The sequence below is a fragment of the Dermochelys coriacea genome, chromosome 9, assembly GCF_009764565.3.
Source record: "Dermochelys coriacea isolate rDerCor1 chromosome 9, rDerCor1.pri.v4, whole genome shotgun sequence".
Classification (NCBI taxonomy): Eukaryota; Metazoa; Chordata; order Testudines; family Dermochelyidae; genus Dermochelys; species Dermochelys coriacea.
Window position 1 is genome coordinate 89,835,180 of NC_050076.1, and position 288,358 is coordinate 90,123,537.

At 40.7% G+C, this 288,358-nt stretch overlaps 1 protein-coding gene across 6 annotated transcripts; it reads right to left on the bottom strand.

Moving 5' to 3' along the window:
• Nucleotides 1-11,272: 11,272 nt before the first annotated feature.
• Nucleotides 11,273-233,389, bottom strand: GRIA3 (glutamate ionotropic receptor AMPA type subunit 3). Of its 6 annotated transcripts, none has more exons than XM_038415652.2 (16): nucleotides 232,586-233,389; nucleotides 231,316-231,474; nucleotides 196,221-196,460; nucleotides 151,023-151,210; nucleotides 120,469-120,522; nucleotides 118,263-118,424; nucleotides 112,481-112,648; nucleotides 106,628-106,732; nucleotides 105,878-105,985; nucleotides 104,441-104,647; nucleotides 78,480-78,856; nucleotides 67,836-68,034; nucleotides 46,532-46,779; nucleotides 45,859-45,973; nucleotides 13,158-13,405; nucleotides 11,273-11,905 (listed from the first exon to the last, which is right to left on the bottom strand). In XM_038415652.2, the coding sequence occupies exons 1-15, from the start codon at nucleotides 232,674-232,676 to the stop codon at nucleotides 13,160-13,162; spliced, it is 2,667 nt and encodes an 888-aa protein (XP_038271580.1). In that variant the 5' UTR covers nucleotides 232,677-233,389; the 3' UTR covers nucleotides 11,273-11,905; nucleotides 13,158-13,159. The 6 variants fall into 6 exon arrangements, 5 of the variants coding, with proteins under 5 accessions (XP_038271580.1, XP_038271582.1, XP_043348223.1 ...); XM_038415654.2 differs by lacking the exon at nucleotides 45,859-45,973 and adding an exon at nucleotides 16,092-16,206 and having other exon boundaries at nucleotides 232,586-233,191; XR_005294793.2 differs by lacking the exon at nucleotides 11,273-11,905 and adding an exon at nucleotides 16,092-16,206 and having other exon boundaries at nucleotides 13,268-13,405; nucleotides 232,586-233,191.
• Between the last annotated feature and the right edge of the window lie 54,969 nt (nucleotides 233,390-288,358).

Consider the following 288,358-nt stretch of genomic DNA (forward strand, 5'->3'; position numbering starts at 1 on the left):
TTGATGTGACTAATATATGCAGGTCATATATAGGGTTTTATGCGTAACAAAATCATCCAGCCCCATGTGACGGATGTAGAAAATGCCCATGTACAAATCCAGCTTCAATTATGCAGTAAGAAACAGAGATGTGTCCTTTCTGCAACACTCATATTCCTATTTATAAATACAGAATAGACGATCAGAAACAATAGCATGGCCATCCAGCAGCCAGATCATGACTCTACAGAGAAGTCTAAAGAATTTGTTGGAAGCCACATTTTGAATGCTAGCAAGGAGAATTTTCCTGGGGGTAGGCAAAGCATGTGGTGGACACCATCACTTACACATGGGAAATGATAAAGTTAGCTTGTCTTTGTTTAAGTATTGGCGACAGTTTGCATATCTGAGTGGTATTAAAGATGAAAAATTAGGGGCAGAAAAACATTATGTTCAAACTGGGCTGTTTTTTTATTTGTAGCTGAGAGACTTAAATGTTATGGGATGTCTTAATTTTATCAATAAATACTTCATATTCTGCCTTTCACATTGCACAGGCTGCAAAGGCTACCTGATAATTGAGATCAGATAAATGACACAGATATAATGATGGCTTTTGGTGTGCATCCAATATTTTCCCTGAAACCAATTTTAAATCTAGTATGCTCTGAATTAATATTACTTTGAATTTTATAATATCCACAAAACATTATTTATGTACTTAAATTCCATAGTTTAATGGAATAGAACAATCATTATCCAGTGCTTGTTTATATATTGTGGTCTGTAAAATACAGTGGATTTTCCAGACTGAGGCAATAAATATGAACACTGAAGAATTTTTGCAATTTAAATTTAATAACCATGAATAATTATTAATGTAATAACCTTAAATAATAATAATTTTAAAAAATCATAAGACCATGTACCAAACTTTGAAAGACCAAGTCTTTATAACAGATGTTGTAAGAAAGAGCATTGTCATAACTGAATACTCATAATAATGAGGGCCCCCCAATTACGACAATGTTTTGTCATGCTCTCATTGTTATGCCTTTTATTCTACTGTCAAATGGGCCATGTGCTGTGAGGGTAAATGCCTGTGATTATGGGTCTGGACAATCAGATGCTGCCCTCCCTCTATTCCCATTGACTTCACTGGGAGTTGGGAATGCTCTGTATCATTCTAAATCAGGCCTTATATTATTCACAGAAAAAAAAGCATGTTAAAATGGAGTTAGGCTTGAAAGTATATATTAGTCATTGTGGTAAAATACATTACAGGGACATTGTCATTATCCAAACTGCAAAGTTGTGCAAACTGAGGAAATTCTCAGGTAAGGCTAAACTTAAAAGCAATCCAAAAATGTTACAGTAAGGACATACAGAATAAGGACACCCAAACTACCTTAACTTCCCATACTGCTAAAATACACAGAAATCTTGTGCATTTGATCTTTTTTTAAAATTCATCATTTTCCCCATTATGCTTCATAAATGAAAGTTTCTCCTTTGGCAGAAACCTTTACTGCCCTGAGGTGACACTCTGAGGGGGAAAAGATAGAACGTGGTGTCTTTGGGTCGCTCACACTGCGAAAGAAGGAGTTAAAGAACTCCTGTGGTCGCAGTCAGCCCAAATCTGCAGCACCTGCGCAGCTTCTGGGGGCTGATGCTGGGCCTGTGAATGGAAGGAACTCAGGCCAGCTCTCCAAACAAGCCTTGTTAGAGCCCCCAGTGCTGGGTTACTTGCTGAGGACCAGCTTGAGAGTGTTGCCAGCCTGAGTTCTCAGAGATACGACAGCCCCTTTTGCTAATCCCCAGGACTAGCTCTTAGCCATGCAGGAGCATGAGAGCCGAGAGAGCCACTGGAGGCTGCAAGGCTGCTCCCCCTCGGCATGAGGCAAAACCCTGGAACTATTTTCCTCTTGGTTTGGACTGTTTTACGTTCCCCCTGGAAATGGACAGACTTGCTAGCTGGAAGGCTAGATCCCATAGCCCAGGACTGGAGCACTGGGCTACTGTTAACCAGGGAAGGAGGTGTATGTGACCTGAGGGGGTATATGTGACCTCAAGCCATAACCTATGACAGTGTCTTTAAAAATCTGTTAAATCTAATCTGGACCCACAAACACTCAAATACCGTAATGGTACTTGTATGGCCTTGTGCAGATTCACTGTTAAGTTCAGGCTGCTTTTATCTCCACTATGGAGCAGCACTGAGCAGACAAGTCAATAAAGCTGGGTTTTGTACCTCAGCTCCTTCGAGGAAGACTCGGGAAGCTTGAGAACAGCCAAGGTAAGGTTTATTCCCCTCACTCTTTCTCAGAGCTCACATGCCTCCTTTCTTTCGCCTCTCTCCACCTCCTCTCTGCATTCTGAGAATTGTAGTTCCTGGACTGAAAGCTACCAGAACCACCTAGGAACAAACTTATAATCATCAACTGGGATAGTGATCTGCCCCTAGCTAGATATAACATGGGGTTTACAGCAGTGCAAAACAGCTAGGATGTACACCTCACTTCCTGTGAAACACAGGCCAAACAATTTCCCTCAGTAATTCCTGCACTGATATAATCAGAGGTCTTTTGTTTTCCTTCAGTGACTGGCAGATCATTGCTTATAAGGTGAATAAACAGACTCCCTCAGTGTCCCAAATGAAACCCTGCTGCTGAAGTAGACCAGTTTTTTCAGCATGCAGTTCAGTTCACACATGCTCTTTCATAGACTCCAATCTTCTCTCCAACCAGCCGAAGCTAGTGCCTGGCTCTTGTAATGTTTCATTTTGTGGACAGGAAAATGTTTCATTTTATAACAGAAAATACCTCATTGAGCACACTGTAAGAACCACTGATTTAGACTAAAGAGCTAGAGAGATTATCTAATGTCCATCTGGATGACAATTTCCTCTTTTAATTTATATTGTCAAGCCTTATGTTTTTGAATCTTGGGATCCCCTCCTAACGTTACTCGCTAACATCTAAGACAAAACACAAATATAACACTATGGCTTTCATTTTGAAAGTTACTGGAGTGTTGCAGGATGTATATTTAATCCAGTGCGTGTAACATTTTTTTATTTGTTAGTTTATTGACATCGTTTTAAACCTAATCTTCACCCAGAGACTGTCAGAAGATGGAACTTAGATGGCCTATGTCTAGGGTCATGGTGGCCTTAGGGTTAGGGCAAACATGTGGTGCTGGGCTAGGGATAAATTTGGGGCTGCTTGGTGATCTTAGGTTAGTTGTAGATGGCTATGGCCTATGGGTAACGGTGTTAGTGTTGAAAGGTTAATAGGGTAGTGTGATTAGGGTTAGTTTCAGGACCAAGGGCTTCCCCATAGTTATTGGAGGTCCTATGCTAACTTTATGCTTGTGGTTTGTAGGTATCCCCACACTTGGTATAGTCTTGAAGTTGGCCGTGTCCCAGGCTAGTGTTACTGCTAGAGCAGTTGGGGACTTCTACTAGGGTTTGGGTTGTGGCTGGTAGACAGCCTGGCTAGGGTTAGTGTGCTGTTAGGTTATCCTAAACTAGGTGCTTGCTTATGGTTAGACAAATGTTAGACCATATGCTAGGATTCTGGCTGGGACTGGGCTCCGGTTAGAGCTGTTAAGTAGCAGCTCCTTGTGAGTGAGGGGAGGTGTATCAGCCAGTTTTAGGGTTATATTGGTATGTGTGTTCAGACTGGAGTTAGGATTGGGGCTGGGGCTGGTACAATGAGGTTTGGGGCTGGTAGTTGCCACTGAGCTAAGATTAGAGTTCTAACCAGTTGCAGGGTCCACAAGCAGTGGCCCATACATTAGCGTGCCAGTGGCAATGGTTGTGGCTCCTGGCTGGGATTGTGATGAGTACTGGGCCCTAGGCTAGGATGAGGTTGGAGTCTGCAGTGGGCCTGGGACTTGGGTTAATGTTGTTGGTATGGGTGCAAGGCTGGTATTAGAGTTGAGTCAGTTATGGACCCCCAAACTATGGTCATGTTAATGTCTGATAGGGTACTATGGGGGAGAGTTGGGGTTAGAGATGACTATGGGTCCTGAGTAGGGTTAGGGCTGGATGGAGATCACTGCCCAGGGTTAGATTTGTTCTTTCGGGGCTCTGTGCAAGGATTAGGGTTGGGATCGGGGAGTTTGGGCTAGGATTAGGGTTGAGGCTGGTTGCGTACTCTGGGTTAGGATTAGCGCCAATACGGCTCATGGACTAAAACTAGCATCGAAGTCTGTAGGAAGCCCATGCAGGGTTCCTGTTTGGATCTGTTGATGCTGCTAGTCTGAGGTGGAGGTCGATTGTGCTCCCTCTTATAGGGATAGGGATATTAGGTGGCTCTGAGCTAAGGTTATATTCGTTGTTTGCCTGGGTGCTAGGCTACGGTTGACGCAGGTTGCGGACACTGAGCTAGAGACTGGCGTCGAACTTCCAAATGGGAGTATGTATAGGTCTTAAGTGGGGCCATTTGGGAGCGCCAAACCATAGTTCGCTTTGGGGATTTTCCAGTGATCATGGATTCTTGCTGCCAATCATTGACTTCAGGCTAATGTTAGGGGTTGGGGCTGGCTGTGTATAGGGTTTGGGTTTTGTTATACTCATCTTTCTGGTAAACAGCAACTGCAGCATTAAATGACTTGTTCAGCTTAATGAATATTCATTAGAAAAATTTAAACGAACTGTTTTCCTACATTCTTGAAGCTCAGTGAGACAACTGCAGGGGTAGCTTTGCAGACGCTGCACATACAAGGCGAGTATTATTTATTAGTCTGTCATTACAGTTTTTCACACTTTTATAGCTCTCACATTGTGACTAAGCAGACAAATTAACACCCAATCTGTCAGTGGCATGCTGGAAATTTTGACATGTACATCAGGCGGTAGAATATCAATCATCAACGTGCTGCTGGTTCTGCTTTTCTAGCTTCTTGTACATTGAGTCAAAACTGCAGTTTTTCCAGGAAAAGAAATGGACAGATTAGACTATTCTGTATTTGACTGAACTTTGAGCATGAAATGAAGGTATTAAGGAACCCTATCTCTTTTTTTTCATGCTTCCCTGCATATATTGTGTGGGATGCTTTTCACAAAAATATATTAATTTCATTGTATCCTTCTACAGATCTTAGCTTAAGGGTGGCATATGTAAGAAACAAGTTGTGACAGGGTGTTTGTTGGTACCGCTTTTAGTGGTCTGTATCAAGCATGACAATGAAGACCAGGTGTCACAACAACCCCCTTTGATGGATAGGATCCCAGCAGGACCAAGGCCTTCAGTGTATACGCTACTTCTGTGTGGTTGCTATTATCAAACTTTTTGTCTCTCAATAAAATGTTTTGTTTTGGCAATGTCAGCAACCCCAAACTATGCTGAAATACGTTCTGAAAACAGAATGTGGATGATTATTCAGTATCTTCCCCTCCTCCCACATTTACTTTGTTTTTCTGAACACTGAGACCTCCTCTACCCTAACTGTGAGTCACAATGGCCTGGCTCCTCTTCAGCTCTAGGGGCCTATAGCAGGAGTAGATTGCTAGCTGGCACCTGATGGATGGCTCTGCTCCCCACCTCCAGCCTCCTTCATCTGTCCCCTGAAAAATCATTCCCTGCCCCCCTGTGCTGGAGGTGAACAGCCTCCGTAGGCTCCCCCTGTTAAAAGCTGTAATCAAGAAGTCATTTGAAATGCACAACAACGATAAATAACGTTATTGGTCCTACAAACTCATATACTGGCATGTAAAAATGTGTAATATGGCACTCTTTACATTTACCTCTCTATGTAAACTCCTCTAATCTCTTTCCTGTAACACTTCCCACAATGCAGGTAGCTCAGGTAGGGGAAGCTACCTACCCATTGGTGTTTTTCAGGCAGGTCACAATCCTGTTCTTAGAGTCCGGCCCATGTGCTGAGCAGCATTACACCATCACATTCCCTTTTGCCTGCTGGGAGCCCTCATTAGGGTCCATCCCCAAAGAATGGTGCATTGCACTAATATGGGGTTTGGTTCAATCTAAACTGCATTTGCTCCCAGCAGAATGGGAGTAGGCAAGGGGCGCTGCCACTGTTTTACTGTCTTACAATGCCCTGAATTTTTCTTTTTAATCCTAAAAGTAACAAACGTGAGCTTGACTCTGGTCAGGACACTCCAACCCAGTGCAGTTTGGTGTTTATAGGCCTCCATGTTAGGAAGATATAAGGGCTCCGTGAACAAGTTTATTCAAACTGGATTTTATTGACTGCATACTTTATTATTCCCAAGCTCTTATTTAGCTGGAAAGGGGATCAAATTATCAGGGAGTATTGGTAGTTTGTTAGCTAGCATGATGTCACCTTATTCATCACCAAACAGTGCCATAGTCTACATCTACTCAGTTTTGGTTGGCAAGTTGCCTTCCTTTCCAGGACTAGGGCATCAGTGTCACATGGTTGCACATGTCCTTGTAGAAGAACCAGTCTCAAAGCTTTCCTAGCGAGACCCCCAAACCTTCATTGAGGAGTCTCACAGATACTTCTCCTTTGCTATGCAAATCCTGTGGACTGCTGCCTCCCCTTCTGCCATCATATAACATTTCTGTGGCAACTGCAGCCACTCTTGATTTGAAAAAGCAATGGTAAATGCAGTTTCACTGTTGACAGCAGCGAACCACCAACTCTCCAAGGGCTGCTCGGGCTCCCCAGACCCCACTCTGATTACCACAGCAGGAGGATATCACTGGTGCTGAAGGGTAGATCCCTCGGAGGATTATAGTAGCATTTAGAAAGTTTTAGTCTCACAGACTCTAAGGTCCGAAGGGACCATTGTGATCATTTAGTTGAACCTGCACATCACAGGCCACAGAACCTCACCCACCCACTCCAGTAACAGACCCATAACCTCTGGTTGAGTTACTGAAGTCCTCAAATAATGATTTAAAGACTTCAAATTACAGAGAATCCACCATTACACTAATTTTAACCTGCAAGTGACCTGTGCCTCATGCTGCAGATTTTATAATCCTGTGTATTTTGCTTCTGTAGTAATGACCAAAAAGCCTGCATGTATTTACAGGGGTGAGCAGGGGAAATACAAATCTAGTCACTGCACAGGTTTTTCCCCCTACTTGCTTTGGCTTTATACTGTTTATACAATATATGTCTTTCTGCTGTTTTAACGTGCATTTCTTCTCTAGAGTATGACGGAGCATTTGGCCTTGCATTTCAGTGAGTTCATAACTTGGGTCTCTTGCCGATAGTTCATGTTCTGTGATCAGGCTGTATTTATAAATTCTAGCTCTTAAATCCTTAAAAGGCTTGGAAAAGCGACTATCATTCCTGCTGTGTATCTTCTCTCCTGAATTGTGTGGTGATGCCTGTGGGCTGTGCCTAAATTAAACCTGTAGCTACTGGACAAAATGTTAGATATTAGTATCTGAATTCTGTGGAGAGGACCAAATTATATTTTAAAATTATGTTCCGTGGGCTGGCGCTGCAGCTTTAGGGCCATATTACCCCCCCACCCCAAGCGCATGGGGGTGGGAGGGAGTGCTGCTCAGTGACTATCTTTGTAGCATCCTGACAATTTATTATGATGGTTTTGTATAATTATAGCTTGTAAAGCACTAAAGTAACTACTCAGAAATATCACAACTTTCCTGGGTTTGATAGGAAAGCAAGCAAATGTAGTTTGAATAGAGAAAATAGTTCCAGGCATTGTGATGGGGGGAGGGGGGTGGAGATGGAACAGAACACTTTGGAGAAGTTCTTTTGTTGAATGTATTTATAGCAACAGTGTCAAAAATGTAGTATTTAAGTGTTGGGAGCTACTGGGTTATAAATATGTATATTTCAGGAGTTCCTTTACACTTCAGCGCTATCCTGTCTCCATGGCAACTAAAGAACATTTCAATTTTTATTATAGCTCCAGTCCTGGGGAACTAGCATTGGCCAGCTCAGGACCAGCCATGTTGCTTTCCCATCAGTTGGTTCTGGTATCACTTTTTCTCAAACTCCCCTCAGTGTCTGTCTCCTACGATCCAGCAAATGCCCCCGTGTCTGAGCAGCAGGTGCTCAGTGGACCCCGGAGGTGCTCAGTATCTTGCAGATTCAGGCACTAATTGCTTATACAATGAAGATACAAATAAGTACCCAATCCCAGTAGAAACTGAGTGCCCCCATCCTCCACTACGGTCAATGGAGATGGGGGCGCTGAGCAGCTTGCAGGATCATTGGTTAAATGCCGATGTGATGAAAGCAAAATGTTTTCCTGTAAAATACTGATTTCACTGAAATCTTTCATGGGGGAATTATCTCAACATTTTGTTTCGATATGGTGGAGATGCTTAATTTTGACTTTTACAAAAGAACATAAAATTGAAGCAAAATTGAAATGTAACTGTCCCAGGGTGACACTGGTCCTCTAAGATGGAAGAGGCCAGTGCCTCTGAGACTAGTTAGTTGCCTCCCAATTAGGCTTGAGAGAGGGCTCCTGGACCCCAAAGGGAAGGAGACTGACCAGAGCTGGGGACTCCAAGGGAGTGGAAGGCTCAGGCAGTGGCCCATAGAGAGAGGGAAAGATCCAGCTGGGTCAGGGGAAGCTGAGCCTGTGAACAAGAGGTTTGTTGCAGGAGGATGAATCCTCTGAGCAAGGGTTGGACTCCCAGGCAGGCAGGCCTGGAGGAGTGTAACATTGTTTGAGGGTGGAGCCCTCAGGTGGCTTGAGTGAAGGGCTGTGAGAAGACTAGTTATGCTCAGGCAGGAGGCCCGGATCAAGGTCCAGAGGAAGTGAGAACGAAGTGCTGCTCTTGACTTTCAGGTGGGTCACTTGGAGCTGATGACCCTGAAGAGGGAAGCTGGAAAAACCTGCTGTGTCTTCGTTTGTTGTGGAAATTGGAGAATGGTTTTACTACACAAATTTTGGGGATTAACTCTACTGGTGTAGATGAATACATTATACCCAGAGACAGGCTTTGTATTGCAGACTTGTTCCTTTCATGAGGAAATGGGGGAAACCTGAGGCAAGTGCACCTGCCATGCTCTAGCTTGCTTCTGGAGGGTGCCCCAGGTGGGGCCATCCTACGATAGAACATTCTGACTTCTCAGAAAGTTTAATTTTGATATTTCAGAAACAAAATATTTTGGAATTATTATTTTGCAATGACAGGAACTTGCCTTTTGACTCCGAATGAAGGAGAGTTTTGAAACGTTAGAAATTCTGTTTCCTCACCAGCTCTACTCAATAGTCTTCTCCTTATTCCAAGTGGAGACAACCTGTCTCAGGTGCTGCCACATAGTGGTGAATTTAGTTGCCTGGTGGACCACCTGTGCCTGCCTTATCCCAAGGTAGCAGTAACTCCTGGGTTGTTTGATGGAGGGGAGAGGGACAGACTGAGAGATGGGAGCTGTTGTGTGTAGGAGATGAAGAACTGAGCTTCCTGACACACGTGAACCTTTGCAACTTCTAGTCGGAAAGCTGCGTAACTCGCACTGCATGAATGGAAGCTGAAGATGCTCAGCACCTCGCTTTTTTGGACCCCAGTGTTAGCTCTTAAATTTGGACTGCACCTTTTCCCCATAGCTGGCCCAGTGCAGAGTCCCCTCAGTAACCTGCATTAAGCCCCCCATATGGATGAGAAACTCTCCACTGAAACATCATAAATAAAGTGGTACTTAAACAATATACAGTAATCTAAGGAATCCCATCTGCTCTCTTCAGCCCAACCAGCAAGGAGCCTTGAATAAAAAGTTCAGAGGATCTTTTTTCTTTACAATTTTATTTACAAAATGTATTAAAACTTTGTACAACACCTCATTAAAATGAGGTTCAGTAATTTATACCCACACATGCAGCTTATGCTTTTACAGCCATTAGTTTGCTTGGCAATTTTTCTGTTCACTGAAGTGCAGTTTTAATGACAAAAATAGGAACTTAATTTAAAAAATAAAATAAAATAAAATATATAAAACAAAATAAAGGACCAAACCAAATAAATAATAATAATAAAAAATCCTCAAGTGACTACTGCTGAACTTCCAGAGCTTGAAATTAGTAATAGGAATTTGTAAGCTATCAACACTTTTTTTGTTTGTTTTTTACATGCAAGTTTTAAAAAATAACAAACAGTTTAGCAAGCCTCTTCACCTGTGTGAAGCCTCCACTCATAAAAATTGATTTGATAAATATACATCTTTTTTATACAGCTTCTAAGAAAATGTTTTTGTTTTTTAAATACAACTTATAACTGCACAGCTTTAGCTTTCCCTTTGCTGGGATGTTATAGCATTCAGAAGTTGAAAATCACAGTTTCATGAGAGAAGAAAAAACATTTTCATTTTCTTCATGACCTTGTTAAAAACTTGAACAGTGAATTGCTCTCTTATGAGCTTTAACTTTTGTATATTACATTGTCAGAAATATGTTTTTCTTTAACAAGACTTTCCCATATTATCTTTTTTTATTCTCACAAAAGATCAAATATATTGTCAGTGAACTAGAGACCTATGGGTCAAAATTCTTTTTAAAAATGTTTATTCATTGTCTCTCTGATTTTTTCAATGTCTGTTACTGATGAAATAAAACTCTATTGAACTACAGATATTACATATTGTCATATTAGAGGTAATTAGTATGCAGATTCTTCTTTTAACATTTTTTTCTTGTAACTGACAATATGTTTAAAGTTTTTGTTTTAAAAAGATGCAGTTATGTAAGTTTGAAAAACTGCCATATCTGAGAAGTTGGAAGTGAATAATACTAAGCCTCTATCTTTAGCAGTATATTTTGGAATACATTGTATCCTTTACAAACTAGGAAAGGACACAGACTTCCTTTGATGAACAGCCATGAAACAATAACTGGCAGGAGCTGATATAATATAACAGTACTAGCAATAGTAATGTGAGATCGCGTAACTATAGTCTGGAACTGCAGGTCTAACTTGAGATACTATCCTGTTTCCTTATTTTTGTTTTTTAAAATGAGAATTCGCCAAAAAGCATCATCTCTCAGTGCTAGTTTTTGAGAAAAGCGGTTTAGCCATGTGTGGAGAAAACTATTCTCCTGCTCTTCTCTTGCCTCATTGTGTGATACTAAACATTAAATTAAAATGCAAACACACAGCAAGAAACCTAAATCATGAATGGCTTCTTCTAAAGCCATCTAATGCCATCTTAATAAAGCACCTGTAGGTATGATAGAAAAAAGAAGTATTTTTTTGCCTGTACTATAGTTAACTTGTCAAGAGAATTCATTTGCTGATCTGAAAGCAAAATAGAGAATTCCACAAATCACTTTCTTTTGGATTTACAGATGAATAATCATTGACCCTAATTTTTAAAAGCATCTTTTGTGCATGGTGTTACATTAATCTTTTATTGATATAAACGTTTCTTCAAATGAGTTGAAGGATTTTAAGTGGTTAGAAAAAAAAATCACTCCACTGCTTAAAACAAACCAAACAAACCCACCAGAGCATCTTGACAGCAGTTCTCAGAAGTAGTGACAGGCCAGTCTGTTCATAAGTAGTGGAATTCTGAGGCTTTATATCAGGAATAGTTTATGAACTTGGTTAGGTACTGGGCATGTGATGAAACTGACTCTTTTGGATTTTAGAACATAAGTTCATATCTGTGCAGTGGTATCAAAGAATGGCTTTTGTTGAACTGATTTTTTTTTTACAAGAATTTTTTTTTCACATAGTAGTATCCTTTTACCAGTTCATTTTTTTTTTAAATTTTCAAGCAAAGCAAGAATATTTCAGTGATGGTTTTGCATTGTTGAGTCTCAGTCTTCAATAAGGCACTGAAGGAAAAAAAAACAGTTTTTCCTATTAAAAGTTCATTGCACCAACATCAATGTGTGTCATGCCTGACACCTAGGAGAAAGTAAAACTGGCTCAGGTGGTCAGGATCCATGGAGTATCCACATTCTCAGCCGCTCCTCCTGTTGCATGCTGTGAGAAGCAAGGATCTGTGATAAGAATACAAATATTTCAGTTGTTTTCTTCTGAAAGGAGAACATTATATCTAGGGGAGAGTGAACCAGGTTACATAAAGGAAGGATTAAAAGCTATTCAGAGCACGGATAGTGTGTGTGTCTCTCTCTCTCTTCCCCACCCCCTCCCTTCTGTTTGTGCCGCCCCTAGCATAATACTGCCCCAATCCCATTCAGTCCTTTGGATACTCCCATACTACCAGTATTTACTCCTGATGATAAAGTTTGCAGTGAGGCTTTGCAAATGTCCAGTTAGATTCTTTAAAAATAACTTATCATGATTTTACTCACCTTGTCCCTTTCTGCTTCTGGCCAGAAGCTGTAATGCCACAAGCTAGACAGTTCTTATAACATTTCCAACCTGATGGGAAGCGGGAAGTTTTGGGAAGAGAACTTGTTGAGGGAGCCCATTGCTCCTTTCACTGATGTCAGTGGAAAGGTTCCATTCAAGTCAATGGAAGCAGGAGTGGACCCTCATTTTGTAGACTCAGAGGTGTGTTATCATCAGGCACCATAATTCTAATCTACACTTAATTACACAACCTTCCCCCTCATCATTTACAGCAACAAAGATTATCTGAAAGTTAGAATTTCTTTGCTTTTTAGTTTAGCTATAGGTGTAATATGTGAATTACTCTGTTCAAATAACTTCTGGAAAGGCACTGATTTAGTAATTAACTGGTATTTTTGTCATGAAGAAATCACCCACTTCTATTGTAGAATTTGAGATATTTTTCTAAATTTCTCATCGAGCATGTAAAATATTTACCAGACTTCCTAGAAGCAGTTAGCTGAATTGAGCACAACTTCTTAAAAAATACATAAATACATTAAATAAAGGGGAAAACATCACAAGCAAAGCAGAAAAGATTTCTAAATTTACAGTTAATATTTAAAGGGATGATGGAACTGTTTGAAACACTGTGCTGTTGAAATGTCAGAATCTCAGATACAACAGTCATTCACTTCAGCATCAAGTCTGGCACCACCATTAAAGATATAGAATGGAAACTGGTCTCTTTTTGATTAAGAAAACAAATAAAATCACAAATATTACTGAGTATTGTGAAAGAGCTTTTCCAGACTATATTATGAAAATTATTGCAGCCCATTCACTCTGATGCATACAATAACTCTGAAAAATTACTCAAGTTGTGAGGGAGGGGAGGAAGAACAGATATTAGCACAATATAAACCAGTTTATTAGCTTACTAGACCTGAATCGTACCCTTAGATTTTAACACTTTCTGTTCCATACACGTTGTAGCCTTCTCTGTATGTAGCATAATTCTGGGTATTGGTTGCAGGAGCAGGTTTAAAGTTTTGTGTATTCTTTGTGAGTTTCATTCGTTTGGACTCTGCACGAGACTTGTAACAGAATTCTATCAAAGCAACCATCATGGCAAGACCAAGACCTCCAACAAGAATATAGAAAACCCCAGCAACATTGCTCAGGCTCAGAGCACTTGTCTTGTCCTAAGAAAAATGAACCACTTGATTAGTTTTTCTGCAGCAAAAAGTCAGATTGGCTTAGCTCGGACATATATAACTCTATTTGAATCAGACTCCCTCTGCCCACACATCCAGAAATCCCAGCTCAGAATATCAGATGCCCCAAATACTCTTACCTAGTTACTTTACATGCTGGAGCTCATTTATCAGTGTTAGTTTCAACTTTATCCCACTCACATAGAAATGGTTTAAACTAGGGATTCTCAAGACAGTTATTGTGCTATCTCACCCTGTTCAGTGGGTGAAATCCTGACCCTAGTGAAATCTATAAGACTTTTGCCATTGACGTCAATAGGGCTAGGATTCTACCCAGCAAACATATGTGCTGCTGAGTATATCTGGTAGCAAACAGAAGGCACCTAGCCTCATTCTCCCCAAAGAATCTCAAATATTTTTGGAATTCCCCATTGGGTAGATCAATGACTGCATAAAATAAGGCAGAATTTACAGAAGTCCATTTTAAAAATAACAAGACACAAGATTTAGTTATTTCTGGTGAATGTAGAGAAAATAATTTGGATGTTGAGAAAATTATCTGGTTTCTATTTAACAATAAGAATTATTATTATTTTTTTTTGAGGAAGACGGTCAGTTACTTTCAGGTCCAGCTAACTACACTAGCACCCGCTGTTATAAAAATAGGTTGGCTTACTGAATAAAATTAATATTAATTTTAAAAAAGCTGTCTAGATGCACCTTCAATGCATGGTAGACGGGGGAAGTCCTTCATTTCAAAAAAATAGAATTATTGTAATCAGATTATACAGAATTGTAACCATTTTGCTGCTGAATTGAATTGTGTTCTGCATTTATTAAATATTGTTTATTCATAGTTTCCTTCTTTGAGTTGTAACACACAGAATCTAGGTGGCTGTTGTCAAGCCAGATGCCAGAGCAATCTGCAGTAAATATTTTTACTAATTTAAAATATTTGCAGGTAGACCCTGATGTATGACAGTTCTCTGGAGATTTCCAAAATTTCTGTAAAATCAGGAGAAAATATAATCTGCCTAGTAACAGCCTGGGGGAAACACAGGCATTTTGGATAATGGCAGTTTTTTAAATTACCTGCAATTTTAAATTTTATGTTTGCAGTTGTATTTCAAGAATGTAGAGTGTGATCCTACAATTGTGCATTCAAACTCTCATTGATCCAAAATTATTCTGCAACAGCTGGAAGATCAGGCCTTGAGAGCAAATTCCAATCCTACTGAAATCAATGAGTTTTGCTGTTGACTTCAGGAGGACCAGGAGACAGCTCTAAAAGAGTAAAACACCTAATAATAGGGAGATTTGCAAAGGCATCAAGGGGAGTGATTTTTTTTCTGATGGGAGTTGGGTTCTTATCTTCTCTTGGTGTCTTTGAAAATCCTTTCCAATAATGCTTAACGTTGGGTCAGGTCTGTTCTTCCTCAATAATTCTACTAGCATTAACTAAACCTCTGTATTTTCATTACCTGGGTTAAGCAGAATGTTTTCCCCCAAATAAAACAGGAAATATACAAATCATGGGCCTGACCCAGCTGCTAATCCACATGTGGAACTTCCACTGAAGTATCTGGGAATTCTACAGGAGGAACAGCTGCAGGGTTACCTGATGTCTGGCCCTCAGTGATTAGTTTTAGTATGTAGCTTGGTTACATTAAACCATAAACTGTACCAACAATACATTTAAAGCAGTGGTTTTCAAACTATTTGAGCTGAGCCCCCCACCCCTTTGAGTTACAATTTTTGGTTGCAACTGGTGGAAGGCATGTGCAATGGTCTCTGGGGACAGAGCCAGTGCTGGGTGTGGAGGCATTAACACTGACCCATGGGCTGGGTGGCCCACTGAGGTGAGTTGGAGGTGGAGGTGGTGTTCCCTCCCTGAACCCTGTCTAGTGGGGCTGGCCCCAGCCTCACCACTCACCCCCTTGAATATTCCTCCGTGCTGTCCTAGGGGGGCATGCCCCACAGTTTGAAAACCTCTGATTTAAAGTATGCCAGGTATTCAGATTCTCCAACAGTTACAAAATTTCTGGTATGGAATGTAGTAATACAGTAGCAAAATGGTTCAATGCACAATAAAATGAATGTCCAAGATTTATGAAATGAGTTACCAATAATATCACAATATTAGTTTTCTTAGAAAAAAATTCAAACAGAAAATTTAAACTTTCTTGGGGTGGTGGGGGTGGGAAAGTGTTTCATGCTCATCAATGGGATGTCTTTCCTGAAAATATCCATCCTTCAGAAGCATGCGTGGTCTATCGCTCACAACCAATGTGGACAGAAATTTTAGTTACAATTTTGAAACAAAATTTTATGTACTCAGAACTCAAAAATGAAAAGCAATGCTGGACTAAATAATACATTGACTGTGATGAAGTTTGTAGGTTAAATGGAGATACCAGTCTGAGGTTCATTTAGGCATTTTCCATGGCCTTTTTTTTCCCCCAGCAAAATATCCAAGTAGTAAAATGTACTTACAACTAAAGTCTTTGATACTGTAAAAGAAAAATGCTGTCATATTCTGATCTTTAATTTTTCTAGTCTTTTTTTCCTTGAACCTTGGAAACGTAAATATTAACGGTTGAAAATCATTTTTGGATAAACACAGTGGGTCAAAATGTGAGTTCTAATCAGTACAAAAAGACCTTCGGCGACTGACCTTACTTCCGGAGTCCTTGGCTCCACATTCACCCTTATCGTACCACCATTTGTTTTTCAGCTTGTCTAAGATGCCTTGTTCACTGAGTTTCAATACTGCAAGGTTTACAGGAGTTCTTCACGTGGGAAATAACATAAATAACATTATATTATGTTATTTTATGTTATTCAAGCTTTTAACTACTTTAAAACTACACAAAGCGATAAAGCAGGTTCCTGGCCACAAAGTAATTTCTACTGCAGGCAACTGGATCATCCCCTTAAGTTAATACTAGAGCAACACTATATTACCAGGCCCTGCCCATATCGCTTTGAGTAATCGGCACATGCTGTTAAATAAAGAGAATGGAAATCCAGTAATGCAAATTTTCCCTTTTTAGCAGAATCATTAGACAGCTCACAGTAGCTTCACAAGTAGACTGAGAAATTTGAACTTACAAGATATCTTATTGCACTAACAGAGAGTAAGCTAGTATAGGTAAGTGGGGCTTTTCATGTCCTGAACAAATTAACACCAGTGAATGATCAAGTGAATAACCTTGAGTATTCACTGTAATTGTACAGAAATTAGATGCAATGAACTAAGGCTATAGGAAAAATTCTACATGCACCACAGTGTGAAACCCCCTCAGTTTGCCTGTTCTGATTGGCATGAAGTTGGGAATGCTCATTTTTTAGCTTGGCTAGGCTTTTCACAAGCAAAGAGCAGTTTGCAACATCAATATCTCCATGTGCAAAAGGAGGTGGGGGGTGGGAAGCAAAACTGAAGCTTGCATGTCACAGTCAGGGAGGTTGGGGAATTTTGCTAGATTTCATGGCACCATCTCTGTGACAACTTCAGAAAATTCCCCCAGTTGGAAATTTCAGTTTCACCATGGCACTTTTCAGCAAACCAAAAAACCTGGAACCTTTCGCTTCCTACACACAAAACAAAGCTATTGAGTGTTCTTGTCCTAAACTCCCTATTTTTTTGAATATTGTAGTTCAGGATCCTTTCAATATCCTTTAAAGGCAATATTTGCATAAAATACCTCAATATTTACATAAAATAACAATAGATAATACCGTGTTATAGAATGAGTTGCCAGGCATGGAAACAGTGGGACACATTAGCCACTATAGTTCGTGGTGGCGACTATGAGGGATTTGTTTAGCTAACTAGCTGAGACCTTTTTTCCCTGGGCAGGCCCCAGAGAGAAAAGGATTGGACTGGGCCTTTCACTTTCTGTTTCTTAGACTACAGTCCACAAGGGGAAGAACTGGCAATATTTAGCTGCAGCACTATAGAATGCTGTTGGGGGTGGGAACAGGCTACCTTTTTTTCAGCCCCTAAAAGAGCTGCTCCTCTCCTGAATGACCAGAACATGGTCTCAGGCTGTCTTGTCTGGGAATAAAAAAGGACCTGAACCGCCTAAGTACAGAGTTCCATCCCCTCCTCTGCAGCTGTACAAGGAGTCTGACTGTGAGCCAGCTGCATCAAACAGAGGCAGTGGGTGGGCCCAGTAAGAAGGTGGGGTTCTGCTGATGGCTTGTGGGCTGGGGGGTGCCTGGAAGGATGTCTGCCTGGTGCAAGTTGTGGTCAGCTGCATGGGATGGCGGAGTGCCCAGCCCCTTGATTTTGCATTGGCACCAGTCATCACTGGTGATGCAGATCTTTCCTGCGTAAGGTTACTGGAGATTTGAGTTTGTACATCATGCTCTTGGGCATGTGTCTTGGTGCAATGGGGAGAGAGAGTGAGGTTTACTGCCATCAGAACCGGCAGATAGTTCAAGCCAAAAAGCCCACAGACCTATGGTAGGTTTCAGGGGATCCACTGAAGGCCCAGACAATCTTTCTGGATGCCTTGTGCCTCCACACATCCTCTTACCTTCTCCTGGTCCTCAGGAAACTTGAGGGTCTTCTGGCTGCTACCCCAAAAGGTTGCATCCCAGAAGAGGAACCCTGGTTAAGTAACTTAGTCTGTGCAGGGACTAGGACCTATAGAAGATTTCCCCCCTGCTGCCCCCCACATGGACACTTCTGTTTCAGAGTAAGACTGTCTGTGCCCTTGGTGTGAGGGGGAGAGAAGGTACATTGCAGCCTGAGGCAGGAAAAAGTCACAGTGGAGGCCTGTGCCCGCTGACATGGGGGAAAGAAGATGGAGTACTTCAAAGTCGAAGGCTGCATTGAGCTGCCTTAGTACTAAACAAACTCCCACCATAGAACTAGGTAAGGCCTTGTCTCTGATAAAAGCTGCAGCAGTTAATAAAAATCAGTTTAGTTAAACTGGTGCAAACCCCTGTGTGGACATCCTTAAATTGATTTAAATGTGGCTTAAATGGCTTTTAGCTTAACTGTTAATCAGCTAAATCAATTTAAAACTATGCCTTTAATTAAACCAGTGCAACCTCTAACTGCTGAGACAAAGTCTGGCTTTCCCTACTAAAAAGAGGGTGATCAAGTGCAAAGAAGATAGCATTAGAACAAGTGGAACAAAATATCATGAAGTTCTTAAAAAAGTGTCCGTATCTGTTGTTAATGTGCAGCAGCTAGTACCCTCAACTCTTGCTGAAGTTAGAGGGCTCTCAGAATCTCACAGGATCAGTGCTCGGTTCACTCTTGACGGTCCAGAAATGTGCTCCATCCATCTCTGATACCAGAACTTGCAAGAGTGTCTTTCTTACTCCATACCCTGAAAAATAGATGGGACCCGTAACTAGCTGTGGAGATTTGGACCTATATGTTCAATGGCTGCCTAAAGACGGAACCTTTTCAAATGATTTAGATCCTGCCTAGGCCTTAAGCAAGGGCACGGTGGGAGGAGAAAGGGCAAAAGTAGGGAGGATTGTTCCCTACCCACTCCCTCAGGGTTAGAGTGTACTCTGAATGGGGAGAGAGCTAGGGAAGAGGAGGTGGGCCATGGCCCACATTACCTCCAGGAAGCAGCAGGACCGCAAAAAGGTTTTGCAGAAACTACTCCCTCAGGAGCAATGCAGCTCCACACTGGCCCTTACTCTGGACTGTGCCTAAATAGCATGACTGAGCTGTTCATCCCAAACTGAGACTGCCCCCCCCATCCTCTATGGTTCAGATTCATCTCAATAAATATATTTCCCATCAAAATATACTCTGTCATGTGCTTACAAACCTAGATTCAAATAGGTTTTCTTTTTTAAAAGGAGAAAAATAAACATGCTTCAAAACTTCCAGAACACAGGCACCACCAAAGCTGTAACGTGCTCGCCCAGCTACTGCATTTCACAACATTCGGGTGAGTGCTTAAAAACACACATGGAGCAATTTAAAAATAAAAAATTATAGTACCATTATGTGCCATGAGGCTGTGCAAATTCCCAGCTAGAGAAGAGCAAAATGATCTCTTTCTCATGTCATAAGTGCCGGCCCGGACACACATTGCCCTCAATTGATGCAGGGAGCTACCCTTAATGACAGTGGATCTGGGGCAGTATATCTTCCTATGAACTTCTCCAGCTGGCCAGACAGAGACATCACAGCTCCTGGCATGCCGATGGTATCCTGCACATCACTAGTCTTGACTTTTCTGATATTTTCTTTGTAAAATTCCTATTTAGCAGTCACTGTAATCTAATTAACAATCCAGGAAGCTTACATTTTCTCTGCTGGAGACAAGTGCTGCATTGCGGTGATGAGCCCCAAGAGGGATGACATGTTTGCTATCTCAGCCTTGGCAGAGCAATTATGGAGCCCCCTCAACCAGCATCTGCTGGAATTAAAAAGTCAGACATATCACAGGTACCTTTTTGCCGCACTGTCATATGTGTAGTATTTCACAATGTCATGTGATCTTGCTCATGCATCCAGAGTAAACAAGGAAGCAGAAGCCACTGACAAACAGTGCAAATAACCTATGTCCTAGGAAGCATGGCTACGTATGTAGCGCATTGAAAGGGCTATAAATTCCTGCCCTGCATAAATGTTTTTGCCTAGTTTGAATGAGTCCGGTCTCATCCTAGCCAGCCCTCCTGCAATGCTTATGTATTTGCATCTTCAGATCAGGTATTTATATTGTCACGTGGACTTGAGACACAATGTAGAATAAACCATAACAAGTTATGCATTTGTTAGGCTAATGCATGGCATGACACTAAAAGCAGAATGCCTTTACCCACCCTTGGCCAGGCCAAGTACAAACCCTGTAGTGGGTTATAGCTCTGAGTAGAGCACTCTAACCTGAAGTTACATTTAAAAAGAAAAATCCAATTTATGCAACATACTTTGAAAAATAATGTGCAGTCAAGAATAAAAGACCGCAATGGGGAAAAGGTTATAAACACCTTTTCTGCCGCCCTGCATATATTTATTGGGAAATTATTTTTCTACCCATTCCAAACATTCTCTTAATTTGCATGTCTTTATAAAATCCGCACACAGTGCAAAGACTTTGCATATCATCCAATACATTGCAGATTAGCATTCATAACTTTACACAGTATTGGGAAATGAGGACAGTTTAACATGCAAATTAGGGTTTCTTAATTTTTTTTAAAACCAATGCTACATTTAATTATGCACATCCAAGTTCTCAAAAAAGTAAACTAAAATTATCTGAACTAAACAGATGGGAAGTTGCCTGAATCATGGTTTTCTATATAGCTTTTCATGTTCCCTTTCATCATGTGATCCATTTAAATAACACTGCTTGCAAGAAGTAAAGCTGAGCAACAATTTTGGTTTCCTTTTTTCCTGACCAACCCCCGATTCCCAATTTAAAAAAAAACATGAACAGAGTTGGGTGGCTGGGTGTGTGATCTCCTCGTCACTATTTGTATGTTTATTGGTGCTGCTTTTTTTTTCTCTTGTACAGTTTATCCATAGTCAAGAAATCCCAAATTCTGTTTGTATGGGCATTGTAGATAATGCCACTAGCTTTGTAGATAATTCCTGTTTCTCACAGATGTCATGAGATGGGGAGATCATGTAATATGCTGCATAAGGAAGGGGATTTCTTGAAACATTTCAAATAAAGTAGTTTTTGGGGACAGAGAATATCCACGAGCTATTGTCTTTGCCAGAGTTTGTACTTTCTCCCCTCACCCTCATCTTTGACATTTGCCCATGAATAGGTCTGGGTGCCTTAAGTTTCCCAGCTTGTCTAGCACTGATTGGTTTAATAGCAAGTTCCTTATTTAGTGAGGTGGCACTACCAATTTGACAGTGTGTTTCACAGAGAGAACATGAAATGAAGCATGTTTTATCATAGTCCTCAACTACAACTTTGTCTGCTTCTGAGATATTAATCCAGAGATCTGATTCCCACTTTTTTATTTCCCCACTCCCTCATGCAGTACAACGTTAAGAAGTATGACCTTCTGGCTGTGAGAGGCTATTTCTGCTTGCTGTGTCTGCAGGGGTAGCTCCAATAGGCCCCAGTCTTGCAAACAGTTGCTTTATATGGGTGAATTGAGTTCTGCAGGTGTAGAGCCTTAATGGTTCTATCTCTATTTATGGGTTGCCAAGTTAAATATTTGAAAGTGGAATCTGTTTTGTTGATAAACTCTTGCATGTCTATTACCTTCCAAAAATTGCTTGCCTCTGAATAGCTGTCTAGCTTCTTTCATTCTAAATAATTAGAATTTAGGCCTGGTCCATGCGGGTCTGTGAAGATACATAGGGATCTTGATTTTCCATTTTTTTTTAAATTTTTTTTTTAGTAGACATCATCTGTGCAATGAATGCAAAGGGCTGCATTTTGAATACAAGTCCCAGTCTGCTCAAATTAGCATTGGGGTACCCAACATTCCTGGTGCCATAGAAGGCAAATTATGTCTGAGTACCGGTCTATAACTCTCCCAAAGGCTCCAGGTGCTCACATGGTATGCTCCATGGTAAATTAGGACAAAAGGGCAAATTACATTGCTTGTTTTTAGTTTTTTTTAAAGACATGCACATTTGTAAAGGCAGCAATGTAGTAAAATATAAGAACAGATGCAAGGTAATCCAGGCAGAAATGTAGGCATTTATGGGACTTGGAGAGTGGAAATTTAGGTTCTTACAGGGCAAAGTGGCAGCTGAGCAAGGGTCTGAGGATTTCAGTGGTGCCTAAACATGGGACTTTGCCACTTAAAGTCACCTAAGTGACTCATGCAGGCAGTCTATACCAGAGCTAGGAAATTAACCAAATTCCCCTGAGTCTTAATCCAGGGATTTATCACAAGACTACCCTTCTTTTTAAGAGTGTACAGTCAGTTGGCTTGCAGTCTGAGATTTACTATTGTTAAACTGAAGGATGATTTGTTCTATGCTTTATAGATGACTGTTTTAAAGCATCATTTTTTCGCTTAGTTAGCTGTGATAATTTTATGCTTTCCAATTAAGTTATTGTTACCTTTCTTTCTCAGAGCTATATGGAGTTTTCTGTTAATTCTTTTGTACTTTTCTTGATAGTTTTGGCTATTTTCCCTCTACTGGCTTTCATTTCTGATAGGATCATTTTAACTTTTGCTTATTCTGTTTCCAGGCTAGCCTTCACTCAGTTTTGTTCTTATCAAAGCACAATAATTGGAGGCTTCAGAGCTTGTGCTTTGTATCCCAGAGAACGTTAGTTTTGATACCCTGAGTATCCTTGTTGAATATAATCCTTTATGGCATTCTTGATCTTGATGATTACTTCAGAGATGTGCAGCGAAAGTCTCTCTGCTGACCATAATTGTCTTTTATTTTTATTTGGATTTAGTAATAGGTGTATCTTAACAAGACTTTGATTGTCCCATTGCACAGTTCAAACCAAACTCAGTTATGATTTTGTTCCATAAAATAAGATATTAAGCCTGGATTAAGATTTGTATCTAAGGGAATGTTATGAATAGTTTAATTCTGAGTGATACCATCTCTCTTTGTCAATTAACCCACTGGCTGTTTTAAGTTTAATATGGAAGTGGCTTTATTATTAGCCATCTGTGTCCATCTTTTCTCATATTCATCACTGTATTTAAATATTCTCCAAAGATTACTCTACCCCTAGAAATGAAGGACCATTTTATGAGAGTTTCTGTTATCTTAGAAGTCTCCACATTTATAATGGAAATCTCAGCATTCCCATTTTGGCTTCCATTTCCCATTAGAAAACACCCTTCATCATTTTCAGTTCTTTTCCCACATGCAGTGCGGCACCACACTTATTTTTATGAGAGGAAAAACCCTCTGCTTGGCCGCTGGGCTACGTCAAAGGAGCATGAAAAAAAATCTCCTTTTTAGTCTTCAAAAACTGAAGAAAGTTCACTGTACTTAATCAGATTGTTGGCCAAGATTTTCAGTTGATTTTGGGTGCCCAATTTGAGATGCTTGATTTTCAGAAAAAGCTGAGCAGCCATCCTTTGAAAATCAGGACCTGTTAAGGTGTCTCAAGTTAGGGACCGAAAACCACTTTTGAAGACCTTGACCACTAATCCCGTTAATGATTAAGGTTATAAATCTGTAGGGGGTTTCCATTGTAACATTTGGTAAAGTGGAGCTTGTCTGAAATGTAATACTGATTCTCTGTTTAATACGTCCTCCTGTTTTCGTGCAAAGGCTTGTCTTTTGTAAGGCACATCTACCCCATATCAAGGCTTCCCTCTGCTTTCTGTTGGAGCTTTCCTATCTCAATGTTATCTGCATATTTTCCATCCAAAATGTTTAACATTTAACGTAAGCAGAAACAACACTGTCAACTCACTCTTATGTCCATCATCTCTGTGAAACTTAAAATCTTTTGGAGGGACTCCTTTCTTCAGCAGGTACTCGCTTCTCCCCAGATTAGCTAAATTACAGCTTCCTATTACTCAATTCTCATAGTTTTCTTAGGTAACAGAATCTGTTCCTTTATGATCATCCTGATGTGGCCAGGATGATTCCAGGAGGAAAGGGAAGAAAATTAATTGTCCAAAGAAACTGTTAATTGTGTGTCAGGTTAATCACAAAAAGAAAAGCTTGCTTGGAAACCAGACAATTCCAGTCATGTTAACCCCAAACATTCAAAAAATATGAGCCAGCCCCTTCCCCCCCATCATATTATTGGCTTCCAAACCATAAGGGTTTTGGTTTTTGTTCTTCGGGAGTCCTTTACATTTGCCTTCTGTTTGAACTTTTTAGGGTTTATTTTCAAGCTTTCATCTGCAACCACAAAAATAAAGCTGAGAGTCTCATGTAGTAACAGGATTCCAGAAACTGGGGCTTTAAGACTCCCAATAAAATCACAAGAACTAGCAATTATTTTTTTTGAGTTAATGGGGATTCAGTGTTGCAAGCAGCGTACTTAACTGATTGAATCCTGACAGCATCTTGGAGAGTCTTAGATCACTTCCTGGAAGAAGTGCTATTAATATATTTAAAAAAATGCCCAGTTCACAGAGCTCACGAAAGAATTTGCATTTTCCACTAACCATGATGGTTACCATACTGTTATGTGAAGACCTAGTCTATTCAGCTGTTCCTTGTATGTAGATCATGAGGGTCTTCTATTCACATGTATATGTATATAATAATATGCATGAGTAGTTCTTGTAAATCACTGCAAGTATCCTTCTGCCCCTCAGAGTGTGGCTTTGTTATCTGCATTCCACAAGACTTCAGTTGTTATGGGTCTTTGCTCCTCCGCTGTGAACCAGTTCAATCTCTGGATACAGCTAGAGTTGAAGGGTCAGTGTTGCATGGAATTGTCTTTTATTTGAAGGAAGCTGGTGATATTTCATTCCTCTTTTTGTGATATAGCCCAGCCAAATTTGCTGCTAATGCTCCAGAGGAGTGGTCAGCCACCCTGAGGTGAGACCTGGTCTTCAGCAGCTACATATGCTGCTTTTTATTGCCCTGTTTTGGAGCAGCTGCCACATGCTGATCCTTTTGCATGATGAGGATTTTTTAAAACTCTGGGCAGTAATGCATGTTTGTGCTATCAACAGAAATGTTCACTGGAACCAACAGAGGTGACCATTATGGTAGGCACTTCTGATTGTGCCAAAGGATCAGCTTCAAAAAGAGGACGTCCTAAGCTAGCCAGTGATGAATGCAGAGGGGAGGGGGCTCAGATCCTTAAAGGTACTTAGGTGCCTATCTCCGATTGATCTAGGTGCTAGGTTCTTCACTGACCGTTCAGAGGGAGGCAAGCACTATATTAATAGCACTTCAATTTCTCCACTCAGCATTCTTAGCCTGAACCCTCTCCTGGAGTTAGGTGCTAAAGGCAATTCAGCCCTTTCTTATGAAAAAAAAACCAGAAGAGTGAGACCCCTATTCTAGCCAATAACCCAGTGGTTAGGGCACTCGCCTGGGATTTGAGAGACCTGTTCTCGGATCCCTCCTCTGGCTGATTTGGAGAAGAGACTTGAAACCAGTCTTCCCCCTTCCAGGTGAGTGCCCTAGCCACTAGGTTATTGGGTATTGTAGGGTGGAGAATCTCTCTTGGCGGGGGTGTTCCACTTTGTATAAATAATTACATAGTCATTGGGCCTGGAAAAGTGAGAGTGGCTCTCCAGCCCAGTGTTTAGGGCACTCACCCGGAAGTCCCTGATCCAATAAATTATTTATACAAAGTGAACAGCTTCAAAAGGAGAGACGCCACCCCAGAATACCCAGTAGCCAGGTGGTTCAGGCATTCTCCTGGGAGGTAGGAGAGCTCCTTTTAAGTCTTTGTTCCAAGTCAGGCCTAGTGGGGATTCAAACCTGCATCTCTCACATTACACATCTCTGCCAGCCAGATTACCAGCCTGCTTGCCTCTGGCTGTCTTTTGTGAGGGTTAGGTGTGCTCAGTCAGAGCACAACCACTGGATTGGGCGGGACAGGGAAGAGAGGTGGGGGGACTGTCTTGTTTTGAAAATCCTGTCAGGGCTTAGGTGTGAGTTAAGGCCCCAAGCGGCATCAGCACTTAGGCAGCTTTGCGTATGCCAATTAGCAAAAACTGAGGTGCCTATGGGTATTTAGGCACCCACAGGGCTAGGCGGCAGCTGAGCGGTGGTTTTGTGAATGCCAGCGGTGACTAAGCTCCTTTGTGAATCTAGCCCTAAGTGACTTAAGAGCACAAGTCATTTAGGCATGCCATAAAGATTATAGGGTGAGATTTTCAAATTTTGTCAACTGAAAGTAATTTATCTTACTGTGGCATTTGTGCCACAATGTTAATTATAGGGAATACAATAGTAATGTTTATTGCTTGCATAGCAAATAAAGATTTCACTGGCAACTGCTGTAGCTTTGGGTAATTCATGCTCTGTACCTTACTCTAATGGATGCAATATAAATGTTACCCGAAAATTTTTTCATTGTTTGGGACAGCAAATGTACAATGCAGATAGCATATTGTTACCCTCCAAACTAAATGAAATACTGTAAGTTAATTCTGAGCAATCATTCAGAAAAGGGAATTGAAAAGAAATGACTTAACAATTAAGACTCACTTCAGCACTAATTATTTCCATTTCTTGGCATCTAAACAGCGCAAGGATGGTATAAAGCTAGATGGACAAATGACTGATGACAAACCTCTTCACAACTGGACTAAATGAGTGCTGATTTGGTAGCTTTTACTGATTGGGGCTTGCACACTGTGAACCAAAAAATGTCTTCTATTCATAATCAATGGACATATTACCATTTGCTGATGCCAGTTTAGAGACGGATGCAGCATTGCACGTTGTCAGAACCGTTCTGACACTACTCACAAGATCTACAATCTAAATATCTCTTAAACCTCAAAAAACTTCAGGCAAGACAAAAATAATAACAGCAACAAATAATGCTTCACACAAATCTCCTGTCCTGGCCTTAAAAACTTCCTTTCTGCAATCATTAGCACTGAAAGAGGCAGAGGATAGTAACAGAGATGGAGGAATTATAGGAGAGTGTAGATCACTTCTTCAAATGTTGGGGTAGGACTGAGTTTTATAGAAATGCATGGCTCCCTTGTCAGCCCAGATTTGTGGAGGAGTGTCTGTCAAAGTGAACATGATATGATTGACATGATTTTTTAGGAGCTAGCCCCACCTACCACCTCTGTGTGATGAGGATGTTATGCCTCCTACTTATCTTGCTGAATTGGCCAAATGGCTGACTAATTACTGGAAAAGTCAGACTGAAGATGGGTGACTTGTGGGAGGAGAAAGATAAATAAAAACGAAAGTGTGTCATGAAGAGAGGCTGAAGAGCAGTGATATGTGGCTTTGAAGAACTGGGGATGGAGAAAATGTGAGGGGACCAGATACAACTTCAAATAAAATTCTTATAATTAAAACCCCCAAATATTGGCTCAATTGTTGAGGGGAGAACCAATGTATCTTGAAAGTGTATCCTGATGCATCTAACAGCGTGGAAAAGTTTTGTATTCCCCCTATGGTTCAGGGGAAGGATGCTACCATCTCAGTGTCTGAGAACCTGTGTGCTCAATGGCTAAACAGATTGGCCTGAGAATGTCTGAGAAGAGAACATATCAAGAGCTAAAACAGTATTCCAATCTCCTCGATCTGTTGCCTTACACATAGCAATGCTCATATTATAAATGCAGCCCTCTAGTTGGATCCAGTGTATTGAGAGAGTGATTTCTTGTTGTTTTTTCAACTGGTATGCCACAGAACTACGGCACTTGCCCATCTGTGTTCTGGTTGGCATGGCTGGAAATGATGCCTTTCCTCAGACATTGAGGAAGGGAGCGGTCTCAGTGACAGATCTTATGCATTGGCTTGAAATCTGTCTCATAAAGCAGAGTGAAGTCTGCCTCAAACATAGGTGCCTCTCTCCAACACTAGCATATTTCTTTGCAAATGACTTTGCACACAGGACATAATTCCATCATATACTTATGTCAATAATCTCCATAATGTTAAATATTCACTGGTACATTCCATCTTTCTTACAGTATAACATTACATGCCAATCAAGTATATGATCAGAGTCCTATGGAAACACACAGTTGCATCACCAGAAATGTGGCATTTTCAAAAGAGCTGTTAGCAGTGGCGTATATAGCTATATGGCTATAAGACAAATCCATGGGCTAGGCTAATATACTGAGCCAGATTCACTGATGGATTCTGGTGGCTTTGCACTTCACTATAATATAAAGTAGCTGTTCGGTTTAATTAGCTGGTTAAACCAGGTTTGAGTGATTTCTGTCATCAGAGCAACATAAAGCAGCTGGAGATTGCTGGTGATTCTGGCCACTGTAGATTAAACAAAGTTTTCACCAAAAAAACCGCCAACAAGATTCATAAAGAAACATCCTCATTGCCAAAAATAATCTAAAGACAGTACAATCAAGGGCCATATACTGCTCTCAATCCTCATGTGCAACTCTCAGTGACATGAAGAGTAGTTAGTTGCATGAGTGGATTAACAGTAGAATATACTGTACCTGCAATATCTTATTCCATTATATTCTGCAAGTATATTGTAAAATGATTTGAACAGTTCTATTTTATTTAATCCCTTTTATATGCAATATGCCTTAAAATCAGGATATTAAAAATGTTTAGAGCACTTTTTCACTTTCACTTTGTCAGACATGGATTTCTCTCTGTGTTCTTTATGACCCAAAGCCATGCTTGTTTGCTTTAGCGCCATCAAAACCGGTAACATCAACACAACCCAACCAACAGAAAATTGTAGTATAAAGGAGTTTAGACCTTAAATGAATGCTCAAACTGGGGGTTTTCTATATCCATCTCTTCTTGCTAAAATAAAGGAGGGAAGTGGGTTAGGATGAGAAGCAAACTAGTGTTTTTCTAACACACCTTTATTCTATTGCAAAGGTCCTCTAGGTCCTAAATATCTTTGGGGGAAGGGCAAAATCCCCAAACCAATCCACTACTCTACAGACAAGAGATTTAACCTCCCCCTTCAAACAAAGAGCTGCAGTTTGTAAAATTTACATTTCTTGCTCTGTTGTAAAGTTAAAAAGAGAAGTACATGTTAACTGTAACCAGGCCTTCCATGTATGTCTACACAGCAAAGAAAAACCCACGGCTCACCGTGCCAGGCGACTCGGGCTCGGGGGGTTCAGGCTGCGGCAGGACTGTTTCATTGTTGTGTAGACTTCTGGGCATGGGCTGGAGCTCTGGGACCCTCTGGGTAGGAGGGTCTGAGTCCGGACGTCTACACAGCAATGAAACAGTCCCAGCCGCTGAGTCCCATGACCCTGAGTCAGCTGGCACAGGCCAGCCATGGGTTTTTCTCTATTGTGTAGACATGCCCTCAATCTGCACACTGTGATTTGTTTCCCCTGACCCATCAAAACACTGCCTCTAAGAAGACTGGATGCATGGCAGTCAAGGAAATTTAGGAATGTTTGTATTAATCAAGATTGAATGCTCTGTTTAGCTTGACAGGACACCATACCAAGCTAACTGAACTATCATCTTTTTAGAACACAAAGATAGAAATATTTCTGTAAGAGATACCAAAATCAGCATTATTCTCTGGAGGGCACTAATGGATGTTAAAGACCAGTCTAAATGAAATAAGGCACTTAAGCCCCTCCCAGCCTGTAAATCCCCATCCGGTCTATAATTATTAAATAGAATCTCTGTCAGATCTTGTAATTGAAATAACTTATGGCTATGTACAAACCTTTAAGAGTGAATGTATTATCCAACTCTTCTAGCCTGTCCTAGAACAGAACTTTCACATTCTGTTGCAAGATACAGCCTATCATAACGTATCAGTCTATCTAAGTTTTCTGCATAAATACATAATAAGTAAATAGCCACATATATTAAATGGTTTCAGAGTAGCAGCCGTGTTAGTTTGTATTCGCAAAAAGAAAAGGAGTACTTGTGGCACCTTAGCTACAGCTCACGAAAGCTTATGCTCAAATAAATTTGTTAGCTCACTTCATCGGATGCATCCAATGAAGTGAGCTGTAGCTCACAAAAGCTTAGGCTCAAATAAATTTGTTAGTCTCTAAGGTGCCACAAGTACTCCTTTTCTTTAAATTAAATGGGTTATACATCATGGCCTACCTGTATTATCACCCAGTAGGTGATATTAAAAATTCAACATGTGCCTCCTTGTAATGAAAGCAGTACCACAGTATTTCTTGCTCTCTATATAGGAAGGCACTATAGTGACTCTAGACACCTGCACAGTGAATGCTGAGTTTCTAATGGGCCCTATAAAGGATAACAATCATACATAGGTAATATGTGCAGACCATATTCTGGGCATAGGATGCATATTGATTTGTACGAGCAGAATACAACATGGCGGAAACTGACAAATTCTCAATATATAAGCAAAGACTGTCTTTTTGTTCTGTGTTTGTATAGCACATAGCACAATAGGGGATTCCAGATGCCAGAGGGCTGGGGATTCCAGATGCTCCCCAATACAAAATAATATGGTCACTTGTTATCAGTTAGTCCTTGTTCTCATCAGTTATAAACAAGCATCTTGAATTTTCATTTAAAAATCATAAGGAATTCAGTTAAAGAATCGGTGCTCTGTTACAACTTTGTTACTATTTCCAATGTTGGGTCCACTTTTATTTCTAACCTAGTTTAATAATCAATTACATGTCTACAACGTTCAAGATTTCACCTTGAAAAGGCTAGAATGAAGGATCCTCGGTGTTAAATCCTTCAGTAAACACTGTTTTCAAACAGTATATCCAGAAATTCTCTTTACACATGTTGTTCAGGCCTTGACACTTATTCAGTGAGGAATATTTTCTTATCTGATATGCTGCAGCTGCTGATGCTGTTGTGCCTGACCCCCGGCTGATCAACTTTTCCGTTGATGATAGGTTACTTGTAATTTCTAAATCTTTTATGGAGGTCGCTGTATGTTTTTCCCACATACTGTTTCTTACCTTCTGCATGTTGATGTGATAAAATAAACCATTATTTCTGAATTTGCATATTCAAATCACTTTTTGCTGGCATTTTTGCCTGTAACAGATGTAGTGAATGCAGAAGGTGGATGCGGATGTTGTTTTGTTCTGTCATGTTTGCCTGTAGTGCAGCTGGTGAATATGGAAGTTGGATGCAATGTTGACAAAGGCTGCATCTCTTTAAATGACAACAATGCACTCCTATACTAGGTTTTAATTCTGCTCTGACAATGAGTGTAAATTAGTAGCTTTGCAGTAGGCAGTCATTGGTGGTTTTGGTATGGCCTTTTGTAATGTATCCAAACTTGCAATCATGGGTAAGTTTCCTTGATTATTTTTGTGTAATTAAAAGCTGCAGGCCTGGGCTTCACAACAAAAGGAATCCTATCACAAATTTCATTAATATTTTTTTCTGTAATTAGTGTTCTCCTTGGTAGTACAAAAGATTTTTTTTGTTTTGTTGTCATGAGGCATGTAAGCGCATCTCTGTTATGTTGTCAGTAGGTTTCTTGCTGCAGCTGGATTTAATTTTTAAAATCAGGCTGTAAATAATGCTTATTGTAATGTGGATTTGGTCTAATATGTCTTTCTGTATACATTCTATACACACACACACACACGACAGTATAATATCGTAATACATCTGGCTCTATGGAGGTGTGTATCTATCTATATTTTTTTCTACTTCCTTGTGTTAATCCCATCAAATAGGGTCCACTGTAGGAATCTTCTTCTTCCAAAGTGCTCTATTCAATGCCATATCTTCCATCACACCTCATGCTAACATGTCTTCCTTTGTGACATCCCACTACTTCTTGGATTGGCCTCTCTGTCCTTTTCCTTTAATCTTGATCTGTTGGACTTTTTTACTCATATAATTGTCAGGACCACACTTTACATGGCCAGACCAACTGAGCCTGCACTTATGGGTGTTATTTCGAGCATGTCTCTAACATATACATTCCTCAGATAGGTTTTTCCTGATTACCACTCGTCTCTCTCAACATTTTCATTTTGGTGGAATGGATCATTTCCTCATGTTTCTTCTTTGGTGCCCAACATTTAGAGCCATATATTAAACCTGGACGGACCACTTTATAGACTTTCCCTTTTAATTTTACTGGTATCTTCCTGTCACACAGTACACCACTTATTTCTCTCCACGTGAACCAGTTGTTTATCATCCTCACTCTATTTCATCCTCCATTTGCCAGATTCTGGAATGCAGATACTGGAAACTTTGCATTTTCACTACTGCCTGCCCATCTAGTTTCAAGGATAATTCCTCTGCTTATTTTGAGCCCAGGCCTCATAGACTCATAGAAATTAAGGTCAGAAGGGACCATCCTCTCCAAAGCATCTCTCCATTTATCAAGATCCTCTCTTACACTATCTTCTCACTGCATAGAATGATATTACCTGCAAACAGCATGTACCAAGGTGCCTCCTTCTGTATGTTCCCTGTGAGGGTCTTCAAGACAAGGATAAACAAGAAAGGGCTCAGTGCTGATCCCTGATGTACTCCCACCTTCACTTGTTTCACTACTAAAGGTCGGACTATTGATGTTACTCCAATATACGTGACTTGAACATTCTAGTACCATTTTCTCACTCATACACCACCAGATGACTTTTCTTGGAACTCAGCCTTTTCCAGATCCATGAACATCAAGTGAATATTTTTCCTTTTCTCTCTAGTTTTTCCATTAGCTGTCTCAATACAGAAACAGCATCTATTGTCAACCTTCCTGGCATGAAGCCATATCGATTTGCACTAACATCTGCTTCACTTCTTAGTCTCTTATCGATGACTCTCTCCCACAGTTTCTTTTGTATGACTTATCAGCTTTATACCTCTATAATTTGTGCAGTTGTCAGCATCACTTTTCACCTTGTATATTGGCACCAAGATACTTTTCCTTTCTGCGTTTTAGATCTTTTCTCATCTCATGATTGAATTGAACAGGGATGTCAACAGATGGGTACCTTCTTTACAAATGTTACAAACACCTCAACAGGGATTTTGTCTGGATGTAGGGCCTTATTAGTTATTTCTTTGATAGTATTTGCCATGTCATCTGGTGTGATAGGCTCCACTACACTAAAGTTCATCATTTTGAAGTAATTTTGCTGTCTTGGATTTTCTTCATTTAAAAGCTGTTCAAAATACCTTTTTCCATTGATTCTTTATGCTACTATCATCAGACAACACTGTATTATTTTAATCTTGGGTGAACCTCACTTCCTTTTTATTTTTGGTACTTCTGTTCCTTGCCAGTCTATACACTTCCCCTCTCTTCTTCATTTGTTCTAAGTCATTGCTTTCGCTTTTGTAGCTACATTCCTGGTCAATTTCTTTATATCCGTGTATTCTTCCAGGTCTCATTTGCTCCTACTTCTTTGTCGGAGTTTAAACATTTTTCTTTTACCATGCCTTGTACTTAGAATCATAGAATCATAGAATTCTTAGAATTCATAGAATACTTCTTCACTCCAAGTTTCTTGTTGAATACCCACAACTTGTTTTGAACTCTCCAGTATATTTGTTGCCATAAAACCCCCACATTTATCCACTCCTTCCGCGTGTGGTGTCTAAGGAGTCACTTTATGGAGAAGATGAGGTAAAATTCTCCTTAGCCTTACCTTCTAGTTTTTGTCATCTTGTCTTTGGTTTTATCTTCTTTGATTTTTCTCTGTACCTTTGTTCTAAGAGAAATATTTAGGTGATCTATATTGACTAGTAAGACTCTCTCCTGCAATTGCCTTGCAGTCTTTTATATCTTTTATTTTCTGATGAGAAACATCAAGTAATCAATTTGGCTTCTAGTCCTTCCATTCTTGTAAGTAATAAGATGTTCATCTCTTTATGTAAAGAATGGGTTGGATACTACTAGGTCATGAGCTTGTGCTATCTGGAATATGTTTTCTTTTGTCATATAATTTTCAATAGCCCAGTCATATTCCTCCTTCCCATCCCAACAAGGTTTGTCCCAGCTTGGGGTGTGTGTGTGTGTGTGTGTGTATCAGGTTGTATGTGTATATATCATATGTATTAAATATACAGATGTTAATTACCTACTCCGACACAGATACGCACACATACTTTTCCATAGAGCCAGATGTGTGACCATCTGATGCTGCAGGCTCCTCTCTCTCTTCTCTTATGGAAGTTTGCAGTCTGTGACTGATGCCAGCATCAGGCTCTATGAAAGTTTATTTATGTTTCATTAATATAGCTCAAACACATTAAACTACACTAGCAGGATCATAATTTAATATAAGTGCAAACTGCTAATGCAATAATGTATGCATATCGGATTAGGAAATGAAAGCTGTTACAAGTCATTTTAGTTCATTTGTAACAATGCCGAGACTGAAATACTGATGTGGCATGAACAACTGAAAGAGAGATTTGGGGGTTTAGTGAAATTTCCCAAATCTCACCCCAGGAATACTGTGGGGAAGCTGTACAAAGAAGGCTGGAAGCTTGATACTACAATCCTTTCCTAAGATACCTTACACAGCAACACGGTTGCTTTCTATGGGGATTTCCACACCACCTTTCCTTGACCTTTTCTAAACTACATTGATGTAGCTATGAATGGACATGTGCAAGAGCCTTCACTTACCTTGTACATTGGCCAGCATCCTCATTCTCTCTCTCGCTCGCTTGCTTTTGTATACATCTTCCTTTCCACCTTCAGATTTTTTTCCTTTGTAAAGGCTTCACTGGAGGCTCCTATTTTCTGGATCATCTACAGGCTTCAGTTTGCTGCTGCCTCCTTTGAGGGCTTGCTCAGGTCATTCTGGGATACTTGGTTGGCTATATAAAGCCAAAGCTTCCCAAAAACTTTATTACAGCAGTAGATGGGGACAGAGTTACATCACCAAGAACGAATGTAGGCATCTGCCTGCAATATGAACTTCTATTGCTGAAACCTTAGGGTTGCTTTGAAGCACAAAAAAAGAGAGGTTTCTTTAAAACATGTATTTTTTCCGAGTTTTTTTCCTCTTTCCTTTTAAATGAAACTAGCTGTGTTAGATGAAAATATCCAAGCTTTATGTCTCCCATCCTTCACCACCAAAAAAACCCCAATAAGGAATTCTGTACAACTAAGGACATAGATTCAGTTGCTTGGATTTCATTGTCATTTAATGAAATTCCTTTGGAAACTGTGAATTCTAGGAATCTTCCTTCAGTCTTATTTCTCCTTCCCATCCCATCCCAAGGAGGTTTGTCTCAGCGTGGCCCTTAGTGACAGATATTGCTGAGTGAATGATTCAGAGTGAATAACTTATTCAAAACATTTAGTCCTTTTTATTTTTCCATGCCAATAATTATCCCTGGGCTTTTATTTTTGCTAATATTTTGTTATTAAAAATGGTTAGACAAAACCTTCATGGCCAGAATTTTCAGAGGGCTCATGACCTACAACTGAGATCAGATTTTCCAAAGTGCTCAGCACTCCGCTACACCCATTGTTCTCTGTGGATGCTCATGGGTGCTGTATTGTTTTGGAAATCTGGCCCCAATTTTGGTTGCCGAGTCATTCTGAAAGTCTGGCCCTGTCTGACCAGATATAGGTTGTTTGTGAAATATTTGCTATTTATTAATTGTGTTGTGTGATTTAATCATTGAAGGTCACAAGGCATTTTTTCATGTTCCCTGGTTGGATGATTGAAACTCTTATAGCCTGGGGTAAGAAAATCCAAAGAGATTCCTAGGTGGCTATGTGAACCTTTCTGGAATAAACTTTTGTGTAAATACATTTACACAAATATTCACCAGACGTTTACTTTCTTTAAACATTTTTGAGGAAAAATAAACTCTTACAAATATGCACGGAAGGTAAATACAAAGATCCACAAACTATTGTCATAATGAATTGGTGAACAGAAACTTTTTTCAGCTTTCTCTTAGTCCCAGTGACAAGACATTGGGCCCTGCTTATTGACAATATTCTGCCACATTTACCACTGAGTAGAGAGGTTTACACATAGTAATCTACTACTCAGAAAGGGTGGCAGACTTGAGCACTTGGGTATGTCTACACAGCAATTAAATACATGCAGCTGGCCTGGCTCGGCTGACTTGGGCTTACAGGGCTCGGGCTGTGGGGCTGTAGAACTGCTGCGTAAACGTTCAGGCTTGGGCTGGAGCCTGAGCTCTGAAACCATGAGTGGGAGGATCTCAGAGCCCAGGCTCCAGCCTAAACATCTACAGTGCAATTTATAGCCGTGCAGCCCAAGCCCAAGTCAGCTGACTCAGGACAGCCACAGCTGTACTGCCGGTCTTTTATTCCAGTGTAGGCGTACTGTTTCTGAAGGGAGTGTCTTTTTTCCCCATCTACTTCCTAAGGCCAATATCTGTTTTCCAATCTGGGTAACACATTTTTTAGAAACTCTCTCACTGATTTCCTAAATTATGATCCTTATATAATAGAACCTCGCCAGAGTGCATTTTATAAATCTCATACAAACTAAAGCAGGCTCTCCGTCCTCTGTGATAATATCAGTGGAGGAGTGCTGTAATGAAGTCTCATATTATAAAATACGTCATTATTGTTACAAAATATGCTACAGCATTATTTAATAGTATGCTGTGAAAAGTATTTGTCAAATAAATGAACAAAATCAATTTTTGAAGCCTTCCTTTTAAAATGTTGTTCTGCTTACTAATTTGCAAAATGCAATATTTTTCAATTGCTCTCCTAGTCATGAGTGTGAACTAGCACAGTGCTATTATGATTGGCTCAGTTCTGCCATTTTACTTCCTTTCCAACTCATAGCCCATGCTTATAGCATCCACTGGATGAGCAAATCACTGCATGTTGATGAACACTATTTTCATACAAATTGCATGAATGAGTTGTGTTGCATGTTGTGATAAATAAAGGGGGGGATAGCTCCCTTTGATGGATACCTAGCCAGCCTGTTAGCTGTAAAATCCCTCTTGGTAGCTGTTCTTTACTTGCTTTATTTATAAAGGGTTAAGCAAAAGCCTAAGTTCCAAATGCATTTTCTTTTTTTGTTTTTAATAACATTTACCTTTCTTAAGAACAGAATTGGATTTTTGGTGTCCTAAGAGGTTTGTGCATGTTGTTTGATTAGCTGGTAGCCGCAGCTAATTTCCTCTGTTTTCTTTCTCAGCTCTTCCCCGGATGGGGGACGAAAGGGCTTGAGGGTACCCCACAGGGAGGAATTCCCAAGTGCTCCTTCCTGGGTTGAAAGGGATTTTTTTGCCTTTGGGTGGTGGCAGCGTCTACCAAGCCAAGGTCAGAGAAAAGCTGTAACTTTGGGATTGTAATACAAGCTTGGAATGGCCAGTATTAATTTTTAAAATCTTTGCAGGCCCCACTTCTGCCTTGGGGTGACAGAGTTGGGATTCAGCCTTGACAGGAATATGTTTGGAACTTAGGCTTTTGCTAGATTTTAAAAGAGCAATTTCAAAAATCAAGCACCCCCAAAATAGCTTTCTTGGGGGGTCAGCTTAAAGGTTACAAGCAAACAAAAGCATCTGGGGTTAGCACAGAGTTCACAAGCCAATAAGAAATAAAAGAAATAACCCTAATCACGTCTAGCTAAATATTCTGATCTACTTTCACATTTGGAGTTAAGATAAGTAGTTCTAGGCATGATCTGATAATTTATGATCATACCTGGCTTAAGCTGCTTATAGCACGGCTGCTCTGTCCCTCTAGCCCAGAGAACAACAGACAAAGGGAAAGTTTCTTTTCCAATTTTAAAAAGTTCTACCATCCCATTGGCTCTTTTGGTCAGGTGCCCACTGTTTTTTCTTTACTTGGGGAGACTTTTTAACCCTTTACAGGTAAAGCAAGTAAAGAACAGCTACCAAGAGGGATTTTACAGCTAAGAGGCTGGCTGGGTGTCCATTAAAGGGAGCTGTCCCCCCCTTTATTTATCACACACAGTTGTTTTTTTTAAAGATAATATTTGAAAAGTGAGTCTTATGCAAAGCATTAGAAGTTTTCCAATGGGGTTCTTAAGATAGCAAATCACATCTAAAATTATTCATAACAGATTTCTTCTAAAAATACATCCGTATTAAAAATGAATAAAATGGTATGCTGTAAAATTACACAAGCAAACTGATACAGAGAAACAGGGAAACAGGGGGAACAAATTCATTCTACTTAAGGCCAAATTCTGCTCTCAGATGTGCATGAATATGTCTCACTGAAGACAATATGTGCTGCATGGATCCAAGGACAGAATTTAGCTCAGGTGTGCTGGAACAATTTTTATAGTAGAGGTGCTGAGAGCCATTGAACTAAACTGTAAACTTGTATATAATGGAAATCACTTCAAGCCAGGTGGTGTGGCAGCACCCCTAGTTCCAGCACCTATGGCTAGAACCCTACAAATTTAATTTTATCATTAACAAAAAGGCTGGGAAATTAAATACCGGAGCATCTTGCGTTACTTCAATGTCTTTTTTAGGCTATATTTTTTGAAAAACACCATTGTTGATTAAAGAAATTCAGTCAAATAATTAGCAAGGAATCTATATATGTGGAATCTACTTCAAGACTAAACACACACAAACTTTACTTTTAAGTTAGCGGTCATTAAATGTTACCATCAAGATAAGGGAAGACCAGAAATGAATCACCTCTAGAATTACAGAAATATATCTTAACAGAAAATTCTTCTCATACAACTAATTAATATAACTTTTCCACTTATCCTGCTATCTTTATTTATATAATGTCTTGCATATTTCTGGTTAAATCCCTGCTCAGTAATTGCTCAGGTTTGAGGGGACATGCTTGTATAATAAAATAACTGGGCCTAAAACTGACAGTATTCAGTAACAAATTTCCTGGCATATGCTTTTCTAAGTACTATTACAGATTCTCAAACAATTAAGAAGTCAGCTCACTCCAATAAGGGTATCTGGATACAATATATTGTCCGATTTTGCCAAGAATCTCTATGGGTGCAATTAATTGTTTTGCATTTAAGAAAGATAAGTGAATGAATTATGATATGCATACCAGCATGTCAGCACTGTTTAAATAAGCATATGCACGCTATCATACAGAAATCATAGATGGATATGCCCAAACCTCCTTTTAGTCTGATGGAATAAATTGTGTCTGCTGGAATTTGATAAGTACCATTCCCAGTGAAATACTGGCAGCCTCCGAGACTTTGTGGAGCAGATCTTTAGCTGATGTTAATTATTGTAGCTGGTGTTAACTGACTTCCTAGCTGGTATAAATCTCCATACTGCCACTGATCTGGCTCCCTATAATTATTTCACAATAGAAATACAATCTTTTCAGTTTTAAAATAAAAGAGGAACATCTATTTTTGGACGTAACAATGATAAACCTTATAATACCAATTTGTTTAGTGGAATCTAATAGTATTAAAATCTCCATGTTTCTTTTCAGTTGTGAGACTTAAAATCTTTGTAAAATCATAGGATTTATTAGTCATTGGGGTTCCATTAGTCTTAGAATGTAATTGTCTGATGGCAATGAACATACAGTATACAGAGGAGGGATGATTAAAACTCGGAGCCATCTGACCTTAAAGTACACATGACAAACTAAGGGGAGGAAGACAAGCATCTACGGAACCAGTTTTTCTGTGTGACTAGGTTCTTTGTAGTCCAGTAATGGGGAACAGCGTGCACAGACACAAGCAAATGGGTCACATACTCACCCCATATCTTGATCACAACAGAATATCAGGAAGTCAGAGGAGCTCAGTCTAATACCACGGCACCATCAATCTGTAATGATTCAAGCCTATATACAGTACACACACACACAAACTAAAATACTAGCAGGAAGTATCTGATTACAGACTCAGGACACCTATTCCCCAAAGCTTGGGCCTCTATCTGGTAAGCTAACAGAGCTGTTCCATTAGCTTAGCTAGTAGAAAAAGCTGTCATGAGTGAGTAAGCTCCATCATATTTCACCATAAGTCAATGACATATGCATATCTCATTCCATGATACACCTTGCATCTGTTCCTTGTTGTGATAGCTTCTATCTTTCCCCAAATATTTCCTCCTTTAAAGGAAAAACAAAACAGTTTTGAAAAGGCTGTTTATCTTCTCCTCTTGACATTTAAAAAAAAAACAATGTTCATATTTTATGCATTAAAACTAGAGATGAGCCTGAAACAAAAGTCTGGATCCAAACTGCTTCAACCTTTGTGAATATTTGGAGCCAAATCCAAGTTTCAGTCTGTCTCTCTCTAGTCCTATCTTGGGCTGAAGTAAAATCATGGATCAGAGCACTCCTAGATTTTGAAGAAGTCTGGATCCAAATCTGGATTTGAACTTTGGTTGGGCTCACCTTTAATTAAAATGTACATCCTTTTATCCATCTCTCTGAGTTACACTATTGGAATAGCAAAAGTCAATTACAGTAATAATACATTGCTCTTCAATAGTGTATCTCATTTGAAGATCTCAATGCACTATGCAAACAGTGTAATGTTAGGAATAAAAGGGGTTTAAACCCTCTTAAAACAGATCACAAGACTTCACTGCAGCCCTTACCATATACAATATGAAATCCATGCTAAAGCCAAGCAATAATCAATTAACAACATCCTGGGCCAAGTTCATTCCTGGTGTAACCCCAGTGGATTGTGTAGAGTTACACTGGGAATGAATTTCAGCCTCCTGTATTTGTGTTTCATACCAATCAATCAAAAGAAAAAAACAGCATGTAAATATTTTTAACACTTGCATTAGCATCATAATGGCTCCCCTCTTCAGAACTGATACCATGCCAACGCTAAACAGTATCATTACACTGGACACCTCCATTGACATTACATTAGCTCCTTTGTAACTGACACATTAATAGAAGTTCATTGCTACCGTTATTATGCTAGCTGACATCCAGGAAATACTTCAAGACTGTTCTTAATGTACAGGCTCTTCAGGGGATACTTTTCAATCTTTGACTACCTTGTGAGTTTCTGATCAATACATAAAAGATGGGCTAAGTTTTGCGAGGGGCATTGTTTTACATACTTATTTGATGTCATAATAAGACCCTGGCATTAAAATAATGTAGATATTTGTAAAATTCAAACTGTCAGCCTGGGGCAGGAGAGGGGACTACAGACATTAGAGAGAGAAATAGGAGAAGAGGGAGAAAATGGAGGTAGAGATTTGTCTTTAATCATATATAATACAAAATGATGTACTGGTACCTGCCATATATACATATGCAGGGCTGTGGTTCTCTTTTGGGTTTCAGGAGACAACTTGAGCTTTGCTTTAAGGGTGTGTGATGTCAAAAGAATCCCTCAAAAGCATTACAGTTAAATTAACTTACAGTAATTATTACAGTAATATGGACACTAACTGATTAGCTTTTGCAAAAGATGAGTTGTCCAAAGTAACTTAAAGTTCTTTGCTAAAATCCACACTGTTAAACCTGTGCTACCTACTGCACAGCTGGGAATATATTCTTTATATTTTAATGCCAAGACACACCAGCCTGTGGTATTAAGTGCCTGCAAAACGTCACCATTGGAAATTAACACTTTTAAAATAACAAACCATTTTTGACAACTCTAGAAGTAATGATTTAAAAAACCTAGCTTAATCAGTTTTAAGGTTCTTTCTCCTCCAACCCCTCCAAGGAGAAAGTATGCATCTGGCCTGAGAACTGGCTTGGCCCACATTCTATTCGCAGGGGATTTACGCTGCTGAATGATAAACCCTGATGATTGAGGTTTATAGATAAAATAACCATCCAGCCCTTAACCCCAAACATAAACAACAAATAAATAGGAGAGAGATTTGTGATTCATGGTTAAAAAGGACAAATCAAAGGTTCTCCTCATTTCCATTTTCTTTCCCTGAAATATACTTTATCATGGAGTAACTGAACTGCTTTTCTAGCATCTACTAACACAGGCTTGAGTACTTGTTAACATAGAGCATTATTTCCTTTAAATGATGCCTGAGCAAATACAAAAATAGAAAGATGACCTTGCACTTACTATTACCATTATAAAAAAAATGTTTTAGATTTCTCAGAACTATAAATGTTAGTTGGCTGTTTGTAATTCAGGCAACTTGTGAAGCTGCATTGTACAAAAACCTTTTTCATGGGGTAGAGGCAGACAATACAGTGTTGGATGCTGGGAGGAAAACCAACATTTAATATACTTGCACACGTAACCTTATATAAAAAGTTGCATGAGGGACAAGAATGAGAACTAAGAAGCCTATTAAAACCCAGACTCTTTTCCAGGCTGCTGCTGAGTACTGAAGAACTGGAGTGATTAAATTAATCTGAATTTCAGTCTTTTCTTTCCTTTTATTATACAACTGCTTTTGCTAATATCCCAGGTGACTGAAGTAACAGATTAATTCACTAACTAGCCAGATGTAATCAACTTTTATTAATAAAACATGATAGTAATTTGCAATAATTGTCCAAAACTCTGCAGCTTACTAAACATAATGTTACTGCAGTATTTTGGACCAATACAAAAGCATTTTTTAGGAGAGATTGCATGTTGTTGTTCCTTAATAACTCATTATACTAACTATACTTCTGGAAAATGTAATTCTGGGAATGAATCTGAATGCTTTTCAGAACAAAAAGGCATTTTGAATTAATTGTGTTAGCAATTCCTGTACTCCTCCATATGATCAGCAATGTCACGGTAATGATAATACCTAGTCCAGTACAGCTTCCCTGTGCAAATCACACAGGTAAATGCAAACTAGGGCTGTCAATTAATTGCAGTTAACTCTTGCAATTAACTCACAAAAATTAATCATGATTAAAAATATTAATTGCGATTAATCACAGTTTTAATCACACTGTTAAACAATAGAATACCAATTGAAATTTATTAAATATTTTGGATGTTTTTCTACATTTTCATATATATTATATTCTGTGTTGTAATTGAAATCAAAGTGTATTTTTTTATTACAAATATTTGCACTGTAAAAATGATAAACAAAACAAATTGTATTTTTCAATTCACCTCATACAAGTACTGTAGTGCAATCTCTTTGTTGTGAAAGTGAAACTTACAAATGTAGATTTTTTTTATTACATAACTGCACTTAAAAAGAAAACAATGTAAAACTTTAGAGCCTACAAGTCCACTCAGTACTACTTCTTGTTCAGCTAATCGCTAAGACAAACAAGGGTTTTTTTACATTTACAGGAGATAATGCTGCCCTCTTCTTATTTACAATGTCACCAAAAAGTGAGAACTGCCATTTGCATGGCACTTTTGTAGCCAGCATTGCAAGATATTTATGTGCCAGATATGCTAAATATTCGTTTCCCCCTTCATGCTTTGGCCACCATTCCAAAGGACATGCTTCCATGCTGATGATGCTTAAAAAAAAATAATGCATTAATTAAATTTGTGACTGAACTCCTTGGGAGAGAACTGCATGTCCCCTGCTTTGTTTTACCCGCATTCTGCCATATATTTCATGTTACAGTAGTCTCGGATGATGACCCAGCACATGTTCATTTTAAGAACACTTTTACAGCAGATTTGACAAAATGTGAGATTTCTAAAGATAGCTACGGTATTCAACCTAAGGTTTAAAAATGTGAAGTGCCTTCCAAAATCTGAGAGGGATGGGGTGTGGAGCATGCTTTCAGAAATCTTAAAAGAGCAACACTCCGATACTGAAACTACAGAACCTGAACCATCAAAAAAGAAAAATCAACCTTCTGCTGGTGGCACCCGACTCAGATAATGAAAATGAACAAGCATTGGTCTGCGCTGCTTTGGATTGTTATCGAGCAGAACCCGTCCTCAGCATGGACGCATGTCCCCTGCCCTGGAATGGTGGTTGAAGCATGAAGGGACAATTGAATCTTTAGCGCATCTGGCATGTAAATATCTTGCAATTCTGGCTACAACAGTGTCATGTGAATGCCAGTTCTCAATTTCAGATGACATTGTAAACAAGAAGCGGGCAGCATTATCTCCTCTAAATGTAAAAAAACTTGTTTGTCTTAACGATTGGCTGAAAAAGAAGGAGGACTGAGTGGACTTGTAGGCTCTAAAGTTTTACATGGTTTCATTTTTGAGTGCAGTTTTTTTGTACATAATTCTACATTTGTAAGTTCAATTTTCATGATAAAGAGATTTCACTACAGTACTTGTATTAGGTGAATTGAAAAATACCATTTCTTTTGTTTTTTTACAGGGCAAATACTTATAAATATAAAGTGAGCACTGTACACTTTGTATTCTGTGTTGTAATTGAAATCAATAAATTTGAAAATGTAGAAATCATCCAAAATATTTAAATTAATGGTATTCTATTATTGTTTAATAGTGCTATTAATCCTCAATTAATCACGATTAATTTTTTAAATCGCATGACAGCCCTAATGCAAATGTAATTGTTAATCACTTAGTTTTGTGAGGACGTGGTCAATAATATGGACAATAGCTGATTAGCTTTTGCAAAAGATGAGTTGTTCAAACTAACTTAGTTATCTGCTAAAATCCACACTGTTAAAATAGGTTTCAAAGTAGCAACCGTGTTAGTCTGTATCCGCAAAAAGAAAAGGAGTACTTGTGGCACCTTAGAGACTAACAAATTTATTTGAGCATAAGCTTTTGTGAGCTAGCTGTAGCTCACGAAAGCTTATGCTCAAATAAATTTGTTAGTCTCTAAGGTGCCACAAGTACTCCTTTTCTTTTTACTGTTAAAATAATGAGTGAAATCCTATCTCCACTGAAGTTGATGGGAGTTGGACCCAATATCTGTTTAACTAGTGCAGCAAATACAGTTTTATACCCTTCTATCTAAGATATTTACAAAGTGACAGTCTCTGTAGTATTAAAGATTATGTTCTATTCTAGGTTACGTGCCACTGAAATTGCTTTTTTTGAAGCTACAGTTACGTTTGGAAATTAATCCTTTCCAGACCACCACACACTTCAGTTGTGCAAGCAGACACTGCTATCCTGAGTAGGCAGTGCATCTCCTATTTCTAGTCACAGATACTGCAATTTCCAAGTACTTATAAAATGTTTCCTGCCAGTAGGGTGTCACAGGAGAATCTGTCCTTAGTGTTAAACACAATCTTGCTACTGTAATAACTGCTTTACCCTCATCTACTGAGCCTCGTTCGCAATTGGTTTTACAACCAAACTAACTTTTCTTTCTTTCTTACTTTTCTGAGCTACAGGTAACCTAAGGTAAGATAGTATCAGGGGGTAGCCGTGTTAGTCTGTATCCACAAAAACAACAAGGAGTCCAATGGCACCTTAAAGACTAACAGATTTATTTGAGCATAAGCTTTTGTGGGTAAAAACCTCACTTCTTCAGATGCAAGTGAGCATCTTTAAGGTGCCACCGGACTCCTTGTTGTTTTTCTAAGGTAAGATATATTTCTCCTCTGGAATCTGATCCAGCTCCCACTGGCCACTGGAGAGGCCAGCTGTATATGCTGGTAGTAGACTGCTATGCCGATCTTAAGCCAGCAGAAAAGGGCTAAGGAGAACTGATCCTACAGACTTCAAGACTTTTGCTGTTCACTGTTTTGCTCTTATAAAAAGGTCTCTTAAAAATTCAGCAAATAGCCTTAAATCACTCAACTATGAAACACCTTGTGCTCAATGCTTTGGGCTGCGTTAATGTGTGATCGCTATTTTCTTGTATAAGGATGAGCTCAGATGAACACTTATTACCTTAATACACCCCTGGCAGGGCCACCATGACTGGAGCCTCTATCTGTTAGTTAAATAAGGATCCCAAGGTTGATTAAACTGTACGTGATGCAAATAAGACCGTGTCTCCTTTAAAAGCTACTGTGCAAGCAAATGGCTTTTCCTGTGATTATTCAAATGGTTCTAATCTGTGTTCTTTTTTGCCCTGATAAGTCAGATAACAGCCTTGCCGATTACTCTTGACTACGGTACCCGATTGTGGTGACATTGAGGCTGACCTTGGAGTCACCTCCCCCGCTGCCGCACTCTCCTTTGTCGTACCACCATTTGTTTTTCAATTTGTCCAAGAGGCCTTGCTCATTCAGTTTTAATACTGCCAGGTTAACAGCATTTCTTGAAACGATAAAACATAACTCGTAAGAAAATGCACAAATGCTTAAGAAATTGTAACGTATGAAAAAAGGAGCACAAGAGGACAAATTGGCTAAATTTCACAGACCGTGGAGCTATAAAAATGTTTCTACAGCAAATACAGGGTTTAATATTGGAAGGTGGCATGGAGGATAACATTTGCTCAGAACTGAAGTGTGCGGGATGGGGAAATTGTCTTTGAGGAAAAAAAGTAACAAGAACACCACATCATGCAATTAACATTCGTCACATATGGCAGTTTAACCCGGCTTTTACCATTTAAATTGAAAAAGCCACTGAACTGTAAAATTAAAACAGCAACAAACAATCAGAAAGGACAACACAGAGAGAACATTAAAAAATGGATGCATTAAGTAAATGAAACCATAATTTACCGTCTTATTTTACTCCATGGAATATTGAAGATTTTAAACTTTTTAAAGTTACCTCAAAATCCACAAGAAAGAAAATGATAACACAATACATCAGGGTAGGTGGAATACTATAACAACATATATATTGTTATATTATTCCACCCACCTTAATGCTGAGCCTTTTGGAGTTGCTACACCATAGCCTTTGGAATCCAGATTCCCACCAACTTTCATTGTGTCACATGGCTTTCGCTGCTCGATATACTCGTTCATGGTCGATTCAAGGAGGAAGGCAAACTTTCCCTTTGACTTCCGCACTCTAGCGACCCCGTCAGCTGTTGTTTTGGTAAATACAGATGGCTCTGCTGACTTCATATACGACCACATTTTCTCATAGACCGCTATTTTTGATCTCTGAGAAAGATAACAGAAAGCAGAGAAAGACATTTTTTTATTAAGTACGCACATTGCACAGTATGTAAGTGTTGTGCTGTCAAAGTCTACATAATACAGATTAAGTTGCAATTGACTGAAGATAACTTAACTTAATAACTATGGTTTTGTGGACAGTAACCAGCACAAAGGGGCCCTGAACTGGTGAGCCTCTAGCTGATAACACACTATATATGGTGAATAATAATAAATGCAGCAGGTGAAGTTTCATAGATTCATAGATACTAAGGTCAGAAGGGACCATTCTGATCATCTAGTCTGACCTCCTGCACAATGCAGGCCACAGAATCTCACCCACCCACTCCTGCGAAAAACCTCACCTATGTCTGAGCTATTGAAGTCCTCAAATCGTAGTTTAAAGACTTCAAGGAGCAGAGAATGCTCCATCAAATGACCCATGCCCCATGCTACAGAGGAAGGCGAAAAACCTCCAGGGCCTCTTCCAATCTGCCCTAGAGGAATATTCCTTCCCGACTCCAAATATGGCGATCAGCTAAACCCTGAGCATATGGGCAAGATTCACCAGCCAGATACTACAGAAAATTCTTTCCTGGGTAACTCAGATCCCACCCATCTAATATCCCATCACAGGCCATTAGGCCTATTTACCAGGAATATTTAAAGATTGATTAATTACCAAAATCCAATTATCCCATCATACCATCTTCTCCATAAACGTATCGAGTTTAATCTTAAAGCCAGATAGATCTTTTGCCCCCACTGCTTCCCTTGGAAGGCTATTCCAAAACTTCACTCCTCTGATGGTTAGAAACCTTTGTCTAGCTAATGGAGAACAGTACTGGCCCCTAAACAATTATTAGACACAGCAAGAAGTTATGGAAAAAAGTGGTAGGCAAGAGAGAAATGTAGCTGAGACATTTCTCTTGCTAACTGACATTTAATTGGCAGTTTAACATTCAAAATGAAAAACAGTGCATTTCATCCCAGTCCCTTGATCTTTCTGCTTGTATGCATGCTGCTGTAAGATCGAACCAGATAAAAAATATTAAATCCTAGCTCATCTCTTATGGCTAATACATGAAAATGAAGGTCCTCTACTTTTCCACACAAATCATTGCTATCAGTTTACTTCATTCCATAGCACACCACTGGTGAACCACAGACATTTGATTATTAAAGAATTTGCTTCTCATAGTGGTGATGTAAGAACTGTTTAGAACTGCAGCCAAGAGACGACAATAGCTCTACTGGGCTATTAAAAGATGAGGATACCCATCTGGGAGATATGTACAGTGATTACAAAGACTTTATTAAACATTGATCAACTTTTTTTTTTGTTCAGATCATTTCAAATTTTGCTGAAAAATAACAAGCATGCTAGTAAGAAGCTGACAGCCCTCATTACACTCTCTCGCTCTCATTAAAGTGAAGAGCTCAATAGACAACAGGCTATTTTATTATAAACAGCTGCTGGTTATGCATTTTTTAAGTGCATGTTGATTTGTTCAGTTTGGAGACAGCCAAACATAATGATCCTGGCTCTAAGACACATGCTTAGTAATTTAGGGAGGCTGAACAACTTTTAAAACAGCAAGTTGGTGTGTTACTTCCCCTTTCTCCTTTCTGTTCACTCTTTGTGTCGCAACCTTAGATGGCAGAAAACTCCATGCTAGGGAATCTCCTCATTCCATCCTCCACATATTACAATAAACCATCTTAATGTACCGAGAGTGACACCATTAGTATACGGCACCATCACTTAATATTCCCTCTCTGTCCCGCACGATGTGGTAATGCCTGGTTAATTACTGCAAATTCTGGATTTATACAAAACTTTCAGTCTAAGCCATCTAACTTTGTCACATTCCTTGTCAACCCTTATCTGGAATCACTAAAGTTATTACAGTAGGTACCACACACAGTGGTTAAGGTCAGTGCAAACTATCGTGAACTTTTTTCAGAGTGATAGCCGTGTTAGTCTGTATCAACAAAAAAAAACCGAGGAGTACTTTTGGCACCTTAGAGACTAAAAAAATTTATTTGGGCATAAGCTTTTGTGAGCTAAAACCCACTTCATCGGATGCATTCAGTGGAAAATACAGTAGGAAGACTACTCCAGGACAGGCCCAACAAAGAAAGTAACAGAACACCACTAGCCGTCACCTTCAGCCCCCAACTTAAACCTTTCCAGTGCATCATCAAGGATCTACAACCTATCCTGAAGGACGATCCCTCACTCTCACAGACCTTGTGAGACAGGCCAGTCCTCACTTACAGACAGCCCCCCCAATCTGAAGCAAATACTCACCAGCAACCACACCTCACAACAAAAACACTAACCCAGGAACCTATCCTTGCAACAAATCTCATTGCCAACCTGTCCACTTATCTATTCAAGGGACACCATCATAGGACCTAATCACATCAGCCACACTATCAGAGGCTCGTTCACCTGCACATCTACCAATGTGATATATGCCATCATGTGGCAGCAATGCCCCTCTGCCATGTACATTGGTCAAACCAGACATCAAAAATTATAACATTCAAAAACCAGTCGGAGAACACTTCAATCTCTTTGGTCACTTGATTACAGACCTAAAAGTTGCAATTCTTCAACAAAAAAACTTCAAAAACAGACTCCAACGAGAAACTGCAGAATTGGAATTAATTTGCAAAGTGGACACCATTAAATTAGGCTTGAATAAAGACTGGGAGTGGATGGGTCATTGTACAAAGTAAAAACTATTTCCCCATGCTATTCCCCCCCCCACAGTTAGTCACACCTTCTTGTCAACTGTTTGAAATGGGCCATCCTGACTATCACTACAAAAGGTTTTTTTTTCTCCTGCTGATAATAGCCCACCTTAATTAATTGGTCTCGTTACAGTGGGCATGGAAACACCCATTTTTTCATGTTCTCTGTGTATATATATCTTTTTACTGTATTTTCCACTGCATGCATCCGATGAAGTGGGTTTTAGCCCATGAAAGCTTATGCCCAAATAAAGTTGTTAGTCTCCAAGGTGCCACAAGTACTCCTCAATTTTTCTGTTGTGAACTTGTAGCAGAAAACTCTTCATTCGGATCAGCTTGAGCTCAAGACATGCTTTTTTTTTCTTTTCCTTCAGGACAATTCAGTGTGCTTTGGATAATATAATGACTAACAAATACTGGGTAAACATTTTATAAATAGGAAAGCTTGCCTTCATTCCGTGTATTAAAATCCTGATGTAGCTGTGATTGAGAAAGAGGAGTATAGGGCCAGGCTTTTATTATAACTATTTCTCCTAGTGAGCTGAAAACCAATTGAAAATACAATGCAGTTAAAACCATCATGATACACAACAGGACATCAGAGAGAAGGCAGAATAGTGTGCCTTCATTAAGAGGTGGGTTGGACACCATACAATAGTCAAGAGATTAAAAATGAAAATATTTATTGAAGAAAAATAGCTTTTTCAGATGCTTTTAAAAGGGTGAGGCATGAACTGCAGAGATAGCTATCTATGGAAGTGGGGTGGTGAAATAAACTCCACATGTGGGGGGGGGGAAGGGGCTAGGGTATTAGTCTTGGACTTGGGAGACCTGGGTCTGATTCCCTGCTTTATCACAAACTTCCTGTGTGACCTTGGGCATGTCACATAGTTTTTTTGTGCCTCAGTTCCCTACTTCTGCAACATGGGGATAACTCTCCCTATCTTTCAGGGGTGCTGTGGTGATAAATACCTCGGAGGTGCTCAGATAGGGGAGCCGTATAAGTTCCTAGGAGAGACGGGTAAAAGCACGGCTGCCCACTTTTATAATATATCATCTTGGTCAAGCTTACATTTACTCTATCCAGCATCTTTCTACCAAAGTATCCTGACATATTTTAGCAAGTTTAAACTGACACTCAAACTATATGCAAAAATCACTTTATCCACTATTCAAACACGGCCACCTGTGGATTACAACATGGCAGATGTTTAACAAAACACAGCACCACTATGTAATGGGTTAGGCCAGAAATGTAATGACTTTAGTGGGAATTTGACCTTGACATGGGGTTTAAGCCCCTACTGAAGTTCTGTGAACTTTTTCATGACCACAGCCTACTTTTATATAAAAAAGGGCAATTCCAGAAGCTATAATGCCAAGCTGGGGAATTGGTTACATACTAACTTAGAGCAAATTGTCATGCACTAAATTGCCAACCTAGCTTTATGCAGCAACGGAGCTTCCTTGGAGGTTTCCTATCAAAGAAATAATTGCATGAAGGAAAGACTAGAATATGAGTCTTTAGATCAGTTTTATACCTTTCATCTATGGCGGACTTTTTCAGCCCACCTTACATCTCAGAAGCTGCCCAGACCACAATCCCTGCACTTGTGATAAGTATAATATACACCCAGAGATGCTGCTGGTGGATGTACAAACAGCATTGTCCTGCCCATGCCTCCTCCCCCAGAGAACTACCCTCTGTAGCAGCATTCCCTCTCCCTCTGAACCCCACACAGGTGCAGGGATACATGGGGATGAGGAGAAGAAAGGAGAAGATGGCAGAGCTAAGATTAGATATGTAATACAACCAGAAATTGTCATACTTTTGTATGGACCTCCCTACTTGAAGAAAAACCTCCCTTAGGGGAGTATTTCCTTTTCCAGGCTAGTAAGGGAAGCGTTAACTAAACCTTCCTCTTGAGCCTATTAACAAGATGTGAGCTCATAGACGGATTAGACAACCCTGGTGCATGACAAAATGTAGCTTTCGTTACTCTAATTTTGAACTGGGTCTCAGTGATTCTTTTGCAGCATCAAAGCTCTGTGCAAAACTTCAGAAGACCGATTATGTTGCCTTTGTTGACTAGGTAATCTCAGAATTTAAGTGACATCTTTCTGTTGCTAGTCTTGAATAAGTGCTTTGTGGGGCGCAGTACATCTCACACCTGCACAGAGGTTATCAAGGCACAGCTGTGCCTTGCACACAGGATAGGAAATAGCTGAGCTGGAGAAGCTGGTTTATTATGTAGTGGCAGGAGTTGGAGTTGTTACTGTTGCCTGTATCAAAGCCAAACAAGCTTTATGGAATCCGAATCCTAGAAAGTATTAGCTTAGCAGCCCTGTGCCCCAAGGCAGCACACAGGAGTGGAATGGACAAGCAAGCTTCTGAAAGATCAGAGCAAGATCAGACAAATAATAACATATGCTGTATACACAGTTCTGGGCTCTGCAAGCCATTATTTAACACTGAAACCACAGTAACTAGCCCTGAGTAAGAACTTTAAAAATGTTTTAAAATATTATAAACTATTCAGTTTTTCGTGTGTGTATATACACTCGCACATACAGTAGTATATTATAGGTAGAGCTGCAAATTGGTTGGTGAATTGATGTAGTGATTTTAGTGACGACATGGCTTAAGACTGCACCGGCTGCCTTAATTCTGACATTTCCTAATTTCTGAGTGATTGATTTTGAAACCCTAATCTTCTTTTAACATTACTTTTTGTAAGTAATACAAAAAACACATGCATATGTGTGCCTAAGTTAGAGTTTTATTGTCTGTCTCTAAAAGCTAAAGATTTCCTTGCCAAGATTTTACATGAAGTAAAATGTGTATTGCTCAATTGTTGGTTCATTTTCTCATCTAGATTGTGTCTTTAATGAAACACCTGAATTATAACATGTTTTTTCCTTTTCAACGCCTAGCCCACACTGGAATTTCTGTTTTAATAAGTCCTCTCTTACTGTTTCCAGCTGGCATGAATACCTAAAAGCAATTTGCAATACATCTGTGAATTGTTATTAATATTTTTATTTGATAAGGGCCAACAGCATGCTCAGTGTGGTATAAGACACGAATAAAGATGTGCTCCCTGCTCTGAAGATGTTAGAATGTAAGTGACAGATGAACATTTCCTTAGAGGAGAGGATGTCCTTGTGCTGAAGGAATGGGCATGGGGAGGGGAGAGGAGGGGAAGGGAGGGTAGGTCTGCATTCTGTTCTCCGCTCATCCACAGACGTCTATAAATCATCTGCAAGTCACTTAGGGGCAGATTTTTAAAGGTAGTTACATGCCTCAATCCCATCCTCGTGGGATTTGTCAGAGACAGGCACATAGGCATTTTTGAAAATCTTGCTAGGTGCCTATCGATATCTTTAGACACACAAGTACCTTTAAAAACCTTCTCATTAACCACTTTGAGCTTCAGTTTCCCCATCTGTAAAATAGGGATACTAGTAATTGCCTACTTCCTAGGGTTGTTTGTTAATTTTCATGAAGTGTTTTCAATCTTTGTACGGTAAATACTCGGGGAGAGTGACCTATTATTATCATTAAAAAGAAAAGGAGTACTTGTGGCACCTTAGAGACTAACAAATTTATTAGAGCATAAGCTTTCGTGAGCTACAGCTCACTTCATCGGATGCATTGAAGTGAGCTGTAGCTCACGAAAGCTTATGCTCTAATAAATTTGTTAGTCTCTAAGGTGCCACAAGTACTCCTTTTCTTTTTGCGAATACAGACTAACACGGCTGCTACTCTGAAACCTGTTATTATTATCATTGCATTTCCAAATACTAAATTCCATGTGATTCATAACACAAAACCACAATTCCCTACTCAGCATTAATAGTATTTAGCCTAACTTTTCTCACAGACTCTTCCCTTCTCTTAACTAATTTTTGTATGTGATCATAAAATAAATCAGTACTTTTTTACATGTATCAGTTTTCATTCCACATCTCAAAGGCATTTTGCTGATTTCTCCCTCAAACAGAATTTTTCTTAGAAGCCACGTTTTGTTCACTTCAGCTCTGCAGAAGGACTGTAACATTCTGGTGTGCTCCCTCTAACCAGACAAAACTATAACTTACCTTCTGGCAATGAGTGTTTGTCTGTATTGGCTGGAAAAGTCTGAAAGAAAATTTAGAGATTTGCTTCCCTGGGCAGGGGTAGGGGTGTGAGTGGCTGGCTAAGACTGAAAACTTCTGATGGAAAAGTGGGTATAGCTGGGTCTAGGGATTCTCCTGCCTTAGACAGATCAGCAAATGTCAGCCCTTACTGTCACACACAAAGCAGCCACTGACTAGAGCTGATCAAAAATTTTCATTTGAAATGGGATTTTTTGGATGAAAAATGGCATTTTGTTTAAACATAATTTTTCATGGGAAAATGTGCATTTCTTTTGAAATGTTTCCAGTTTTTCATGAAAAAGTGTAAATCAAAACCCATTATAAACAGAACATTTTTCAGCCTTTTGAATTTTTTGTTTTTTTGGTCAATAAAATCAAAATATATGTGTAAATTTTTTAGAAAAATGTTCACCTCCCCCCCTCCTAAAAATATTTTCTGAGCAGCTTCTGTTACTTATTGTTTTGCTTCCCCCCACAGTTCGCTGTTATACCAGTGTGGGAGAGCCAGCCTTGGGAAGTACCTGCTTGTGCAGTTTTTAAGGCCAGGTAGCCATCACTGGCGACACATCTGGGTTGGTGGTCATAGTACAGATATAAATACAATCATATAAAATACTTCACTTCTGATTAAAAGATGACTTTTAAAGTACTGTTGTTTTTTAAAAAAAGCTTAAAAGCACAGATCTAAGACATATTCTAAGCCCAAAAATGGAATGGATTTCTGTGTTTTGCAAATTCCTTTTCATTTCTTTGATACTGCACTTCAGAAATCCATCAACAAACACTTCCTTGGAACTTCAAGAGTGATATTGTTACCATTTTCCCCCTCACATGCTAAAATTTCAGTGTGTTTCATCTAGGCCTTGGGACACCTTAAAGTCTCTTTTCATTATCACAAGCTTGCTGTAGATATAAATAGACATGACCTTAGCTTAGTCAGCAACTGTTTTCCCTCTTCATTGTGAGAAGTTTATGCATAAACATGAACCATGTACATTTCCTTCACCTCAGACATAACGGTATATTTTCACTGCCATGCATACAACAGCTTTTAATGTTAACACAAGCAGCGCATCTAATTCCCTGACTGACTTGCTGAGAATTTACTTCATTCTGTCCATCACTAATCACTATCCAAATATAAATCTCCCTTAGGTAGCAATGTTTTTATTTTAAAATAAAACCCCAGCACAATCAGTCCAGACTTTTTCACCCTACACTAATCTTATTTTATTTTCTAATTCTCCCATTGTTTGTGTGTGTGTGTGAGAGAGTCATTTTGATATTTTAAATGAAAAAAATGCAACACTCTCCAACATAAATATTAAGCTTGATCCAGGCTGGATTTAAATATTACACGCATCAGAAAATAAACCAGACTTACCTGCACAGTTGCCAACTTTCACGCGGTAAATAAGCACCCCGACTTTCACGATAAGCCAAAAATCCAGCTAATCCCATTTCAAAACAAGGCCAAAACAAGCCAATCCCTAAGAACCCCAATACTCTGTGACTAGATCCCCCTGGTGTGCAGTCTGGGATTATGGTGGGCCCGCTGTGCATCCCTGACACTCCCCCTTCCTCCTCCCCCCCCTTGCCCCTGCTTGCTGGGAGCTGATCAAAAAAAAAGAAGCAACAAGCTATAAGCCAAAAACTAGCCAACAAGCAACTCATAAGCCAATTAAGCCAAAAACAAGCCCTATTTCTGTGGGTTTTTTTTTTTCAGGTTTAGCATGTCTTCTTACCTGTCAATTGTGGATTATTTTTTCCATTACATTCAATGGCAGAAATGGGCTAAATCTGGAATTAGCAAACTTGGTTTGAATAAAATGGGACTGAATCTGAATGAAGTCTGGTCTTGTTTCTGCGATATCAAAATTTACCTGACAACATTTTCCAAAACCAAAACACACCCTTAGCTAACTCCACCTCTAACTCGCAGTAAAATATCTTTGGGAGAATCAATACTTTTTCTTCCAAAGGCTGAACTATCTTTGCCTCGGTGCAGATATTTGTCTCCTCCTTCAGATTTCCTGTCAGTCTCTTCTAAAAGTGAAAAGGAGTGAAGCCATTATATTAGAAAGAAACCATATTTTTACTCAGCTCAGGATTAAACAAAGACTGTGAATGGCTAGCCAACTACAAAAGCAGTTTCTCCTCCCTTGGTGTTCACACCTCAACTGCTAGAAGAGGGCCTCATCCTCCCTGATTGAACTAACCTCGTTATCCCTAGCCTGATTCTTGCTTGCATATTTATACCTGCCTCTGGAAATTTCCACTACATGCATCCAACAAAGTGGGTATTCACCCACAAAAGCTTATGCTCCAATACGTCTGTTAGTCTATAAAGTGCCACAGGACTCTTTGCCGCTTTTACAGATCCAGACTAACACGGCTACCCCTCTGATACTTGACATATTTTTACTGCCATTCTTAAAGTATTTTAGTTCTAGATAGAGTTCCTGTTTCTTTTTAGAATATTCTATCCTCTCTTCTACTTAGAGTCCCTGTTCAAAAATGCTGCCTCACATATTCTATATTAGAATATTTTAAAAATATGGCTAAAATTATTATTACTTCATTTTCTCCTTTTCCCAGAAAATACACTAGAGAATTCTTTCCCCATAAAATATGGGGTATAACATCTGAGATGCCCTTATGTATGTCAGAATTGCCAACCACAAGCATTCTAAAATCTCAGATGAGGTCCCCAAAATCATGAGATTTAAACCCACCCCCATGTTTTGGATTTTTCTGATTTATGAACTTTTAGGTCACAATTTGAGACATGTTTTCAAGCTCTCTTCTGCACAATGAAGGCTAGAAATGTACTTAAAAAAATAAAAAAAGAAAGCTGAGATTCTCACATGTTCATAAGAATCCAGGAGGTGAGGCTTGAGAAAAAACACACAATATCGTGGAGCTCGGAATAGAAATTCAATGCATATAATTTGGCAGGCACTGAGTCACAGCCAACTCTTGGCTGCGTTTACTGGGATCAGATGCTGGGACCAGAAAACAACTGTTGTAGCTCCCTGGGGCTGGTTCTAAGGCAGCTCTCAGCCTGATATACCTTAGAGCAGCCTAGGAACTTCTTGAAACTGTACCATTTGATTATGGACCCCACGGGACCACCCAGCAGCTGAGGATGGTAAATGTGTAGAACATTTTGGCCACATCTCCTCTGTGCTCCCTTCACCAGTTGCTGCAAGAAGGTGGCTTAGGAGATGCAATCCCTCCTCAAGTTCCCTCTGTAACTCAGTGTTATATGTCACAATCTGGCCATTTGTGATCTTGTTTTCTTTAGTATTTGTTGCATTACAAATATTTTGGAGCTTTTTTAAAGCCAGTTACACATTGCAATGGTTTTCAATGCTCTTAGGATGCCAGAAAGAAGGGCAGTAAGGTAAGGAAGCCAACAGCAAGGGTCCATTGCACCCTGGCCAGAACAATAGGCATGGACAGAAAGAGAAGAGACAACAATAACACAGTTTAACATGCTCTTCTACTTTGTGTGCCATTTTTAACCACTTTCAGCTCCTTTATAGGGGCAGTCGATGCTGAAAGACTGTTTGCTTATGCAAAATGCTAATGTCCACAATAAAATTAGTGCAGTTTCTGATTAATCTGAATGATACAATGTTATTGTTATATAGAGCCACATGTACATACTCCAGTGCTGTAAATCAGAGGTGAATTAAGGGCTCCTGGGACCTTGGGCCAGAACAAGTGGGGGGCCCCTCCCCACCCCTTCCGTCTGTGCCCTCGTTCTGCCCCTTCCTCTGTGGCCCTGCCCCTGTTTTGCCCACAGTCCCACCCCACTCTGTGCCCCCCCGACTGTGGCCCCAAGACCAGAGAAGCTCTGTCTCTGCGCCACTGCCTCCTCCTGCTCTGAGGCCATGGCAGGGGGCGAGAGTGCCTCCAGTCCGGGGCCACAGCTGGGGTCAGGGCACTGGGGCTTTCCCTGGCCCACCCGCCGCTTCTGCCAACCCTCCAGGATTGTCCTGGAATCTCCAGGAATTGAAGATTAATCTTTAGTTAAAGATTATGTCATGTGATGAAATCTCCAGGAATATGTCCAACCAAAACTAGCAACCCTAGTTGGGGCGCTTGGGCTTCCCTTGCCTGCCCCCTGGCTTCTGCAAGGGCTCCAGCTTCCACCGCCCTGTGGCAGATTTTTGCTGGCCCCCTCATTGGCTGAGGCCCCTGGGCACGGGCCCCATGGGCCAATTGGATAATCCACCACTGCTGTAAATCTAATTAGTCATGTGTAAATATTACTGTTCTTTCCCACACTTCATAGTTTTTCTTTCCTGAATGCAATTAGCTTTTCCATAGCAGTTGCTGGCTCCAACAATTTATGTACAGCCAGGTGGATGCTACTAACTTAAAGTGAAAAAGAGTGCCAGAGGATTCCTTTGGTATCATTCTTGTCTCATGGCCTCGAGGTCCTAGGGTCCAACTCTCATATCAATCAGGCAGAGGACCAATACCTTGGGCTTTCAGTGCAATGAATTGACAGTGCAATTCAGCCTGGCTGCTGCACTTTTAGTTACTCTGTTCCTTGAATGATACGTTAACATGTCTTCTCGGCCTCTCCCTGGTGGGATACTCAGGTGAGAGTAAATGATCACATTTGAAAGAGCAGGAGATGACCCAGAGACCACAGACTGTATACGAACTACTGTTGAGCACATAATGGCTGCTATAATAACACTGTACTAATAACATAATTATTGCAATTCTCTAGTGCCTTTACCTAGATAGCCAAGCTCTTTACTAATAAGAAAAAATTAGGTCTCAGAGCTCCCCCTTGAAGTCCCATTTTCCAAATGAGTAAACTAAAGTACAGGGAGGTTAAATTACTTACTGAGGGTCACATGGGAAAACGTGTGGCAGAACTAGCCAAACTTTATGCTAGTGTAGAAGATACATGCCACAGCTTTTATCTACAAATTACTTGTAATACCAGCACTTTGATTACCTTGAGGGGTCGTCAGTTCCATAATCATCTTGGTTTTATTATATCCTGGTTTAAAACTCCTGGTGAAATGAAAGTTAGTCGCATTCTCCCCCACCAAAGAAATATGCACCATGTGCTGCTCCCTCACTAATCCCAGCTCCTCATTTTACCAAGTTCCAAATGTCTGAGACTCTGTATTTAGGCAAGGCTCTGTTTTGTGTACTGAATTTATTTGTATATTGCTGGGATATACTAATTTTTCATCATATCTAAAATAAAAATTTGGCTGTTGGGCTCTAATATTTCACAGTGAAGGCAGTGAGTTTGTGATGGGAGTTGTGCCTCATTCTTATCACAGTGGTTTGAAGTTTGACTCGCCTGAAGTCATTGGAGTGACACCTTCAAATCTGTGGCTTCCTGTTTTTCTTTTGGGACCTTTGTGACTCCATTCAGACCCTCCCTGTAGGAGAGATTCTTTGCTACTGGTCACTCTTGCAGAGTGGGAAAGAGACACCCCTGAACCCGTTGTATATTCCCATCCTTGCTCAGAACAGGACTGGTGGCAAAGAGGGATCTTGATGGGGGTCAGGTTGGGTGGAAACCCAAATGTCAGGACTAAGTATATAGGAAGGGGCAGAAAATGTTTGCAAAAATCAAGAATCAGTCACTAGTCCAAAATTTCCTTCAGCCATCTGTAACTTTTTTCAAATTTTCCCCTGACAATAGTTCTGCCCTCACCATAAAAGAAGCTTCCCATTACTAGTCTCTCTTCAATATTTTATTCATACTAGTTTGGATCATTTTGAAAAGATGTTTGGGCAGGAAATATATAATATGCTATAGTTTCTTTTTAAAAAGACAAATCTTATTTTCTCAACTGAGCTGAATTCATATAAAGAGACAAAGAAATCACCATTCAAGCTGTAACTAGCATATACTTCATTGAAATGTCAATAACCATCTGAAGAAAAGGAGTACTTGTGGCACCTTAGAGACTAACAAATTTATTAGAGCATAAGCTTTCGTGAGCTACAGCTCACTTCATCGGATGCATTGGTGAGCTGTAGCTCACGAAAGCTTATGCTCTAATAAATTTGTTAGTCTCTAAGGTGCCACAAGTACTCCTTTTCTTTTTGCGAATACAGACTAACACGGCTGCTACTCTGAAAAATAACCATCTGAGTAATAGATTGTAAATCAAGTTTTAAAGAATTTCCTTTCCTTGCACAATATTGAACACCAGGCTAAGCCTGTATTCATCTCCCTGCACTTTACTGCTGATATCCACTCTTCTGCATTGCAATATTGAACTCAAAATTAAAACGACTCCTTTTACCAACAGACAGGCTGGTTTTTCAAACTTCTTTATGTTTCACTAGCTGAGCCAGTTCTAGGTGTATTCACATTCAATAGAAAAGTAAATTCTGGAAATTTAGATGAGATGATGCCCTTGGTATTCTACTCTGGAAAGATCTCATGTCCTGCTAACCTCTTACATTTAGCCTGTGGCAAAAGTTATTCCTGCCCATACATTCTGGGCACATCCACAACTCCCCAGGGTTCCTTTAGAGTAGAACCGATGTGGTTCTGTTGTGAAAATGGAGACTGGAGAAGTGGGGGAGGCCACAGTATGTCGGAGCAGGCACGAGAAGAGATGATGGTGGGATCCTGTCTGCCCCCCTTTGGGGGAGTGGCACAAAAGGACCTGTGAAGATTACTTCAGCTTTTGGGCTAAGACGCGTCATTGGAGTGGCTCTATGCCTGCTCTACAGCAGGGAGAAATCCTCTGGGTATCTTCCTATCACCCAGCTCAGCTATTCAGGCCATGCTCTGGATTTGGCCCTTGATGAATTTCCATGGCACAGCATTTTTCAGCACGATATTTAAACACTGTTAGGCCTGACAAGTTTTCAGCTCCAGTCAGACTAGGCCAATATACAGGCAATGATGGAGCAATCCCAGTGCATTGCATGAGACGATGTTTCATATTCACTGCATTAGAGTTTCTGAACCTTTCTAAACCTGTATTTGCTAATTATGTAAAAGTAAAACTAGCAGCACGGTGGGTAATTTGTCAGCACCCATGCATTTTAAATGAATCCCTCTCAAAACACCTTAGTGTGGCACAGCAGGGTTACATAAAGTAATACAGTAATTTGAGAAACTAGGGTCCCCACTGTCTTGAGAATGTCATTATCATATAGCTATTCTCCAAAAACTAGAACATTCAAACAGCAAGTGATTTGTCCCTGGGGCACTCATGGCTTTGCTTCGATGGTATATCCACAGCTATATCCGATACTGTTATTCACCTCCATTTATTATGCCTGACCTGATAAAATAAGTCACCTACACAAAGCTCTTGGCAACTAAATGTCTATTTAAATATGTACGTTCACATGATTAAGTTATAGTTACATGTATGTGCATTGGAAAGCCCAATTATAATCACAAGCAGAGTGGATAGAAGCGTGCATGCTGTATAGTTTATGGTAATGTGAATACTTATGCAAACACTTGCTACTAAGACCTAATCAGTATAAGCTTTGGCTAGAAATCTTGCTAGTCTGCCTTCCTTATTAAATAGCCCATTCTTATTAACCCTAGGTTTCAGACGAATGACATCTGTCCCAGGAGTGGATAATGAATGGCCTGCTAATTTTAATTTCCATAAGGAGGCATTTTCCTTCTCAATGCAACATATAAAGACAACAGCGCATTTAATTAGAGCACTTCGTAGAACACCATTGCTCTGTAGGTATATAACACTAGCTTTGCTCCTCTCTTTAAAATTGCTTGTTAGTGTTTGCACAGAAAGGGAAAGACAAAAGAAGCAGATTGTTAGAGAAAATAACTACTATCAGGCCATTCATTATGCACTCACTGGAAAGACTGCTATTTCTATGCATAGACATGCATTTATAAATATTTGTATATGCAGACACACACACGTATATACATACATACTCTGCATGTTTTTTATATTGAGTGTTTGTATATATGCTGTTTTCCATATTTTATTTATTAAAAACACTTAAAATTCATACTGTGCTAGTCTGTTTTAAACAAGTATTGTATACAGATACACCATGAAATGTGCTGTTAACAGTTATAAGTAACATTGAATACATAATGACCAGTTGCAGTTATTAATACTGACCTATACATTTCCCATCAAACCTTGTGTAAGGAATAAATAAAACAACAACCTTGATTCACCAGACTATTTAAGGGAGGTTTAAGTCAGTGCTCTGCCTGATTGCTCTCTTTCTACATCAAATCTGAAAGATCTATTTATCTGTTTTCTGTGATATTCCATTCGCTAGAGACTATACATGTAATCACATTTCAATATTTTTGTCAGGCATTTGTTATGATCACTTTGTGCTTGATGCCAAAACACAGAAACCTTTTCCTTATCCTAGTTTTATCCAAAGGCAAGAGAGAAGTATTTGTATGAATACTGTTCTCTGAACAAGCCCTATATCTTCACAAGCAAACTGTATTTTGAAATTAGAAATCAAACAGAGTTTAGCTACAGATGAAGTCTGTGGGGTTCAAAAGCAGTTCCCCATGGTATTTTTAGCAGGCTCTATTAGTGATCTCAAAAACACTAGGTTATAGTTTGATTGGATTAAATGCATAAATCTTGCATGGGAAGTATTGGTTTTCATTTGACACTCTCAGTTTACCAAATCATTTTCTGACACAATTTATTTTAGTGATCAACACTCTTTGTCTTCATGCAGTATTACAGCAGGAAAGCATAACAGCCTGTAACATGATTGCTAAATTGTAACAGGTGTAATGTAATTGTTAGCACATGCTACTGCTTCAGAATATATTCTGGTTGTTTCCTTTACCAATGACAATTTCTTCCTCTGTAGGCACAGGAAGATATTGGGCCAGGTTCTGGGTTGCAGTTAGGGCAGGATTAGGTCTGAAAGGTGCCTGAGAGCTGGTTTAAATTGCCCCAAGAGGTGTAGAATGCACCATAACTGAAAGCCTCCTTTGTGTACCCCATATTCAGTGGTGCTGGGATTCTGCAAGTCCTTCAGTCATTATTTGCTCTCATGTCTACTGAGAGATTCTGGTTTCATGAAAGAAACTAAGAGGAGGAAGAGGTATCACACTTTGTGGCATCCTTAAAACGACTTTCTGGGTATTTTAAATTGGATGCTATGTTACATTGGCCTGTGGTCGACCTAGAAGGTTAGTTCAGAAACGCTTCATTTCTGAGCCTGGTTTCACATACTAGGAGACTGCAGTATCCGTAGCTTTCTGTGGAAATTTCTGCAAGGGAGGTCAAAGTGCTCAGTGCATCCACAAAACCATGTAAGATAGGAAAATTTTCAGGCAAAATATTAGTTAGAAAGGAATGGGTTGTCAAGAAGTGATGGGATAGAGTGAAGACATGATTGGCATACATGCTCACATTAAGAAGGGACATCTTCTTAATGTGTACATGAAGACATAAGATGAAAAAACAGTACCAGTAAAAATTTGGGGGTGGAAGATGAAAACTGGCCTGTGAAGTGAGACAAAAGGGCTTCCCCGAAACAGGACCAGAAAACACCACAGGGAGTAGGATAAGGCCTAATGTGGGAGGCAGATTATCCCACATCGGCTACTGTGGGGTTATTACACCATCCTCTGAAGCATCTGGTGCTGGCCACTGTCAGAGACAGGATAGTGGCTGATCCAGCCTGCCAGTTCCTATGCTTACTTATAACACCGTTTGCTGTAATAGCGTCCTATACTTGCCCAGTTTAGATTGTAGATGCTTTGCTTTAAAGTCATAATCATTTGCTTAAAACTCACAAAAGTGAGACGTGTCATAGCTAAGGCTGAAAATTCACCCCTGGTGTACCCAATCATGTCTAAGCATTGCAGCTCATATGGTATGAAGTCACTTCCTGTTCTTTGGTCCCCTGCATTTCACCTATGGATTTCAGCCTTAGCTCTGATGTTCCTGATTTTTGCCAATGTGAATCATTCTTTTATTCAAAAAAAACCCACAAAAACCAACATTCAAGGTATTTCAGTTTTAAGTGAAGAGGTGATGGCTGCTCTGTTTGACTTCCAAAGGCCTTGAGGCTCGCACTTTTCCTAGCTGAGATAAAGCACAGGTAGTAGCAATGTTAAGTGTCGGTCTCCCTGTATAACAGCTAACAAATATCCAGAACCAACCATAGAAGTGAGGGGGCAGCTCTGCCAAAGCATCTAACAAAGCTGACAATTAGTGTCATTTGTGATAGGCATTGGGAACAGGATGTAGAGCAGCAAGTCATTTCACATGGGCAACAAATAGCCATCAGATGATAACACTTCTTTTTCTTCACTAGTTTCCTTGACTGGAGTCAAATCAGTGGGCCGGAAATGAAAGATTCTGTGACCCACTACCAATCCTTTGAGCCAGCCAGTTCCCCACCAAACATTACTTTAACATAGTTTTAGCGGTCTGATTATGAGATGCCTTCAGTTTCTCTATAAAAAGGAAGAAACGCAAAATGACAAGATCATTCAAAATATCCCATACGGCAGTATGTCCTTCTATAAAGCACCACATTGCACTAAAGCAGTGACACCTTTATGTCATTTCAAATATTTTCAGTAAAATCTAAATAGTCAGCTTATCAACAACTTATTAAACTAAAATGGTCTATACATGTTGTTTTGCAGAACCCTATTGCTAAGCCCCTTAATGCTGTCACATGTGATTAGTTAAAAGAAGCCATCCAAATTCAAGAGCAATTTACACTTGTAAATGTCTAGAAATGTGTACTTCCTCTTCATCTGAAGTTTCAGTACAGCCCCGTTTACAGAAGAATTACTAACTGGTTGTAAAGGTCACCTCTTTGGAATATATGCATATTGGAATTCTGAAACCAATTAGAACAGGATATTAGACATTTTCAGTGCTGAATGTGGATTAATTACACCATATTGATTTGATGTGCTGGTCATATTTGTTGAAACTTTAATTGAATGGATTAGAAGATGTTGGTTCTAACGTATAAAACCCATAAAGAAAGGAAGCTACATTTTTGAAATTGCTTTCCAGGTTAGCAGTTTTTTCTAGAGAAAGATAGCAACATTTTTGAATCTTTAATGCAAGTCTTTATGTAATAAATCTCCAAGGAGAGATTTTCCTTTCATTTTCCCTTACAATAGGGATGAAGGCTCTTTGAGATCATGTTGGGAATTGATGAAATCCATCGATTGCCATTTAAATGATGCCTTTATAAACTAATTATTGCAAAATTGTAAAACGTTTCTGATAAGCAACTATCATCAAAAACACACATTTCCTTTGGTTGTTAGATATTCTGGAGTAATGAATATCCTTAAACTGCAGCACACCAATTAGTTAGGATGGTAAATATGGCCTGCTGTGATGACTTCGAAATAAATGTCAGATTGACAGCATTCAGCAGGCTCATTTGAAAAAGGGATGTTACAATTAGCTTTGATCTATATGCGTTGATGGTGTCTAGCTGGACGACATTGGAATGGGTGGGGAAATAGTCAACGATATAAAAAAGGTCACTGGCTGGAACCTGCCCAGAGCGGAAGTGGCTGAAAGTTGTTACCATCTGTTCACGTGGAATGATGACTGCTCAGTCCAGTTCCCAGTGCATAAGTGTCCACGTTACAAAAAACACCAATGCAAGTAATACTAACTGGAAACCTTGCCAACTGTCTCTGCAAAGAGGCCAAGGACTGAATGGGCTGCAGACTCATTTCATCCTTAAAGGCAGCTAAGGTATTGGGCAGATGAAACTTGCTTGTGCATTAGAAAGAAAAATGAGGCTTTCCCTCCAGTACTGCTCATTTGGCTCCATTCACCAGCCAGTAAAATCCACTGTGAGAGAGTGTTTCCAGACATTTTTAGCTTTGAGTCTTAGAAAAAAGAACTACCCCTCACATGCAAGCTTCTGCCATGGGAATTAAGACAATGCCCTTCCTGGTCCAATGCTGCAAAGTCTGTTAAACTCCCCCTCTCTCTATTCATGCATCTACAGTGGGAATGGTTAGCACTTTGCCCACTCCTGGCTGACGCTGGTGCAGCTCTGCTGGTGGTTACAAAGGAGGAAGCACTAATGTGGAGAGGGCGAGAAGGACACAGACACTTTTACCATTGTAGCCTGTGGCCAGCTTACACTCCTGCTTCCTCTGTCACGCCCAGCAGTACTGAGAAAAGTGCTCTTATGTCCAAGTGTAGATAAAGCCCAAAGCACAGAGTGAATATAATCTATGAAGCAGGCATTCGGAAACTGCAAACTTCTTGAAGAGGTATTCTGAATTTGAAGCCAACATTATTATCAAGTTAGGGAGCTAATAGAGATCGTATAATGAAATATTTCTTAAACGTGTGTGTTCGCATAAAGACATACCGGTACTCTTTTTTTTTTCTCCTTCTCAAATCAATGGAAGAAGACTTGGTACAACAAGCAGTTCCATGCTCCATCATGACATGCAAAGTAGTTATTCTCTAGAAGTTAATAGTACAACTGAAATAATGCAGAGCTCCCCAAGAAAGTAAAACGTAGACAAGGATCGGTTAGCGCCGCTCACAGTGCATACGAAGGACTGAGAGGGCCCAGTTTCTGTGCCACCAATTCCCCCTTTTATCCTCCGTGTTAGCATAAAGCAGAATTTTGTGCTTGCTCCCATTGCCAGTGCTCTGTTCTCCTCCCTCCCTATTTCATTTTTCTTTATGCCTCGACAGAGCTGGCAGCTCTTTATAGGTCATCTTCATTTAGAACCCTACTTTCCCCTAGTTTGAGGAGAGTGTCAGAGAACATCCCAACTCTTATCAGCACAATAAAGTATTCATACGTTTACTAGACTTTGTAGCCTTTCAAAAAAAAAAAAACGAAACACTTGCTCCTTTGATCTTGCTCTGAGAAGGGATTTCCACATTACATCAGACTATTAAGAAAACAAAGATCTCTCCCTAACAATTCCTTTTTCTATAATTCATAGGTGCAAGCTATTCAGATGCAGAATTCTCCTATAGGAAAAGTGAGGTGCATGTAAATAGCATCAAAGCTGCAGAGCCATTCAGCCTGGAAAGGCCAGAAGGGACTTTAAAGTTATAACATTTACAAAATTTGGTTTACATGAGTTTTAGAGGTTTTTTTGGCTTCCACTGAGCCTGTGCTATTCAGCTGGTAAGGAAGGAACCTCCCATTTCTTTCAACAATTGATTCCTGACCACCTGGGATTCCCTGCAAATACCTGATGTCTGACAGTGACCTTAAAATGGATAAGCTCCTCAAGCTAATTGTTACCAACACAACAATACGGCCATTATTCGCCACTAAATTATTAGCATATGCCACTCATACAGCACCTGGGGACTGATCCTCTGGCCTTACTCTGGTGGGATTGCGGGAGTAGGGGTTTGGCCCTCAGCCCCTTAACCTGGAAAAATGATCCAATTTCCCAAATTCTTCTGGTCACGGACAGCAGTGAATATAGTGATTACATGGCAGACTGTTAGTGCAGATTTGTACTTCTGGAGCCAGAGCCTGGACTGATTTACATCAGTGGAAGATCTTGCCCTTGGTTTCCAGTTTAAATAGATATTTACCCGTGAAAAATCCTGAAAATTATTTTTCACCACATCCAGTCTCTGACCCCAGTCCCCCAACATAAGCATTGTCTTAATAAATGGGGGATGGGGGGGGGAAAGCAGATTTCTGTACAATACTGAAATATTTCCAGCATGCAATTTATTGTGTAAAAATGCAAAAACATGCTTCCCACCCTGCTTTTTTTAATTATGGCAAAGACAGGCCAAAATTGGAAGCTCTAATTATTATTTATGGACTGCTGGCAATGTGAAACACCCAAAGTCTCTGCTCCAAGTGTCTTATTGTAAATGTTACGTTGGCCATTATATTGCTGCACAGCATGCTGAGCTTTTGAAAGTGGGAAGCCAAAACTCTTCTTGCACTATTGGATTTTTGAAAGGAAGCTGCCTTGCTACTCAAATCACCCCAGATAACTAACCCTGCTGCTCCAAGGTTCTGATCCTCCATTCTGATGTCAGTAGAACTACTAACAGACTCAAAGTTCAGCCTATGTATAAGTGCTTGCAGATTCAGGGCCTTGTTTATGAGGCATTTATTATTTAGGAAAACTGTGAGAGAGGTTTAACAAAGCTGCCGTGAGCCAGACTACTTACTCTAAAAAATTCTTTGGTTGAGCCTGAATCCAAGGTTCCATAGGCTATTTCAGTTTGCTTCGCCAGATCCTCTGCACTTTCTATGGGAGAGACCATCCTTTCCACAGTAAGGAAGGCAGCAAGATTGGCAGTGTAAGAAGAGATGATGATGAGTGTGAAGAACCACCAGACTCCTCCGACAATTCGTCCTGAGAGAGATCTATGGTAAAACAGACAGGGTCAAAATTGTTAATCCATTCTGTGTTTCTCTTCTAGAAGGGAAGCAATGTTTTTATTACAGCATCCTAAAGTGGGCCTGTAAAGTTTGCATGCACAACCCTTTTGGTGTACAATCTCCATATTTGCAGATTTTTCTTGTGCACATAAAAGGGATGATCATAAGCCAACTCCTGACATCCTTACCCAGGCATTACTTAGAAGAAGTTTCACTGTTTGAGTTAAAACTGAGTACAGAGCTCAAGAGTTCTCTCTCAGGCCATGATCCTGCCAAGACTTACACTAGGATTTTGATGGGATGACTTAATTTTATGCAATGTTAGTACAGACATAAGTCTTGGCAGATCTGAGCATAAGTGCATGTGTGCTTATGTATCTGCACAAGTGGGGACATGTACAAATGGTATAGACACAGGCAGGGCCGGCTCTACTGTTTTTGCCGCTGCGGACGGCAGGAGAGAAAGAAGCTGCCGCCGAATTGCTGCTGTGGCCGGTGGAATGGAGAAGCTGCCGCCGCATTGCTGCTGCCGCGGAAGCTCTGCCATCCCTTTCTAACTGCTGCCCCAAGCACCTGCTTGGAACGCTGGGGCCTGGAGCCGGCCCTGGACACAGATCAAAGCACTTTCTTGAAATTTTGGCCTTAAATTAATTTTTAATGAGGCCTGAAGTTGACAGAGAAAAGTTTCAGCAATGAAGCAGAGGATGATACCACTAATGTTTTAAGACTCTATTTGTGCACTTCTTGCTAGGTCCTTGCAAAACCTAGTTATGAGTTTTGTCCCGAGAAAGGAATGAGTAAGGCGATGTGCAGAGTGTTTCAAAAGTTAATTGGATGTGTAGTGTAAAATACACAGGTGTAACATGGTATAAATAAGGTAATTTGTAATTTATTTAGAAGGAAAAATTGATGCAGTTATTACTGCGTGGCATATCCTGGGTAGGCATTTTAAAGGAACCAGAACCTGAAGCAGGCACTTCAGTTCCAGAAGTAAGGCAAGATAAGTAGATGAAGGAAGGCGTCCATGGGGATTGGAGGGGCCAGGAATAGGTCAAAAGCAGTTGACCAATGGAGGCAGAAGATAGGTCAGGGATGGCCAATCTATGGCTCCGGAGCCACATGCGGCTCTTCAGAAGTGAACATGCGGCTCCTTGTATAGGCACTGACTCCGGGGCTGGATCTACAGGTGCCAACTTTCCAGTGTGCCGAGGGGTGCTCACTATTCAACCCCTGGCTCTCCCACAGGCTCTGCCTCCACTCCACCCCCTCCCCTCAGCCTGCACTGCCCTCGCTCCTCCCCCTGCCCCCCAGAGCCTCTTGCATGCCACGAAACAGCTGATCAGGAGGTGCAGGGAGGGAGGGGGAGGTGATGATTGGCGGAACTGCCAGTGGTGGGAGGCACTGGGAGCAGGGTGGGGGAGCTGATGGGGGGCTGCTGACATATTACTGTGGCTCTTCGGCAATGTACATTGGTAAATTCTGGTTCCTTCTCAGGCTCAGTTTGGCCACCCCTGAGATAGGTGAACACAGGAACCCTCTCACTTCCCCACCTCCCAACTCATTCTGCAGCAGATCAATGATAGGAAGTGGGCAGAAAAGTCCCATCCAATGCTCTATGCTAGCTGATTACATGGGAGACCTGGAGCTAAATAATCTCCCCGAGACCTGAAAAAGGGGAGTTACTCCAAGGGAGCAATATAAGGTCTGCTCATGCCATGGCTCAATGGGAATTAAGGGAGTCTGAATCCTACACGTTAGAATGAGGAAACATTCTGGTATATTTTATGTTAATTAAAATTTGCATGTCTAAAACCCACTGTTCCAAACAACGCATGTTACTATTTAATAATTTGGATCTGCCAAATTCCCATCTCAGCCCACACCACCAAAGCAGCACCGGAGTAAGGTGAAAAATATAATCACTGCCTGTTTTTTCCCTTTGCTTTTTTTAAAAATGCAAAAGAAATAAAATAAAATCATTGTAAAATAAAAGGCCAGTCCTCAGTTGATGTAAAAGAGTGTAGCTCCATTGTAGACAAGGGATCTTAACTGAGCATAAAGCCCTAAATACTTGTCTGGGACCCAATCCTGTACTCCTTCCTCAAGCAAAAATCCCAATTTTAGGGCATGGTCCCACAAGGTACTGAGCATTCTGGTACCAATCCAGAAATGCACTTAAGCATCTGAGTAGTTTCACTGAAGTCAATGAGACTATGTGCATACTTCAAGGTAAGCACCTGCTGATCAACGACATTGTGATCAGTAACATTGCAGAAGATTGTACAAAATTATCTATTCAAATACTTGTTCTTATAGTTCTCACTGATCTCAGTGGAAGCAAAATCAGGTCCCAAACATATTAAAGTCCATGGAACTTGATTCTATAGCCCAAAATTTACAGAACAAATTCACTAGAAATGGTTGAAAAATAGGGCCCCATTTGGCACACTTGCAGTATATTTTACCTTAGAAACAGCATACTTACCACACATTGAGGAATTAGTCATTGATATGTTTGATTAATAATGCACTAGTACAGGGTTTTGTGACTAAATGCCTCTTGTCAAACCTGTATCTCTTCCGCTTTGAAAATGATCCTCGATTTTATGTGGAATAGAGGAAACGAGGAACTTTACATGCACTGGCAACCATAATTCTGGCATTTCCTAACTTTTGAGTTCTTGACTTCACAAACTTAATAATGTTCTTTTTTTTTGGTCTGTTATTTATATGTACAGAAATATCCGACCAAACATTTACAGCTAAGGGTTCTTTCTTTTCCTATTATAAACAAGGAAAAGTGTCTATTTTGAATAGAACGGGGGTGGGGGAGGAGAGAATCAAAACCAAGCCCCCCTACAACCTAAAGTTTTCTTATTTTTTAAAAGCATGACATATGAAAATCCTTAAGAATATTTATTTTTATGATTTGGACCCTACCATAGATAAGTTATTTTATACATGTAATTGCTAATGTTTATTTACATGGTGTATGCAAAAAAAAGTGTCAGTAGATGCCAATCTTTTGCAGTGATAAAGAAACAGACAATTTCAGCAATAGGGTTTAGAGCAGACAGACCATTCTTGTCTTTGATGTAGAGAAAATGAGAAATTCTTACCTGATTATTTGGTTCCTTCAAGCCCCTCAGTGCCACCCCCAGGCAGGGGGTACAAGTTTGCCCACCAACAGATGGAGATGAGAAAAAGGCAATAATCTTGTGCCATAACCCTACCCCTAACCTCATAAAGGGGGAGCTGACTGGCCTTGCCCGCTGACGGGATTCCAGAGTAATAAACATTCTATTCAATTCTAAGAAAACCCAACATCAAAATACACATTCATAAAAATACTGCCAAAACAACAGAAGCAGAGTGGGAAATCTGGGCTGGGTTAGAGGGACATGGAGAAATCATGCTAACAGGAATGAAGTTGCAATTCTCCAGTATATCTCTAGCCCAGGGAACATCAACAGCAAATCCCACTGCAAGAACAGCATCAGGCTGGTATCCAAAGATACTGCAAAACTGATGGATTATAGCACACGTCACCCGCCTGCTGCAGTCAGTATCTGCAGAGGCCACTGCAACAAGTCTGTAATGATATGAAAGAGTATGTGAGGCTGTTCAGGTAGCCACAGTGCTCAGCTCTAGAAGGGAAGCATTCCCTCTTTGCCCAGGAGGAAGAGATGGCTTTCAAGGCATGAGCTATGACAGAAACCTTCAGTGTTTTGGACAGCATAAGCTTTCTTAATGTAGTCTCGTGCTCAATAAGACATACAAGGCATAGAGATTGTCAAGTTTTCCTTGGAGCCTCTCAAAAGGATAAATAGGTGACTTGACTTTCTAAATTCCAGTTCTCCTGTACAGTCCATAAGAAAAGCTCTTCGCAGTAAGTGCATGAGGAGTCTTTTCTTTCTCCTTTCAGGCACCTAACGGAATTAGGGAGGTGGGGAACAGACTTGATCACTACCTCATTCTGAGCAGTGAAAAAGCTTGAAGCTCCAGCCTCTGTCTGCCCAGACAGAAGCCCACTAAAAAAGCAGCTTTAAAAAGATTAGTTACACCTGTGTCAAGCCAAAGTAATGGTGCAGCCTGAGGAGTTTCTCTAAGATGTTCCTCAGAGAAATAAAGCGAGTACCTGTGAGGGCGTGTTAGCAATAGGATGATATCCTATGTGGCTAAGGGAGGGCAGAGCTTTGAGTTTAGTTTATAAGCTGCCAAAATAAAAATAAAAAAAAATCTCAGCACTTCCACCCAGGAAGCCCCAGGGTTGAGCGCTACCCAAAAGGAAGTTGGGACTTGTCAGAACCAGGTTAAGAAGAAGTGACCTGGTCCCTTTGACAAGAAAGTACAACAAGTGTAACATGAGCCTGCTGCAGGAAACGTTACTGCTATTTCTCTAAAAAGAAAAGGAGTACTTGTGGCACCTTAGAGACTAACAAATTTATTAGAGCATAAGCTTTCGTGAGCTACAGCTCACTTCATCTTTAGCTCACGAAAGCTTATGCTCTAATACATTTGTTAGTCTCTAAGGTGCCACAAGTACTCCTTTTTTTTTTGCGAATACAGACTAACACGGCTGCTACTCTGAAACCTGCTATTTCTCTAGTGACTCTAAGTTTGGGCTACCGGTCAGAAAGGCAAGGAATATAGGAACAGTGAAACCACAGAGCCATATGATGTTATAATAATTTATACAGCTCTATACACACCCAGAAAGGTAAATGATTCTTGTCCTAAAGTGCTTATAATGGTATGAAACAAGACAAACAGACAAAAGATAAAATACCTGACGATAGTTCCGGGGCTGGAGAGTCTGGGCATTGAGATAATGATGAGATGAAGGGAGGAGAGATTGCTCAAAGAGATGGGATTTCCTGAGCGGTGTATGAAGTGCAAGAGATGGTTCTTGGAGGATGAGGAGCAGGTTAGTTCTCCAGTTCTCTGATCTATTTCTGTTAAATCTGGAATGAGCTTCTGTTCACTCCAACAGCTGAGCTCATTTCAGAAAAAGCTGGACGAAATCATAGCTATTTCCCCCAGAGTGCTCCAGAGAGCATGCGGAGAAAAATTAAACACCCACCACTCTGAAGCAACCTACATTAAAGTAGCTGCAAGTAGTGATTTGGATAGGATTGGAAAAAAATCTCTGAGGAAAATAAAGATGGAAAGCCAGAGTCTAGCCTAGCCAGCCAAAGATCTAGAATGCAACTGGGCAGGGTCTGCCAGCCTCTTTTATAGGGAAAATAACAACACAGGACTTTCCCCTCCCAACTCTATCTGCTGATTTGAAGGCTCCTTATACTCATTGCATGGGCTGGTACAGAGGACTGAGGGAAAATAGAGTTAGCATGTAAACTCTGAATTTAAATCAGGGTGATAAGAGAATACTTATAACTTTAGTTGAGCTGTCACATAACTTATTGTCCATTACTCAGATAACGATTATGGAGAAAAGGATTACAACTTAAAACACCTACAACCACTATTGTAGAGAGGTCACACTTGTACAAGGTATGCAGTATTGCTGTTTAAAAAGATCCCGTTTAAAAAATGCAAGCAACTTTTGATGTTTTATAAAATGCACATTTCCTCAGTGAGGCGGCAAACTGTACAACATTCATTTTAAATGAATTTTTTGATATTAACTAATTCATACTGAGCTTGATACAAAGGCATGGTAATTGAACAACAGCATTATCAATATAGGGTTTTCAAGAGGTGCTTTGAAAGGGAAGTAAACAGAAAGTGAGCATACCTTGAGAGGAAATTTGAAAGGAAGCATGGAGTTAAATGAGAGCAAATTAGCAACAAGAGAAAAACACAACATTATTATGTAAAAGTTGCATTCACTTTGCAGAACAGTAATATACAGAAACAAATTCTTATCTTTTAATTAGAAGCACCTGAATTTTTCCTCTACTCTTGAACACAAAATTGTGTATTATTTCCTATAAAAATTATAAGAAAAATTTGGCTTTGCAGACATCCATTTTTAATTGGCCTCTTATCACTAATAAAAGATTAATAAAATATAAAAACTAGCAAGGTCAACTGGAAAACACTGACTTCCTTGGGGCAAAATCTGAATCTCTACAGCCACTTTTTCTTTCAAGTATACATGCAATTTGCTATATGCTAAACTGTGAGCCAAGTTCTGCCCATACATCACCAGCAAGCTCATTGAGTGTGATAGAGCTGCATGAGGTATAAGTTTGCACAAGACTTGACTACATGACCCAAACCCCAGCTGCTGAAATATTACAATAACAGCATTTCCAGTTCTGACTCCCATTTTCCCACCACAGGAACTCCATGGGAGTTACATGCCTAGGTGCTTTTGAAAATCCCACTATAAGTAACTCCCAATTCCTTTAGGAGGAGTCACTTGGTTCTAACAGAGGAAGAAACAGGTCCCTGGAACTTGACAGCCTTAACCTACCAGACTCATGCAATACTTTTAAATAAAAGACTTTGCTTTTACAGCAGCAATTGCTTACTCTGTCCCCTTACTTCTGCATGAATACAGAGCAAAATGAAAAGACATTGACTTGTAGAACCTGCAAGGAAACGATTTTGCTCAAAACAAGTTACGAATTTGACTGTGCTTTGTGTGGCTTTTCGTTTTCTGTGTAGATTCTCCACTTAAAGAAAGCTAGGTAATCTATCTCTGAACTACCACAAGTGGATTCTCAATACATTAGCTCGCTATGCTGACAACACAGTAGTCTTTGATAGAAGAACAAAACGGCTGGAACAAATGTTGATTCCATAGAGGGATGTACTGAACACTGCGAATAGCTGTTATCTGATTCAGGTTAGACAAATCCTATTAAACACAGAGAGTAGAGTACAGGGATATATCCAGTGGTAAGCTGGAGCCGGTTCCCACCGGTTCGCTAGAACTGGTTGTTAAATTTAGAAGCCCTTTTAGAACCGGGTGTTCCGCGAGGGACAACCGGTTCTAAAAGGGCTTCTAAATTTAACCGGCCAAAAGTGGCACCTTAGACACCGACTCCACGGGTGCTCCAGGGCTGGAGCACCCAAGGGGAAAATTTGGTGGGTGCAGAGCACCCACTGGCAGCTCCTCACCCCACCCCACCCTGGCCCCAGCTCACCTCCACTCCACCTTCGCCTCCTCCCATGAACGCACCGCCCCACTCTGCTTCTCCGGCCCCCCCAGGCTTCCCGCAAATCAGCTGTTCGTGTGGGAAGCCAGGGCGGGCTGAGAAGCAGGCGGTGGCTCGCGCTCAGGCCCAGGGAGGCAGAGGTGAGCTGGGGGGGGTGGCGTGAGGAGGGCCACTTGCGCCGCAGCAGGTACCTCTGGGGGGAGGCACGCAGGGGAAGCCGGGGGGTGTGTGTGCAGGGAGAAGCAGAGCGGGGCAGTGCATTCAGGGGAGGAGGCGAAGGTGAGGTGAGCTGGGGCCAGTGCGGGGCAGGCAGCTGCCAGTGAGGGCTCTGCACCCACCAAACTTTCCTCATGGGTGCTCCAGCCCCAGAGCACCCAGGGAATCAGCATCTAAGGCGCCACTTTTGATGTGATCAGTGGGGGGAGCGGCTGCTCCCCCCCAGCTATGCTCCGCCGTCCCTAGAAGGCAGAGGGACCTGCCAAATGTTTCCTGCAAGCTGCCCCAGGTAAGCACCACTGGGACTCCCCACCTCGTTCCCCAGCAGGTCCCTCTGGCTCTTAGGGGAGGGGTGTGCACCCACTACGGTGCCCCATGAGACCCTCCTGCCCAGTTCTGGGGGCATTCAGGGGATGAGGAGGGGGGTGGATGGGGCAGGGGTTCTGGGGGGGGCGTCAAGGAACGTGGGGGGTTGGATGGGGCAGGTCCCGGGGGACAGGGGTGGGCAACAGCCCTTGTGGGGTGAGGAGGGAACCAGTTGTTAAGATTTTGGCAGCTCATCCCTGGATATATCCTCTGGAATATCCACAAAGAATACTCACCCATTATAGATCTAACTAGCCAAGAGATGTCACAGTTATTCCATGCAAAGGTGGCTGAAAGAGCGTTTATGAGGTAGCACAAAAGTGACCTCTCCAGAATGCTCGTTGGCATCTCTCTAAAAGTGCTGTACACTCTCTCACAAGAAATGTATTCAGGCAAACTCACAAGGAAGAATGAATCCCTTTTAATGCCAATCAAATATAATGAAATAGTCAATATAATCAATGTGCTATGAATGATGTTTCTTCCTGATAAAGGAAAGGATTCAAACTGGAATGCTTGGGAATAGTCCTTTTCTATGGAAAATAAACTAAACTCAACACTCAAAGTAACCGTGTTTCTGGAACTTAAAACATTTTACATTTTTTTGGTAAAAACTCATTTAACTGTCTGGCCTTCTGTTAACATTAAAGATAACGAAACAGCTGAAGGCTGTCTTCAGTGGATGTTTCATGTATTAGTATTAAGTTAAAAGTTATAGCTGGACATATTTACTGCCATCTCTGTATACTTAGTATTTCCAAGTCACCTATAATTGTGGTATTGATAAAGATAGGATATATTCAATTCATTATGCAAAATATACGAGGCCGAACAGGTCAAAGAGTCACATGAGAACTTAACGAAAAAAAAAAACCCCTATGCACTTCTATTTTCTGTCAATAAACAGGTCTAGTGGAAACAGCATAATGCCTGCAGCTTTCCATGTGATGTCCCAGTGCTTATTTCCCGGTCCTTTAAATTGGGCAAACACATGGTCAACAGCAATTTAAATGCTATCACTGCTCCGTATCTTTAACAGCAAGCAAAGGGGCATAGTTTTGGTACAGATATTGGGACTAAACCACAAACACAGTGCATAAACATGAGGAACAGGCTAAAAGCTATAGATATACAATCAGGTAGCTCATTGGAACATTACTCATTTAACAGATTTCTTGCTAACATTAATGTATGCACATATTTAGGAAAATGTGTTGTGCACATAATTTTTAAAAAAATTTAATCACTGTAATCAACTTCTCTTTCTTCACTGCTAAACTATACAAATTGCTAGCTTTCAAATATAACACATTTAGTTCGACACTTCTTACATGTCCAAAATCCCTAATGAAATTAATAGGAGATTTGGGTGTGAAAGGAGTGCAGGGTCAGGATCAACTCTAGATTATAAGTGATGAAATCCTGGCCCTTTTAAGTCAATGGAACTTTTGCCCTTGACTTCAACAGGGCTAGGATTACACCCAGAATTTCTCTTTTATATAGACTATGAAAGTCTGTTAATTTGTCAAAGACTTAGGTATTGTCTGCACATTCAGAGGGGCACAGAAAGCATGTGGAAATGGGCTCTATTTGTTTTGAATATGAGTTCTGATTGAGAAATCATTTGGCTCTCTAAGGTAATAAATATACGTTCACAACTTTGTTAAAGAGGAAAGGGCATATTGTTTGTACTAAATGAGTCTATTTTTTTATAATTATGGTAGCTATACAATGACTTTAAAAATATTATTATACAAACCAGTGAAGATCCATTACTATAAAGCTATGCAGATTTAGTGCTTATCACAGACGTCACCAATATATTTTAATGATGTATGCATAGAAACATTTTTACTCTGTTATTTAAAAAACATTTTGAAGTATGCATTGTTCAATCAAGAGAACTTGAGCACTCTCCAGTGCTTTGTAAATTTTTCTTTAAAAAGCAATCAAATTCTACTTAATATCAGTATTCTGTATTAAAATAGAGCTAACATCAAATCTGTTTTCCTAACAGCTTATTTAGAAAGACTATTTGCATGAAAAAAATTAATTTTATGAAAACTGGCAACACTTCTTAGAAGGCCACATTGACTATGAACACAAGGAAATCAGACAAGACTAGATTTACATAATGATGCACATACAGTACAATACATAACAACTCTTAGAGATGTACATATGGAGAAATGAATATGTGAATGTGATAGTAAACAAATTAGTAATGGATGAATGGATGGTGCAATGGAAACAAATAGAAAATTAAAGCTTGAAGGAAAATTAAAAGGTCAGCATAAGCTGAGACCAGCATGGAGGTGTTTTAAAGTGCTGTTGCATGTGGTTTTTGAAGCAGTTCTTATTTTGCAAAGCAAAATAAATATGTTATATGCACCAAGCAGATGACCGTAAAATGAGATATGCAGCAAAAACACGGTAGCCCTCCAAGCATTGCTGAAAATGTAAAACCCTATGCATTTGACAGTCTCAACATGGTGTATATAAGTTTTTTCAGAAATGCATGAATGACATTAAAAGCAATGCCACTCGCACACTTACTAGGTGAATAAGCATAGTGGCTTGGTGATGAAGCTTAGCATTGGATGGAATGTTAAACAAAAAATTTGGAATTGAAAAAATTGAGAAAGTAACATATATGCACCATGGCATCAGCATATGACCATAAAATGCAAAAAGGTGATGGAATGATATGGAACAAACCTTGGAGAAATATCGCATCCTTGCTGCATAAAGGCACCCAGGGAAAACCAAAGGCTGTTAAATATTCCAAACTCATTTGGAGGGTCAGGAGGGTTCTGGGGGTCACGCGGTTCTTCATTGTTGTCTTCCAAATGCCATTCATAAGGACTGAATCTGCTGACTAGGAAAAGAACTACGCTGACTCCAATGTAAGCAAAGACTATACACATCCAAATTTCATAAGCCAAAGGATCCAGAAAGGAAAATACGCCAGGTTTAGATTTCTGAGGCTTCTTGATCATGATGGAGATGCCCAGACTCATAAAAGGTTTTGAAAAGTCTATGACTTCTTCTCGTACCAAGGTTATGGTGAGCGGAGCAACAGCTATGTCTGCTCTCTGAAAAGAGAGAACATATTGGAGTTAGTTGCAAAACAGTCACCACGTATTACAATCTAGTCTCAAACAAAATAATTAAATGATAAAGCCAATAAAGAATTACAAGAATCATTAGGTTAAAATTTCATTGCAAATTGCATGTGTTTTGGAATCATTAAAATGATTAAGAATATTATATTATTGATAGAAAGTTAATAATAATGAAAAATTATGCATAATTCTACATGAGGGGCACAATGAAGAAGGGGCGTGTAACCTAGCTACATATGTTTTCCAACTATTATGGATAAAGAAAGTGAGCTGTCCTATTAAATAATTCTATACTTCGTGAATATGAAGAGGATTATGTAACATAGTTTTACTATAATCTTCACATTGAATTTTGCTTTATCAAGTAGTCATAAACTCTCATTAAAACTGTCATAAAGCCAAAATCTGTCATTCAACAGGATTATGTTAAAATTGAAAGCACATGTGGATTATTTTGATGACAGGCCTTTAGTGTCCATTTTGATTTCTTAACAAGGCATTTGTTAATTTTTTCCCTAAATTCTAGGAAGGGATAATAACAACAACACCTAGAACTATCAGGACTAGCTGAGAACATTTGTTGTTATATTGCTCTTACATACAATCTAGAAGCCTTATGACATGACAAGGGTTTTCTCCCTGTTGCTTTTGTTGTTTACCAGTGATAATCTGTGTCTGGAATATGCTTTGAGGACATAATGAACAAATATTGTGGTTCTCTATGGTTTGATTTTCTCTCTCTCACTCTCTTTTTTTTATTTTAGCAAGATCAGCTCAGACTGATTTGTTAATGTAGGTTGGGATTTTCAAAGGATCTAATGGAAGTAGGCACCCAAATCCCACTGATTTATAGCAAAATAGTCAAATAAAATTGGGAAATGTTGTGATGGGATATGAGACAGTGACTTTCCCACCTAGCTGAGACCATATTGTTTAGCACAGGTGGAATTTTCACTGTAAAATCAAGAAGGGCAATCAATTGGCTACTATAAGGATGAAGCATCCAGAAAAAATTAGCAGTTTTTATTTGTACACAAACCCTAATCTCATCATTTTCTAGTCTAAGGGCCTGTCTTCACTACTGGGGTAAGTCGACCTAAATAAATTATGCTACTCCAGCTACATGAATAATGTAGCTGGACTCGACGTAGCTTAGGTCGACTTACCCCGCTGTCTTCACTGCACTGCGTTGACAGGAGGCGCTCTCCGGTCGACTTCTCTTACTCTTCTCGGGGAGCTGGAGTATCGGAGTCAGCCGGAGAGTGCTCTGTTGTCGATTTAGCAGGTCTTCACTAAACCCGCTCAATCGATCCTCGCTGTAGCAGCATCGATCTCCCCGGTAGTGAAGACGAGCCCTGAAGTACTGTAATTGCAGAAGAACTCTCTTCTTCTGGTTTTCTGCAGAAGGGAGTGTTTCTGGTGATCCTTTTCATTTACCTTGCATTGGAACCATGGAATACTCCCATGCTAATTTAACAGTAGTAATAAGGGTCAGTCAGTGCATATGTAATAAATAGCTTGTATTGTTTGGGAAGATTGCAATGTTAGTGTGTTTCAAATACAACATGGATCTTGCATCTAACTGTTGGGTGGAGGGGGAGGCTGTGTTAGGGTTGCCAACTTTTTACTTACACAGCACTGAACACCCTTGCCCCGCCCCTGCCCTGCCCCTCCTCTGAGGCCCCTGCCCCACCGCTTTTCTGAGGCCCCATCCCCTCATTTCCCCTCCTCCCCCCCGTTGCTGGCTCTCCCCACCCTCACTCACTCGCTCATTTTCACTGGGCTGGGGTAGGGGGTTGGGATGTGGAGGGGTGTGAGGGCTCTGGCTGGGGGGTGCAAGTTCTGGTGTGGGGCCGGGGATGAGGGATTTGAGGTTCAGGAGGGGGCTCCGGGGTGGGGCACAGGATTGGGGCATGGGATGTGTGTGTCAGGGGTGCAGACTCTGGGCGGCGCTTACCTCAGGTGGCTCCCAGAAGCAGCAGCATGTCCCCACTCTGGCTCCTATGCAGAGGTGCAGCCAGGTGGCCAGGCACCCCCATCTGGAGGTGCCGTCCCTGCAACTCCCATTGGCTGCGGTTCCCAGCCAACAGGAGCTGCAGAGGCGGCACTTGGGGCGGGGACAGGGCACGGAGCCCCCTGGCTGCCCCTACACGTCGGATTTGGAGGGGGGGACATGCTGCTGCTTCCGGGAGCTGCACGGAGCCACGGCAGGTAGGAAGCCTGCTTTAGCCCCACTGCGCCGCTGACCGGACTTTTAACGGCTCAATCAGTGGTGCTGACCGGAGCCACCAGGGTCCCTTTTTGATAGGGCATTCCAGTCAAAAACTGGACACCTGGCAACCCTAGACTGTGTGTGTCTAAAATCCACCCAATAGCTGTCTCCATGTTTGGCTGATAACTTTTCTTTTATGATCTAGAAACCCTACAAGGCTACTCTCATGGCATTTCCCCATGTACTTTCTCACATTTGGTTGTAGTAAGAATATAGCAAGTAGTACTCAACATGTATCTTATCTTATAGTATTATAGCTAATGATTTTGGTATGAAGCTTAGCTGAGGGCTACTGATGAGGCTGGTTTGGTGCAGGTAACCAATGGAGCTACATCACCACCTCTGGTCTTATACAAATCAGGGCCCAGTTCTACTCCACTAACTTCAGTAAGTACAGAATCCAGTATTGAGGGATATGACAACACTGGGATTTTTTAACCAGCCTTACAGAACGTTTTTCTACCACCTAATGGAACTGAATTGGGTCAATTTGGGCAGATTTATCGGAAAAGCTTAAGGGGGAAGATAGCATGTTCTAACTATTATAGTTTCACAAGTTTTTGCCTTAAGCGAAAGCTCATGATGGAATTCTCCCTCTTTCACTGTAACCTTCACAAAGTAATAATGCTCCAGAGAATTGGGAAAAGTTTTGCAATGCAAAAGTATTCACTTTCTCTATAAAAAGGGCAAGATCCACAGCTGGTGTTAGCCAGAATAACTCCCCTGAAGGAAATGAACCTATGCCAGTTTTCACCAGCTGAGAGTCTGGCCCAAAGTGTCTAAATGAAAATAATCTGTTTCTCTTTGCCTGATGTTTGCTACCGATAGAATGCAATTTGCCTTAGAGGCATTATGAAAGGTAGCTATGAAACATATGGTGTAGGTGTAGCTGCAGCTGCTTTTGTAAGCTAACTGTCTCAGCTGGATTCCTCCATAACTAACACACCAGAAGGGTTTAGTCTACCCATTTCCAACTAACAATCTGGACTACTCCTTTCTGAAGTATATTTGCAGTTAAGGAGGGCACCAAAAAGCTTTTCTGAACCAATTTAAAGCAATTTTTAAACTTATATGACTTTTAAGCTTGTGCCCTAATTTTTCTGCTGCTTTAAATGTCAAATGATTGAGTTCTGGGATTAACAATCATCTATGCCCCCTGGTGTAAAACTATTGACTTCAGTGGAGTTATAGCAGGGTTCAGTTTAACCTTTGCAGAGCCATTGGCCATTATCTTTGAAAACTCATGGCGATCGGGGGAAGTCCCGGATGAATGGAAAAAGGCTAATGTAGTGCCCATCTTTAAAAAAAGGAAAGAAGGAAGATCCTGGGAATTACAGGCCAGTCAGCTTCACCTCAGTCCCTGAAAAAATCATGGAGAAGGTCCTCAAGGAATCAATTCTGAAGCACTTAGAGGAGAGGAAAGTGATCAGGAATAGTCAGCATGGATTCACCAAAGGCAAGTCATGCCTGACTAATCTAATTGCCTTCTATAACGAAATAACTGGCTCTGTGGATGAGGGGAAAGCAGTGGATGTGTTGTTCCTTGACTTTAGCAAAGCTTTTGACACAGTCTCCCACAGTATTCTTGCTAGTAAGTTAAAGAAGTATGGGCTGGATGAAAGAACTATAAGATGGATAGAAAGTTGGCTAGATTGTCGGGCTCAACGGGTAGTGATCAATGGCTCCATGTCTAGTTGGCAGCTGGTATCAAGTGGAGTGCCTCAAGGGTTGGTCCTCGGGCCAGTTTTGTTCAATATCTTCATAAATGACCCCAAGGATGGTGTGGATTGCACCCTCAGCAAGTTTGCATATGACACTAAACTGGGAGGAGAGGTAGATAAGCTGGAGGGTAGGGATAGGATACAGAGGGCCCTAGACAAATTAGAGAATTGGGCCAAAAGAAATCTGATGAGGTTCAACAAGGACAAGTGCAGCGTCCTGTATTTAGGATGGAAGAATCCCATGCACCGCTACAAACTAGGGACTGAATGGCTAGGCAACAGTTCTGCAGAAAAGGACCTAGGGGTTACAGTGGACGAGAAGCTGGATATGAGTCAACAGTGTGCCCTTGTTGCCAAGAAGGCCAATGGCATTTTGGGATGTATAAGTAGGGGCACTGCCAGCAGATTGAGAGACGTGATCGTTCCCCTCTATTCAACATTGGTGAGGCCTCATCTGGAGTACTGTGTCCAGTTTTGGGCCCCACACTACAAGAAGAATGTGGAAAAATTGGAAAACGTCCAGAGGAGGGCAACAAAAATGATTAGCAAAAAGAAAAGGAGTACTTGTGGCACCTTAGAGACTAACAAATTTATTAGAGCATAAGCTTTCGTGAGCTACAGCTCACTTCAAGCTTATGCTCTAATAAATTTGTTAGTCTCTAAGGTGCCACAAGTACTCCTTTTCTTTTTGCTAATCATTTTTGTTGCCCTCCTCTGGACGTTTTCCAATTTTTCCACATTCTTCTTGTAGTGTGGGGCCCAAAACTGGACACAGTACTCCAGATGAGGCCTCACCAATGTTGAATAGAGGGGAACGATCACGTCTCTCAATCTGCTGGCAGTGCCCCTACTTATACATCCCAAAATGCCATTGGCCTTCTTGGCAACAAGGGCACACTGTTGACTCATATCCAGCTTCTCGTCCACTGTAACCCCTAGGTCCTTCCGATGAAGTGAGCTGTAGCTCACGAAAGCTTATGCTCTAATAAATTTGTTAGTCTCTAAGGTGCCACAAGTACTCCTTTTCTTTTTGCGAATACAGACTAACACGGCTGCTACTCTGAAAAAAAATGATTAGGGGACTGGAACACATGACTTATGAGGAGAGGCTGAGGGAACTGGGATTGTTTAGTATGCGGAAGAAAAGAATGAAGAGGGATTTGATAGCTGCTTTCAACTACCTGAAAGAGGGTTCCAAAGAGGATGGATCTAGACTGTTCTCAGTGGTAGCAGATGACAGAACAAGGAGTAATGGTCTCAAGTTGCAGTGGGGGAAGATTAAGTTGGATATTAGGAAAAACTTTTTCACTAGAAGAGTGGTGAAACACTGGAATGCGTTACCTAGGGAGGTGGTGGAATCTCCTTCCTTAGAAGTTTTTAAGGTCAGGCTTGACAAAGCCCTGGCTGGGATGATTTAGTTGGGGATTGGTCCTGCTTTGAGCAGCGGGTTGGACTAGATGACCTCCTAAGGTCCCTTCCAACCCTTATATTCTATGATTCTATGCTTCTAATGTTTACAATGAGTGTGTAAATATCAAAAACTGCTATTTAACTAACGCAGCACTGTGTATAACTAGAACATGAGTAGAAAGGAGATTTTAATCTTTTAAAACAAAGAGAATGCCCATGCTGTATTGGTCATATCTCTTATCTGAGAAGGAAAAAAAATCACCCTGGAAGGGGCAATCTAATGTAAGCAAAACAGATAGACAGGTAATATTTATATACAAAGGTGCACTTATTCCAGCATCAGTCAGACTTCTTTTGCAAACTGAGCTTGCAAATTCAATGGGACTACTCATGCATGTGTGCAGGACTGCACAGTGCTGTTTGTTTCTATTTTTCTAAACCCATTACTATCTACTTGAGCTAAAATGCTGAAGTGCTTGCAAAAGGAGCCTGAAAATGTAATAATAATATAGGTCCCATTTGTGAACATTTTACTCACATTGAATAGTACCTTACTCTAGAACTAGTCTCATTGACTTCATTTAGACTATTGGTGGAGTAAGGCAGTATTCACCAAGAGTATCAAAATCTGACCCAATATAAAGTAGTACAGGGTTACATTTTTCAAAAGCGCCTAATTGAATTAGGAACTTAAGTCCCATCTTCAAAAATGATCTAGGCATTTAGTAGCCTCAAGCTAATAGAGTGTCTAAATCACTTTTGAAAATGGGACTAAGGGTATGTCTACACTACCCGCTGTATCAGTGGGCAGCGATCGATCCAGCAGGGATCGATTTATTGTGTCTAGTCTAGACGTGATAAATCGACCCCTGAGCGCTATCCTGTCAACTCCTGTACTCCACCACCATGAGAGGCGCAGGCAGAGTCGACGGGGAAGTGGTAGCAGTCGACTCACCATAGTGAAGACACCGTGGTGAATAGGTCTAAGTATGTCAGCTTCAGCTACATTATTCACGTAGCTGAAGTTGCGTAATTTAGATAGTTCCCCCCATCCAGTGTAGACTAGGGCTTAGACTCCTAAATCTCAGGTGCTGAGGTGTTTTTGAAAATTTTGCCTCTAAATCTTTGTATCTGAAGCATCTCAACACACTTAATCTGAACTATGAACTACATACAAGGCTCACTTCTTCATTAACCACCTCTGGAAGGAACTGTAGTAACTAACAACTACCGCACATCAGTTTAGGACAGGAAATCAAGAATTTATGTAGGCAGAATACCTGAGAGACAACTTCTCTGGCTGGAATTTGGCCAGGATTCCAAGGATTCCATCCCTATTTTTGTAATTGCCATGGAGTTTTTAATGAACACAAGTGGTCAGAATGTTTGTTTCACACTGAAAGGCAGCAGCTGGGGCAAAAACTAAGTGCAAACTCATTCAAAGAGAAGAGTGATGCATACAGAATTGCCAACATCACGAGTGGGTCCTGCAGGCATCAACTGGGAAAGGACTGATGAATACAGCAACCTCTGATTCTGGCTATGAGAACTATTTTCAGCCTCTGAGATCTGCCCATGATAGAACAAGGCAACATCATTCCTCTAGCAGAAAGTCCTCTGTGGCCTGTTGCAGGTCAGACACTGGCTTTTTTCAAAGGGTAGCAAGGAACTCCATTTAGATGAGTCATCGTGAGGGTCTATGTATCTTTCACAGTTCCGAAGGCTATTGCAGGAACTGTTTCCTGCAAGGTTTCTGTGTATGCTATATCTTTCTGTGTTATGAAGCACAGATTGCTCTATTGTACCCCTTTGCAGATAACTATGAAATTGATAGTAATTAAACTCATTTGCAGGATTTCTCCTAATTCTTCTTGAATGTGATGGTTTTCAAGTACACAGACCCATTCATTTCAATCAGACTTACTGCCCTACTAAAAGAAAATGAGATTCATAAGAGGTAATGCATCCGATGAAGTGAGCTGTAGCTCACGAAAGCTTATGCTCTAATAAATTTGTTAGTCTTTAAGGTGCCACAAGTACTCCTTTTCTTTTTGCGAATACAGACTAACACGGCTGCTACTCTGAAACCTGATTCATAAGAGGGTAGCTCTTAGAGCTTATAGAATTCAATGAGGCAAATAAAAATGGCTCCTAAATTATATTCAAAGTTAAAACGCAACACATTGTTACTATGCTAATATGAGTAATCCGGTGGCAGCACTTCCTAATACGGTTGATAGGAGGTGTCATACCCAGAAATGTTAAGCCAATTAACATAGAAGTTGACAACAGAACTCTCACTGGATTTAATGGGAGTAAGATTGGACCTTTCACCATTAATAAACTAACTCATACATTTTTTTTAGTGAAAAAGCAACATTTTAGTCCACTTACAATGTACAGCACATGCAGGAAACTTTTATGGTACTCTTCTCTATCTAACCTCAATAATTGTGCTGCATGGTGAAATTCACCCCTGTGAAAAGGGCTAACACTCTTGAGCCCTATTCTGAGAATTTACAATAGAATATTGGACCTGTGTTGGCTCTCTGTACAGGGTGGATTTGATCCTATGTGCACTGGTTAGAAATTGCCAGTATTCAAGATGACTACATTTTAGTAGTTGGTGACATGACACCGGTATATACAGGGTGTGATCTTATAGCCTGGAGACTTCAATGGGTTTTCCATATGTGGGACAGTTGCAGGTGGGTTTTTTCTCAGTTATGGGATAAGACCATAATTTGCAATCAGTCTGGAAAGTCTGCTGAGGTCTTTGGAATGCTAGAATGAACTGTGTTAATGTTTCTCTTTTTAAAAGAGTTAATTTACAGCATTTGATTCTACAACTCTGCAACAGTAAAACTATGGTATTTTCTAAAATGATAAAATAAACATCCATTGTATTTTGTCCTTTTAGTTATATGCAGAAAGCACAATATATTTAATCTACACCAGTGGTTCCCAAAATTGTTCCGCAACTTGTGCAGGGAAAGCCCCAGCCAGGCCGGGCCGGTTTGTTTACCTGCCACGTCCGCAGGTCTGGCCGATCGCGGCTCCCAGTGGCTGCGGTTTGCTGCTCCAGGCCAATGGGGGCTGCGGGAAGTGGCAGCCAGTATGTCCCTCGGCCTGCGCCGCTTAGTGTACTGTAACCCCACTCATGCTCAAATAAATTTGTTAGTCGCTAAGGTGCCACAAGTATTCTTGTTCTGTTTTGCAGATACAGACTAACACGGTTGCTACTCTGAAACCTGTAACACCACTGTAAGTGTAAAAACTGTTCAGGTTAATGGAATATATTTGCAGTGACTAGAATTGGGTGAAAAATGTGTGATAAGTTGTGCTGGAACAGAGGCACAGATAAAGCAGTTTGGGATGGGTGGGCAGGCAGGCGGAAGAGATACCTGAAAGCCCCAAAATGTAATCACAGTTAATTACAATGCCTGCAAGTGAAAGAACTAGGCCCTTTTAATGATAAAAACTTAAGCATTTTGATGAATGTATGCCCTATTTATTATAAAAAGCTCACTTAGAGTTACACAAGGTTACTTATTATCTTCTGTCTCATTTTAAACACTCTAATGATCAACATTGATATTATTTAATGAGTCAATGAAGTTTCATTAGTAAAGCATCATTTCAAAGGACTAAAAAAACCCAATCTTCAAGAAATTTAATTTATCAGTAACTAACATGGTGCACACCATTATACACAGATTTTGGCTTCCAGCTGTGCAAAAACTATCTTCTTCCAATGAAAAATGCTTGAGTGGAAGTTAATAGGAAAGGTTAATAAGAGCTGATTAAGAGCTGTGCCACAAAAGAAGTGAATATTACCTTTATTTAAATCTGATTGCAATGTCCATGCCTTTCAGCCAGCCTGTCATTTATTGGTTCTACCAAAGAGGGTTTTTCTTTGGAAGTTTAATAAGCAGAAATGGGAAAAAAGAAACCTGGGTAGCTAATCACAGTTATGTACTTAAATACCTGCCAATGCCTGAGTTTGATTGCACAATCAAGTCTAAAGTCTATTCCATACACATATTTTATTAAAATAAAAACTAAATTGACTTTAATGAGGGTTTTGTCAGAGCAAGGACAGCAGTACTGGGCCCTGTAAGGGCCTCCTTACTAAAGCCTTTCTGCACGCAATTCCCTCCTCCATGTTTGCTCAAGCAAATCAGATGTGTTTCTAATTAGCTTCTCAAGTGTGCAATCACTTGGTACATATACAAATATGTTGTTATGAATATATACTTGCACATTATGGAAATGCAAGTAAGGAAGTCCTTTGAAAATTTGGCCCATCATGTATATTCTTATAGAGTTGCACATCTTCTGTAGACTTTCATGTAGACTATGTCTGTTGACCTACTCACTTGAGTGGTTATGCTTCACTAGAGAGGAACACCCACAACTCATTATTGCAAAATCTATTTTTAGGTGGCTTGAATTTTATATTTGTTTCTTATAGGCCAGTAATTTATTATGCTTATAAATTAATGTATGGTTGGTTCATGTACATAATGATGAGACTTTGGGGGGACAAGTCAGCTAAAAACCCACTACAGGAACGATATGGTTCTGCCACTAATTCACTGAAGAATTTCCCAACACATATTTTTAGTCCCTTGGTAGATTAATGGTTAATAAACCACACTGGGTTCAGTATTAATTGTACACAGTCACTATACATGTGACTCACAATACATGTGTTATGAATGTGCTGGTGTAACAGGAATCCATTGCTGGATGATTAACAACAGAAAAGGAACTAGGTAATTTGGCACATTTGAAAATCCCTCCTGGGAGCCTATCTGCTTGTTTAGATGCCTAAGTGCTGAATCATCATGTGATTAACTGTTACTCTATGCTGTACTTATAAGAGCAAAGATTTATTATGTATCCAGTAGTATTTTATTTAAGGATTCATTGGACGGATTGGCAGATGCTTGCTTTTGCACTGACAGATACTGTCAAAGGATAGATTGTAATGGAGACTCTCTTACTATCTTATTTACATTAATAGAATAAATATGTTGGCAATTCATTTTGAATGTAATTAGTTATTCTGAACCTGGTCTGCAGTAATGCTTAGAAAGTTGTTTTAAAAAATAATAATAAAATATGATAATGAGACAGTAGTTTTAGAAATAAGTTACCAGTTACCTTGGATACATTTTATGGGCAGCCTTCATTATTTGCAATAGTTTAATTTCTTTTCTATTATTAATTAGTTGTTCTAGATGTTCATTGGAAAGCAAAAAAAAAAAAACCCCAAAAGCCAAACATCCCAAAAAAGAAGCAAAGTGAACAAATGTGGGAGGAAATTTTTCTGAAGAGGGAATGAGTCTGGGCTGTGCTTAAACACACTTTGCATTTTATTTAAAATTGCCCATGAATTTCTCAATGTTTATTACAGAAATTAAAGCACAGGTTAAAATCGGTGCAAAAAATTAACTTTGGCGAAACTATATGGGGGATGGGAAAATAGAAAAAAAGCAACAAATAGAGAAAAGTAAGTGTACTTCTCACCAGGCTCTCCATGCTGGAAGGAGATGGTGGCTCAGTATCTTGGACATCCCAGGTTACCACGCCACCTCTCCTACTGGAACAGGCGCGGAAGCGGAATAGGTGGAAGAGATGAAGGTACCATCTGCTCACACTTCTTCCTCCATCCGGTCAACTCCAAAAGAAGAGAGGTGGTGGCTCAGTTACTTGCGAGGCCCAGGTTACCAAGCCGCTATTGGTCCTTCTGGAGCAGTGACCGGGGACTTCTAGTACTTCTTTTTTTAGGGAGTAGAGCACCGACATATGTTTGTGCAAGTATGTGTGTGTACGTGTGTGAATATTCCACTACACTACCTTCCTTTAACAGGCAGCCTTGCATTTACACTTAGTCTAATTTATTACTAACATAAACACGGCTACTTAGTATAATGTATTGGATTTTCTTAACGTAATCAGTATTTTTTTGTACTTGAGTGTTCTCAAATTTAGGTAAATCAGCTAGAGCTTGAACCTTGATGCCTGATTCTTATTGCCCTCCTAGCAGCGTTCATAATGAGTAACCCTGTTGAATTTACACTGTTGAGGTTAGAATCAGGCCCCAGGTTTCTAGCCAGCATTCATTTACTTACTTGTCTTTTTAATTATTTTAAATCTATCTACCTAAGGCTTTAGGTGCCCTAACTCATCATTAATAATTGCAGCACTGGAGTGAATGTCTCTCTTGATGATGGACATGGAATAAACAGGGCCCATAAAAATTAAGACAGATTTAAAAACACAGCCAACCAACCCCCCCCCCACTACAGAATTTGAGGGTTTCTAAAACACCTAGCCTGGCTAATCTCTGAGAAATATTACTGAATAATTTGGTTTCAGACATCTTCTTTATTGCTCATGTTGCATTTGAGCAGTACAAAAGAATGCTCCCCATTCAACGAGGCACATAACAACTGACCTGATCAGGCAGGAATTGTTGAGTCCCCTGTGGGACCAGGAAAAAAAAAAGCCATGTAGAAACATCCTTCCTTGCAGGAGAAGGAAAGAGACTCAGAAAGAAAGATTAGATGCTCCCTGCTCTCAGGGACTGGGAATTCCTCCGCTCAGTAGGCCAACAGAAGATAGTGCTATGGATTTATACAGTGGTTGTGATTAAAGATCAGCATTTGCCACCATTCAGTACCATGTGAGATGCCATCATTTCTCCCTGTACTTAGAACAGGAAATAAGTTCAGTTATCTCACGTATTACAGGTAGTATCTAAAGGTTGATGTTTGAATGCTGATTACTCCCTTCAAAGATATTAAAACACTTTCAAAGACCATATTGACACTAATGAAAAAGGTGTGTTTTAACAAATTAGATAATGTTATTGAACATATGTATTCATGAACTAATGTGTGTTAACACATGCATGTTAAAATCCTAGTGTAGATGAGGCACATTGTAGTTTTAACATGTTAGCTGGGCATGGTAAACCCCAGGGCTAATGCATGTTAAAACTACAACCTGCCTTGTCTACACTAGGATGGTAAACGTGATAGTTAACACACTAGCTCAGGGATTCTCAACCTTTTTTCTTTCTGAGCCCCCCCACCCCGCCTCTGCTACAAAAACTCCACAGTCAAGCTGTGCCACAAAACCTGTTTTTTCTGCATAAAAAAGCCAGGGCCGGCGTTAGGGGGTAGCAAGCTGGGCAATTGCCTGGGGCCCCATGCAAAAGGGGCCCCCTGTGAAGATAAGTTACTCAGGCTTCAGCTTCAGCCCCAAGTGGCAGGGCCCTGGGCTGCAGGCCTGCGTGGCAGGGCTTTAAGTTTCTGCCCTGGGCCCAAGCAAGTCTAACAGTGGTCAGGCTTGGCGGACCCCCTGAAACCAGCTCCTGGCTCCCCAGGGGGCCCCAGACCCCTGGTTGAGAACCACTGCACTAGCTCACATGTTAAAAATGCACCTTTTCCCTTAGTGTAGACATGGCCAAAGTGTTTAGTAATTACATCTTCACAATCCTCCATGTGAGATAAGGAAGTATTATTATTCCCATTTCACAACTGGAGAGTCTAAGGCTCAGGGAGACTAAGGGACTTAGGGAACAGCCCCACTTTGAGCTGGCGGAGGGGAGGGGAATTCCCAGTTTGAGGAGACATACCCATGCTGGCTCTGATCGAACTAATGCGCTATAAATAGCAGCATAGTCTCAGCTCGAGGAATCAGCTGTCCTGAGTCCATGCCTAGCATCTTGGATGGGTACATACTTAGGGTGGCTAGCCCTGCTGGCCTTGACTACACTCTATTTTTAGCACGCTTATTTGATCAGAGCTAGCATGGGTCTGTCTTCTTGATCTGGGAATTAGGGGCAGAGTTAGAGGCAGAGTTTGGAATAGAACCATGTTTTGTCCTCCCCGTCCTTCTTCTCCCAGCACACAGCTGCTGCTGCTGCCCCCACGATGAGAATGGTCTTCATCCCATTCACAAAAGCTTGATGTTACTTAAGCACAAGTGGCCAGAATCATTTGAAGCAGAACATTATTCCTTTCAATTGGCTACTTTAACGCAGTGAAGTATATCAGCACTTTCAAACATTACATATGACAGTGGAGAGGCTGCATCTCCCTGAATTCTCTGCTCCTCTCCTTTGCAGCATCTTACCTTCGTAAAGCAGTTCTACTAAAGACACTTTTATCAAGGGAAGGTTTATGGAGCTTGTAGGGCTTGGGTTCTTTACCCCCAATAAAGTATTTTGTTCTCACAACTAAGAAATGTGTTAAACCTGTTTTCAATTAGCCTCATTGCTGTGAAAACCAGATCAGAGCCGGGTGGGGGGAAGGATTCCCTAGCTGAGCAGGAAAGAAAGAACAGAAGCATAATTCAAAAGGAAGAGACTAAATAAAAGCCTATGGAAAGAGAAAAGGAGTACTTGTGGCACCTTAGAGACTAACAAATTTATTAGAGCATAAGCTTTCGTGAGCTACAGCTCACTTCATCGGATGCATTTGGTGGAAAAAACAGAGGGGAGATTTATATACACACACAGAGAACATGAAACAATGGGTTTATCATACACACTGTAAGGAGAGTGATCACTTAAGATAAGCCATCACCAGCAGCGCGGGGGGGAGGGGAGGAGGAGGAAAATCTTTCATGGTGACAGGCAAGGTAGGCTAATTCCAGCAGTTAACAAGAATATCTGAGGAACAGTGGGGCGTAAGGTGGGGGGGAGAAATAACATGGGGAAATAGTTTTACTTTGTGTAATGACTCATCCATTCCCAGTCTCTATTCAAGCCTAAGTTAATTGTATCCAGTTTGCAAATTAATTCCAATTCAGCAGTCTCTCGTTGGAGTCTGTTTTTGAAGCTTTTTTGTTGAAGGATAGCCACTCTTAGCTCTGTAATCGAGTGACCAGAGAGACTGAAGTGTTCTCCAACTGGTTTTTGAATGTTATAATTCTTGACGTCTGATTTGTGTCCATTCATTCTTTTACGTAGAGACTGTCCAGTTTGGCCAATGTACATGGCAGAGGGGCATTGCTGGCACATGATGGTATATATCACATTGGTAGATGCGCAGGTGAACGAGCCTCTGATAGTGTGGCTGATGTGATTAGGTCCTATGATGGTGTCCCCTGAATAGATATGTGGACAGAGTTGGCAACGGGCTTTGTTGCAAGGTAGGTTCCTGGGTTAGTGGTTCTGTTGTGTGGTGTGTGGTTGCTGGTGAGCATTTGCTTCAGATTGTCTGTAAGCGAGGACTGGCCTGTCTCCCAAGATCTGTGAGAGTGATGTGTCGTCCTTCAGGATAGGTTGTAGATCCTTGATGATGCGTTGGAGAGGTTTTAGTTGGGGGCTGAAGGTGATGGCCAGTGGCATTTTGTTGGGCCTGTCCTGTAGTAGGTGACTTCTGGGTATTCTTCTGGCTCTGTCAATCTGTTTCTTCACTTCAGCAGGTAGGTATTGTAGTTGTAGGAATGCATGATAGAGATCTGGTAGGTGTTTGTCTCTGTCTGAGGGCTTGGAGCAAATGCGGTTATATTGCAGAGCTTGGCTGTAGACAATGGATCGAGTGGTATGATCTGGATGAAAGCTAGAGGCATGTAGGTAGGAATAGCGGTCAGTAGGTTTCCGATATAGGGTGGTGTTTATTTGACCATCGCTTATTAGCACTGTAGTGTCCAGGAAGTGGATCTCTTGTGTGGACTGGTCCTGGCTGAGGTGTTTTTCCACCAAATGCATCCGATGAAGTGAGCTGTAGCTCACGAAAGCTTATGCTCTAATAAATTCTTTAGTCTCTAAGATGCCACAAGTACTCCTTTTCTTTTTGCGAATACAGACTAACACGGCTGCTACTCTGAAACCTGTCATTATGCAAGGAACTGAATTTAGCCGTATAGAGTGGAAATCTGTCAACTTCATGAAAAAACTCGTACAGATACAGACAGACATCATCTTCCTCTCCAAATGCAAACAGATGGACATCATACCGAAAGGACTGAAGGTAAAAAATCCATTACAATCTACATACCACACAGACTATGCTGACAGCTTGTGCCACACACTCTCAAAGAAACTGCGGAACCACCTGATCAACATCCTCTACAGCAAACAGGGAAAGATTAAGAATGAGCTCTCAAAACTGGATACTCTCATAAAGAACCAACCTTCCACACAAACTTCCTCGTGGCTGGACTTTACAAAAACTAGACAAGCCATTTACAACACACACTTTGCTTCTCTACAAAAGAAAAAGGACACTAAGCTATCTAAACTACTACATGCCACAAGGGGCCACAACAATGGTTCCCGTAACCCACCCAGCAATATTGTTAATCTATCCAACTATACTCTTAGCCCAGCAGAAGAATCTGTCCTATCTCGGGGCCTCTCCTTTTGCCCCTCCACCCCACGAACATGATACAGTTCTGTGGTGACCTAGAATCCTATTTTCGACGTCTCAGACTCAAGGAATATTTCCAACACACCTCTGACCAACATATTAACCCACAGAGACCTTCCTACCAACACTACAAAAAGAAGGATTCTGGGTGGACTCCTCCTGAAGGTCGAAACAGCAGCCTGGATTTCTACATAGACTGCTTCCGCCGACGTGCACGAGCTGAAATTGTGGAAAAGCAGCATCGCTTACCCCATAACCTCAGCCATGTAGAACACAGTGCCATCCACAGCCTCAGAAACAACTCTGACATCATAATCAAAAAGGCTGTCAAAGGAGGTGCTGTCGTCATCATGAATAGGTTGGAGTATGAACAAGAGGCTACTAGGCAGCTCTCCAACACCACTTTCTACAAGCCATTACCCTCTGATCCCACTGAGAGTTACCAAAAGAAACTACAGCATTTGCTCAAGAAACTCCCTGAAAAAGCACAAGAACAAATCCGCACAGACACACCCCTAGAACCCCGACCTGGGGTATTCTATCTGCTACCCAAGATCCATAAACCTGGAAATCCTGGACGCCCCATCATCTCAGGCATTGGCACCCTGACAGCAGGATTGTCTGGCTATGTAGACTCCCTCCTCAGGCCCTTCGTTACCAGCACTCCCAGCTATCTTCGAGACACCACTGACTTCCTGAGAAAACTACAGTCCATTGGTGATCTTCCTAAAAAACCATCCTGGCCACTATGGATGTAGAAGCCCTCTACACCAACATTCCACACAAAGATGGACTACAAGCCGTCAGGAAGAGTATCCCCGATATTGTCATGGCTAACCTGGTGGCTGAACTTTGTGACTTTGTCCTCACCCATAACTATTTCACATTTGGGGACAATGTATACCTTCAAATCAGCGGCACTGCGATGGGTACCCGCATGGTCCCACAGTATGCCAACATTTTTATGGCTGACTTAGAACAACGCTTCCTCAGCTCTCGTCCCCTAATGCCCCTACTCTACTTGTGCTACATTGATGACATCTTCATTATCTGCACCCAGGGAAAAGAAGCCCTTGAGGAATTCCACCATGATTTCAACAATTTCCATCCCACCATCAACCTCAGCCTGGACCAGTCCACACAAGAGATCCACTTCCTGGACACTACGGTGCTAATAAGCGATGGTCACATAAACACCACCCTATATCAGAAACCTACTGACCGCTATTCCTACCTACATGCCTCTAGCTTTTATCCAGATCATACCACTCGATTCATTGTCTACAGCCAAGCTCTGCGATATAACCGCATTTGCTCCAACCCCTCAGACAGAGACAAACACCTACCAGATCTCTATCATGCATTCCTACAACTACAATACCCACCTGCTGAAGTGAAGAAACAGATTGACAGAGCCAGAAGAGTACCCAGAAGTCACCTACTACAGGACAGGCCCAACAAAGAAAATAACAGAACGCCACTAGCCATCACCTTCAGCCCCCAACTAAAACCTCTCCAACGCATCATCAAGGATCTACAACCTATCCTGAAGGACGAGCCATCGCTCTCACAGATCTTGGGAGACAGGCCAGTCCTTGCTTACAGACAGCCCCCCAATCTGAAGCAAATACTCACCAGCAACCACACACCACACAACAGAACCACTAACCCAGGAACCTACCTTGCAACAAAGCCCGTTGCCAACTCTGTCCACATATCTATTCAGGGGATACCATCATAGGGCCTAATCACATCAGCCACACTATCAGAGGCTCGTTCACCTGCGCATCTACCAATGTGATATATGCCATCATGTGCCAGCAATGCCCCTCTGCCATGTACATTGGCCAAACTGGACAGTCTCTACGTAAAAGAATGCATGGACACAAATCAGACGTCAAGAATTATAACATTCAAAAACCAGTTGGAGAACACTTCAATCTCTCTGGTCACTCGATTACAGAGCTAAGAGTGGCTATCCTTCAACAAAAAAGCTTCAAAAACAGACTCCAACAAGAGACTGCTGAATTGGAATTAATTTGCAAACTGGATACAATTAACTTAGGCTTGAATAGAGACTGGGAATGGATGAGTCATTACACAAAGTAAAACTATTTCCCCATGTTATTTCTCCCCCCCACCCCACGCCCCACTGTTCCTCAGATATTCTTGTTAACTGCTGGAATTAGCCTACCTTGCTTGTCACCATGAAAGGTTTTCCTCCTTTCCCCCCCCCCCGCTGCTGGTGATGGCTTATCTTAAGTGATCACTCTCCTTACAGTGTGTATGATAAACCCATTGTTTCATGTTCTCTGTGTGTGTATATAAATCTCCCCTTTGTTTTTTCCACCAAATGCATCCGATGAAGTGAGCTGTAGCTCACGAAAGCTTATGCTCTAATAAATTTGTTAGTCTCTAAGGTGCCACAAGTACTCCTTTTCTTTTTGCGAATACAGACTAACACGGCTGCTACTCTGAAACCTATGGAAAGAGGCTTACCCTACATTAGGGAGAAGAGCCATTGTCTAGACCTCAATGGTTGTAGGTTTAAGCCTTGAGCAAAACATCTCCTGTGTGCACTCAGTGGGAGGTGCTGCTGCTGATCAGCAGAAGTAGAGGGGATGGCTCATTGGAGAACAGCACTTGCCTTGGTGCTTTGCTCTGCTGGTCAGATTTAAATGTTGACTCAGGTTCAGAGATTGGGAGCAGTCTAACTCTCTTTTCCAGCCCATGGAAGGGGTAAAGGCATATTGCTTCCCTTGCTAGCAGTGAGAGCTGGGCCGGGGCAAGCGACTTGCTCACGATCACTCAGGACAGAGTGGAAACAGGAGCCAGGTCTTGTGCTGTAACCACAGGACCATCTTCCTTCCATCCTAAGCACAGCTCTATTGTAAATCTCAACAGAGTGATGGATCCTATGCCATATGAGTGGAAAACTATTACGGGAGGTTGGGGGAGGGAAAGGAGGTGGCCACATGGCTTTGCCCACCTCCTGGCACACTGTTTGGCAGAACCAAACTATAAAAAGCTGTAGCTGTGGAGACTCTGGTGTGTATTTGGCTGGGGGAGGTGGGAGGTGCTGCTAATCAGCAGAAGTAGAGAGGATGTTATTAGTGGATGGCTTATTGGAGGACAGCACTTGCCTTGGTGGGGTGCTCTGCTCGTCAGATGTAAACATTGACTCAGGTTCAGAGATTGGGAGCAGTTTAACTCTCCTCTCACTGGGGAGTCACTCTTGAGGTGCAAAGGGACCAGAAAGCAGCTACATCCTGCCAGCGAGAATTTCATCCACCTTGGGAGAACTTTCATCACCAGGCCCCCCACCCAGGCCTGAAGTTGGGGATATGTCATGGGGCAGGGAGCAGTGCTAGTGGAGAAGGTTGTACTCTGGTCACCACTAGCTGGCATATGGGCTATGGTCTGTTGTGGGCTGTTCCTAGATAGCTTAGATAAGAGCAGATGCTCAGCTATGCTAACCTATACTTGGTTACTGATACAGCTCTGCCTTCAGAATCTAGGTCGCTCTGACAGCTCTTTCTCAGCTGCACTGAGTAGAAATTCAGCACAACTCAGAACCTTGCTCTTAGTTTGAAGGAGAATGTGCAAATATGAAGCTACATGAGAAATCCAGATTTTAGTTACAAAAATGTGATGAAAGCAAATAGCTTTGCATTCCAGAATCTGACTGGAACCTACACACAAGGAACCTGTCCCTACACATCTGCCCTGAACACGGGCCAGAAGGTAGAAGCACAGGGATTGTTCTGCCTTTTCTCTCCTGACAGTGCCTGGTTGCCCCCAAAGAAGGTAGGAAGCAGTAAGGGGGAGACTGCAACAAAGACATGACAAAAATGAAGCTAAACATCAATTAACTTTAATTAGATTTCTAGCATTGAAATTTCAGACTCTATCGTGGCCCTAAGTGCTTCAGTAAAAAAGGTCTGAAACCAGGAGGCAATCCACACAAAAGGGACAATATTAAATAGGATTTGCATATTGTCTCCTCAGCGATGCCAACAAACATGTCAGGTTAGCAGCAAGAAGTAATTGATTTAAACTGATTAATTGATTAAACTGATTTAATTGATTTAAACTGCAGACAGGGAGATTTAGGTTAGATATTAGGAAAAACTTTCTAACTCTGAGGACAGTTAATCACTGGAATCGGTTACTTTAGGAGGTTGTGGAATCTCAATCATCAGTGGTTTTTAAGAACAGGTTAAACAAACATCTGTCGGGGATGGTCGAGGTTTACTTGATCCTGCCACAACATGGGAGGGAGCAGTATGTAAGGGAGCAGTATGACTGCTCAGAGCTCCGGTACGAAACTGTGGAAAAACCTGAGTGTCTCTGGATTAAGTTTAGAAGTGTGTGCAACAAGAGTGATGTCATGGTGGGAGTCTGCTATAGACCACCGGACCAGGGGGATGAGGTGGATGAGGCTTTCTTCCGGCAACTCACGGAAGCTACTAGATCGCATGCCCTGATTCTCATGGGTGACTTTAATTTTCCTGATATCTGCTGGGAGAGCAATACAGCGGTGCATAGACAATCCAGGAAGTTTTTGGAAAGCGTAGGGGACAATTTCCTGGTGCAAGTGCTAGGGGAGCCAACTAGGGGGAGCGCTTTTCTTGACCTGCTGCTCACAAACCGGGTAGAATTAGTGGGGGAAGCAAAAGTGGATGGGAATCTGGGAGGCAGTGACCATGAGTTGGTTGAGTTCAGGATCCTGACGCAGGGAAGAAAGGTAAGCAGCAGGATACGGACCCTGGACTTCAGGAAAGCAGACTTTGACTCCCTCAGGGAACAGATGGCCAGGATCCCCTGGGGGACTAACATGAAAGGGAAGGGAGTCCAGGAGAGCTGGCTGTATTTCAAGGAATCCCTGTTGAGGTTACAGGGACAAACCATCCCGATGAGTCGAAAGAATAGTAAATATGGCAGGCGACCAGCTTGGCTTAATGGTGAAATCCTAGCGGATCTTAAACATAAAAAAGAAGCTTACAAGAAGTGGAAGGTTGGACATATGACCAGGGAAGAGTATAAAAATATTGCTCGGGCATGTAGGAAAGATATCAGGAGGGCCAAATCGCACCTGGAGCTGCAGCTAGCAAGAGATGTCAAGAGTAACAAGAAGGGTTTCTTCAGGTATGTTGGCAACAAGAAGAAAGCCAAGGAAAGTGTGGGCCCCTTACTGAATGAGGGAGGCAAGCTAGTGACAGAGGATGTGGAAAAAGCTAATGTACTCAATGCTTTTTTTGCCTCTGTTTTCACTAACAAGGTCAGCTCCCAGACTGCTGTGCTGGGCAACACAAAACGGGGAAGAGATGGCCAGCCCTCTGTACAGATAGAGGTGGTTAGGGACTATTTAGAAAAGCTGGACGTGCACAAGTCCATGGGGCCGGACGAATTGCATCCGAGAGTGCTGAAGGAATTGGCGGCTGTGATTGCAGAGCCCTTGGCCATTATCTTTGAAAACTCGTGGCGAACGGGGGAAGTCCCGGATGACTGGAAAAAGGCTAATGTAGTGCCCATCTTTAAAAAAGGGAAGAAGGAGGATCCTGGGAACTACAGGCCGGTCAGCCTCACCTCAGTCCCTGGAAAAATCATGGAGCAGGTCCTCAAAGAATCAATCCTGAAGCACTTAGAGGAGAGGAAAGTGATCAGGAACAGTCAGCATGGATTCACCAAGGGAAGGTCATGCCTGACTAATCTAATCGCCTTTTATGATGAGATTACTGGTTCTGTGGATGAAGGGAAAGCAGTGGATGTATTGTTTCTTGACTTTAGCAAAGCTTTTGACACGGTCTCCCACAGCATTCTTGTCAGCAAGTTAAGGAAGTATGGGCTGGATGAATGCACTATAAGGTGGGTAGAAAGCTGGCTAGATTGTCGGGCTCAACGGGTAGTGATCAATGGCTCCATGTCTAGTTGGCAGCCGGTGTCAAGTGGAGTGCCCCAGGGGTCGGTCCTGGGGCCCGTTTTGTTCAATATCTTCATAAATGATCTGGAGGATGGTGTGGATTTCACTCTCAGCAAATTTGCGGATGATACTAAACTGGGAGGAGTGGTAGATACGCTGGAGGGGAGGGATAGGATACAGAAGGACCTAGACAAATTGGAGGATTGGGCCAAAAGAAATCTAATGAGGTTCAATAAGGATAAGTGCAGGGTCCTGCACTTAGGATGGAAGAATCCAATGCACCGCTACAGACTAGGGACCGAATGGCTCGGCAGCAGTTCTGCGGAAAAGGACCTAGGGGTGACAGTGGACGAGAAGCTGGATATGAGTCAGCAGTGTGCCCTTGTTGCCAAGAAGGCCAATGGCATTTTGGGATGTATAAGTAGGGGCATAGCGAGCAGATCGAGGGACGTGATCGTTCCCCTCTATTCGACACTGGTGAGGCCTCATCTGGAGTACTGTGTCCAGTTTTGGGCCCCACACTACAAGAAGGATGTGGATAAATTGGAAAGAGTACAGCGAAGGGCAACAAAAATGATTAGGGGTCTAGAGCACATGACTTATGAGGAGAGGCTGAGGGAGCTGGGATTGTTTAGTCTGCAGAAGAGAAGAATGAGGGGGGATTTGATAGCTGCTTTCAACTACCTGAAAGGGGGTTTCAAAGAGGATGGCTCTAGACTGTTCTCAATGGTAGCAGATGACAGAACGAGGAGTAATGGTCTCAAGTTGCAATGGGGGAGGTTTAGATTGGATATTAGGAAAAACTTTTTCACTAAGAGGGTGGTGAAACACTGGAATGCGTTACCTAGGGAGGTGGTAGAATCTCCTTCCTTAGAGGTTTTTAAGGTCAGGCTTGACAAAGCCCTGGCTGGGATGATTTAACTGGGACTTGGTCCTGCTTTGAGCAGGGGGTTGGACTAGATGACCTTCTGGGGTCCCTTCCAACCCTGATATTCTATGATTCTATGATTCTATGGGGGACTAGACTAAATGACCTCCCAAGATCCCGTCCAGCCCTACATTTCTGTGATTCTATAACATGGTAACATCTTATTTGACATATGACTGCACAGCAGTTAGCAGTTAAAACAAATACAATCTGAAATAGTGCATTCAACTGCAGCTCAGTTCAACTGCTGGATAAGCTTGCTTCAAAAAACCCCCAACTCAAGCCTCTTTTATCCCTACTTGTCTGGCTTATATACATGCTAATAAAGGCATTTAAAAATTAATCCCCCCCTCGTTTACACAAAATGGAATCCAGAGAGGCAAACGTGACAGTCTTTTCACAGCTAACGCTCACAGTGGCACCTGGGGAAATGTGCACCTTTACTTTCAGTTTCATAATAGAGTTTTGAGCTCATGGGAGATAAATGAGAGTCATCACGTAAATGAGACACCTGTTCCTAATAATTAGTGGTTACAGAGCATTTTTCATCTTCAAAGTGTTTTCCACATGCTCATTATCCCCACCTCTGAGAGTGCTGTAGGTCGCTATCCCCCTTTCTGCAGATGGAGAAAGGATAAGAGCATTTCAGGAAGACAGCCGAAGCCCCCAGATGATCTGGGGAGGCTTTGAAGTCTATGTTGACTTCAACATAGCAGAGTTGCCTTCCCTGATTACAGAGATCCAGGTGGTCTCCCTAAGGCCTGCTGGATCCTGCAGTTCCACTCCAGTGCCAGCCCAGCAGAACTGAGCAACTCTGTTGGGCTGGATCTTCAGTCAGAGCTCAGGGGACATGTCTGACCTTTGGATAACTGAGCATTGCAGTTAAATGCGAGTCAAATAATTAAGCGTTGCCTGCACAAGAATAAGGAATAGCTGTTCATTTTCCAAACTGCACTTGGAAAAAATGTAAAGCACCTGGGGCTCAGCAATACACAACTGGCACAGCCTTCTGAGCTGTGCTAGTCCCAGAAGGATGTGGCTGAGGGCTCTACATCAAACCAGTTTATTCAAAGAAAAGCTGGCTTGAAAAAGGGGACAAACTTTCTCCTCACCAAGGCCTGCTCTTTGGGAGCACCTTGCAGAACTGGTATTAGTCTTCCCTGTTGCAAGCCCTTGATACAGAGGCATCTTCCATGGTCCAGCAGCTGCAGAGGTTAATTATACCTGCATCAAGTCCCAAAGGAAGTGACATTGTTTATAACATACTCGCCAACAAGCTCAATCCCAGCTTGCGACTACAGCTTTAGGAAATTACTTTTCTCTTTGTCACTTGGCTCTCTTTTGGGCATAGTATGCATTTTTAAAGCGACTATATCTGCTTTATTGGCTGCTACATGTCTAGATGACTAGGGCAGTTGCAGATGACCTAATTATAGATAACGTGGTTGAAGTTTCTTGACCTGGACAGAGACACTGCAAGTTTAGGATTTCACTGCAATGTAAATATGCTATGCCCTGCAACTCTCAAAGTGTCTTATAAAGCCTCACCCTGTGAGATAGGTAAAATTATTATTCCTGTTTCATAGGTGGTAGAACTGAGACACAATAAAGTTTGGTGACTTGCTCAGGTCACACGCCAAGTCAGTAGGCGGGCAAGGATAGGATCCAGGAGTTCTGATTTCCAGTCCACTTCACTTAGTCCCTATTAGATTCCACTCCTTCCTCCCCAAAAAGTCAAACCATAAAATTACTGTTTTCTAAGGTTTAAAATACATACAAGTTTAATGGGCTGGGCAGGCCTGAGTTACTATTTCAACATTCTGAAATCCTAATTGTTTTTTAAATATAGCAACAATAAAACAGTTACCCAGTGTCTTTTGTGCCTATTACTCAAAGTGATGTGCACACGATATGCAAACAGAGAAGTAGCAGCACAATTAACTAGACAGCAGTTGATTGGCTGGTAGCAGATATTTAAAAACTAAATTCAGAGTTTAGGAGAAATAGACCTTGTTGGGGTTGTAATACTCCATAAATGTGGTGATATTAGGCCTGTATCATGAAATATGCCCTGGTGAAAAGGCATAACACATCGGTGCATCTTTTGGCCTGAAGTCAATGGCAAAACTCCCATTGGTTTCCATGTTGCAGGACCAGCCATTTAGGGCCAGGAAAGTTAATGGGAGTTTTGCCATTGACTTGAATGAGAGTAGGATCAAGTCCCTTGGCAGCTTTGGAGATGGAGTTCTTCCAGCGCGGATGGGAGCTTCTGTCCCATCTTTTTACAAGGGGACAGGGCAAATGTCTCCTCATGCAAAGCCAGCTCTGCACTCTTTTCTAGGAGCCAGCACCAGTTTTGCGGGTAGCCTTGTGCAGTCCCAGTGCTCAGAGGAGGGCAAGGATGCGCTCCTGCCTTACATATGCACAAAGAAGGGATGGAAGAGCCTTGTATTCTCTCCTCGCAAACATATGCACCCACATTGTGAAGGGCACAATTCATCCCCTACTGTTCACAAAGATTACAGGGAGAAGGAAGAAATGACTGTCAGCCTGCAAGCAGAAAGCAAGGTGTACACTGGATCAACATGTACAGGTTGTTAGCTTAGGACAAAGCTACAAGAGCAGAAATGTTCTGCTGTGTTTAAGCAAAGTAAATATGTTCACCCCAAAACACTGCATAATGGTTTGCTGAATAATCTAGTTTTGAGCGGCAGTGAAAAAAAACACTCTCCATGCGATGGAACAAAAAACTTTTTTTTTAAACAGACTACAAAATGAGACTAAAAATAAATATCTAGAGATTGTAAAACAAATTTAAACAGAGATTTTTTTATTTTGCAGTTTATTAACATTGTGCATATTTTTTTTAAAAAAGAACATTAAAATGAATGTTAAGTGAAACTTACCCCATAGACTAGTTCACCCACCATGCCATTCCATATCTTAGACTCAGGGTCCCTAGCTCCGTATTTCCCATCTCCAACAATTGACAGTTTGTATTTTATTCCAACATGTTTTGCTATTTCATAAGCTAAGTCTACACAATATCCTTCATATCTCTCATTCCCTTCTAGTTGTTCATGGTTTTTCTTATACATTACATAGGGCGATTCCTTTGAAACAAAAGCAAAGATCAAAAGTCTATGAATATAACACATGCCTTTAAAATATGCAAAATGAGAGCTTTTATTAGCATTATTTTATGTTATTGGCAAATATCAACAATATTTCCTGGGCTGCTCTTATATAGTAATTGGAAAGATATCCAAGTCAGCTTCACATAAACATTCAAGGCTTCCTGGCAAGACAGAATAGTTTAGTTTAAAAATCCTTAGAAGCGCACCTGAAATTCATCAGTGGCCAGATACTGCAAACACATATGCAATTCGCTTTAATCACAGGAGTATTCCCACTAAGGCAATGGGGCTACTCACATGAGTAAAGTTGCAGTCTTTTTTCAGGATCAGGCCTGAATCTCCAGTAGATCAAAGATAAGCACACTATAATAATGCAGTACTCAGCTTATAAAGCAGTGATATACCCAATCCTGCTCCCATTGAAGTCAATGGCAAAATCCCCACTTATTTAAATGGTGCAGGATCAAAGATTTTCAGATGCTAGGATTTTCAAAGAAGCTGGAGGCATTTAGGTGCCCAGCTCCACCGCAGATCACCTACCTCCTGTAGACTTCTTTGAAAATCCCAGCTGAAAGGCTGAGTGTGTCTCACTAAATTATAGTCAAGTAAAATATGATCCTTCTAACAATGTCATGAAACTGACTCATGCTCAGGACAATTGTAACAGGCACCAAGGGCACAAATAATACTGTATTACAGACCATATAAGCAATAGGCTTTAGAACTGACACAGATAACACTGACTATGAGATATAAGAACAGCGTTATTCTCCACAAGCATTGGATGTCTTTACATATTGTCAAAGCATTTCCAATTCACTGTGGGCCAGATTGTGCCATCCTTACTCAATCAACAGGAGCTGTGCCTGAGTGAGGGCTGCAAGATTTGGTCCTACAGCAGTAAGGGCCAGATCCTGCAATCACGTATATACATAAGTAACTTTACTCACGTGAGGAGTTTCATTGAGTTCAAGTAACTGAGAAGAAGGAAAGCACAATATTGAGATCAATGGGACTCCTCCCGTGAGTAAATTTACTCATGTGTGTAAGTGTTGGCAGGATCAAGCCCTCCATACATTTCTGGAGGTTGCTGAGCTTCTCAGTCACTTGAAGTCACACAGCATTCAACACTGGGCCTTCTAATAAATCTCACAATACACGTGTCTTACCACCCAAGCACATACTGACTAAGAACATGCAACTTACCAGGATGGTAGTGACTACTATTGTTCTATTCTCTACAGATGAAGTGTCATTAGACACTTGCTGGTCTAGTGCTGGCACAAATCTTTCATATTCATTCCAGTAACCAGCCTACAAAAGCAGAGAGTGTTACCTAGTTACATATTTTTATAATGATTTTGGTGCATAAAACTGATGCTTAAATAGAGCTGCCCTTTTTATTTTTAAAAAGTGATTTTTATTTAGATTTATTCAAGATACAAACAAATGAATATTGATCTAAAAGTTTTTCTAGGACCCCATAAGTATCTCATCAGCTATTAGCAAGGTCATGGGACACTTTCTTGCCAACATTGGGCTGTGGGAAGGAGGAAATGAAAAGGAATTTAGGAGAGAGGACTGGGCAAAGGGTCTCAGGACACCACTGTAAGAGGAAATCAGAGTTGAGATGTGGCAGGGTAGGAACCTCAGATGTGAAGCCAAGGTGTTTTGCTGTAGGAAGGTATTCAAGGAGTGAAGGGATTCAAGGGCCGGGGGGGGGTGGGGGTGGGCGGTGGAGGGAAGGTTCAGAATAACAAGGGCAGAATGGAACTACATTTCTATAAAATTTCATAACTAAAGAATTAGGGAAGAGGAGAGAGAAATGTAGTAGGAGGGGGATTTATCAGGTTTTATGTCTTCACAACAGTTGTATTACATTGCTTGTTTTCATGACTTTGCAGCAATACATATTTTTTAAGAAGCCCAAGGAGAATACATATTTTGAGAACTTACCTTCCGTGACCCAGTAGCTTTCATTTCATACACATCAATTGTGTAATTTGTTCTGCGTCCATAGGTGTCAAACTGGATATTTCCAGTCATTCCTTGGACTTGTACCTTAAACAGGGAAATAGTAAAACAGTTACATAGAACATTATTTCTATTTTTTCCTTTCGTTTATGTCCTGAAGGAATTTACTATCTCTGTGATCATTTCCATTAATACCTGTGCCCTTTCCAGCGTCCAATAGGGCCATTTACATTCTGTCTACTTAAAATTCCCCAATTCTCCCAGTTTCAACTGTAAACATTATTATTCTTCACTGCCTATGAGCTGATGCAGAGCTGCCACCTTCCATTGCAAGGAAGGCTGTATGTCAGTGCTGAGTGAATCCTGCATATATATTATATACAAGGTCCAATTCTGCCATGTTTATTCACACTTGGTGAAATTCACTCCTTTTTAATGGGCCAACACAGGGTGCATGTACCATTGAAGTGCCACATAAACCCTCACAATTAGGATGCAAGTGATACATACTGCATAAGCCTTGTGCTATAGGGCCAGATCCTGATACTCTTACACTGAGTAGCACCTTATTCCACAATTTAGACCTGATGAAGTCAATATGAGTGAAGATATCAGACTCCAGCCTCATTAGATGAAGAGTGGCAGAATTATGTCTATACCTTGTAAAGAGATTGAGCTTTTCTAGATGGATGATGCTATATAAATGTAAGTCGTTACCATTATTTACTCTCAGTAATAATTTTGAAGGAAGTATGAAGTACTTTGTTTCAAAGGAAAATAAATCTTTCTTGTTTCCCTAGTATTAAAGGAGGAGATACTTCAATTCATCACTTATCAATCCTGACAAGCTAAGACAGTAAAGGTAACTGTCAGAAACTTCAGTAGGGATAATTTATGTTAAATTTTAGGAAAATTTTATAGCGGTAATAAGAGTTGGGTGATAGAACAATCTGCTGTAGAATCATAGTCACTTGAGATGTTCAAAGCTAGTCACTGATCTGCCAAAGATGGTTTTGAGATGATGCGATCGATCTTGTCATGATGCACAGGGATGGATCACATAATACAGTAAAATCCCTTTGCCCCAGATTTATTTGGTGGGCCAAATTCAGAGGTGATGTATAAAGAGTGTAAATTATGTGTCTGTAGTGGATGTGAGTCAATGTTAGAGTAATTTGTGATTTGATTGGACTGGAAGAAGATGCAATTGCATCATCCTTGACTTTCTTAGGTTCAGCTCAACTCATTATGATTCCAAACTTTATTGAACTGTTATTGCAAACATAGAAATCGTAGAAGTCCTGATTCACCCATCCAGGCCTATTCAGCATGTGCTTAACTTCAGGCATATGCTAATTCCATTTATTTAAATGGGATTTAAGCATGTGCTTAAAGTTAATGTCATGTGCTTAAAGTCATGGAGGATAGGTCCATCAATGGCTATTAGCCAAGATAGTCAGGGAACACAACCCCATGCTTTGGGTGACCTTAAACCTCTCACTACCAGAAGATTGGACTGAATGACAGAGGATGAATTACGCAATAACTGCCCTGTTCTGTTCATTCCCTCTAAAGCATCTGGCACTGGCCACTGTCAGAAGACCATATACTGGGCTAGATGGGCCATTGGTCTGACCCAATATGGCCATTCTCAGTGTTCTATGTTCTTTCCTGAATCAGGGCCAGAGTAAATCCATTTCAAGTTTAGGAAAACATTAAGGTTTATGTTTGCTCAAAATGTTGATAATCCATCTGCTGAGGATACATCTAATCCATAAGGATTAAATAGGCACTGGTGTCACTAGCAAGGAACTATGGTCTGTTTTTGTAGAACAGTATGTCTGAAGGGAAGGTAATAAGAGTAGCTACTGAGCACTTGATCCCCACTAACTTCAGATTTTGTTTGTTGGTTTTTTTACTTATATGGGAATGGAGCACTTTGCAGGATCAGGCCTTGTTACAGGTAGGAGAAAGAGAAACAAGAAAGCTGGGTGCTTCTGGGATCAGAGGAATGTGGAGGCAATCACAAATGAAGTGATTATTTATAACACATAAACTTTAAGGCCGGATGGGACAATCGTGGTCATCTAGTTTGACCTCCTACACATTGCAGGCAGCAGAACCTCACCTCTCCTGTAATAGACCTGTAATGTCTGGGTGAGTTACTGAATTCATGATTTAAAGACTTACAGTTACAGAGAATCCGCTATTTATTCTAGTTTATACCAACAAGAGATTCATGCCCCATGCTGTAGAGGAAGGTGAAAACCCCCCAGCATCTTTGCCAATTCCTTCCCAACCCCAAATACTGTGATTGGTTGAATCCTGAGCTCGTTGGCAAGACCCACCAGCCAGACCCCTGGGAAAGAATTCTCTGTAGTAATTCAGAGCCCTTCCCATCTAGTGTCCCATCTCCAGCCACTGGGGACTTTTGCTATGAACAGTTGCAGATGGGCCAAATGCTATCATACGCAGTGTCTTCATATCACCCACTCCATAAATTTATCAAGCTCAGTCTTGAAGCCAGTTAGGGTTTTTTGCCCCCACTGCTGCCCTTGGGAGGCTGTTCCAGAACTTCACTCCTCTGATGGTTAGAAAGCTTCATTTAATTTGAAGCCTAAATTTGTTGATGGCCAGTTTATAGCCATTTGTTCTTGTGTCCATATTGGCACTTAACTCCTCTCCCTCTCTGGTATTTGTCGCTCTGATGTATTTATATAAAGCAATCATATCTCCTCTCAGCCTTTGTTTGCTTAGGCTAAACAAGCCAAGCTCCTTGAGTCTCCTCTCGTACAGTAGGTTTTCCATTCCTCCGATCATCCTAGTAGCCCTTCTCTGCATCTGTTCCAGTCTGAATTCATCTGTCTTAAACATGAGAGATCAGAATTGCACACAGTATTCTAGATGAGGTCTCACCAGGGCCTTGTATAATGGCAATAACACTTTCCTATTTCGACTGGATATACCTTGCCTGATGCATTCTAGGATTGCATTAGCCTTTTTATGGCTGCATCACATTGGCAGCTCATAGTCATCCTGTGATTAAAACATTCAGGTCTTTCTCCTCCTCTGTTGCTTCCAATTGATACATCCTTAGCTTAGAGCAAAAATTCTTGTGGTTAGTCTCTAAGTGCATGACCATGCATTTTTCCCTATTAAATTTCATCCCATTTCTATTACTCCAGTTTTCAAGGTCATTCAGATCTTCTATGATATTTCGGTCCTCCTCTGTTTTGGCAATACCATCCAACTTTGTGTCATCTGCAAATTTTATTAGCACACTCCCACTTTTTGTGTTAAGGTCATGAATAAAAATGTTAAAAAAGATTGGTACCAAGACCAGTCCCTGAGGAACTCCACTAGTAACCTCCCTCCAGCCTGACATTTCACTTTTCAATACGACCCATTGTAGTCTCCCCTTTAACCAGTTTCTTAGCCACCCTTCACTTCTCATCTTAATCCCCATCTTCTACAATTTAACTAATAATTTCTCATGTGGAACTGTATCAGATGCTTTACTGAAATCCAGATAGATTAGATCTACTGCACTTTGTCTAAAAAATCAGTTATCTTCACAAAGAAAGAGATCCAGTTGGTCTGGCATGATCTGCATTTTGTAAAACCATGTTGTATTTTCTCCCAATTACCTTTTACCTCTATGCCTTAACCGCTTTCTCTTTCAAAATTTGTTCCACGACCTTGCATACAATTGAGGTCAAATTAACGGGCCTGTAGTTTCCCAGATCACTTCCCCCCCCCAACCCTTTCTTAAAAATAGGTACTCTATTAGCAATTCTCCAGTCATAGGATATAAACTCTAAGTTTACGGATTCATTAAAAATCCTTGCTGTTGGGCTTGCAATTTCATATGCCAGTTCCTTTAATGTTCAGGTCAGTTGTTGTCCACTTATCGGACACTTTAGGTTTAAATTCAGGGGAGGAAATACAGACTTGAATAGTTTTTCAAAGATGAAATTGGCTCTGAATCTTATGAATCTTTTATTAAAGTGGGAGCCTTTTACCAACCAACATTTGGATATTTTTTACCTTTCTCAAGCAGGGTGTGTCTTGTTGCACTGTTTGTATTCCCGTTCAAGCCCTGTTGATGTAAGCACGTTGGGATCTTTTTTGAAGGGTTTAGGTATCACTTCCAATTAAGTTCTAACTGACACTACAGATCTTTTAACTGTTATGAAGGTTGAAATTAATTAACTTATCTTCAAAAGTGTGTAATGCTACGTTAATGAAACTACAGTTAGGACATTTGTTAGGGAACTGACACAGTGATATAAGACAGGTTTCAGAGTAGCAGCCGTGTTAGTCTGTATTCGTAAAAAGAAAAGGAGTACTTGTGGCACCTTAGAGACTAACAAATGTATTAGAGCATAAGCTTTCGTGAGCTACAGCTCACTTCATCGGATGCATTAGGTGGAAAATACAGAGTGTAATTACACTCTGTATTTTCCACCTAATGCATCCGATGAAGTGAGCTGTAGCTCACGAAAGCCTATGCTCAAATACATTTGTTAGTCTCTAAGGTGCCACAAGTACTCCTTTTCTTTTTAGTGATATAAGAAGTGTTCTGACAGGGAGAGACTGAACCATGTCTCTCATTCTATGAGAGAGGGAATTAAGCTTTTGATCTGATCCTTCCAATTTGGCAAATTTGAAAAAGCAATAATTAAGCCAAGTGAATGAAGATTAATCTAGGGGTCCTTTTTATATCATGCGGCCTTAATTCCAATCTTACTCACTTCAGTTTTACACCAGTGTAACTTCACTGAAACCAGTGCAGTTATTCCTGATTTCTACTGGTCCAAGTCTGAGCAAAATCAGATCCTATGTATCTGGTAGGTTTCCATTCACTTTTATACCCCCAAATCAGTTCAATACAAAAGGGAAAGAAAGACAAACAAAACCACAGGGATTTGATCAATACTAGATCTGATGCAATAACTAATGGATAGCACTACGGATTGGCCAAACAGGCAGTAATCAAGTTGGAAATAGGGTTATGTTAGGGTTCAGAGAGCAGGTGTGAGGCAAAATGCAGGGCTAAGGTTCAGGCTGATGCAGAAATCCTGCAATCTGTTAACATCGTAGATCATACTATTTGTGCAACTTTTAGAAAAAAAACAGAAGCTGATTTTTGACTGGTGTGATATATAGATAAATATACACAGGTACATATGCTCATAATATATATGTGGTTTACAATATACTGCCTGAGGACAAACTGTTCACCCAGTTCTGTTTTATTTTGGGCCACATTTTTGACCTCAACCTCGCCTCAGAATATGTTCGCAAAGCTTTTAACACCGCCATTTGCAGAGATGCTAGTATACAGTACAGTGGGCACTGTGTCACATTGGCTAGCTATTACAGTTGATGCCCAGTTGTCGCTTTTTAATTCCTATGAACACTGAATTCTAGAAGACAAATTTTTGGCATGGGGAAGAGGACACGTGTGTAACATACTGAACATGTCAGATGGCCCTTGATTGGATGGGATGTCAGACCACTCTCGTGTTTGTTATTACCCTGTTTACTGGCCTGGGTACAGGATAGTCATTGTTAGCTTCAGCACCAAGGCCTTGTGCTTATGGAGTAGAAGGATCTGAGTTCTGCTCCATTTGGCATGGACAGAGTCCTTACAAGTGCATTTGTTGCAAAGCTGCACATGCAGATTTACAGGTAGCTTTTGAAAGTTGCTTCATTCATTGTGACCTTGAAAAATGGTGCTCAGGAGATACTCAGCCTTTGTTGTTGTTTTAAAGATATATGTTGTAAAAATGCGATACTCCTGTTCAATAGGTTAGGTACGTTTGCCCTTACCATTTTCAGTGCTCTTTCTATATCGATTCCTTGGCTCCAGGGCACTGCAGGGTTTGCTAGGCAGTCTCCAGCACTACCTCTCCTGGAAACATCAACACGCTGTCTTCGGAGGTAGCGGAAAGCCTCTGCTATGACTAGTATTGCATCATGGGTCAGGGCAGACGTATACTAAAATTGATGCAAATAAAATAATTGTGACAAACTGCTCTCTGGAAATTGCCTCAGGTTTAAAAAGGTCAATTATTTCTCCCCATTAAAATGTTTTTTAGAGCAGCAACAATTTCACCCCCACCCCTAATGTCACATCATTTAACAATTACATATATTTAAAGTAAGAAATTTAAAATGTTATGATTTTCTACAGTATATAGAAAAATAGTTTATAGTTCTGTAAAGTACTGACAGATTTAATTGGGCAGCTGCCTATCTAAAGCAGGTTGATGAAGAAGACCTATAATGCAATGCTAGACCATGTTGTAACCAACTGCAACTTACAACTCATATTTGAGTTTTGCTTGGATTTATTTTTAAAATGAGCTAACCAACTCAAAGAGCTAGGAGTAATTTAAAATTAACATTAATTGTTTCTGTCTGGCCCATGTTTCTGATTAGCTAGGATCCTTGGCCAGCCACAAATTGGTTGACTTTTCTTACCAAAAAACCCAGCCCCAAAACAACCTCACCCTCACTACTTCCTTATATTGTACAAAACGACAATCATTACTTAGGTTATAAATCTGATATCATGCCCAATGCATAAGCAACAAATGTCTTTAGAAGACGTTTCTGTATTTTTTCATATCCATTGATTCATATGAAAATTCTACTTCGCTAGAGACTGGCCCACCCTCTGGACACCGAGATATTAATTTCTGGTTATGCACTCCAGATGAGCATAGGATTTAGAGTACTTTGTGTGCACAGGATCAGCATTACATTTAAATACTGTATATAGAGTTCCACTGTAATCTTGAAAAATTGAATCTTGCAAACATCTGTAGGACCTTATTTTGACGCTGCTGCATCATTAGATCCCATCCTCTTTCTATAGTACTTGTGTGTAAATGAGTGAGAAATATTTGACTTCCAAAAAGAATCTAGTGCATGTATGCACATTCCGGAATGCTCACCTGTCTCCTGGTACTTTGCAAACCTTACTTACGGCATGATGATTTAGACCCCCTTGCATCCCATTTGACTTACATTGTTGTGAAAACAAACAAACACCACCCATGCACAAGTTGGAAGGATGGAATCTTGGATTTCAATCGCATTTTTAGCTGCTCTCCTACAGGACATGAGTAAATCCTATTACTTCAATGGCAGTTACTTCTATCCTGTAGGGGAGAATAAAACCCCAGGTGGCCACTACATTGAAAAATGTTTTTGCTCTTATGGTGGGAGGCTGCCCATTTTGATAATAAACATGTAAAACATATGGTAATGTTTACAAAACTGCAAGGGGTGTGTGTGTTTATGCCTGCAGATCCAGAGAAACACACCTGATTAAAAAAAACAAAGCACAACTAGTGTCAGGAAAAAGTTTTTTTGTGCCAGCCATTCTTCCCAAGTTTTAAATTATGGTCTTGTTTATAAACACTTGACTGCCTTGTCCTTTTCATGGTGAGATCATCTTTACGGCTGTGATTAGCTGGGTGCAGCTGCTTATTTCAATCCTTGTCTACCTCACCTTTTTTTCCTGTGGTTCTGGCATTGCAGTGCTCTCTCTCTCTCTAATACATTAACAAATATTACACGACACATTCCACATAACAACACAAAATCAGATATTTTAAAAAGATATTTATTATTGCATGAAAAAAAATCTTGTAATAGCTTTCCAATCTAACACTACATAAAGCCTGCAAGGCGATAATTTTTTTCAGTAGACTGGATCAATTGTCAGTAACCCTAATGCAGTCCCTTCCAAGTTATGCCAAAAGAGCTATCTAATTTTCTGCTTTATTCGAATTCTACTTACAAATGCATGAGCAGGCAAGGAAAAAGAAAAGAAAGAGAGGGAGAAAAGGGAAAGGCTGATAAAATACAGAATAAATTAAACATCAGGGCTTTAATCTCTAGGTAATTTTATTCCCTAATCAAAAATATTGTACATCCATTTTTTAAGTATGCTTTTTGACTGATTGATAAATACTGTGCAAGTTTCTATAATGAGCAGTAGACTTGTACAAAGGTAATGCAATCTCTGTGTTTTACCATCTATCTAAGATTATTTTTAAAGGATAGAGAATAACCTTTTCCTCAATGTAAATTGCTTTTGACTGGATTAAAATATGCCTAGGGTAACATCATATATTTCTGAGCTTTAAGACTAGTATGATACTTCCCTTTACTCCTGTATCTTCTAGTAAGCTCCTCTAAAGTGACTGGTGCTCCTGGCTCTGTAATTAATAGGGGACATCAGGGTTAGCCCTGTTTTGTGGGACACTGGCTAGCTACCCCACATGGACTCTTCAGTGGCAGTGTGACTGTGTCAGATAGAGGCATGCAGGGGCCCTTCATGATAGGCGAAATCCTGCTGTTGGGGTGTATCTTCGAGTAGTTTGGTGTCAGTTTGAAATGAAATGGTTAGATGGAGCTGGTAAAACAGCAGAGATCATTAGGTTTCTTAGGGAAGAAGTATCTATTTCATTAATATAAAATGCAGTAAAGGATTAAGAAATTTATTTCCTTGTAAAAATTAAGGAGAAGACAGAAGAACAGCTTCAGCTATAAGATGATTGGTAGACAGGTTTAGCATCCGTCCTATAAGGTTAATATAGGTGTGAGGATGAGCTTCCCCCAAGGAGATTTGCTTTGAAGTGACAGACTTTGAGGCCTCCTCTGTTGGTCCAATTGTGCTACATTGAAATAGATACTTCTTCCCTAAGAAACCTAATGATCTCTGCTGTTTTACCAGCTCCATCTAACCATTTCATTTCAAACTGACACCAAACTACTCGAAGATACACCCCAACAGCAGGATTTCGCCTATCATGAAGGGCCCCTGCATGCCTCTATCTGACACAGTCACACTGCCACTGAAGAGTCCATGTGGGGTAGCTAGCCAGTGTCCCACAAAACAGGGCTGGCAGTTCTGTACATGTCACCAATTGATCCCCTTCGTTCTCCATGTTACCACGTCCCTTCAGCAGGCTTGGCAGAGTAGTCTAGGTGAGGTAAGCTGGAGAAAATCCCACACAGACTCCTGGGAGGGTCCCAGGACATGTGAGTAGGCACAGTAGAGGAGGCCTAACCATTGGAGGAGGAGGGAGAAGAGGAAGAGAAAGGGAGAAAGGAAGAGCATGATGATAATACTAAGTACTTCGTTTAGCCCTTTTTGATTTCAAACATTGACTGATGAACCCTAACAAAATCCTCTGCTGGGGAGGTAAGTGAATATCATCACCTCCATTTTACAGGTGGGGAAGAAAACGAAGAGACAGAGAAAATCAGGGAGGGGTATTAACAGGTTGTGATTCTGTTACTAGCAAAACCCTTTTTAGTCCATTATATGAGGGTAAGTTTTAGCACATCTAAGACATGCTGTACAGCTATGTCCTGGGACCCTCCCAGGAGTCTGTGTGGGATTTTCTCCAGCTTACCTCACCTAGACTACTCTGCCAAGCCTGCTGAAGGGACGTGGTAACATGGAGAACGAAGGGGATCAATTGGTGACATGTACAGAACTGCCATACATGTTTAAGAAGGGAAATAGTGGATGGAGGTTTCCTGATACATCGGTAAAAAGGGTGAAAACCGTAATGTGCCCCAGCAAGTCTGTGGTAAAGGGGGAATCATTCCGATTCCTTGACAGCCCAAACTACCATGGCTATGGTTCCAAGTCATCATGAAGCAGATTGCACTTCACATCCAAGTGGCACTGGGTAGTCAACAACCCAGTAGCAAATATACCTTAAAGGAACTTTAATGCTTTTTACTACCCCTCATGCTCTACTAGACCTTATTCAACAGGGTGCAATATCACCCCATCTAGCTATGGACACAAGTTGTTAAACTGAAGACACCCCGCTTATCCAGACACGTGCAATACAAGTACAAACAGAGATTCTGATAACCAAGCTGCGTCTCCTGTACCTTTTACGCTCACTAACAATGCAGTGCTCAGCTGGAAGTCTATCTTTGGTTTTGACGGGCTTTGTATCCCAAAATCAATTTATTTGTCTGATATGCAGCAGTGCAAGTACGGCGGTATGGTCTGGTACGCCATACCAGCAAGATATTTATAGCCGGTATGGCGTACCGTAAAGACACAGGAGGAGCCAGCAGCCCCTCCGGCAGCTGTACCGCCCCCAATCCCCACCCCCCACAGCCCTATCCTGCGGCCGAGGAGATGCAGCTGTGTGGAAGGGCAGGGGGCGGAGCTGGAATGGTAGATCCATGCCAGAGGAGCTGCTGGGGTGGGACGGCCCACGTTCTGCTCCTTTCTCCGCTGGGGTTCCGAAGTCTCTGGTGCAGCAGGAGGAGGACAGAGCCCCTCTCAGGTAACGTGGGATGGCTCATGAGGAGGGGACAGGAAGAGCGTGGGGGCCCCAGGCTGCGGGTGGGGCGGGGAGGAGTCACATGGAGGGCCATATGAGGAAGTCATGTCTCCCCCCTTAGCTGGTGGCCCCCAGTACTGGTAAGAAATGGATTCTACTTGCACTGCTGCTGGTATGACAAGGTGCTAAATAACCATGCATTTAGTGGGTAGCCTGCATTGAATCTGTAAGAACTCTCTGATCTGTGACAGCACTGCCAGTTCGTGGCACATGGTTCTTTAGTGAATGTTGTTTGTAGATACTTTGCCAAGACAAACATTACCTGTACAGTGAAGAATTGGAAGAAATGGTGTTATTGGGTTTTTTTGACAACCACGAAGAAGGATTTTATTGTAGAAGATACCTGGGCAACTATTAAGATCACTTGTGTATGAGATTCCACAGTAGAGCAATAGCAACCACTAAGGCATCTTAAACACAAATGGAGTCAAGTTAACAGCATCACACAAGTTGTGCGCTTGCTTGAGGAGTCAACCATCAGTAAAGACGGGACGTTAAATAGTCCTTTACATAAGGCAAAAGGAAAATAAAAAAGACATGGCAAATGCTCATTGCAAATGTTCATTCCTGAGGAGAAACACCTCTCGCTGGGTGAGACATAATTGAAGATAAGTGTGTAGACAATGTAAAAACAGGCTCCTACCCACCTCAGCCTGTGCATAGATATATTTATGTACAATCATGTTCATGTTTATATTATGTGCCTCAACACAGCAGGTAAAAACAGAGAAAATAGTTCGTAGACGTCTAATAGCAAAAACCCTAGCACGCGTAACAGTGTATTTTCTTATAAGGGCAATTGGCTGTATGGAGTTATTGGGGCTCCATTCCCTAATGGAAATATTGGGAGGGGCTCATGGTGGCCCCATCATGAGTCCAATCCTACATCATTCTGCAACTGGAATTGCCCAGTGCTACGTAGTTTGGACCCAAATCTATACTTTCATACAATAAAGGGATGTTTTTCAGTCCTCTCTAACTGAGGTCAGTGGCAGTGTTACATGTGGAATAACTGCAGGATGGGACTCTTTGCCTCAGAATCCACCATTATGTGTTTATTTCATGTTTCCAGCTAACAATCTCTCTCTCTTTTTGTCTGGCAGTGAGTGTTCTGACTCATACTGAGCAGAGAAAATCCATATACGTATATATTTAAAAATGAATCCGATTTTTGCTAAACACAATGCAAAAGGCTTCCATCACTGTCAACAAAATTTTACCTTTAATGGAGAGTTCTTCGCTTCAGGGAACTCCCTTTCATCCAGTCTAATCCAGCGTTGTAGAAACTGTTGAACCATTGGGTTTTCATTGTTAACAATCTGGAATCCAGTAACATTGGCGCCTCCATGCATTACTCTCTCCAGCATAATATCTGTAAAACCCTGGAAGAATATGTGCAGAAAACAAGAATCAGTGTCATATGAAGTGTCTGCAACTTGGCTCAGTTTTAAAGACAAACATTCTGGTAAGATGCTATTTTTTAATCTTTGGCTAGTTTAGCACAAAAGAAACTGATGGAAGTTCCCTGCCGCTAGTAGAAGATACCCTATCTAGGGAACAATCTCTTGCAACAGTAAATTGTAGTACTGGAATAAAATGGAATTTGGAAACACATGGATTCCAGACCTTTGTGATGGAACACTGGCTTGTTCCAATGTGGCAAAGTTTCCATGTGATCCAAAACACACCAAAAAGGGTACACAATATTACACATAAAGCTCAGAAGAAGAGGACTGATTGGTATATGGGTTAATGAATTACTCAGACTCTTTTGTTAAAATATGTAGCGTCAGATGATAACTGGTGTTTCATATACTGCATGCTGGATAATAATGTGAAAGGATTCCATGATTGTAAAACTAAACTACCTCTTTCTTAAGAGAACTATTTACAGAGATGCTGCATCTGCAGGTAGCATTCTAGCTACGTGCATTCCCAATAGCTTCTCAGTGCCTCTTCCAAACTCTTTCCTTTTGCAACCTGTACTCCTCCCTCCACGTTCCATGCAGCTTGCTACAGATGGTTTTTGCACCTTGTGCATGTGTTAAAGGTTGGGGGTAAAGGGGAGATGGGGTGCAAGGAGCCTTCTTGATGCTTCTGCTGAAGAGTCAGCCACTATTAACACCCTTGAGGTGCAAACCACACCAAAAGAGGTGGAGAAAGTTGGGGCCTGGTTCCAATACCTCCTTTGCACCAGCCAGCAGAGCAGGAAATGCTTTAGAGTCCCCCTTTTTTAGGAGAGAGTGCCAAGAAGCTCTGTGACTCAGAGACATGATGCCCCTTGTTGTTCTCACTGCTGTGTTGTGGCAAAGCATGATCCTCACACCAGACAGAGCAGTGTTAATTGTCACAATATTTACCTTAATGTTTCACTTTCAAGCCTTGTGGGCCTGATTCTCCACTGCTCTATGCCTCATATTGTCATTTACTCCTGCGCAAAGTGGACATAGAAAGCAAGTTGATTAGGTAGCAGTTTGCAGTCACCTTGCAGAAGTGTAAATGGCTATGCGTGGCACAAGGTAGTAGCAATTTAAGCCCACTGTTTTTTGGTTTATGAAAAGTACACTGTAGTCAGTTTGAATAGGATCAGTTCCATAATGCACGACACATTTTAAAGCCGCACAGTATTTATAATGAAAATGGCATTTTAAAATTCATGTAACCTGCTTTAATCATACACAGAAAAAATCATTATAGAGACTCTTCTACAAAGTAGGATTACTAACTAGAAAGTGTGATATGACTTTAGAAGAACATTTTCCACACACAGAAGCTAAAAATGACTCTTTCTGCAGGATCAACTACATTATAATCCTTTTCTACAGCATGTCTAGCTGATGGCTTTTCAAAAATATCAAAGAAATATCTGAAAAGTCAGTTATAGAGTGTGGAGAAGTGTATTTTTAATATGGATATAATGTGGTCCTCTGCCTGGTCAATGAATATGTATAAAGTACTAACTCTGCAATGAGGTTCTACCTATATAAAGCCAATGAGTTGTTAAACAGTCTGGCTACTTTTCTAGATGGAATTACAAATTTTAATTTGGTTCTTTATATCACTTGTATTATGTACAAATAAAATGTAATTATTTTTATAGTGTTTACATTTAAAATCTGTTATACAGAAGATTAGTATTATCTAGTGAGTTATTTAAGAGGATATAAATTAGCGGAGAACATATAATTGAATTGTTATTTTTAAATTAGTAAAGGATACGAACTTCTTAGACCCAAAAACAAAGACTGTGTAATTGAGTAGAAATTACTATTATATACCAGTTCTAGTATTTACTGAAGTCATTTCTCAAAGTCCAGGCACTCCTTTATGCATTACCTTCTTAGCTGATTAAAGCTGACACAACCTAAATAGAATATATTACCCTCTAAAACTTAGTTATACTTCTGCTGATGAAAAAGTTCTTACCAGGTTAGCTAGCATGTAGTGATAACCTCTGGAATGTTTACCAAGGATTACAACCTGTGTGTAGAAGAAATAACATGCATCACTTAATGTAAGAGAATGAGTCTCAACAAGCATAAGGAAAAAACCAAAAATGATGAACATTTTAGGAACACAGGACCCACTTCAATTCAAATTAATGGCAAAATCTCATTGTCTTCATTGGAGGCTGAATTAGGCCCATATACTGTCCACTTAGGGTGACCAGATGTCCTGATTTTATAGGGACAGTCCCAATATTCAGGGCTTTGTCTTTTTAGGCACCTATTACCTCCCACCCCAGTCCCGATTTTTCACATTTGCTATATGGTCATTCCTATGCCCACTACTTGGTTTATTAATAATTCGTGCAACTGGGACCTAGCTCGTAGCTACCGGAAGCTTTTGTGAGGCCCTTATGTGAAAGTCCCCCAACCAGCTCTGTCTCTATCAGCAATCTCCCCTTCATCTTAGCTAACCCCTGCGTCCAAGCAGCTAACTGGGGAGAGGTAGGAATTCTCTGACCGAGTGGGGTGCAGAGCAGATGGGAATTGCAGAACCAACAGGTTACTAGAGAGAATATAATTGAGAGCTCAAGAAGAGATGAGGCCACAGTAGAATCATGTGGCCTATGTAGCCACTCAGGAGTCCAGTTCAAAATGGTCAGTAGGAACTGTCAGAAATAAGGAAAGCAGAATTGGACCAATGGCCTCCAGAGGCTTAACAGTAGCACAGACAAATCCTATCATAAATGGATAAGTACATTGCTAACTGAACATGGGAAATAATTTTTTAACTAGCAGTTATTTATGGATTCCAGTCTTAGAAAGAATTATTTCACTTCTTCAAAGAAAAAAATTCTCATAGGAAAATTTTATCAAACAACTGTTCTTCTCTGTGTGATTTAAGCCAGCTTCATTTTATTAGATTTCTTGGTGTTATTTCTTGCTAGAAGAGACAGGAATAATATTTGCCATCTGCTGTTTGAGTGACCACTAGTCACACAAAGATCCTGGTTGTGCGTTTTTTCAGTGCAGTCATTTCTCTGAGTAAAAAGTGAGCATGTTCATATTTCCCTTGCCTGTACTATGCCCACTCTGTTCTCAGACAACAGCAAGCTGCAGCTGGTAGTCTGGAACCTCTGAAGTTGTTATAAAGTGACAGACTTGATGCCTTATTTGTGGGAAAGGGGAACGCAGGTGTGAGAGAGGTAAGGCAAGGCAGTTTTGCCAGCATCATTATCAACACTCAGCATCAGCTACAATCAGGAAGGGAAACAGAGGAGAAAAGCAAAGATTAGCAAAGGGGAAAGGGAAAGCCGTGCAGCCAAAGAAGGCACCCAGGAGCTCATGGTGGTTTGAAATGCAGAGTGGTTTGAGGTGCTGCAACAGCTGAGTTTTGCCAGTGAGGCTTAAGCTTCTCTCTTTCACCAGGGGAACGTGCAAGGGCAAAGCCCTACCACCATAAATGAGAGCAAAGCACACCCAGCGTGCAATGGGGAATCCTAACTCTGGCAAAGTCATCTTGGCTTTCATAGCATCTCCCCTGTCAAACTTTGGTATCCACTTAATTATATCTGCTCAGTAAATAGATAACACTCTATTTCCTGACACACTTTTTAGTTGGCTCCTGTATACTTTGCTCCTCGTTTGTGGAGAACATTAGGGATATATGAAACAATCCATCAGCTGACTTTGTGCTGATTAAAATGTCACTATCACAATTATACCACAGCAGGGCACAAATCAAACCAAGGAGCTTCCTGCTACATGACTACGTGTCTTTGGGAAAGCTGGTCCCGACATTTCAACATTGGGTGCCTGCAGTTAGGCTCCTAAGGTTATATTTAATCACTTAAGTAAAGGTGGCCCAATTTTCAGAGGTGCTGAGAACCCCCAATTCCCACTGACTCCCACTGCAGTTGTGCAAGCATAGACAAGGCGAGAACTGGCCTGTATGTCTAGGTCTGAATTCTGGTGATGCACAGGGGACAAAGAGGATGCAGCCAGATAAAAAAGCCCCATGCAGGCACCTCTATGTGCAAGTGGAGCAGTTTGGCAGACAGTGTGGTACACAAGAAAACAATAGGAAATGCACCATAAGCTGAAGGGTTGTGATATGTAGGGAAAAAAGGAGGGTTACTAGGTCCTACCCCTGTCTGGCAAGCCAGACACACAAGCCAGCCCTGATACCACTTGGCGCATGCAGAGAAAGGAAGCAAAGCACTCTCCATGTTCAGAGGTACTGAAACAATGGGGATACTGAGAGCCATTGAACCAAACTGTAAACCCAGGATATCATGGAAACCACTTTTGTGGTAGCACCCCTAGTTCCAGCACCTACGCCCATGTTGAATCACTAGTAATAAAAATTGTGCAGGTCAGATTGTAACTTTGCAATTCCACCTGTGCAAACCCATTGTCTTCAGATTATAACCTCAGCAACAGCAATGCAACCCCGTAGTCTTCAGGAAGGATTTGATCCTGAAATTACAAGTGAGTTCGTTCTGTTGGTTATGCAGGATAGAATCAAGCTCACTATCCTTTAGTTTTGTTGTGCTAACAGGAGTAACAAGTAGCCAACACTTACATTTGTCGCTATACAAATCAGCTGTAGCACTGACTACACACAGGGACCAGCTCTGTTGAGTAAGAAGGTGCCACTTTTAAACATATCCTTTTCAGAGTAGACTCAACCGTTAAATGGAACTATCCTGCATGCCACATTATCACAACTCTCCGGCTTCTGTATGAATGACAGATAAAGGATCCAGACGCAAACTCTAGAAGACATCTTTCCAAAAATTCCACTTATCTCCTTGATAAGCTCAACGGATATTTGAGTCGATGCCTTTAGATATACTGCTGGGCCAGTTACAATACTTGATTGAATTATTAAATTCCCAGTTGCCTCTTTGGACTTCCTTGTCCTTAATAGGATTCATTTCTTTTAACTTCATGTTTAATTCTGAGGAATTTGCATACTTCCAACAATTTGAAAATAAATTGCTAGACAGATCCTCTTGAGAACTGTGTGTACGCTCTATTGGTAGAAAACATCTGCTTTTCTGCACTCACATTTGTTTTCTATGGAAATGTGCATGCTCCCCTTAAATGCATTTGGCATACATGCTATTTGCATACTAAATTCTCTGTATTTTGAATTTTACATTAACAGAGGTGATTTACTTTTGAAAGGTTAGAGGCAAAGGATTTTACACTTGTAAACCAAGAGCAACATTCTTTGACATTTTATGCTTAGTAATATTTGAGGCTCTCTTTTTTTTTGACCAGAAATGTGTATATTTCTGAAGAGACACACCATGGCACTAAAAGCCATATTTTGCCCTTGAACTCATGCACGGGGGTTCCAGTGAAGTCAACAGGAATGTAGCAACTAGGAAACATAGGATGATGGCGCTGCAAAGCAGGGCACTACAACTCCCATCAGCCCCTTCCCCACTGCACTTCCCTTTCCCCCAGCCAGCAGACCTGAGGTCCATCTAGTCCAGTAACCTGTCTCCATTAATGGCCAGAAATAATTCTGATTGCCCTAAAAAACGGCCAAACTGCTTAATTCAAGCATTAGTTTACAAAGCAGTTTCCAGAAGAAACCCCGCTAATATTTATATTCAGACATTATCCAAGCATGTCAGATTATAATTAGATATTAATAATGCTTTTAAAACTCAGCACAGGTGCTAGCCTAACCCTAAACAAGCATATCCCCTCAGCAAACATTACAGCAATTTGAATGAAGAGAAGAGTTGCTGGATTAGCAAGAATAGTAGAACCAATCACACACATCAGTGTGGCTCCTAAGGGAGTAAAAGAATGGATTAAGCTTTTCATGAAGAAGGAAAGCAGGAGTATAACAAATAAATCTCATCAACTGCTGATATATTGTGGCGCTTATATAGGAAGGAGGATATTGAATGCTGGCACTGAATAGAATGTTAGGATTACAGGACAAGGATTTCACTGAATTACATGTCTTTGGGATGTTTCACTTCCTAGACTTAATAATGCTTTCACCTTGAGTGAAAGGAACACAAAGAAGATTTGATACTGAACAAAGGAGGAGGAGAGGGGGGAAAATTGGTTAGAAAAAGTCATGAATAATTCAAAATTCTGATCCTACCTAATTTTATCTTGTAGGTAGAAAGACTATTTCAGGTTTAACATACTGTCACAACAAAGGTTTGTTTTTTATAATTAACCCTTAAAATATGTCACCAGTTAATAAGCACAAAAACCTAAAAGTGTCCTAATTAAAATGTCCTTGGCTTTAGAATAAACATCTCAAGCTATTGGGCAGGACCTGATGTTGTTTATGCTGAGTAGAGTCTTGGATTATGTACCATTTTTGAGCGATTACATCTGCCTTACAAGTTGCTAGTCACTCACTTGCCTGGGGTGAATACTTTTTTTTGAATGGGTACATAAAACATTATTTGTTTATAATTATTATCAATCACCATGGTAACAAGGAGGTAAGTACAGGTTGTATCTGGGCCGGTAAATTTTCAGTGCAATTTTCCAAGATGAATACAGAGATTAGCTAAATTTGCTGTATTTGTTCCATGTTGAATTGCAACAAAACCACTTGGTGTTTCTCTAACAATAATGATGAAAAAAGCATGCTGTTATGATTATGTGGCTACACAAATCAACTAGGTTTGAGAGAGTAGCATAGTTCCAAAGAAAAAACTCACCAAAAAGCCCTGACTTCCTTTTCAGGCAGGTGGCGCTCTTCAGACAGTACAATACGTCCTGTCTAGATGGAATGTGATATACATTGCAGCTTCATGTGTTTCAGCACTAACAAATCATTTTGTGCAACAATGGTATTATTTAGAGATATGGAACTAAATGGGAATAGTGGAGCTGAAACCCCCATACTACAGGGAAGTTCACACCCAGAGCTGACCTTTACAGGCATCTCTTGGGAATGAGTTGAACTGGAACAACATGGGGAGGATTCTGAGGAAGGTCAGTGTTTGTTCTCAGAAAGAACATCTCTCAAATTGTCACTATCATGGTATGCACGTCTGGGAGTGCAAGAAGAAGATGGGGGCAGCAATGTCATTTTTTGTATTAGCCTGAAACTGACTCTCTTACTCTTGGGCCTTTTCTACACTAGGAGTTGAGGTCGAATTTAGCAGCGTTAAATCGATTTAACCCTGCACCCATCCACATGACGAAGCCCTTTTTTCGACTTAAAGGGCTCTTAAAATCGATTTCTTTACTCCACCCGCGACAAGGGGATTAGCGCTGAAATCGGCCTTGTCGGGTCGAATTTGGGGTAGTGTGGACACAATTCAACGGTATTGGCCTCTGGGAGCTATCCCAGAGTGCTCATTGGGACCGCTCTGGACAGCACTCTCAACTCAGATGCACTCGCCACGTAGACAGGAAAAGGCCCTCGAACTTTTGAATCTCATTTCCTGTTTGGCCAGTGTGGCAATCTGCAGGTGAGTGCAGAGTTCATCAGCAGATTTGACCATGCAGAGCTCATCAGCAGAGGTGACCATGAGGACCATCAGCAGAGGTGACCATCATGGAGTCCCAGAATCGCAAAAGAGCTCCAGCATGGACCGAACGGAGGTATGGAATCTGATCGCTGTATGGGGACAGGAATCAGTGCTGTCAGAACTCTGTTCCAGTTTTCAAAATGCCAAAACATTTGTCAAAATCTCCCAGGACATGAAGGACAGAGGCCATAACAGGGACCCGAAGCAGTGCCGTGTGAAACTTAAGGAGCTGATGCAAGCCTACCAGAAAACCAGAGAGGTGAACGGCCGCTCTGGGTCAGAGCCCAAAACATGCCGCTTCTATGATAAGGCTGCCTCCCGGACCCGCCAGGTGGAGAAGGGACCTCTGGTGAGTGTAACTTTTTAAATAGTATACATGATTTAAAAGCAAGCGTGTTTAATGATTAATTTGCCCTGGCATTCGAGGCCAGTACAGCTACTGGAAAAGTTTCTTAATGTGGCTGGGGATGGAGCAGAAATCCTCCAGGGACATCTCCATAAAGCTCTCCTGGATGTATTCCAAAAGCCTTTGCAAAAGGTTTCTGGGGAGGGCAGCCTTATTCCATCCACTATGGTAGGACAGTTTACCACGCCAGGCCAGTAGCACGTAGTTGGGAATCATTGCAGAACAAAGCATTGTAGTGTATGTTTGCTGGCATTCAAACAACATCTGTTCTTTCTCTCTCTGTGATATCCTCAGGAGAGTGATATCATTCATGGTCACCTGGTTTAAATAGGGTGCTTTTCTTAAGGGGACATTCAGAGGTGGCCGTTTCTGCTGGGCTGTTTGCCTGTGGTTGAACAGAAATGTTCCCCACTGTTAGCCACATGTTGTGGGGAAGGGGGAGGGCCGAGGGGTTAGCCACGCGGTGGGGGGAAGCAAAATGGGACCTTGTAACGAAAGCACATGTGCTATGTATGTAATGTTAACAGCAAGGTTTACCGTGAAAGAGTGTACCCATTGTTCTATAAAATGTGTCTTTTTAAATACCACTGTCCCTTTTTTTCCTCCACCAGCTGCATGTGTTTCAAGGATCACTGTACCTTCTCCTTCCCAGAGGCTAGCAAAGATGAGAAGGCAAAAAAAACGCAGTCACGATGAAATGTTCTCTGACCTCATGCTGTCCTCCCACACTGACAGAGCACAGACGAATGCGTGGAGGCAGACAATGTCAGAGTGCAGAAAAGCACAAAATGAATGCAAGGAGAAGTGGTGGGCTGAAGAGAGGGCTGAAGATGATAGGTGGCGGCAGCATGATGAGAGGAGGCAGGATTCAATGCTGAGGTTGCTGGAGGATCAAACTAATATGCTCCAGCGTATGGTTGAGCTGCAGGAACACAGACCACCACTACAGCCCCGCCCTCCTCCCCAAGTTCCATAGCCTCCTCACCCAGACACTCAAGAACGTGGTGGGGGGGGCCCTCTGGCCACCCAGCCACTCCACCCCAGAGGATTGCCCAAGCAACAGAAGGCTGGCATTCAATAAGTTTTACATTTTTTAAGTTTTTAAGATTTAAAGTGCAGTGTGGCCTTGTCCTTCCCTCCTCCCCCACACCTCCCAGGCTACCTTGGCAGTATCCCCCTATTTGTGTGATGAATTAATAAAGAATGCATGAATGTGAAGCAACAATGACTTTATTGCCTCTGCAAGCAGTGATCGAAGGGAGGTGGGGAGGGTTAGCTTACAGGGAAGTAGAGTGAACCAAGAGGTGGGGGGTTTAATCAAGGAGAAACAAACAGAACTTTCACACCGTAGCCTGGCCAGTCATGAAACTGGTTTTCAAAGCTTCTCTGATGCGCACCAAACCCTCCAGTGCTCTTCTAACTGCCCTGGTGTCTGGCTGTGCATAACCAGCAGCCAGGTGATTTGCCATAAACGTCTCCCCCTTACTCTCACAGATATTGTGGAGCGCACAGCAAGCAGTAATAACTAACAGTGGGAATATTGGTTTCGCTGAGGTCTAACCGAGTCAGTAAACTGTGTCAGCGCACTTTTAAACATCCAAATGCACATTCTACCACCATTCTGCACTTGCGCAGCCTGTAATTGAAGAGCTCCTGACTACTGTCCAGGCTGCCTGTGTATGGCTTCATGAGCCAGGGCATTAAGGGGTAGGCTGGGTCCCCAAGGATAACTATAGGCATTTCAACATCCCCAACGGTTATTTTCTGGTCTGGAAAGTAAGTCCCTTGCTGCAGCTGTTTATACAGACCAGAGTTCCTGAAGATGTGAGCGTCATGTACCTTTCCTGGCCATCCCACGTTGATGTTGGTGAAACGTCCCTTGTGATCCACCAGTGCTTGCAGCACTATTGAAAAGTATCCCTTGCGGTTTATGTACTTGCTGGCTTGGTGCTCCGGTGCCAAGATAGGGATATGGGTTCCGTCTATCGCCCCACCAGAGTTAAGGAATCCCAATGCAGCAAAGCCTTCCACTATGACCTGCACATTTCCCAGGGTCTCTATCCTTGATATCAGCAGATCTTTGAGTGTGTTGGCTACTTGATCACAGCAGTCCCCACAGTAGATTTGCCCACTCCAAATTGATTCCCGACTGACCGGTAGCTGTCTGGCGTTGCAAGCTTCCACAGGGCTATCGCCACTCGCTTGCGAACTGTGAGGGCTGCTCTCATCTTGGTATTCGTGTGCTTCAGGGCAGGGGAAAGCAAGTCACAAAGTTCCATGAAAGTGCCCTTATGCATGCAAAAGTTTTACAGCCACTGGGAATCGTCCCAGACCTGCAACACTATGCGGTCCCACCCATCTGTGCTTGTTTCCCGGGCCCAGAATCGGCGTTTCACGGCATGAACCTGCCCCATTTGTACCATGATGCCCACATTGCCAGGGCCCATGCTTTGAGGGAAGTCTGTGTCCATGTCCTCATCACTCTCGTCACCGTGCTGACGTCGCCTACTCACCCGGTTTCGCTTTGCCAGGTTCTGGTGCTGCATATACTGCTGGATAATGCGTGTGGTGTTTAATGTGCTCCTAATTGCCAAAGTGATCTGAGCGGGCTCCATGCTTGCCATGGTATGGCGTCTGCATGGAAAAAAGGTGCGGAACGATTGTCTGCCGTTGCTCTGACGGAGGGAGGGGCGACTGACGACAAGGCTTACAGGGTTGGCTTACAGGGAATTAAAATTAATAAAGGGGGTGGCTTTACATCAAGGAGAAACAAAAACAACTGTCACACAGAATGGCCCCCTCAAGGATTGAACTCAAAACCCTGGGTTTAGCAGGTTAATATTCAACCCACTGAGCTATCCCTCCCCCTGTTATTCCAGGCAGGACTGAATCTCCATTAAACTTTTCAAGGTGCCCCCACCAGACCTCACTGAAATGATTGTCGGCCGTTGATTTCACGGAGGGAGGGAGGGGGAGCAAATGAATACAAAACAAATCTGGTCTATTTCTTGTTTTGATCCACTCCATCTATCTTTTACATCTTAGGCTGGCAGCAGACGGTGCAGTAGGACTGCTAGCCATCCTCATCTCCTGGTTGCTCATCAGAAGACGGTGCAGTAGGACTGCCAGCAGGACTAAAGAGAATGACCTGGTTGCGTCACTCCTATTTATGTCCCTGCGCCCATGTCTGCTCAGGTGATCCTGACCGACCTCACCGATGCGGCCAAGAGCACCTAGGACATGATGACGATGGTTATCAAGCCTATTGCTCCGTCTGCTGCCACAAGACAATGAGCTGCTGCTGTGTAGCAAAGCAGTACTGTGTCTGCCAACACCCAGGAGACGTACAGTGACAGTGAGCTGAGCGGGCTCCATGCTTGCTGTGGTATGGCATCTGCACAGGTAACCCAGGAAAAAAGGCGTGAAACGATTGTCTGCCATTGCTTTCACGGTGGGAGGGAGGGCCTGACGACATGTACCCAGAACCACCCACGACAATGTTTTTGCCCATTAGGCACTGGGATCTCAACCCAAAATTCCAATGGGCGGCGGAGACTGCGGGAACTGTGGGATAACTACCCACAGTGCAACACTCCAGAAGTTGACTCTAGCCTCAGTACTGTTGAAGCACTCTGCCGAGTTAATGCACTTAATGCACTTAGAGCATTTTGTGTGGGTACATACACAATCGACTGTATAAAAACGATTTCTAAAAAACCGACTTCTATAAATTCGACCTAATTTCGTAGTGTAGACATACCCTTTGACTCAGTTTTAAAATTACTTCTGATTTGGTTCAGACAATAGGTCACTATTAACCTATTCATTTTCTTCCTGAGGATTCAGGGTTGGAGCTGGTGGGAGGAGAAAATCAATAACTGGGAGACCAATGAATTGTCAAGTAGGGAAGGATATGTGTGAGGAGTGTGTCCTTAAACTGTGGTAGAGTAGATGGAACAAAAGAGAAAGAACTGGCGTGGCATGGACCTGGTGATAAATCAGACCAGTGAGGAAGTAGAGGGAGGAGGTGAACATAAACAGTGGAGCAGAGCTAAGGAAAGAGGACCTGGAGTAGGAAGCAAAAGTGGCCTTGAGGGAATGGAGAGAGAAGAGAAAAATATGGAGAGGCAGGCAGGAGCGGCATAGGTGAGGGGGACCAATCAGTGTTACTTATTTTAAGTATTTTTAAAAGCTAAATATCACTGTTTTGTTTTTATTTCAGAAGGCGAATACCCCATAAGAGGAGGCGATAATTTTTTTGCTGTTGAGCTGGAGGGAATTATAGCAATGGTCAAAATCTTTTACATAGGCATTAGCCCTCCTTTCTCTCCTAGAGGTGGTCCAGCCATGTTATGGATGAGGCAAGAAGATAGAGCAGTGAAAGGAAGCTTCCATTGCATATGTTGTATTCACTAAAGAAAATGCATCAATTCTGGAAAAGCTTCTAGTTCTCATGGGCTTGGTGAATCCCAACACACCCACTCTGCTGTGTCAATTAAGAGGATACAATTATGTTATTATCTAGATGAAAACATGCAATGGCCCAGTCAGTAGTGAAAAGCAAAGTACACAGTCTGATTAATGCCAGTTTGGATTTCATCTTCCATTCTAGTTACTTGAATCCATCTCAATCTAGTCAGTTCATCATGTTTAACAACATTATTTATCTATCTTTGCTTTGAAAAAATTGAAAACTAAATTCAGGCCATATGAGTGTAGAAATCTGTTGCTTTTTTGTTAGACTGACTGAGCTAAAGGTCATAATCCAGATATTTATGAGACTGTTGTATCTTTCCATCAGATAAAACACTGAAGATGACTGGCAGTGTTGCTATAAAAGAGGGCCTACAGATTTTTCCTGTGGTTTTCATAAGTGATATCTCACAGAAGTATGCCACTTAAATGGAATGACAGCTAAAGATGTGAAGTACTGTAATGTATCTTTCCATTTCTACTGTACCAGGGAACGATGAGACCGTTCTAACTCTTGTACTGTTGTTACTCCGCTGTTAAAAAACGGGGAGGAAAATAGATCACTTTCCTAGATACCCAGATTTTAAAATGTTGTAAATAGGAGTCTTGGTATCAAACAGTTTTCATTTTGAAAGGGCTTAATATTGAGACAATACTTAACATGAAGTTATGCATTTAGTGATTTGGGCCCCAATCCTGCAAAGATTTACGCACATGTTTAACATAAAACATGTAAGTATTCCCACTGACTTTTAAGCACATGCCTAAATCTTTGAGGATTGGGGTACTCGTACCTAAATTGTGGCAGTAGCAAGCCCCTATTCCCTGCTTTAGAAATATTTAATGGTAGCACTGCACCAGTAACAGATAACGTAATAACCAGAAGCACTTGTACGGCACTTTTCATTTCCACAGCACTGTGCAAATGTGAGTGATATGGTATGATGTTTTTCAACAGCAAAACAAACAAATAATATGGGCCAAATTTTCCACAGGATGGCAAGCTGCCAACCTTGAGTTGGCAGGGACCCTCAGCCATATCAGATGTCACATTAAATGCACTCAACAGTGATCTCTAAGTCTGGCAGTTCTGTTTGAACGGAACAGCTGATTTTACATCTGACTCCACGTACAGCAGGTCAATAAACCAAATAAGCTATAGGGCACCCAACCCTACCCTTTTCCCCTCAGGTCTGGCTAAGGGAGTATATGGTACAGAAACATCCTATTGGCTCCAAATGGACTGAGCCTCATTCATATACTCAGGCTGGAATCTGAGTAGCATATTTGTGATCCAGGAGAATTTTCTCCACTGGAGCTGACTAGGATTTTTTCCCCCCTTCCTTTGGAGCTTCCCAAAGTGATCATCTGGTAAGATATTAATATTTATAGGCACGCTAAAGAGAGGGGACCACATCATTCTTCAAGAGGGCTGAAAACAGCTTGAGATGTTAGGGAGAGTCCTATAGCTACTGAGTCTGGCAAGACTTAGAGCATACTCAGGACGTAAGTAAGATCATGTTTATTACATCTCAGCTTGTTAAGACTGAGTCTTTTCTTAGATATGGTGGTTGTCTTAGTTGCCTTTCTTAAAGCTCAGATCTTGATTTGGGTGCATGCTGGTTTGTATTGCTTGTGGTGGAAGGATTTTGGGTGTGAAATGACTATAGGTACAATATGTCTGTGATGGGGTGTATCTACCTCACACTGACCCAGCTGAGGTTAACCTCACACTGTGGGCCAAAGAAACCACACCCCCTCACCCCTGCTGGGCATGGTCAACCTTGAGACAGATATAAAAGGGAGTGGCCCCGCTCATTTTGGGTGGAGGAGAGGGAGGGCAGATGTGAGCTGCAGGTTCCTGCCAGGGACTAGCTGGAGCTGCGGACCATGGAGACCAAGCCAGTGGGATCGACAACAGAATCCCTGCTGACGCCAGAGGATGGGAGTGAGCTGAAAGGCTGACACCCCTAGGAGAACTGACAGAGCAGGAACCAAGGACAGGAAGTGACCCAAGGAACATGACTGTTAAAATAGGAAACCCAACTGAATCACTGACTACTGGTTTCACAGGGCCATGGGTCAGGACCCAGTGGAGAAGGGTGGGCCTGGGTCACCCTACCCTACACCCATCACAGGATGTGGGTGCTTCTCAAGGACTCTGGCCGATAGGCCACGTTGCCTAGAGACCTAGGGCAGCCCCAAGGACTCTGGCTGCTAGGCCATGCTGTCCTGCTAGGACAGCCCTATCTACTCTAGCCACTTGAGCCATAACCTCTTATTTGTCCCATGCAACCTGACCCCTGTTGATGGGGTATATCTATCTGGCAACAGTGCCCCGTATATGAAGTTGATCCTACCTGGTATTGGATTGACTGGTTGAGGAGTTGTGGCTTGTGAGGCAACACCAACGGGGTCTAAGGCATGGAATTATTCCTCTCTGGGCTTCAGGACCTTTTATCAGAGAAAATAGGACGGCAGTGGCTACTGAGATAATGATTCGGTTTATTACTTCAATACAAGCTGCAATCGAGGTCCTCTGAACCAAGTCCCAGTGTGTAAGATCAAATGTTCAGGTTGTCTTGAGATCATCTGCAGTGTGCCTTATCTAACTGAGTGTCTAAGGCTGAAGAAAAGGGGCAACTGAAAAAGCCCTTCTCAAGCTGAAAAATGGCCACTTATGCCACCATATTTTTATATGCCTGCTGCTGATGCTTTGTAAGAGCTGTCTGTGTTTCATCTTCTGCAGTGGACAGTCTAATCTTAAGAGAGATCTATTAATCTTCTACATCATTATCATACATACAAAGGGAAAACAATCTAGGGGAATAGTATGCGACATCCAAGGTATAATCTTTATTTAATATATTATTCAATTTATTTTGCATAGGTCACTTCTCAGCAACCAGCTAGTAGTATGACAAGTGGGAAGAGTGCAGAAGATGAAAAGCCCTTGTAAAATGGGAAACTTCTTCCCTTGAGGTGAAAATGATTTAACTATCAAACCAGGAATCAGTGCTTACTTCTATCAAACTCAGAAGGTGCCACTTTGTTACCTCACGCCGTCATTTCATTACTTGAAATTGCAGTACCCATTCCCCCAACATTATCTGAAGCACAAATACATTTGGGTGGCAAAATCAAGGTTGCATCAAGTGCTCTGAATATTTATTACATGCTGAATTACCTCTGACCAAATATCCCCATAATATCAATTTTTGCCAATTGGTCAGTATCATATAAGGCCCTGTGTTGGTCTTTCTGTAGCTCCATGTTCACTGTCACCACAAGGTTAATTTCCAAAAGAAAGCAGTACAGGCTTGCAGCATTTTGTGGCAATGAAAGGCATGCCACAGCTGGCAATGACATGTCACAACTGAAAAGGTGATATGTGACATGCCTTTGATTTCACTAAAATGAAACCCCCTTCACATTCCACAGAAGCAGCTTCAATCATGTATTCTGTCCTCTCAGACACGGAGGCAGATAGTGATCCCAACACTGCAGGCAATTTATTACCCTACATCAGTGTTAATGGGGAGCAGAATCTAGCCTCCAGGGATTTTGATATAGTTAAATAAGGTAAACAATATTTTCAGTTTGTATTAGTGAGTAATACTCCATTATACTTGGGTTAAATATTCAACGAAGACTGTATTAAAACATTTAAATGATGATTCCAAACATATCTTTTGATACAGATGAAAAATAACTGCTTATATGGATGAGTATAATCCATCCGCTGTTTCATTGATTTAGTTTCCTCTATGGAGTGTCACAAATGTACGCTTTGCCCTATCCCAATTGTCAGATTTTGTATTTTCATACAATAAACGAGATAGCAGAAAGTAGCATAAAATCCATACACTCATTCATCCATGTGTCTATGAATTTTGCCTGCTCGCTTCTGCTGCCTCAACATGCACTTGTTATTCCACCTCAAAACTGGAATCCTGCCTTTTTAATAAGGTATTATATGAAGAGCTGTGTACACACACACACACACACACACACACACACACACACACACACACACACACTTCACATTAGAGGGCAGAATTTGTCCCTTCCTGAATTGAAAATTTTAGCATTTGCCTATAGAAGACACACTTTTGCAGCAAGAATAAAAAATCTTTCATCTCCCAGTTAGGTGATGGCTACGCATTATTGTCTTCTTAGGTAAGTACAAGGAACATATGAAAGCACTATTGCTTTTTCCCCCTCCATTCTTTCCTACTAATAGTTCCTCTCTCTGTAAATGAGTCAATGTTTCCTGACTGAAGGCCATGCAATGGAAGGTGCATTTACTATCTAGATATGTATTTATACTTGGTGCTTTTTAGAAAAAAAAATCACAATCCAACACATAGGTTTTGAGGGTACACTATTCTTCCTCATTTTCTTACAATTTGATGTGATGTGTGTAAGGAATTTATTGTGCTCTAAAACAGTCTCTCAAAACTTGTTTATGTTCCACTTCCTTCTTTTTGGGGAGTTAACAGTATAACCTGTTTACCCAAACTGGCAGTATTCTTATTGTTAAAGGACACGTGCTACCTCAAAAACCTCAGGATCTTGAGGACATTGAGATGGAAAGATTTACAACCCATAGTAACTGACATTCAAATCGCAATAGTTTACTCTTCAAGCCAAACAAAATTCATTAAACCACCTCCTCTTTAAATCAAGACCTTTTCTTTGTCTAGACAGATGAGAACAGAAAATAATAGAGTTGTACCTCTCAGCACTGCATCTATCTCCACAGGCTATGTCTTTCTGAACAAATACCTTGATGCCAAAATCAATCAAAAACAGCAACTACTCTTCACCACTCAAAGCCATTCCAGTCAAACCAAAAGCAGAAGCAGAAGTTTGTTACAATGTATGACAACTCCTTACTAGCCTGAAGGACAACCCATCACTCTCACAGATCTTGGGAGACAGGCCAGTCCTTACTTACAGACAGCCCCCCAACCTGAAGCAAATACTCACCAGCAACCACACAACAGAACCACTAACCCAGGAACCTATCCTTGCAACAAAGCTCGTTGCCAACTGTGTCCACATATCTATTCAGGGGATACCATCAGAGGGCCTAATCACATCAGCCACACTATCAGAGGCTCGTTCACCTGCGCATCTACCAATGTCATATATGCCATCATGTGCCAGCAATGCCCCTCTGCCATGTACATTGGTCAAACTGGACAGTCTCTACGTAAAAGAATAAATGGACACAAATCAGACGTCAAGAATTATAACATTCAAAAACCAGTTGGAGAACACTTCAATCTCTCCGGTCACTCGATTACAGACCTGAGAGTGGCTATCCTTCAACAAAAAAACTTCAAAAACAGACTCCAAGGAGAGACTGCTGAATTGGAATTAATTTGGAAACTGGATACAACTAACTTAGGCTTGAATAGAGACTGGGAGTGGATGGGTCATTACACAAAGTAAAACTATTTCCCCATGTTATTTCTCTCCCCCCACCCCACCCCCCACTGTTCCTCAGACGTTCTTGTTAACTGCTGGAAATGGCCCACCTTGATTATCACCACAAAAGGTTTTCCTCCCCCCCCACCTTCCTGATGGTAATAGCTCATCTTAAGTGATCACTCTCCTTACAGTCTGTATGATAAAACCCATTATTTCATGTTCTCTGTGTGTGTATATAAATCTCCTCACTGTATTTTCCACCAAATGCGTCCGATGAAGTGAGCTGTAGCTCACGAAAGCTTATGCTCAAATAAATTTGTTAGTCTCTAAGGTGCCACAAGTACTCCTTTTCTTTTTACTCCTTACTAGGAAACAGAAAGGATAAACAAAAGGGCAGGCAAATAGTACTAGTTGGGGAGACATCTTTTTCTCTTATCCTGCAAAGCGATTCTCAAGAGTAGAACCTTACTCCCACGGGGGATTCCACTAAAGACAGGAGCAAGTGTACTGTAGCTACTATATGTGCATTTTACTATCCTTTTTTTAAAATGGTGAATTCCTCTTTAACTTTACAAGAGTGAATAAAGAGTTAAATAAAATTCCAATTGTATTATGGAGGTGCTCTGGCAACTCCACAGTTACGCTTACATTGAATTTTCCATTTCAATTAGGGTGTAAATCCCTTAGTTAAACACTCTTGTTCGCAGCAGTTGTTCTCAAACATGGACTATTTCAGGAAGGAGGACACGCTTTAATTTCCTAGGTGCTCCTTAGGCTGATTAGATCCTTCTTTGGAGAATTCTAATAGATTGGAAATCCACTCCCTTTTGAAATTTTCTCAGAGATTCTCATGTGTTCTCAGTCCTCTAACCTCGCAGTCTCAAAAGTCAAACTTAAAATTTCACGCAGGGCTCGAGCCTACAGAAAAGCACAACCCAGGATAGTGGCTGGGGGAAATTTCAAACAGCCCTATGTTATTTAGCTTGTTCGCCATAACTGTTTTAGTCTTCATTTTGAAGGCTGACAGAACGCTACAGCTTAGCAGAGGACGTTTGTTCTTCGACGCTGCCTCCCTTGTTCACTAGCTCTCCTGCTCAGTTACAACCTTTATCGGCCCAGAGACAAGTGGATGGTCCATTGGTTAAGGGTGCTAGCCTGAGACTCGGAGGACTGAATTCCCTGCTCAGCCAGGGACTTCCTATGTGACTATGGGCAAGTCACTTAGTTTCTCTGAACCTCAGTTCCCCGTCTGTAAAATGGAGATAATGGTACTATCGTACCTCACAGGGTATTGGGAGGATGAATACATTAAAGTTTGTGAGATGCTTTGATATGGAAAAGGGCAGAATCTGGCCTGAGAGTCACAGAGAATGGCCTACAAAGAGAGATTGAAAGACTGGGATATGGACAATTTAGAAGTTTACCTTCATATCTGTAGAATAGAACTGGAATTTTGCCCTATTAGACTTTGTGCAGCAGAAGTCTCATGGAACTAAATCATGCCACTACTTTCCAGTCTCTCCCTGAAGTTTTGATATTTGGTGGAACCAATTCATCACTTGGTGAGATGGTAATATGCATTGCAAACCGCAAAGAATCCCTGAAAACAGAGTCACAGTGCAGGTACTTATCTTTAACCCCACAAATGCAACATTCTGCTAACGAGGAAGTGGATTGTACTAACCATGGCTATTGTGCTACACAAAGGCATTGTCATGCACTGCCCAAAGAGAAGGGCCACTGCCCATTCTTGGTAACAATGAGCGCTGCAATCTTGGCTACTTTAAGCCCAGTTCCCATATGTTGCAGTATATTCAAAGCTTAAGGGAGCTAATTCTCCCCCGCACTTGCCTCACTCTGACACTGATGTAACTTCACTAAAATTTCAGTTTTCCATTTAAAGGATGGCACAAAATTACTTAATTAAATATGATCATTAACAGAAGTCATTCTCAAACATGGACTACTTCAAGGAGGAATCCATTTGTTTTGGTACTGTACTATTCATACCCTTTAAAGCCTTCTTTGCAGAACTCTGATAGATTTAAAATAACTCCATTTTGAAAATTTCCTGAAGATTCCAGCTGTTTTATATTGCTGTAAGTATGATGAGAAGTTTTTCCAAAATGTTTGAGTCATATGTTTAAAGTCAATTGTCTGTACAGGAAAATGTCCCTAGCGCATCCACATACACACACAATCATTTCAGGAGAGAGATAAAATACTGAAGAGATGTACATCTAATTTATTTCCCCCTCTTCATTGCATGCTATCTTCCTATTGTTGGGAGATTAACTCTAAAATACTTTTGCATCCCATCAGTATTTCACAGCAATCACTGTAATCATAGCCATGGCTCTAAGATTTAAACTAGAGTCCTTGGAAACAGAGCACTCTGCTTATATAAAGCATTACTGCATTCAGAAACCATGTCAGCCTTACTCCAGACTATTATTTGGATATAACCCAGAAGCGTCGCTGTAATTTAGTCCCAATGCTCACATAAGAATCTTTTAAAAAGGAGTTTGTACTGTAGAGAATTGCCTCCAAGCAGACTGGAAAATACTGAGCCACAGCCATCCTTTCTTCCCTTTAACATTTACTTTTTTTAGATCTTTTGAAATTAAAAAAAAATACATTGCAATCTCTGAGAAGGAAGCCAGGGTTTTTTCATAGAACTTCACTACAGAGATTAACAACAACGGGAATTAAATGCGATTTGCTCATTTCAATGCATTGAAACAGTTGAGAAGTTCATTGTGCTTCAGTATAAACCGAGCGCTGCAGTATCTGAGTTCTTTGTATAACTGGGTTCCATTGTGCATAAAACCCGAACCAGGAGAAATTATGAAGATTTAATTCATTTTTGTTAGACTTCTACACTACAGTGTAACCATTTTTACTCATATGAGTTAGAAAGAGTTACAGCCATGTTTTTCTTTAACAACTTTAACTTTACTAGCAATTTCCCAGGAGATAAGAAATGCTGGGTATTTTTAAGGGATCGTGTATTATATATTGTTAATATTTTTGTTCATTGTTATATTTTGGCGGAACCAAATTCCAACAGTAAATATTTAAACATGCTTATACACCCTGACAAAATGGTTTATGCATGTAACAATATGGGCCTATTTTTTCTCAGGTAGTACATAATTTCCTTTTAAAGTGTTGCGCCATTTTCATTCTCAAAATTTGTTAAGCAAGCTGGTTGCTGAGCAATCGACTAGTCACACGGTCTTGTCCGTAGAACTTGCATGAACAGTGGGAACGTTTAGATGAGGATGTAAAGGGTCTGGTTCTCTTCTTGCTTAAACCAGTATAAACAAGGAGCCACGCCAATGAAGCTAATGGAATCCACTGGTGTAAAACTCCGGCAAGTGAGAAGAGACTCACGCTCAAAGGAGATAAATGTAGATAGACTAAGGATGATTGGTTTGCAATGGGATAGTACTTAACTGCTTCGGTGCCTGATCCAAAGCCCTTTGAAGTCAACTGAAGGACCTCCCTGAAGGCCTTATGATTTACACTGTGCTGTTATAATGTTCCAGGAAACTCACCCACAAGAACATCAGGATGTAGGTGGGACTTTGAACAGCACTGCAGGTGCCTGTTCCCACCCTATCTGACACTTTGCACAGCTGTAATGCAATTAGTCCTGGCTTGGTCAGCACTGAGCAAAGACGTAAGTTCTTGTGCAGCTTTGCGCCTATTGACTCTTAGAGTCTCCCCATTCATAAATGAGATCACAAGCATATCAGCACTATTATGCTGTCACTGGTTATATGTATTGTCCGTTTGCACAGGAGTATTATACTATTCCTATTGTAATCTGTATAATGTCATTCTGGGGTGTATTAACAAGAGTGTCTTATGAAACTCAATCATGTAATTGTCCCACTCTACTCAGCACTCAGCTTGATGACTGTGTCCAGTTCTGGGAGCCCAACTTTAAGAAAGCTGTGGACAAATTGGAGAGAGTCCAGAAGAAAGGTTAAGAAAAAGTGAACATTTTTGGTCTTGAGAATAGAAGACTGAAAAGGACTTGATAACAGTGTACAAATACATTAAGGGCTATTATTAAAAAGGATGGTGATTGATTGTTCTCCATGTCCACTGAAGACAGAATAAAAAGTAGTCAGTTTAATCTGCAGCAAGGGAGAGTTAACTTAGGTTAGAAAAAACTTTTGAACTATAAGGATAATTAAGCACAGGAATAGGCTTTCAAGGGATGTTGAGGGATCCCCATCACTGGAGGTTTTTAAAAACAGGCTTAGACAAACATCTGTGAGGGATGGTCTGGGTATGCTTGACACTGCCTCAGCACAGGGGGCTGACTAGATGATCTCTTGAGGTTTCTTCCTGTCCTACATTTCTATGATTTTTTTATATTATGTTTCCTTCCTCTCCCTGAAGGTGGTTCAACAGAGTTGTCTTGATAATGGTTGCCTAGGAAACTAATTAAGGAGAGATTTTGGTTGGAAGTGGAGTTGGAAGCATTAAACTCTATTTGAGAGACAGATGCAGAAAATTAAGGTAATGTCTGAAGAGATGAAAGGATTTATCCTTTATTTTGGGAAGAAGAAAGAACTGCATTAACTGTTCGGACTGTAACAAAGCAGCTTTTCATGCAGCACTGATTTTTAAAGGATAAGAAAAGAGAACTGGTGATACTGAGCAAGAGATTTTAAAACCCAGGCTCTGTTTCGAGGTGGTACATGTGATGTGGAAAAGGTTCCCAGAGCAGTTAGAGACGGTTAGATGGTCAAATGGGTTGGTAAAAATAAAATTGAATAGACAGGCTTTTGAGCAAGTTCCAACCAATTAACATGCTGTGTGTGTGTTTTATATTGTGTCATATATATCGTAAAAGCATTTCATGTGAGTTTCGTTTGTGAAAGGTGTCAGCTTGGCAGCCCCGAAGACTCAAGACTTCTGTCTGCCTTTAGAACAGGTACAGCTGAGAAGCATCAATGCAAGTTCCCACACACTGCCCTACTAATATACATCAGGCCTGACCACATCAAACAGTGAAAGGATACCTCAGTACCAAAAGGGCCCATTTGACCCTTTGCCTTTCTACTGAGATTCCAAAAAGGGTAACAATTAATAGAAGTGATTTATATAATGTGAACACTGTTTAAATAATGGAAGGGGCACAAAGAATTTTTGGCTGTGCTTGGTAAGAGTAACCAAACAGGAACACAAAACTTCTTGTAATTGAAAAAGCAGCAAAAAATGGCTACTTGTACAACAAATGCAGACGGGGCTTTTTACAGACACCTATTAATTAAGGTTCAAACTAGTTGTATATGTCTATCACCCAGGGAATGAGACATCAATTCTAATTTTCTTTCCAGTTAATTCAGGGTAATTCCATTGACTCCATATTTAGGCCTATTGTACACTTAATTACTATATATAGCTAGATCTATTTGTGTATACAAATGTGGTATATGTAGCATGGTAAAATATGCAAAATGTCAAAAGCAGATGCATAAATGTGTGCACACGTGTGCATTTATGACTAATGATTATAAATTACTAGTACAAAATTGTTAAATGCTGCTAATACAGAATAATAAAGATCTTAATGGTGACTTCAGGTTGTAATCTCTTTGGAGCAGGAAATGCGATTTGTGTTGGAAATGGAACTTTTAACTGTACAGCACCATGCACATTATGATGCTATATACATAAAATGTGATTAATAATCATATTAGCACACAATTGCAGTTCTGCTGGTTTTCTGAATTATTCTATTTTGAAATCTGTTCAGATCCATGGTGACACTACCTTAAATCACTCTGCTATATGAATAACATTCTGATCGTTAAATTCTTGTCATTCTGAAACTGGGAAATCTTATGAGAGCTAGATGATGGCTTTCAGAAGGCATTAGCATTTACAAGATGGTAATTCTACCCATAGGAATGTGTGAAATGTTTTATATGTGCAGAGGATTAGCCCGATCTGAAAAGGACATTTGCTTCTCTATAGTTCAGACACTGTGTCTGTGGCTACTTATTAGTTCAATACCTGTTAGTAGCATTCCCTTTGGGCAGAAATGGCTGTTGACATTGGCATGAGCACACTTGATCACCTTCCACAATTTTTTCATAGATTCATAGATACTAAGGTCAGAAGGGACCATTCTGATCATCTAGTCCGACCTCCTGCACAGCGCAGGCCACAGAATCTCACCCACCCACTCCTATGAAAAACCTCACCCATGTCTGAGCTATTGAAGTCCTTAAATCATGGTTCAAAGACTTCAAGGAGCAGAGAAGCCTCCCTCAAGTCAACCATGCCCCATGCTACAGAGGAAGGCGAAAAACCTCCAGGGCCTCTCCAATCTGCCCTGGAGGAAAATTCCTTCCCGACCCCAAATATGGCAATCAGCTAAACCCTGAGCATATGGGCAAGATTCACCAGCCAGATACCCAGGAAAGAATTTTCTATGGTAACTCAGATCCCATCCATCTAATATCCCATCTCAGGGGATTTGGCCTATTTACCCTGAATATTTAAAGATCAATTACTTACCAAAATCCCATTATCCTATCATACCATCTCCTCCATAAACTTATCGAGTAGAATCTTAAAACCAGATAGATCTTTTGCCCCCACTGCTTCCCTTGGAAGGCTATTCCAAAACTTCACTCCTCTGATGGTTAAAAACCTTCGTCTGATTTCAAGTCTAAACTTCCTGGTGGCCAGTTTATACCCATTTGTTCTTGTGTTCACATTGGTGCTGAGCTTAAATAATTCCTCTCCCTCTCCTATATTTATCCCTCTGATATATTTATAGAGAGCAATCATATCTCCCCTCAACCTTCTTTTAGTTAGGCTAAACAAGCCAAGCTCCTTAAGTCTCCTTTCATAAGACAAGTTTTCCATTCCTCGGATCATCCTAGTAGCCCTTCTCTGTACCTGCTCCAGTTTGAATTCATCCTTTTTAAACATGGGAGACCAGAACTGCACACAGTATTCTAGGTGAGGTCTCACCAGTGCCTTGTATAACGGTACTAAAACCTCCTTATCCCTCCTGGAAATGCCTCTCCTGATGCATCCCAAAACCGCATTAGCTTTTTTCACAGCCATATCACATTGGCAGCTCATAGTCATCCTATGATAAACCAATACTCCAAGGTCCTTCTCCTCTTCCGTTACTTCTAATTGATGCGTCCCCAACTTATAGCTAAAATTCTTGTTATTAATCCCTATTCTTGTTGGCTAACATCCAATGGAGATGGCTGCTAACCTCAGGAGGCCCCCTTTTCTCCCCAGTGGAGGCTTCATGTGCAGCATGATCATCTCAAAGAAGAGACCACTGCTATACTTGTAAATTCTTCCCCTAAAATGCATTTATGGGCATTTGAACTGGTCAAATCTGTGTGGAAGGATGACTGACGATCTTTTGGTGACAAAGTTTCAAGCTCATTAGGGTCATGGAAATTAAATGGATCAGTCACGGAGTGACTTGTAACAAGAGTTTGCATATATTAGACACCCCTCAAGGCCTCACCCTGAATTTCTTACGCAGGCAAATCAAGGTCCCCACAGAATATGAAATGCTGGTCCATGACTCCTCTGTGGCACAGAGCTCTGAGAACCTCAGCAGCACACCTCGGCTCTGTGACAGCAGGGGAAAATACTCATTGGAGTGAGGAAGAGACCAATGGGACATATGGAGAAAACAGAGCCTAAGGATACCCAGCACTTTGGTGCCTCCCCCAAACATGCCAGTGTATTTATGGGGCAGTTATTACATTTTTTAAAAATTGCATGAAAAAGACAGGCCAGTACAGTAATTATGGTGTATGTTATATAAACCTAAAGCATACATGACTCACAAGGTTGGATCTGGATTAATTTTGCAATTGGATATTTTCCTGATATTTTATGGTGATTTTTTAAAACTCTGTAATATAAATGAAACATTTTTTATATTTTTTCTTAAAACACCAAAAACTTGGGAGCCTTCTTGCAGTGAGCACAGTACCCCTCACTGAGGACTGAATGCTTCTACAAAGTTATACAGCAATGGCAATATTGAAAAACTTTAGATCTTCTTAATCTTAAAATTTCAGACTCAAAAATCAAATCAGGTTATATACTTCCACTGCAGAGAAGTCAGTCAATCAGATTCCCCTTTGTGTTCCTAGGGTCACTTTACTTGAAGGCTTTTTGCCAATTTAACCATTATTTAATATTTTTGTGCATTATAGTCCTTCCTACACTATTGCTTATGTTTTGTTTGCAAGAGGCGTCCATTCAATATTGAGATTGCCTTGGAGCCTAACCTTTAAGGCGAAAGTATCCTTTTGATAAAAGCATATATTCTCTGAAATAAACCAGTCTTTTGTAATGTTTCACCATTTTGATCCTGAATGATTTTCTTCCATCTTATTTTCCCTTTGGGGATTTGCTTCTAAACGGACACTGAGCCACTCTAGTCTGAAATATGACTTATCTTAATAATAAGAAAACCATATTTCTGAACCTGAAGACTTGTTTCTAAATAAACAGTCAAAGTCTAAAGCCTGATGCTATATTCCAGAATTAGATGCTATTTTTCATGACAATAAAATCGCTTTATATCTACCTGTGAAATAATATTGGAATATTTGGGCATCAAGGGACAAGAAGAATGGGAGTTCATGAATTTTACAGAGGATCAGTTTTAATACCAGTATGTGTGAAAGGCAAGCTACAAGATTAAACTAGATATAATTTTGTCAAGAAAGGAAGGATGGATATGGGCCTAATTTACTGGATTCCACAGATACAGGACCACATCTATGGCTAAATATTAACAATAATGTAAGAAACAGTGATTGGATGGCAATACGAGTAGTAATTTACACATGTAAAAGACAAAATCAGGTGAAATGAAGAATATATTAAACTAGATTTGGCAATTTTTATTTGAAAGAGGGATGAAAGATGGCAAATGGGCTAAATGTTTAAAGAGATGGTGGAGGTGGCTCAAGAGGAGTGTACAAAGAAATCTATTGAAAGGGACTGCTCAAAAGGAACCTTCATAGATAGATAGAACAAAACTGTACCCAATATAATGCCAGAATAACACACATGTTTAATTTTAGATTGAGATTTATAATTACAGGCCTGGGGCCTGTGTTTAGAGAGACTCTGGGATGGTTTCTTAAGACAGAAGAATGCCTGTGTGTGGACTTTGCCCCATGTTTTATTGTTTATTAGTATGTATTAGTAAACAGAGAACCAGAGCCAGATTTTCTTGACCTCAGTGAAACCGCTTGTGAGGTCAGATACTATTCAGTGTAAGTAATAGTTCAGAATCTATGTGGATAAATGATAAAGCATGAATGGTATGATTGTTTCCTGTGGAAAAAAAGATCAAGACTACATGTAAGTATATTCACCAAAACTGAACTTTAAATTTGCTCTAGCAAGCATTTGCATCAAAAGCACTTCAGCACTCATCCAATTAGAGATCAGAAACAGTACAATGTGACTTAACTGACCAATAACAACTGAGCAGTAAGGCCCAGATTTTTAATAAAATTTAGGCATTAAAATGAGATTTAGGCTCCTAAATCAGTTAGGTGTAGTGACGCTGACATAGCAATGCCTAAATAGCTTTAAAATCTGGGCCTAAGTGAATGCTCACTGGGAATTATTCATGATGAATTCAGACTTTGCAGAAACTCAAAGTGATGACATTTGTCAACATGTGTCATACCTCATCCAGTGCATTAAATGCCCCAGTGTGGGTGAAACCAGACAATCACTACACTCTCAAATGAACTCACAAAGGAAAGTGATAAAAGACAAAAGCACCACATCAGCTGTGGATGAACACTTTTCACAGAGTGATCGCTCTGACCTAACAGTCCTCATCCTCAAAGGAAATCTGCACAACGCTTTCAAATGACGATCCTGGGAGCTTGAATTCATAACTTTGCTAGACACTAAAAATCATGGACTGAAGAGAGACAAGGGATTTATGACCTATAACAATGTATGGCCCACTAACCCCCCCCCATGTCCCCCAGTTGCCTTACACCTCCCTTCTTTCTCCCTCTGTAATTGAAGGGGTGTTAACAGGACACCTCACCTTGAATGGTCCCTAGAAATATGTTAACTACTTGTGCTAAACAATCTGTTCTGCTTTGCATTTAGCTGTGACATTCGGTGTACCCATCTCAGAGCCGAAGAAGAGCTCTGTGTAAACTCAAAAGCCTCTCTCTCTCTCACCGACAGAAGTTGATTCAATAAAAGATATTAACTCACTCACCTCAACATTTGTCAAATGTTTTTGAAGAATAGATAAATCTGAGGAAATCTCTTTTTAAAATTTGTCTCACAACCTTCGCTACCACAGTTTTTCAATCTGCAAACTAGAGATAATATTACCTCACGGAGCTGTTGGGAGGTTTAATTATTGCTTAGAATGTGATTTAAGGGCCTTGGATTTAAAATGACATTTAAGTTTAAAACAATACTATTGTGTGGACTATATCAGTATTGGCCTGCTAAACTCAGGGTTGTGAGTTCAATCCTTGAGGGGCCCATTTAGGGATCTGGGACAAAAATTGGGGGATTGGTCCTGCTTTGAGCAGAGGGTTGGACTAGATGACCTCCTGAGGTCCCATCCAACCCTGAGATTCTATGATTATCAATGAGGCTAGTTTCAAAGTTTCCAATTTAGTAGTACCGGAAGACTGTAAATCCTCAGGTTGAACTGACACATGAAATGGCTTAAACTATATTCTGGGACCAAGATTTTCAAGAGAAACTAGATATTTTGGGGGTACCCAACATGAACCAATTGAACGGGCCCTGATTTTCAGACGGCAGGTGCCATGCACTCTCTGATAATCAAGCCTTTTTACTGGTAACATTTATGTTGGACAGCCAACATCTCTACTCTCTTTTGGACGTTTTGGCTCAACTCGAATATACCACTGTTTTCAGTCATCACCTTCAATAAAATGAGTTCCCTAAACATCTAAAACTTGAACAGTCAGCACACAATGGTATTTGCTCATTTTTTTAAGAGCTTATTCACTTTTTTTTTTTGGCTTTGGTAGACTTTCTAACTATATGAAAAACAATCTAAAATGTGCAAATCCAGAGGTATCCTTTCCCCTATCAGCAAAGCACGGTTGTCTATAAGAAGGATATCTCACCATTCCCTTGAGTATTCCAACTACAGTGACCTAACTACTGTTTGAATTTTTGTACGATTTGATTAGCCTTATGAGAAGATGAGCAGCTAAGCTGAGGAGACAGAAGTAAAAGCCTGAAAAACTAATTGTGCAGCAATAGACTCAGGGGTACACCAATACTGACTTTCACCTGCAGAAAAGGATGTCATTGTTCTTGAGTCATGGACCAGAAAAATCTCTGGAGGCTGCTATTTGTAGATATTTTATCATAATGTGCACCAATGTGGGGCTCACTCCTGCATCCCTTTCTCATATTCTCATATTGTCCCATAGGACAATGTGCATGGGTAAGTGATGCACAACTGGACATCATATTTTTTGTCTAGTATGTAATAAAATATTTATCCCAAAAGTTGTGTTTGGTTTGCTTCACTAACTAGTTTATTTTGTTTCATAACCAAATAACACAAAATCCTTTTTAGGCCCTGATCCTACAAATGTAAATGACTTTACACATGGGCAATTCCAATGAAATCAAGTAAGACAGCTCACATATATAATAGTAATCATATGCGTAAATGTCTGCAGGATCTGGGCTTTAAGCTATACTGTCAAATGAATAACTAGTCAATCACGTTTTATGCTACTGCATTACTGAAAACCACTGCTTCTGAAAACTGTAGACCACATCCTGGTCATAGGCACTGACTCTGGGGTGCTCTGAGGCTGGAGCACCCACGAGAAAAAAATAGGGGGTACTCAGAACCCACTGGTAGCCCCCCAGATCAGCTCCTCCTCCTGCCCACCATGGTCAGCTGTTCAGCAGTGTGCAGGAGGCACTGGGGTGGGGGGGAGAGGAGCAGGGGTGGGAAGAGGTGGGGGGAGGAGCAGAGGTGGGGTTTGGGAGAAAGGGTGGAGTGGGGGCGGGGCTAGGGCAGAGTGGGGGCGGGGTGTCGAGTTCCCCTCAGGAACTCAGGAAGTTGGTGCCTCTGGTCCTGGTGCAAGTAAAATTACATTAGAGATCATTCAGAAGAAAGATTATTATACTGTTTCATGGAATCTGACTTGTAAGTATAAATAAAACAGACTTAGAAAATGAATAATTTAGCAATTCAGAAATGTAATATCTAAAAGTTAAAGTAAAACACCAGACAATTAGGGATACCTTGCTCAGTTCTGTGAACCTTTTGCTATGTGAGAGCTAAGAGTTCATCAAATCAATAATCATAATGATGGAAAGTTGAATCGAACATTTAACAAAAATATAACCCTACCCACATTTGAACTCAGTGCTTCTGAAGAAGAAATTAGATCATGACTCCCTTCCCTATTCTCTGAATAAGCAGGTGCGAAATGAGGCTATTGAGCCAAGGGCAGTTGGGCCCAGTGGGAGAGAGGGGGATTCTACATCTCCCACCTAGGTAGAAACCATGAAACTGCTTGGGAAGTAGGAAACTAAAACTCCTTTCCACCTCTAAGCAGCCTTTTGTGGATCTTTCACTAGCTCCCACAAAGAGGCATGTTCCAGTTATCACCACGGCTGTGAGGGGGTTGGGGGATGGAAAACCCACTCCCCCTTCTGACATTCCCCACCCAATCGCTTTTGGGCAAGAGGAGGTATTTTGGACCCAATGGCCGAGTTGTGTGTCTGGTTAAAAGCTCTGTTTTGTAGCTTGTCACTAGTAGGGTTGCCAATTTTGGTTGGGCATTTTCCTGGAGGCTTCATCACATGGCATAATATTTAATTAAAAATTAATCTTTAATTCCTGGAAACTCCAGGACAATCCTGGCGGGTTGGCAACAACAGTCACTATGCTATTTTCTTGCAGCTAGGCAGAACATTTAGTCAGCTGGAAGTCATCCTGTGCCTCCTTTGACATCATCTCAACATCCTGACCATGTCACTGGCAGTCAAGGTGGTGGAGTCACAGACACCTTTGGCAAGGAGGACTGGAGCTGGGTGGCCATGTATATGTTATAGGCATATGTTAGGGAAAAACGAAAGCATATGCAGCCAACAGCATTGCAGGGCTTAGTATTATCAGGACAGACCCATCCATTTTGAGCCCGTGACAGATACTTGCAGTTCTCTTTCGCTCACATGGTTTCAAGTCACTCCCTAGACTTTAAGCCTGAATCAGACTGTTAGTGTCTAAGAGACATTTATGATAAATTTCCCAGTAATTAGCTTCTGTCTAACAGTACAGGCCTTTCTCATGCAGGAGGGGCCTGGTCCTGCTCCCATTGAATTCAATGACGAAACTCCCATTAAATTGAAAGGCAGCAAGATGAGGTCCTATAACTCCAGTGACTGCAAATGATTCAGCTTAGAGCTTGACTGGAATTGAATGCTGTCTGAATTGATTCACGTCTCCTGAAATTCTTTCGTTTTGTTTGTGGTAGTGTGGCTAGTTTGCCATTAGTTGACAATATACCATTTGTACGAGAATATGCTAACGCTTCATGAAATTTAAATGTTACTTTTGATTATTCCAGAATATAAAGCTGTAGTTAGAGTTATGAAGGGCATTTATCATACGAGTTTGCAGTCTTAACCCTGAGCAAATTCCTGTGTGCCTATGAACAAACAGGCTGAATGGGTTGGTTCAACTGTAACGTAGGCTCTGCTGGGGCTGTGAGCCACAGCTCTGAGTATGGCCAGTGGGGAGCCAGCCTGTCTTTGATCCCTGATGTGTAGGTGGAGTGCTGCTGTTTTTACAGCCCTTCAGGGGTACAGTGTACTTTCTCCCACAGAGACAGCCATGGTAGCTGGTACTGGAGGGGGATAGGATCATGGGCCTACTTCATTCCTACCTGCTTTTGGAAGACTACCACACCAGGGGCTCCTACCAGGAACCGATCCCCTTACTTAGGCCAACGTGGAGACTGACATTCTGGGCAGCCCTAAGGAGCTATTGGAGGCTCTTAAACTGATTCTGAGGGAAGCCCACTTCCAAGAGGGCTGTGTCATGTGTGAAGTCACCCAGCATTTGCTCTCTGTAGCAGCAGTGAATGTGACTCCACCACACCCTAGAATATTGTGGAGTGGGCCCCTTTGCACTCCCGCCCCCCAAAAGGCCAGCCAGAGTCAGTTGAATTTCCCGCCAGAAATATTTCCATGTGTGACAATTTTATTCATACATGAGTCAGTGCCTCTGCCTCCTTCACTGGCTGATTTTAGTTTTTTACTGTGATCTCTTTTTTCAAACAGCAGTCAATCCTGCAACCGTTACCCACAAGAGTAGCCCTGCCTTCAGTAGGGTAATTTACATCAATAAGAGCTACTGCCGAGAGCAAAGGTTTGCCCTCTTTTTTATTAATTTAGAAGGCAACAACAAATTTACAGAGATGTTTTCTGCTGGGTTCCATTCAAATTATTTGCCATCAAATGTGAAAGCCATCCAAGACATTTAATTTTAGAAAGGTAATTGGCAAGTTTTTATGACTTATTTTTAAAGAACTGTTTAATTTATTTCTATAGACAGACAATTCCAAAACCTTATGTCACATACAGCACAGATTCGCAAAATACCTGTTCCAAAATTGTGTTTATTCTCTCTACTTCACAGTCGATTAAGTATCTTTTTTCCTGTCGTCTGTCCATTTCCTCTATAATTCTCCTAAATTCCTGAACGTCCTTTATACTTCCCACAGACCTGGCTGTCACTTGCCAGTTGTTTTGTACCGCTGCTTCCATAATTGCCTGAAGAATGGAAAATCCTAAAGGGGAGAAAAATACAATGCAATCATTTACTGAAAAAAAAATGGTTTAAATATGTGAGAACAGGTTAAAAATTATATTGTATGAAAAGCAATATAGTAGATAATAGCCTGCAATCAGTTCATGACCTGAATGACAAGATGGTAGGGACCAGATTATGCTTTCTGTTACCCTGGTGTCAATTCTGAGCAGCTCCATTGACTTAAGTAGAATTATTTCAGAAATAAATCAATGAGATTAGTAGCTGGCCTAACAGCTCTGATGGTCTGACCTGGCCTGTTTGTGGTTTTATTAGGGTCCATGCCAGCTAAGGGTGTGACCCTGCAGTCCTCACATGGGCAAAACTCTCATTGGATTCAGGAGATGAACAGAATCCAAAGGGAGATTTGCCTGAACAGAGACTGCAGGAATGGATCATTAATTGGTACAGACCCAACCACTGCATACAAGAATGCCAACTAAATCATCGAGCTGGCTAGTGGAGGCATGTACTGTAGAGCATATTTGCTGATATTCACTTTTATTTCAAGAAATATTTTTAAATATGGAATGTAATAGTATTAACTACACTTTTAAAGCTTATATTAAGGTAACAATGACTCATTCAGCAGCCTCAACAGAGCAGCAAAGCAGCATGAAATGAACAGAGAGCTGCACAGTGGGAAATTTATGCAAGCAAACTGCAGTTCACTCCTTGCACACAGCTGTGACTGGGATGCAGACAAACTTGAGCAAAGAGCCGTGAGCTAACTGTAATGAAGCTGGGAAGGGAAATCTCCTCCCCAAAGGTAGTTTATGTGGGAGCCTGGGGGCACAGATTTGTATTCCTTGCAGCATTTAGTTTGTGTTTACTGACCCCCTGTTTCAGGAGGTTGAGATTGTAGGATATTTTAAATTATTTCCTATTAAGAAGAGTTCAATTCAGATAGCATAGTTCACCTACTTGACAACTCAATGTACCTACTTGGGTTCCAATGGAATGCATCCATTTCAGTACAGAAACTTCCGAGTAGAGTATGTTTCTATCTAAATAATTTATTGATAAAATGTTGAATTAAAAGTTTATTTACACTTTGGGGTCCTTATTCATAGTCCTACTTTAGAAGCACAGAATTCCTTCATGTATATTCTACACACACACATATACATATACACACGTACACACACATTTGCTAGGTTTAATTATTTATTTTTAACATGGAAATTTACTAGTACTTTATGGCAAACTCCCTCATCTGCTTTTGAGACTGAAAATCCTTGAGAGACACACAGGAACAAAGCATTAAAGATCTGAACTACACCAGTTACTATTCTGAGCTCAAATCTGAAATTTCATTGTAATGATGTTTTTTATACTAAATAACTAGGACAAAGAGTCCAATCTCATTTACGCTGGTGTAAATTCGCAACAACTCCACGGACATCAATGGAGAGTCTCTGGATCATTACTGATGTAATTGACTTAGCTAACTTAGTGACTTAGAATCAGTAGCTTACAAATGATGAATTCTGATATGGAAACACAAATACAATTAACAGGAATTTACAAAAGCTTTGTATGTAAAGATTTGCTTTTATAATATTTGTTTCTATTAAATAAAACTATTTACACCTTTCTGCTTTACATCATTCATGTGTAAATATAAATCTTGTGCTTGCACTGAACTAATAATAAATGGTCCACAATCTTTAGAAGTCTTCCAATCAAAATGTACTAATCGTTTCAGTTTATGAACATTCTGATCCCATATAGGCACCTTCAAGAAATGGCATTGCTCTTATCTTTTTGCAAATAAAGATACACAAACGCTTATGGATATTCCCAAAGAAATAAGTTAAAAATAAATACATTGGAAAGCAGGTACTTTACTACAATCTCAAAGTAATGCACACTGGAAAACATAATCCAAACTATACATACAAAATAACGGGATCTAAATTACAATTCAGGAAACAGATCTTGGAATCACTGTGGATAGTTCTCTGAAAACATCTGTTCCATGTGCAGCGGCAGTCAAAAAAGCGAACAGAATGTTAGGAACCATTAGGAAAGGGATCGATAATAAGACAGAAAACATGATAATGCCACTATATAAATCCATGGTCTGCCCAAACCTTGAATGCTGTGTGTAGTTCTGGTTGCTGCATCTCAAAAAAGACATATTAGAATTGGAAAAGGTGCCGAGAAGGGCAACCAAAATTATTAAGGGTATGCAACAGCTTCCATATGAGGAGAAATTAAAAAGACAGGGAGTTTTCAGCTTGGAAAAAAGAAGGCTAAGGAAGGAATGATAGAGATCTACAAAATCATGACTGGTGTGGAGAAAGTGAATTAAGGAAGTGTTATTTACTCCTTCACATAACAAAAGAACCAGAAGTCAACCAATGAAATGAATAGGCAGCAGGTTTAAAGCAAACAAAGGAAGTACTTCTTCACATAATGCATAGTCAACCTGTGGAACCTGTTGCCATGGGATGTTGCAAAGGCCAAAACTATAATGGAATTCAAAATAGAATTAGATAAGTTCATGGAGGATAAGTCCACCACTGGCTATTAGCCAAGGTGGTCAGGGATGCAACCCCATGCTCTGGAAGTCCCTAGCCTCTGACTGCCAGAAGCTGGGAATGGGCAAAGGGGATGGATCACTCGATGATTACCTGTTCTATTCATTCCCTCTGAACCACTTGGCATTGGCCACTTTCGGAAGTCAAGAGACTGGGCTCGATGGACCATTGGTCTTACCAGTATGGCTGGTCTTATGTTCACATTACTCATACAGTTTGGTCTCTGCACTTCCTGGTTTCAGATGAAGCTCTATTAGGCCTTATCTGACTTAATCAAAAAGAGGATATATTACAAGAAATCCCTTTCATGTGTGGTATACCCAATTCTCTCTCTGTGTGTGCACATGTGTGTTTTGTCCAGCAGTTGCCATTTCAAAGAAGAGCAAGAAGTGGGGAGGGTTATTCAACAACTTTTCTCCGATACATGTACACATAATCAATTGCTCACAGCATGAAAGAATTCCATGAACTTCCCACCACTTCTGTATCCCCTATGACCTTATCTTCAGGAACCTCTATGGCAATACTCCCCTCTCATCGCTCCATCCTTCCCATGATTTCTCTGTGCTTTGCCATTTGGGTCCTCTTCTTGGTCCTTCTCTTCCTCGTCTCACTCACAAACTATAATTTGCTCCTCCTGGGAAAGTCTACCTATCTCCCCACACCTGACTGAATCTCCATTGCTTTATAGAAACAGCACAAAACTCACCTCTTCCACATTTTCAAGAAACCATCAGCCAGTTCCCTGAAAACACAGCATTCACTATTCCCTACCCTTCAACATCTCTCTATGCCTATTGTCTTCTGCAGCATTTTACTCTAATGTACATCCTTAGCCATTATGAGACATTTGCATGAACAACAAGTTCCCAACTTCAGTTGTACTCTACCCTTGTGGATGCTGCTATATTTAGCAGCAAGGCTATTTTTTAAAAGGTTTTCTTTGTTTTTCTTATTTCAGACGCTGAGCATTTTTTTGTTTAACTTAGCAACAGTAAAAACATGTGATTGTCCATGGGGATCTCTCTGTTAAGGAGTGAATGGGGAAATGTCACTCCCAGTTCCTTGCACACCCATGAGTGAGCCAGTGTAATCACTTTTTCCCTTCCAGATAAATCTATTTTAGTGTGAGTGTTTCAGAAAAGATACTCTAACATAACAGAGTGCAGGTGTCTAGCGCTCATGAATGGCTCTAATTTTGTGAACCCCAGAAGGAGGCCAGCCAGCTACAGGGTGTCTTGCTCAGTTTTGTGGCTATTGGCATGGTAGGTATTGAGTTGAGCTCATAAGTAGTTAATGGGCAACTAGTGTTTCCAGTTCAGTTTGGGTCAATGAGCAAGCCATTTGGGAAAGGTTTTGTTGCCAATTTGTTTCAGTTCAGCTGTTCCATATAAGAGTTAATCAAAGAAAGTAAATATGAGCTGAGCTAAGAGAAACTAATGCTCTTGTAGGTGACCGTGATAGGACATGTTTTTAAAATGTGTTCACTAATACCACTACTAAGCCCTCATAAGAAAGACCGTCTTCTCATCCTCTAACTGGGACTGAAGCTTAACATTCAAACCAGCCAATGTCAGGATGCTTCCGCCGGTTCTAAAGATATTGGTGATATCCAAAATCAAATCCTTGTCATTATCAACTGAATGAACTAGAGGCAAAGGCAGAAGTAGCCTTTCTTATGAACTGACCAAAACAAACATAAGCAGCCACACTCCTATTCAGCAAAACACTTAAGCATGTGCTTATCTTTACGTGTGTGCTTATGTGCTTTGCTGAAACAGGACCCCAAAAAGATAAAGCAAAGGCCAAGGATTATCTGCCACTACAGCTGTCTATGCATTTTAAATAGTCCGGAGGTCTCCATCAGAGCTGCACCCTCTGCACATCCCAGTGCTGCAGCCACACTTCCTTCTCTGGCCATACTAAAACACAAACAAAACCAGTATCTTCACTCTTCTAAAGGGAAAGCAGAGACTACATTTTAGCTACTGTTATGAGCCATCCCTTCTGAGATGGGTATTTCTCAGTCAGCGCTACTGACACAGATAAAGACAACATTTCACCCACTTCCATCAGTTTACTAAAGCATATGAATCTCTTTCCCAAATCCAGCTAAGCAAAAATCTTCTGCTTGAACAGCTTATTCAACCAGATGGAATTTCACATACTACATGATTGAACTTATTCTTGATCAGATTGCAATGATCACTGAAAAGAGCATATACAATGGTATCATGGAGGGCATTTTTCTTCTTTCTGCCCAGTGGATCATACTGGAACATCTCTATCATAGCATGAAACTCTTTTATGATTGGCACCAAAGAAATTAGTACAAACATTACTTTAAATCACTGATCCTCTTAATGGACAATATAAAGGAAATCCTAGACCTCAGAAATGAAGCATTAAATTGCAATCCCTTTTTCTTCTGTGTTGGTAAGTGTTAGGGATTTTTTAAGGGACATATTTTCCGATGGGAAACATGAATACAACATGTGTGGGCCAGAAAAATGAATTGTTCATACAAATCTGTGTTCTGGTGCTTCTAACTACCGATTTGCACGTACAACTAGTTACCTAGAGGTGAAGAACTGTGATTTGGGCCCACAACTGAACTGCTGGCACCCAAATGCGGACCCATAATTGGCAGATGTAGACTGAGCCAGAGAAATGAGGCCACCCTTGTGAAAGTTTACCCTTAATGTCAAATATGAACTTTATGATGTTTATTTACACCTAAAAATCTACTCAGGGCACTAGAAGTTTAGCTGTATTTGGATATTCTGGTTACTTACCTCTGAACCCAGCACTAGTTTAAACACCAATAAGGAAAAGCATTTATCTAATATTGTTATACCTGAGTAACATAATGCATGTATCAGAGCAGAGGAGGAAGGGCAGGTGTGTTTTGCATACAGAAGGTGAAAGAAAAAGGTAACATAAGTTTATATACTTCATGTATGATTAATACTTCCGTAAAGAAGCAAAACAAGCAAGGGATCTCTGCCAAGCTGTACACTAATACGAGTCTTAGCAAATGCCTAGGGCCTGCAGTGCTCTTTTATTCTAATTATATTTACTTAAGCTCAGCATCTTGAATTATTAAATAAAAAATGTAATAATCTCACTTCAACTGTTTCTTACCTGGTCATTTGAAATGCACCAATAACTTGCATATAGTGGACTATGCGCTGCTATTCTGATGTCATCCAAACCGCTAGAATGGGAAGCATATAAACCCTTATGTGATCTTTTTCTTTCACCTTTCTATACCACTAATTTATTATGCACCCTACCTTCTCTTTCATCGTGAATTACGTTATTGCCCGGGTCCATAAACACAAAAATCCTCACAAACAGATATGCCAATTCAGAGGAGTGAAAGTGAACCTGCCTTGCCTTGTCAGCTGAAAAAAAGTTTACAGGAACCATCTGGTCTGTACTGTTCAGGAAGGGATACAGCTAAACACGCAGGATTTCAGATCCACTGCATGGAATGGTGTGGGTAAAAAAAGAAATCTGGATGCTCAAAAGCCACTATTTCTTACTGACTGCAGCTCACTTTAATCTGCATTTTTTTTGATAATACAGGGACTAAATCACCACTGCATTACTCCAGATTTAAGTCAGTGCAACGCCAGTGCTTCCAATGGAGCTGCACCAATGTAAACTAGAGTGATAAAGAGGAGCATTAGGCCCAAAGACTGTAAGGATCAAGGCCAGATGAAGATGTGATGTAACTGGCCTTGTCATTTGGATACAACTCTCATGCTGGTGGGAAAATGTGGTTTATATCTTGAACCCATTTTATGATCCTGGGTTTATGAAAGGGGTGTATCCATGTTTTTAATCTTTGTCATGGGATTCTTTATTTAAATGTTTTCAAGGGCACAGTAATGATAGAGTAATTTATAGTTTGCTGAATGCAGGTTGGAATAATCTAGGCTGAGACACTCTTTGAGAGCAGACTCTGTTTGCTGTGTTTGAGGGAAAAACAGAACAAAACAAGCAGGTAATGACTGCCCAGGGAAGACAGCAGAAGTAGCACAGGAAACCAGTGAAGGAAATAATAATATGTGTTGTGAAGTGACAGAAGGTGAAGAGCACTGTGCTATCCAGTGGGCAGGGGCTGTAGGGTATTCCCAGAGTACTTACTGCCAAGAATGTCGAGAACTCTTGATACTGATGCTAACAGAAAGCTGGCAGAGGTAGCACTAAGGGCATTCTGTCACTGGAGGATGCAGAGGTCTGGAAGCCATGGACTTCAAGATAGTGGAGAACAGCCTTCCCACAGGGAAAGCCATTTTAAATGTGAACTATTAAATGTTAAAGCTTCTTTAGCCTAATAAATTTAATTAAATTTGCAGCCGTTAACGTTCCAAATAAAAATAGATTAAAATAACATTGTTTAAATCAGAGAAACCTTTGTCTGGCAAACCTTAAGATGAGCTCAGGGCTCATGTTACAAAGTCCAGAACAGTGCAATAAAGACAATTGCCTACAATGCATAGCAGAATACCAAACCTTGGAATTCAAATCCAGCAATATTCCCCCCCAACCACAATTTCTTTGTGTCACCTGAAGTCTGCACTCAATCAGGCAAAACTACCATTGACATCAGGGAACTCAGAATAAAGTATTATGGGACAGCCAAAGACGTGCTATACTGTAGCCATTTTGGAATGCATTTTCTTCAGCAGTATGAAACCTTTATCCGCATGTATCATTCAGCTGATACCAATGTGTCCACACTTGGGAGTAAGGATTGAGAAAAATGACCTGAACAGGGCCCTAGGTGTACTGTGTATTTGAAGCTAGCCTAGGGAAAGATCCTCAGAGAGCAAGGCTGAACAGTTATTTTATTTTGGAACCAGGCTATGAGCTTGTCTTGTTGGAAGAAACTGGGAATGTCTTCATAATTTGTGGATACATGTCTGGAACAAGATCAGCTGTATAGGTGAGACTGTGTAAGATACACAGTACAATGTAGAAATGTGCATAAGATAAAATTTGGGAAGAAACTCTGCTTGAAATTTTATCTTGTGGGTTTAGCTCATGACATTAACCTTCAATGTACAAAATCAAAAAAAAATCCCTGGCTAGGGCTCAACTGATGATGCTAATTACTACACGTAAAATAATATATCTGGCTATGTTTATATAGTTATCTAAGCAAAAAAGGGATTAGGAATCATGCGGTTAGCAAATAGCAGGTTAGCAGATAACCTAGTCTGCTGTACAAGACAGGTGATCTGCACTGCAGGAAGAATGGGTTTTCAAAGACAGGGCGTATAAAACCCTGACTCAGGTAGCTCTCAGTTGGGGACAGGATGCCACTGGCTTAGTAAGTGCCAGACTCATGGGGCCAGATTCATTCCTGGCGTAATTTTGCTGGTGGCAAAGGTATGACATCAGGGAGAAATTTAGCCTATTGTACCATTCGGAGAAAGATGGAAGTTGAAAAATCACCATGTTAATGAAGCTTAGAGAGGTGTTTGAGTAGTAGGGTTTTGTTCTTGCTGGTTTTCTTGCTGGTTAAATCATTGTGTTTAACAGGTAGGGAGGGCTTGACTGTGTCTGGTTTCTGGGAGCGCAGGGCAGTGCTGGTGCAGTGGATCTCACCATTGCTCCATGAACACAAGAACTGTTCAGGGGTAGTGATGTTGCTGGCCTTCTATATGCAGAAGAGTGTGGGAGGGGCCATGGTTGTTGTTCTCCACACCAGTCAGCTCCCAGGGACTCCTGAAATACTGTGCTTTTAAGGTTTTTGTGGGAGTGGGGGTTCAATGGCACAGTTTAGCCTGGCATCATGTTATATGTACATTACATGAGGACCTGCTTTGCACTCAGACCCACAGAGAATATACTGCTTACCATACAAAGGAGAGTATGTCATAACAGATTCAATATCAGAAATCCTTCATCTTACGATGAATAACACTTGGCAGTTATGTAGTGTTAAATGGGGCACTTTAACTAATTTATCCTCACAACACGCCTGTGAGGTAGGCAAATATTATTTTCCAGATAATAAAACTGAAGCAGAATAGGAAAATGAATTGTCAAGGCTGTATAAATGAATCAGAAGCAAGGACAGGATTTGAACTCATGACCTTCTAATTTTTAATCCTGAATTTATTTCATCAGATCAAGTACTACTGTGTAGGTCACGGTTTTGTTGCTATTGTTTAAAGATCCATATATATCTGCTATAAACAGCATTGACACACTACCCATAGAAATATTACAACAAAAGTACTGCCATATTGTCTTACAGAGAGCATCTCTTTTATAAACCTACTTAATGAAGTAAATACAATAGTAAGCTAGCAGTCAAACGAAACAGGATTTTGATTTTAAGATATATTAGTTATTCCAAGTAAAAATAATATACTAGCAGAATTAAAAATTAAGGTGTTGTTTGGAATTACCAAATGGCTTTCCAAGCATAATTATTATAATAGTTAGCCAGTGAGAGCAGCACCATAATGCATTCATTTTAAATACTGTACACGGGAAAACTTTTATCCACCTATCAACAGCTGAGGAGTTTCAAAACTGCAGAAATTTGACCCTATATACTGCAGTTCTCATTTGAGAACCTAAAAATGTAATTTCAATGCATGCTGTAATTGTACAATTATTGATAACACACATTAATTTCTTGTTGTGCCATGCATTGGTCCTTTTAGCAAAAGTGTGCATGCCTTTTCCTAAAAACATATATAAAAAGTAATGTTTAAATAATGATGAATATTATTCCTTTGAAGAAATATTCACAAATGATTATAGTAATCAAACTGTGAATAGAAATACATATTCATCACAAATGTTAACGCAGTATGCCTTAGACAAATGCCATTTTAAATAAGTCAAACTTTATGCCGGTTGGATTGTCCTCAAATACTGTAAAATTATTCTTGCTATCTGACCTTCAGTCAACCATGTTAGAAAATATTTATTTCTCTACCTAACCTTTATCAAAACTTTGTTTTCTCAAACTACCTGCGCAAACAACTCTTTTGCCTTTGAGAATTTTCATTAACAAAGTCTGTCTTCATCAGCATCTCTCCTTTTGGAAACCACAATTTTAATTGCCCTTGCATCTGGAATATGTCTCATATATCAACATGTAGTTAATTTCCTTTTATTTATTCTGAACACCAATGCAGTAATCAAATAGTGAGTGTTTTTTAATGCTCTGAAATTTAAATGAGTTTTATGATAATATAAATGATAAATTATGAATCCTTACTCACATTCTGTATATGCGCATCCTCAGATTCACTCAATTTGACATTTCACCCTATTTTTGCTCTTGGACAGAGGTGAGAAGTGAGGATCAGGGACAGACATCTATACCCACTCAGTTCAAACACTGTTCAGCATGCCACCTACAGAATCTCACTTACATTACAACCTGCTTCTTCATTGTGTGAATTTGGAGGTCTTTCCTCCAAACAATGATCCAGTTTACACCTGTGAGCTTATGATGCATGATGGGATTGCAGCCAAAACTATAGAATATACCACGAATGGGCTCAAGACAGATTGCTAGATTTATATCCAGCACTGAAAGACAACTATATGGAAGCACATTCTTCCCCCATTATAATCTTATGCTCCTATGCAAATACTGTATTAGATAGCTGATTCATTATGTCACAAATCAAAGAGAAGTTTTGCAGTAGATCCCCCTTTCTTACTAACAAGCATATTACACTTTTGCTATTTTATAAAATGCACCTACGATCCCTGTTTGTTTGTTTTTTGCAGCTTTTAAAGGAACGTTGTTTATACAACTGTCATAACCTGACCCTCAAGTGGTGAAGAAGTCTGTTTCCACACAGACTGTTGAAAGTAAGAGCTGAGAAAATTTCAGCATCAATACTTGTTAAAAGGACATACGGATGTGACTTAAAAATTTGAGTGTGGATCTAGTTTTAAACCAAGTTTGGGTATGTTCAGATCAGGAGGTTTGGTTTGGCAGATTATAAATATAGCAAAGTCTGGATCCAAATCCAGATGTCTCCACATAGTCCCGGGCTGATCGGATTAGAGATTTTGGGCCATTCCTCAGTTACAAAAAGAAAAGGAGTACTTGTGGCACCTTAGAGACTAACAAATTTATTTGAGCATAAGCTTTTGTGAGCTACAGTTCGTGTTGCTCCGATGAAGTGAGCTGTAGCTCACGAAAGCTTATGCTCAAATAAATTTGTTAGTCTCTAAGGTGCCACAAGTACTCCTTTTCTTTTTGCGAATACAGACTAACATGGCTGCTACTCTGAAACTCCTCAGTTACAGACATTTAGCTGGCTGATGGGCTTTTTTCAGCTGTGTTACACTATTCATTTCTGTGCCTTTTGAAATGATTTTTGTATGAACAGGGATCAAGGAACTCTGACGAATCAAAAATAAATTACAGTGTTGTTTGGGCTTGGAGAGAATTTGTCTAATTCATAGCCTGGATAAACCCTGGTTTAGAAATGCCATTGTGAGGGACTTTGTGAAGGTAATGAAATAGAATTGTGATAGCAATAAATAGGCCACTAGCAGTGACATACACCAAAGACACAACCTTGCTTCGGATGAGCATCTCAGACAATAACAGTGTTCCTATACATAAAATTGAATGGCTCAATGATAAATTAGGCAGCTCATAACTATTAAAATTTTTCCCAACATTAGCACATAAGAAGTGAATGCTGTTATACCAGTAGAAGTATGAAGCAGTATCAACAAAAGGTCAGGAATTTTGCAAGGACTATTGGCCAGTTAAGAGCTGCTGGATGAATACCAAAGGACGAAAAACAGAAAGCAGAAGAAAATGCACCTCTTAGCCATGCATCTAAAGAAAATTCCATCAAAGAGTGGCAAAAGGATGTTTAGATTCCGTTGCAAATCATAAGATGCTGGTTGGAATCTGGCCAAAAGTGTATTTGGTTGTCAATATCAAACATCAATGGAGGGAATGTCTTTGCTCATACTGTATGATGGGGCAGCACAATTCCTAACATGCAGTGTAAACTGTGCATAATAACCTGCCAAGAGGACTCTTCCTTTAAGAGTAATGCTTGGGACGTTTACATTAAATGGAGATGGTTGGTAGGTTCATAGATTCATAGATACTAAGGTCAGAAGGGACCATTCTGATCATCTAGTCCGACCTGCACAGCGCAGGCCACAGAATCTCACCCACCCACTCCTACGAAAAACCTCACCTATGTCTGACCTATTGGAGTCCTCAAATCGTGGTTTAAAGACTTCAAGGAGCAGAGAAGCCTCCCTCAAGTGACCCGTGCCCCATGCTACAGAGGAAGGCGAAAAACCTCCAGGACCTCTCCAATCTGCCCTAGAGGAAAATTCCTTCCCGACCCCAAATATGGCGATCAGCTAAACCCTGAGCATATGGGCAAGATTCACCAGCCAGATACTACAGAAAATTCTTTCCTGGGTAACTCAGATCCCATCCATCTAATATCCCATCTCAGGGGATTAGTCCTATTTAACCTGAATATTTAAAGATCAATTACTTACCAAAATCCCATTATCCCATCATACCATCTCCTCCATAAACTTATCGAGTAGAATCTTACAACCAGATAGATCTTTTGCCCCCACTGCTTCCCTTGGAAGGCTATTCCAAAACTTCACTCCTCTGATGGTTAGAAACCTTCGTCTAATTTCAAGTCTAAACTTCCTGGTGGCCAGTTTATACCCATTTGTTCTTGTGTCCACATTGGTGCTGAGCTGAAATAATTCCTCTCCCTCTCCTGTATTTATCCCTCTGATATATTTATAGAGAGCAATCATATCTCCCCTCAACCTTCTTTTAGTTAGGCTAAACAAGCCAAGCTCCTTAAGACTCCTTTCATAAGGCAAGTTTTCCATTCCTCGGATCATCCTAGTAGCCCTTCCCTGTACCTGCTCCAGTTTGAATTCATCTTTTTTAAACATGGGAGACCAGAACTGCACACAGTATTCTAGGTGAGGTCTCACCAGTGCCTTGTATAATGGTACTAAAACCTCCTTATCCCTACTGGAAATGCCTCTCCTGATGCATCCCAAAACCGCATTAGCTTTTTTCACAGCCATATCACATTGGCAGCTCATAGTCATCCTATGATCAACCAATACTCCAAGGTCCTTCTCCTCTTCCGTTACTTCTAATTGATGCGTCCCCAACTTATAACTAAAATTCTTGTTATTAATCCCTAAATGCATAACCTTACACTTCTCACTATTAAATTTCATCCTATTACTATTATTCCAGTTTACAAGTTTCAGAGTAGCAGTCGTGTTAGTCTGTATTCGCAAAAAGAAAAGGAGTACTTGTGGCACCTTAGAGACTAACAAATTTATTTGAGCATAAGCTTTCGTGAGCTACAGCTCACTTCATAGGATGCTTATGCTCAAATAAATTTGTTAGTCTCTAAGGTGCCACAAGTACTCCAGTTTACATGGTCATTCAGATCCTCCTGTATAATATCCCGATCCTTCTCTGAATTGGCAATACCTCCCAGCTTTGTATCATCTGCAAACTTTATTAGCACACTCCCACTTTTTGTGCCAAGGTCAGTAATAAAAAGATTAAATAAGATTGGTCCCAAAACTGATCCCTGAGGAACTCCACTGGTAACCTCCCTCCAGCCTGACAGTTCGCCTTTCAGTAGGACCCGTTGCAGTCTCCCCTTTAACCAATTCCTTATCCACCTTTTGATGTTCATATTGATCCCCATCTTCTCCAATTTAACTAATAATTCCCCATGTGGCACGGTATCAAATGCCTTACTGAAATCTAGGTAAATTAGATCCACTGCATTTCCTTTATCTAAAAAAACTGTTTCTTTTTCAAAAAAGGAGATTAGATTGGTTTGGCACGATCTACCTTTTGTAAAACCATGTTGTATTTTGTCCCATTTACCATTGACCATTCAATGTCCTTAACTAATTTCTCCTTCAAAATTTTTTCCAGGACCTTGCATACTACAGATGTCAAACTAACTGGCCTGTAGTTACCCGGATCACTTTTTTTTCCTTTCTTAAAAATAGGAACTATATTAGCAATTCTCCAATCATTCGGTACTACTCCTGAGTTTACAGATTCATTAAAAATTCTTGCTAATGGCTTGCAATTTCAGGTGCCAATTCCTTTAATATTCTTGGATGAAGATTATCTGGGCCCCCCGATTTAGTCCCATTAAGCTGTTTGAGTTTTGCTTCTACCTCAGATATGGTAATATCTACCTCCATATCCTCATTCCCATTTGTCATGCTACCATTATCCCTAAGATCCTCTTTAGCCTTATTAAAACTAAGGCAAAGTATTTGTTTAGATATTGGGCCATGCCTAGATTATCTTTAACCTCCACTCCATCCTCAGTGTTTAGTGGCCCCACTTCTTCTTTCTTTGTTTTCTTCTTATTTATATAGCTATAGAACCTTTTACTATTGGTTTTAATTCCCTTTGCAAGGTCCAACTCTACTCGACTTTTAGCCCGTCTCACTTTATCCCTACATGTTCTGACCTCAATAAGGTAGCTTTCCTTGCTGATCCCTCCCATCTTCCACTCCCTGTATGCTTTCTGCTTCTTCTTAATCGCCTCTCTAAGATGCTTGCTCATCCAGCTTGATCTACAACTCCTTCCTATGAATTTTTTCCCCTTTCTTGGGATACAGGCTTCCGATAGCTTCTGCAGCTTTGATTTAAAGTAATCCCAGGCCTCCTCTACCTTTAGAGCCATAAGTTCTTCAGTCCAATCCACTTCCCTAACTAATTTCCTTAATTTTTGAAAGTCAGCCCTTTTGAAATGAAAAACTCTAGTTGCAGATTTATTTTTGTTAATCCTTCCGTTCAGTTTGAACTGAATTAGTTCATGATCACTTGAGCCAAGATTATCCCCTACCACCATTTCTTCTATGAGGTCCTCGCTACTCACCAAAATTAAATCTAAAATGGCATCCCGTCTAGTTGGTTCAGCAACTACTTGATGAAGGAATCCATCAGCTATCGCATCTAGGAAAATCTGAGCCCTATTATTATTACTAGCACTGGTCCTCCAGTCTATATCTGGGAAGTTAAAGTCTCCCATGATCACGCAGTTTCCATTAGTATTTACTTTATTAAAAACATTAAAAAGGGCTCTATCCATATCCAAATTAGATCCCGGAGGTCTATAGCACACCCCAAGGACTATCGTAGGAGAGGCTTTACTAGTTATCTTCCCCAATGTAATTTTTGCCCAGACGGACTCTATCTTATCCATTGCATCGCTTCTTATTTCTTTACATTCTACCTCATCATTGATATACAATGCTACTCCACCCCCTTTACCTTTATTTCTGTCTTTCCTAAACAGCACATACTCTTCCATACCTATAGTCCAGTCATGACTACTATTCCACCATGTTTCTGTTATCCCTATAATATCTGGTTTCACTTCCTGCACCAGTAGCTCTAGTTCCTCCATTTTGTTACCTAGGCTCCTTGCATTGGTGTAGAAACATCTTAATTTTTGCTGTTTGGCCTCGCTCACATTTTGTACCTTATTAGGCACAGTCATTCTACAGCCAGTATAACCTATTAGACTAGTATCCACACTGCCCTCGCTCCTTATATACATTCTCCTACCCACGGCTGTATCCTTTCTTACTTCGTCTTCTTCCTTCTCAATGCTAAAATCTGGTATGGAGATTACCTGGACATCTCCCAACCATCTCCCCCAAATTCCTAGTTTAAAGCTCTCTTTATCAGTTGTGCCAGTCTCGATCCTAGAAGTCTATTTCCTTCCCTACTCAGATGAAGTCCATCCCAAGAGAACTGTCCTCTGTCCGTGAATGCCTCCCAGTGGCCATACATCCCAAAACCCTCCTTATAGCACCACTGCCTAAGCCATCTTTTGACAGTCATAATCTTGTCACACCTTTGTTGCCCTTCTCTAGGAACAGGCAGGATCCCACTAAAGATCACCTGAGCCTCAATTTCCTTAAGCGTCTTCCCCAGCCTAGCATAGTCTCCCTTAATACTTTCCAGCGAGAATCTAGCCATATAATTTGTTCCCACATGAAGGATAATTAGGGGATTCTTTCCCGCTCCCTTTAGGATCCTTTTCAACCTCAGGTCTACATCTCGTATCTTAGCACCCGAAGACAGCACACCCTTCTATTCTCTGGATCAACTCTAGTTACAGGCCTGTCTATTCTTCTCAATAGAGTCCCCTATCACATAGACCTGCCTTTTCCTAGTGACAGTGCTATTCTCCAGTCTCTCCCCTGTTCCCTCTGGCTGCAAGTTCTTTCCATTCCTGTTTTCCCTTATAATCCTCTTCAACCCATCCTGTATCCTCCTGGGGCTCATATTTGGTGTAGTCTCCCTTGACTCTTCCCCTTTTCCTATAGGACTAGCCTCTCTTCTCTTCTTCCTTGCCCTTCCACCTTCAGCGACTACCTGCTGAGCCCCTTCTTCATTTTCCAAGTCTGCAAACCTGTTCCTAAGCTCTATTTCTTCACTAGCCCGTCTTTTCCTCTGCCTGGTTCTTTTAGTCACATGCTTCCACTGACCACTTTCCTCACCCAGTCTCCCCTCAAAATTCCCCAGCCCTGCTTCCATCTGTAAGTCTGAGCTTTTCCCTTCAGATACCTCATATCTTTGCTCCACCATCTGCTCAAACCCCTTCCTAAACTCAACCAGACTTTCCACCTGCATCTCCAAATCTCAGATCTTTTCCTCCATCAGCTCTATCAGACGGCATTTCATGCAGAAAAAACTCTTACCAGGTCCCCCCTCCAGGATCATGTACATACCACAGCTTCCACATCCAGTCATCCTCATTGTGTCTTCCACTACAGGAGTCACTCCCACAGCTGCCTCCGTATCTGTCATTGCCTTCCCACCTAAATCCTGTTAATATGGGAAACACAAGCCACACCAAAAAGACCACCCCCCACAGCAAAAGCAAACCCCAAACAAGTTGAGTCTGCCTACAGTGTTGTAATTTTACCTGGCACATTGTTGGAAGGTGAAACATATGATCCTATAATAATGTAGAATGGAGCTGCTTGTTTTGATTACACTAGTAAAAGCTACCTTAGAGGAACATTAATTTACACATCATTTGAGTGGTGAAGTCAACTTGGCATCCCAAGTCTTACTAACTGTTACAAAAAAAAAAAGTATGGACGTGGTGCGTAGGAATAAGTGTCTGTCTATTGCACACTATTATCATTAAAACAGACTTCAAAGATTATGATTGGACTATTGTACTAGATTTAATTATACCACTTTGCAAACTTTATGGAACCACATGGACTTGCTACTATACCGGTGAAGAGTATTCAGGAAAAGAGAATGAAACTAATAGCACATATTGATTTTTTTTTAAAAGTCTATCTGCTATTCTGTAAAGATGTCAAAGAGTAAAAATGTAAAGATTACATTAGATACTGAGGGAAGGTAATCGATGCCTTCAAACATTATTGAAGTTCCTAACTGCCTTTTAATTTGCCCAAAAATGTCTCAGATATGGGGTAACTTCACAGTGTACTGTGAGTAAAGTTTTCAAAAATGTCTAAGTGACTTAGGGTATGTCTAAACTGCAATTAAAAACCCAAGTCTGGCCTGTGCCAACTGACTCAGGCTCATGGGGGATTGTTTAATTGCAGTGCAGCCATTAGGGCTCTGACTGCAGCCCGAGCTCTGGCACCTCATGAGGGGAGAGGATCCCAGAGCTCGGGCTCCAGCCTGAACATCTACACTGCATTTAAACATCCTCTTAGCCCGAGTCCCGTGAGCCCGAGTCAGCTCACATGGGCTAGCCATGGGTGTCTAGTTGCAGTGTAGACACACCCTTAAGCTCAAAGTCCCATTTTCAAAAGTCTCAGTGGGTCCCAGGCAGCTAGGAAAAGATTTTCAAAGATATTGATGTACCTACAGGTGCAGATAGGCACCTAAGGGGATTTTTAAAAGCACCTAGGTGCCTAACCTGCTTAACTCCCATTGATTTCCCTAGGAGAGAGGCACCTAACTCATGTAGGTGCTTTTATAAGTCCCATTACACACCTATCTTTAAGCATCTAAATGCCTTTGAAATCCTGGTTCCTATGTGTTCTAAATGAACACTTTGTTCATGGCAACATGGGTGTAAATCCATCCCACATTAGCCATCTGCATACTAGGCTAGGGATGGGATTCCTGTGCTCTTGTACACATGTTCGTGCTCACTCTCATCAAGCTAGAGCGAGTATAAATAGCAGTGTAGTCAGATTAGCGGCTGTAGAGGCATGGTTTAGCCATGCAAAGGATTTACCGCCCTGGAACCAGTGGGTATGTACTTAGCAAGGCTAAGCCATGTCTCCACTGTCATTACCCATGCAACTGCAGTTACACTGCTAGGTCCATGTGAGCTAGCCCAAGTATATGTACACAAGCAGGGGAATTACACCCCATCTCATAGTGTAGATGTAGCCTAAGTGTCCATGTGAACCCTGCTGCTAGGCACAAATGTTCCCAAGTGCTCTTTAATCTACTCCTGTTTCAAAGTGGGGGTAGGTCAAAGTGCAGCAGGGAACTTTCAGTGCACAGCAGCCAGGGTCCACACTGACACAGCAGGCTAGTGAGGGATATAATTACACCCCAGCTTGCTGCAAACTAAGGCCACGTCAGGTGCTACAGTGGAACAGCTATGGTGCTGCAGTTATGCCACTATAATGCTGTAGTATAGATCAGTGGTGGGCAACCTGCGGCCCATCAGGCTGGCAGGCTGCCAGACAGTTTGTTAACATTTGCATGGCCACTCACAGCGCCCAGTGGCTGTGGTTCACCGTTCCCGGCCAATGGGAGCTGCGAGAAGCGGCGTGGACCACAGGGACGTGCTGGCCACCGCTTTGGCAGCTCCCATTGGCTGGGAACAGCAAACCACGGCCACTGGGAGCTGCAGGTGGCCATGCAAATATAAACAAACTATCTGGTGGCCCATCCGTAGATTACTCTGATGGGTCGCAGGTTGCTCACCACTGGTGTAGATGCTTTCCCCAGCGACAGAAGTGGTTTTTCTTTCACTGTTTTTCTATCACACACTCTCAGAGCAGTGCTAGCTAATTCTTATACCAACCTAGTCGTATCTACACATGGGGGTTAGGTTGGCATAGCTATGGCACTCAGGGGTGTAAATTTTTCCCCACCTCTGAGCATTGCAGTTATGTTGACCATGCTTTTAAGTGTAAATGAGACGTAAGTGTTCATTTAGATGAGATCTTAGTCATTTTTCAAAATAGTCAATTTAGGTGCTTTTGAAAAGGTATATAGTTAGTGGGATGTTTTTACACTATCTATAACAATGTATTGTTTATTGGTTATTTTACAACAGTGTGTTCACCAAGCTGCAGTCATGTACAGTGCACACAAGTTGTACAAGGACTACCCGAGTAAACAAGCTGTAGACATATCTGAGTGTGAATTTCAAATATCAGTTTGGGAAGTCCACAGGGGCTGGGCTGAGGTAAGCATTCCTCCCCCCCAACTCCCAGCATGCAGAGTGCAAAAACAGCTACACAGTCATGGATCTGTTTTATGAAAGGAAAGACAGGGTTGCATCTTGGCTGCAATGCAAGTTCTTTATTTTTCTTGTTTTATTGCTCTCTGTTTCCTTAGAGTTATTTTTTAAAGTGAGAGAGTTGTAACAAACATCCCTGGGACCGGTGAGCTATGGCACTCACATTACTTTAGGCTTCGCACCCAATTACTCTGCCAAGTGTTTACTGTTACCTGAAACATTTATACGCTATTTGAATATTCAATCCAAGATCTAGTGAAACAAAAGAACCAGAGTAGTCCATTTGTTATGATAGTGCACTTCACGCATGACTACTCTTCCATCACTCCGAAGTACAATAACTCTAACTTTATGATTACCAACACACAATGATAAAATATGCAGCAAGCTCAGTATTAACTAGTCTGATAGAGTGCAGTGTATGAGGAAATACAGATACAAACAGTGATTCATCTTATCACCATATTTATCAACTTAATCAGTGAGTCTGGGAAGATTGTTACACATTTAACAAATAAAATGCATATACTATGGAAAGAGCGTAACTGTTCTGCTCAAACGAACTCTCAAATTAAAAGATTTAATTTGATAATTCCCCCTTTTTTCTTATTTGAGGTTTGGTCTTGTTTCCTGTCCCCCAACCCCCCCACCCCGGCCCACTCCGCCCTGCCAACCAAACAGAAAATTTTGCTTTTTTTACATTTATCTCACTAGGATATTTACAACTGTGCAGAAATGGAAGAGAAACTCGGACTGGTATTGCCTGTGAGCTAGTGGAGTTGCCTACAAGAAAAATTCCATCTAAACTTACTAATTATTAACACAGAGATGTACCTGGCTCAAACTATAATGCCTGTATTTACCCTGGGGAATTTTCTCTTGCGCCCCCCCCCAATGTTAACCCTCCTACTGCAGTAAAGAATTGAATTGGTTTCCTTCCTTTTCCAAGAAAAGGGCTACGGTTTCTGTTATAGTCAAAAATTTAAAATGCATGTGCTCTACATAGGATATCTTCCTATCTCATAGTCTACCTATCATATCCACACAGTAGTTATCTTCCCAATCCACTACTGCGGGCCCTTTCCCTGAGATCTTTTGATATTAATTTTGCCTCTTGGTGCTCAAATCACTTGCCCATCATTTTAAGCATGTACCATCTCCTCCCTCTCACTCCTTGAGACATTTAACTGGCCCTCCTTTTCTGCTCTGCCAGTAATTGCTAAACCTTGATGCCCCCTTCATTCCCATCTCTCACTAATCCCTCTGCCATCTTCCCCACTGCTCCTAATGCTTTGTATGCCCTCTGCAAACCAACTCACTGCACCTCCTCCTTCAGCTCATGCAAAGGCCCCATGTAGACTTGTCTTTGCCATTTCACCTACAAGTGAGGAGTGATTAAAAAGAAAGCAAATGCTGACAGAACTCGTGAAGGTTTGTGTGTTAGGCCCCGATCCGGCCAGAGACCTAATCACAGGCCTAAATTGACGCAGCTGTGTAGTCCCATTGACTAGGACCAGGTACCGCTCCAGTGGTCGAGCAGCACAGTATGCTCTGGCCACTCCCCTTCATGTCTTCAGCCCACAACCGGCTCATTCTGGAATGCCCCCTGCACAGGCTCAGTGGTGTAGACTGTGTTATTTTTGGCTTTATGCCGCCAGCAGGTTCTCCTATGAATTCATAGGTTTTCCACCGAATGCATCCGATGAAGTGAGCTGTAGCTCACGAAAGCTTATGCTCAAATAAATTTGTTAGTCTTTAAGGTGCCACAAGTCCTCCTTTTCTTTTTTTCCTTTGAGGGGAGTTCCCAGATGCCCTTTGGGAAGGAAACTTAGCCTGGGTGAGGTATTAGCACATCAGGCATTTCCTATTGGCTAGTGTAGGCAGCTCTCTACTCCGTGTGCTGGGTTTGTGGAACCCATGCTTAGTTCCGTAACTCTCCCCATTTACTATATAGAGACCCTTGGTGCCTAACTCAGGCCTGTGGATTCCATTGGATGGCAAGGTGCCTAACAGGCATCTGCAAGGGTTTCAGTTATCCTGGCATGGGAATGCTACATGCTCTTAGGGCACAACATGATCAAACATTTAAGTCTCTTGGTGGATCTAGCCCATATTGCTGAACTGTTTCCAAACTGTTTCTCCAATGTGGCATAACTGTGCTTTTCCTCACTATCAGGAATTCGTATGATCTTGTTCTACTTTTTTCTTAAATGAGCATTTATTATTGATAGTGCAAGAGATGCATCGTGTCCTATTTAAGCTTGAATTCCCTAGAAGAGATGCATTGTGTCCTTTTGTAGTACCCCAGGGCAGCCATGCAGAGCAAGATCTTCAAACACAGAATGGATCCTCCTTTAACACTCCCATGCCATAGAAGTGACTTGTAGTACTCAATGAACTTCTGCACCAGTAGTTCCTTCTTTTAGGCAGTGAAATTGATTTTCTTTATCTTGGCATGTGAAGACCCAGCACACGCCCTCTGTCTCATCAAACACCAGTATCCATGACATCAACATCAGAGGAAACGAAGGCAGCAGATTATAAAGCATCAGAAGTGGCAGCACACAGACTATGCTGAAGCAGTTCTTCCACACAAGGCTACGAAACAACACTGGTGGAAGTGGGCTTTTCCTTGCTTGCTACATAGAGCACAGACTTTGCAAACCCTTACACTGTGCAGTAGGAGAAATTGTGGTGCTCGTATCTGACATGTTGATAAAAGGCTGAGTATTTTGGATGCTCCCATTCCCAAATGCCATGGGGATAATGCACTTAGCTTCCCTTGGACAGAATACCCAGGAAAAAAAATAAGACAAAAAGAAAAAAAAATCTAGCCCTTAATCTTTTTTTGGCCTGTTCAATACTGCCAGGCTTGTTCTCCTGCAGACAGAGTGGCTTTTACAGGTTGGTCAGCAAATTGGACTGGATATAATAGAGGTACTGTGGGAGTGTTACAGTGAGGCTGATTACAGCAATTGTACCCCCTACCCACAGCAGGAACATACACTGATGTGCATTTTCAAAGCAATTCGCAGTAGCTGAATGCACCAATCCAATTAAGAAAGCAAAGGGATTGCATGCGTACAGTAACTCCCAAGCACCATTAAAAAAACTAAAGCTTGATGTATAAAATTCAAAGACCTAGAGCAGAACAGATATATGTGAATATACATCACTGTTAACTTGAAAAGGGAGATTTTGACCTTACCTTGACTTCCTGCTGAGGAGACCAGCAGCCTGGACTCAAAGCTGCTTCCCCTTATTACACTGTGGAAGCTAGCTCCATTCCCCAGCTGGTAACTACACTACAGAGAGTATCCAATGGTGCGTTGCAAACTGCTCCATGGCTGGTGGAAGAGTGGAGCGTCCTCTTCCACCCATGTACACAGTGGGGATGCTTGCTTCCCTAATACCATAATTTCTTTTTAGTTGGCTTGCTGGACCTCTGGTAGCTTTAGTCTGTTCCTCAGGATTTCTGCTTCTGGAAACTTGGACCTGATTCAAAGCCCACTGGAGTCAACTGAAAGGTTCTCATTGGCTTCAATGCTCTTTGGATGAGTCTCTTGGCTTTGTAGTAGGACTTTAAAAGGGTATCTGCAAGGAATTCAGCTATCCTGGCATGGGAATGATACATGCTTTTAAAGCACAACATGGAAGCCCTGAGAAATTTAACCCAAGATCTCCCCCAAAAAACTTGTCAAGTTTAAAAGGACAGATGCCTTTGCTTCTGCTGGACTGCCTGGTGCCAAGGCCCAAATCAGAGGGTCCTCCTCTCTGTGAGGTTATACAAAAATAGCAAGGAGGCCAGATTGATCAAGTCCAGGGAGACATCATGCAAGAAGTCCGAAGTCAAGCAGAGGATGTACCATACTTAACTCATCTACTTTGAACTGTTAGTTCTAGAGCTTGAGAGGAACCCAATGATGGAGAGCCCAGTTACTTAGACTGGCACTGTGCTAAAAATTTGCTCCCCACAAATAATTTGCATTAAGTTTTTCGAGTATTGTCTCAAACCAGTTGCATTTCAAAGACATGCATGTTTCAGAGGATGATATCTGAAGAATGGTAATCTGTCCCAAGGTAAATATAAAAGTAACATATAAAGCATAGGGCAGAACCTCACTAGTTCCCAGTACATTCCCAGAGACCCATTGTGAATGACTGAATTTTGTAAAGCGTTGTTCACTTACTCAAACATTAACAAAGCTCACTGGGATGATGAATTATCAATATGTATATTACAATAGTGCCAAAAAGCTCAGAAATCAGAGCCCCATTGTGCGAGGTGCTGCACAAACACTTAGGATAATGCGCTCTGAACCTGAAGAGCATACAATAAAATATTCTTTATAATTGTCACAATAAAAAGGTTTAATAATTTTTTATGAAGACTAGATATAATGGTCACACTTTATATGACAGGTACATTAATAAAGTTTATAAAGGATTAATAAATTATTAACCAATTGTTAGAGTCCAACAGGTTGCTAATAACCATGGTTTATAAACATCAATAGATCATAGAATATTAGGGTTGGAAGGGACCTCAGGAGATCATCTCTTCAACCCCAAATTTTTGCCCCAGATCCCTAAATGGCCCCCTCAAGGATTGAACTCACAACTCTGGGTTTAGCAGGCCAATGCTCAAACCACTGAGCTCTCCATCCTCCTCTTCAGATTTGCTAATGACTCCCTTTATATAAACTACATATAAATGTACCCTAAATATAAAGTGTGTCCAATAATATACTAATTTAGCTAGTAACAATAGTGGGGTCTCAGTAAAAGGAGTCCCACTGTAGAATTAGTACCATTAAACTGATATGGCCAAGTATGGAGATTATCAAAGCTAAATCCTACTGTGTTTCTTTTTGGCAACAAGCAATACTTTTGACGGTGGTGACAGAAAAAGTAGCTGCTAGCCATTCTAGAACAAATGAAAGAAACTCTTGTTCAGTGCCCCCCCGTCCATTTGTTAAACTTTTGAATACCTTATTTTTTATTGCATTTGTAGCCCATTTCATGACTTGGATGCACAATTTGCATGCATCATTTATCCGTTTCCTACAAGATGTTAAATTTGCATGCTAGGATCTGTAAATCTGTATTTATTCATGCCATATATAAGCAAATAAAAAAATGGTTTCCTCTAAGCTTATAGAAACTTTTTAATTTTAAGAATAACTGAAATGTACTAACATCAAGAAATTGAATGGGGCACCAACATTGGGTGGACCAGTATTAAATAATGTTACAGTAGTTGACAGCCTTAGAATCTTAACCCTAGTCCTTTAGGTTGCTTTTCTTGCCTTTTCCCCCGTGAACTGAAGCATAGTGTCAGAGAGATCCAAAGCCTGGCCAATGGCACTTTCAAGCAATAAAATAGCAAGCCATGTCAGTTTCTCGTTCGCCATCGTTGATCAAAGATATGTTTTAATGAGCCTGAGCTTTGAAAAGCTGCACTCACCACTCGCAACTGTGACTGGCAGCATGAGCAGAATCCTCCAAGCTATCCACACATTAGGAAAAGTATCCTTCAATTCTGCATCATGAATGAATTAGAAAACTTTGAGTGGAGAGTGCTTCCCGTGTGGCAAAATATGATGGACATTGTCCAATTTGACATACGGTTCTTTATCACTGACGTCCGAACATTCCCTGTGTATCAGCATCCGGTGAAGATCTGAACAATTTTTCAAGAGTGTTTTCCTGTCCACTGGTAGCTTACTAAGGTCATACAAAAAAACCCAGGACTTTCTGTGGTGCTCCAAACCTTTTCTTGATAGATACTTGAGCAGTGTAAATGAGCGAGCAAAAAACTCCCTCTTGAATTTTTCTTCTGAGCTTCCCATCACCTCATCTCTGCCCCTGTAACCAAACTGTCTGTTCTTCCGGTGAAAATGAGTTTCCTTGAAGACAGGCTCAAGTTTAAGTCTTCCGCCATTTCTTTGGCAGCAATGATGGCATCTTCAAATCTGTTGTCTCTGTAGGCCACAATGAAATCAAGGCAGCTTCTCATTGACGGAGTTTGTAATGCCTGGTTTACAACATTTACAGGACATTGTGCCAAGCCACAATTGAGACCCGAAATTTGAAGTCAGTGTTCTTTTTGCTGGGCTTTGCACTTCGTGTCGGATTCTAGTGTCGGCTATAATTGACTGTGCCAGTTCCACCAGGGCATTGTAAACCTCAGTCACTTGGTACCTCACGGTCCTTACACTGTCAATGCGGCTCTCCCAGTGAATGTGACTTAGCGGCTTCATGGTCAGATTGTCCATGAGGATCTTCCACCTGATAGTTGATGCTGAAAACAGGATGTATATCCTTGGATTCAGCACAAGGCTCCTTGCCTGGATGCCACTGTTTCGTCGCTTCATGTTCACCCCATTGTTGCGGCCTTGGCCATGGCAGTCCTGAAGCTTTATTTTATCTCATTCAAAATGTTCATAAACAGTTCTGTTAGGCCTTTTCCAGTAGAGTCGTCCACAGACCAGAAGCAAATAATATGTTCCTTTACTTGGATACAGCCATTCTCATTGTCAACAAATTTTACTGTAAATGACATCTTTTCATTTTGACTTATGTTGGAAGTGCAGTCCATTATCACAGTGTAGTACTTTGCTTTGCCGAGCTGCATCAAAGCAGCACCTCAAGCCTGGTGCCCCCCAAACCCAGCACCCCAGGCAGTCGCCTGTCCCGGAATCTGGCCTTGCTCTTGTGTTTGTTACATTAGGCATAGACTTGGTGTATCTGTAGTGTATCTTATCAGTATGCCCTGCCCCACAAATTCAGTCCCTCTCCAGGAATATACACTTTTTCTGTCCAGAACCACACTGAAAAGTCCTATAAAATGAAACAAAAACAACACCAGGAGATGCACAGTGTCAGGCCCAGAGACAAGAAATATATTTAAGCTCTCACTCAACAATGGAATGTTGTATAATAATAATGGAAGACTTGTGCTGGTGTAAGCTGCAGGGTCTGCATTTCACATACTGTACTTCCAAAAAACAATCTGCTACAGAAATATAGAAAGAAAGAGAGGCTGGGGGGAGGGTATTGTAATGACGGTATTTCAGTGCAGTGAGAGTAACATGCTAAACCTTGTGCATTGTTTCATTCTTGTCAAAGTTTTCCTTTTTTCTAAATCCCTGCAACATTTTTCTCCTTGTAATATTCATCATTTCAGTGCCAGCCAACTCACTGTCTAGAACATAAAAAAGAGCAAATGCAGTATCAAATAGGAATGTATATCCAACATATCGTTTGAATGTGTCACAAAATGCAGGAGAGAAAATATGCATTTGTTACTTCCACAGTGGAATGTAACACTACATTATCACTGAGTAAAGTACAAAGCCACAGAAAGGAGATGAGGCAAGACTATGACTTGCAGCTGAAGGAGAAGGCAGGGCACTAAAAGGCATTCTGCAAAGGCATATTAAGGGCAATCACTTTCTAGATGAAGAGATTGAAAAAAAAAAGATTGAACTTTGCTATTGTAAGCCAAAAAACTGCATTTCAAGTCTGGCAAATATATCCTTATAAAACGCCTCAATGTCCAATTTAAATAGTTATAACTGCATTTTTATTGATCTATCACACACAAAAAGATCAGCTTTGCACAGGATAAAATAATGGCTCCTAAGAGCACAGTGATTTCTTTCTTCTTCTTCTTTTTTTTTTTTGCTTTCTGTCACTGCTAAATCCTGTTGTTTTAGGCAATAGTTGTGACATGCAAACTTCCTAGAGTAATGAATTTAAATATCCTGAGATGGATAAAATTGGGGCTAATTCTGAAGTAATTCTGAAGAGTCACACCAGCTGAGGCTCTGACTCAGATTCGGTTTTTTTTTAACAGTGTTAAAGTAACTTTGCTTTATTTTGTGTTTGTATTCAGCAGCCGATTTGAAAATCCTGTGGTCTATTTTTTAAAATGTTAAAGCACTTTGAAATGAGTCCAGGGCTATATTCGGAGAAAAGCCACTGACACACAAAACACATTATCTACATAAAAATGAAGATGAACATTCCATAAGCCAAGAATATATCTATACAAAATAAATAGCTCTTAAAACTGATACTTTAGAACAATATTATTTTTGCTGCCATTTACCATTTTACACAGAACTTTCATAGGAGACCTCTTCAAGTGCTATTAGGATGCAGCTAGCATCCTAATTCCATTGTAAAGTGGACAACGATGATGCTAAGTGCTGCCCAATGTGACCGGTTTCCGAAAAAGGTCAATATAGAGATGACTTAAATTAAATCTAAATGAGAACTGCCTACAGCTACTTGTAGTTAATATGTTTAGCTCAATATATATATTTTAATGAAAACTCAGTGCAGCTCTTTTTGTTTCAAGCTTTCTAAGCCACAGTTTCTTTCACTGGACCAGACTGGAGCTATAGAAGTGAGGCCCATAAGCAGAACTCATGCCCTCTAAAGGAGGAAAGCAAAACCATATGGGCACATTCTATTTTTTCCATGAAGAAAATGGTGCACCAGTATAATTGTAAGTGTTCTTGTATGACACATCTGGTTCTATAGGTCAGTGAGGATTGTGTACAGGTAGACTTTTCTAGGGCTGGTAATACAATGAACACCTAAAATCCAGAATGGACATTCAAATTAATTCCGCTACCCTCCATTTTGTTGCTTTCTTGGAGAAGGGTAGTAAAATGGTGCCACAGAGGACAACTGGGACAATGCAACACACACACACACACAAAGTCCTGGACCACAGGTCTACCTTCACTAACATATTTCAACATAAAACAAATTCTTAGCATGAGACATAAAAAAAGAAGATATGGACAACAATACTGGAGCTGGAGCATCCTTCCAGACACCCATACTCTAACAAAATTGGGGAAAATAAATGTCCCTTTTATAATTAGTTTTCTTTTCTCTGAACTAGGACAACTGCCATTTAATGATGTATGTGTTTCAAGTGTTTATGTTCAGACTTTTTCTGTGATGCACGGCATCTCTACAACGAACACATACACTAATGTATCAGAGGCAGTTTGTTTGTAATGCTTTTTTTTTTAAATAGCAGAGCATAAAACTCAAACTGTCAGTGCATAAATTACCGCTGCCTTGAGGCTGCAATAATTTATGCATCTTTTTTCAACCCCAATATACCTCCCCTGAAATCTCTCTTTTTCTCTCAGATAGAGACTTAGATTCCCCCCCCCCCCCCGCCCCTTATCTAGCTCCCTCTAGGGCAACTGTTATAACGTCATTAAAATATGTGGGTTTGCCAGTTACATGTGCAGGGGAGGAGGCAGAGAATAGGTTCATAAATTAAAGAAAGTAATACATGCAGCAAAAACAAAAGAGTTGTTTTTTTTTTAAAGAAACCACTGCAAAAATGTTGTTTCAATAATTATCTTTTCACACAGGTTATTGCTGCTTGTCTACAACCAGGCATAGAGCATAATTAGATTTTATTTCTTTAATCAAACTTGATCTAATTTGAGATTATCATTGTCAGTTCATGGACAAACACAGCTGATCAATAATGCTACTATTAAGTAATAAAGCAATCCTTGCTACCAAGCAGTTACTGTCACTGATGTATTCAGATCGAAAGTTTCATCTTGCTGAGTGAAATACAATGCAGGAGAGCTGACTTTTCCTTTTCCTCTCTCTCTCTCTTTTTTAAAGGCATCCCTATCTTGATGGTAAAAGGAATTCGAGAATCCACAAACAGGAGACTAACCTGCAATTACATGTTTCTTGGTAGGCCAAAAAAGCCATGAGAAACATGCTTTTGCAGCAGATTACATTATGTGATGAAGAAATATGTAACTTTAGCCATCCAAGTCATCCTGACAGCTGTGTCAATATGTAATCTAGTGTGATAAAATGCTGGCAAAATAAATACATTTAAATTAAAAGTTTTTGAGATAGAAATTGTTGCTTAAACTCATCAATTTAAAGTTCTCCAGGAATCAGATCCATGGATTGATATTTCATATAGATGTGTGACAACCATGGTTTCTTTTGCATGTTTTAGATTTCTAAGCAGTAATGGTGGTTGAAAGTTTAACCTAAAAGAGGAAAGATGAGTTTATGTCATAGCTTTATCCATCATCTTAGTGTACCTGTTAGAACTGTACTCTTGGATATTAATCTCAGCACCCGCATTAAATGCAAACCACTTGGTATCTTTAGCAAATGCTTCCTACTGCCAACTCTGGGATTATACCATTACTTTCAGTACCCAAGGGAACACAATGTAAAACCATAAGGCCACACAGAAGCTGTTGTTTTGCTGAAAGGATGGCGACCACATGACTTTGAAGTGATCTGCATGGACCACTGATTTTAGTCAGCTGAGAAAGACATTTGGAAAGTATATATAATAATCACCATATTTATCTGACAATTTTAGAAGGCATTTAGAATATTCTAATGTACCCTTTTGGAAAAAACCTCTGCAATTATTATTGTCACAGATTGTCGCCCCTGGGCAAGACTATCATTATACAACTGCAGTTGTGAAAGAAAAGTTTAAATTCTGCATCATCAAAAAAGCATTAAAACTGCCCTTGGAAGATTTAAGTTAGGCTTTTGGATAACCGAGAGCTAGACAGTACAAGAATAAGGAGTACTTGTGGCACCTTAGAGACTAACAAATTTATTAGAGCATAAGCTTTCGTGAGCTACAGCTCACTTCATCGGACACATTTGGTGGAAAATACAGAGGGGAGATTGATATACACACAGAGAACATGAAACAAGGGTTTATCATACACACTGTAAGGAGAGTGATCACTTAAGATAAGCCATCACCAGCAGCGGGGGGGGGGGGGGAAGAGGAAAACCTTTCATGGTGACAAGCAAGGTAGGCTATTTCCAGCAGTTAACAAGAATATCTGAGGAACAGTGGCGGGTGGGGTGGGGGGGAGAAATAACATGGGGAAATAGTTTTACTTTGTGAAATGACTCATCCATTCCCAGTCTCTATTCAAGCCTAAGTTAATTGTATCCAGTTTGCAAATTAATTCCAATTCAGCAGTCTCTCGTTGGAGTCTGTTTTTGAAGCTTTTTTTTGTTGAAGGATAGCCACTCTTAGGTCTGTAATTGAGTGACCAGAAAGATTGAAGTGTTCTCCGACTGGTTTTTGAATGTTATAATTCTTGACATCTGATTTGTGTCCATTCATTCTTTTACGTAGAGACTGTCCAGTTTGACCAATGTACATGGCAGAGGGGCATTGCTGGCACATGATGGCATATATGACATTGGTAGATGCGCAGGTGAACGAGCCTCTGATAGTGTGGCTGATGTGATTAGGCCCTATGATGGTGTCCCCTGAATAGATATGTGGACACAGTTGGCAACGGGCTTTGTTGCAAGGATAGGTTCCTGGGTTAGTGGTTCTGTTGTGTGGTGTGTGGTTGCTGGTGAGTATTTGCTTCAGATTGGGGGGCTGTCTGTAAGCAAGGACTGGCCTGTCTCCCAAGATCTGTGAGAGTGATGGGTCGTCCTTCAGGATAGGTTGTAGATAGTGGCAAGTGTCTTTAGGACTGTTTTACATCATATGCCATGGACAGAACATAAAGGGAGTTTAATAGGTTTTTCAGTTACTAGTGGTAAAGCATTACTTCATCAGGCCAAACAAAAACAGACAGAAGTGGGCAACCTGAAAGGAGCCAAATTCAAGCAAGGCTGAAGCTGCAGACAGGAAAATATGGAATAACTTTCAAATAGATGATCAGGGTTCTATAAAAAAAGGTTGAGCAAAGCATCAAAGTCTGGGTCCCCACTTGTCAAATTAGGAAGGAGTCTCATTTAAATTCTCAAGAAACCTAAGCTAGTGCAAAAGGGAAGCAAACCTAATTTGTATCTGCCCTTGAAGATTGGCAATATGATTCAGTTAAGAAGCAGAGTGTCCCTACTCCTTTAAAAACCTGGCCTGCACAGAGGAAATCTCAAGTACAGTTGGGCAGATATTCGAATGGTAGTAAAAAATAACATCAGTCATTGCTTCTCTGATTGCCTTCTGGGTTATGGACTGAGAGAGGAAAAATGATTTGATAGTTAGCAGAATGAGCCTCACTGAGTAAAACACACGCTTAGAACATAGCACAAGTATCAGTGGCATTCTCATGGCTAGTATGCAAACTACACTAGCAATCCACAGTGTATCAATATTATTGGGGTTCAGTGTAGTAGCATTGATAGAAATATCTCCGAGGCAAAGGACATTTTAAAGATTTTGGGACATTCAGTAACAACATTCCTAAGAATTCTTAACAACTATCATTTGGTCTCTGAATGCATCCGATGAAGTGACCTGTAGCTCACGAAAGCTTATGCTCAAATAAATTTGTTAGTCTCTAAGGTGCCACAAGTACTCCTTTTCTTTTTGCAAATACAGACTAACACGGCTGCTACTCTGAAACCTGTCATTTGGTCTCTGTTAACCTTCACTGGCAGATACTGTTTGATCCTTGCAACATGGCATTGCAATTCAGATAGCTTAACAGAACTGTATGATTCTAGTACAAGACAACCCCATTGGGGCTAGCAAAACAGAGCTGGAATTTATGTTTTCATTAATTTCAATTCTGGCTTCTGAACTGTACTATTCACCTCCTCTGAATTAGAAAATATCCATTTACACATGCCCTTCTACTACACTCAGCAAGCTATAGAAAGATGAGCAGTAGCACCTCATCTTCCTAGGGATGAATCCCAACCAGCTAGAATCAGCCCAGATGCATTACCTGTGCACAACCAAATTCTGTCTACTTTGACCGACACTGCCTGCAGAATCTGATGAAAATGCCGGTGTATCTTGCTCCAGGAGGACCATCCCAGAAGATCTGGTGTTGTAAGGATGGCAGATTGGTACTTACATTACTCTAACTGCCTGTGTAGGGATCCTGGCAGGATGCTTCTATGCCAGTGATTCTCAACTCATGGCCTGCTTGCGGCCCAATCAGCATATAGCGGCAGCCCATGTGATATCCTCAGGGCCATACAGGTACTATATATATATTGTGTGGATGCAGACCACAATGGTAAATAGGTTGAGAACCACTATACTGAACTGATCCCTGGCTGCTGTTTTGGTCTGTTGGGAACATTAGCATATGTGAGAAGTGTTTAATTCAGTGCAGGTCAACAGGGCCTGCACAGAGTGGGTGCAGGATCAGGAAAATACAAAAGTGAAATTTAGGTCACATGACTTTTCTTTGGGGCCAATTAGTCATTGGCAAGGATCCACCCAGAAAAATCTCTGTTTGTGGAATAAACCAAATCAGTGATTAAGCGTTAAACATTATACAGATCATACTCATTTTACATTCCCCGTTAGGGAACTTTTCCCATTGTCCCTTCAGAGATTAACACTCAATTGCTTTATGGTGGTATTTATTATTCCTTTTTACCACAGTAGCATACAGTGTGATAGAGATCCAGAAATGCGTATTCACCACGCTGTCAAGCTGGTGAATCTGCACGAGGGAGACTTTAAAAAAGGGATAAGTGAGATTTTAAACATCTCTTGAGAACACAGATTCACAGGAGGAAAATGCTTTAAAAACTACCTTAAAATTAATGCAATCTGAGGAAGCTTCCTTCCTTCCTTCCCTAATGAGGCTTGTCTTGTCTGCATTCACATTTATTTATTTTCTATGAAACATCTGAGTCATCTTTATGCTCAATAAGACAATAATTTCTGGAAAATGGGACATGGATAATTACACAGGTGAGAGAAATTAGTTTATTCAATTGTCTGAAGTTTGAAAAACTCAACTGCATCTAAAAGGACAAAGTGGTGTTGTAGCAGTGTCAGTCCCCGGGTCTTAGAGAGAGGAGGGGGGTGAGATAATATATTTTATTGGACCAGCTTCTGTTGGGGAGAGAGACAATAAAAGATATTACCTCATCCAGCTTGTTTCTCTAAAAGGACAAAGTCACATAGAACTCACACATTCCTGTGTGAAACAAGGAATCATTGAAATCATAGCTGTTGGATTCCTCTGTATAAACTGTACCACAAATACAATATAATTAGTACCCTGCATGCACAGCCTGTTCAGTAATCAATTAAGAGTCCCTTCAAAGAGACTCATTTGTTTCCCAGATAAGGGAAATGGAAAGTAAAATTTAAGGGAAGAAGCATGGTTTGGTGTTGAAAACAGAGCTAGGAATGGGAAGAGCTGAGCTTTTATTAATGGCCCTGTCACAGACTTCCAGTGTGACATTGGACTAGTCATTTAAGGCTTGATCTCAATGGGAGTAATTCCACTGATTTTAAAAAGGCAGTGGATAGGGGACTTAATCAGTCTGTGCCTCAGTTTCTCCATCTGAAAATCAGGGATAATACTACATGCCTGCCTCACAGGGGTATTGTATAGCTTAATTCATTATTTTTCATTAGGTCATCAGATGGAAAATGCATTAGAAGTGCAAAGTGTTTTTTATAATCCCAACATGTTATGCTTCATTCATCCAGTACTGTATGCACCCTCTTATCACAGGAAATTTGAACTTCAGCTGAAGTAACAAAAGAAGGTATCACTACGTATTTGAACTGAAAGCAAAGAGAGCCTGGGGTCATTCTATCAAATGAGAACGATCTGACTTCTTGATGTAGTTCAGACATTCCTTTTGATCTATATTTCTTGGAGGGTCCAAATATTTTATTGGCAATCATTTGGTAGCATCAACTCTTGCAAGTATTATGGCCATCCCAAACTCAATCCATTAAAATCACACCACAATGTATTTTCTCTGGGGCAGATCCTGGGGTGCTGGAACAATTTATATAGTGGGGCTGCTGAGAGCCATTGAACCAAACTATAAACCCTGTATCTTGGAAACCAATTCAAGCCAGGGGGGTGCAGCAGCACCCTCAACACCTTTAGTTCCTGCACCAATGGGCACATCTTCAGCTGGTGTCAATTGTCATAGCTCCATTAAGGGAGCTCATAGTTTCAATGAAATATACATTAATTTTTAATATGCTGAGAAAGCTGAACATATATAATGTTGCTGATACATATTAGGTGCCTGCTTCATACTGGGCTCAATCCTGCAAAGTGCTGGCCCCTTGGGGCTCAAACAAAGCGTTTAAGTATGGAAATAGTCCCACTGAAGTCAGTGGACAGCTCATGTGAATAGAGTTAAGCATGTGCCCCTGTGCTTTCCTGAGCAGGGGACAGATTGCTTAGCAACTTGCAAGACAGAGCCCTACAAGCACATTGGGCCTGATGCAACTTCTGTTGTCAATAGAAAGATTCCCACTCATTACAATGGGTATTGGAGGGGGTCCATTCAACACAGGAAGAGAATCAAAGTTTATCAGCCTACATTTTATTCTTTTTTAATAACATCAACCCTCAAACTTTGATATGTGAAATGAAGCAGCTACAGTCATATACTAGTTTGCACTGATTCACTTTCTTCCTATTGACTCTACAGCACTTTGTGTGTGTGTGCTAATGGGTTGCTCATAACTCTGAAATGTTCATAACGCTGAACAAAAGGTTATGGTGGTTCTTTCAAAAGTTTACAACTGAACATTGATGTAAAACAGCTTTGAAACTTTACTACGCAGAAGGAAAATGTTGCTTTTAACTATCTTAATTTAAATGAAATAAGCACAGAAACAGTTTCCTTACCTTGTCAAATCTTTTTTTTTTAACTGTCTCTATTTTTTTTAGTTGTTTATGTTTAACACAGTACTTTACTTGCTTTTTTTTATTTGTCTTTGCCACTGCGGGATTACATACTTCCATTTCCAAAAGAGGTGTGTGCTTGACCAGTCAGTTCATAACTCTGGTGTTCATAACTCTGAGGGGTGTATATGTGTGTGAAATTCACGTATTTCATAGGGACCTCAAATTATTTCTGCAATGGTTACAATCAGCAGTCACATGCAGATTTCGATTTTGGCTTCGGAGCATAGTGGTAAAATAGCTATTTTATATTAATGATGAAACTATGTAGAACTTTGTTATATTAAAGCTCAAATGATTGCTGTGTCAGATTTCTATGGGATACCACTGTACAGGTGAACTGAATAAGCACTTCCTGAGTCCTATTCCACATAGAAGTCCATTATGGCTTCACATACACGCACCAGTAGGGAAAGCACTTCCCCCCACCCTCCAATCTGTGTATTAGAGGTTCAACTTGTTGTCAAGATAGGATTCATTTTGAGTACCACTTTTTTTCGCTTTTGGGAATGTTTGATATTGGAAACACACAGTTCTGAATTTTCAGAGGGACTATTTAAAACAAAAGTGCCATAATCACTCCCAGAGAAGGAAAAGGGCAGGGCAGGGGTTTACTATAGTGGCATTTCAGATTGTTTTAAATGGTGCAAATCTGAGTTTAGATTTCTCCTGGAAATGTGAGAGTTTGTTATTTTGAACCCTACTGAAACACATATAAAATCACCAAAGAACAAAGAGTCCTTTACTTAAATTATTTATATATACATACAATATAAAAATTAGATGTGCTATACCGAATTCAGCGAGACTAGATAAAACATGCATATTCATAAAGTGATAAATATTTAAAAGGCATGTATTTAAACGAAAATCAGTTTATAAAAGCACAATGACTCTCTGACTTTAGAATTATATCATAAGCCTACAGTGCCAGAGTTATATTCTCCTGCTTACCATATACTACATTCAGGATGTCAGTTTATGCTCCCGAGAGCTTGTTTTAGGGCTGCTGTGTAGTGCATATAGTGGTTTTGGGTTATGAATTTCGCTTCCCCAGGTCTTTTTTCCTACTTGTGATCCATACCCTAGCATATTTTGTCAAACTCATGTTCAAAAACTCAGAGTTCATATTAATTTGGAAAAGAGAAAACCCAAACACCGAGGGCCAGATTGTGATGCTCTTATTCATGGCGGGAGCTGGGTTAAATTTTTTCCTTCAAACTTTTTTTTTGGGGAGAGGGCAAAAATGCAGATCTGGGTCAGCAGAAACATTTTGAGAATTCATGGCAATTTTGTCAAATTGCTTTAGAAGAAATTAAAGAAAAAATCAAAATGTTTTGTTTTGACTTTTTCAAAATGAAACCTTTTGGGGTTTTTATTCAAAACAACTTTTTCTTTAAAAATGTCCTTCAATTTCTTTTAAAAAAACGCTATAAAAGGCTGAAGATTGAGATGATATTTCAATTTGGGTTGAACAAAAGATTTAGTTTGATCTGAAACTTTTATCTTATTAAGTTTTTTGTTCCCTGAACAGGCCAACATGAACATCTCGTTTTACATTGTCCTGAAATGAATTTTTTCCTGATTTTTTGGGGACTGATAATGTACCAAAAAATCCATTATTCTCAGCGCTCTGCTCATGACTTCAGTGGGACCACTCGTACCCTTAGCCTCAGTCATGTTGAATGGGACCTATCACAACCTGTCCTTAGCTATGCAAGGGAGAATGCAAATTATCATGTTATTGCAGACTAGGATCTGCAATAGCAGTATTGGGCCCACATTCCTGTTATGCCCACATTCCTGCTCTGGTTCCACTGCTCTTCTTCATGAATAGGCTAGTGTACTTGTTCATGCCTAGGAGCTCCATGAGGCAGGGTACAGATCTGTTCTACATGGGCAGGTATTCTACCCTTTGCTGGAAAATGTCACTGGCAGCAGTGCATGGTCAAATTGCCTCAGGGGATGCACGGGCACTTTGCCTGGGCATCTCAACACCAAACCGAGCCCAGCATGTCTATCTAAAATGTGCACACAAAGCAGCTCTACAGAACACCAGGGAACTCTGGATGCTCTTGGGCTTTAACCACACCTTTCCGTGCCAATATGACACATCCCTTGCTGGGTGACTGTCGAAGTTGTTCTATCCCTTTCGTTAAGGGTTTGGTTCACTTGTTTGGCTGATCCTTGAAAAAGTTTTAAGTGACTACCAGGGATTAGCAAATCAAATAGCAGCTAATGTGAAGCACCAGGAGAAAACTGCTTAAGGCTCTCAGTCCATCCTTACTGTAGCCAATATAATGTCTAGCTGGAGGACCCAATGTTTGTCCGGGACAGCATCAGAAGAGCTTTTCCAGGAACCTGAGTGCCAAAGAGACTTAGATGATCTCATACTGAGATTATTACCTAAGGCACACAGGCAGGAAAGGCAAAACTATCCTGTGGCCAATGAAACAGAACATGTCAGCTTAGGCAAGATTCTGGCACACTCACTGAGCAGTACCTTCCTCCGTGCATAGTCCTGTTGAAGTCATTGGGGCTACTCAGCATGAATAAGGGTGTCAGTATCTGCCTCTTAATTAGGTGAAATTGCCTGTGCTGTATCCTAAAATTGCTTGAAACAAAACACTGCTTTTCCTAGGCATTGCAGGCAAATTCTAGGCATTGTGATATTCCATCAAACAGAAACTGATCATTTTCGTATTACACTTAGCTGCATGGAATGTGACTTTTCTTTAACTCTGATTAATAGATTTCAGACCACAGGATTTACACTGTGTTCTGTATTGTAGCAAAGTGTGAAAACAATCATTTCAATTTCTTACACCAGATTACACTCTTTATCAGACAGTAAGCATCAAAACATAATTCCAGGGAAAAACATGTAAGAGGGGCAAAACTGCAAGTTGCAGTTTGCTGAATTGCCAACTCACCGGTAGGTCTTGAAACTTCAGCTATTAGGAGGTATGGCTTTCCAAGCCATCCTGACATCTGATTCTATGGATCATCCACACAGAGGTCTAACCTCTGCTCACAACTCCCTGAGCCTCTTATCCCACCAAAATTTCCTCTCCTTTTTTCCGCTCTGTGCAGTTGGAAGGAGAAAATGAGATGGCCCTCAGAATGGCTATCTAAATGCTAGAGATATGAAATGTCTTAGTGTCATGCACAGTATTCTGGGCTGATATCCAAAATATTCCAGAAGTAGAGCCATAAACCTCAAAAAGAATCAGACAAGGTTAGCAGTAATTCTTTCCTGTTATAGAAACCTAGAGGTTTTGTAGTTTTCCAAGCATATGGTGTATGTTCCATTATTCTTTTCCACTAACTGATATTTGACAATGTAAAGAATCTTAATCCATTAGGAATCTTGAAAGTGTAAGCAAAACACATTACATCAACCTTTACACATATAAGCAAAGTGACGAGAATGAAGGAAGACTCGAACATATTTGCAGCCTATAAGTCGTGACATTTTTTAAATGAAAAGAGTCATGTGATTAATAGAGAGAAAATTATATTTGGCTCTAGCCAGTATTGTGATTCCCACATTTCCATATGTAACACATTCAGCCCAATATTTTGGTTGGAGGAATAACATCCAAGGCCTTGAGAAAAGACCACTCTGATGAAACAGGTTTCAGAGTAGCAGCTGTGTTAGTCTGTATTCGCAAAAAGAAAAGGAGTACTTGTGGCACCTTAGAGACTAACAAATTTATGATGAAACAAACAGTAGAGTTGTTGTCTGACACCTGTAAATTCACCAGTTCCTGCAACTGTTGTGAACTCCCTTGACAATTCAACCACGGCAATTAGTTTTCTTTGATGTAAGACAGAGTATGCAAATAGCCTTACATGGAAAGGTTATATGGTAGCTTGTAGTCATCCACAGAGTTTGAGAAATTAGCTGTTTAGCAGCAGGGAAAATTCTCTGCCCCTGTAGCATGCTAGTGTGCAGGATTTAGTGATTCTGTTTTGGATTACTTCTTCCACTTGTTTTATGCAGAGACTCATAAACCTTTCACATCCCCCCAAGGAACCACCATATTCTCTTTTCTTCTTGACATTAATGGTATTTGAATCCAGGTTTCCAGAGGTGAAAGGCCAGTGTGTTAGTTTCCTGTGTTACCCACTGTCTGGTGGTTTGAGCTGGTTGGGAATTTTTTTGTTAAAATGCTTTTTTGGTTCGAAAATGTGATTCATTGAAACCAACCCATTTTGTGGAAAGGGTCAGTTTCAACCAATTTCTTGACTTGTAATATTTTTTTTAAAGTTTTGAAATTGTCCAAAATGTTTTGTTCTGACATTTTCAAAATGAAAAATTCCAGTTTTCCACTTCAAAACAATTTGTTGTTTGTAAATTTAACCTGATTATAGTAAAAATCTTTCCTACACAACATACTGCACAAGAATCTTGGCTGACACCTGCTCCCACCACCTGCCACAATGATTTCATCTAAGCAGATCCTCAGTTCCTACGGATAAGCTCATTTTGTATCTACTAGCATTTGGCCACCTTATCATTGAATACTGGCTCATCCCATCTTGGTTTGGGCAGAGTTGGCTATGTTGTGATGTGTACATAGCCAATTATCTACAATTTGCTATGGAAACAATGTGCATGCTTTCCATTATGAAGACGTTTGTCTATGGCCAATTAAGCATGATCTGCAATGAGCCTGCTTCTTGCAGCCCTCTCCCTTTAACAGTCTTCAATTCTCCTCCTTCAAGAACAGCTACTGCAAAAGTGACTTGTCCTTTGACAGTGAATATGGAGTGTAGATAACAAGCCTCATTGGGTAAATGCAATAGTATGCAGAAGAGCTATTCTTGGCCGTCTGCAGATGTAATGTATCAGGTGTCAAACCATCAAATGTGTCCAAGGCCAAATCAAGAAAATCCATGGCCCTAGACACAACTCACATGGGGCACTCATTGCTCCACTTCTATGCTGTGGTCTTTCTCCAGGCATGGTCCCACCCACCTTAGAGACGACAGTGGATTTCAGAGTTAAGATAAACAAGACAGATCACATCTCTTGGAGCTACTGTTTCAGGCTGTCTGCAGACTCAGGCATCACTTATACTTGGTTCACATTTTGAAGCTTTTCTTTGCATCATTGAAGGTTAGCTACATAATTATTTTTTATATGAAAACTGAGATTCTGATCTCATGTGACTCCAGGAGCTGTGGCACTAGGCACAGGACTATAATGCCTGTGCCTTTATCCAGCCGTGACCAAATCCACTAACAACCTTTTAAAATGCATGAGACAACAGCTATTGAGTAGCTTGTTTATCAAGACATTCCATCCACAGATACCTAATTAAATTACTAACTTCAGAAACTGGACCTTAAACAACAAATGGGTGAAATTCAGATTCAGTCTAAATGGGTGCAAATCCGCTAAGTATGACCAGATATTTTATTAACATTCCAGCACCTCAATCAAGGTTGCAGCCCCATTGTGCTACAAGGCACTATACAAAGGAAGACAGCGTCCCTGGCCCAAAGAATTTACATTCTAAGCTGACTAGTGACCTCCAAAGAAGGGAGCAAGGGATACCCCCACATGTACATAGGCTATTCTGTATGACTTGATTCTGAGTGAATTGCATTACATAAATAAATATGTTTGTGCCAAAAAGTTTATGGTAATTTCTGAGTGCGCCATCTGTGTTAAAATATACTTTTACATAGTTACGTGTCAAATCTGGTGAGATCTTAGGTCAAAAATGCATGTGTAATTTGGAGGCTTTTAGAGAGCAAACCAACTATACAAAAAAGTGATTCTGATACAAAACATAAAATGAAAAGTTAGTTAAGAAGCATATTAAAAATTCAGATTAAACAAAAGCTTCAGTATTACAATCCACAACACTAGCTGTATAATTATATAAAAGAGACATGTAGCTCTTACATGAAATTAAGGAGAATCTAAAATGCAAAGGCCTGAATCTTCTTTCACTTACATTAGTTTTACACCAGTGTAAGCCCAACTGACTTCAATGGAATAACTACTGATTTACGCCAGCGAAACTGAGACTGGAAACAAACATGATGCTTAGAATGAAAAATAATCCTCAGCATGAAATACATAATGGTGGCTTTCTTGATCCATGCTATCCAAGTTCAGAATGGCTTTCTGCCTGTAACCCTGTCATCATTGCATCCTGACATGATCTTAATTAGCCTTAGTTCTACTGCAGAGAAGCCTACTGAGGCATTTAGCACCAGCTAATTAATCAGCTATTTTGTACGCAATATAAAAGCAGGACAGCAACTGACAGTGTCAATTCATTGATTTGAGTTAATCCAAACAGAAATTAACCCTGCCTTTTCCCCTTTGAAGGAAATGAGGTACGTGGCATAGAATGAATATTCTGACACATTTCCTTTACTATACATTGCTGATTGTCTTCTTTTTCCTTAACAGATGTATATATACCATGACTTCCCATGAAGCATAATTTTTTTCAATTGTTATTGGAAGAAAATCATGTGAGTTTAAATGTCACTCATATTTAAAGGCTTTACTGCAGTATAAGTCAAACCACAGACATTTTAAATGTTTTCATTTCTGCTGCAGGATTTCAGGCGCCTTGTATTTTCTTAGATTTTGTTATCTGATTTAGCAGCATAGCTCCCACTTTTGAGAAATGGCATCAGATTTTTCACCTATTATATAAATATTTGTGGGTGCAATTTATAGCACTTAGGCACCTAGTAGCTCAGAAAATAAATAAGGTAATTAGGTGTCTAAATGCTATGAAATGCACACATAATTACTTGCAGAATTAGAAGCATTATTGTTTGTCTAATTTATTGTATTTCTCAACTTTACTCTGTTTGGGATGCATCTTTATCCTCTGCACCACAAGAGACATGAAATCATGATGTTATGTCTATTGATGTCAAAGGGTTAACCATATGATTATTCTGTGTGGTGAAGAAGAAAAAAATATCACTATCTAAGGAGAACAGTTTCATAGGAAAGCTGACTCTCATAGGCTTAGCTTGAAGTAGTTCAGTAAATGACATAAAACCACAGACAGGCTTCTTCAGTTTTGTTTGACATCTGTAATATGCAACAGTATTTAAGTCCTAGTAAATGCAGAGCTTAATAGCTAGCAGTGTCTTGCTTCAGCAGAATACAGTAAAACTACCTGCAAGAAGAAAAGGACTCCTTTTCTTTTTGCGAACACAGACTAACACGGCTGCTACTCTGAAACCTGCAAGAACAATTTGCTCAGTAACTAATATTAAACATATGAAGGAGTAGCTTAATGTATCGTGATTTCTCACAGATAGTCCAATTCTAAGAACAAGCCAGTAAGAAAATAATCTTTACACAGAGGAGGTATTTAAATGATAATTTATTTCAGGAGCTGACAGCAAATTGCTCAACGTTTTCTCTCTATAGAATTTATGTCCCAAAGCAGTTGACTATCTATAGTATAAATTATGAAAAAGTATGACAGATCCAGTGTTTTCATTTTCAATGCAATCTCAACACAGGCATATGTAAGTCTTTTATTCACTATCCGGTGCAAACAGCCATTCACCATTATTATTGTTCAGGCTCTTGAGATGCTCTCTTATTTAAAGACCCATCACAATAGATTAGGCAGGCTTCTGAAATTGCCAAATATTTCAGGTGCTGTCAGTCAGGATTACTGCTCATCAGACGATGGGATTTAATGTCAACTTCTCATTGGATAATGCCCTGCTTTTAATTTATTCTCATGTTTCTTTAAAATACAGTAATTTTAACATCAATAACAATGATACAAACACTGAGGTTGTTTTCACTAGACTAAACACACAGGATCAAAGTGTTTTGATTCCTGTTTTAACATGAAGTGGATAATTTATCTAACAAGAGTGGCTGAGGACAAATGTAATGGAAGGCAAAGAAAGAACTCGTCACACACCAGAACCAAGCTAAATCTTTCCCCAGGCTCAGATTCAGTGAGAGAAGGATTTCTCTTTGCCTACTCTGCCATCCCTGCAATCCTCCAATAAGTACTGACATCTCTTCCATCCATACAAGCTAACCAAAAAGACACAGAGTCTTCCTTCATCTTGGAAGAGCACCCCGATACTTCAGTAACTCCTGTAGGCTCCTTGCTGGCCCTTTGCTGTCATTGAATTCAAATTTCCCTCATGCTTTCATGTGCGTATCCCCAAGGTACATGAGATATGAAATCCACACTAGCCAGAACTGCTCATAATGGGATCTTCGAAAACAACTGTAAGGACCTATTAAGATGATAGGAATGAAGAGGCAGAGAGCTCGGTCCAACATGACAACTGTAGCGGGAGAGAGCATAATAGAGCCAGACCCAGACTCCTAGGCCTCGTCTTCACTAGGAAAAAGGTGTGTTTTTAACATGTTTAAAATCTCTGCAAAGACAAGGTAAGTTGTAGTTTTAATGTGTGTTTGCTGGTCAAGGTAAACCTCAGAACCTCTTCTACAGTTTACCATGACCAGCCAACTCATGTTAAAACAACAATTTGCCTTGTATTCACTTAACTAACCTGTTAAAATACACTCTTTTTCATGGTGTAGTAATAGCCCTAGAGCTTAGAAAGGTTTTAGAGAAGGCTCTACACATATAAATTATTTTCCAAACTAAATCGACCTCCCCAAACCTTTTTACTTTCAACCATTGCTAATCATGAACTTGGAGCAATAATGTGTTTCTTTCTCTGAGTAAAACATATTCATCTTAATTCTTTCAGGTCACTTTACCCTAGAAAATATTAAATACCATTTTGTAATGATCATTTGTTGATATTGTTCCTTTGGTTCTGCGATGAATGACATTACGTTTGCATAAGATTTCATCTAAAAATACACATGGTAGTTTCATACACTGAATTAAATCAGAGACCCAGTGGTTGTCAAAAGTTTCAAAACTACCAGCATTCTCAACTGCAGAGAATTCTTGAATTCTCCATGTATTTCTATTTGATCTCACAGATTACTAGTACATTTTAACTTTACCATGATCTATGCTTCCCAAAATCTATCAGCGCCCTTATGTCTCTCTGCACATTCAGACCCAGTTTTTAAAATGTTAGTCTACACAAAATGTCTGCTCAATCTTTAGCTGCACCAAACATCATGAAAAACTTGCACGAATCCATTTAGTAATAACACGTCAAATGTGGCCTCGTGGGACTTGACCCTTTGTCACTTTGCTCAGTATACAAGCCCCTCAGAACTTCATGGCAACGATGGAACCCAGATCCTTTTGCTCCAAAAGTGACATCCCCTGCTATTTAAACTAAAGGAGAATCTCCATGAGCCATGTAGGACATAAGGCCCACAGTTACCTGTTCTGAATCTATGCAAAGGAGGGCAGTGATTAACATATACGTTACTTGTTCATTACAATAAAATGTTACATAGGAATTTCCATACTGAATCAGACCTGTGGCGCATTTAATTCAATATCTTGTCAATGGCCAGCACCAGATATTTCAGAGAAACCCCTACAACAGATAGATGTGGGATAGTCTGCTCCCACCGCCATGAAAAAGCTCATCCTAATTCATAAAAGTTAAAGGCTGATTTAAAACCTGAAGCAAGAGGTTTAATATCCTTCCATTTTATTTTTAGTATTAGCTATCATAACTCCAGATATTCTTGTTATCTGTGTACATGGCCAGTCTCTCTCTGACACTCTATGCTACACATCTATGTAGTACTTTTCATCCCAAAGACCACACAACATTTAATAAATTATATGCTTACCACAGCACTGAAGTGCAGCCACCTCTGGGGTGCAGTGTGGCAGCCAAGTGGCAAAACATGCATTACTTTTGTCCAATTTCAGGGCAAAAGCACACAGTTATGAAAAGCACTATGGGATCTTTAATGCCAGTGCAAAGTAGGTCTGTGTAACAATAAACTGCATGGTGTTTTCCTTACCTACTTGGAAGATGTCAGCAATCCTATCAGGATTTAAACCTTTGGTTCCAGGGAACGCAGGTATTCCAAAACTGATGCTTACAGCAGTAAGTTATTCCTCCTGCAAACATATTTGAACCTTTTGTTTTCTAGGACAATCAATCGGAAAGAACGACCTATGTTCAAAGCCAACCATGGATGCATTGCCTGACATCAATATTTCCAGTAAGTTAGATATTGGAAAGCCTCCTAAAATGATGGTTCTTACCTCTTTCTGTATCGTAGAGGTATACAAACTTTTCCCATTTGTAATGAGTCAGAAGGCTCAGGATGGCTCCTTTTAACGCTGGCCGCATCTGAATGACAAACTGCACATCTGCATCTGCTGGGAAGCTGGGTGTGACAAAGGACGTGTGCAGAGCTCCACAAAATGATGTCAGTGTGTTCATGGACATCTGGTCATAGAATCCAAAGATGGCATAAACTCCTCTAGAAAACTGTGAACAAACTAACAAACAAAAGACAGAGCTGTTACAATCTGAAACCACCATGAAGCAGTGTTATATAATTAATGGGAGGGGTTGGGGGAAAAAGGAAAATTGCAGTTCTGGTTGCAAAGTGTTCAGTGTCAGCCCAAGGAAAGTAACAAGCTCCAGAGTGGAAAGCCCCCTGCTCACAAGTACTTGCTCTGAGCCCACCTGCCTTCAGCCCCCAATGTTTAATGCAGAGATTGTCAACTCAAACATTCCAGCTAATCTCAGCCTCTAGGGACTAACCTGGAGAGAGGAGGCGGTCTCAAGATAGGCAAGCCCTTTATCTCTGAGCTACACTGCATACTTGAAAAGAACAGAAGTACTTGTGGCACCTTAGAGACTAACAAATTTAATGCATCCGATGAAGTGAGCTGTAGCTCACGAAAGCTTATGCTCTAATAAATTTGTTAGTCTCTAAGGTGCCACAAGTACTCCTTTTCTTTTTGCGAATACAGACTAACACGGCTGCTACTCTGAAACCAAATTTATTTGAGCGTAAGCTTTCGTGGGCTACAGCCCACTTCATCGGATGCATAGAATGGAACATATAGTAAGAAGATATATACACACATACAGAAAAGGTGGAGTAAGAGGCTAATTAGTTAAGATGAGCTATTATCAGCAGGAGAAAAAAAACTTTTATAGTGATAATCAAGATGGCCCATTTAGACAGTTGACAAGAAGGTGTGAGGATACTTAACATGGGGAAATAGAAATAAATGTGTTAGTCTCTAAGGTGCCACAAGTACTCCTGTTCTTTTTGCGGATACAGACTAACACGGCTGCTACTCTGAAAACTGAAACCAGGAAGATGAGACAAAAATATTTCAGCCACCCCTAATCATCACTCTTGCCTAGTAGCCACACATTTTACCTAGCAAGATGCAAGGGAAATGAATTATATATAAAAGAAGCCAGGTCTTCTACATGAAGATATATTGCTTTCCAAAGTACTACACCGAAACATTCATTTTGACCACAAATGCTAACATTCAGAATCATTAAAGCCTGTTTATCTTAAAAAGGACTCTCCCCAATACCAAGTCATTGACAAGGCAACATAGATAACACCTTGAATAGCTACTAACCTGTGAGCATTTGATTTTCTTCCAGGAGACCCAGATGCAAAAATATAAGTGCCATTAAAGATTTTTTTTAAGAGCTTAACCATTGTAAATGGATGTGAGCAAAAATGGATACCAACAGCAAATAATAGCAGCTGCTATTAGAGAGAAAAGAGGAAGGAATAAATAAAGTACCAACTTCAAAGAAAAAGTTTTCAAAAAGCCTCCACTGCAGTAAAAAGGAAAAGATACAAAGGCAACTACAGTACAACCAGCATTTATTCCTAGGGGTGTGATGACACAGGAATTAACACATTGCCTAAAATGCATTTTGTTAAACTATGTAGCAGTAGGAAATAAAAACAGAAAGTCTGCTATAAAAATTATCTGCTGAAGAAACAAATAAAAACAAACAGTGTGACAGGCAAAATGGAAGTGTATCAAAAAGAAGGGAAAAAATAAAGGCTGTCAGAAATTATGACAGTATCAGGATCATGGTAACAGCTTAAACTATGTCAACGCTATAAGAAAATCTAGCGAGTTAGGGCATGATCCTGTGAGATGATGAGTGCCCTAACCTTCCACTGACTGAGCACCTTGTAGACTCAGACCCTTAATGCATTCTCATGGATCATGTATTGTAGAGAACACGTAAGGGAATACATTTGTGCTAAATGCCCTGTTATTTTAAGTGTTCTCCTGGTCAGGGAAGCAAGAAGTGTGCTGTTGAAATCTGAAAACTGGTAGGTCCTCACCATTCCTTTCTGTCTTCTCTCTGCTCTGGGGATGGGGCCCAACAAAATGTAAACAACCATAGACATACAATCCATGTAGCAATATGCTGTCACCCCACAATGTGAATGCACTGCTACTGCCCTCTACGGGCTAAAATATCAGACCTGGTTAAATGTGCATGGTCATGTAGTCCTTTTGTGGCTTCAGCCTACAGATGACATAAACCTTAAAACAACTTCGCAGGTGTGAATCTTGCCGAGATTACTACTGCTAAATAAATAATGTTGAACTGGGCTGTACCGAACATATGTTTTCCCATTGTCATCCCAACATAGTTCTATTATCATCAGACTTCCGGATGCCATGGCAATAAGTGCACAGCTAGAACCTAGTCAAGTAAACACTTTAAGTGCTACGTTGATGTAGCAATTTTGATTCTGAAAGGGTTTCAGCAGAAATTATTATATATGCCCAAAGAACTACAGAAAAACATTTTCCATAGATTTATGTGGTATCAAAGACAACTACAGACTAACGCGGCTACCACTCTGAAACCTGTCTGACTTAGGGTACCAGTTCTTATTTTTGATCAGAAAGAACGCTTGCAAGAAAACTGGCCTTACGTTCACAAGATGCCAAATACTAAACCAACAGAAACAAAATTTTAAAATATACTGTTTTTCCCCTTCATTGTAGAGCAATATTTAAGTTCCTGATCTTGAAAGTCCAATGCCTTAGAATTCCCATCAAACTACCTTGTTTCTGTTATTTCACACAGAGGATATGCCGGGCTTGATTTTCAGAAGTACTTGAGAACTCACAATTCGGCTGAAATCTGTGGGTGCTGAGCACCTCTCAGATTAGGCCCTGTAGTCCCATCTCTTCAGCCAAATTCTCTCTCTCTTGCCGTTTTAAAAAGTAGAATTAAATTGTGTCTATGTTCTGACTGGCTCATCCTCACTTCTATGGGCATGAGTATTATGAGCAGGGAAGTTGTTTAGTGATTGTGGGCAGATTGGGTATGTGACAGCATCTATGCCAAAAGATGCCTACAAATCAACAGCAGGATATTGCCTGCCTGGAGCATCCCAGGACAGATATTCACTACTTTGAAACTACCTCTCACCTGATACTTGTAAATCTATTTTTTGTAGATACATTTGTTGGATAAAAGAATTTAGTTTTGTCTTAAAACAAAAGAGCATCTTTTATTTCTCCTGAATTATGTCTCTACTCAGTACAACTCTACATATTTAATACTTTATAGAGTGACTTGATAAGCTACATTATTTTAGAATATCTTCATCTCTTAAAGCTTCCCTGCTTCTTTCTTTGGAGCTTAAGACTTCTGATTACCTATTCAGCACACACTGTAGATGCCAATTTGATTTTACTGGCCCATTTAAAGGGCAAATAAACTTTTATTTTTATAAGGGGAAGATAAAGGGACAGTTATCTTATCCTCAATGCTCATTTGCTTTTTTGAACTTCTAATTCTGTTATGATTTTGTAGCATAAAACTCTCTTTCACAAAGTGTTTTGCTCACGATTTACTGTAGCTGGCTTTCCAACAAATACATCTTAAGTGAATTTTAAATTTCCTTACCATTCTAACGCCATTAATCAATGAGCCACATTTAAAACCAGGTATTTTAGCAAACTACACACCCAATTCTATTTTCCTCCCATATACAACTTTTCGCAGGCCCAGTTTTCATTATTATTATTTTTGATAGTTCAGCACAAATTGACTTATGTTTGCTTTTCTTTACTGGAAGTACAGCAAAGGTCACACACAGAAAGGGACCGTTAAATAAGCAATTTTGTTGCAGCAAAAGACAATGCAATTTTTTTTTAAGAAGCAATGTCAGAGGCAGGCTCGTCACACCCATAATTATTGATTCTATGAATTGCTTTCCCTCTTTACTCACTGCAATATAATCATTAATTCTAATATAGGAAAAGAAACACTAATAATTTTATTTTAGTATTTTAAGTGCAATGGGGGTGTGACAGGTTCGGTCATAAAAACCCCTTGGGACTGCTACCTGATGTGCTGAGACGACATCTGAGCCTATTTTCCCTGGCAGCTTGGGACTTCAGTATCCTGCCTGGTTGTGCCAGACACACTAGCCTGCTGTAAAAACAGACCCAGGTCTGAACCACGTCCCCCACAAGCTGCAGGTTTAACTGAAAACAGCTTAAGAAGTGCTCCTGTCTCTAGCACCCGGATACCCAGTTCCCAATGGGATCCAAACCCCCAAATAAATCCATTTCACTCTGTATAAAGCTTGTACAGGGTAAACTCATAAATTGTCCGCCCTCTAACAACACTGATAGAGAGGTATGCACAGCTGTTTGCTCCCCCAGGAATTAATTGCTTACTCTGGGTTAATTATTAAACAAAAGTGATGTTATTAAATATAAAAAGTAGGATTTAAGTGGTTCCAAGTAGTAACAGACAGAATGAAGTTAGTTACCAAGTAAAATAAAACACGAAAGTCTAGCCTAATATAGTAGGAAACTAAATGCAGGTAAATCTCACCCTCAGAGATGTTCCAATAAGCTTCTTTCACAGACTGGACTCCTTCTGGGCCCAATCCTTTCCCCGGTACAGTTCTTGTTCCAGCTCAGGTGGTAGCTAGGGGATTTCTCATGACTGCAGCCTCCTTTGTTCTCTTCCACCCCCTTATATGGCTTTGGCACAAGGCAGGAATCTTTTGTCTCTCTGGGTCCCCACCCCTCCTTCTAAATGGAAAAGCACCAGGTTGAAGATGGATTCCGGTACCCGGTGACATGGTCACATATCCTGTAAGTCCCCAAGCCTTCATTCTTCACAAATTTATGTTTGATTTACAAAATATGCCAACAGACTTCATTGCGTTTTACAAGTAGAACACCAACAATAAAAATCTGCCTGCCATATATACTAACAAAGGCAAGGCAATCTGTGAGCTTTGGTGTTTTCAAAATTAGCACATTTTAAATGTCCTATGTAACGTGCAGGACATTCACAAACACTGCGATTTCAATCATTTGAAAAAAACCCAAAAAAACAACAACCGCCCTCTCTCTGCCCTTATTGCCCCCTCTTTACCTTCTTCAGAAATTCCAAGAAATATGAATCAATGTTTTCAACTTTCTGAAATTTATTCTTGGAGTAGTGATAGGAAGTGTTGCAAAGGGAAATGGGGTTTGGAATGACTGGAAGCATGCTGTGTTACATTTGTTACCATCATTTGGTCACTTGCTATTTAGTTACTTAGCTGCTTACAAAGCTAAAAATTATGTAGAATTTGGGCCATTACACTGTCTTTACTTGTAGCTTATTGTCCCAAAGCTAAAAATTATGTAGAAGCTGGAGAAACGTATGCATAAAATGAGTACTTTGGCCTACAACCTGCCAAAATTTAACAAAAGCTCTTGAAATTCTTTATATTCCTGCCTCCTCTACAATGCTTAGGAACCCCAAGAGTGTTACCTTCCACTTCCTAACTCAAATTTCTGTTTTCTCAAAATGTCTGATCAGGGCATCTCTTTTGCTAGGCCCCCAAATGTATAAGCATTGCTTGTCTTTATCCTGGGAAGTTTGATACTTGTTAGATGTTAAACTGTGCAGGATTCAGCATGTTATAAGAATATTCCTTGTCAAAGGATATTAAACAGATTACCAAGCCCAAATACAAAAGGTAATCTGTTGGAGTTTTAGGGAACCAAAATGGAGGTTTAAAGATTAAACTAGATTAAAGGTGAGAGGAATGTGAACCTGCCAGCCTATCAATTAATTTTTTCTTGGAGGATTTCAAAATGAATTAAACATCTGAGAACCATACTTTAATATGTGCTGCTTAGGATAGTTCTGGATCTTGCCTAGAAGGATTTATTATTATTATTATTATTATTATTAAAACATTAACAAGGGTTAGTACTCATTGTGCTAAACAATGTTAGCATTTCACAATATTCATTAATTTATCTTATTTCCCAGAATGTTCAATTACATTGCAATGAATTACAATGAAACCTCTGATTTATCTCAGAAAGATGATGTCAAAGGGCCACTCTGAAATATGACAGAGACAGGGTGGGTGAGTTAATATCTTTTATTGAAACAATTTCTGTTGGTGAAAGGAACAAGGTTTCGAGCTCCATAGAGGTCTTCTTCCAGTCTGGGAAAGGTAATCAGAACAACACTGCAAACACTTCTTAAACTTGCATTTCTACTTAAATACTATTGGCTTGATTGCAACACTTAGTTTTTTAAAAACGTGCACTGGGTTTCAATTTTGCACTGTGTTATGCTCAACGAAGGTTTCTTATTTGCAACTTGTGATGTAGCTTATTATTTATTATAAATAAATCCTTGGAAGTGTCATGACACTGTTTAAAAAACTCATTAAATCATTGCACAACTCATGAAAAAAATCCTTATTAAAAGCACCAGGAATCCTTACACAAACTCATGGATAAAGCATGATAAAATCCCTGTGCGAAAGGCATGCACCTCTCCTCCCCACACTTTATTCACAACAACACCCTAGCCTCAAAGTAAAAGCACAGCACATCCCTAATCCTGTGCCCTGATCCACTGCAGCATTTGTCAGAGGCCACCTCCCTGGCTGTTCATAATGTGCTTCAAGTCTGCTCACCTCCTCTGCCCACCCTTCGTCAAGGCTCTCTCAGACATAGCACAAAACACAATAAGCAGATATCGCTTAGCAGCTGCCAGCCATGATAGCAACCACCTCCATCTACACTACAGCCTTCCAAATGCCCATTACACAGTCACTCTGCAGCTACTCAGGATATAGTTACCTGAGGCTTCAGAAGCCAGGGAGGTGGGCCTCCCAGAATGTGAATCACGGGGAGAATCACAACAACAACAGTGGTCCTGGGAATGAAAGTTCCAATTCTCATTGCAGAAAACAGGCCAGCATTTCAAAAGATCCAGACATCATGGACCTTTCCAGACTACTCTAGGTTAATTTTGGTGAGCCTACCATGGTGATCAGCCACACCTTGCAACACCATGGACAAATATCCCTTCCTGCTGATGAACTTTCAGGCATGTGTAGGAGCCACAGAATAGGCATGTGTCCCCCATCAATGGCGTCAGTACAATTTGGGAATCCCAACCATGCAAATCCATCAATGGCCTCCTGTGCATTACCAAGCTTAATCACACCGGGGGAGAGCACCTTTTTGATAGCAGGGCACAGCTCATGACAGCAGCCCTGAGAGAGGACTACCAACACCAAACTGGTTAGCTACTGACCAGTTGTTGTCAGGGATGGCAAGCTTCCCATTAGTGATGGTCACACACTTCTGCGCACTGAGGAGAGTTTTCATGTAGGTGTTATGGTGCTGTGCCTCCAGGGTGAACTCCCCACAGATTTCTAGACCACCACTGCCAGTTACCCCGGGTCTGCACCACTAACCTATCCCACCACTCAGGGCTAGTTAGTGCTTGAGTCCAGAAGTGGCTGCTCACCGAATGAATCTGCTCCAGGAAAAGTTTATGAAAAAGCGACTGCTCAATTTCATTCTCCTTCTCCACGGGTGCCTGTATCATGCTGCCTCTCAAGTTATCACACATCTGAGATACAGGTGTATCATCCTGTTCATATTAATGACCATCAGTTCACAACTCTCAGCAGTATTTACTCCATGCTGACTGGCTGGCACTGGCTCACAAATAGATGAATAATGGAATGAAAGGAGAAGACTCATGGGAAGTTTTTAGTTTGACCACAAGTTCCAGAATTCCAGTGTCTTATGGCAGGCATCCCACAATGTGCAGCAAGACAAATCCCAGAATGCATACAGTCTAGCAGCAAAACAATGCATCATAGGGTTTTTGCCCAGAAAGTGGTGTTCTTATTTCAATACGTAGCACTGTGTGGACACAATGACCCTAAAGGGAAGAAGCTTAATCCAAGAGAACAAAGCGGAGTGGACACGCTGCTTGCAAAACAGTTATTCTGGATCACGTAACATGGATAAACATAAGCTAAAACTTTCAGTATAGACAATTCCTTGCTGCCAATGCACATGGGTGTAAGTAAGCAAAGAATCAGGTTCAGTTAGTTTAACCTCCTTTTAAATAACCTTTCAAAAGATCGACTTGCCACATGCAGTGAAGTGGAACTTAGTATGCAACTGAAGTTAGAAATTGTAAATAATGCCTTGTTTTAAGTGAAATTTGCCCATGGCCTATCAAATAGAAATGTATTAAGTTTGTGCATTTCTAATTTACTATAGGTTAATTTGCAATATGTTCCTGTTTTTATAATTTAATGATTCTGACTTTTAACTTGCAAATGTCACGGTCAAATTTCAGTTTCAATTTAGAATAAACATTTGTTCTCTGTGTTAATACCAATATAATAGTCATTAAGGGATTTATACTCACAAGGAAATATTTGTTTCACTGAATTTACAGAATCTAATATCATGGTGAGATGCTAGGAATGGGGCAATACCATAATTTGTATTTACCTATCTCAAGTATTTCTATACTGTCCATCACAATAGTGTATAAGCATGAGCATCAATATTGTGATGAGGCAAACGTTTCTTTGTTTAATGTAGAACAAGTCATGGATTGTATATCGGATTAGTATTGTTCACCTTCACCCGCTGAACGTTCCAAGGTTATGAAGGCTGATTTCCCAGCAGATCAGACTCACTGACAACAATCTTTACAGCGTCGGCATCAGGGCAGTTTATTTTTGAATATGATGGTTGTGGTATTCCGCGAAGTAGATTTCTTTGGTGAACTGGGGTAGCACAGCTTTTGAGACAGATTAGTAATTTAAGTGAAGTGTCTCTTCAGACTATAATATAAAGGGACAAGAGGCCTCATTTTCCACGAACAAAAGATTTTTTTGTACTAATACTGCCTCTTTTGATTGTACGTTTTAATCAATAAGAACAAATCCAGGCCTTTCTTCCAACCAGCGTGTTATCAGTCCGAGCAAAACCTTTCTATATAACAATAGAATGGAAGCATGCAATAAAACAGAAATGTACTGAATAAAATATAATGATTTTTTTTCATGTGAATTTAATGATTGTGAAAGGTAGCAAACTGAAAGACACAAAGTCTTAAATACTCCATTAGCACCACAGAAAAGGGACAGGAAATGGAGCAATTCTTCCCAACTGTGCCAGACCAATCTGTCTGACCCCCTGTTCTGGAGGGATTACCTGTAAGAAGGGAAAAGGTAATTCTGTCTCTTTGAATTATTCACTTCTTGTGCACTCTTTTGAAGCCACCAGTGAATCTGTGCTGAATAAACACAGGAAGAATTCTTAAAATATTTCAGATTTCTTGCACATCTTTATGGGAAGGAAGAAGAAGACACTTCTAAATCCTTTTTTGAGGTTAGGAGAATAGTTCTGACTCTGCAAGTTGCCATCTATGTATACTGTAGACTTTTGACTCACATGGTTTTCTGCGGAAGTAACAGAAGTCCACAGACAATGTCGAATATAGCACTATAGATGATGTGTTTTTAAAAGAAAGGCAATCAGGAAGCACGCAATCAGAATGCAATTGGTCCAATAAAGAACGCACTCAGTCCATATTTTAAGAGGTCTTGATGCTTGTGTAAGAAAAAAATACACCCCTAGAACCCTAAATCACACATGACCCTTCCAATCACAGGTTTCAGAGTAGCAGCCGTGTTAGTCTGTATTCGCAAAAAGAAAAGGAGTACTTGTGGCACCTTAGAGACTAACAAATTTATTAGAGCATAAGCTTTCGTGAGCTACAGCTCACTTCATCGGATGCATCCGATGAAGTGAGCTGTAGCTCACGAAAGCTTATGCTCTAATAAATTTGTTAGTCTCTAAGGTGCCACAAGTACTCCTTTTCTTTTTGACCCTTCCAATGTGACACTGGGCCAAAGCTTGCTGTGTTTAGCATGGGTCAAATTGCAATACAGTTACTCACACTGGTTTCGATAGTTCCTCACTCCACATTTAGTCCCAACAAAGTTATTGGGATTGCTTGTGAAGTAAGATGCTACTCACTGGGAGCCAGGCTATATCAATTGAGTGCTATCCAAACAGTCCTAAAATGAAGTCTCATTGAGATTATTCCCATTAAGTAAATCAACCCAGATTTGGCTCACTGTCTTGTTATGATAGCCTCTTCCCATAGTTCAAGAAGTTTTGTGCTATGCCAGCAACCTTCTCCCCTCCAGGGGTGCTGGAACAATTTGTATAGTGGGAGAGCTGAGAGCCATTGAACCAAACTGCTAACCCTGTATATCAGTGTTTCCCAAACTTGGGACGCTGGTTGTTCAGGGAAAGCCCCTGGTGGGCCCGACCGGTTTGTTTACCTGCAGCGTCCACTGGTTCAGCCGATCGCGGCTCCCACTGGCCACGGTTCGCTGTGCCTGGCCAATGGGGGTTGCGGGAAGTGGCGTGGGCCAAAGGATGTACTGGGTGCCACTTCCTGCAGCCCCCATTGGCTGGGCACAGCGAACCGCGGACGCGGCAGGTAAATAAACCGGCCGGGCCCGTCAGGGGCTTTCCCTGAGCAAGCAGCAGAACAAGTTTTGGAAACACTGCTGTATATAATGGAAACCACTTCAAGCCAGGGGGAGCGACAGCACCCCCCAGCACCACTAGTTCCAGCATCTATGCTTCCTGAGTATGTCTAGTTTTCCAGGTCAAACTGGAAATAAAGTCAGTTTTAAAGTGAAGAGTTAAAAACAGTTTCAGGTACAACATTCAGCCCAAGTCCTCCCAGCCAATTTTTGTGGTTTTACAATTACATTTTCCTATTTTTTTTTAATGTCTCTCTCTTCTGTCACTGTATAAAAAGACCCAGATGAACAAAGGGGGAACTAATTGACTAATATAGAAGGGAAACCTTGTGACAAATTGCTGTCACTATGAAAAAAATAAACAGAAAAATAGAGACTTTTTTGTCTCTTTCAGTTTCAGTGACCTTGATGCTACTTGTAAAGACAGACATTTCAGACTGCATAAGTGTGCTTGATAAATTCACAATATCTCTAATCAAATTGCCTGCAGGATTTGAGTGTATGTAATGGCCACTGAAGATTATTCACTCTTCCTAGCTTTAGCACTACTGCAGATGTAAGTAGCTCCTAAGGATCTTTGTACCATTACTTCATTTCATGTTTAATCTGCAGGAATCAACTGTACTGTGAAGTTGACCACTTATGGTTACTGGAGGACTAATGGGACAGAAGTGGAATAATTTTATGTAGTTATGGATGTAAATTTGGTGTAGGTTACAAATAAAACAAATATAGGGATTTCATTCTGATTGCTAGGATATACTCATCCACCCCTTAAAACCATCACATGGCTTCACACATTGAAAGTCTCTCAAACAGCAGCTGCAAGCACAGCACAGGTTGTGCACTAGGACTAAAGCCAAATTCATATCTTAGTTACAACAATGTAACTCCCACTGAAATGCCCAGGTGTATCTGGGATCTGACTCTGGTTCAGCATATGTACCAAACATCTCCTGTAAACACTTCATTTCAAATAATAAGGGATGGTTAGAATCTAGAGACAATTCATCATTTGATGTGCTCACCAACTCAAAAAGAAGAATATTTCAAACAAAAAAGGAAAGAATTTATCATATCTGGTATATGCAGAAGATACATTTTATTTGCCTGGCTACAGTGCTTTTATTTATGGTACTTAAATGAGAGAACTTTTTGACTAGCAGAGTATAAGGAGCTTTAAAGATAATTACAGTAATCTGTTCTATTCCAGAGAAGTTAGCAAGATTTGCCTAGTTCTCATATATGCCTCTGTGTTGGGCACAACCACAGTTACAGTCCTTGCACTCTCCATGTGCCTGTGTAATATACTGGTGAGTGTGTTACAGGTCCCCTTTTTGTGCCTAATCCACAGATGATATGTGGATGTGACAGTCCTACCTTGGCTCTAACTCAAGCTGTAGCAGCTCATGGCTTTAGTTCTGAAGGTTCCCAATTCAATCGCTGGTGTCCCGTCCATGACACTGGCCATCACATATGGATTTACTCCAGACTAGCACTGAGAGGAGTACTAGGATCCCCAAAGAGATACAAGAAGGCTGCCCCCCTCTGTACATGCTAAACCAGTACAATCTGTGGGAGAATGCATGTTACATCCTGTAACAAGGTGGCAACACAGCCAGTAGCATAAAGCCATGATCTGACCCACAGAATTACATAAAGGTGTACCTACGCTCACACATATAAAAATCCATAATGTGACTAAAAGACCCTATTGTCAACAGCTTCCATTTCAGGTCTGCTGAAATTCAGGATGCCTCTCACTGCTGCATTTAGTGCTTATGTGTGTAGAAGCCTTTCTGTTAACATGGGAGCTAGGATGGGTATGAGACTGAAGGACTTTCTGAAAGCACATATCAGATTGATGTTAAGCATCACTCTTTTCTCAGCTGCACTGTATATCTATTTTTAATTGCAGTCCCTTTGGCTGAATTATCATAGGCCTCTTTGATGGAGAGGTATCATTCAGGGAAGGATATAAATTACTATTGCCCAAGAATCCTCGCTGTTAAACCTTTACTCAAGATCCTGACATTGCATAAAAATGCTATCTACTGTAATCTGAGAGATTCCTCTGTGTTTGTATGACATTATAGGATTTGCATATTGTTGTAAGTACAAAAGAAAAAAAAAACCTCAGACACAGCTATATCTGGGTAGGATTGCCAGCTTTCTAATTGCACAAAACCAAACACTCTTGCCCTGCCCCTGCTCACTCCCCTGCAGCCTCCCTCCGTTGCTTGCTGTCCCCCACCCTCACTTACTTTCACTGGGCTGGGGCAGAAGGTTGGGGTGCAGGAAGGGGTGAGGGCTCTGGCTAGGGGGGCAGGCTCTGGGGTAGGGCCAGAAATGAGGGATTTAAGGTACAGGACGGGGCTTTAGGTGCAGGGGGGGTGAGGGCTCTGGGGTGGGGCCAGAGATGAGGGATTTGGGGTGCAGAAGGGGGCTCTGGGCTAGGGCTGAGGGGTTCAGAGTGCAGAAGGGGGCTCAGGGCTTGGGCAGGAGGTTAGGGGCGAGGGCTCTGGGAAGGAGTTAGGGTGGGGGAGGGGCAGGGCATTAAGGTGCGGGAGGGGGTTTGGGGTGTGGGCTCCAGCCAGGCAGCACTTACCTCAGGTGGCTCCCAGAAGCATCTGGCATGTCTGGCTCCTAGGCGGAGGGTCCAGGGTTCTCTGCATGCTGCCCAAGCCTGCAGGAGCCACCTCCACAGCTCCCATTGGCTCAGGATGGAGCCCCCGGGGCTGCCCCTGCGCTAGGAGCCGCACATGCCAGCCACTTCTGGGAGCCACATGGAGCCAGAGCAGGCAGGGAGCCTGCCTTAGTCCCACTGTGCCACAGACTGGACTTTTAGCGGCCCGGTCAGCAGTGCTGACCGGAGCTGCCAGGGTCCCTTTCCGACCAGGCATTTCGGTAGAAAACTGGACTCCTGGCAACCCTGTATCTGGGGCCACTGCAAACGCCAATTACTCCATCCTTTGCATTCCTAGTGATGACTCTCTTTGTTTATAACACTAAAGGTGCATTTGACATGCTGTATTTGTTCATATGCTTTGCACTGGACTTCCTTTTGTTGTTGTGTAAAGTGGTTATAAAATCTACCCAATCAGGTCTTAAACAGAGGCAAACAACGTAACCCTCTTGGTTTCATGTGATGCTCTAAACAATGACTTTTCTTAAATAAGATTTAAGAAAATGAAAATCATTCCAAATAAAGCTGACCCTGCCACCCCCTCCGAGTAGTTTTGACAAGTAAAATGAAATCACATCACGGAAGATACAGAGAAGGACTAGACAGAAACCATCAAACAGACACAGTGAACATATTTTCATTCACCAAAGGGACTTTTCAAACTAAAGTAAACAAATGTGTCATCGAGTATTTTCATAACTTCAAATACGTAGAGTAAGTGTGACAGGTCAAGTAAATAAGTGAGGGTAATCACTCTGTACCATGTGGTAGCCCTCTGAAAAGCAAGCCACATTCTGGAGTCCATTTCTAAAATAGCTGAATTTACAGGTACTCTAATACAGAGTCGATTATAATTTCCCAAGTGAATGAGAGAATCCAGTCTATAGTTAATTAGATCCAATGATATGGGAAATGCCAGATAATTAATTGCCTGTTTTAAAAGATTTAACTCTGAAAGTGAATTGTAGAAGGAGATTTTGGGGAAGTGGGTAGTAAAGCTCATCTTCTATTATAAATCTTGAATATAGGTCTCCAAGCAGAATTTCCGAAACAATCATGTTATAGTGTAGATTTATTAAGCAACATCATTGATCATAATTTTATATGACACTGCCACTTTACATTATAACTTTTAAAATTTTGCCATTAATAAGAGCTGACAGCACCTGCACAAAAATGAGATATGCCTCGTAAGAGGCTATGGCAGTGAAAACAAAATTAAAAACAAAGAATGTTAATACAAAAAAATAATTAAATCAAGATGTTTAAAGCTTAGGATATCACTCCAAGAGGAAACATGATTCAGTCGATAGATTTCCTTTTGCTTGAAAAAGTTCATTATTGTCTAAAATTTTTTTTAAAAAAATGTTACCAAACAAATTACACTCTGAAAAGTAGTTAGCTAAATGCAGAAGATTCTCAGGCTTGTGGTTAATTAAGGTACCTATTATTATGCTTGCCTCTGAAAAATAAAGCCATTTAAACAAGCTAGCATGCCCAGCACACATCCTCTCTCTATAGCAAGGCCAAAATGAAGAAAAGAGGCACAAGTGGATGTTTGGTGCTGTGGATCCCGTATAAAGACAACTTCTGGTGGAGCTTGGAACAACACCACCACTTCTGAGCTCCCATTGCAGTCTGCTATTAAAGACAACTGAAGGAAATTCAGGGTCAGCGTATATTTGAATGAGCAATATCTTAATCATCTTTTTACGTCTGAAAGCAGGATTTGGATGTCTTATTAAAGTGCTTGATTGACAACCGGGCTCCCTGAAAGCATTGTAATAAAGAAGTTTATACAGGTGTACAAAAAAAAAGTCTGTTATCTTCAAACAATATAATCAGCCTCCCTAGTGACCATACAACATACTCTCCTCTCCTTCTTTCATTTTGTTTTTAGAGGTCCAATCCTACAACCTCTATCAAGTAGAGTGCTTACTGTCATCATGAATGCATCCAGTGAAGTGAACTGTAGCCCACGAAAGCTTATGCTCAAATAAATTTGCTAGTTTCTAAGGTGCCACAAGTCCTCCTGTTCTTTTTGCGGATACAGACTAACATGGCAGCTGCTCCGAAACCTGTCATCGTGAGCTATTTCATTATGTCAATGGAAACTATTGGACTAATAGGATTGTTCAGGACAGAAAGCACTACATACACACTAAACTGGGTTTGCAAGATTGCGGTCTTTGGCCAGAAGCCTCCCAACACTTATGCAAGTGCTTCACTTTGCACATGCAAATAGTCCCACTGAGTTTGTAGGACTGTTTCTTGGATTGTAAGCACATCAGAGTAGGGAACCAGTGTTTATAGTTTGCATTGTAACATGTCTCACACACTTTATAAATTAAAAAAAAAAAGGAGAAGATTAGAGCCCTTAGGATATTATGAGGATTTTCCTTTTTGCTGTGTGGTAAGCTATAGAAAGAATCACAATTTTCAGTAACAAGAAAATATAAAGACCCTTTTGTATGTTGTTTTTCCTCAAATTGCTCTTTTTGCTGAGAAAGTTAGAAAAGCAAAGCTGTTAAGAATAGTTTACCAAGGAAAAATATCTGCTTTTCAACTCCCAGGTTAGTTTTTGAATAACTTGATACCGCAGCTGAATAGCCAAGCTTGCGCACATGTTTTAATTAGAAGTAAGATGAGCATCTACTGTTTGCATTTATAATGTAGCTGGTTCATGAACAGTGGGAGCAAATTTGTCCATCACAAATGTTTGGTTTGTGCTGCTTTGCTGCATAATTTCAGCAGGAAAAGCTTCTATAACAACTAAGCAGAGCTTTCACAGCTGAAGTCAGGCTCTAAATTTTGTCAACTACAATAGCTATTGTTTTAGTTTTTCTGCTGTATTTTGTCAGATGAGGCATTGCACAAATTATCAAAAGAATCCATCGCACACTGGTTCCATGCTAACAAGATAGAGGGGGTCTATTCTCCAACTGATATGTATGAGATTTATTCAGCTAACTCTCAATAGCTTTTATGGAGTTTGGGCATGTCAATATTCTGTGCTGATAAGAGAATAGACCCTTGACAATGTTATTATATTATCTGCTCAAAAAAGATATTATCAATTAATATGGCAGCTTTCAAGGTACAGTAGAGACTCAGTCCAGGAACGGGTACAAGGGAAAAGAAAGCAAAAAAGTCTGGATATTAGTAAACTATTGAAGAGCAATGGCTTACTAAGATCTGAATTACCAGTTAAATGAACACACCATCTTAAGCTAAAATGAATATTTACAATGGTCCGATGTACTGTTAAGAAAACACCTCTCAATCTGCATTTTGATCATATATTTTTAGGCTATTATTTGTAAACAAAAAAAAGATAATTTTTCAGTTTATGTCATTGGTAGTTTGTGCTAGGGAAAAGAATTATTTTTAAACATTATATTTAAAAACTACAATCGAGAGGTAAGATGTGAATGAAATTAAGCTTCTGATCACTAAATAACAAGCAAGTGCATAGTGATGGGTTGCTTTTAAGAATATTACAGCATTGCCAATTATTTTCATCAGCATAAATACAATGATCAAAAATAGCATTTTAAGAATTATGGGCAAGACCTTCAGTTGGTGTAAGTCAACCAAGGTTCAGTGAAGTCAGCGTGGCTAGGCCGATTTACACTAGCTGAGAATCTGGTTTTATATATTTTGCATGATCATAAGTGCAATTATTTAGTAAACTTGCTAAAGTTGTAGACTTATGCACATTTATATAAAACCAACTACAATTGTCAATAGTTTTAACTATGACATACCCTTCAAATTGTGCTCAACAAGTTAAAAGCTAATTGATGCTGACCCAGCAGCGAAATGAAGACACACACATGCATGGAACTAAGTGGCAGGCTACAACTTTTATTAAATTTCAGCACAGGAGAGGGGTGCTGCCCATCCATCAACCGTACTCTCCTATGCCAGGCATTTAATTGGTTCCTTACCATATCACCCATAACTTGGGATAGGCTCTCAGTCTCCCCTCTCCCTTCCCCACCGCCAGGACTCAGCTCCCTGAGGGGGACAGTGAGGGGGACAGAGGGTGCGGAAGGGGGGGACCGCGACCCACAAGGGCCACAAGGTCTGACCTTGGACCACAAAGGCTACAAGCTCAAGACCCACCACCAAATACAGGTCTTTTCTCTGGAGACCCTTCATTTTAATCTTTTTAACTGCACTGGAAACTGGCCAAAAGTTGCGACGAATTAATAATTCAACCCAAGTATCTCAGTTAGGCACTAAGCGGCTTCCTACTTAACCCACTATGGTTGAAGGTGCTGCAAGGAAGGCAGAGAAACTCCTTGGTCCTCTGCCAATTGGCCCACTGGGGGAGGAAGCCTTCCTGATCAGGTGATCAGCCAGACCTAAAGCATCTGTCAGGCTGGGTTCCCTTTCCTAGTGGGTAGGATGGGGCTGGAGGAGTGGAGCCTAAAGAGGCTCTCACTACAGGTTAAATCCTGGCAGTCTGCACTGGAAGGCTGGCCAGTCTGCACTGCTCCCTCACAGCTGGCCAATGGATGTCAGAGACCCACGGGGGAGGAGGAGCTGTCTGTGTCCCTCGGCAAGTGTCCCCTCCTTCGCTGCTGGGACTTTCCCCCTTTGCTGCTGGTCCCATCAAGCTCCCCCATTCATTGAGGAAAGTGGATGGCATTTATCTAGAGCATATACGGCGAAATTCTGCTCTCAATTTCACCAGTTTAAATCTGGAATAACTATTGTAGTCAATGGAGTTACTCCAGATCTACACGAGCAAGTAATGGTAGAGCTAAGAAACCCTTAGCACATTTTAATTTATTTCTGGCCACCCACATTTTAATTACCCTAATAGGAGACGATGGGAATTATAAAGCAAAGCACATATACATTTTATTCTTTAATTTAATGAGCATAGATAAGTATAAATATGAATCAATCAGTGAAAGGACACATCATTTAAGTCAGACAGTGGCTTCTCATTCGATGTATTTGTTAACGTTCTGATTTAGAACAACAGATTGCTGCAGTAAGGGTACTGAAGCAGCAGCCAAAGAGCCATCTGCTGAGCATCTCTCGGGTGAATTCAATACCAAAAGAAGTAGGTGACTGAAGAACCCAAGCAATGGGAATACACACCATTAACTAAGTGACAGAATGAAGGATTGAAAACTTTCTAGGGTCACTGTAGAGAAACAAACTATACTAATTTTTTACTGAAAATCAGAAAGATGAAAGTATGAGCTATAAGCCCAGAAGATTGCTACTGTATGCACTATACATGGATTTTGCTTCTTGCTTTTCTCTCTCATTCAACACACATGATGGTTGTAACCTGGACTGAAAGGCACATATATGTCTTTATCTTATAATGGAGCCTTTAGTAATTTAATAAAACTAAATTTCTTTAGCATGTGTAGCAGACCAGTTAGCGCTCATTGGGGTTTTATCATATGAGGTCACTTCAGGCAAAATTTCTTAACTGTCTGACTTTATTGAAGGCATTATAGTAATCTCCTGAGTCTACTTTAGCAATACCCCATTATACTTCCCTTTAAGTAACTTACTGTACTCAAAGTATGAAATGTTTTTAAAATGTAACCTACACTAAAACAGTATTAAGGTGAAGTCTCTGTATTTATAGCATACAGGGAAGGCATAATTCAGCGTATCACTTCACATCCCAGCTGTCATCAGAGACATAACCTTTTCATAATACATGTATTGTATGTGTGCCAGTGAGAGATGAATAGTCCTGTAAATAATCAATACAGTTCATTCAAACCACTGGAAATAGCATTTCAGACAACTGGCAATTTCATCAGTTTCATTGGGCTGTCCAAAAATAAACAGCTTGAGATGATGGAATGACCTCCATGGTTATCTGTAAATAAAGTTAATCTTGGTAGTTGTTTTTTGTTGGGGTCATCATCAAGGACAATAGAAATCTAATTTCGGCGCAAAAAATCACTGGGAGGCAAGGCAGGTTCCAAGAATCTAAAGAACTGTTGAAGAATTATTTTTATTTTTGTTTTTAATTTGGCTTCACCTGACCCTCATATTTCAATACATGATCATTTATAAACATATGGGGGATCTTTCATGTACTGTAATAGAGATGAAACCTCTCAAGGAAACTTTAACACTATGCAAAAAGAAAAGGAGTACTTGTGGCACCTTAGAGACTAACAAATTTATTAGAGCATAAGCTTTCGTGAGCTACAGCTCACTTTAACACTATGGGAAAAGAGATCACATGGTCTCAGGGTTTGGCAATAGACGCAAAAGTCATATTAACTGAAAGCTTCATTTAGTGACCTGGGTGGGTGTGGGCCTGGGATAATTGAAAACCTGGATAATTTATGGGTTTGCAACAAAATTCACATTCTAAACTATTTAAATGTTAAATCTGGCAGCTTCAGATGGAATTGCTCTTTGAGCTTTTGTGTTGGTTCAAATCAGAGAATCAGATTGCAATGCGGGTTGATGGGTTGGAGGTGAACCCAGGTAGATATGAAACAAAGGCAATGCTCACAATTTTTGTGAAGTGGAATAGCTCTATTTGTGAAAGTTCTGTATGCTCCTGTCCACTGACAGCAAGGGAGTGGAACTGGGCTGCAGAGAGCTGACAGAAAACAAACCAAACCAAAAAGCTCTATGGCATTCAACTCTAGCTTCAGTTCCCACAGAAAACTGCCCCAAATCCATGAGACTTGGAATCTGTGGCTTGCTCTGATCCAGGATTTCCAAAAATGCTTTCTCCCCCTGCAGAAAAATATATGATCTGATTTTCTCTCATTTCCCCCACTCATGGCTGCTTTTTAATTGAGTTTGGGAGGGGAAAAAAAAATCACAACAGCCCTGGTGTGGGATCCCCAAGGAACAGAAAAGTTATCAGAGCTGTTTCAAGGAGCTCGTTGCTTCTAGGAGGGACTTTTGCTGCCATGAGACATCACTGCAGAGGATTGCAGCACAGGATTGCAGCGGCTTTTCCCCCCCAGTAGATGCCCAGGGAATGGGAGCCAAGTCCTTGTCACCACAAATGCCTCTATGCAGAGTGCAGCACTCAATAGAAACTCTATAAGGTGAACCTTGCAAAAGATTCCTGGGACCTCTGAGCAAATTTTACTGCAGGCCGCTGTGATATAAATCTTTATTATTACATTGAACAGCCTTCTATGCTGCTTGTCAAGTTTGATAGAAAAGTCACAAAATTCTGTAAGTTGCACCATAGGAATTTAACACATTAGCTGACAACACTATAAATAATTATCATTGATACCTTCACTTTTAAAGACTGTTGTTAATGTTCAAGTATTCAGATGTTGGCAATCAAGCGATGTTTCACTACCAGCATCATCAAAATGCCCAGCCTTATCTGTACAGAATATGTCAAACCACAATGAATGCTTCCACCCATAACGGAAAAGCACATCAGCTGGCTGTCTCGGACGTCGTGATCAATAGTGAAGAGATTAATAATGTTAACTCCTAAATGATCATAATTAGGTTTTAAAGAAAAACAAACTCTCCAAAATGAATAAACAGAGGAAATGCATACCCCTCTTGGTGCTATTGCCTCAGTGTCGCTGGGGACTCAGATTGCAAAAATAACTTCACCAGGCAATCAGAAAGACTACAACAGTTTTAAAATGAAAGCTTGGATTAAACTTTTAAAGGCTGCAGTATCTGCAGGAAATTCACAGAGAGACCCTAAATCCTTGAGCATTAGTATATTCTACACACTTGCAGGTTTTATATTTGTTTCAATATTACTACTCTTTTTCCTAGCCAGCACTAAATTGAGGATTATCCCCCTGTACAATAGACACTAATCATTACACCACAACATTGCTTACTTCCCCCATTGATTAGCTTTAAACTACACTGTAACTGAACCCAACCACAAAAAATAAATTGTGGCACTGGATGTCTCAAGGAATTGGCAATGAGGAACATAAAGCCTTTCAACTCTAGGTAACCAGTTAGAAAGCAGTGCAGATTGGTAGTAACCAACGGTTCATTTGGTGGGTGCTGAAATGAGCATTTCTTAAAGGAAAACAGTCCACTGTGACAAAAACCACACCCCTTCAATCGGCCCTAATTGACCCCTTTGTTGGCTTTCACAGCAGAGAAACCAGTCAGCAGAGAATGAACCATAGGCAGAACAAAGCCACAGAGAATCCTGATTATCCAATAGTTTTGATAATAATACTTCACACTTCTATAGCATCTTTCATTCAGAATTGAGACTGGCAGGACAGCACTGGGGAAACTTACACTGCTACTGCCTTTCATAGAATCATAGAATATCAGGGTTGGAAGGGACCTCAGGAGATCATCTTGTCCAACCCCCTGCTCAAAGCAGGACCAATCCCCAATTTTTGCCCCAGATCCCTCAATGGCCCTCTCAAAGATTGAACTCACAATACTGGGTTTAGCAGGCTAATGATCAAACCACTGAGCTATCCCTCCGCCCTGAGAAAAAGTCCTGTACCTGTTTTCTCTAGTCTCCAGGACTATCAGTCAGACACTTTTTACAAGTGCTAAATTCACTAATAATATATATTTCATAGTCCAACAAGGTTTCTGAGACCCCGAAAGGATTATTTCCAGATTTTACATGAAAGGTCAATTAATGATCAATCAATAAAATACATAAAACGTTTTTAACTGCCCAAAGAATTTTCACACCTTAAAGAAAACAATATGTTAATTTACTGTAACATTCTGATATATATCTGAAGAGAGGCTCAAAAACCATCCACAACTCACCTCAGCATCTAAGATATAAATACACACAGTTTAAACACCACACAGTAAAAAGGAGGAATCAAAATGAACGAAGTTTGCAACCTTGTCCAGAAGGCTGTCACACATGTGTTCAAGTGAAGATATTGGACAAGACACCCCATACCAGAGTAAAAGACTCTAGAATCAATGAATAAAACAATGCTCATTAACATGGGGAATCTGCGACACAACTGGGAAAGTGTAAAACATTCTCCAGCAAAGCCTGCACTTTGGGAATTTAGTAAATCTGTATTAACAACAATTTACAATCGATAATAATAATTATTTTTTTAATAACAAAGATCTCAACCTGTTGTATTTATAAGTTAACTAACTGGCACACAAACTATGGAGCTGATCTTTCAGACCTTTCTCAGACAAAACACATTTTAAATATCAAGATTGGGCCCTACAGTGTAAATAGAGATCACTTCACTCATCACTGAAATGCAGACACTGCCGGTGCGAAAAAGCAGCAGTTAGCAGAGCAGAGCAACATGAATTTAAGACAGGAAGTATAGAATCACATATCTAATGAAACTTCAAGGGCATGTTTTCCAAATTAGAATTTGACCAGGATGCCAGGGTTAGCTCCACTACTCATGAAAAATACCATGGGATGTTTACCACTGGTCAAGTTCCAGCTTTGTGTTTCACCCAAAGGACAGCACATTTGGCAGGGCAGGGTCCACTCTTGTATTGGCTCTGTACAGACTCTGAAGAAAAAGTGCCATCTTCTTAAATTCCAACATCACTTTACCCAGGCAAGTAAGTGACACAATGGGTAAAATCTTGACTCCTACTGAAGTAAATGGCAAAACTCCCATTGATTTCACTGGAGCCAGGGTTGCACCCAACCTCTCTATTCATTAAGGAAGGGTTGCAAAATCCATCAATGGAAACAGAGATAGAAAATAAAAGTGGGGAATAGCTGACTGGAAAAAGTAGTAACATGACTGGAAGAAAAGGGAAATGAAAACGGACATGGAGACTGTGTATATGAATCTGGCTAAAAGCAAAGTCAGCATCTTGCATCTGAGGTACTTTATTTTGTTTCAGTATTATTTTTTTCCTTGTCAGGTTCTGTACTACACTGTCTATTACACATACTTCTGAGATACCTGGTATTGTTATAAAGAGACACTCCTCACTACAGAATTTGAACATTTTGTGAAGTTTCAAAAGACAAGTAAGTGTTACATTACAGAGTAGGCAATTCTGAGCTCACACTGGATTTATACCAGTTTATATATTGACTTCAATGGAGTTATGCCTGATTTACACTCGTGTAAAGGAGCTCAGAATCAGGCCCAGTATATCCAGGTCCTATGTTTCTATGATATCTTGATGGCAAATGCTTTTCTTATAAGATCTGGATAGACCAATGTTTTCGAAAGTGGAGCAGTGAAGTACAAAGACATTTAGATCCCATCAATCATCTTGAATAAGTTGGTTTGCATCATTGCACGTGATTTTTATTGTGTTACATAGCAGGATAGTGCACTAGGCAATGAGGCATATCTGATGAACATGAATGTCCATTTTTTTTATCAGAACATTATTACACCTGCTAATGAGTAAGTATGCTAGGCTCCTCACAGAAAAGACAGGTCCCTGCCCCAAAGAGAGAACAATCTAAACAACAGAAAGCAAACTAAACAACCTTCAAACAATGCTGTTGTTTTTTACTTTCGCCATACTGCTTTGCAGGTATATTCTAGCTGCAGTAAAATTATGCAGTCTCTCCTCTTTTGGCAGTGACAGTGTATTTGGCATGATCCATATGACAGAGAGCACATTACACCAGCTTTTCAAAGACTACGTGGCTTGCTTCAGTGTACCATTCAAAATGTTGCCTTTGCTGTATTAAACCCTATATGATTTGGGAACTAGCTATGTAAAGGATTGCCTTTCTCCTCATGTGCCATTGCAATGGCAAAGATCAGCTGTGACATGCTTGCTGGCAGTTCCCAGATTTGCGCAGCTGGAGCCTGGACGTAAGGTGTTCTTGGCAGAGAGCCCTTGGGCTCTGGAATTCACTCCCTTTCCATTTGCCCAACAAAGCCCGAGTTTGTTGACAAAGTGAAGCCCATCTGTCTCTTCAGGCCTTAGCCTAAGGTGCTGTGATAATGGGATGTGGGTGGAGCTCTTTTCTGGGATGAGAATGGTTTTCACATGAAGCCTGTTAATAAATAATATATCCTATTTTGGTGGCTGTAAATGTCAACAGAAGATCGTGTGGGCAGGTGTGCTTTTTAAATTTAAAAAAATACAGAAATACACATGCACACTAGTGAAAAGTACAGAGCTTTTTCCAAAACCTTGCAAGTTGTCTTATGTCTGCCATCCACTGTGAATCATTACCAACCATGTCTCTGTAGAATCAGGCTACATGAAGTTCAGGGCCCTGTTCTCCCATTGTAGGGTATGAATTACTTTACTGAAGTAATGTTGCTGTGAAGGATAAGGTCACAGCCGTCTTAAGACACTCAAGTCAATACTTATTAGGATTATCTGTATTTGTTAATGGTTAGGAGTTTAGCACTGGCATGCTTGAAGGGAAGGAACCAGAAGAAAACAGGGGTAGCTGGAATAGGGCTGCCATGTTCACTTTCTCCCTGTGACATTATTTCATTGCTCATCAGGGTAGGGATCATACGTTCATTTATATTTGGCTAAAACACCTACTACATTTTGCAAAGAGGTTCACTTGCTGCAGGAGAGCCCCCTCGTGGCTGGTGCCCCCTTCCATTGGTTACTCATGCTTTGACCCCTCTCACTCTCTTCATGATTTGGGATACTACCTCGTCATGACTTGGCCCTCTGGCCAGATCACTATATAGTCCTTCCCTTCTGGGGTAACAAAGTTCCACAAATAACAGTCCAATGCCCTTGCAACCCCAACTCTGGACCCCATGGTCTTCAACCCCAGTTCCAGGCCCCATGGTCCATGCACCCTCTTGGCTTAAGGCTTTGAATGTCTTTATCCCCTTACATCAGAGGGCTTTATGTCACCTTCCTAGAGGCTGATGGGGAAACCAAGCCCATCCTCTACTCTGGGTTCCAGCCTCAGGACCCTGTAGCTGGCAGTCAAGGTCTACTCCCTTAGACTCATTGCAGACTCCCTGGGCGGCTTCCTACTTGTTCTATTGCCCAGAGAGTGACGGCAGACTCTCTTCCTGCAGCCCCTTTTAGCTGCAAATTTCCTGGCTTTATAATTACCACCCAGCCTTTCTCCAGCCGGGCTTCATTATCAATTAAGCCTCCTCCCCCTCCCCTGCTCATTAGTACTGCCAGGTATGTTAATTAGCCACTAAGGCTCACATTAACCCATTCAGGGCCTATGTGGGTACACACCCTATCACACACACTCTTAGGCTTGCTACAAATAATAAACAACATAAAGAAACATCTTTAGAATGGACATAAAAAAGAAAGAAGGAATTATGTTGAGGGCCCAATCCTGTATTTTTTACCGAGGCAAAACACCTTGTGACGTCGATGCTCTGCTTGCAGGATTGGGGCTAAAACACTTTAATGAAAAGAAAAACCCCAAACCAAAGAATTTAAACTTATAAGGCAATTTAGAATCTCTCACCCTCAGCTCCATATCCGTTTCAGTTAGTCCAGATTCAGTGCAAAGCTGGACATCAGACTGGTAGTTCACAAACAGAGGAATGCAGCTGAATAGCTTTCGTCTAACTATTGGAAGACAACAAATGCATATGAACCTGAGCTCTGTGACCACTGTGCCTCATTAGAATTTGAACTTAGAGACATCAATTGTGAAGTTGCAGAAAAAATAATGTCCCACATGTTCATGAAAACTAATTTTACAAACTGCCATGGTATAGGCAGCCCAGGGAACGTTCACCAGCTGGAAAAAATAAATAAATAAATAACTTCTTAAAAAATGGAACACTAGAATTTGTATCATGGTTACAAAGACAAACAAAGAGCCATGTCATGATGCTGCCACTGTGGAATTCTTCACACTCTCTTGGTCAGTCATTTGACAAACCATTAGCCTCAGCATAAAAATACAAATTAAAAAGCACTGGTCCTGCAAGTCGCTGAGTGCCATCAACTCCCTTCTTGGCTTCACCACTGACGTCAATGGGAGTTATGTTGAAGCCTTTCAGAATTGGGATCTTGATTTTCATTTCAATTTTTCAGCATTGTTTGACCAATATTATTTTCATTGGGCTGATGCTTCACCACTGAGGTCATTGGGAGTTGTGCTACTGACATTGCTGAAAGCAGCATTGAGGAACACATTTGTGAACTTTCAATACCTCTTGACTTTCCAGTTATTACTCCTCAAAAGAAGCTTGTGGTTCAACTTAGCAGCCTTCTGTTAGGGCAAAAGGTGCAATTGACCATGACCACTAGAGGCTCAGAACACCTCAATTTAGCTGCTATTGCTGGTAGCTGGCACCCTATTTTGAGGGTCTTTTCCCCCAGAGGTCAACACTAGAATTACGCAGCAACCCAAGGCTGCCTTCTCACTTGGGGTTGTATTGCAAACTCTGTGCAACATCAGAGGGTGTCCCAAAGCACCACTAGTGTTCAGACACGAGAGCCATAGTACTTTCCGCTGGCTGACGTCTGCAAATAGAAGTCAGCCAAGGAAATGAAAGGAGGCAACAAGCCCCAACATTTGCTGTACCAGGTGTCCTGCCAAAACCAGCAACGGTGGGATTCTGATGGGGGTGAGCCCATAGCACCATCAGCAGAGCAGAACAGGGGAAGCCAGCAGCCAACCATGTCTCCATGAGAGAAATTTCTCCTCCCACCACTCATGGAAGTATGACTATGTCTACACTATATCACTGGTGGTGGACTGTAGTGTATACACAGCTACACACCATGCTGAGAAGCACACCATGCCCACACAGCAGTGTGTAGCTACAGGTATCAGTGAAAGGTTCTGGCAGAGGGGGTCAGTGGGAAATGACTTCAGCAGCTGTCCATTGCTGGAGCCTTTTACTGTGCTGAGGGAAGTATCTGGCAGGATGGAGGCAGCAGGGAAAGGCAGAGCCAGAGACTTTCCTTGTTGCTGGAGTCTGCTGAAGGCTAAACACAACATTGCAGATGGAAGGGCACAGCTTAGGCAAGTAGAATGCCGTGCATGGTAATGTACTTGAGTAAATACCCACACTCTTCAGGCAGCTTTACGCTATTGGCTAAGCCATGCCTCCCCATCAACACTGCTATTTTTACCTGTGCTGGGGGACTATGCGTGTCACACTAAATGCCGCCCAAAGGGTGCAGTATCGCTGCACCCTATATGGAGCACGTATCTCCTCCCACGTCCTCTCACAGCCTGTGCAAGTGCTGTGGTAATGTGTACCAGACCGGGAATACAGAGCTGTAGCATGTGGGAAGTGAGGAACTCATTAATATGAGTTCTCCTCCCTGCTAAGAGCTTTTGCAAATTCCAGGTGTGGAAGTGGGCGTTTTTCCTTTGTGGCTTTCTGCAGTGACAGGTGGCCTGCTGTACAGCTAGAACATGTGTTCTGGGACTGTCAGAAGGCTGTGGTCATATTCTTCTGGAGAGGACACACCATTAATAAGCACAACATTCATTTTATTTTGTCAAGCTTGACGATGGGTGGCAGGGGGGAGGGTTGGGCTGCTGATTAAGATGTAAAATGTACTTTTACCCAATGCTTTCAAAGTACTTTACAATCAAACATTGCTTCAGCCTTGTAATATCTATTTGATGAGGGGAAATCTGATTCTTCCTGTCTTAGAGATGGCAAAAGTGAGGCTCTGAGTGCCTAACTGACTTACCTAAAGTCACACTGTGAGTCAGTGCAAGAGCCAAGCCTAGAACCCCTGAGTCCTGAAGTCAAGTTCCTTACTGGTGCCACCGAACCATACCATATCTGTACAGAAGTTCTGCTTTTTAAGCCATACACTGGATGCTCATGTATGAAAAGTTATTGATAATGAAATTAAGAACTAGAACAATTTCTCAAGTTAAGATAGGAAATATCGGACTGAACACAATGAAAGAAGGTCACACGTTCAGACAGTGCTACATAGGAATAGACACACATTTCATGCATTAACTGGGTTCAATTTTTTAATGTAATTCTTTTTCCATGACAAAAAAAAGGGGTTGAGGGGGTGGAGCTACAATGCAGCTCTGCATTTTAAGAAAATTCTCATTTGGAATTCATGTGGGTAGTTTCTACTGCACCTAAGCAAATTCTGATTATAATACGAGATGCTCCAAAAGTAACCCCATGATATACAAGTGAAAGTGACCAAACTGTGTGTATATATATATAGACACCTTTCAGCATATCTACATGTTCAAAGTAATTAACTACCAGTGATCATAGAGGTCACTCCACTCTAGCAAGAGGCTGTTCACAGGACTATTTTCCAACACAAAGTGAAATTCACCCTTTGCTCAAGTGTCTGTGCAAGGTCCTTTGCAACACAGTGCACCTGTGTAAGAGAACTTGCACATAGGGGTCCCTGTACCTTCTGCATGCTGGGGATGGTGGGCTATGCACTGGCTCTGACTATGCTAGCAAGGAAGGAAATGTTAAGAGTTGAAGAAGAGGGTTATGAGGCTCCAACGGCTGAGAACCCAGAGTAAGGGGGAGAGAGCCCGTGGCTGCCGTTTCTATAAACAGGCTTCAGAAGCAGCCATCAAGGCCTGCCCTGTCCCCAGACTGAGCTGAGGATGGATCACTGATCTTCTCTCTTTCTCTCCCCAATCCCCACGCACACATGCGCTTCCTTTCAACATTAAAAGCCAATTTCCCTGTTCACTCTAGCTTTGTGAGGGGAGGAAAGGAGAGTAGTTTCAGCCTTAATGACTAATTTATGAGAGATTAACCAAAAAGGCACAGACTTTCTTTGAAAATGTTATCTCCAAGCACGTAACGATACATGTTCCACCCACAACTTTGTTGGTGTAGGACAGATTCCTAGAAATTATAGAAACTCCAGAACATGGACTGCCAGTTTGTGATCCCTGTAACATACATTACAGTGTTTTCAGCCTTCTTAACAACATGTTCTTTGAATGTCTATATTGTTAAATAACTAAATTCAAAGGTTGAAGGGAAAATCATAGTTTAAGTTTTAGATTTCTACATCATAAGGCAAAGATGTTTTAACATTTTGAAGACAAACAGGAATAATGTTAAACACCCAGCATTTCTGAATGACATTTAGGGGCAGCTTCAGCCCCCTGTACATATAAAACATATAGACATAGCGAAGAGAAAAAAAAATCCCCCTGGTGTGTGAAAGTTGGAGACTGCTTTAGCACATTGTCATGTAAAGTTTCACTAAGACATATAGTCTAAACTATAACATAAATATCTAAATATGAAGCCAAAATATCTTATGTTAAATGCACCAGAAATACTTTTCAAAGATATTGGTCTGTTTGACTCTTGACTGAACTAAGTAGAAAACAAAAACAAAATAAATCATCGGGCTATATTGATAACACAAGACTAGAACTTGCAAAGAGTCTTAACTAAATTTGTATTCCATGAACGAGTGATGGCAAAGTGTGTATTTTAAACTCTTTCAGTGGGAAAAACATACAATTGCTGGATTGTGCTGATAAAGACTCATTAAAGTTACACATAAAATTAGCACTTTCTCCCACTCTTGCTTTCTCATCTTCTTTCATGACAACCCAACATTTGGCATAGCCTCCACTTCCCAGTCATTAAGGGCCTAATCCAATGTCTGATGAACTCAGTGGAAAAAAACCACTGATTTCAATTATCGGGGGTAGCTGTGTTAGTCTGTATCCACAAAAAACAACAAGGAGTCCGGTGGCACCTTAAAGACTAACAGATTTATTTGGGCATAAGCTTTAGTGGGTAAAAAACCCACTTCTTCAGACTGAACTCCTTGTTGTTTTTACTGATTTCAATGTTTATTGGATCAAGTCCCAAGTGCTCTCCCCTTTATGAATCTGTTTTAGCACACCCACTCACCAATGCTTATCTCCCAATCAGGATGTCTCCATAGTCTCTTGGAGATGAACTGTTGTCCACTGTTTCAAAATTGTCATAGATTTGGCTTGACCCTACAGCTCTCTGTCTCATGTGACTAGTCCCACTGGAGTAATGAAGACCATTCATGTGGAGCTTTGTTCGCAGTCCAATAAAAGGAAATGCATGTGCAGATTTCTACCCCTGTAGAAATTCTGGTTGAAAATTAACTGATGTTAGGGGGACTGTATGTGGTGTCTTAGATTGTAAGTTTGCTTCTTTGCTTGCTTTGTAAAGCACAATGCATGCTTATGGAGCTTTATCAATAAGCTATTTATTTAAGTATTTATTCATATTGGACTTTCCCCCCTTCTGTACTAAATCAACTGAATAAAATCATAACATCTGAAAAGGGAGAAGGAACTTTTTCATTGAAGTTTTTCAATTTAATTTTAAAATAGAATCTTATTTTAAAATATCACAGTTCTTTGCTGGCAACAAAATCACCATAAAGTTAATCACAAACTCTCTTAAATGGTTACAACTTCTAGTGCAAACACAACTTTTTGCTATAGGCTCATATGCCGAAAGACACAGAAATTTTAACATCAGCTCTTTTAATTTTTAAGAATTGAATGAACATGGGATTTTTTGTTTTAAACAGAGCACTAAATAAAATGATTCCTAATTATGGAATATCCATAGCTATTAAAGCTAATAAATAGTATTAAAGCTATTTGCTAATCTGTTAGGAACAGAATTATTTTGAAAGCACATTTTAAAGTGTTGTGTTAAGGATTTAACACTGACACAACCTCATTCCATTCCCCATGCAGGCTAGTAAGAGATTTAATCTGCAGTCTTTACTCAGGCTAAGCCCCTAGCATCAGGCCCAAAATTTGCAAGAATTTTACAGAGACACATTTAAGTCTTTGGCAGCAGGGAGCTGACCACTTTGAGCATCAGTGTCCTTTGCCAGCTGGTCAAAGAGAGCACAGATGCGAGGAAAGCAAATTATCTGCCCACTGGCAAAAAGAAATACTGAGCAGCAGCTAACAAGTGTGTGTGTGTGTGTGTGTATGTGTGTGTGTGTGTTGGAATAAATAAAATTAAATAGGAAATGTTTCCTGTTACATTCTTTGCAGTATCTAGTTCTACAATGTTATTGCAGCAACAAAAAGCAACTGTTCCTTCTCTAAAATCCTGTCAGACTGAATTTTAAAGATTAATTACCAAGAACATAAGTACAACGAATAATAATATTCAAATAAAGCTACAAATGTTACTCCCTAAGAAAGTACCCAAACAAATAGTTCAATGGATCTTGGCAAATTAGGATAATTAGGTAATTATCCTCTCTCCCTTTGGTTAGTTAAAGAGGAAATGCCTGTGGAAAGGACACTAAACATCAAAATTTGTTACAATATAAAAGGAACCTTGTGGGTTAGCAGATATATGAGAAATGAGTTAGAAAAATTGATGGGACAGAAATTTGCAACTCATGGGTTGGATTGAGCTGGGAGAGGCAGTCTGTGTGTAGATTAATTAAATTCTGCAAAGTCTTTTTCTCCCCTTACATATCCCACCATCACCATTACATGATCAACAGATTTTTATTAAAGGTAATGCTTTCCCTTGCAAAATTCCTCCATGAATAACCTTAAGGTTGGATTTACTTTTCTAAATACTTCTTGCAAATGGTATGTAATCCAAGAGCACATTTGTTGGCTATAAAGGTGTGCAACAGCAATTTTTGCAATGACAGTGCAGAGAGAGAATATGAGATCTGTGTGCTAATGAGCTGACACTGCAGAGGCTAGAGCAAAGTATTGTAGTGCACTACGAGTGCAGAGCAGAAAGACATAGGCGGGTTATTTCTAGGGAATGTGATCTACAGAACATAAGCATAATTCAACATTAATGCTAACATACTCCATCAGAGGTTATAATATAAACCTGAAACATGCTTCAGTGATGAAGTTATTATATATTTAAGCTATTACATTCAAATTATTTTGACAAAGACAACTCACTCCCTATGTGAGAAATTTTGAAGAAAAGATCCAATGTCTGTGTTTTACCTTCTTTTTATTTATAGACAGCTCCAGTTACTTTTTCTACTGGTGTTTTCTCTGCAGATGGATGGGTGCATATTTTAAAATATGTAATAAATCAGCAAAACTTCACCAATAAACTTTAATTCAGCTTTTTCAGGGAAAAATTGAATTCTTAGTTGAGTGTTTTCTCTCTCTCTCTGCAGATATCATAACTCTAAATAAACAGATGGATGGAAAGCTACTGTAGATATATCTGCTCAGTACTGAGAATGGAAGCAGGGTATACAGAGACTATATAAGGAAACCAGATTATGCAGTATTTTAACTGAAAAGGGGCATTAGAGGGAGTTTGGGGCAGGGGTTTTCTTGCCCCGAAGGAATTTTTCCCCCTCTTGGGATATTGCCAAATCACCCCTAGCAGAGGTGGCCTTTTTATCTCGGTCTTGTGAAGATATTTAGAAGAGCCTTTTCTTTCTTCCTCTAGAATGCACCAGACTGCACCAAGTGGGATGTACAGTCTTATCAAAACATTTTTCGGAGTAGGATGCCCTCTTGATTCACTCTCTCTCTCACACATCCCTACCTGCAAATACTTCCAATTCAAAACAGCAGGGTAACGGCATTTGATGGTTTATGGATATTGACTAAAACCCACAGTATGCTTGGACTACATATGGGACAGTCACTGATTTCCCCCCGCCCCCAATTCCTTTCCATCAGCCCCTCACAGAGTCAGTCACAGTAATTCTTACTGGCGATGGGAATCAGTGGAGTCACTGCAGATTTCTCGAATGTGGATCTCTGCCAATTGCAGATATCAATAAAAAGGTTGTGTGACAGCACTTGAGACAATTTATTCTTATTTTCAAGAGGAGTAAAAATGTTGGGAGAGGAACTTTCCTTCACTAATACTCTGCCCCCTGAAATTATCTACTACTGCATTAGGAAACTACAATCTGATTGAGGATACTTAGGCCAGACAGTTTTACATGTGAGCCATGTAGTGTGAAGAGCCATTAGTTCATCCTAGTGCATTGGTATGTATGAGCATTCCGACTTTCAAAGATAATTGCTTGCAGATCTGAGAAGAATGACAGCCCTTCTAGTTATTTATTTGTAATTGCAAGGACCCTAGGTTCAGAAGGTAGGATTGTAAATATTCTTCTTTTATCAATATATGAGGTCAGTGGCATAGATAGACCCAAGGTCACCTTTTCATTTCCTTTCTTCTATTTATTTACCCTCATATGTTATTGTTCAATACACTGTATTGATAAATACATATATTTTATATATTTTTATACATTAAGTATAAAAAGTTGATATTTCCTGGACTAAGGTGCTTCCAGGGATTTAACTTTTCCCAAATTTCACTACACGATAATATGTTCCCTGGAATATGCAGCACCATTTTCAGTTTGCTACAGAAAACCAACTCATAAAATTGCTAAATTACCATAATTTTCACATGCTAAACAACTCTCAAACATGGTTAGCTGTTAGAAAATTAGCAATGCACTGACTAAATAATAAACTGACCATTGACAAAGGGAGCGTGGCCCACTTATCTTAAAAGGAACCTATAGAAGTTTAAAAAAACCCAATTTAATTATTAATCAGCGTCGCTGTTTAAATCCATATAATTGATAATTAGGAAACTATATTTGAGATACAGCCTCTTGAAGGGATTACACTGATTAAGGATTAACAGCCAGATGTTTGCTGTAAGAGCTGTTGAGGCAGGATAGGATTAGTAAAATAAGATGCAAAGAACAAATATACTTTTTTGTGTCTTTTTTACACATACCAAATTATAATATTTGGTATCTTAGATTTTTAGTCCTAATCCTAACCCCTTAAAAAAGGCTAACCCTGTACTATAGGAAGGAGGCACATGGGGTATGTATTAGAATAGCAATCCACATATTTCACAGAAATTTCTTTACAGTATACTTTCTAACTGTCAAATTTCTGGCCAAATATTTCAAATCCAGAGGAAGTTAAATTATCTAGTCATCCAGTCTTTCTAATAAAATATGTACTTAAATTATAGTGATCTAGAGAGGAATTGTACAAAAATGATTATATCACAAAACAAACAAACATTAAATGCTCTCTAAATTAGCAGTTCAAGATACGAGGTTTTAAACCTACCAATAACAATGGAGTACTGCATATTAGTACAATGTTTTCTTTTCAGAAAACTTTCCAAGTGTTCAGATCTGTATAACAACTTCATTCAGATATAACCACTGTTATGGGTAATTTAATAAGTCTTGCTAAATGCAGAACACACACTAAACTTTCAGGCAGGGATGTTGTTTCTAAACACAGACACTCCCCTCCAACCTCTAGTTTGCACTGATTGTTACTGGAGAATCAAATTATATGGAACTACTGCATGTGCTATTTTTCAAAATGCTAAGTTCTCTTCCCTTTCCCACTCCCTTCAGCTCTAATAGCATTCATCAGTTTGCAGTCTCATTGGTTTTGATCAGGACTTTCTCCATCAGGAAAAAAAAAGAAGGATATTTTAGGATAGAAGAAGGCCAGTAAGCCCATCTAGCTCTGTCTCCTCAAGGTCACTTGAAAACGGCTTTTTTCATGTTTTATTCCTACATGGTGTTGCTTGTCAAATTATGCAATTATGCTTAACAATAAAGTGATATGTATCATCAGCAGGGATTCACTAAACTAAGACTATAAATCTTGGCTTTATAAATAAGCCTAGTGCATCTCTGAAAACCATTAAAAAATTTACATTTTTAAGGAGTGAAGAGAAGTGGTGATAAAACTTTCCCTAAAATATTATCCAACCATGCAATGCTGCAAACCATTAAGCCTTTTGTCAGTACCACATTTGTTGCACTAGAGTACATGAAATATTAATTAAAGCTCCACTATGTCAGGGAGAATTTAAAAATAATGCAGACAGGAATACCAGCATGCTAAATTACAGAAAAACATGCAGATACTTACAAGCATTAGTCACCGAAAAACTGTTGGAGGAGTCCAAATGGTCTACATGATAGTTCAAATGGAAGGGCTTTTCTGTGATATTTTGGTTTGTGTTGTATAACTGCACAGCAAATCGAAATGCACTGTGCTCCTGAACAGTATTTCTCATGAAAAGTCCACCTATGGTGAAAAAAAATAAGAGGACAAAGATTTGAAAAGGATTCCTTAGAAATAGCAGGCCTAATAAACTATATTTACAGGCCATATGTAGCAGCAGTGAACACATGAAGCTAGAGATGTGCATATAGTGCATATATTAAATCTGTACTCCAAAATTGTCAGTCTTGGGTGCCTAAAGCTAGGCTCCTAAAGCCATATACAGGCATGCAAATAAAGAAGTGTCCTGCTTATCAAAGGTGCTGAGCACCCCAAACTCCCACTGAAATCAAGGGGAGTGGCAGGTGTTCAGCAGCACCTTTGAAAATCAGGCCACTTTGGTGTAGGTCCCCAAATGTGGATTTGAGAGACGAAATGTGAGCATACCCCCTTTTCCCATGTACAGTGTGCTGCTGTGGGGCACGATTTCATATGAACATAGGTCAAATCTCCCTGTGGGTACTGAGTACAAATACAAATACAAAGAGTAATTCAGCATGGCTTGGAGTCTCTTAACCCCCAAGACCCAGAGGCGGGGAACTTTTTTCCTACAGCTAAATAATAACGAAAACTACGCTCTTAAAGCTCCCCTCGTTGTGCCATTAGTAGGCAGGAGATTGATTATTTTCGTGATTCTGTTGCACTGCCCTCCTCTCCCACGCACGGTGCCAGCCTAGGGCGCACAAAGCCCTCTGCCTCTACCGCTGGAAATGGCACGGAAGGTCCTTCCCCGCCGCTGTTTCTTTCTGTTCTGTTCAAAACAAGGCAAGTTTTTGGTCCTTGGGAGGTTTTCACAATTTCAGAAAACAAACAAACAAAAACCACGCTGGTGACTTCCAGGAATGCGCCCGATGGAAAGGACAATACAAGCTGCCACCTCCCTCCCCAGAGAGAGTCCCTCTCTTCCTAAGACCACCAGGGATGTAGGAGAGCAATGCACCTACATGCATTTCATGCAAACAGCTGCCTTGCTTTAACCAGACCCCTGTCTCTTGCCATCTGGGGGGAGCGAAACGGGGGAGGGGGGGGGGTCTATGTTTAATGCCTCGAGGTAAGAGAGTTGCCGCTGAAAATGCAAAGGAGATGAAATAACTCGGCTCAGCTCAAGTTCCATGCCCGAAAAGATGGTGCTTACCTATGCTGATGGTGTTTGGAAATCCTCCCAAAGACTCCCCCAAAAGACCCGCCACCAAAAGCAGGAGAGTCTGAGGCACGGCTCGCCCCATGTTTCTTCAGCCCCTTCAATTCAATTCCTAAAACGAAACTGACAGAACAGGCATGGGGCGCAACGCGAGAGGCGATGAATAAGAACGACGCTGGCGAGCAGGCGGCGGACGCTGCAAGCCCTCTCCTCTTCCTCTTCACCCCAGCCGGGAAGGGCTCCTGCACTGCGAGGCTGGGCTTGCGCCCTGTCTCTAGCCCCCCCGGCGCCGACACTCCCCCCCCCCAGCAGGGACTTCCCCCCCCCCCAAAGATGGTGGGCAGAGAAAACGATCCCCCCCCCCCTCCCCCGTCAGGGAGGCTCCTCCAACTGGGCCGGGATGGGGGTTATTGCTCAAACTTGATCTGACGTTGAATTCAAGCCGCTCATCCTTCCAGTCCTCCCCGCAAACTGCAGCCCCCCAGCCGGCAAAGCCCCAGCCCCGGCGCTCGGCCGCCTCAGCAGCAGCCCCGAGATGCCATCAATAGGCACACGCCAGCCTCACGTGGACCAGCCTTTAAAGCTGCACTGCCCGTGCGGTGTGTCTGGGAGACGAGGGGGAGGGGAGCGTGGGAGGGGGGAGAGGGGGGCAGGAAAGAGAGAGAGGGAGGTAGGAAGAGGGGAAAGGGGAGGAAGGAAGAGGAAGGAGGGAGGAAGGGAGGAAGGGGGACGGGAAAAGGAGAGAGCAGGGAGAGGCTGCTCGACCTAGTCAGGGAGCCGCAGCAGCTGGGGCTGGTGTGGAACACGCTCCCTGGGGCGCGCTGCCGGCCCCGGGGACCGAACAGTGGGTGCGGGGAACAGGAGGGGCAGGGCTGGGGAGGGGAAGGCAGCAGGGATGCGGGGGGAGAGGGGGAGGTTCAAGAAGACCCAGTGGGATTAGGGGGGAGGAGAAAAAGGAGACCCTTCAGGGGTAGGAGCGGATTGCGGGGGAAGGGACTAGGCGGGGGGTGGGGAGGGACATTCCCTAGGATTTGGGGGAAAGGGGAGGGGGAGAGAGAGAAGCAGGGAGCCACCAGGGACCATTCCTCTGCCCACCCCCATGGGAGAGTGTCTGAGTGGGGCACCCACCTGGGTTTAAAGGGTGCTGAGTGGGGCCCCACCAGGAAGGGGGGATAAAAGGAGAGGGTTGCCCCAGGGAAAACTCCAGCTAGTGGTGTGGAAGGGAGGCAGGAGTGGAGGGGTGAGGAAAAGGGGAGAATGGCAGAGAGGAGGCAGTGTGTGGAGGAACCACCACAGACAGAGAGGGTGGGGGAAGGAGATGGAGAGGAGGAAGAGAAGGGGAGAAAATGGCTTCTGAGAAGGGAAGCCCTGAGAGATTGAGGGGGTGAGGAGAGGCGGGGGCCTGGACGGATGAGGAGGGAGTGCCCCCAGTGACAGGGATTGGGCAGAGGGGGTGTTAACACTGGTGAAGGAGCCCTCCAAGAAGCGGCGTTGGAGCCATTGGAAGGGGAAGCATCTGTGAAGAGGCGGGAGAGAGGGGGAACCACCAGGGACAGGAGGAAGATGGTAAGGAGAATCCAGCCCTGGAGAGAGGAAGGGATGAGGGGTCCCAGACTGGGTGCCTCTCCCTTTCCCAGGAAGGCTGCCTGTTTAGCACCTTGGCTCCTAGTTGGTCCAGCACATTTTTTTTCATCTTTTTCCTCCTGCTGATGCATTTCTGTAGATTCCCTTGTTCATTCGCCTCTGGTGCTCTGCAGAATAAAAAGCTCCTTGTGAATGATTGGCTTATCTTGCTCATGAGGAATATTAGGCCCTTTCAAACCCAGTCTCTAGAGAATTGGATCCCAATGCAGTTTTCATTGGTCTTACATTTACTTTGCCAGGAAAAGAAAGATCTAGAGATAGCCCTGAGCATACAAAACGTAGGTTGGCCTACAAGATGGGCCACAGGGGAATAGAGAGATAGGGTACAGATAGCAAAGTCATCCCATATGCCCTGATGAGTACAGATTATCACTTTAGGCTTAGACATGCATGTGGGGCTATGGCATTGCTATTGAAAAGCACAATTCTCGGAGGGGAAAATACTGCATTCTGCTCATGTTTATTAATATCTCAGTATAAAGACAGCTCTTTTCTTTTCATGATGCTTTGAGGAAATGTTCGAAATGGAGATGGAAGAGAGCTACTAGTCACCTAGTCCATCCCTTAAGCCAGGGCAAGATTGTTCCCTATTTGATGCCTCCCCTTCTCTGATTCCAGCAGGACATCCTTCCTCGATCAGCCTCTGTCTTTGTTTAGCTCAGAGTCTACTTTCTTTGGTCTATGTTCTCTGTTATGGGTTAGTATAGTTTGTCCTGTGTATTGTAATTAGCTGCGGCCTTACAGGGTATGTCTACACTGCAATTAAAACCCCCGCAGGCCTGTGCCAGCTGACTCAGGCCCACAGGGTTTGGGTTAAGGGGCTGTCTAATTCCAGAGTACATGTTTGGGCTCAGGCTGGAGCCTAGGCACTAGGATCCTGCAACAAGGGAGTATGTATCTCTTCCAGTGCGCTAAATGCCCCAATAGCAACTATGTGGGTGAAACCACACAATCACTATGCTCTCAAATGAGCTCACAGGAAAATGATAAAAGACAAAAACACCCTATCACCTGTGGGCAAACACTTTTCACAACGTGATCACTCTCTAGCTGAACTATCAGTCCTCATCCTCAAAGGAAACCTGCACAACACTTTTGAAATATGAAATAAGTCCGGAGGCTTAACTATTTAATTTTGCTAGACACTAAAAATCATGGTCTTAATAATGACACTGGATTTATGGCTTATGACAACAATTTGTAACTCACTAAACTCCCTTTTTGTCCAATGGATGTTAATGGGCCAGTTCACCTGGAATGGAAGAAGAGAGTTTAGGCCTTCTATTTAGCTGTAACACTGAGTACCTTTCCCAGACCTGAAGAAGAGCTCTCTGTAGCTAGAAAGCTTGTTTCTATCACCAACAGAAGTTGGTCCCATAAAAGATATTACCTCACCTACCTTGTCTCTCTAATAGCCTGGGACCTACATGGCTACAACAACACTACCTATTTTATAATCCAGTATTATTCAACATTTTTCTGGTTGGAGCTCTCCTTCCTCTCTCCACTATATCAGACTCTTCCCCCATTTCCACTCTTGCCGTGACACATTTGCCTTGGTGTCTTTCCCCACATCACCTCAGTTCTATCCCTCTTGGCTCTCCCTTCCTACAGCCCCACTTCCCTTTGTCTTGCTTCTGTTGCCACATTTTCTTTCTCTTCTGCCTGAGGCTGAGTGCCATCTGCCTTACACACAGCTGGCAACACACAGGAAGAAATGCTGTTTAGTGCCATGGAGGTTAGGACAGAGAAACAGAAAAAGCAGTCAGGGATGGAGGAGGGGTGGGAGAGCCCTACTGGTGTCCATTAGAGGCCAGAAGGATGGGTGCTCCATCATCAAAGGAATCTGGCACTCTGTTCATCCCCAAACTGGGGAAATCTAGTTATAATCTTTCTAAAAATATCTTCTCTGTCCAAAGATGTTAATGTATTTTTTTTCATTATCAGTCTTCCTTAGCCCCTATCACCCAATACTGCTGCCATTGTTATCAATCACTGTGCCTTTCTTTTGGAAGACAGGGACCCGATAGGTCTCATGGTAAAATGTGTTATAGCCTCCCTCTCATTCCTGACCAGAATTTTGGACAACCCAAGAGACTGCCTCCCAGATAATCCTTCCCAAGTTTTACAGTAAGCCCAGTCTGTCCTGGGACAGGTCTTTGGGAGTTCAGTTACTTTTGTGTGACTATTTATATAATGCAAATAGTTTATGTACTTCACTAGGGCGTTTTAATGAGTTCTAGGTCATACCATATTCTACCCAAACCTTACCTAACTAAATACGATCTAGATTCTGCAGTGTGGTCAGAGCTGCACAATTTAGGCAATTTTTAGCAATTTGGGACACTGGGGAATTTTGAGCACTGTCTACCTGAAGTTAATGATTTATAATTAGATAAAATGTTCCAGTTGTAACATCAAATAATGGATTAGAAAAGGGCTGTGAAATTTGGGACACAACACACACATGGTGCTTTCTGACTGTCAGTGAGCTGTACTCATGACAATAATACAAAGTAATGACAAAATTCACAACAGTGCAAGGGGGCTTGGGTGGGATCTGCTGGAATGAAACTCACCCTAAATGCACCAGACTGACTTGATCCTTTTTGTAATTTCCATTTCTTAATTACAAGGGAGAACTCCAGGCAGTGTAGTTCTAGAAGTTATTGTGCTTCTCTTAACGCAGTCCAATGCAGGCTATAGTTGCCAAGAAATGTACTGTCTATTGTGTCTTATTGCTTAATTTTTTTTTTTACTACAAGAACAACCTTTCAGCTAATCAGAATACAAAGTTCTTCTAGCCATATTTCCTCATAAAATAGAGCAGACACAATTAACTGAACTTTATGTAAATGCCAGCATTTTGATTAGCTAACCTGATTAATTTTACAGTAGACAGCTTACAGATACAGTGATAGTGGAGATAGACAGAAGCAAAATGAAAGGGAATTAAGGAAGGATTTGGAGCAACAGATAAAGGGAGTCAATGGGAAAGAACAGTGACAAAAGAGGGAGTTTGAGCAGGATTACTTACTTTGGGAAAGGGAAAGTCAAAAGGACACATAGTAAAAGTATGCTAAAATTATGAATGGGGATAGAGCAAACTAGTCAAGCCCCCATATTTACCCTTTCCTATAATGCAACCAGAGGGCATACAATGAAATTAAAAGGCAACACAAATGACATAGACTAGAAGAAATATGTTTGTGCCGTGTTTGCAGAATATTATTGATGAACGTAGCTCCATAGGTTTGCAAAAGAGAGTAAAAAGAAAAGGAGTACTTGTGGCACCTTAGAGACTAACAAATTTATTTGAGCATAAGCTTTCGTGAGCTACAGCTCACTTCATTGGATGCATTTGGTGGAAAATACAGTGGGGAGATTTATATACACACACAGAGAACATGAAACAATGGGTTTTATCATACACACTGTAAGGAGAGTGATCACTTAAGATGAGCCATCACCAGCAGCAGCGGGGGGGAAAGGAGTAAAACCTTTCATGGTGACAAGCAAGATAGGCCATTTCCAGCAGTTAACAAGAACATCTGAGGAACAGTGAGGGGTGGGGTGGGAGGGACAAATAACATGGGGAAATAGTTTTACTTTGTGTAATGACTCATCCGTTCCCAGTCTCTATTCAAGCCTAAGTTAATTGTATCCAGTTTGCAAATTAATTCCAATTCAGCAGTCTCTCGCTGGAGTCTGTTTTTGAAGTTTTTTTGTTGAAGGATAGCCACTCTCTGGTCTGTAATCGAGTGACCGGAGAGATTGAAGTGTTCTCCGACTGGTTTTTGAATGTTATAATTCTTGACGTCTGATTTGTGTCCATTTATTCTTTTACGTAGAGACTGTCCAGTTTGACCAATGTACATGGCAGAGAGGCATTGCTGGCACATGATGGCATATATCACATTGGTAGATGCGCAGGTGAACGAGCCTCTGATAGTGTGGCTGATGTGATTAGGCCCTATGATGGTGTCCCCTGAATAGATATGTGGACAGAGTTGGCAACGGGCTTTGTTGCAAGGATAGGTTTCTGGGTTAGTGGTTCTGTTGTGTGGTGTGTGGTTGCTGGTGAGTATTTGCTTCAGATTGGGGGGCTGTCTGTAAGCAAGGACTGGCCTGTCTCCCAAGATCTGTGAGAGTGATGGGTCGTCCTTCAGGATAGGTTGTAGATCCTTGATGGTGCGTTGGAGAGGTTTTAGTTGGGGGCTGAAGGTGATGTCTAGTGGCGTTCTGTTGTTTTCTTTGTTGGGCCTGTCCTGTGGTAGGTGACTTCTGGGTACTCTTCTGGCTCTGTCAATCTGTTTCTTCACTTCAGCAGGTGGGTATTGTAGTTGTAAGAATGCATGATAGAGATCTTGTAGGTGTTTGTCTCTGTCTGAGGGGTTGGAGCAAATGCGGTTATATCGTAGAGCTTGGCTGTAGACAATGGATCGCGTGGTATGGGGAGATTTATATACACACACAGAGAACATGAAACAATGGATTTTATCATACACACTGTAAAGGGAATGATCACTTAAGATGTTCCCCCACTGTTCCTCAGATGTTCTTGTTAACTGCTGGAAATGGCCTACCTTGCTTGTCACCATGAAAGGTTTTACTCCTTTCCCCCCCCCCCGCTGCTGCTGGTGATGGCTCATCTTAAGTGATCACTCTCCTTACAGTGTTTATGATAAAACCCATTGTTTCATGTTCTCTGTGTGTGTATATAAATCTCCCCACTGTATTTTCCACCAAATGCATCCTATGAAGTGAGCTGTAGCTCACGAAAGCTTATGCTCAAATAAATTTGTTAGTCTCTAAGGTGCCACAAGTACTCCTTTTCTTTTTGCGAATACAGACTAACACGGCTGCTACTCTGAAAAGAGAGTAAAACTTTTACATGAATAAGAATAGCAAATGCAATTACACTAGCTAGGAAAAAATCAACCAGGGCTATCAAATTCCATGATTCATGGCAAAAACTGACTACCTCATGGGGTCAGGAAGAAAATTTCTCTTGCTGTACTAAGGGAAGTTATGGTACGTTACAGAGTTACATTTTCTCTTGCATTGGTCACTGCTGGAATCAGTATACAAAACTGCTGGTCTATTACTGCTATTTATTTGTTGCAAATTACAGATAATGGGTGAAATCCTGGCCATACTGACATCAACAGAAGTTTTGCCTTTGACATCAATGTGTTCTGGCACAGCAGTATTTTCCTAGCAAATGGGAATTTTCTGTGAAAGTTTGGGGATTGCCAAAATGAGTTGAGCTATTCTTCCTAAGGAACAATGTGAAACAGGAGACTGACTTGTAGATGAATATATTGTATTAATACATTGTTAGAGTCCAGTCAAGTGTTGACATAAACAGGAACAATTTACATTAGGTTAAATGGGAACGACAACCATTTTAGCTCAGAGATGACTATGGTGCATTCTTCATATTATAATAATCAAATAAGCTATAATTGCAACAACAACAAAAGTACTGATGAAAAAAATGGGAATAAGTGTGACCCTCTATAAACATCTTCATTTTCCATGGGTATGGGGTATCTTTATTATACATACTCCTGTGTTACTGAAGAGTTATCACTCAATCATACTACAAATGGAACATTGCAGCCAATCAGATTAGATTCTAATATATGGAGGAAGAATGGTCATGCGATTAAGCCAGAGGACTAAAAGTCTGGAAATCTTGGTTCTACCACAGATATTCTAGGCCCAAAATACCAAAAGCACTCTGTTTCTGAGTACACAACTTTAGACACTGATTGATGACCTGATTTTCAAACCAGCCGAACTCCAACAGTTCAGGCAACAAATGGTCATTGATGACGCAGGTTTTGTTGCTACAGTTAGAGGCATCCAAATACTTCTGAAAATGTAGCTGCTGTTGGTCTGATTTTCCTCATCTGGCAAATGGGGATAATAGGGCATTGGGAGGCTTAATTAATTAAAGTCTGGAAAACACTCAGATATTTGGTTGGTTGAAATGCAGAGTATCATTATATCTCCATAACTGCAGAAACAATTTATACTAACATCTGCACTCTGATTAATTGTGCACTAGACATTGCTGGCACAATGGAGCCCGACAATTCTTATTTAAAGCTGTACCTTTTCACTGCTAGTCTATATTTAATATTTAAGCAAACAGTACAACAAATCATAAAATAATGTTATCCATTATACATTATTAACAAAATCAACTCTCCTTCTTACACACATATACATGTATGCACATTTCAAGTGATTTGGGGAGTAATTATATCATGTTTAAAAACACTTCAGCCTCTGCTCTGTATTTGAGTGCTGAATACTTTTGTTTCCACGTGCCAGGACCTAAAAAAAATGTATTTTAAAAAGTCATTGCATGTAATAACATTGTGGTCCTAGGCAGTGGTAATGATCAGTTCAGATGATTGTTTTACAATTCAGTAGGCTGACTGATTTTCTCTGCAATATATATCTTTCTAAAATTGTATGGCTGTGCCTTGAACAGCCCCAAACCATAGCAGAGATTTTATATTAATGTACAAGGAAACTGTCAGATTATTTATTATTATAAAGGTATTCTTTGTTCACACACAAACACACAAAAATACTGGTTTTTTTGTTAGATCTAAGCATTCCTCTGAAATAGCGACAACCTAAACATTGCAGGATTAGGTTAGTCCAGGAAAACCAGTAAGTGAAATTGACTAGAAACAGTCCACATTGGGAGGCAGGCCCTTAATCTGCTTAAGAGCTTTTGAAAATTACATTAAGCACCTATTTGCATCTTTAGGTGCTTTAAAACCTTATGGCCCTTAGGACCCTGTCTCAAAGTAATTTTTGAAGATTTTACTGTTTTTGTGTTCTTTGACTAAAGAGAAACAAAATAGCAAGAACTCGTATCAAACATGGCAAGAATGGAAAACAGATATACTCTTTGCAGCCAGTTTCCTTACTTAACATATCAACATTTGACTAAATTCCTATTTAAGCAATTTGGCATTCTGCTTGGTTTGGCCAGAATTGTACAAACAGAACAAACAACTTGAGCAAAAAGCCAGATCATGCTAGGGAGCTGTAAGTGCAAGTGTAAGTTTTCTAATGCAGCTCTTTGCATGGTCCACGATGTGCGAAAAATACTAGAGCAAAACCACAAGTAAAAAAGCAGATATTGGGACAGTGGGATAATCCCACTGGAACACTAACAATCAAAGAATATATACAACCTTCAGTTATTTGAGCATTTCAGTCAACTGGGGTTCATTGAAATTGGGAGTTGCTGTATAAGGAACACTTTACTCACTACAGAAATGCAGCCATCTCTGGGCTGAAACATGTTACTCACAACAGTAAAGGTCAGAAAGTTATGAAAAATATCAGATCTAATTCACATTGCATAAAGGATATAAGTAAGCAGAATATAATCACTCAAGTTTTGTTCTAGGCTTAGAAGACTGGCCCTGTGCAATTAGAACACAATCTGGTGAGTCCCAAAAGAATGTAATTTACAGTGTTGTAGCTATGATCGTTCCAGGATATTAGAAAGACAAAGTGGGTGAAACTTCTGTTGGTAAAAGAGACAAGCTTTTGAGCTGCACAGAGTCAAACCTGAAGAGCTCTGTGTAGTTATGAAAAGAATGTAAAACATTGGTCAAATTCTGAATAGTTTCCTTCCATTTTGCTAGATGATGAAAATCTAGCGCCAACTTTTATTTGTTGAAGATCTTTTTATACTTTGTTCCATCTGCTCTGTACATTGCAGGGTACAGTATTAAGTTCTGAATTCTGAAAATACTTATGCACATGAATAATTGCCCTTAATTTCTTACTGACTAGCATGTGACTTTTGTGCAAGAAAGGTGAGTGTGATTTGACCCACTGGGGCAGATCCCCAGCAGCTGTAAATTGTCATAGCTCCAGTAAAGTCAATAGAGCTGTGACGCTTTTTACCAGCTGAAGATATGTTCTACTCAGTTTAACTATTAGATCTGTCCAGAATAACTAACAGTCAAGGGTTTTGTTTTGTTTTTTAGTGTAACCCTGACTGATGATGATACAAAACCCTCTTTATCCTTTGATAGGAAAATTGCTGACATAGCAAGAAAGGTCATCCAAGAACATTTACAGAAACTGATTCAAACATGATTCAGCTTACCAAATGTACAGGACTCCCACCCAAAATTTCAGATAAACCTCCTAAAATCTGAACTATTCAGATCTATTTTAACTTAAAAAAAAGTAATCTACTGATCTTGACCCTCCTTTCACATTTACTGTTATAGGGATTCTTCCTACTCCCATATAAATCACTGGATGAAATCCTGAGTCCATTGTTATGAATGGTAAGATTCCTGTTGACTTCACTGGGGCCAAGATTTCACCCACTATGAATTTTGCCATTCATTTCTATGTGAGAAGGATCAGGACCTTAAACTGAGTAAATCCACTGAAGTCAATGGAGTTACACTGGTGTAAAAGTGGTGGGAGTAAAAGTGAATCAGGCCATTATTTTTAGTTCAAATCCCAGCAGGTCATGCTAGGTTTCAGAACATTTTTCTACACGCAAATCTCTGGCAAGGGATGTGTTTTAACACAATTCTTTCCTTCTCTGCTTTTGATTTGTTTTAAAGGGGGACTGTCAGATAATTTAAGGCCTACAGCTTAATGTCATAAAAATTACAAAACCTTTAATAATAGCAATCTTTTCATGCTTCAAAAAACATTTTTTCCTAAAGAAATGAGGCTTGTCTTTGACTTTGTAACTTACACAGTGCCCTATTGTACTAGTACCTGAGAAATGGGAAGTGAAATTGACTAATCTATTTTCATTGTGTTTACTGGTAAAAACAGAGCAAAAGTAATAACGAGTAAACAGTATTTTTAAGGTTTTTTTAGTTTGATTTCAATGTGTTGTTAATAATGCAAAGGGCATCTATTTTTATTATTTTTTTTAAATCTTATTGTGTCATTTTAAGTTAGCTTACTTTATATGGCAGATATACCAAAGAAATACTTTTGGATTAGTAACAAATATGTTGGTTAATCGATTAACTCCCTATTCCTAATGCTATGGAATTCTTACTATGAAAACTGTGACATGATCACTGTCAAATGTTTTCAGAAAATTCAAATAATAAAAAGGAAAAAATCATATAATTCTGGGCTAGACTCTCAGATAAGTTGTATTTACTGACACTAAGAGGTTAGACTTTTTTTTTTTTATGAGTTCCAGCATTTGCTATTGATGAGCTATGCACTTTTTTTAAAAGTCAGGAATTAAAGAGTTAACTGATTCTTGGAAATGGCATAATTAGAACAACATGTACCTACTCTGGGGAACTCGAAAAGGCAACACTTCCTTGCAATTTGTAAGAGTCTGCATACGTTTCTGAGTTGGGAGACAGCAGATTGTTGCATTGGAACCCTAGAACTACTTAAACTGTGTTTAAAACAAATTAAATATTTTGCTAGAGAATGCCAAGTGGCCACATTGTCATTCTTTAACACACAAGAGCTGCAGTTTATGCATCATGCAGTGCATGATATATCTGTCAATAAAATGCCAATAATTAGTGAATAAAAATTTTTCCAGCAACTGTTCCAAATGAGTGCTCTTGAATATAAATACTTGCAATGAGAGACTTCGATTAAAAGGTATCAATCAGTATGCCTATTCTGGACACTGCTGTGGCACTCCACCACTCCAGAGCTCAAGGTTTAATGAATTGTTCATTACCCATCTCTCCCACAACTCAACTCCTTTTGGGTGTTCTCAGTGCCAAAACACAGAGGGTGAAATGCTGACTCAGTTTATGGCAAAACTCTTATTGGCTTAAATGAGGGCAAGTTTTCACTCAGAGAGTTTATCGAAAGGGAGAGCAATGTTTATGACTGTATGGTAGAATGTGGCTATATTATCTGGAACTGCTCGTAGGTCCACAATCAGCTAAAATCACATTTTTCCATGAGATCTATGGTGCTGTGTTAGGGTAGCATCTGACCCATAATATGCAACATTGCACTCACTATTCTGAGGTCTTTACAATACAGCTATAGGCACAATGGGGAATGTAAGATACAGAGTGTCAACTCAAACTTTGAATTTTCTTGTTTTTTTGTCTGACTCACAATGTTATAAAATTGTTTACTACATTCAGTGAATATGTGCTATATTATAAACACAGCAAGGTTTCAGCAAGATTGAGAGTAGACCCTGAAATGTAATTGACTCTGGCAAGATCAAGGAGTAGCAGCCATACCAGTAGGTATTGTTAATTCTGTTGTGTTTATCATGTCTTTTCAATGTACTAGGCCAGCTGGTGTAAACTGTTTTAGCACCACTGACTTCCATGGAATTACAACAATCTACATAAATTGAGGCTCTGCCCTACTGATTGTACAAGAGAGGTGTTGAGTGTGTGTATACATAATCCAATTAAATCATTTGTACTATTCAGGTAGTGAGTTAAACCAATGCTATTTTATTCTTTTGAAGAGGAGAATAACATAAATGTATTCACAAAAAGAAAAGGAGTACTTGTGGCACCTTAGAGACTAACAAATTTGAGCATAAGCTTTCGTGAGCTACAGCTCACTTCATTGGATGCATTCAGTAGCTTACGAAAGCTTATGCGCAAATAAATTTGTTAGTCTCTAAGGTACCACAAGTACTCCTTTTCTTTTTGCGAAAACAGACTAACACAGCTGCTACTCTGATAAATGTAATCCTGATCCCTATGGTGCTGCAAACACAGTCTTCTAAATTAGACTGCAGAAAGATGTTGATTAGAACCCCTAGACCAGTAAATAATCTACCTGTGATTAGTTTTGCTCTTCTTCACCCATTCTTGAATATTATTTCCATAGGCGTGCGCAGCACATTTCATTAGTGTGTGCACCCGGGGAATTTTATTATTATTATTTTTTAAAGGCGAACATTTAACACACAATTTTCCACACTGAAAAAAAACAGTAACCTAATTAATAAAATAATAATAATAAAAATCAACTCATAGAATTAATGAAAAATGTGTATATACTGTATAGGGGATTATTATATGAGAAATGAAAATGAGCTTGCTTTGTGATTTTACAAGGCACTTATATTATTTAAACACATTTGGTACCCTGAGTAATGATAACACTTCTTGCAAATCACATAAACAGGGATCTCATGGTCCCCTTCCTTCATTCCATTGCAAAGGCGCAGGTGTTATTGCTGGCTGCAGTAGGGCTGCAGAAAACCCATGGGCAAAACATATGGAAAGAAGAGGATCAATTTATACAGAGGGCTGAAGGGGGACTCCCATAGTAAATTAACTAACCTTTTAATAAATACATCAAAATTAAATACATTACAGAGATAAGAACCTGTAATGACAACTTTACTTCATGAGAAGCTCTAGAGAAAGATGACCCAGAGGGAGTAATGGTAGGGGGAATCCCAGGGAGACCAAAGCGGCTGGTAGAGGGAGCAGACAGAGAACAAGGGTAGAGGCCGAGTGGCTGCAGGGTTGGCCCAGTCTTCTGCATCTCCCCTGTGGGTGGAGACACTGATCTCTATCACTGTAAGAGGGAACAATAGAATGGAATGCCAAGAAGAATGAATGATTTGAGGACAATTTCCTAAGGGACCCATACCGTTGCGGAGCTTTTCTAGCACTGACATTTACATTTCTACATGGTTTGGCCTACAGAAATAAAAATCTGCACATCTTCCATGGAAGATGGTTTTTGGATTAATGGGAAAAAAAAACAGTTACAATTCAAATGACTTTTAAAATTCCCTATGAAACTTAGTTAACAAAATAAATGAGCTTATGAACAACCAGAAAATATACTTCTCAAGTGAAAAACTATAACTGGACTTCTTTGCAAAGAAATTGTAAGTTTTCTTACAAGAAAAGCCACAAAGTGTCTGGAAAGGAAGAGTAGATTAAATTACTTGCCTCAGTGAAATTAAATATCCAGAGAATTGCTGCGCCTGTCATGATGATGATGACGACTGGGGTTTGCTCACCTGTGGCTCCCCCTCTCCATTCTGTGGAGGCACAGCCGGGCAGGTCTGCATCTGCAAGCAGGCCCCCTGCCTCAGGTGCAGCTCCCATTGGCCTTGGTGGCCAACAGTCAGGGAGCCTCCTGGCCAATGAACTGGGGGTGGGAGGGGGAAGGCAAAGGGGAAGATTGTAGGGAGCTTGGGAACAGGGGAGGCAGTGGGGAGGGGAGCTGTCTCTGGAGGCACAAAGGGGGGCGCACTCTGGAGACCCCCATCTGTGTCTAACAGTGACAGACTCCTGCTGCTCTCTCTGCCTGCAGCTCCCTCCCACTCCATGCTGGGGAGGCGTGGTCAGGCAGCTCTGGCACCGCCCCCCACAGCTCCTATTGGCCAGGTTCCTGGCCAACGGGCTGGGAACCGGGTCAGCTCTGGGAGGGGGGACAGCAGCAGCGTTCGGAGTTGTCCTGCCTCTGCCGGGACTCTCCGCAGCGCACAGGGATGCCGGGGAGAGGGGAGCTGCCCCCGAGGGGAGAGCACCCACCTCACGTTGCCGAACTGTGGAGCATGGGTACTATGGCCCATCTCACCACCTATGTATCCATCCCACCCTGCTCCCTGTCCCCTGACTGTCCCAACCCCTTATCCAACCCCCCAGCCCCCTAACCATGAGGCTCCTAGCAGTGTTTGGGTCAGCACGCAGCCCTGCCCCCCAGAGCTCTGCCCTGCATTAGGGTGTCCCTGGGCACACCCGGCACACCCCATGCACACACCTATGATTATTTCATGAAGAAGGTGAAAAGATGCTCGGAATGCTTTGGGCATTTCCAAAGATGAAGTCTTGAGCAGGAATGTTTTTTTATTCAAGGTTTGTATTTAAAAATAAATCCAATGGAATGCAAACAGAGAACTAGGCCTAAAGAGCCACAAGCACTTAAAGGGCACCTGCAAAAGGGGAAACAATGAGCTTGTGCTATTTTTCTTCTTTGTCATCTTTAAAGAAAGCCTGGAAGGTTTTGATTGCTTTAAAGAAAATATTTTTTCTTCCTTGTTTCTTACCTTTGAAATATTGAAGAATATCAAATCTAATCTGACTGTAGTTGCAGGAGGTCTCTTGGGAGGACACAGAGAACTGTTGTGAGAGATTTCGCAACTCTTTGCTGGGGAGGGGAGATGAATTTTTAACAAAGAGAGATTCTCTCCAATTTGTTTATGGGATATTGGAGTTAAACAGATACTTACAAACACAAACATTCTGAATAAAAATCCCTTCCTTTCTCAGTTAATCTGTTTTTACTTCTATGGTACTTGTGATGCTGCGGTATTTGATCCAAAACCCACTGAAGTCAATGAATATCTTTCCACTGACTTCCACAGGCTTTGGATGAGGTCCATAGTCCATTTTATTCCCTCAATGTCCATAAAGTCTTTCAAGAAAAACAGGGAGAAACAAGACTTGAATTTCTAATATATATACTGTAAAACAAATATTTTGGTAAAATTCTCAGCCCCGCTGCATACACCATAAAGTAGCAAAAAAGGGCACAGGCATTGCTTGTTTTTTCGGGGTTTTTTTGGCAGGTCACCTATAAAGCACAGGCTGAACCTGAACAGTTATTATGTAAAAAATCCCCTTCCTAATCAATATAGCTGCCTTTTGTGGCCTGATTCTCAGACACATACTATGCTGAGTTGCACCTAACTCTGCAATTAGCTTCACTGAAATCAGCCATCCCATAGAATTGGTTTCTAATTAAACCCATGAACCGATCAACAATACAAAGTTAATGCTACATAACCTCCCCTTAATCAGCTTTTACTTGTTGTTGTGGGGGCGGGGGGAAGGGGGTCACTAAGCAATGACTGATCTTACAAGTCTCTTTTGTACTGCAATACTTAGTTGCAAGGGGGTGAGTTGAGGGAATGCAAATACATAATTTCTGACTTAACTTTGAAATTCTTTCCTTTTGTGTTGTAAAGCAGGCCTTTCACATTACTTTGATGTACTGCAGTTATTTGCAGGTTAATCTTGTATAATAATTAACTCCAATTGATCCACTGCAGTGCTTTAGCAAATGTTGAGACCTATTGAATTGGACCAAGAATACACCACTGCTTTCCTTATTCCTACCATAATTAGGCCGCTGAACTCCTCCTCTCCCCACCCCCCAACCACCAAACAAAGTAGAGTAATGCACAAGGCATTGCTAAATGGGTCTCCTCAGTGCTCTAAATGTTCAGATTGATGTTATACAGCTTTAAAATATTAAATATACATAAACAAGAGATGTGCTAGAAATCTCCCCCTATGAAAGCATATGTTTCCATTATTCCTTAAGAAAACATTTTGCTGTCAAAAGTGAAAGCCCCTAGAGCATCCTTATCCAGGCAAAACTCCCACAGACGACAGTGAAAGTTTTGCCTGAGCAAAAGACCGCAGGATTTAGAATCATAGAATATCAAGGTTGGAAGGGACCTCAGGAGGTCATCTAGTCCAACCCCCTGCTCAAAGCAGGGCCAATCCCCAATTTTTGCCCCAGATCCCTAAATGGCCCCCTCAAGGATTGAACTCACAACCCTGGGTTTAGCAGGCTAATGCTCAAACCACTGAGCTACATTTGGCCTTATTATGTACTGGAGGTGCCACTACTAATTCCATAGTTAAGATTAATTGAGATTTTCATTTAAAGCAAGACTAAAATCCTGCTGTCTCACACATTAGTGACTGAATTTAGTGTCCATTCTATGCATAATAACTCTTCAAAGGACAAATAAGTTTTCTATGTAATTTCTGTAGGAAAAATATTTGCCAAATTTTGCAGTGAAAATATTTACAGGTGCTCCTTTTAGAAATTCTGCCCTATTTTTTTCACATTTTTTTATGTTCCTCTAGCTAAACAACCACAATCTTCACTCTCAGATATGCACACATTGTGGTAATGTGTGAATACTATGCATTGCTATGGACCAGAAGTAGCCACACTAGACTTGTTGATGTCCAACTGAACATTGTAAGGTGGTGGATCACAGGAACCCTCAAGTTCACTCCAATACATTGGCTGCTGGTGCTGTCACACATTGCTCTCTCATTCTTTCGTCGTATTCTGCAACCCTTCAGAAATCCCAGAGGACCATGGAAAACGAATGTCTTCCCATCCACTAGGACCTTAACAACCTCCCTCACTGCTGCTTGAAGTTGCGTAAGCCCTTTTAGACCCACTTGTTTAACCTTCAGCAATGCAACTTCAACCCTAATGAAGCTTGGAAAGCCGAATGGAGTTCACAGGAAGTCACAAATAATGCAGAAAATCCCTGGCGTCGATCTCCCACGAAGCTCATGGGCAACCCTAAACTGCATCCGCACAAATCATGACAGATGCGGACGCTTGCTGCACAAATGGAAAATGAAAGACTCTCCAGTGTGCAACTGTAGCGATCCATAACAGAGCATGGAACATACAACAACTTGATGCCTGATTTACAAATATGAAGGAGGCATCACAGCAATACAATCTGCTCCTCCAGACACAATTATCTGGTTTAATCATCTGAATGTAAAATTATAATTGTTGCTCTACATCTACATCAGTCATACGAAGAAGATGATGATTGTGGTAATATTTCAGACATAGGACACTGTTGATCTTTTAAATTAAACACATAAAAAGAGTTAGTTCCCTTATTCAGAATTATTATTTTAAGATACACAAAGATAAGCTCATGGAATTTCTCAGATCTATCCACTGTTGCCGTTTTTGATGATCAATGATAATGAAAATGTTCACATATGGTTCATCAGAGAGTATATGCACTTTCAATTTAGTGGATTATCACTGAGGTTTTTGCAGAAATACTGATATTTGAGAAGGGATTTGGAATACAGAGAGAGAGGTCACTTGGACCAGAAAGCTATCCCATGGCATGTGTGCAGTATAACTCATTTCATGCCTTTCATTGGGGTCAGATATTTTAATAAACAATGAAATGTCATCAGAAAATATTATTCAATTTACAATGAAGCTTAAAAAGACACAGTCAATGTTGTTAGACCAAAATGTTGGCTTACCTTGACAGCCATTAGGCCTTAAAAATTTAAAGTTGTAGTTCTGTGGTAATAGCCTGATTAAGTGTCCACTGAAGTCAATGAAAGGTCTATTGAAGTCAATGGGCACTGGATTGGTTCCTAAACCACTAGTGGAATATGAGTTACAAGGAAGTTAAGCAGGGAACATTCTAGTTAGCGTAACTGTGACACATCTGGAATTTCTAATGCAATATTACAGTTCATCCATTGCAATCTGTCCTCAATCAATCTTTCCTTTCTTTACTAGTGAGACTCACAGCAAGCAAATTGTTTGTACACCTGCTTTTTTCTATCATTGCATAAATGAAAGAGTTTTTTTAATTTGAGTCTCACAGTAAAGTCATATGTTTGCTATGTATTTTTGGTTGAACTATGGATCCAACCAAATTAAGTTCTCACTAAATCAGATAACCTTTTGGCCTAACAGACTGACAATCTTGACAAGAGTCTAGAGCATATAACTTAAAATCACAATAATAAAATCATAGATCTTTGGGCTTGGGGAACCTGCTGGATCATCCATCAGTCCATCTTTGCTGTCGCAAGCAAAAAGGAAACCTCATTACTCTAATTTGATGCTGATTGTCTCTTGTGATTGGGTCATGATTACCACACTTTCAAATATACAGTACTATGCACTGCAAAAGGAAGTTTGTGTTGGTGATTCACTAACTTTCTTCAACCTGACTGATTGTTGAACTACTTCCCAGCAACTCTGTAAAAATAGCATTGTGGGGTCCCATTTTATTGTCTCAATATTTTCTGCACTAAATATGCTCAATTTACCAGTAAAAAAATGTGTTTTCAAACTGCTAGCCCTGCAAACTCACAACCACCACCAGCACCATCCACATAACGACAACAATCATGAAGCATAATATAGGAAATTGGTAGGGAACAGTTAGGTAACATTAAAATATTTTGGCTGATCACGTATGTACAGTACCGCAACTAAGCACAGATTAACTAGATATGAGTTTGCAGGAAACTGTTATTTGGGCAGTATTATTGGTCATCTAGATCACATGGTATTGTTTCTGTTCCCTAATTGTATGATTTGCTAACCCACAAGAGCTTTCACTCTCCCCCTCCTACCACCCAGGGGAGGGTTTAAAAAGGTCCCAAGTAGTTGGAGTCAGCTGAACCTAATTGGTTCCCTAGCAACCCTTTTGCAGCTGAATCTTATTGCCCTGTGATTCTCTCCTCAGTGGATAGGGAAGAGCCTTTTAATCCCCTGGGACTAAACAGCCCTGTAGCTGTTTGTCCTGGGTTTACCACACTCACCAAAGACTTCCAGCATGAATACATACTGGATTATGTGATATCTTATATGCGTATATGATACCTTTCCTTTCCACCAACAGCTTTGTGAATAACATTATTCTTTCACTAACATTTGTGAAAAGCGAATGAAAGGGTTCACAGATACCATCAACATGAAGGTGAACACGTCAGCAAATACCTCTTCACAGTATTTGCATAGCTTTAGCAAGCACCTCCTCATGTCGGTCAGGGTTACAGAACTAGGTCTAGACCTCTGGGATACAGAGACCTTTTGTAACAGCAAAAGACAAAAAATCATGCAGACTTACTGCAAATGATCACGTCATGGTGGTATAGAATTTTTAATTCTAGGCAGCTAGTACTTTTTGTGAATTCATCATTTTGCTGTTCAGCACCAGCATGCACTGATAGCTAGGCAGAAAAAGCTTTAACGCTGTCTAGAAGTGGCATTCAGCCTCCAACAACCGAAGAGCTAATTGGGCATCAAACATAGGCTCACAAAGTCACAAAAGAATGAACCACATTTAAAACAGAAAAGTGAGCACAGCTAATTTATTGGAGAGTTAATACACTGCTGCAAACAAGTCAGTAAAAGGTACAGTTGGAGTAGTGTTCTTCAGGGCTCAACCAGAGACCAAGCATCACTGGACATCTGTCATCCATTTCAAGAAGACTGGCTCTATGGTGTCAGTGCAATCCGTATGTGTGTGTGTGTATGTGCGGGAGCACTTGCACCTTTATGTTTTGTTTTAAATTGCCTGGGGGCAGCTGCCATATCACCGTCAGGACATTGGGTGATGCCTTAATCGAATGTGAGAAAAGAGCCTGGAGCAATTCAGAAGCCACAGGTAGAGTATAAATACTGGAGAGCTGAAATATGACAGGAGCTATGTAAAGTAATAATTAGCTTCAGCTTTTCTTGTACCCCACACACTCTTTTCAGATGCAGCATTCTCTCTTGTTTAGTTCCTCCAGACAGATTTGAGAAAGAATAAAGAAATACAAATACTTAAGGTAGATAATAGTGTGGTGGCTTCCACCTTTTGATTTTAATAGGTTTCTTTGATCTATTTCACTTTTATGATGCCCATCTGTCTGGATTAGGACAGCAACTGAGCGGAAAGATGTGGCAGTTGCACTCTAATCACGTTTAAATCTCAGAATAATATCTTTTTGCCACTTTTCATATATACACTTTGGTTCCAGCCCAACCCAACAGTTCTTTCCATATGCAAAAATTCCACTGAGATCAATGGGACTTTTGCATATGCAAAAGGCTGCATAGGTATTTGTTATATTTGCCTCAATTTCTAACCTGCTCTATTTTGGAGAAATCTGTATTAACCCAGGGAAAACATATTAGCACATTTTAAAAAGGTTTGATAAAACTTCAAAGCACATTTTTTCAAATCAGCTCCCACAGTAATTATTCCTCTATAGGCTGTTGAATCATCAATACTGCAATCAGAAGTGTTACATTTGCAAGTACAGTATCTGCACTCTCTGAAGAATGAGTTTTAAAAATGGTGCATGGAAGATATGAAGACAAATCCCATTCACAAATAATGTTACAATAACAAATGTCTGAAAGTTTAAGTACACACGCGAATACACACACAGTCTCTCTCTCTCTCCCTCTTCCCCCTTGCCCCTCCCAACTCTCTCTTCAAAAGAGGAAAGGAAGTATTTTCAGAATTCCCTTTGTTGAAATATTCATGCCCAGTCTCAAAGGGTGAAGGGTACATTTTAGTACCAAGGTCTCTATAAGATAAACATGAAGCTTCTAGCACAGCTGGTGCTTGACAGTGGCTGCATTTGTCTCTTCTAGCTTTTTGTTAAGGGATTTCTTAATTAATAAAAGAACCTTTTTAGTATTCACACTTAGATTTCTTTTACTATTTGGTTCTAGGCAGTGCTTATTGCAAAATAGGGTAACTTGAGAAAACTAGGTTTCCCCAAAAGTTAATGTTTCTTAGGGATTTTTTGAAATCTATTAATGTTTAAGCTTTATTTCCAAAGCTGAGATCAGGAAATAACATCATGGATTTCCTTTACATATCCAATAATTTGACATCTTCAGTCTTTACCCCTTACCCCTCATCTTTCTTGCATTGTGTTCCATCCTTATACACAGAACACTCCTTTCCATCCCTGTGTTGTGCTAGAACACAGTTCAGTTCAGGAACAAAGAAAGCGCTAACAAAAAGACCCCAGGATTTCACCTTTTGGATGGAGAACCTGGAAGGGAACTCTGCTTTAAAACAATGACAATGAGAGCATGTGTGAGCTCAGATAGAACTGGCTGGATTTTGTCTCAGTGGCGTTATTGGTACTAGCTGATGATTGCAAGCTACTGCTTCTCCCTTTTTTTTTAATTGTTTTAGTTTCTGGATAATAAGACTTTTTTCCCTTAGCCTGAAAATGCCTATGTATGATGAAGTTGTGCAAGCTGCCAGACAACCTAAAACCGCCTGATCTTTCTAGTGTCATGCCAACCACTGCCATTCTATTACTGTCCAGATGATAAATGACAAGACAGAAGCTCGGCTTAAAATACATTACAAAGGCTCCTTCTGCTGGTTCTGAGAGTTATTACTGACTTCTCCTTCAAACAGGATGTGAGTGACTTGAGTGAGATTGTATTTTTAGTGACAACACTGTAAAGGACTTCAAAAGACTTGTAAGGCTACAGTTCCTGATTTGGAGATGAAGTATGCGTAACCTTGATCACACAAAAGAACATCTGTATTGTACAAGTACAGTCAACCCCTACTTACAGGGTATATTTTACCATAAGATGAAAGTCATACTCTTTGTATAATGAGCTACATACTTTATCCTTGAACGTTGCTGATCTTTCCTACAGAAAAAAAATCTTTCAGGCTCCTTAGTTAGAATTATTATTATTGGAGCCATTAATTCATTCAGAGGTTTAGGAATTAGTACATCAGAGTGTGAGCCAAGACTTGGAGTAAGAGCAAGTGAGTTGGAAATTAAAATTCTCCAGGTGAAATCTCTAGCTACTTAATGAAGAAACAGTTTCAATAGTTAAGCTATCAGAAACTCTCCCATTATAACTAGAGATGGGCTCAAGCTTCAGAATTTGAACCCAGAATAAGGTTTCAAACACAACAAAGTCTGGAAATGTTTTGATAACCCTGTAAGACTCTATGAACAGCTTTTGTACTCAGTCATTGGTAACGGTGGCTCCTGAACATCGTCCGCATCAACCCCAGCATGTAGCCTTGGTTTACATGTAACCTGCCAACAGTTTAAATGGATGGCATGAGGAAATTACACTCCGAGTCAGGTCATTTGCAGCAGGCAGACTTATTGTCTGACTTCCCTCTCCAGCATTGTGTCTGGAGGGGAGAGCACACGCTGCGTGCCCTGCAGCACCTTAGGGCCCTGCATGCCACGATGCTGGCCTTGTTCTTTTGCACATCTGTCCTGGCTGTGGAAAGTTTCCTTCTGTGTCACCATTATGTCTGCAAAGTATTTGCCCCAGACTGAAAACTTGGTGAGTCCTGTCCACCTCTGCTTGGAAACAGATTCAGATTTGCCTCACTGTAAGGAACTCCTATTTGGACACAAGCAATTGGACTCAGACTGGATTGGTTTTATTTGTGGTGGCAGAAACGTGTCTGGAGGTGGTAATCAAAGCGATGTTTTCTCTGTTTGAGTTTGGACCAGTATTGCTCACTGAGTTCTTAGAGGTGCTGATGGAGCTTTGACTTACAACCTCTTATGAGTAGCCCCTCTTGGCTAGTGAAATCAAGCAGAATGGTATTATATCTGCTTTTAGTCGATATTGTTAATGCTTCTCCCTGGGACAGCCAGATACCAGCTCATTCTCCCAGTTGTTCGGGCCATGGTCAAGAAGCTGTCTCTTGACAATGGCAATTTCGACAACTAATCTCACTGCACCTAATATTCCTTTTCTGGGAAAGACTACAGAGTGGGTTCTGGGAAAGCCATTTTGATGCTATCTTGAGTCCTCAAACGTCTTGATCTCTCTTTCACCACACTAATCTTGTTAGCTGATGATCTGAATGATGGACAAAGGTCACACAACCATGCTGATTTTATGCTTTGATACCATTGATCATAAGGTTTTGTTGACTTTTCTGCAGACCATAGCAGGACTGAATGATGCTACTCTGGAGTAGTTCTGGTTCTTCTTTTTTTGAGAGATCCCAGTTGGAGGTTTACGGAAATTGCTCTTCTTCAGCTAGGGATGTTCCATGTGGTGAACAGCAAAGTTTTCTTCTGACACCTCTCCTGTTCAACATGTATATGAGGATAACTTTTTCAGTCATAACCAGATGGTACAGTCTCCTTGCTTTACTATTGCCCAGCTGAGACTGGGACTTCAATGAGAGTGAGCAGAATGAAGCTCATTCCAGGAAAGATGCAGATGATGCCTGTGGATTGGAGGGAGTGGTTTGGTTTGAATATATGGTGGTGATGTATCCTGTCTTACTATCAGGGGACTTTGTTCACCTCTTCTCCAAGATATTTGTATAATTTTTTTTGGGGGGGGACGATGCTACTGAAATCTTATCTGGCACTAGTAGTCAAAAGCACCTTAACCATTTGAGAGTGACAAAGTATTTAGCGGTTGGCCTTACCATGGATGTTCACATTGAGAACTTTTTTGAGTATTTTCTGGTGGACCTGCAAAATTAATTGCCTCATCAGTCCCCAAACTTAAATCACTCATAATCCACTAAAATCAGGCCTGTCATGAAAATTTGAGAGAGGCTTAAAGAAGTGATACTTTGGGGTGCATAAAAATTTAATTGGCTTCCTAAAAGCAGCAGGACTTTAGCCAGGACTAGTACTGCAGGATAAGGCTCTTTGGAAGACAAACCTATTTCAACCCTGGTGTAATGCCAGTGAAATCAATTGAATTACACCAGTAATGAACTGGTTCCAAAATGTTTATTCTCTAACCTCCCTTCACATTGCAAATCATTGTAAGATTAGCATTAATCTGACTGAAATATACTGAGCAATCCAATTCTCTGGCTAATTCTATTAAGAAGTATTTCCTACAAGCTAGTTTGAAATGTTATCATATGATGACACAATGTAAGCTATTTTATTGGATTTATGTAAATCCTTTCTTCACTGAACACTCTTGGAAGGGTTGTGCAGTAACACAGACACAGGTAACTAACCGCTTTCATGTTCTCTCCACAGGTACCATTGCGGAGAGTGGACCAGATGATATGTCTGGGGGGAGAAAGCAGAAGGAGACCCCGCTGGTTGGGAGGCATGAGATGCGATGTCCTGAGGTTGGGGGTTCCACGACCACCACTCCCAAGAGGAGAAGGCGGGTGGTGGTGGTCGGGGACTCTCTCCTCCGGGGGACTGAGTCATCTATCTGCCGCCCTGACCGGGAAAACCGAGAAGTCTGCTGCTTGCCAGGGGCTAAGATTCGTGATGTGACGGAGAGACTGCCGAGACTCATCAAGCCCTCGGATCGCTACCCCTTCCTGCTTCTCCACGTGGGCACCAATGATACTGCCAAGAATGACCTTGAGCAGATCACTGCGGACTACGTGGCTCTGGGAAGAAGGATAAAGGAGTTGGAGGCGCAAGTGGTGTTCTCGTCCTTCTTCCCCGTGGAAGGAAAAGGCCTGGGTAGGGACCGTCGAATCGTGGAGGTCAACGAATGGCTACGCAGGTGGTGTCGGAGAGAAGGCTTTGGATTCTTTGACCATGGGATGGTGTTCCATGAAGGAGGAGTGCTGGGCAGAGACGGGCTCCATCTTACGAAGAGAGGGAAGAACATCTTTGCCAGCAGGCTGGCTAACCTAGTGAGGAGGGCTTTAAACTAGGTTCACCGGGGGAAGGAGACCAAAGCCCTGAGGTAAGTGGGAAAGCGGGATACCGGGAGGAAGCACAGGCAGGAATGTCTGAGAGGGGAGGGCTCCTGCCTCATACTGGGAATGAGGGGCGATCAACAGGTTATCTCAAGTGCTTATATACAAATGCACAAAGCCTTGGAAACAAGCAGGGAGAACTGGAGGTCCTGGTGATGTCAAGGAATTATGATGTGATTGGAATAACAGAGACTTGGTGGGATAACTCACATGACTGGAGTACAGTCATGGATGGTTATAAACTGTTCAGGAAGGACAGGCAGGGCAGAAAAGGTGGGGGAGTAGCACTGTATGTAAGGGAGCAGTATGACTGCTCAGAGCTCCGGTACGAAACTGTGGAAAAACCTGAGTGTCTCTGGATTAAGTTTAGAAGTGTGTGCATCAAGAGTGATGTCATGGTGGGAGTCTGCTATAGACCACCGGACCAGGGGGATGAGGTGGATGAGGCTTTCTTCCGGCAACTCACGGAAGCTACTAGATCGCATGCCCTGATTCTCATGGGTGACTTTAATTTTCCTGATATCTGCTGGGAGAGCAATACAGCGGTGCATAGACAATCCAGGAAGTTTTTGGAAAGCGTAGGGGACAATTTCCTGGTGCAAGTGCTAGGGGAGCCAACTAGGGGGAGCGCTTTTCTCGACCTGCTGCTCACAAACCGGGTAGAATTAGTGGGGGAAGCAAAAGTGGATGGGAATCTGGGAGGCAGTGACCATGAGTTGGTTGAGTTCAGGATCCTGACGCAGGGAAGAAAGGTAAGCAGCAGGATATGGACCATGGACTTCAGGAAAGCAGACTTTGACTCCCTCAGGGAACAGATGGCCAGGATCCCCTGGGGGACTAACATGAAAGGGAAGGGAGTCCAGGAGAGCTGGCTGTATTTCAAGGAATCCCTGTTGAGGTTACAGGGACAAACCATCCCGATGAGTCGAAAGAATAGTAAATATGGCAGGCGACCAGCTTGGCTTAATGGTGAAATCCTAGCGGATCTTAAACATAAAAAAGAAGCTTACAAGAAGTGGAAGGTTGGACATATGACCAGGGAAGAGTATAAAAATATTGCTCGGGCATGTAGGAAAGATATCAGGAGGGCCAAATCGCACCTGGAGCTGCAGCTAGCAAGAGATGTCAAGAGTAACAAGAAGGGTTTCTTCAGGTATGTTGGCAACAAGAAGAAAGCCAAGGAAAGTGTGGGCCCCTTACTGAATGAGGGAGGCAAGCTAGTGACAGAGGATGTGGAAAAAGCTAATGTACTCAATGCTTTTTTTGCCTCTGTTTTCACTAACAAGGTCAGCTCCCAGACTGCTGTGCTGGGCAACACAAAATGGGGAAGAGATGGCCAGCCCTCTGTAGAGATAGAGGTGGTTAGGGACTATTTAGAAAAGCTGGACGTGCACAAGTCCATGGGGCCGGACGAATTGCATCCGAGAGTGCTGAAGGAATTGGCGGCTGTGATTGCAGAGCCCTTGGCCATTATCTTTGAAAACTCGTGGCGAACGGGGGAAGTCCCGGATGACTGGAAAAAGGCTAATGTAGTGCCCATCTTTAAAAAAGGGAAGAAGGAGGATCCTGGGAACTACAGGCCAGTCAGCCTCACCTCAGTCCCTGGAAAAATCATGGAGCAGGTCCTCAAAGAATCAATCCTGAAGCACTTAGAGGAGAGGAAAGTGATCAGGAACAGTCAACATGGATTCACCCAGGGAAGGTCATGCCTGACTAATCTAATCGCCTTTTATGATGAGATTACTGGTTCTGTGGATGAAGGGAAAGCAGTGGATGTATTGTTTCTTGACTTTAGCAAAGCTTTTGACACGGTCTCCCACAGCATTCTTGTCAGCAAGTTAAGGAAGTATGGGCTGGATGAATGCACTATAAGGTGGGTAGAAAGCTGGCTAGATTGTCGGGCTCAACGGGTAGTGATCAATGGCTCCATGTCTAGTTGGCAGCCGGTGTCAAGTGGAGTGCCCCAGGGGTCGGTCCTGGGGCCCGTTTTGTTCAATATCTTCATAAATGATCTGGAGGATGGTGTGGATTGCACTCTCAGCAAATTTGCGGATGATACTAAACTGGGAGGAGTGGTAGATACGCTGGAGGGGAGGGATAGGATACAGAAGGACCTAGACAAATTGGAGGATTGGGCCAAAAGAAATCTAATGAGGTTCAATAAGGATAAGTGCAGGGTCCTGCACTTAGGATGGAAGAATCCAATGCACCGCTACAGACTAGGGACCGAATGGCTCGGCAGCAGTTCTGCGGAAAAGGACCTAGGGGTGACAGTGGACGAGAAGCTGGATATGAGTCAGCAGTGTGCCCTTGTTGCCAAGAAGGCCAATGGCATTTTGGGATGTATAAGTAGGGGCATAGCGAGCAGATCGAGGGACGTGATCGTTCCCCTCTATTCGACACTGGTGAGGCCTCATCTGGAGTACTGTGTCCAGTTTTGGGCCCCACACTACAGGAAGGATGTGGATAAATTGGAAAGAGTACAACGAAGGGCAACAAAAATGATTAGGGGTCTAGAGCACATGACTTATGAGGAGAGGCTGAGGGAGCTGGGATTGTTTAGTCTGCAGAAGAGAAGAATGAGGGGGGATTTGATAGCTGCTTTCAACTACCTGAAAGGGGGTTTCAAAGAGGATGGCTCTAGACTGTTCTCAATGGTAGCAGATGACAGAACGAGGAGTAATGGTCTCAAGTTGCAATGGGGGAGGTTTAGATTGGATATTAGGAAAAACTTTTTCACTAAGAGGGTGGTGAAACACTGGAATGCGTTACCTAGGGAGGTGGTAGAATCTCCTTCCTTAGAGGTTTTTAAGGTCAGGCTTGACAAAGCCCTGGCTGGGATGATTTAACTGGGACTTGGTCCTGCTTTGAGCAGGGGGTTGGACTAGATGACCTTCTGGGGTCCCTTCCAACCCTGATATTCTATGATTCTATGATTCTATGATACTTATGGGATCCCTGCACTGAATAGCATCACAAGTATTTCTGATGGGCTGGTATTTCTTCAGAATAAACAACTTCTTAGGGCTCACTGCAACTTGCAACCCAGTCTCCTGCTCCAGCAACATGAATAGAGGGGAGACAACTCCCTGTGTGATCTCCCTCGTCACAACTGCCCTAAGATAGGCCTGTTCTTTCAGAGGTCTCTGAGGAGGCTAAATGAAATAGAAGTAAAATCAGCATGTTTAAATCTTGCCTGGTCTTTCCTTTTATTTAGCCATGCTGTACAAATGACAGGGAGAGTTTATACATATGGCTTTAATTTGCTGTTGTTTCTATAAGAAAAATGGTAGATTAAGAGCCAGATTCTCTTACCACTGAACAGGTGAACAAGGGAACTCTCTTCCACTGCTCCTTAATATGCTTGGCCTAAGGACAACAGAATTTCATGGTCTCTCAGAAGTTCTGATCCTGAAGTTCTAAAACACTTAGATTGTTAGCTCTTCAGGGCACATTTCTTTATATTATATTCAGTGCCTAGCACAATGGGGAACTGCTACATGATTGGACTCCTGCAGCTCAACTGCAATACAAATATTAAATAATGATAAGCACCTGCTTGACTTTAAACAAGTGAATAGTCCAGTTGGCTTCAATGGGATTACTTGTGCTTAAAGTTCATTTCATATTTAAGTGATTTGCTGGACTGTTTCAAATTACTAAGCTTTTCTTCAGTAAACGTTTCTTTCTTAAATTTCAAAATAATGGCCTTTCCTATTTCCTGCTGAACCTGGTGACTCTTTAAAATATCTCTTTTAAAATATATTTAATTAATCCTGAATATATGTATGCCATGTAGGGCCCAATCCTTAAAACAACCACAGATGTTAATGGGAAATAGGGCTTGGAAAAATGTACGAGACTGGTCTCTAAAACATCTCCTTAGATAGACAGAATTTTTTAAAAAGCTCCTTATTCTTATTTATTTAGTTGTTTTCAGATCAAACAAAAGCAATGTTCTATCTGGACAAGGAGACTCAAGCATCGCTTTCCAAAATATAAAAGGATAAATGCCACATTTACAGTTGTTTCTGAAAAGATTTGACCTTTATTAAAGTAACTGAGTAAATAGAATTCTGAAGGGTTTGTTTCTTTTGTAAATTAAATGGTATGTTTGTAGATGGAAAGGTCAATTTTCAGTAAAGCTGTGCTTTAAAAAAATATCACCTATTTTCAGCTAAATCAAAGGAGTTAATTAGTTCTACAGTTGGAATACAAAACATATAATTCTCTTATCTTTGTTTCAAAATCAATTGTTTATGGCATAAAAAGGATACGGTTGTCATCATTAGGTGTAAATGTTTGTTTGCCACAAAGGCAAATATAGTTTTAGTCTAAAGCATGAGGCTGTGGCGACTTGAGTGGTTGAGGTTTTTTGAGAGTATACATAGATCAGCCATGTCCTACCTGTCAAGTTTAGTATATTGAGAGTTGCACAGTGCAAGCTCATAAAAATTTGCCCTCTCCAATGTGAAGAGTGATATGCACAACTCCTTGCCCCTCTCCCCCCAGTTAGAAAGTGCACAAACTGGGTTTAAAAATAAACAAAACAAATATATTAACTTTAAAAGGAAGATTTTAAGTGATTATAAGGGATAGCAAACAGAACAAAACAGATTATTGAGCAAGTTAAATAAAACACGCATACTAAGCTTAAGATCTTAAAGAGATTGGTTTCAAGAAGTAATTTCTCACCCTAAATGTTATTTTAGGCAAGTTGCAGAGTTTCTGTAGCTTAGAGTTCCAGTTATTTCTTCTTACAGACTGGATCCCTGTCTCAGTCTGGACTCACCCTTGCCTTTCCCCTCAGGTTAGTTCCTTTGTCCCATCAGATACTTTCAGCAGTCTTTTTTCTTGGGTAGGCAATGGAAGAGAGCCCAGATCAACCCCCCTCCCCAGCCTTTAAAAGGATTTACCTGTGGCAGGAAACCTTTGTTTGATCCCCATCCCCCTGCAGAGGAAAAGTACCAGCAGTGTTCAAGCCCTGCCACCACTAACCCGGGGCTCCAGCAGCTGGGCTTGGGAAGCGATTTAAAGGGTCTGGATCTCCGCTGCGGTAGCAGTGGCTGGAGCCCCAAGCCCTTTAAATTGCCCTTGAGCCCTGGGGATCCCAGCTGCCTCTGCAGCTGGGAGCTCTGGGGGTGATTTAAAGGCCCTGGGGCTCCAAGCCGCAGCCGGAGCCCCAGAGCCTTTAAATCTTTAAAGGTCCTGCCTCTTCTGGTAGAGGCCACGTCTCTTCTGGTTGAGGCCATGCCCTCACTCAGGACTCCGGCGTACTGGTAAGTTCTTTAAGTTACTTTCACCCCTGGCTGTATGATTAATTAATTACAGTAAAAGTAGCTGGGAAGAATCCTGAGTTTCCTCTCACCTTCCAGTTCCCCATATCTTGGCAGTTTCAGAAGGAAATAGCTAAGGCAGGATACTGACTTTACTGAAGTTAATAAAGGCAAAGTTCCTATCCTAAATGGACACTTTCTGTTTCAAAATTTCTCTGCCTGGGTTAGATGTCTGAGGTGAACACACAGAAGGGGACATTTAAGTGCTTAGATAGTGTAGATGTTGGTGCTATGTGAAACCCTAAAGTTGAGAGAAAGAGTTTGAGAATTGCATGGAAATTGTGGGGTCTGCTTGCTAAAGCACATGACCAGTGATGATAGTGCGAGTATCATGCATGCAGTCCCCACTGAAGTCATTGCAAGCTGCACACTGCAGCTGGTGAGGTGAGCATACCCTTGGGTTTTAGCCTCAGTTATTCTCCAACTCAGTTTATGACCTTGGGCAAATCACAACTTCTCTGTGCCTCAGTTTACCTAAATGCAAAATGGATCTGTAACAATACCTGCCTGCCTCACTGGTTTATTTGGAGACTCAATTAGTCATGTATGTCCAAAGCATTATCGTTAGTTTGTTAACAAAAGACTAGAAAGAGCAGTAATGGAGGTGATAGTAACTATAATTTTGTAGTGCAGTAAAAGTTTTTCAGTAAAACATTTTAGCAAAGTCTGTGCAACTGGAACTATACAATGAAGGGCCTCAAATAATTCAATCCTGTGCTTTCATAGATCTGCTAGTAAAACCACCAAAACATGGCAAAACTCTGCCTAGTTTGAGCACTGGGGGCCTCTAACCAGATGCTGCTCATTTAAAAACGGAGCCTTGCAATAGCAGACCTATCTCTTGTATTCATGTTTCTCAGAGCAGCACTCTGACATTTCAAAAAAGACAAAAGCACCTTTCAGCTTGAATAAACTCAGAAATATATCTGTAAACACATCTGGTCTCAGACTGAGAAATGTCAGATTTCTGGAATGAGCAAATGGGTAAAGTCTTCATGTCACTGTTTAGATGGGCCATGTGTGAGCATGCAGCTGAAGAACAACTTCTTTTCTAATGTTTGAGACTGGCTTGCGGCATTTCATAGCCTGTTGTGTGTGCAGTTTCTATGGAGTGAAAAGCATGTTGCACACTTGCATATAGACCAACATCTCCAACCTGCCATTCTGATAAAATATTAGCAGACCAAAAACTACCAAAGCAAAAAATACCCGCCGCAGAGGGCATTGGTAGGGGAAAGCACCCCAACTGCTCATTGTGAATCTGCTGTGGGATCTCAATTGTTGAGCTACAGGGGGGGAATCCCTAGTTATAGGGAGCCTCCCCCTCCTGTTTTATTTATTATAGTTATTCATAATTTATATTCCAATGTTGCCAGCTGAAATCAGGGCCCCATTGTGCAGGGCACTGTACAAACACTTGGGAAGAGATAGTCCCTGTCCCGAAAAGCTTGCCATCCAAATATACAAGACAAATGTAGGGTGAGAGGAAGGGATACAACATACAAGCAGAGTGAACAGAATGATGGTTTGTTAACAGCATGTTAGTGCCACTGTTTTGTCTGGTTGGTTTTTTACAGGTGAGAAGGCCTAACTTTCAGATCTGTTGTACACTCACTTTCTTCCTTTCCTGTGGTGGAGCTGTCAAGCAGGGTTGTGTCTGATAACTTTGAACAGCTTCCCCTTTAAACTTCATCCTCCTGGAGGGACAGTTAGTTGACATGTCCCAAATAACATGATATATGATGAGCTGGCGTGGCAGAGTTATAGACTATGGTGTTCTCTGACTGCTACATATGGGGTAATTACCCCTTGTAGCATGGAAACCACTTACTGGCCCCTGAGCGCTCCTGTGTGGCTACAATTTCCTCTCTGCCTGTCCTGCCGCTTTACCCCCATCTAGAGCCCTTTAAGAACTCACTCAATCTCCAGTAACCTTCTAAACTCAATCTGTTAATTCACTCTCCACCAGTTCTCAGAGTTTACCAACAAACAGAACTTGAAAATCCCAAACAAACATTCCTCTCAGGTGGAGCTCATCTTGTGATTAGGGCTGGCTTAGCTCCAGGTTCGCCAGGCCCTGGGCAGACCACACTGTTACACACCCTTCCTCCACCGCCGAAGAGCCCTGGGGTTCTACTCTCTGTGCTTTGCTTCAGCAAGTCCAACCTGAGGGAAAAAATCTGCATTACGTTGTTTTCCAGGCTTATGTTACACCTTACAAGAAAAGGGCTGCAGAGCCAGGTACCAGTGTGTGATTCTGGAGTTTGTGCCCTTCATGGCTTTAATGCACCTAATGGTACATGGTCCGTGACAAGTGTGAAGAGGTTTCCAGTAAGATAGGCATTCCTTCTCAACTGTCAAATTATATATTTCTCTAAGGAAAAGCTTGCAACTCAGAAACACAATGAGGTTCTCTTCCTCGTCAAGTTCCTGTGACAGAAAGGCTCCCAGTCCCACACCGGGACTGCATCAGATTGCAATATAAAGGATCACTTGAAGTCCAGGCTCCATAGCAACAACTGAGAACACAAAAGATCTTTCATGTTTGAAAAGCTTTTTCACATTGGTAGGTCCAACGTACTCATGTCAGTACTGACTATTTTATTTGATCTGTGAGTTGGGTGGCTATTATCATGAAGTGGGGCATGAACTGCTGTTAAGATCTGGCTAAACCCCAAAAACATCTGTACTTCATGTTTCTTCATGGTAGGCACAGGTCTTTTCTCTAGGGCATCAACCTTGTCCATCAGAGTCCATTCACCATCAAGTATCCTAAGTATTTTGTTTCTTCGTTCTCAAATGTGTCCATATTGGACATAAGTACAGCTTTTCATGATGCCTGGGGGACTGGATTGATGAACAAGCTTTCCTGCCCTCCCTAGGGTTTCAATAGGTTCACATGGAAAATGCTTTTTTTTTAGTCATGACAGAAAATCTCATGATCTTTTCACTAGTTCATATGAGGCTTGCCACTTGGCTAGCAATTTAATTTCCGAGAGTGGGAGGAGGAGGAGGAGAAAAACTCTATCCCCTTGTTGGAATATTTTCTCTTGGCAGTGCTTATTATAACATTCTGCCTTAGACTGTTGTGTGTTGGCTAGGTTCTCTTTGGCTCAGTGTTTCCCGCTGCTCTCTCATCTGGATTATGTAGGGGATACATTCGTATTCCAAGGGGATGACCTTCCAAAAACTTCCCTTATTAGAGCTAGTCATCTGGCCTCCCACCTCTGTTTTTGATATTTCTAGGAGTTGGGAAATGTGCAAGGTCTGCTTTTCCTAGGGGGATTATGCATGCCAGATCATCTGAGGAATTCTCCCCCCTTTGGTTGATGGGGGTAGGGGTAAAGCAGCTCCTGGAGTTGTTTTCCAGCCCTGTCCTTTGACAAAAGGCCTGGGTAAATTCTTTGAGACACGTACTCAGATCTCAACTTCACGTTCTCCTACCTGCATTATGACAACTGCAGTAAAGTACAGTTTTTCATCGCCATGGATGCAAAAAATATCTGATTTTTGCAAACACTCCAAGGGCATGAGGTCCCCTAGACCAGACCCTGAATCCACCAGGCCGTAGGTAGTGTGTCCCTCCAGGAGGACTAACATAATTATATTGGCAGCCCAAGTGGGAAGCATCATGGTGGTAGACAGGCATTGGATCTTCCCACTCTTTGAAGTGCTTCATCTTTTCCTCCTTGGTGGGACGGGGCTCATCCTCTAATCAGGTGGGACTCATCTTGTAATCAGGGCTGGTTTAGCCCCAGGTTCTTTAGCCCATAGGCAAGCAACCCTGTTACAACCATCAACACAGAGGAGAACCAGATGGCCTCAGAGTTCCAGAGGTCTATTAAATTCCATGAGTCAGTGATCATGAAAGTTAATTTCTTCTGAATAACCCCTGTTCTATAGTATCTAGAGCACACACTGGTATGTTGTACTTTTCATCATGTATTTCATATCAAGGGCTCTACTCTATTACAATCCCTCACAGAATGAGATTTTCACTGACCCTATAAAATATACCAAAATGGCTTATAATGTCAATGCTTAAGATTAGGTAAGAAGCCATTATATCATAGTTTTTAGAGCTAATGTCTAGTATAAGGCACTGACATTGTAAACCATAAAGAAATGGAAAGAAATGACTTTCAGATGGATTTTTGTTCAGTACTTGGTAATAACAACAAAGGTTCTAATATTATTTTGTTGTGAATGAGTAGTTATCCTACCGACTAGTTTGTTACCCTGGGGATGTAAATCTCACAATGCCATTTTGCTACTGTTACTGCCAAATTGGAATGCTTTACTGCTAACCTTTCTCCTCCCTCCGCCAAAGATGTCACCTTGGATTGAGGATGCAGAGAAGGAAAGTTTGGGAAATAGGGAGTTTGCACACACAAGCAAGAAAAGGTGGTCTCCAAGAAGGTAAATGAACTAGTTTCTTTCCCTTTCTTAAAATGTTTGTTTTCCCCAGTTGTCAGAGATAACAGACTCTGGGTTTAATCAGGAAATAATTCACCATGCTCAATTTTTCCATCTCTCTCCCTAAAACTTTTGATCATCCTTGGGGTTCCAGAACTCAGTTTGGCGAATTCTCCTTCCACCCTGTAAGAATATAAGAACAACCTTACTGTATCAGACCAAAGGTCCATCTGGCCTAATTTCCTGTATTGCAACAGTGGCCATTGTCAGGTGCCCCAGAGGGAATGAACAGAACAGGTCATCATCAAGTGATCCATCCCTGTTGCTCATTCCCAGCTTCTGGCAAACAGAGGCTACGGACACCATCCCCGCCCATCCTGGGAAATAGCTATTGATGCACCTATCCTCCATGAACTTATCTAGTTCTTTTTTGAACTGTGTTATAGTCTTGACCTTCACAACATCCTCTGACAAGTTCCACAGGTTGACTGTGTGTTGTGTGAAAAAATACTTCCTTTTGTTTGTTTTAAATCTGCTGCCTATTAATTTCATTTGGTGACCCCTAGTTCTTGTGTTATGAGAAGGAGTACATAACATTTCCTTATTTACTTTCTCCACACCATTCGTGATTTTATAGACCTTGATCATATTCCTTCTTAGTCGTCTCTTTTCCAAGCTGAAAGTCCCAGTTTTATTAATCTCTCCTCATACGGCAGCCATTCTATACCCCTAATCATTTTTGTTGCCCTTTTCTGAACCTTTTCCAATTCCCTCTTATCCCATGACAGCTTACTTTGCTTAAGAGCCTTTGATGAGGGACCTTGTCAAAGGCTTTCTGAAAATCTAAGTGCACTATATCCACTGGATCCCTCTTGTCCACAAGCTCGTTGACCCCTCAAAGAATTCTAGTAGATTGGTGAGGCATGATTTCCCTTTACAAACACCATGTTGATTCTTCCCCAACAAATTATATTCATCTACATGTCTGACAATTTTGTTCTTTACCAAAGTTTCAACCACTTTGCTCAGTACTGAATTAGGCTTACCGGCCTCTAATTTCTGGGATCACCTCTGGAGCCCTTTTTAAAAATTGGTGTCACATTAGCTATCCTCCAGTCACTGGGTACAGAAGCTGATTTAAATGATAGGCTACAGACTACAATTAGTAGTTCTGCAATTTCACATTGAGTTCCTTCAGAACTGTTGAGTTCTGTGACTTCTTATTGTTTAGTTTATCATTTGTTCCCAAAACCCTCCTCTAGTAACACCTCAATCTGGGACACTTCCTCAGATTTATCAGCTAAAAGAATGGCTCAGGTTTGGGAATCTCCCTCACATCCTCAGCCATGAAGAGCAATGCATAGAATGTCATTTAGTTTTCTCCACAATGGTCTTATCATCCTCGAGTGCTCCTTTAGCATCTCAATTAATCCATTGGCTCCACTGGTTGCTTAGGAGGCTTCCTGCTTCTGCTGTACTTAAAATTTTTTTGCTATTACTTTTCGAGGTCTTTGGCGAGCTGATCTTCAAATTCTTTTTTGGCCTTCCTATTATATTTTTACACTTCATTTGCCAGAGTTTATGCTCCTTTCTATTTTTGTCAGTAGGATTTAATGTACCCTTTTTAATGGATGCCTTTTTGTCTCTCGCTGCTTCTTTTACTTTGTTGTTTAACCACAATGGCACTTCTTTGGTTCTCTTACTATGTTTTTTAATTTGGGGTATACATTTAAGTTGAGCCTCTATTATGGTGTTTTAAAAATTTTTCCATGCAGCTTGCAGGGATTTCACTTTTTGCACTGTACATTTTAATTTCTGTTTACCTAACTTCCTCATTTTTGTGTAGTCCCCCTTTCTGAAATTAAATGTTACAGTGTTGGGATACTGTGGTGTTTTCCCCTGGCACAGGGATGAAACATTTCATTATATTATGGTCACTATGACCAAGCTGTCCAGCTATATTCACCTCTTGACCAGATCCTGTGCTACACTTAGGACTAAATCAAGAATTGCCTCTCCTCTTGTGGGTTCCAGAACCAGCTGCTCCAAGAAGTAGTCATTAGTATGTCAAGAAACTTTATCTCTGCATCCCATCCTGAGGCGACGTGTGTTCCAGTCAATATGGGGAGGTTTTTTTTAAGAGTCAGGTCAGGCTATGCCTGCTACCGTATGAAAGTAGACAGTACTACCTGTGGTTCATCAAACCCACTGCCTTGTGGGTAGCCCAGGAAGCTATAAGACTAAGGGAGCAACCCCTGACAGAAAAGCCCCACTGCCTTGTGGGGAATTCGGAGAATGTAAGGATCTATGAGAGTAAACTCAGACAGAAATCTAGAGTGGAGGCCCCCAAGGTAGTCAGGTACTAATATTTTAGTATCTTTCCAGCAACTCCAGCAGCAGATTGGGTACAACATGTACAGGTTTTTCCTCTCCTCTGGATTTCACTGGTGAAACAGAACTCAACATCTGCATCTGGAAAAACTGTCAATTAGGCTTTGAAGATGAGCTTCTGTGTGGGTTGTCAGTGCTGCGTCATCAGGAAAGAGGGACGGTGTTGAATAAGGGCCTTCCTGAGTCTTGGTTTCAGATCTGAGTCTTGTAAGATTGAACTGCTTTCCATCAGATTTTGTGTGCAAATAGATTTCCTCAGTTGAGGAACCAAAAGCTTGTTTCAGCAGCAGGGAGAAAAAGATCCCAAACAGAGTTGGGGCAAGTACACAGCCTTGCTTAACACCGCTACAAATCTGGAAAGCCTCAGAGACTGAGCCGTCATTTGAACTTTGCCATACGTGTTTTCATGTAAAGATCAAATTATGCTTAAGAGTTTGGGGTGGGGGAAGACATTCAATCTTTTCTAGAAGCGTGAATAGTCCACTTCTACTGACAAGATCAAAAGCCTTTCTGAGACTGACAAAGGCTATGTAGAGGAGCTTTTTTTGTTCTCTGCATTTCTCTTGTAGTTGTCTCAGCGGTAGATCTTTCAGTCTGAAGCTTGATTCAGGATAGACTCTGTCTGCAAGGTGTCTGAAGTCTCTCAGGACAATCAGGCAAAGGCTTTTCCCATAATACTACGAAAGGGAAATGCTAGGATAGTTGTTACCATCCCTCCTGTCACCCTTGCTTTTATAGTGTGATGATATTGACGTCTCTCATTTTTGTGGTAATTTACCTTCTTTCTAGCACAGGCAGAGCAACTCATGAAGATGTTTCAGTAGAATAGGTTTATCACCTTTTATGACCTCGGATGGTATGCAGTCTTTTTCCGGGGCCTTTCCATTGGGAGGCCATCTATGGCAAGGCTAAGCTCCTCGACAGTCGGTCATTGTCAAGTTGGTTCATAACGGGCAGCCTTTGATGGCGTTGATGGCTGTGTCAGTAGTAACATATTTTCATGACACTAAAGCTGAGTAGTGTTCTACCCAGCAATCCATTGCTTGATGCGGTTGTTGATTGTTTTCCCTGTTGTTGATTTCAATGGGGCTGTCTTTTTGATGTTGGACCCAAGGCTTTCGTGATCCCATCATACATGTTCTGATGTTGCCTGCATCAGCTACTACTTGGATGCTTTCATATAAGTGCAGCCAATAGTCATTGGTGCAGCATCAAGCAGTTGTGTTGTACCTTGGTTTCACCACTCTCAACGCTTGTAAGGTCTTTTCATTTGGGTCTCTTATAGTTGATTTTGGCTGTGCATTTGGCCTCTATTGCTGGTGGCAATACACTGGAATATGCATCAAACCAGTCTTTGGTCTTGTTTTCCTTCTTCCCAAAGACTGACAGAGCTGCATGGTAGATTGTGTTCTTCAGTTGTTCCCAACTTCACCTGGGCACTTGTGGCACAATCGCTGGTGTCAAGGGTTTTTTTTTTTTATTATTGTTCTTGTACTGCTGTGACTTTTCTTGGTCTGCTATGGAACTGAGGTAAATATGAAGAATACGATCTAAAGTAAAAGGATATTTTCTTTGGTTTAAGTCTAACCTTCCTGCATACAAGAGAGTGGTCTGTGTTGCAATCAGCACTTTGATAACTGCGGGTATGAGGATGATGTTAAGGTTGGCATGCCTTAGTGATGATAAGATCCCGCTGATTTCCAATGGCCAGATCTGGGATGTTTTCCAAGACACTTTGTGTTGCAACTTTGTCTGGAAGAATGAGTTTGCTACAGAGAGGTTGTAATAGGAACAAATTCTAGCAGTCTCTGACCATTTCCATTCATCTTACCAGTTTTGTGTTGACCAAGACAGTTGGTCCATACTTCGTGATCAGCTCTGACCCTTGCATTAAAGTCCCCTTAGCAGGAAAAACCATATTCGTGTTTCGGAAATCTTGCTGATGGTGGTGTCCAACTGGTTGTAGAATTGGTCCTTGAGGTCAGAAGGACGAGGAAGTATGCTTGGGGCATATACACTCACAAAGTTTACTGGGCCTTCAGATGTGAACAATCATAGTGCCAAAATTCTCTCTGATCCATTTGTAGGTGCCCAATCATCCCCAGAAGTGATTTCTTGATGGCAAATCCCACTCCGTGCTCTCATATTTCTTCTGCACTTTTTTTCTGCCAGAAAAATGTGTAGTCTTTTTCTCTGAGAGATACACTTGATGGAGGGATGTGATATCTACATTGAGTCATTTAGCTCATCATTGATCACGGTAGTTTTTACCGTGCATTGTTGATCTGTTGAATGTCCTCAGGTAAGCCAGTTGTCATGGTGCGAATGATGGTCCAGCACCCTATCTTTAAGGATGTTTTCTTTCTTTTACTTGATTTGCCTGGTGCATTGGTTTACATTCCACTTGTCAGTTATAAAACTCTAAGCTCCAAGCATCAGCTGAAGCAGGTCAGACTGTGGCTGGATAACACACAATTGTCTGCACGCTATCCAGTTTTATGGTGAGCAGTGGTGTTCAGTGAGATACGATGATTCTCACCCATTCAGGTACAGCCACTCTTTCATAGATAGACAGTTTTCCAAAGCCTGCCAAGACTTCGAGCTTACTATAGCCCTAAAAAAGACAAACATAATATGCCAAAGAGTTGAGAAGCACCCTCCATCAAGGTAAACATTATGAATTTGAAGCAGTGAATGAGTTCACATACCTGGGGTCCACTATCACAGTCTCCTTACAGTGTATGATAAAACCCATTGTTCATGTTCTCTGGTGTGTATATCAATCTCCCTCTTTTTTTTTTCCACCAAATGCATCCGATGAAGTGAGCGGTAGCTCACGAAAGCTTATGCCTAATAAAATTAGTTAGTCTCTAAGGTGCCACAATCGTACTCCTTTTCTTTTGCGAATACAGACTAACACGGTTAACACGTTTGCTACTCTGAAACCTTTCACTTGAAACAGAACTCAACATCTGCATCGAAAAAAACTGCCACAACAATATCTAGACAGAGTAAGAGGGTATGGCAAACAACAAACTGACAGAACTCCCAAAGATCTGTGTTTTATTGTGTGTGTGTCATCAGCACATTTTGTATGGGAATGGAGACATGGACCTCATACTCTTATCAGGAAAAGAGGCTCAACCGCTTTCATATGCCATTGCCTTCGTCGAACCTTTGGATCTCCTGGAGGGACAGAGTCACCAATACTGAGATGCTCAAGTGGGCCAGCATACCCAGCATGCAAGCCCTCCTCAAACAGAGATGCCTCTGCTGGCTTGGCATGTGTGCTGAATCAATGATGGGCGCATCCAAAGGATACCCTCTACGGCAAATTGGCATCTGGAAAAAGACCCAAAGAATGCCCAAAAGTTTCCCCAGTTCCTAATAAATCTAAACCTCTCCTCCCTACACCATTGTCTCATGCACACATTGAGACCCTGCAGTTCTACCTGTCTAACTGGCCCTGCACATGGAACTGAAAGCATTTCAGAGAATGCTACCATTGAGGTCCTGGACTTCAATCTCTTACCTAGCAGCCTAAATTTGGCCTCCAGGACCTCTCTCCTTTCCTTCCCTAGGTCATTGCTACCTACATGTATCACAAATACTGGCTCCTCCCCAGCACTACACATAAGCCTATCTAGATGTCTCAAGAGATCTGTAATCTTTGCACCAGGCAGGCAAGTAACCATGTGGTTCTCCCAGTCATGGCAAACCCAGCTATCTATGTTTCTAATGATCGAATCCCCCATAACTATTACCTGTCTCTTCCTAATAACTGGAGTTCCTTTTCCTGGAGAGGTTCCTCAGTGCGAGAAGATATTATGACATCACCAGGAAGGAGGGGCCCACTATGGGATTGTTCCCCTCTGACCCAGTTGGATGTTCTCCTTCCCTGAGACTTTCATCCTCCTCAACAGAACAGGTTTCAGAGTAGCAGCCGTGTTAGTCTGTATTCGCAAAAAGAAAAGGAGTACTTGTGGCACCTTAGAGACTAACAAATTATTCATCGGATGCATCCGATGAAGTGAGCTGTAGCTCACGAAAGCTTATGCTCTAATAAATTTGTTAGTCTCTAAGGTGCCACAAGTACTCCTTTTCTCTCAACAGAACAGAGGCTGTCAGACGGGGGGTGGGACCGTTCTACTGTATTCTGAAAAGTCTCATCTATGTACCACTCTGTCTCCCTTAACTCCTCCAGTTCAACCACTCTGGTTTCCAAAGCCTGTACACAGCCTCTGAGGACCAGGAGCTCCTTGCACCGAATGCACACATATGTCTCCTGACCATAGGGCAGGTAATCATACATGCCGCATTGGGTGCAATAAACTGAATAGCCCCTATTCTGTTGCTGGATTTCTGCCTGCATTCTCTTTTTACTCTTGCAGCTCCTTTCTTTGTTGATGCTTTGATTTTATCAGGGGGTGTTTTTGGCTTTAAGTTTAAAGAATGTTAACTGTATCTAGCCACCTCTCAAACTTCCTTCTAAACTCTCTCACAAAACTCCTCTGTTAGCTGCTGCTTTCACTACCTCCTCTGGTCTCTTAGAAGCGAGCTTTTTAAAGCCCTGGTCTTCCTGAATAGCCCTGTCCCCGGTTAAGGGTTGATGGGTGCTAAAGGGCTTAGGAATCAAAGCCTCATTAAGAAGCTCTCAGCTTTGCCTAGCAGGCCGCTCAGCACGGTCCCCCATCTTATATTTCTGACTTCAGTTTTCAGAGTAGCAGCCATGTTAGTCTGTATTCGCAAAAAGAATTCGCTAGAATTAGGATGCATCATGAAAGCTTATGCTCAAATAAATTTGTTAGTCTCTAAGGTGCCACAAGTACTTTTTTTCTTTTTGACTTCAGTTTGTCTGTTCTGAAGTGCATAGAGTGACCAAATGTCCTGATTTTACAGGGACAGTCCTGATATTTGGGGCTTTTTTTAAATATGGGCTCCTATTACCTCCGACCCCCTGTCCCAATTTTTTTACACTTGCTATCTGGTCACCCTAGAAGTGCATTATTTTTCTTCTCAGAAGCCAAGATTGGGGAGTAGGGAAATTAGAAATGGGCCTTACTCAGCCAAACACATTCAGCCTTTGATGTAGAGCTAAACTGCATAGCTGGCTAGTACTGCTATAATGAGCCAAACTGAAATGCCAGATGCAAACATCTTGAAATTTTGGAAAGTTTGGATCTAGATGCAGGTTTAAATTTTGCAACTGGGCACCATTTATAATGGAAATGGAACTAAGTATGTGATTTTTAAATATGTATAACTTTGTTATTTCTATGCCAGATTTCATTAAACATGCCTAAGGCATTTGATCTTATTAAGAACTAAATCAAAGGCAAATTTATAGCTGTTATCTGAGCACAAATATAGCATCTGAAATTTGCATGAAATACAAACTTCTCCAATAAACACTTTTCTTTTTTCACATCTGTATTAAAAACTTGCTTATGCTGGCTTTATGCCATTATTACCATCATTATTTAGTGTTTGTATAATAGTAGATGTATTCACCCCCAACTGAGATAAAGGGATATTTTACAAGGTACTGTGCACCTAATAAGAAACAGTTCCTTCCCCAAAGAGCTTGCAATCTAAAACACCAATCCCACAATTTAAAATGTGTGGGGTGTCTCCACAGAAATCAGTGGGGCTGTGCCTGGTGACTGGGTCCATTTACAACACATTGGTGACCATACAGGGGATTAGTGGGCTAGTCTCTAACAAGAAGAAATCAAAGATTTTCTTTGTTCAGCCTCCTTTCAGGTTGTTTAATGAGCCTTATTAGATCTCTTGTTCTGCAGTGTTAGTATATAAAAGCTAGGTTATTTGGTAATACTTCAAGGAGCAGCTATTATCACACCTGCACCATCAATACATAAATATCCATAGAAAGCACACACTTTCATGCAAATAATTCATATAAGGAATAATATTGACATTGTAATAATAAATACTTGCCAGAAATATACTAGGCAGGACCTAATGAACGAGCTTATATACACACTTATGCTTAATACTATTGGTTAATACATCATATCATGCACTTTATGATCTGTACAGGGATTGGTTACAAAATTAGTAGACCAATCATAAACCGGTCCATGAGTTGCAAAGTAGGCTAGTAAGCAAAGCAGCAGATACAGCTTATCACATATTATCTTATTATTTCTTAATCTACTAAAATATATTATTTATACAACCACCTGTGAGTTTATGCTTTATCCATTGTTAATCTTGTTTCCTTAACTTCTGTTTTCTTTCATGATGTCATGCAAGGCCGACAAAAATTTTTTTTTTTAGTAAGCCGTTTTTCATTTCATTTCTCTTTTTGCCTTTTAAAAAAGGCTTATTGTCCAACAACAGATCCCAGGACTACAGTGGGGTTTACTAATTGCATTAAAAGCAAACACGTCTGAACTATAGGCTGGAGGTCCACTTCCACTGGAATAGCCCACATGGGTTAATTTTGTTTTTGTAATGGTGATGGCTCTCTCATTATTTTCTGTGGAGATGAGCTGGCTGACATATACCAATGGTTCAAAAGTGCGTTCGCTAATTCCTTGTTTTATTTCTTCTATTATCTTCTATTATCTGAACTAAATTAATTACAAGTTTATTACAGTATATTTATGCAATAGGCTTCAACACATTATTGAGTCAGTGTAAGTAGGGAATTTTGTGATCAGTTAGTTGTTTAAATGAGCATTACCATTGTAGAGTATCTAGAACTTAAAATAATTTAAAATGACAATTCAGTAACTGTAAAGAGTCTAGCTTCTGCTAAACTGTCCAACATAAACATATACAGATGGTTTCTAGCAACTGTATCATACTAGATATGTTTTTGAGTCTCTAAAAAAAGTACAGTGATAATGAAGAGCACTATCTGTTCCTAGCAGTTAGCAAGGACTACAAGAACATGCCCACCTAGACAAAGGTCCCTTTTCGCCCTAAATTATCCTGTCCTCTTTGATAGTGTTTGAAGCCGTATTTCCTTGGTTTGTGATCTTGCCAGATCTTACAAACCAAGCAAGCACTGAACAACTCACCCTCCCCTGGCGTGGATAGCCCAGGCATCACCGTAGGCTGCAGGAAAGGTGTTGGTAATTCTGTAAGTGCCATTCTTCCCTGTGAGTCAATTCTGAATCAATGCTCCACCATGATGCAAGAGTCTAGCGTACTGATGGAGATGCTATCTTTCAGATGAAATGTAACCAAGGTTTGCAATGAGTGAGTAGCTGGAGAGTTTGGGGTGAGTTGATCAAGCGTCCCTCACAGATCAAAAAATTCTTTGCTTGATTCCAAGACTGGCAAGATGGATTTTCTGATGCATCTGAAAAATTGAATCAAGAACCCGTTGCTGTCATAATTCATCCTCAGTTTCCCAGATGAAGAGCCACTGCTTTAGTTTCTTTATTTTTGAAAGACTTGAAGGTGATACCAGTAGGTAGCACTTAGCCTGGGCATCTGGAAAGCAGTGAACTTTGTATGTTAGCATGTACAAAATAGTCTTGATTGGTCTATTAACATTTATATATGTTACTTGCTGCACAAGTATGTGCCTTTGGAATGTGACAGGCCACCTCAATGTACATTGGACCCTAATTATTTCTAAATTCAGGGTGCATGTCATGAAAAAAGCCTGGAGATCTCCAATTGGTTAACAGAAACGTATATGTTGTAACGTCCAGTGTGTTTAAAACATTCATATTTAATCCCAGAAATGCATGCAAGACATTGGGTCAGAATAATTGGTGAAGAACTTAATATTTCTTGAAGGTCCAAAACAGCATGTGCATGATAGACTTCTTGCTAGACTTCATTATAAACTATCTAGTAGAAGTAGTACCCAGTATGTGCTACCTCATTTTGCTCTTGCACATTTTTTTCCCATTCAGATTTACATTGTAGAACAACTTAGGCACTAGAGGTATCCTTAAAAACTTGTATTCAATGGTCTTTTGATCCAAATGAATACATATAGTTTATCTTTTCTTTATCTCACAAGAATTATTGAAATGGACTTCAAGCAAGTAAATGGAATTGACTTACTGGCATATCCTTTTGGTGCATTATTAAAAGTCTGTACATAAAATTATGCACATCACCAAAATCAGAAGAACTAGGATGCTGAATAGCTTTCTTCCCAGTAAAAGAAATGCATCCTGTCAGCAAGCCTTCTGGGTATCAGATTTTAAATCAATAAAGAAGAGACCTAGAAGTAAGAAAATCCAATAATCTCTACAGATTTTATGACTGTACCTTGCCATATATGAATACTGGAGTTTAAAATCTCTAGGAGATCCTAGCTCATTATGTGTACAAGTACTGCAACGTCCATTTACAAATATGGATTTCATAATTAACAAATCCAAATTTAAGTACTTTCATTTACTTATTGCATTGATTTATAGAGCGCTATTTGCAGAGAGATGATAATTGAAAAATATTGAAATAAAAAAAACATAATGTATGAACAGAAAGAAGCAGAAGAACCAGGTACCATGGAAGAATGGATGCTGCTTGTTCCAGAAATGTTAGCAACCAAAAAAATAAATAAAATAAAACTAACCTCAAATAATGGATTTCATCATGCCTCTACGCTTGGTAGACAGGCTAGCTTGTTAGGGACCACAAAAGACAGCACATTCCAGTCAAGAGGCCCCTTGGTAGAAAAATATCTGCTGGCAAGACATCGGAAACCAACAGCCAGAGTCTGCCAGATGAACTTAGCTGATATGAGAGGAGATAGGAGGTGATGAATTGATCAGCTACCTGGGTCTGAGATACAAGGCTTCAAAAATCATCAGCAACACTTCAGCTCCACAGGCTTGCACTGGACCTGGTTGCTCACCTCTTTGAGTTAGGATGGTGGGGGAAGCCCTGAGGAGCTTAGGAGTTCTTCAGGGCCAATCTTTCCTCTGATGTGGGAATCCTGGGATGGTTGAATGGATCAGGGCTTTCCTCCTATAGATCTTTCTGTGGACTTTATGACTAGAGCTTCAGCACCTTATAAGATGTGGCCTTTTGGGTACAAATAATTCTCCATGCTTTCAGGTCACTTTGAAGTAATTTCTCATTTGAAATGGTATATTAGTTTTCAAGAAGGTATGCATCTATAAAGGAAAATAGCTGCTTTTTCAATTGGACATCCTATTTTGTAAAACTGACATGGCTTGTTAAAGCCTTTACATTAAAATTTCCAGTTAAAGGAGAACCAAGTCAATTTATATATATTATAAGGATTCAGATTTCAATAGAAAATAATTATACATAGAATAGGTTAGATTTTCATTAGTAATTATTCCACTGATTTTCATTGCTCATTATACTTGAACAATTCCAGACCAAATGTACAAATACTGACCTGCAAGTAGCAGAATAAAGGGTAAATTGAACAAGCAGAAATGATAAGTAATATGGAAGCTCTTTGCACACCATAGCAATGGCCCAGGAACCGTATTTGCAAGAAACTTTGAGGCCCACACACATTTATTTCAAACATTAGGCCAGGCTAGATGTTGGTGTGAATGAGCCTGCTGGGCTGAAGGGAGAGGTGGTACAGGCCACATACTAATCAAAGAGCTAATTCTGATAAAGGTATTTTTATCCTAGCACATGATGGGTTGTAAAATCGTATGTATGGAGCTATCTCAGCAAAAAACTGGAGGCAAGCCATTTATGCAGCAATGCTCTGAAAGGGTAGCCACAGTGAAATCACTGTAACTAGATTTATTCTAGTTTGTATTTATGTCCAATAATAAAATAAATAAAAAAATAATAAAAAATCTACCATTAATTCCTTGGGTTCTTCCAAGTTTGCTAAGGGATAAAATTGATTCAATTTATTAAAACTCCATTATGGCTTTATGTACTATGGGCAGCCTGGCTCTGATTCAGCCACTCTGGTCTCTTGCCACATAAACAATGTAAATGCACTTGTAAAATCTCCAGTTTTTATTGGTAAAGCCATACTGTCATCTTTACATAAATAACATTTTGCACTTTCATTTGTGGATCTCAAAGAGCATTACAAACCTTCATTAATTAAAGCCACACATCATTGCACTAGTGGCACTGGTAAGATACTAGATAGATACTAGATAGTGGCACTGGTAAGTGTTATTATAGATGAGGTTAAATAGCATGTATTGGATCCCACAAGTCATATGCAGAGGTGGGTTGGAACCTAGAAGTCCTGACTTCCCTGACTTCTTGACATTCATTCCTATTTCCTACAGTACTGTCTCTGTCTTGGAATCAGTGCACACCCAGATATCTCCCATTGCATTCAATGCAAGTTCTGTTTATACACAAACAGCAACATTTGGCCCTTGTTTTGCACATTAGATTAATCAAAAGAATTGTCTCATGATGAGCAGCTAAACTAAAAGCCCTAGAATATTATTCCATGATACAAGATTTGGGCTTAGGTTTCTAGCTGTTTCAAAATTAGATTAGCTGTATGGGTATTGGGCTGTGTAGCCACTTGAAAGTTTAGCACCTATGGAGACAAGTATTTTCTGGAGACAAGCCCCAAGTAAGCATAACTGCACCTGACTTTTTCAAATGTCTGCCAGAAAGAGAAATGTGCATATCTGTACTGGTCAGTATCTCTCATGGAATATATTTATATATAAATTTTCAGTCAAGTGAAATATTCCCAGACATTTAATGGACCTGGAGGATTGAGATCTTTGGAAGTAAGAGTCAAGATCTTAAACTTCATCTCTGCAGATAAGAATATCTTGTTTAATAAACATGAATAGACCCATTTGTCACATCTTTGTGAGGCAACGTGGTCTAGTGGATAGAGCAGGGTCCAGGAGCTCTGTGTTCTCTGTCCAACTCTGTGATGGACTCACTGCATGGTCGTGGGGGTGTCGCTTCTCTGTGCCTTAGTTTTCACCTACCTTTACAGAGCTCTTAGGATGGTCAGATGATAGGCTTTCTATAAGTACAAAGTCTTACTGTTATCTAAGAACTCTTGTGAGGCTAAAATTCACAAAGCCACTAAGGGATTTGGACTCCCAGTTCCCATCAAAAGTCATGGGAACTGCATATCCAAATCCCACAAGTAGCTTTGAAAGTCTCAGCCGTAATACTTGCTGTTTGATGATGAGTTACCATAAATGATGGGACAGCACTAAAAGCAAGAGCAAAGATGGTCTGGTGGTTAGGGTGCTTGCTGGAGACATGAGAGACTTGGGTTCAGTGGACTGCTTGGCCACAGGTTTCCTTTGTGACCTTAGTCTAGGATTTGCAGAAGGTGGAATCCACTCCTGCCTTTTAAAAACATCCCCACTGACTGCAGCTGAGGTTTTACATGAGGCAGAATATCAAGCTGCTAGCACGAGAACACTAGGGACCTCATAGTGCAGATATAATATACGATATCTGTGTAGGCAATATAGAAAACCCTAAGAGAGACACAAACCGATCATCTGGAAACTTATTTCTGGGAATAAGACAGACTGCTACTGGGCTGTTGTATTTTCTTATGGACTTTTAGTAGGCAAGATATCTGTAGGAATGAGGCAATATTTATTATTCATGAATAGCAGATATCTATTTATGCTTTATGCTTGACACATACCTCTAAAATACATTTTAACAATCACAATTAAGAAATACTATCAATTAGCATATACATCAGCACTACATGACTTAACACAATGCTCCAATGTGATTTAAGATGTTCTGCATTACTCTTGCCTTAATCCATAAATCACATGCAACTGATAAAAAAATCCACAAACAGTAAATATCCATCAAATACTAAGGCAATTTAACTGTTTTGCACCTGACAAGGCTTGTAAAACTGATCAAATTACACAAGAGACTTACATTGATTTAGTGAGACCAAATGGTATTGGAATACCTTTGTTTGTCACCCATTCCTTTCTTTTACCATAACTTTTCATTATCTTTCTCTGCATGAGTTGTGGTACTATGAGTTGACCTCTGAAAAATGTTGCCAGAGAAGAACATTAAGGTTGTTTAACATTTAAAATCTCAGCGATACTGGGGCAAAGTTTTATTCCCAAAATCTCAACATGAGCTTAACACAAAATTGTGCAATGGACAGTTTGTTGTTTGCTACTGATCTAATTAAAAAACAGTGTGGAATTTGCAAAGTTAATGGTGAATTTAATCCTGTATCCTATGTGCAGAGGAACGACTTTCATCTAGAGTTCAAAGTCTGAGAGTAAAGCTGTTGCAGGTATGCAACTTTAACAGGATGTTAGTTCAGAAGCAAGTGAACACTATCAGGAAGAAGAGCTGGTGTCTCAGGAGGGCTATTAGGGATTACTGCCCAGTGAAAGTGATAGGCTCTGCTCCCCAAAATAAAGACAAGATACACTTGTCTGTGCTTCAGTCTTCGTTACACAATGGCCAATGAGCTGCACCCACTTACATCAGGTCTGAAGTTATTTGAAATTAAAAAGAAACCATAGAAATAGATGGTATATTGCAAGGAATGCAGGGTAAAAATAATCACACCTTAAAAAGAATGATAAATGCAATTGAAAATATCAGTTGAACCCTGAGTCCTTGCAGATGCTTTGCTTCCCTTAGATTCTGCTGATCAGAGATGTTAAAACTCTGGTGTTCATTTTTCTATGGAATATTGGTGGTTTTAGATTCTTATGGTACATACATCACCCAGCAGAATCACCTCTGAGATAATACCCTATGAGATAAGCCTACCTACTGGTTTTAGGGATAGCTTTAATTGAATTTCATTTATTATATTTATTGTAAGTACTTGAATATTTCTGTGCGGAACACAGCAGCTTCTTTACACAGCCATGCAGACAAAGTGTGCCTTGTCTCTCTCTGCTTGCTAGTCCACATGGAGGATAATTGCTACTAGCTAATGAGAGTCACTGCTGGAGGTCAAGTGCTAGAGGCCTATGCCTGAGTTTGGAGATGCTGGGTTTCATGGAGACACAAACACACTTGCTACGGTATTTCCCTTTTTTCCAATGTGTTAAAGATCATCAAACTGACACCACACAGCTCCACTTAGAGGCACTTAGCAAATAACCTGAGCCAGTGAATGGGGATGACCCAGGGTACAAATCAGGTTAGAAGTTCGATTGTAAACTCTTCATGGGGAAAGATCATATCTTTCCATGTATTTATACAGTGCCTAGCACAATGGGACCCTGCTCCTGCTGGTGATGTGTGTACTACTGCAATAATAATAATAATGTAGCCTTCTGAGAGACAATGTAAAATGTTATGGACTACAAAAAGTAATCTATCTTAAACTCTACTAAAAAGAAAAGGAGTACTTGTGGCACCTTAGAGACTAACGTGCCACAAGTACCTTTTCTTTTTGCGAATACAGACTAACACGGCTGCTACTCTGAAACCTGTGATTAAACTACTATTATACCCTGTACCCAAAGTTATAATTTGCACAGGAATTCAACTTTTCTATAGGAGTTCTCCATTTTACTTCAATATTTTTTTTGATAAAGAATCACCAACTAAACGTAGATTTGTGTAGAGAGTTAATAATGCACCAAAGACTATCTCTGGGGTCTCCGATTGAACTGTCAGGATGCATCTGCCATGGCTTTCATCTTTTCAGTAAGTATTGTGATAGGTTGGGGCTCTATAGTACAAGGAAAGGTACAGATATGTGGGGAAATCCCATCCCACCTGTTTATTAAATGTTACACTATTAGTCATCTCTTTTCTGAGGTACATGTAATGACTTGAACAGCAGGTCTCTTGTATACTCACATGACCATGTGGAGTCTCTCTTATTAAAAATGCTGCAAACGGGAGTCCTGCTGACTCAGGTTCCGAGCACATATTTCCACATCATCATCGCGTTGCTTCTGAATCACAGAACCCTAAAAGGGGACAATGAGGTGAATGACAGGGATGTCCTCTGTCAGGCATGACATTAGGAAAGTGCTGATTCAGTCAGTTGCAGCCTCTGAAGAATGTATTTGTTTACTGCAGCGGTGACATGTGCAGCTGTCTTTCTGCCTCCAGTTGGGCTTTTAGGTGTTTAGTTGAATAGATTAAATTTTTGGTTTCTGTCTGAGTAATCTACAGATGCTTTACAACTAATTATTCCATCTTTCATTGACTTAGCTGTGCTTAATTTACACATTCAGAGGTGCGGCAAAAAAATTGCATTGTTTTGTACCATAGCTAACCTGTTTTTTAACATCCCATACCTGCCTTAGAACACAGATAAAAAAGTATGATTTTTTTGTTAGGGAGCACACTTTTAAATCCGAATGAATGGCTTCAGATAAAAAGGTTAATGAAAGCTTCCTCCTGCCCTGGCTCTGACAAAATGAAGTCATATACCGAGGTCACTTCACTAGCAGAAAAAGGAGTAGAAACTACTGGGATAGGCAAAGCAGAGTATGAAGTATTTTTAATACACTGGGAGGACATAATATGATTAGTCTATTTTATTAAGCACTGAGATGTCTAGAGATGAGTGTGTAATATAATGGACCACCTTCTAAATGACATTTATATGCCCCTATAATTAATGACCCACATTCTGTATTTGATTGTGCTACATGTATATGGATGTGTCAAGCACAGAAGAGGTGGAAGTGCATGTGGAAGGAAAGTTATTCCCAGAGACTGTGTTGTATTTGCACCACTGGGGTGGGAAGGGGCTGACATAAGTAGGAAAGCTGGGTGTGTTTTGCATAAAAGGGGTGTGTCCAAGATGGAAGTATTCTTAAGCTAAAGATCTTGTATACTAGATTCTTCATCTCTCTGCCTGCTATGTTACCTAATAGCTAGATCACTACAGAAGAAAAAATACGGGTGATAATGTACATATATCATTATCTGTTTTGTTCAGTGCCGTGCCTGTTTGGCAGAGCTGTGTTTTGTTTTTGTTCATTACTAATGTAGTTGAAACTATGGCAGAATAAGTAGGATGATTCCTTTCAGTAATTGCAAATAAAATATTTCAATATGATGGTAAGATATTGTCTGATGATTTATTACCCTGTTTGCATATCGTTATGAACTCTATCACTCTATCAGTGCAGCACCAAGATACTGGGGCTTCTTTTAAAACACCTGATTGGCTTGTTTAAATCAGTGATCAGACCATAAATCTAGTAAACATGCATAGTAATCTCAATAAGAATATTATGAATTGATACAGACATTATTCATCAACCTCACTATGGCCTGATCCAAAGAACATTGAAATCAATGGAAAAACTCCCATTGATTTCAATGGGTTTTGGATCATGCCTTCAGTTAAAAGCAGCAAGCATGATGAAAACACAATTGTGTACCACTCTGAACACTCCTAGCAATGTGCAATCAGGAATAGTGTACAGATAGATTATTTAAAGAGTTAAGTAATGGCTCGATAAATGCCATGTATTATAGGCCAGCGATGGCTGCCTCTATAAGGCCCTGTTTACAGTAGGAAAAAAGGTTGTTTTTACAACGATAGCTAATATTGTAGGCCTTACATCAGTTTATCTGGTCAAGGTGAACCATAGATATGACATTGTAAAATATACTTTTTTCCCTAATGTAGTCATACTCTAAGACTCCCCTTCTGCATTGCTTTCCTAGCATTGTTTATACCATATCAGTGATAACTTGGTAGGTCAGGATAATAGGAGCTCCCATGAGTCTTAAATAAACTCCTTTTAGTTTAAAACAGAGAGCTGTGAGAAAATGGGAGAAATCAACATATCATGAGTCATTTAATATTAGGTGTATTTGGAAAGAAAAGGTTAAAGCTATTTTCAGTGGCAAGCAATTAAAGAATGGTAGGTAAACTATTCCAACCCATTCTCTCAAACAATATAGTGGTGAAAATATAGTGGTCAAGGCTGACCACCCAATGATGAGAAGAAGTATTCTAGTTTGCAGTTATATCAACAACTGATTCATGTATTCTACATAATGCAAAGTTACAATCTGCTTACTTTCTATATTCTATAATAGGCTACAGTTTTCATGAAGAAGAGTAATCAATTTGCACCAGTGAAATCTCTATTGTGATATCATGGCAAATATAATCTTAATTTTTACTGGTCCAATGGTATTTGTAAAGGACATGGCTTGCAATGGGTTAAGCCTTTCACAACTTGCCTCACAGCTGCAAAAATGAACACATAGATGTGCCTTCTGGCAAGTACCCCCTTTCATACTAATGGCCTTCTAGGCCTCTCTAAGCTACCCTGAGGTACTCTGAACAGCTGCAATTTAAGTCTCCAAACTTCCACTGTTGTAATGGGAATGATGAACAAACAATGCTTGATACTTTTGCTTCCCTTTAACATTGTAAAAAACAGTTAGTTGGAACCAAATCTAATCTACCTGCAGACAGGTGGACACTTATGTTTAGAGGCAACCGAAGGGTTTTCACCTGTCTCAGCTCTTCTTTAGGCAAATTAGCAATTTCTTTATGGTGATAGATATTTAACTCAGATTATTTTTTTCAAGGCACTGAATGTTCCAGTACTTATCTGGAAATTAATGATTTACCTGCTACTAGAGTGCTCAATATCCATATATATGTAAATAGTCATTAGACAAGATGGCATTAGGTGGCACTCAAGAATATGTATCATAGTTCCCGGATTTTGTAGGACTCACAAAACTTGTTGTGCACAGTAAATAGCTGACAATGGCAATTCTTTACCTCAGTCTGGGTCTTCAACTGCATGTACAGAACCAAGCATACTGCTACTGCTCAATAAGTAAATAGTTAATACCATTCCTGTATTTCAGGAGCAAATTGGATATCAAGTACAGCTGTCCTGAAAAATCTAAGGTTTGGTTTATACATGGGAGCTTGTATGATACTTTCATGCTTTATTTGAGGGGGGGAAACCACATAGGGAAATCATTTTTGAAATGTATGCAAGTTTTACTTTGTTTAAGATATATACTTGTGTGTGAGAGAGCAAACAAGTGATGGAAGTGCCTGCATCTTATATTAGATTGTATTAATCTTACTACATTAATTGCAAATATCTGTCACAAGCTGGGAATGTTTTGGGGCCTTCCTTTCTTATATTTGCTCCTGGGCACTGCTAACAGGAAATAAAAGATCAAAATGATGACGGTATCTGATACGTTTTAAACAGATTTATTCTTGTTCTAAATTTCTTCCATGGGAACTGAAAAATGAACTGATCTTCCAATTATGTCTTAGAATGGTGTTAGACTTGGAAATGGAGAAGATGAAAGACTATACTGTAGAGAAATGGATTTTTCTTCTGATGGGCTGGTTATGAAATAACTTTTTTAACTCCATAGCTTTAGAGATGTGTAAAGCATCTAAATCATACCAAAGTGTAAATAATGAAAGAATTGACCTCTGCAGAACTGGGAATTTGTCTTGTACTTGAATAAAAGAACAAAAACTTCCATTATCATAAAGGTGATTTAGGGTTAGGAGACTGACCTCTTTTCAGTCTCTGCATGCTAGATTACTAAATACCTGCTAAATTATGACCATACCAAAATGAAGTATTGGAGGCATGATCATTTGTCTACTGTCCTTTTTATACTTGAAGAAGGTGCTTAATCAAATACAGTAGCTATTCTATTTCCTTAGAGATTCAGCCTTTAAGAAAGGCCAATAAAAAGTACATTGGTTATGAAATGGTAAAATTCTGGTGCTTAAACAGAGGTAATTGGGTATTTCAGAAAAGACTCGACAATTTGTCTCACCCTACTGCCCCACTAATCTGACTGAAACTGCACCAAAGCCTTAAGAGGATCTTAAAGTGAACCTACTGATATATGTGTCTAATTCAGGATGAATTGTTTTTCCACACCAATTTCTAAATTATTTTATCAATGTTTATTTAAAATCCCACTGGCAAATTTTCAAAGAAAATGAAAAGCATAACATTTCTTATAAAATATTAATTTAATTTAACAAATTAGATTTAAGGAAGCAGAAGAAAAAAAGAGGAAAATTCTTCTTAGAGAGTAGAATAGATAGATTCAAAGACAATATTCTTGATTTATAACAGGAATTATACATTAAAAAAAAAAGAATAGAGTATAATTAGAAAGCCTGACCATTTGTGGGAGGCTCTTACTATTATTAAGAAATAAATGTCTTTATTTACTTATAACCAGGCTAGAATGTTCTAGGGTACTTGGTAATATTCTTGCGGTAAGGATGAGGTAAGGGCATAGATGTCTATCTATCTATCTATCTATCTATCTATCTATCTATCTATCTATCTATCTATCTATCTATCTATCTATCTATCTATCTATCTAAATCATTATTTTCTTCTGTGCACTGTATACTAAGACTCAGTGCAACACCTTAGCTTGACAAATTTCCATTATAATAGGCTGATCCTTCTTCTAGAGGTTTTATTATGAGCCAATAAATAAAGGGGGAAAGAGAACAATTCTGCCTGCCTCTAGCAGTTAGTTAAAAGATGAGTTCTGAATAGCTCTTTTATTAGTTCATGGCCAAAAGTATCAGTTTAAAGTTTGCATTAAAATAATAGAGAGAAAAGGTGGGTGAGGTAATTGGACTACCTTCTGCTGGAGAAAGAGACAAGCTTTCAAGCTGCTCTGCTCTGGGCAGACATCACACCTGCGTAGCTTGAAAGCTTTTCTCTTTCAATAACAGAAGTTGATCCAATAATAGATATTATCTCACCCACCTTGTCTCTCTAATATACTGGATCAACATGGCTACAACAACACTGCAAACATCAATATAAT

Bases quoted from the DNA above. Each gene is read 5' to 3' on its own strand.
- GRIA3 (XM_038415652.2), bottom strand. From the start codon at position 232,676: ATGGGGCGAGCCGTGCCTCAGACTCTCCTGCTTTTGGTGGCGGGTCTT. The intron at 112,649-118,262 runs GTAAAATTTTGT...CATCAATTTTAG, and splicing joins CGAAGAACTCTCCATTAAAG to TATACGTCTGCCCTGACCCA. The intron at 45,974-46,531 runs GTGGGTGGAATA...TATCGTTTCAAG, and splicing joins CCAAAAGGCTCAGCATTAAG to AAATGCTGTTAACCTGGCAG.